Source organism: Lissotriton helveticus, chromosome 10, assembly GCF_964261635.1.
Source record: "Lissotriton helveticus chromosome 10, aLisHel1.1, whole genome shotgun sequence".
NCBI lineage: Eukaryota > Metazoa > Chordata > Amphibia > Caudata > Salamandridae > Lissotriton > Lissotriton helveticus.
In genome coordinates, this window is record NC_136071.1 from 249,478,562 (window position 1) to 249,766,919 (window position 288,358).

Here is a 288,358-nt window from a genome sequence, read left to right on the forward strand (position 1 = left end):
GGAGTCATCTTACATGGCGGGAAGAATTATTTTGTTTGTTACTGTTTCTCACCCGCAGAAATCGCCTGGGGGTGATGGACAGTAAAAGAAATGGCTACATGTCCGCCCATCCTGATTGGGTGGGTGGACATGTAGATATTAATCCTACGGCCTGTGGACGTTGTAAAGGTGTGGCTCTGGCAATGACAGAGTAGTCACAGATGTAGCCAAACTGAAGGTGTGCCTTTATTTAAATTAGGAGGGTAGACCTTCTTTTTGGAGGTATGTACACTCGTCATGGTTGTGAAGAAGTATACATATCGCCAACATATAAATGAAGCCCATTGTCACCAAAGTACATGAGCACATTGCATGTCACCTACCAGCAACTCCTACTTGAAAATGACTAATATCATGTACTGAAAAAGGCATAAGTCAATCTCCTGCTGCCCCTAGAAGATACTAAGACATACAGATTCAAGAGCAGATAATCACTACACATCACTACACATTCATTAATTATTTACTTAAAAATTTTAAAAAGCGCTAACTATACCCAAAGGTATTAGAGCGCTTTACAATAGAGATATGTTCACCTCAAAGATAAATCTATACAGAGCATCTTAGTAGTGCTAAAGTGTACAGAGTCATACAGCCAACAAAACAAATTCGAAAAATAGGAGGGGTGAAGGCAAAATGTTTGGGGATCACCCTGCAGAAAGGGTCAAATACAACAGCATGGAACTGCAGTCCGCTCAGAAAGCCACGAGTCATTGGACCAAGCACTTGCAGAATTACCAAAGTAAGTCACCTATATTTTGCTCGAGTTACAGTCCATCCATCGGGCAATAGTTTTGGGGCAGTGCTGGAAATTGTTATATTATAATAATAATCTTCTAAAGCAAAACTAGCACATGTACATAGATTTGTACCCAGTGCACACAGTCTTCTATGTTAAGTAGAAATTGTCAGGGTGAGACAAATCTATCTAATAACTCAAGGCTGCTGACAATACTTAGTATTGCTGGAAACTTTTTCTGCAGTACCAAAAACGTGTGTTGAAAATACTGGACACAAATCATCACCTTTCACCTACACATAAAGTTACTCTTCAATACAAAGATTTATTTTATATTTTAAGTTTTATTTAGCACTAGCTAGACACGAAGGTATCAGAGCGCTGTAAAACTGAAAAATATTATTATTATTATTTTTAGTTTTATATAGCGCTAGCTAGACCCTAAGGTATCAGAGTGCTTTACATGTTATGTGATAATGTTTAAAAGAGGTACATGAGGGGATTCATAAGAGCCATAGTTGAAGAATTCAGCATTAAGTGGCTACAAAGTCACACAAGTACAACACAAGGATGCACGAGAAATGGCATCAGGGACAGAATAGGAGATGGAAAGAGGAATGCGCCCGCCCCGAAGGATCCAGTCAAAGAGGGAAATGTAGACCAGCTTGTGCATGTGTTGAAGTAGATCCTATACGACAACCACAATAATGACAGAAGAATCATTATATTTACTATTGCAAATAATCTCTTAAAACTAAGCTAATATGGAAAGTGGATTATGGACTGAACTTTTAAAATGTGCCCTCCACCATTTACACAGATTAACACCATACATGGTGAACATTACAACACTAACATGCCCCTCATTTATGCACAGCTGCTAACAAACAATATACAACTTACCATGAACTTTTAAACCATATCAAAATAAAAACTAATAACTATTCCAATACAATATTTTACTAGACTTGGAGCAGGGAATGATACAAACGATACTTAAATCATACCCACACAGCATACAAGGCTGCTATAAACACTTCAATGAAAGCATTTGAAAACATCTTCAAGATTCTGCACTAATTCTAGAATATGTAGCCAGCAGACAATTTGCCTTTGAAATTAAAAAGTGAGTAGCTCTGGCATGTGTACCTGTAACAGATGTAGCTAACGACTACACCATTCTAAAAGAATCCAGATTTTATCAGAGAGATCAACAAAAGCTAACTCTATGTTTGAAGACACTTGGGGGCTCATTAGGATGGCGGACGGAAGGGTGACCGCCGTCCTGGAGTAGGCGGAAAAAGCCTTTTTTCCGTCCGCCTGCCGCTGACACTCCGTCCGCCATATTAGGATGGGAAACACTGTCAAATTTCTGTACGCGTCGGAAGAGCACGCACCGCCGCGGAAGTACACCCGACCCCGCAGCGGACGCACCCAATCCAGACACACCGCCGTACGGAATGACGTCTCCGACCGTCCTCCAAATCACGATGGCGGAAAACACACATAAATTCGCTGCGGAAAAACAATCTGCCTGAACACGGCGGAATCACCACAGCGGAGATACACACCACAAGCAGATCGCCGTCATGGACTCAGCGCTGCACGCATTTCCGATACTCTTCGTGCTCCACCACTAGCAAGTCATGGACCATCATCGACGACGACGCAGGTACGCCAACTCACCAATTGCTGACGGAAGGGGAGTACCTGGCAGGGCTGTGACGTTGGAAGGGGGAGTGTCATGTCACAGGAAATACATTGACGATCGCACCAAAACATACACAATTGAAGTACACAACCAGGAATGACAACGACAAACAACAAAACATGATTTATTAGCTTTATTCAACATAATAGGTGTATAATATCAGATTATTCAAGAGCATGGGCACTGGGTACAACAGATCATGTACATCACTGGCAGCACATGAGAGGGCAGAATGCAGTATTAGAACAGCAACAGGGCCTTCTGGACAACAGATCAGGTACCTCAGAGGCAGTAAATGAGAGGGGCTAAGTGCATCAACAGTCCATTGCACAGAACAGCTACATCATTGGCAGCACATGAGAGGGGGTAAGTGCATCAACAGTCCATTGCACAGAACAGCCACATCAGAGGCAGCATATGAGAGGGCACAATGCAGTATCAGAAAAGCAACAGGGCAGTGTTTACAACAGAGCAGGTACATCAGAGGCAGCACGTGAGAGGGGCTAAGTGCATCAACAGTCCATTGCACAGAACAGCTACATCATTGGCAGCACATGAGAGGGGCTAAGTGCATCAACAGTCCATTGCACAGAACAGCTACATCAGAAGCAGCATATGAGAGGGCAGAATGCAGTATCAGAACAGCAACAGGGCAGTGTTTACAACAGAGCAGGTACATCAGAGGCAGAACGTGAGAGGGGCGAAGTGCATCAACAGTCCATTGCACAGAACAGCTACATCATTGGCAGCACATGAGAGGGGGTAAGTGCATCAACAGTCCATTGCACAGAACAGCTACATCATTGGCAGCACATGAGAGGGTGTAAGTGCATCAACAGTCCATTGCACAGAACAGCTACATCAGAGGCAGCATATGAGAGGGCACAATGCAGTGTCAGAACAGCAACAGGGCAGTGTTTACAACAGAGCAGGTACACCAGAGGCAGCACATGAGAGGGCACAATGCAGTATCAGAACAGCAATAGGGCAGTGTTTACAACACAGCAGGAACATCAGAGGCAGCACATGAGAGGGCACAATGCAGTATCAGAACAGCAACAGGGCAGTGTTTACAACAGAGCAGGTACATCAGAGGCAGCACATGAGAGGGCACAATGCAGTATCAGAACAGCAACAGTGCAGTGTTTACAACAGAGCAGGTACATCCGAGGCAGCACATGAAAGGGCACAATGCAGTATCAGAACAGCAACAGGGCAGTGTTTACAACACAGCAGGAACATCAGAGGCAGCACATGAGAGGGCACAATGCAGTATCAGAACAGCAACAGGGCAGTGTTTACAACACAGCAGGAACATCAGAGGCAACCCAAGTACATGTGTCAAGCAACCCGTGACAAGGACAATAATAATATCTAGGTGGTTACATTCGTCAATCTACACACAAAGTTAAATGACATGTGAGTGATGGCAACTAAACCTCACACCACAGAATCTGGTGGACTGCTTGAACTACTCGCCTCGGACACACCGCCAGCACCAGCGACAGGAGTGTGAGACACAGCCACCGACCTACTGACTGACACATGAGCCATAGACCCAGACACACCGCCAGCACCAGAAACATGAGTGTGAGACACAGCCACCGATCTACTGACTGACACATGAGCCATAGACCCAGACACACCGCCAGCACCAGCAACCGGAGTGTGAGACACAGCCACCGATCTACTGACTGACACATGAGCCATAGACCCAGACACACTGCCAGCACCAGCAACTGGAGTGTGAGACACAGCCACCGATCTACTGACTGACACATGAGCCATAGACCCAGACACACCGCCAGCACCAGCAACAGGAGTGTGAGACACAGCCACAGCTGTAGTGACTGACACATGAGCCCTAGACCCAGACACACTGCCAGGACATGTCCCTGTACACTGACCAACAAATACCATGCCTGTATCTGACACATGAGAGTGGCGGACACACACAGTGCCAGTACCTGCAACAGGAGAGGGCACAACTGACACAGTGCTACTACATGATGCATGACAGCGAACAATAGACACAGTGCCACTATCTGACACATGAGAGTGAACTGCAGATGAGCCACTAGGACCACTGAAATGATGAGCCACAGGGCTGTATGGGCCAGGAGGCAGGGTGGCTCTGGGAGCTGGGGACAGCTGTACTGGAGCGACATTGGGATGGTCAGGTCTCACTGGTGTGTGTCTCCGTTTCTTAGTGAAACGTAGGGGCACCCCGGACATGACTGGACTGGTAAGTGGAGTGGCATCATCAGACATCAAAGGTGTATCATGTGCTTGTGGTGGTCTGCTCTCTGGGGACGTGCTGGACCCTGCCTGCTGTTTGCTGTGGGCCTGCCTTCTGCCCTCTGCATCATGTGTAATGGGGGATGCAACAACAGTGTACCCCTTCCTCTGCTTCTGCGGGGCGTGGATGGGAGTAGAGGTATGGGGGGACTCCACTGCTGACACATGTGTTGTACGTTCCTTAAACATCATCCTCAGTGCAGCCAGGGGTGATATATGCCTGCCCTTGATGGTGCTCGTGTCCATGGGAGAACCCTTGCCCATGGGATGTAGCTTGGACGTAGGAGGTGTCCTGTCCCTGGAATGTCCCTGATCCCTTGCCGGTGCCCTGTCCCTGGGTGCAGACTTGTCCATTGTAGTGTCTCTCTCCTTTGAAGCTACCTTGCCCTTGGGAGTGTCCCTGCTCTTGGGAGGTACCCTTTCCTTGATACTGTCCTTGTCCTTGGGAGTGTCCCTGCTCTTGGGAGGTGCCCTTTCCTTGGTACTGTCCTTGTCCTTGGGAGTGTTCCTGCTCTTGGGAGGTGCCCTTTCCTTGGTACTGTCCTTGTCCTTGGGAGTGTCCCTGCTCTTGGGAGGTGCCCTTTCCTTGGTACTGTCCTTGTCCTTGAGAGTGTCCCTGCTCTTGGGAGGTGCCCTTTCCTTGGTACTGTCCTTGTCCTTGGGAGTGTCCCTGCTCTTGGGAGGTGACCTTGGCTTGGGAGTCCCTTTTGTGGGGGATGCCTGTGTAGCATGTGAATCCATTTCCACCAACACCCCTTGATGATCCTGTGTGTCAACTCCAGTGTTGCTCACGTCGTCTTCGGAGAAAGATATCACAGTCATAGGGGATGGTGTCTGTGCCCTCCGTGCCCTGCCTTGCTGCCTGTGGCTGCTCCTAGTGTAATAACCTGAATAAGAGGCCTGGTCTGATGACTCACTCTCCCCTGTAACATCAAGTGGTGTGGATGGTGGTACAGAAGTAGCACCCTGTCTATACGACTGTACAATGGCTGAGGACACAGTGTTTGCCAATGACTGAACTGTTCTGTGGAGACCAGCAACATCGACATGCATCCCCTCCATGAATGCCACCACCTGCCCCAACTTCCTATCGTGGTCTTGGAATGCATTGATCATGTTGGTCTGCCCTACACACAGCTGTCGCAGCAGATCAACAGCCTCTGCACAAAGTGCACTTTGTGTCACAGGTGCAGGGGCAGCGGTTCCTGCACCGAAGGCAACTCTGCTCCCCCTCCTCTGGCGAGCACGAGCAGTACATGTTGCAGTGGGTGGCAGTGTGGGCCCTGTGTGCTGTGTCCCGACATAAGGTGTCGATTGCCCACTCCCTGTCTGTGACAACAGTGCTGACTCACCAACACTTTCTGAGGATGAGGGCGATGGTGTCTCCACATGTTCTGTCCCCCTCTCCGTGGCTGCCCTCTTCAGTGTCAGTCTGCATGTGTGTCATCTCGGATCCGGATGCATTGCCACCACTCATCTCCGTCGTCTGTGTCTCAGTGCCCTCGGCCAAAGCTGGAAGAGAGAGGGAAGAGATGTGAACCTAAGTGACACACTCACGTACTGAAGGTTTCAAAGTCACACCGTTCCGTACAGTCGATTGACATGTAGCACCCATCCTGTACACGACCCACCCCTACCACACATCCACACATCATAGATCCGTGGGTGTATGTGAAACCTGTACATCATACAAACAGGGCAAGTGCATGCAGACCACCACACATGTCATGCCATGGGACACCAGACCTCAACGGCATGTCCTGGAACCCTCAAATACAAATCAACTGGCATGTCCACCTGGCGGACATGGGTGCTACCGCTCACTCCGCTAATGCCACCAACATGCAATATATGCTAAAGATACGCACCACAGATGTCACTACTGTGTCTGAGCACGGATACATGCATTCACTCACAAGTTACAGACACATACAGTCTGCTTACCGCTAGTTTGCTGTTGATCCCCTCTCAGCCGGGCGGACAGGTCAGGATCCGTCACAGCAATTATGCGGTGCATTAGAGGTGTCATGGTGCGTCGTTCAAGGCGGCCTGTTCTCGGAATGATCCCCAGTGTCATCTCCGCAACATTCTTGCTGAGCCTGGATATGTCGTCCCAGCGCTTGTGGCAGTGTGTGTGTCGTCTATTGCACACCCCCACTGCCCGTACATCACGTGCTATGGTCTTCCACACAGCCTTGCGAAGGTTCAGCTTCACCTACCAGAATGGGAGACAAGAAGGGAACGTCAGTGGACTGTTTGACAATTATATACATTGCATAAACACGTATCTTCATGCAGCCATGCGCAGTACAACACATGTGAAGGTCCCACAGCACACCACCAAGCTTGCAGAAGCAAGGAGTCAGTGACCACCTCATGCCCACCAACATGTTACACACTTCACTTACCACCTGTCCGGGGGCACCGTAGAGCCGTTCATAGTGGCTGAGCACACCGTCCACAAGGACATCCAGCTCCGCTGCGGTGAAGGGACGAGACCGGGTCTCTCGCACTCCCTGCATGGCAAGGTTCACGACTGTGGCAGTACAGCAGTAGTTGTTGGATAGCTCAGGAGCAGCAGGTCGAGGTGACGGTCGCAGGCAGCAGTTGTTGGATAGCTCAGGAGCAGCAGGTCGAGGTGACGGTCGCAGGCAGCAGTTGTTGGATAGCTCAGGAGCAGCAGGTCGAGGTGACGGTCGCAGGCAGCAGTTGTTGGATAGCTCAGGTGCAGCAGGTCGAGGTGACGGTCGCAGGCAGCAGTGGCTGGAAGCAGTGAATGTGTGCAGGAGATCTTCACACATATATAGGGCCATGAGCTCATTCCAGTGGCACACGTCTGCAGCAATTGGTTTTCCCTGGATGCTTCATTCAAAAAGAGCCAATGACTCACATTGTTGTGGCGGAGCACGTCTTCCGCAATTTTTGAATGCGCTTACGCGCAACGCGTAACCTGTTCCCATTGGCTACATATTCACGGACCGTTACGTTCACACACCTGCAACCGCATGTGCACGCTACCGCGACGGTGCATCATTTGAAATCAATCACTCACTGGCGCCGCTATGGCGGTGCACGCCTTCTGCGGTGGCGGTGCAGGCAAACACATACATTTGATGATGCAATCTGAAATGGCAATTGAAACAACCCTTTACAGTGTTATTGCCTCACCCACTGACTGTCCAGGCCGGTCACCCACCGCCAGTCCAGGCCGGTCACCCACCGCCAGTCCGGGCCGTTCACCCACCGCCAGTCCAGGCCGGTCACCCACCGCCAGTCCAGGCCGGTCACCCACCGCCAGTCCAGGCAGGTCACCCACCGCCAGTCCAGGCACCACCCAGTCCTGGCAGTGGGTGACCGGTCTGGACTGGCGGTGGGTGACCGCCCAGTCCTGGCGGTGGGTGAACGGCCTGGACTGGCGGTGGGTGACCGGCCTGGACTGGCGGTGGGTGACCGGCCTGGACTGGCAGTGGGTGACCGGCCTGGACTGGCGGTGGGTGACCGGCCTGGACTGGCAGTGGGTGACCGGCCTGGACTGGCGGTGGGTGACCGGCCTGAACTGGCGGTGTGTGACCGGCCTGGACTGGCGGTGGGTGACCGGCCTGGACTGGCGGTGGGTGACCGGCCTGGACTGGCAGTGCGTGACCGACCTGGACTGGCGGTGGGTGACCGGCCTGGACTGGCGGTAAGTGACCGGCCTGGACTGGCGCTGGGTGACCGGCCTGGACTGGCGGTGGGTGAGGCAATAACACTGTAAGGGGTTGTTTCAACTGCCATTTCAGATTGCATCATCAAATGTATGTGTTTGCCTGCACCGCCACCGCGGAAGGCGTGCACCGCCATAGCGGTGCCAGTGAGTGATAGATTTCAAATGATGCACCGCCGCGGTAGGGCGCACATGCATTTAGCGGGGTGCAACCGGGATGGTCATTGACCATACAGCATATGTCATGCATATTTGCTGTGTAATTGGTCAACTCCTGTGTTGGTGGAAGGCGTCCCCAGATGGCGTATGTACACACACTGCATGTCTCCGCACACATGTAATCTTCTTAGTTGTACGAGTGTGTCAGGGCATGTCCGGAATGCTGTACGATTTTTGATGTGTAGTCTATGGACCATGTCCACGTGCGACATTCATGTCCATTTTTTGCATATGTGCTCAGACTGTAGACCTTGCCAGTGGTTAACAAAGGCTAGTGTTGTGGGCCAAAGTAGCGTCAGATGTGCATTACGACGTGTTGACGTTTTGGTCTTGTAGACACACGTGTTCATTTCTACACATCTACACAGTACCGCAAGGGTGTGTACACACATTCATTATCTGTTGTGAGTGTGTTGTTTGTGTGTGCAAGTTACAATGATGTGTGTGTACATGCATTCTGTGTATGCGTGTCTGTTGTTGTGTGCCCATGCATGTCAGCTGAGGGGGCATTGTCTGTGTGTTCATGGGTGCATGAACACAAGTAGGGTGTCTTCCAATTTCATGTTGTTTGTGCACGTACATGTGTGTCTGTGTGGACGCTTGTCCACATATGGGCCCTCAGTCATGTGTTGTTGCAAGATGTTTTAACATGTGTGCATGTTACATTGTACATGTTAGCTCACAGGATGTTCTTTGTGGCTGTACATTGTGTGTAGTCAGCTCTATTTCCTGAGATATTGTGGCGGTCACACATATCATCGCTGTCTGCAACATGTATTATTAGCATTGTGGTGCTCAAGATGTGATAGTGTTGCACAGCTATGCGTTGTTGGTCATTTGACATCTGCTGCCATCCACTCCCACACAGGAGGGCTCCAAATGTGCATCGACCATACACTGTGCTGGAGGACATGGTTGACGAGGAGGTGATCCACAAATACCGGCTTGACCGACTGAGATTGCAGGAGCTTGTCACACAATTGTCACCTCATCTGCAGCCACGCAGGACCTGTCCTGGAGCTTTCACACCCACAGCAAAGCTGATGGCGGCACTACATTTCTGCGACTGGCACTTTCCAGTACACCGTTGGTCATGCGGGAGGGATGTCACAATCCATGTTCAGCATGGTTCTGCGGGATGTCCTGAATGCCATGATGCATTACAAGGATGATTACATCCATTTTCCACGTCAGGCACAGTTGGCAGCAGTCAAAGGGGACTTCTATGCCCTGGCCCAGTTACCACACGTGGTGGGTTCAATTGATGGGACACATATTGGTCTCATACCACTCCAGGCACGTGAAGCTGTATATAGGAATCGGAAGCACTACCATTCGATCAACGTGCAAGTGGCGTGCCTAGCTGACAACATCATCTCGCATGTGTGTGCCAGATTTCCCGGTTCCGCCCATGACTCCCACATCATGCGGAGCAGCATTGTCCCCCAACTGATGGCTAATCTGCGTCCAGAACGTGCGTGGCTTGTAGGTAAGTGTGCTGAAAGGACAATTGTGTTGTCAGTGTGTTGTGAGGACAATTGTGTAGTATGTGTGGCATGGTGTTTCCACAATTCATGGTTATGACATTTGTGTCTGTCATCACACCACCTAGGCGACTCGGCGTACCCAAACAGGCCGTGGCTGCTGAGCCCCATCAGGAATCCTGCTACCCCTGGTGAATTGCGTTATAATGATGCCCATGGGAGGACACGTTGAGTGATAGAACGTACATTTGGGCTGTTGAAGTCTAGGTTTCGCTGCCTGGATAAAACTGGAGGGCCCTGCCATACTCACCAGGCAAAGTATGCAAAATTGTGATTGCCTGCTGCATGCTCCACAACCTGCCCTTGCGCAATAACATAGAACTGATCATGGACCCTGAAGACCAACAGGTTGCTCGGCCTCCCATCCCACCCATGTCGACTGATGAGGATAGTGGTGAGGAAGAAGGTGTGGACCAGAGGCGTCAGCTCATTGATCGCTATTTCCCTTGAATGTGAGTACCTACCGCTTGTACAGCCAGACAATGCGTGATGTATGTTTGGTGGTGGAGTGTGGGTGTGGTGTGTCTATGCAGCCTGTTCTGGTATGTTCTGTTTACAAATGTGTGTGTTAGATGGGGTATATGGTATGCTCCCTGATGTGTGTCCTGTGATCCACTTAATTGGTGATGAGTGTGGTTTGTGGGATGTTGCTGTACAGTGTGTTGTGATGGGTGTGACTCTCTTTCCTGACCTGTGTTTGTTGTTCTCTCATTATCCCTAGGTCACTCCCACAGAGGCATGATTCTCAACAACATTAATCCCTGCACCTGGTAACGTTAGATTCTAAGACATTCATGTGAATAAAACATGGAGGCAACACATCATTGAGTGTCTACGTGATGTTTATTTACAGGTTGAGGATTGTTGTTGGTGCATATTTACAAAGAAGTGTTAGTGGGGGAGTGAGAGTTGAAGGTCATGGCAGATGAAATCACCGTGGGGACACCACAATGTGTGATGTCCAGCTAGTCCAACAGACGTGTGGCAATGGTTGGCATTGTGGGACAGGATAGTTTTCAGGGTGAATGGCAGGCTCAGACAAGGGTGAAGTCATTGGCGCCCCCTCTTAGAGCGGGTAGATGGGGCAACACCACTGTTCTCACCTGCATCCAGCCACGGACGGCCCCTCCGTCTTGGAGCCGGAGCGGAGACAGCTGTGGGGGCAGGTTGGTCAGGGGCCACCTCCATGTCCGTGGGCTCAGGTGTGGGTGGCGGTGGTGTTGGGGAGCGGTCCCGCTGGGTACCAGGGTGAGGGGGGGTGGTGGTGCTCGGGATAGCCAGTCCCTCCACAGAGCAGTTGCTTTGCCCATGATGTCCACAATTTGCCCTATGCGCGTATCTATGGACCGCAACAGATTGCTCTTCTCCTGTGAGTCTTGGTGGGCCCGTTCAGACTGTTCCTGCGCCCGCTGATAGGAGGCATTGACTCTTGCAATGGCTTCCAGGGTTTCGGCGGCAGGATGGGGTGGGTGTCCTTCCCCACCTCGCCGGACAACTGCACTCCTGGTTGTGTGCTGTGCCCTCACCTGTGTCCTCTCACGTCCACTCTCCCTGCTTGCCTGGGATGTAGATGGCCCATCATCGGCTGATGGGTCAGGCAGGGTGGCACACGCAGGAGTGGTGGTGGTGGTGGTGGTGGAGGTGGTGGTGGCTGCACAGCTCACTATGGCAGGTGATGGTGTGGTGACACAGGCCGTGGTGGTGGAGGCAGTGATGTCCTGTGAGCCTGATGGCCCTGGAAGTCTGCTTGGTCCCGCTTCGTCCTCTGCATCTGAGCTGGCAATGGGCTCGTCCCCAGAGAGTCCGTGCTGTGAGGGGGGCGACTGGTGCTGGCGGTTGGTGCTTGCGCCAGTAAAGTTGCGATAACCTGAGGGACAAGATTATCATGATCAATGCTGTGGACATGACATGGTTTTGGTAACAACATTACTAATCAATTACCTCTCTCACACCCCCCACACACCACCACCCTCCCTGTGGACATGGGGGCCTGTTGGGAGTTGTAGTGCTGGTCTCCCACACACCCCACATACCTCTCTCACACCCTCCACCCACCACCACCCTCCCTGTGGACATGGGGGCCTGTTGGGAGTTGTAGTGCTGGTCTCTCTCACCCCCCGCCATCCCTCCCTGTGGACATGGGGGCCTGTTGGGAGTTGTAGTGCTGGTCTCTCTCATCCCCCCAACCATCCCTCCCTGTGGACATGGGGGCCTGTTGGGAGTTGTAGTGCTGGTCTCCAACACACCCCACACACCTCTCTCACACCCCCCACCCACCACCACCCTCCCTGTGGACATGGGGGCCTGTTGGGAGTTGGAGTGCTGGTCTCTCTCACCCCCCTGCCATCCCTCCCTGTGGACATGGGGGCCGGTTGGGAGTTGTAGTGCTGGTCTCTAACACACCCCACACACCTCTCTCACACCCTCCACCCACCACCACCCTCCCTGTGGACATGGGGGCCTGTTGGGAGTTGTAGTGCTGGTCTCTCTCACCCCCCCCGCCATCCCTCCCTGTGGACATGGGGGCCTGTTGGGAGTTGTAGTGCTGGTCTCCAACACACCCCACACACCTCTCTCACACCCCCCACCCACCACCCTCCCTGTGGACATGGGGGCCTGTTGGGAGTTGTAGTGCTGGTCTCCCACACACCCCACCACCTCTCTCACACCCCCCACCCACCACCACCCTCCCTGTGGACATGGGGGCCTTTTGGGAGTTGTAGTGCTGGTCTCTCTCACCCCCCCGCCATCCCTCCCTATGGACATGGGGGCCTGTTGGGAGTTGTAGTGCTGGTCTCCCACACACCCCACACACCTCTCTCACACCCCCCACCCACCACCACCCTCCCTGGGGACATGGGGGCCTGTTAGGAGTTGTAGTGCTGGTCTCTCTCACCCCCCCCGCCATCCCTCCCTGTGGACATGGGGGCCTGTTGGGAGTTATAGTGCAGGTCTCTCTCACCCCCCACCCACCACCACCCTCCCTGTGGACATGGGGGCCTGTTGGGAGTTGTAGTGCTGGTCTCTCTCACCCCCCGCTATCCCTCCCTGTGGACACGGGGGCCTGTGGGAGTTGTAGTGCTGGTCTCCCACACACCCCACCACCTCTCTCACACCCCCCACCCACCACCACCCTCCCTGTGGACATGGGGGCCTTTTGGGAGTTGTAGTGCTGGTCTCTCACACCCCCCCGCCATCCCTCCCTATGGACATGGGGGCCTGTTGGGAGTTGTAGTGCTGGTCTCCCACACACCCCACACACCTCTCTCACACCCCCCCACCCACCACCACCCTCCCTGTGGACATGGGGGCCTGTTAGGAGTTGTAGTGCTGGTCTCTCTCACCCCCCCCGCCATCCCTCCCTGTGGACATGGGGGCCTGTTGGGAGTTATAGTGCTGGTCTCTCTCACCCCCCCCCCCACCCACCACCACCCTCCCTGTGGACATGGGGGCCTGTTGGGAGTTGTAGTGCTGGTCTCTCTCACCCCCCCGCCATCCCTCCCTGTGGACATGGGCGCCTGTTGGGAGTTGTAGTGCTGGTCTCCCACACACCCCACACACCTCTCTCACACCCCCCACCCACCACCACCCTCCCTGTGGACATGGGGGCATGTTGGGAGTTGTAGTGCTGGTCTCTCTCACACACACCCCACCGCCATCCCTCCCTGTGGACATGGGGGCCTGTTGGGAGTTGTAGTGCTGGTCTCTCTCACCCCCCCAACGCCATCCCTCCCTGTGGACATGGGGGCCTGTTGGAAGTTGTGGTGTTGGTTGCTCTAACAACATGCAAGCATGGGAACGTAGGAGGCAACATTTGTGGTTGGTCATGGTGGGTGCATTTGAGCTGAGAACTTCACATTTGGGTTACTGTGTGGTCCACATGCATGGATTGGGGCCAGGGAGATGTGTCTTGTCAGTTGTGCATGGCAGACCATGGCAGTGTGATCGTGGTCATTTGTTTATACTTACCAGCCTCTTCTCCCTCCTCGATTCCTTCCAGGCTCTCAGGGTGCAGTATGCCCAGCACCTTCTCTTCCCATTCAGCAAATGGTAAGGGCTCCGGGGGAGTGCCGCCGCCAGTGTGGTTTGCTCGCAGGTGGTTCTTCGCCCTGATGCCTTTCACCCTCGCCTTGAGGTCGTGCCACTGCCTCTGGATGTCGTGTTTGGTGCGTGGCACGGTCCTTGACGCATTCACTCTGGTCACTATCCTGTCCCACATGTGGTTTTTGGTTGCCAAGGTTGTCTGCTGGACTAGGTTGCCGAAGAGCTGTGGTTCGACACGGATGATTTCATCCACCATGACCTTCAACTCAGTGTCAGTGAATTTAGGATTTTTCTTGGGTGCCATGGTGTGTGATGTGCAAGGTGTTGGTGGGGTGGGGTGGGATGTGCAGGTGTGTGGTGTGTAGGGATGGTGTTGGGTTGTGTGGTGTGTGTGTGTTTGTGAGCAGGTTGTATGTGTGTTTGTGTGTGTCTGCTGTTTGTGGTAATGTGGCTCTTGCTTGCAGCTATGCTGTGATGCAAAGGACTGTAGTGGGAGGGTATCTTTTTATACTCTGTGTGGTGGTGGTGTCCCAATGGTTGTAGGCAATCAGGCGTTCTGTGGGTGTGGTGATTTATGTGCATTTTTCGGAGCTGGGGGGGGTGTCATTGGGGCGTGTAGTTGCTGGGGGTGGGTGTTTCTGGTGGTTGGGTGTTCGGTTTGATGTATTTTCTATTTAATTCCGTCTGCCATTTTGAAATTGGTTTGACGGCAGGGATGGTGTTTGTGTGGTCCTTCCACAGTCATGGTCAGTTTTTGGAGGTATTGTTTCCGCGACGGTGGAGGACGGCGGTGAGTTCCGTTGGAATGGCGGCATTATCCTAATCGCGCGGACGGACCCTCCGCAGGTATGGCGGCGGTTGGGCCTGTTCCCGCGGTCATGTCCGGCCACGGCGGTGGGTGATCTTTTGGTTCCATCCGCCGCGGACGGTGTTAGATGTGTTCCGTCCGCCGCGGATGGTGTTTGATGTGATCCGTCCGCCGCGGACGGAGTTTCTTGACATGGATATCCTAATTGCAACCGCGGAGTCTCCGTGGTGCGGGCGGGAGTGATTTTTCTGCGGCCATGGCGGACGGTACCCGTTTCCGTCCGCCATCCTAATCCACCCCTTGGTTTGGCAGACAGCACTGCTGTAGCCACATGTGCCAAACCAAATTGAAAATACCATGGTGGAATGTCTACGACAGCACCATGGCTCAAAAAGCCAAAACCAACAACGCAGTCAAAGGATGACAAGCAAGACTAGGAAGAAAATACCCAACACTCTGCGAAACCTAAGAAGCCGTCCAAAAAGAACATGCTTTCTGTAACAGGAACTCATGAATACTAATTGATGAGTGGATCTCTGCTCCCCAACAGAACATCGTCTTTGGTACTGTATGCATTTGTGCAGTCATGTATGCATGTAGCTAGGCACTTAGTTTAGCGACAATAGGATTCTGGTCCTAATGAAAGCCCTGTACCCTTGGTGGACCAATATGAGGGCTGAAATATTTTGACCTAGTTGGATGTAAGGATCAGTAATGTCTCTTATACAACCCATATCCCCTTTTTAACCATCTCTTCACCATGCGCAAAATAAAATGGAATGTCATTAGGGTAGGTTCTCTATCTGGATCCTTTCACTTCTTCTTCTCTACAAGTACCCTCAAAACAGCCAAGAGCGTCTGCCAGTAGAGGATTCTATGCAGAGTGCGGGATGGTTGATGATAAAGCATGACACCCAGGGAGGTGCATGAGGTCATCCCATATATTTTATAAATATCCTAGGGTCCTGTATTTTGGAATTAGACGCAAAGGAGCATCCTCAAGTAGAGTGGTATTATCCTATAATGATGACACTGAGGCAAATTGTGACTCATACTGGATATGTTTGCCTGTTGTGACAATGGTATTCATTTGGGAGAATGCAAACATAAGAAGTCTACACTTCCTCCCTCATTCCTCCTACACTTTGATTGTAAGGGTTTTGTGAATTGACTTACTTATTTTGCCATGCTTATTCTAAATAAGTATTGAATTTTAATAGATATTGGAAAGTGGAGTTACATTGCACATGACTCTTAAAGCTTTTCACTTGGTTGCAGCCATCTTAGAACATGATTTTGCTACAACAGCAAGGAACCCTAGTAACCAATCGTTGCTCCTTATGAGGATGTGAAAGAAATGAAAGGAGAAGCAAGCATTTTGGTCATTTTATGACTGAAGTAATCCTCTGTTTACAGGTCCAACTAATTTATAACAGGTATTTACAAAGGGAAACAGCGTTCACAATGCAGACAGAACCACGCAGTGCCATTACAACACAGGCACTACAACAAACTTGTTGTTACCACGTGTTCCATTACAACGACTTGCTTTAGGGAACTCATTGTTGGATTTTAAATCCAACACCCTCCCTACTGTTGCACATACTGGAGTTGGAATAGTAAAATATACTATTCCAAAGTCCAGCGCTTCCCTAAGGCATATCGCTGTAACGACTTGCGTTGTAATAGAACGCATGGTAACAATACGTTTATTGTATTGCCTGCATTGAAAAGGCATGCGTTGTAAAAGCATGAATGAATACGTCATACATCCATTTACAAACGTCTCCTCTAGACAACATTATGTTTATTTTAACAGGAATGGTCTAAAATGGAATTTGGCAAGAGAGAGTTAAGTGTGAATTGACAATTGTTTTCTACAAGAAGATAATCCTGAGCTTGTCTTGAGTTACTGATAGTAGAAATGTTTTGACATCTCATATAAACTCGAGATTCCTTTCTCTAATTCTAATAAAATAATATTGTCTAACAAAATCTAACATCACCATAAGAAATGACATTTTGTTCAGTATTAATCAGAACAATCACCAATCACTAAAGCTTGCAAAATTGTGGTGATATAATTCTAATGATAAACACTGCATACTCCTTTGTAACAAATTTGCTGAACAGAACTTGAATTGGGAGAGCCTTTTTACTCTGCAAATCTACCTGTTGGTGTTATTTGGATCTCCAAAAGATTTTTATCTTACAAGCTCTTCTTGTACCACAAGTGGTATCTTTCACACTGAGTTGGATTTCCAAATATGTTTACAAAGGCAATAGGATGATGCTGCCCTATGACGCCTTAATTTGAACGGTTGTATGACATTACAACGCAGGCTTTTACCCCGCATGCCATTACAACGCAGGGATTACAACGAAAGTCATTACAACGACTTTCGCTGGATGGCGCTGGATAGTGGAATAGTTTAATTTTCTATTCTAACACCAGCCCACGTTGACAGTAGGGAAGGTGTTGGATAGAAAATTAAACTATTCCCTATCCAACAGTGCCCTCCAGCGAAAGTCGTTGTAACGACTTCCGTTGTAATCCCTGCGTTGTAATGGCAGTGCGGGGTATTCCCCGCGTTGTAATTGCTGTTCACCAATTTGGACACGTTGTCCCTGAAAGAATAATGACCCCGAAGGTAAAGGTCCCTATCAGCTGTTATGGAGTCAAAAGTAATTTACTTATATTGGAATTACCAATGTAGTATTACATTTGTAGAATGATGTGATAGGGCTACGTTGTTTCACCAATTAATCATTCACAGCAAATAGCTTCGGGGATATCACAAGAAGTTCTTTTGGTGAATGTAGAGAGGTGTTTAGGAGATTATAATAGATGCAAATACTTTTCCCAAATTACACCTGCACTTTTTGCCAGCCAGGATCATTCTCTGATAAATAGTTAAAGGTAGATTTTGAGTTGCTGTTTGAGCGGGGTGCAGCCTAATGGGCCATCGTATTAGTAGGAAAGTATAGTCCAGTTTTTATACCATGCATCATCTTCTGAGTTTCAATGTGTTATTGATAGGAAACCAATTACTATGGTACTAGGCAAATAGTGGTTGAAGATAACACAAACAATCAACCACAGATTTATCTGTTTAGGTGGAGTTAGCATGGCTTGAAGAATGTAGAAAATATCTGTGTTATCAATGTTTAAAAGAAGAACTAAAAGAGGTTCATCTCACCAGTCACGTGCACTGAGCTAAGTAATTTCTTTCATTAACTCTTTTGTCTCTTTACAAAATAGGAAAGGTAACAATATGTGTATCGGGGTGTGCCTGTCTGCTGCCACACATGATCAGCCAGGAAGGCTGTAAAAGTGATATAAAACTTAGCAGAATCATTTCAGACTGGGTAAATTAAAGGTCTGTTTGTTGAGAAATAAAGAGATTGTCACTGGAATAAGGGTCAGCAACTCTTTTATGTGAAGGTAAGACAGTTTGTGAGGTACTGTGTCATCAAGAACAGGAACAATAAGGAGGGATGCTGTTCTGTTCAGCCAGCAGAAGTTTCATTCAGCAGTGAGAAGACAGCATGTTAGAATTTGGACCTTATGGTATAAGCCTTGGTTTCTTATTTGACTTTGAGTCTTATTTCTCCAATTATTGACATTATACTTGTGTGGGTTGATTTTGTTGGAGTAAAGGGTAATAGAAACATTAAATAATATTTATTTCTACAGAATGCTGGAATTGCTATGTTATGGAATAAAAAGTCAGCCCAAAATGTTTAGGGCTATTAATGGAACCTGACTTACTTCAAGGTCTACAACCTTCCATTCTGCTGAAGTTCATTTGGAATGTGGAAATATTATATTGGGAATGTATAGTTGAATCTTTTTTGTGCTCTTCAACTCAAGATGCTTTCAGGATACTTGAGCTAATGGTACACAATACTAATATAGATGACTTTGCTGTTGAAAATGGACATTGTTTAAGTGTAATTGCCTTTGCAGAGGCTACAGATGTGCAATTACCGAGAGCTGTTACTGGCTTAATATAGGGTTGTTCTGATAGCAACCATGTGGACGCTATAAAAAAGGGTCATTGTGTTTTTATCAATGTGCAAGATTACATCTGTTTTGGATAACAATGAGAATCATTTGCCTCATAGTTTATTTGACAACAGATAAACTGATTATCCAGGAAATAGATGTCATGTAGTCTCCTCTTTGGCTTGAACACGACAGCACAGGCATTTGCAAATTGCTATAAAAACACCTTGCCGGTGTGATAATCTAGACATACATCCAGTACTGTCTGTAATGAATTTCAATAAGCACTTGTGACGATGTACAAACTACAGTGCATTAAACAAGATGACAGTAATCATCTGATATTCTTTACTCACTACAATGGCCCTCCTGCATCTCAATATTTAACTGACTAAGCTTTCAGTGGCTTGCTTAGTCATCTAGATCAATGGTTTACCCATGAATCACTTACAGGCAAGTCAGTACTTCATTAGCAAAGCATTAGCTACTTGCAATTAATGGTGAGCACACCAGAAACCTACCATAATTATTTAAACAGCAACTATATTACTGAAAATGATTAATGTTAAAGAATGAGCTAGAGTCCTTTGGTGGAATTAATTAGAGACAGATTACAGAATAGCCAAACATTAGAAAAGCATTAGAAAACAGAACAGCAAATGCTGTGTCCCCAGTGAGCACAAGCAACAATAAGAAATGTGACTGTATGTAAGTAAATACAAATGACTGTGCTCAGCTGCATGACACAGGAGTAATTACACATAAAAATATTAAGAAGATTACCTTGATTATTTAAAATCATTCCAATACAATGAGAAGTCAGCAGATACAAAATATAATAATTCACAGCTCAGTCCACAAATAGGTTTAGAGGGACCTAGTTTGTTAGTTCCAACATCAATAACGTTTAGGCGACTTCTGAAACACAGATGGACAGTTATGGTAAGACTGCTGTCCTTCTTCTCCATGAGTTGTTGGTCTTACGCTTTAGTACCTAACAGTAGGAATTCTCTTCCCTTCTAATTGTTCCCTGCTACTCTAGCCCCTATTACACACTTTCGTGGAACCCATACATTTTTCTAGTGAATCTCATTACACCAAATGTATCTCTAATAAGTGCTTTCTAATCTTCAGGGGTGTTTGAGCAGGGGTGGCTCTTCAACTATGGAGGAGGAGCATCGCCCCACTGCTGCTACCCAGCAGAGGCAACACTGAAAAATAAATTTATAATAAAAAAATGTTAGTAACATTTTCTTTTTCACCGTTACCTCTGCTGGGTATGCGAGTTGCAGAGCAGGGTGTGGCTGGACCATCCTGAGCTAGAGGAGGAGTTGTGCACTCTACTCACTGCGCAAGACAGTTTGGCCAACTGTCTTAGGCCAGCAAAACCGACTTGTGCACTTAGAATTTCTCCACCTGGCTGTGTTGTACAGCTGGGTAGAGAAAAGCTACAGGCTCCCAGGCACTGTCTGAGCAACAAACCAGGCCACTCAGATCAATAGTATTCCTAGCACGAGAGAAGCACTGTGATTGGTCTTGGTCTCCCGGGTACAGGTTAGCGGGCTGGTCTTGAGGTGAGGAGCCTATTTAGCACGCTCCTTGCTGCGTGCACAGTGCTTTCTACCTGGGCGAAGCTGCGTTCAACGCTCGCCAGGTTGGAATTTAATCTGCTGAGAACTGTGAAATTTTTACCTGGAGGCTTGTTTATGGGGAATTACCTTTGTAGGGGGGCTTTGTTTATTCTTAAAACGCCGCACTGCTCCTGACCCTGCCGACCCAGGAGAGACTCACTTCCGGTCTCGGTCTGTCGGGTACAGGTTAGGGGCTAGTCTTGAGGTGAGGAGCCTATTTAGCACGCTCCTTGCTGCGTGCACGGTGCTTTCTACCTGGGCGAAGCTGCGTTCAACGCTCACCAGGTTGGAATTTAATCTGCTGAGAACTGTGCAATTTTTAACTGGAGGCTTGTTTTATGGGGAATTACCTTTGTACGGGGGCTTTGTTTATTCTTAAAACGCCGCACTGCTCCTGACCCGGGCCGACCCACAAGAGACTCACTTCCGGTCTCGGTCTCCCGGGTACAGGTTAGCGGGCTAGTCTTGAGGTGAGGAGCCTATTTAGCATGCTCAAAGCTGCGGCGCACCAAAGGCAAGCCCGTCTGCGCCGTCCGCGCTCTGGTCGGGCGCAGGGCCCGTCCCCCTGGTTGTGGCACATTAGGCGGACTACAGTACTCGAGTAGGGTCTTACACGAACTTAACCCCGGCAGTAGGATACCACCATGCACCTGGTTGTCTTCTGATTGGGGAAGTAATTTAACAGAGGGCTCCCAGTGTAACTGTTGTCAGCTGCCCCTTCCGACCATCCTCAATCTGCCAATTCATAATGGTAAGATATCTCAGGATCATCTAAGTACAGGGACACATGGCCTTAGGGATCCGCTGAACTGTATACTGCTGAATGCCAGATCTCTAGTGAAACACAGTTTGGAATGTGCGCTCCTCTTGGAGGAGCATAAGATTAAAATTGCTTCTATCACTGAGACCTGGATGGATAGCAGCTCAGGGCCTGATCTGGTGAAAGCAACACCCCTAGGATTCCTTTGCCATACATTGAATCGGCCCAATAAGAGGGGGGATGGGCTTGCTATTATCTATCATGAAACACTCTCCCTTAAGGCGACTGCAGCCTCCAACCTGGCATGTGAGGCCTTAGCTTTTGAAATGTATGCTCACCTGCACAGACCCTTTAAAGGGCTATTATATACCGTCCCCCATGGCCCAAAGGTGGCTTTTTGGATTCATTAGGCACACTCCTGGAAGAAAGAGGGTGTTCAGAATCCTTCTCGGTAAAAGGAGATTTTAACTTCCACCTTGAAAATACCAATGATGGTGATACCTTTAGGCTCAATCAAATCATGAATGTTGGTGGTCTGACACAAAAGGTGAATGTGCAACTCATGAAAAGGGGCACACTTGAGATGGGATCCTCTCCAATAGTGAGGATATAGACGAGATCTCTGTCCTGCCGATCCCTTGGTCGGACCATTGCATGGTAAAGTTTGTACTTACATGCCCTTTGGCCCCCTCGGCTGGTCAGCTAAAACCCAAAGAAATTAGCACCAGATCCTGGGGAAACTGAATGTGGAGAATTTTAAAATGTTTCTAGAAAACTCAATTTATCAGGCCCACATGATGTAGAGGAGGCGACTATCACCTATAATAACTGGCTTTTGAAAGTCTGTGATCAACTTGTCCCCCTCAAGAAATGGAGTCCCAAACGGATGTCCCATTCTGCCCCCTGGTACACGGAGGAGCTGAGGGCCAAGAAACTGGTCTGCAAATATGCAGAGAGGACCTGGCGGAAATCATATGAGAACACCGAAAGGGAGAATTATAGACTATGTATCTCCAGGTACAAGCAAACACTTTTGGAAGCCAAAAGAGAGTATTTTTCGACACAAATTAAAAAGGCTGAGTCCAATTCCAAAGAACTGTTCAGAACAATTTCCAAATTAGCTAATCCCTCTACTCCTAAGAATCAGGGAGATGCTGAACTTGGCAACAAATTAGCTAGAATCTTCAAATCTAAAGTAGAAACTATTTTCTTCTCACTTACAGGTAGGATTAATGATACCTTGACGGTAATCAATCAACTAGACCACGGAAGCCTAGGCTCTTCGGCAGAAGGACTGGAACACTTCTCACCTATGAACAAATTAGATTTGGTGAAATCTTTGCTCAAAATAAAATTGGGGCCCCCAACGATCTGTGCCCTGCTGGTATCGCCACAAAAGTACCGGAAATTATTGGAAGGGTACTTACATCTTTGATTAATGCAGTCCTGCAGACAGGTAGCTTTCCCATAAACTGGAAGAAGGCCTCGGTGCTCCCTCTTTTAAAGAAGCATTCCCTTGATCCTAAGGACGTGAATAGCTACCACCCCATTTCCAGGCTCCCCCTACCAGGCAAGATTCTGGAGAAAGAGATGAATACTCAACTTAGTAATTTCATCTCTGTTAATAACTCCCTGGACCATTCACAATATGGGTTTAGAGCTTTTCACAGCACGGAACTTGTGTTAATTAAATCAACCGAGGAAATCAGAGAAGCCGTGGATAGGGGAGGAGATGCCATCTTAATCCTCCTTGACCTATCCGCGGCCTTTGATACGGTTCACCACACGGTTCTGATGAATAGGCTCTCGGATATTGGAGTGAGGGGTGTTGCCTGGAAATTGTTACAGTCTTTCCTATCTGATAGAGTTCCGACGGTGGATCTGGATGGAAACATCTCAGAACCTTTTTCCCTCCCCTGTGGGGTGCCACAAGGCTCGGCTCTAAGCCCTACGCTTTTTAACATCTATGTGGCACCCCTGACTAATGTCATCCAGTCTTTTGGTTTCCAGCTCACCTCCTATGCAGATGACACACAAATTGTGTTGTCGCTGACGGAGGGAGCAGAAAGGGAGGTAGGGGCGAGGTTCCATGATTGTATGAGTACGATCTCTACCTGGATGTCGTCCCATTGCTTAAAACTCAATTCTGCTAAAACTGAGGTGCTGCAATTTGGAAACAAACCGCAAAGTGGGACTCCTGACTGGTGGCCTCAGGACTTAGGATCATGCCCAATTCTTTCACAGAAAGCTAAGAATCTGGGAGTTCTGGTTGATAATAAACTCTCTATGCGGGACCAAGTCAATCAGGTAACCTCAGCATGTTTTATGGTCCTTAGAATCATTAAAAAAATCTAATTTTTTCTCTCAGCAGATAACCTAATGACGATCATCACTGCTCTCATTATGTCCCGTCTGGACTACTGCAACGGTCTTTATCTCAATGTTCAGAAACAACATATGAACAAGTTGCAATTGGTCCAGAATGCGGCAGCAAGAATGCTGACGGGAACCCCTAGGTTTGTTTCGATCAAAGGAGAACTCAAGAAACTGCATTGGCTTCCTGTCCCTCTTAGATCACGCTTTAAGGCACTAGGGGCCAGATGTAGGTAGGAAATATTTACCGATTCTTATTTACCGAATTTTACCGATTCGGTAAATAAGAATCGGTAAATAAGAAGGGGGGAGATGTAGGAACATCCAGATGTTCCTTTTACCGATTCGGTAAAAATCGGTATTTACCGATTCGGTAAATACCGACCGGTAATGCCCATTCATTCCTATGGGCTTTGAAGCCCATAGGAATGAATGGGCATTACCGGTCGGTATTACCGATTTTGACAAGGGTGCAGGGGGTGTCACTTTGACACCCTCTAGCACCCCCAAAAAAGGTTTGGGTGCCATGTGGCAGGCATACCTGCCCTAAGGGCAGGTCTGCCTGTCATATGGCACAGGTGTGCATGCATACATGTGCATGCACACCCGATTCGGTATTTTACCATCAAATAGAATTTGATGGTAAAATACCGATTCTTTAAGGCTTGTGGGACTCAGAAGAGTCCCACCTACATATCATATTTACCGATTCGGTAAAAATACCGATCGGTAAATTTACAGAATCGGTAAATTTACCGACCAGTAAATTTACCGATTCTGTAAATATCCTCCCCTACATGTCAAACTCCATTTACCGGTCGGTAACGGCCGAATTCGGCCGTTACCGACCGGTAAAACCCTACCTACATCTGGCCCTAGGTGTTGTCTTCAAAGCTGCTAATGGGGTTGGCCCGGAGTTTCTTCAATCTAGGCTCACATGGTATGCTCCAAGTAGAACTCTGCGTTCCTCTGGATCTAAATTAGTCCAATCCTCCACCTTCAAGAAAACGAATTGAGGAGGCAGAAGTTTCCTTTACTGTGCCTCCAAAGCCTGGAATGAACTCCCCCTTCATCTTAGAAATGCCCCAAACCTTGCCTCCTTTCTCAAGGATCTGAAAACATGGTTGTTCTCACTTTACTCCGCTAGCGCCCTCCAGGTAGTCAGTACTTAGCGCCAAGACACCCCAGGGTAGCAGTGCACTTTATAAGTACAATTAACATAACATTGGCATCTGGGAGCCTGCGCAGAGTGCACCAGTTGAGCATTTTGCGAGAGGAGCAAGACGAAGAGTCAGGTAAGTCGTAATTTAAATAATCTGTTATATATTTATGTCCCCCCGTTGCCGCCCTACCACGTCGCATCAGGAGCCACCACCACTGTATTTGAGACTACTACATACTCGCAGGGGCAGCTGGCACACCTCGCAGGTGGGGGAAGGCAGGCGCGGGGTTGGCTCGCGGGATGCTTTTAAAATAAATAAATAAAACGTACCTTGCCGCCGCCAGGTCCCACATCTTTTCTCCTGTTCATTTGTGTCCGTTTCCAGGTCGGAACAGGAAGCAGGTAGCCAAGATTCCACCCCTAAGCCAATCACAACACTCCTATGGAGCGTGGTGATTGGTCTGAGTGCTGTGACACGGCGCTCAGCCAGGGGCTGTAGGGGTGGCCATGTTCTCCATGCAGGCTGTAACGCAGCCTGCATGGAGATCAGGCGAGTGCGCATGACTGTTTTGTGCGGCCCGAGAGGGCCGGCCAAGCAGTCATTGCGCACAGGAGTGTCTACCACTCCTCCCCTGCAGCCCTGCAGCCCCGCCCCACCCCCTCCCGCACTTCAGCAGCAGGAGGAAAAAATAAAACGATAATAACATTCCGTTATTATCATTTTATCTTTTCCTTTCTTTGCTGCTCCTGGCAGTGGGGCGACGCTCCTCTGCCTAAGCAGAGGAGCCGCCACTCAATACTCGTATGTATTGTGTCCAATATAGGTACCTGTTTTGATGTTGACCCTGGAAATCAATCATTAAGCTGAAAAGTATTGGGGTCTATGATGGGTCTAATAAAATATCTTCACTGTTGGTTTCATTTTTCAGGAATCTCTGACAGGTAGCTATGGCTGCATCATGAGGAATATGCAAATGCAGGGAGATGATAACCAGAGTGCCCAGGGAAACAGTGAGGGGTATATTCTATATATGACAAATATTCCAAAGCTTTAGACAGAGTATCATCTTCAGAGTCAATGCAACAATCAAGACTTTCAGGTTTGGGTACCTTGGTGGTATATAAAATGTTCCAAAAATTAAGTTGCCTGCTAATAGATTTTGAAAATGTTCCAGGGTCTTGGTTTCCACGGTTTTGATTTTTAATTTCACAGGTTCAATCTACTTTTTGTTGCTTTCCTTATAATAGCTTGTGTCAAGAATTGGCTGAATGTGTCCTTTTTACAATTTGTACTTATCTCTTTAAGTAAGGTTTTATTTTTGATTTTCTGCTGTTTGGTTAACATATGTGATCCTGTTTATTTTTGCAGAGAGTCAATTTATATATCCTGTTTCAGATTAAGGCCATTTGAGGGATCCATTCTGGATATGTTCTTGAGCCTTCATGGCCATCAGCAGTCCCTTGAATATTATTGTGTCCATTTAAATGTTATGTGAGACGTAATCCCTTGGGTATTAGCCTATTTACCAACAAAGTCGCATTTTGTCTACTTTCTGGCTGTGGCAACAAGTCAGTCCCTTGGACAGGGAGTTCTATTAAACAGCAATGAGGTCATCATCAAGGAGTTGATTGCTCTTATTCACACATACTTAAAAAACCAACAAGTCATGCGTTAACAGGCACTTTCAGGTGCTCTGGGGGCAGGGTCGCATGCACCTCCAGCAAATACAATAAGTAATTTGCACTCCCTCACTCAAGTGGTTTGCACAGGTGTGGAATACCCACTGAGTGGTCTGGTGTTCATGTGTTTACGTAGTAACAGTCCGCTTTAAATGCTTCTGGCTTGTGAGAAGGACGAAACGACAGCTTCCAGCGTGGCTCGCCTTTCGCTCGAGTCCCACATGTGTTCGAATGCCAAAGCTTGACATCTGGCTCGAGCCTCAGTCTTTTGCCCGACCACTTAATAAAATGTGGCTACAGTCCCATTATTTGCCACTCTGCAGGCTTCTTGTTAACCCCTGTACTTGCCCATTCATCGTCATTGAGTCGGACTGGTCAAACACTCACATCCTTTGCCTGGAAGATTACTGTTCATTCATTTACACAGTTCTTTTTTTGAGTTTTAAGACCTGATCATCACTTTATTTTGCAGCATTCTGCTATAAACGGGTAGTGAAAAAAAAAGATTCAGGACGTGTTCTGTCTACTACAACCTCTGTGGTAGGTAGCCATGAGCCGTGTTTCTGCTCGTTAGCTGTAATATGTCTAAGAATGTCCTAGGGAGGAGATGTGGCCTAACAGCCAGAGTTCGCAATTGGGAAACCAGGTTCGGGTCTGAGCGTCAGCAGTGGCGAAACACAGGCCCCCGCAGCCTCCGTGGTGCGGGGGGCCGAGCTGCAGGGCCCCCCCTCAGCACAGTACCCTGGCCTGAGAGCTCTGGATTAAATCCATAGCGGGACCCTTCATGTGCCTTGCAGGAGAGCCCCCTCAAGTTTCATTATGCACCTGGGTGTCAGCTCAACATCCTGTGATTCCGGGCAAATCACGTAATCTCCCCCTGTCTAAAAAACCACCTTGAGTAATGTAACCTAGTGCTAATATAAAGAGCCCCAATCCCCTTGGGCCGAGTTCATACTATATAAACAGAATAAACCAGCTTCCAGGACCTGAGGTTATAGACGCCAAACAAACTCTCCAGCCCTGCTACTGGAATTTAATAGCGTTTTTTATTTAACACTTCAGATAATGTGTATTTACAAGCCGTTTGCGTTGCCGGTGCATCGTATTGTATTCTATTATCATTTATATTTCATGCCACTTGAGTAAACTTTTTTTGCTGCCATCTTTTTTCACCAAGCGGCTAGTACTTTCAGACCATAAAAAAGTCGTCTACTGACCTGTTCACTCCGGTGGGGTCCCTTACATTGAATATTAAAGAAATACCGAAAATCTAAACTCCCTTGAAAATCCGTAAATTCCGCTGTCGAAGAATACGACAGACTCTTATTTGTTTCTGTCTCTTCTGGAAACGGCCCGTCTATATTGTTGCAAATGTATGCAGAGAGTGCATCCGAAAAGCACAGGAGAACATGCCTTCAGCCTGCACATGAAAACAACTAAACTCTCCGTGCCTCGAACTTGTTTGCCAATATATATTTAAACAAGGGAAGACACCGCCGATGACCCTTGTAACGCACTCAAAGAATGCACCCGAGATAAACAGGTCAGACAGGTCAGCAGTATTTCTGCTTCCTGAGGGGATGAGGATCACCGCACATGGTCTCGCCCCTCCATCCCGCCCAGCTTGCACTTGAGATCATATATTTCGGGGGTGGGAGGAGTGTATTTTAGCTTTAGTCTGCGCCAGTGAAGTGAGCGCGCGCGCCCAGCCACAGACCATATACCTCGCGCGCCCTGGACGCACGCGCTGCCTTCCCTTCACGCCTGGACATGGGGTCCTCCACCCGGGCTGTCACGCGGCTCAGCTGGGGCGTGTGCGCACTTCCGTTGACACTTTTGCTTTCAACGCACGCCTTCCCCCAGACGAACATCAGAATTAGTCAAGGTGAGTAACGAGAGTGAATTTAATGTCAGGACAAGGTGGCTTTTTTCAGAGTTTGCGGTTTAATTTATTTAGACTTTTTTATGTTTTGGTATTCGAGAGTGGAAGCAAGCGTTGGTGCTGCAGAAATCTTTATTTTTTACAGTCTGTCTATGGAGTGCATGTAACTTTAATGTAATCCAAGTGGCAAGCAAAGTTTGCTCCAGTTTTGTGTATTACACTTTTAGTGCCCTACGCACCTATATTATGGGTAAAGTAAGAAGACTAAATATAAGTTTTTCTATTATTCAATGCCATTGCTTAAATTAATGTACTGTTAATTGCTACAAAAGATATAAAAGTCCAACATTGTTGCAGCCCCTTTACAGCGTTACATCACTTCATAAATGTTCCAGCGTTCTATAACTATCACAAACATTTGAAAGCAGAAACATTCACTTGAAAATGCTTTTTATGCCAAAGAAAACTCCCAATTTTGTGTGTGTGTGTGGGGGGGGGGGTTCTTAGCGAATTTTTTTGGGTCTCAATCTTCTTGATGGTTAAAAGCTTGCAACGTTTTGCAGGAAATATCATGTTTGCAAAGGAAAAGCTTTACTGCCCTAATCATGCATGGTATGATAAAGAAATCTATATCAGAAGTTTCCTGTGTCTTGATTTCATACAGTGTAATGATGACCAGTTAATTTCGCCCTTTTGGCTAGAGGAGTTTGCACTTACATTTGCTTTTACTGACCAGTGCAAAACAGCATTTGCACTGGCCAACTATTGCAAGAATGACATGGTCAGTTTGTGTAAATGATAATGAAGAATTGATCATCCGGGCAGAGCTTTATGTGGGCCGGGTCCTGCCGGTGCCCAGTACCAGCAGTTCTAAAAAGCAGGTAGTGAGACGGGTGCCTATCCAGCTCTCCATTATTGCCCTCACATTTAGGATGAAAAAAACACATCTTAACTTTGCAGGAGAACCACCCTTCACTAACTTTGAAGTAACCTAAAAGAGACTTGCTATAGTTCTTTCACAGTCTCATCATTTCAGAACTGAAGCATTTAAATATTTTATATAATGAAGCAATAGTTGTTACTTACTTATCTTATGCAACCAATGATAAAGCCAATAGTCCCGGCTTCTTGTAGGTATAATGTTACTTGTTATATAGTGTATCTAGATGTAATGACAGAAGCAGCAAAATACCACTGGGGCGGCACACTATGCTAAGCACAGATTTTCGGCTAACGGATTTTTAAGCAACGCCCTTATTTACATTGGCCACACCCTTAATTACAAATACCACGCCCCTTTGAGAGTACCCCAAGTTTTTTCATCCCACTTAAAGCCCTGGATCCGGGGCCAGTATAAAATTACTGGTCATTTGTGCAGGGCATGTAATCCAGCCCCTGAAAAGGTAGAGTTAAATAGTTGTCCTTAAACTCCGTGAAAAGTATAGCTGGAATTAATGTACAGAATGTTGTTTTTAGATTAAATACATCTTGGAATACTAAAATTAAGTAGATTTACAGGACCATTATTATACAGAAAGTGTGCATTTACGGCATGTTTTCTAAATATTTAGAAGTTTTCATGGGCTGAGTTGGATGGTTGTTTTGGAAAATGTGGGCCGAAATGGGTTTATGATTCTAGGAATCCCATTCTTTTCACAGTGGGGTGTATTTGAGTAGAGCTGATGACTCCAGAATATACCCCGGCAAAAACATGAATTCCAGCCCCACATTGTAGCAAGTCTTAAGTAAAATAGGTCAGTTGAAGCATGGTTGGGTCATAGCATTCCTTCTGCTCTGAAAGTAACCCTGAACCTCAGTGATGTAGCGCAAATGGATTGCCCCCCACAAAATATGATGAGGGGCACCCGAGTCTCCCATATCTCACAGATATTCATTTGTCTTGTGCTGAATGGAGGCTCCTGAATGGGTGGGGAACCCCTGAAGCATTGCCATCCCAACCACAGGGGTTGCTGAAGCCTGTGGTACGCCCCTGCCTAACCTACAGCCCACCAGTTAAATGTCAGAGTGATAGCATGGCCTGTCCAGCCGTGGTAGGCGCAATCTGTCTCAGACTGGCGTTCCCTTCACCCTTGATATTTGATTAATAAGATAGCTAGTAAATGTCTGGATCAATGCAGAAACACCACGAGAAGGCTTTCTCCAGCTCCCTTGAACATAATGGAGTAGCTATCAATGGCGTAGCATATGCAGTGGCACCAGGGCCTGGGGGCATAAGGGGGCACACAGCAGGCCACATTACTTTCTTGCGCCAGGCACCATGGTGGCCTCATTACTTGCATTGCTAGCCACTCATGGAGTATTGGTACGTGGGGAAGACGTTTTGTGGGATTCAACAGTCATGTCCCTAAGCAAACAGGCTCTCAAAAGCAGGCAGAATGCAAACCTGTTAGTGGTGCTTTTCCTGACACGTTGGGCAAATGAGGAGGCGTGCTTCTGAGCCCCCCTTTCATCGCTGGATAGACAAACTGGACCGACCCGCTGCCTATGAATCAGTTCATAAATCTTTTGATCTTTTTGAACTTCTGGAACTGCCGAGTTCAAGTTCAGTAATTTGTATAGCGCACTACTCACCTAGAGGGTCTCAAGGCGCTTGGGGGAGGGTGTGTGCGTTACTTATCGAATAGCCAGGTTTTTAGCTGCTTTCTGAAGGAGAGGTGGTTCTGAGTAAGGCGGAGGTGAGTGGGGAGAGAGTTCCAGGTTTTGGCCGCTAAGTAGGAGAAGGTTCTTCCCCCCATGGCGGATCTATGGATGCGCGGAATTGCTGCGAGGGCTTGATTGGAAGAACGTAGTTTGCGAGTGGGGGTGTAGAAGGACAGTCGTGTGTTGAGGCATTCGGGTCCTAGATCGTAGAGGGCTTTGTGTGCGTGGGTGAGGAGACGGAACGTTATTCTCTTGACGGGAAGCCAGTGGAGATCTTTCAGGTGACCGGAAATGTGAGCTTGACGGGGTAAGTCCAGTATGAGTCTGGCTGAGGCGTTTTTGATGCGTTGAAGTTTTTTCTGTAGTTTGCCTGTGGTTCCGGCGTAGAGTGTGTTTCCATAATCTAGTCGGCTAGTGACTAGTGCGTGGGTGACTGTCTTTCTTGTTTCGGTAGGGATCCAGCGGAAGATCTTTTTGAGCATGCGTAGGATGTTGAAGCATGATGATGAGACAGCGTTGACTTGTCTGGTCATCGAGAGGGAGGAGTCCAGGATGAAGCCCAGATTCTGTGCGTGGTCTGTAGGTATGGGTGCTGTGCCCAGAGCCGGTGGCCACCATGAGTCGTCCCATGCAGAGGGGGACGATCCTAAGATGAGGACTTCCGTTTTGTCCGAGTTTAGTTTTAAACGGCTGTTCTTCATCCATTCGGCTACTTCTTTCATTCCTTCGTGTAGATTGGTTTTGGCGGTGTTGGGGTCGTTGGTGAGGGAGAGGATTAGCTGGGTGTCGTCAGCGTAGGAGATGATATTGAGGTTGTGTTGACGCGCGATGGTTGCGAGGGGACTCATGTATACGTTGAAGAGGGTGGGACTGAGTGATGATCCTTGTGGTTCGCCGCAGATGACTTTGGTGGCCTCTGATTTGAATGGGGGGAGGCGGACTCTCTGGGTTCTTCCGGCGAGGAACGAGATGATCCAGTCCAATGCTTTTCCTTGTATTCCGACGTTGCTGAGGCGTTGTATGAGGGTGTTGTGACAGACTGTGTTGAAGGCGACGGAGAGGTCAAGTAGGATGAGGGCAACTGTTTCTCCGTTGTCCAGTAGCGTTCGGATGTCGTCTGTAGCAGCGATGAGGGCTGTTTCGGTGCTGTGTTTGGCTCGAAAGCCGGACTGTGAAGGGTCGAGAGAATTGTTGGATTCTAGGTAGGCGGCGATTTGATTATTGACGGCTTTCTCGATGACTTTGGCCGGGAAGGGGAGGAGTGAAATGGGGCGGTAGTTCTTGAGTTCAGAGGGGTCCGCTGTGGGTTTCTTCAGGAGAGCGCTGAGTTCGGCATGTTTCCAGCTATCTGGGAAGGTAGCGGCGTTGAAGGAGCAGTTGATGACATCGCGGAGATGGGGTGCGATGATGGAGTCTGCTTTGTTGAAGATGTGGTGGGGGCATGGGTCAGTAGGTGAACCTGAGTGAATGGAGTTCATCAGACGGATGGTGTCTTCGGTAGTGATTGGGTTCCAGGCGCAAAGGTTGTGAGAGTGCTGTTTTGGTTCGTGGGTGGGTGGAGTGGGCTGTTCTTCGGGCAGATTTTCAAAGCTGTTATGAATGTCGGCGATTTTGTTGTGGAAGAAAGAGGATAGAGAGTCGCAGAGGTCTTGGGAGGGAGTGATGTCGTTTGTGCCGGCGGTGGGGTTGGTGAATTCTTTGACGATGTTGAATAGTTCTTTGCTGTTGTGGGCGTTGTTGTCGAGTCGATCCTTGAATGCTGATTTTTTTGGTGGATCGGATCAATTGGTGGTGTTTGCGGGTGGCGTCCTTGAAGGTGGACAGGTTGGTAGTGGTTGGGTTTTTTCTCCAGGTTTTCTCGAGGGTACAACATAACTTCTTGGATTTCTTAAGGTCGTCGTTGACCCAGGGGGCTTTTCTGCGACCTTGTATGATCTGGTGGTTTTTCGAGGGTGCTAATTCATTAGCGCTGTGGGTGATCCATTGTGTGAGTTTGGTGGCAGCTTGGTTTGGGTCCGATGAAGTGGCAGGGGGGTTTTGGTTAAGCGAGGTGAGGAGTTGGTCGGAGGTGATTTTGTTCCAGTTTCTTCGAGGAATCGGTTGTGGGGGGTTGTGGGTCGGGGTCTTTTTGTAACTGGAGCTTGAAACCAGCATGGTCCCCACAATGGTGGCCTCCGGAGCTGGGATCCCCCCCCAAACCGGTGATGAAGGTGCGCAATTTGGGAGTTATCTTCGATGACAAACTGACCTTTCACCACCACGCCAATGCCGTGACATCATCTGCATTCTTTGTACTCAAAAAAATCAAGAAACTTCTTCCATATCTACCTCAGTCAGCTGGCAAAACCCTCATTAGTACCCTTGTATTCTCAAAAACGGACTATTGTAACTCTCTGCTTCTTAATGCGCAGGAAGGAGTCCTTAATAAATTCCAGACCGTTCAAAACGCGGCTGCAAGAATTTTACTTTCAATCCCCAAATTCACATCGGTATCCCACCGCATCAAAGAGCTCCACTGGCTCCCAATCAGGAACCGAATAAAATTCAAGGCTCTTTGTATAGCTTACAAGACCCTTAATTGCCCAGGGCCTAAGTTCCTAAAAATGGCTCTTCATCCTCCGGAGCATAGTAGAACACTTCGATCTTCTACTACTTGCATGCTCTCTGTCCCTCGGACAAAAAAGGCCACTTGGGGAGACAGGTGCTTTACTACAGCTACGGCCAAACTATGGAATACCCTCCCTCTGCATATCAAAACTGCCCCCACCCTCATCAAATTCCGAAAGAGCCTCAAGACATGGTTTTTCTCCTCTGCCTAACTACCCTCAAAGAGTAAGGAGTTTCTGATCACTAGCGCCGAGACACCCGTATGGGTATTTGCGCGCTTTAAAAATAGCAAAAATAAATAAATAAAATAAATAACTGAAGTGAACGCAGCTGTGGTCCGTCCAGTGGAGAGCTGTGGTGTGATCGAAGGAGATGTGTTTGCTGGAGGTGAATATGGGGTCGAGCGTGTGTCCGGCAAGGTGGGTGGGGGTGTCAACAAGTTGTTTCAGTCCAAGATTGTTCAGGTTGTCCAGGAGTGTGGTAGTGTTGTTGTCGTTGTTCTTTTCCAGGTGGAAGTTGAGGTCTCCCAGTAGAATGTAGTTCTCGGAGGTGAGGGCATGTGGGCTGATGAAGTCAGTGATGTCTTCGTTGAATTGTGTGCGGGATCCTGGTGGTCTGTAGATGAGGGTGCCTCTAAGTGTGGTCCTGGGGTCGGAGTGGATCTGGAAGTGAAGGTGTTCGGCGGTAGTGAGGTTATCGACGGAGCTGGTCGTGATTCGGATGGTGTTTTTATGGACGATGGCGATGCCTCCTCCTGTTTGGTTAGTGCGGTCTTTTCGGATGATCTTGTAAGCGTCCGGGATGGCTATGGCGATGTCGGGCGCTGATGAGGCGTTCATCCAGGTTTCTGTAAGGAAGGCGACGTCCGGTTATGCAGTGTCGAGAAGGTCCCAGAGTTCAGTGGCGTGTCTGTGGACCGAGCGTGTGTTCAGCAGGATGCATTTCAGGTGGTTAGAGACAGAGCTGTGTTTGCAGTTTGTGGGTTTGGTGAGGGTCCTGATGCAGGCGAACTTGCAGGAGTGGCAGGCGAAGGGTCCATGGGTGTGTCCTGGGGTGGCTTCGCAGCATTGTGGTGTGCGGCCGGGGTTAAGGGCAAAGAGGGTAGCGGCGTCATACGTTATGCGGGTCGGGAGAGGAGTGCGAGGACCAGGGGGTCTGGCGCTGGGCGCGGTCCAGGCGTGGACGGGCGTAGACGGGCTTACCTTTGGCGCACCTTCGGGGCGCATGGGGCGCGCCCTCAGCGCGTGAACGCTGCGCGCAAAAGCATATGTCATGTATGGATAGTGGAAGGGGAGGGGCGAGGGAGGAGCAGCTGGGAGGCGGGTACGTGGTGGCTATCCGTCCAGGGGGCACGACAACAACAACAAAAATGGCTGCAAGCCAAAAACCGAAACAGGATTGGGGTAAAGACACAGTGGGCGCGAAGCAAATGCCAGTGGACACAGATGATCAGGCACAGATGATTTAAATAGGCAGCACTACACAGTTGGAAATATAGTAAAAGCGCTATATGGCAATCTAGTGCTACGATTTAAAATCAGATTGGCAGATATGACACAAACGGGTAATTTAGCGCTGCGATGTAATTCAGTTTGACAAATATAAAAACAAAGCAGGCAATCTAGCGCTGAGATAACTTCTAATGCTCAGATTGGCAAATAAGACACAAACGGGTACTTTAGCGCTGCTATGTAATTTACTTTGGCTAATAATACACAGAGCAGGCAATCTAGCCCTGAGATAACTTCTAAATGCTCAGTCAGGCAGTCGCAAGTCTTGCGGTGTAGCGTTACGATACCACTCGGTGGGGAGAGCAGGGAGCAGCGTGTAGAGCGGCCGCTTCTGATGGGAGTCAGGGCGGTCACCCTTCTGTGAGACCACTTTCTGGTTGGCTCTGAGAAAAGGATCCATAGGAATATTGTGGAAGAGAATCCACTGTGATCTTTTTTTGAACCCTGTGGAGAAGCCTCTTTTGCTGGGTTTTTCCTTTGTCGCCCACATTTTTGAAATTATTTACATCGCATTTTTGCTTCCATTATCATGGGTGCTTTGTCCCACCCCCTCATTGTACTTTTCCGCCCTGATGAAGGTGTAGCCCCGGCTGGGGCAACACACCGAAACGCACATTGGCGTTACTCGTGTGGGGGCTGCTGGATTGTTTCTATCCCTACCCCCTGATGACTTGCTTCCACTCTGTCATCTGACCATCTTGTGGCTGTTATGCACAATTTTAAATTCTATATTGTTTTGTGAAACTATGTGAATGATGTGCAAGTCATTATGATGAATTCTGGGAATGCATGATGTTATGAGTGTGTTGTTTGAATTAGGTGTGTGGGACTGAATTTTTGATTTTTGTCTTATCAAACTATAATGTGTCTTGATAATCATTTTGTGTATTTATAAATTGTTGAAATGACTGTGCAAAAATTAATAAAACTATCATGCATTTTGTAAAACTTGATGGGATCTTTCACTTTTGTCCTTGATCTGCTCCAGAGATAGTGGATGAGTTTTAGGACACTTTTCCAGGGCCTTGCGTTGAAAACACGGGGCAGGTAGTTACTTGTGTCTTTAGTGGTGTATGAAGTGACATTATTTGAAATTGCATCAAAACAGTTAGCAACTCTGTCATATTTTAATGGAACATAAGAACATTCCCCTTGTGCCAAGACCAGTGAGACCACATGTTGAATAGAGGTAAGTGGCATGCAAAGATATGTGTTCTGAGATGTACATGTTTTACAGCTGTAATTCTTAAGCCCAGTGATAACAAACTGCAAGTCACAAGTGTAAAATAGTGAAGGTGTTGCGCTATGCGCATTTGCATAGTGCATTTCTATCATCCCAAGCAGATTCTGACTCTGGGCGTTGATCAATGGCTCCAAGGTACTCATTAGCGTGGAATAAACTTAGGAGATGTAGCCATACATGAGTCCTCTTAGCAGGGGATGAGAAGGTTGATGAGAGACCATCAACCATTTTCCTGGGGAAAACTGATTAACATCAGTCAGTGTTCTTTCAATAAGAACTGCATAGAGTGTTCAACATCAGTCAGTTATATCCCACCTGCATTCCCAGTTCATTCTCACCCAGTTTTGTAATTAGAACTCTCTTATGTAGATCAAGACTGCAGTCCAGGTTGTGTTGGTTGCATGGTACCTGGGCTTGATGAGCTGTCATCATCGATCTACTCTGCCTGCTACTTGTACCACTGCTTTCTTTCCTATGTATGGCCATACATTTGACCTCTACCTATCTCTGGACCAATTGTTCCAAGGAGAGGTGCTGAAGGGAATTCCCGGGGCATTGCTGTAGCCTTCTTCACCATCGGTAGGTTCAGATCAATAAATATGGTGCCCATTTTCTTAGGTTTTGGGTATAGGAAAAGCAGCCGCGGGCCGTGGAGGGAGTTACGGTGGGGCAGGGAGGCGGGGAGGGGGAGAGGCAGGGTGGAGAGGGCTAAAAACCGGCATATGGATAATTACAGGTAAGTAAAAAATTTAAATAATAAAACGAATTTCGTAGCGCGCACTGCATTGCAAAATGGGATGCAGTGCGCGCTACGAAATTCGTTTTATTAATTAAATTGTTCACTTACCTGTAATTATCCATATGCCGGTTTTTAGCCCTCTCCACCCTGCCCCTCCCCCTCCCCGCCTCCCTCCCCACTGTAACTCCCTCCACGGCCCGCGGCTGAGGAAAAGGTAAAACAGACAACCCTCAGGATTAAATAGCCCAGTCCTCACGGTGGATGCCATCAACTTGTCAAGGATTCCCTCAGAAATCAATCAACACTGGACACTGCCACACCATGTAGTAGAACCCATCTTCAATTAAGGAACACCTGAGGTACAAGGATAATGCTGCTGAAAGATATTTTCCATTTTCCTGGGAGTTAGGTTGATTCAAGGTCAAATGTATGAATGTTTAGACTCTAGCCTTTAAAACATAAATACATAAATAGTTTTACTTTAAGATTGACCCACTCCAGAACCCCCCCCCCAGTTCTACTAACACAAACTCAGTCTTCTTGTCATACCGCAGAACACAAACACTTGAATGTACGATATCAATACTTCTTCCCTAGCCTCCTAAACTCTGGAGTATCTGAAGATATAAGCTATGATGGAGGTTTATTGCATCACTAACCCAAGCATTTACAAAAAGAAATTGCCAAGGTACACGTAACGTCTAAAAATGCCATGCTCAACAAAAGTGCAAGTGCATTATTGCGATGCTGTATATCATATTTTATAAAAAGCGGTTTTAAGATGAAGCAACAAGATTGATAAAAATGACGACAAACAATTAAAAAATGAACATTACGATTTTAAAACTTGAATTCACATGTGATGTTATTCTCCATATCCGAAAAAGCAATACATTTCTCTGCCCTGAGATAACGACCATTTAAGGCTACCAGGAATTGTAATAATAATAAGCATAAATGGGCATCTGGAAGTGCTGAAATGTGTGGGAACACCCTCTATTTTCCCAAGATTCGAACATATAATTTGCAGACGGTCCATTCCCTGCATACTCTATATCGGCCAATCTAGACTCCCTTCTGCTGGTCATATGTAATTCACTTTTCAAACCGTGGGAGGCCTCTGACATCTTAAATGTCTCAATTTTTGGGGCTGCGCAATGGTACCTAACCTAGTTCTGACCTGCCCTGTCCACCTTAACTAACTTTTTCCTATTTCAGAAGCACAGAGAACTGATACCTTCTGTACCTTCGAGGACCAAAGATGATCCCAGAATCACAGGGTTGCTTTGTAGGCCAAGAAATTCCAGGCCTGCAGATCCCCTTCCAGTCTTAATGACAGGCCCAGCTCACCTTTTGGGGGACCTAGCAGTTTTTTCAGACACTTTGCTCTCACACCCCTCCCAGCTTCCCTCCATACGTAGGGACAATACCTCAGCCTGTATAGACATTGAGATGGGACCATTGCATTGTAAACTAGATGGATCACCAAAGATATTCCTAAAGCAAACTAGGCCCCTTATAGTTGCTGCTACCGCCGTCTCAAACAACTCCTTGTTTAGGGCGTAGATCAGCTTTTTTGCAATCGTCATACCTAAGTATTTATAGGAAAATACCATCTCCACCATCCTATTACTCAGGGACCACTTAAACGGTTTGTATTTCTTCCCGAAAGGGATTATTTTTTATTTTATCCAAATCCACCTTCAGTTGGTTAGACTCACAGTAACTGTTGAATCTATTCAATCTCCTCTGTAGTCCTACTTTGGTCAAATCTAGAATCGCCAGATCATCTGCATAACATAGGCACAGTACATGTCAACCCCCTATTTTTGGGGGAAATGGCCGAGTAGCAGCCAATACCCCCCGAAGGTCTGCTAGGAACAAGAAAAACAATGTGGGGGCAAGACGCAGCACTGCCTTAACACATGTTCTAGAGATATTCTTTCTGAGAGGGCCCTTCCAAATCAAGCTCCACTCGGGCCTAATTTAGAGAACATAATTCTTGCAAGATTACGAATAAGCATTGGGGAATATCCTGCTGTCGTAATTTAGCCCAGAGTATACTGATGGTCTACCAAACCAAAAGCTGAGCTAAAATCAACAAAACAACAGATGAACTCCCTGTAGTTTCCTTCGCCTTTTGCCCCAGGGCCCACAGCTGCAGCAGTGATCTATCATTGAATTCCCACACTTGCAACCCCCTTGTTCCATTGTGATTATTCCATTACCGTCAATCCAATTCTTTAATGAGATGATAATGACCTTGGAAAACAATTTTGCACCAACATCTAGCAGGCTTTTCAATCGGTTGTTACCAGGTACATTCAACTCCCCTTTCTTATGTATCGGTCTAATTATTGCACCTTTCCAGCTGGACGGAAATATATCTAACTTAGTTATGGCTATAAAAACCTTTGAAAAGGAAGTTGCCCACCAGATTGGGTTAGTCTTAATCACAATTGCGAGGAGATTATCTGGCCCAGCTGCCGTGGTTAGATTTAGAGTAGTAAACAACTCGGCTACAGATTGAGCAGACAAAGACGCCAATGCTTCGACCCCAATTTTGGCCAATTGTGCCTCACAGTTCGAAAACTGCACTTTTAGGTAAGTCACTGTGTTTTTACCTTCCAACTCTCCAGCAGCACCTAAAATACGTGCATTGATTCTGTATAAATTGCCTGCAGAGTCTTCTGCCCAGTACTCGCTCTGAAAGTTTTTGCTCCGTGGTCTTTATAGCATCTCTGTTAGGGTGTGCTACTGAATTCTCTATTTGTTTGATCCTATCCATTAGTTTTCTGTGGTCATGCCTCAGTAAGATGACATCTCTGATCACCATACCTATATTGGTTGATAGGGTTTATCAAGTTGTCACATTGGTTTCTAGGATCCTCTCAAGTTAGTCAGTGTTGATGCTCGGGGTACAGCAGTCTGCTGTTATAGTCCTGGGTCCCCCCATCATGTCACAGTTATTTCTAGGTTTGCCCATTGTTGTAAGTAGCGCACACTCACCCATGGTAAATGCTATGCTCACTAATGAGTATCCCTGACTGACCAGAAGCCACTCTTGCACCTGAGAATGTGTGAGAAGCTGGGGCAAGTGCGACTCAACAGTGTACCCAAATTCCAGCAGGCATATGCCACAAGTGCTCCTGTCACAGTAAGTGCCACTCTAACTATTGCATTGCAATTGGATTTTTTCAAAGGATGCAGTACCAGATCCACCATCCTGTGTGTTTGCCTCCAGGCCACCCCAAGTACATCTTCAGTGGGGCCTAGCTTTGTCTATGTGTCTGCAGATCTCAGCACAGTAAGTTCCAGAGCATTTAGTGCCTCATTATGTGCATGATTAGCATACTGCCCCATGGGTTGGAGGGCGCACCACCTTCACCTCACCTCTTCCTCCCGCTCTCTTAATTGAGTTCATTAGCAATCATCCAGTGCCCACTTATGTGGGGCTCAAACCACATTCCTCAAATATTCAACTAAGGGCCAGAGAGAGAACCGGAAGTGGGTGAAGGACCAGCACCAACCAAAGTCAAATCCAAAAAACATCCTCTGCCAGGCAAAGCATTCCAGGAAATGGGCAAAACTCGCCAATTGCCTCCACAATATTCATGGAAGCTATCACCTCTCACTTGCTTCTGTTACAGGAAGTCCACACTGTATGAAGTTCCATGGTAATGCCACACCAGTGTGTACATCTATTAACTAGGCCTGGGCACAGCACTACGCTACGCTCGCGTAGTTTACGCTACTTCACACTACGCGAACTGCACATAGCACAGTGCAAACACGCGTATCGCAGCGGTAATTGTTTGCTTGCTCGCAGTCCTCCACGTCAAGTTGGCGACCGCGAGCAAGCAAAATGACATCCGGGCCAGACTTTTTCCTCGTTCACGATCAGCAACATCAAGTTGATGATCGCGAGCGTGGAAAATAAACCTCCCGGCGAGATTCTCAACGCGGGGAGGTCAGGTTTCTCATTGCGAGTGGTTGCGTATGCTCCCGACCGCTCGCGATGAGAAACTACCAGTCCGCGTTGAGAAAGCTGCCGCTCGAGTAAAAATCTACTCGAGCGGCAGAAAACTACAGCTCGCACTGTGCAAGATGCCGTTTTCAATGATTGCACAGTGCCGGATGCTTGTCCACACTGTGCAATCATTGAAAACAGCATCTTGCACAGTGCGAACATGCTACTACGCAGTTCGCGTAGTGCTACGCGTAGCTCGCCTAGTGCAAAGTGCACTTTGCGTAGCTTCACGAAGCGCTACTTCGCAAACTACGCCCAGCCCTACTATTAACTTGTGAGGTCAGGCACACCCCTGATTCCCTTTGGTGCCGTGTTGTGCCTTTGATAGTGTCAATGTTTGTGTTTAATGTGTATCTTTGGTATAGGTTGAAGAAGAACTCTATCAGTTTTGGATATGTACGTTCTGGGAGTTCTCGTTGATCAGACTTAAATTGTACTGGTGTCACAGAGGCGGTAAGCCTTTACTATAACAGTTTTAGCATTTTTTGGAAAACGTCATGTGCAATACATTATCATTTCCTTCACCCGTGGAGGGGGAAGATGGGGAATGCAGTGCACCTGGGCCTTGCTCATTCCCAAATATTTAAATAACCCCAAAAAATTGGTGGAAACCTTGTAAAAGTCGCAACCAGTGCCAATTGCTCGGGCTGCATTTCAATCCCTCCGTATTTACCTATTGCACCACTGCAGGTGGAGTACAACCATATGCAAACCAATTTTTATCCAGCTCCTATTGGAACAATCCAGCTCAAAGTGCCAAGCCACATTCCCTCTGAACAGGAACACTAGCAACCACAGAACAATTTTAGCCTGTTGGATCTTATCTGTGAAGTATAACTTGCATCCCATGGCACATTGTGACGATGCCTATATATATGGGCATGCCATTGCACTTGAAGCATCAAATTAAAAAAACAAAAGGTGATATATGAAATGCTTGCAAATGTCTCAACCCACTGGCAATCACTCCGGCCATATTCCAGTCCATCATTTTCATATGCAAATCGGTCTAGGTCCTACTCCAAGAGGAATTGTCCTGCCCGAATTGCCAGGCTACATTCCCTCAGAACAAGAACACAAGCAACCCCAGACTGTTTTTTCTACTATCTAGGCTCCATCAGTGAGGTGCAACTTGGATCCCATTACACAACAAGTGTGGGTCTCATGTTTAGGCATATCTATCACACTTAGGGTATCAAAATATAACAACAATAGTTGATAGGTTAAATGCTTGCAAAAGTCTCAACCACTGGCATTTACTGGGGCCAGGGCTCCCTGGAACTAAAAAGCATAGTTGAACTGGGAGTCCCCATTTAGCTCATACTCAATAGAGTTGGGACGCCCCTGCTATTAACATACTACATCAAGTATGTTCTGCTAAAAGTGCCTGGGTGACTTTTCTTAGTGGTTCTTGCTATTGTAATCCATCCGACAACGGGAAGTGCGCATGCTGTACTGGATTTACTAAATGAAAACGAAGTTTTGTCTGAGATATACTGTTGGACGTTTGTGTGAGTTTTTACTAGAATGTCAACGCTGTTATGATCCACATGACAATACACTATATGCCTGATCTGGGCTAGGTTGAATATTTTGTGTCTAACACAGCGGTATCAATGAAGACAGTTCCAAATGCTACATTGCTTACTTTGGATGCCTTTCATCAAGTGACAGGGAGCACTTTAAAAAAAAATTAAGTATAACATAAACATTTTCGGATGAGGACATGCACCTTATATTTTAGAATAATAATTCTGTTCTTTGCTCAGTGCTCTCATCTTATCACAATTCACTCTGTACAATTGGTTTCATTGCGTTTGGAAAGCAGTTTACTAATTTGTTGTCTTATGATGGGATATATAACCTGTTCCACCTATGTGACTCACTGAACAGAGATCAGTATTGCATCAATGTTTTGTTTGGTAGATGGTTTACATTCACTTCTTCAATAACAGAGTATTGAATGGTCATTTGTGTTTGCTAGACTCCTATATGTGCATTAGGATCACGTATGCCTCCACTCATTCATACCACAACCAAGAAAATCACTCACTTGTGAAAACAGATCGTTTTTGTTAGAAATGGGGATATGTAGCTGGCAGAGGTAGGTACCTTTGTCCATCCAGGGAGTGGGACCCTTGCTTTTAGTCAGGGTAAGGGGGATACACACTTTAGATAACCCCTGCTCACCCCCTAGGTAGCTTGGCACAAGCAGGCAGACTTATCCCAAAGGCAATGTATAAAGTATTTGTACTCAAAACACACAGTAATACAGTGATAGCACCACAAATGGAGGCCACAGTAGTTTAAAAAAATAAAGTATCTTTATCTAAACTCAACAAGACCAAAATGACAAAAATCCAAAATACATGTAATGAGAATATGACTTTAAAAAGGTTTCAAACACTTGGCCATAGAAAACTATGGATGCGTGATTTCTCTCAAAGTACCTGTAGTTGCAACAGAATTCACAAGGCAAACAGCGGCAGAGATGGGAAGCATAAAAAAACAAAGAGATACATCAGTTCCTGAAACCGAGGAGAGGCGATGCAACAGTTCTGCTGCATGCAGGAGAAGTGATACATCGAATCCGGTCTGTAGAGAGAAGTGATGCGTGGTCGATTCCGAGACACTTCTGGTCGATGGGTGATGCGTCAGGAAAACTTGCTGCACAGGTACGATACATGGAAATCCAGGATGCGTCGGTGATCGATGTGGCAGCGGCGCTGCATCGGATTCTTCAGCAACGATCCCGCGATGCATCGGTTCTTGCAGTGGGGACAGGCGCTGCGTCGGTTTCGGCAGCGGCACAACGTTACGTGGAGATTTTTCTTGCACATCGGTGCTGCGTTGCAAAAACTGCAGCAAGAAGAGTGATGCGTCGATTTTCCTATAGTTGCGTTGGTTTTCCAGCTTACAACAGCAGGAACAACTTCCAAAGGCTCCACACAGTCACAGGCATCTCTTGGCAGGTCAGAGTTCCCATCAAGGAAGTTCATGGAAGCTGGGGGTGAAGTCTTAGAATTCCTGAGACTTCAGAACAGAAGGCAAGCTCTACTCAGGCCCTTGGAGATCTTCCTCAAGCAGGGGGGACGCAGCACACAGCAAAGTCCTTATCCTTTCCTTGGCAGAGACAGCTACTGCAGGCCAACCCCAGACAGCACACAGCAAGGTGGCAGTACTCCTCCTCCAGTTGCCCCAGCTCTTCTTCTTGGCAAAGGTTCCTTATGATTCCAGACGTAGTCTAAAGTTCAGGGGTTTTAGGTCTAATACTTATACCCCAAAATGGACTTGTTCTCTTTGTGCAAGGGTCTCTGAGCCCAGTCCAAACCAGTTCTGTCCTCACTGGTGCAGCATGACCGCAGGGGGTGGAGACAGCATTGTGCAAGGGAGAAAGGCCCTATTCAGGTGCAAGGAAATCTCCTCCCACTACTCTGAATTCAGCTAGGGTCTAATCAGCCCAGCTCTGAGTCACCCAGGACGGGCCAGGCACACCTCAACCCCCCAGTGGCTGACCACAGTAAATGAACATCCCCAACCCCTGTCACTCCAAAACCAGACAGTCAATACATAAACAGGCAGAGGCACACAGAATGGTTAAACAAGAAAATGCCTACTTTCTAAAAGCATTATTCGTTTGGCAGGAGGACGATGTGATCCAAAGGGAGCCCTAACAAGCTTTGTAAAGGAATCGCACTGGGCTCCAGAATTCACTGTCAAATATAAATTAGAATACAGAGACTCACAGAACAACATGAGCAATCCAGTAAAGTTTGCCCTGCTCTTTTGATTTTGTGCACAAGTAAAAATCCCTTAAATCTTGACAGCTGAAAAGTCAGAATCTAAACCTTTTGTCATGCCCCCTAAAGAATTCACCAAACCCTTGTCCTGAAGAGAACCCTCAAAGAAAGTGAGAGTTGGAAACGTGTAGACCAAGAACAATAGAGGATCCAAGTTCAATCAGCATCAATATGTACGTATACATTTATTTGTTTAAAGAAACTATTGGAAGCCCAGATTAGATACCTTTGGACCCTTTAAATGTTCCAGTGCTAAGAGCACTTTCTGTGAATGTGATGCTCAGGTTGTTAAATCCTGGATTGGTGAGGATGCAATTTTAGCCTAGTTCATGTATCAATTATGCGTTATCACAATGTATGTTTGATTAATCTTTTCATATTTTACACTTCACACATGGTTTTCACATATTTTTCACTTTATATCCATTGAGTTGAATGTGGATTGTCCTTTCTTTTATCGCACCAATTGTGAAAGTTTAAAAAAACATTTTTGTTCAAACATTACTAAAGCAAATCTGAGGTCATGTTTATTGAGTAAAATGTGCCTCTTGCATAAGTAAAGATGTGTTTAAAGCTCACAATTACCTGATGTTGTTTTGCGTATACAATTGTCTAAAACCCTAGGTTGTTGTAGGTAAGGGCCAAACCAACAAATTTACACATACTTTCTAAAAGTGGCATTTTCAAACACACAATCTGAAAACCATCTTTACTAAAAGATGTGTTATTAAATTCTGAGTTCAGAAAGCCTAAACTTTATTTCTCTATCTTATCCCAATGGGAAGTATTATTTATAAGATTTTATAAATAAACTTCCATTTTATCCTATGGGGCAAGATAGCCTTTCAATATTGAAAATCGAAATTAGCAGTATTTCACTATAAGGACATGTCACACACACCAGTACATGTCTTACCTTTCACATACAATGCACTCTGCCCAGGGGGTTACCTTGGGCCTACCATAGGGATGCCTTACATGTAAGAAAAGGGAAGGTTAGGGCCTGGTAAGTGGGTGCACTTGCCAAGTCGATGTGGCAGTTAACAAACTGAGCACAGACACAGCAGTGGCAGGTCTGAGATATCTTTTCAGGGCTACTCATGTGTGTGGCACAATCAATGCTGCAGGCCCACTAGTAGCATTTGATTTACAGGCCCTGGCACACTTCAGTGCACTTTACTAAGGACTTACCAGTAAATCAAATATTCCAATCAGGGAGAAACAATTGTAACAACAATTTACATAGGGAGCACTTGCACTGACACTAATTTCAGCAGTGGCAAAGTGCCCAAAGCATCTAAGCCAGCAAAAACAAAATCCAGAACAGCATCAAAAATACAGGAAGTAGAGGCAAAAAGTCAGGGAAAACCCGCCAAAGATGCAAAGTCTACCAATTTTTGTTTTGTAAATTCCAAAACAGTGTTACATTTCACCTAGAAAGTATGAAGCCCTATTCGACTGTAAATGATGAAAAACATATTTATCTCCAGCCGACCAAGAACTATTTCATGATTTTATTTTGTTTATTTAGATATTATATTATCTATAATATCCTAAAATTAAAAATGTAATAAAAAAATAAATTTCCGAAAATGTATTGCATATGTTTCCCAAAATTGTATGATATAGGGCCTGGTCATACCTATATCAACATAGAGAGTTTTTGGAACACAACAACAAACTCTGGTAGAGGCTGCGTAACAACAGACAACTATAAACCAGCCTGAATGTGTAGCAAGCATTGACATTTCACCGTGACCTAAATGGTTTTGTGTCACCTTCTTCAGAACAAACACTACAGTAAGTGGGGATGATGGCATCCAATGAACCACTTTTGAAAAAAACATCAGTTAAAATTTTGGGAATGCACCAAAAATGTGCTGTTCCTGGGTTTGTCAATTCGGTACTTTTATTTATAAGATTTGGATCTCAAACAAGGTCCACATGAAAAATAACAACATTACAATAATATCGTACATATGCGATACAAGTTTGAAAAAGATTTTAAAAGTGTAAAAACTCTTTGACAAAATAATTAGGTGGAAAAAACAACAGATGATGAGATTCAGCCACCGTTCGAGCATTATGGGGCCGATTACGATGCCGGTCAGACATGCATCCAACCGACATTGTAGCTGTAGCGGGACCACCTAACAAGGAGTTGGAGTTGCCGCTTCACAGATTATGATCTGACTGCTGTGTTGGCTGTCAGATCCTGTATGTATTTTTTCCATTGCAGCTTGTGCTGCCGCTCACAGGACAAGCCGCAATGAAAAAAAAGCAGAGTTTAAACATCCCTGCACCGTGTAGCAGACACCATAGCAGAAGGCCAGGGGGCGAGGGTGCCCTGCTAGAAGCCCTCAAAGTCACCTTCCGCCTGCCTTTTCACGGTGGGGGCGGACCACCATGAAAGGGCAGGTGGAAAGCAAAATTGTAATGCCAACGGTGGAGCCAAGGCTGGCTCTGTTGCCATTTTAGGATTACATTTCCGACCACTTCTCCAACGGGCTCTATGAGCCTGTCGGAAATGGAGAAGAATTTGCCTGTGGGTTTCCATCCGACCACCAGTATCGTAATACATCGGCCGGACGCAAACCTCTGATGTTGGGCGGAAAGACTCCAAACAAGCTGTTGGATGGCTTTCCGCCCGACATCATAATGAGGTCCTATGTTTTAACATAAGGATTCAGAAATTGGGGAAGCTGAATAAGCAATCCTGGACATACAAATAATATACATGATTAATATCCTGTACACCATGAATACACCATGAATACAAAGGTATTACATACATCATGTTTATTCAGTAATTTTGACCAATTAGCAGTCAATGATTTTAGAGGGAAAATATTTAAATGCAATAATGACTAAAAACGTCTAATACCATCATCAAGGTTCCAGGTCAAGTATAGCTGTGGTTTTCTCACAACACAAGAGGCAGTTATTACATTGAATGCTTTAAACAGATTTTAACTGGAAAACTGACCAACTACATAAAAATTCCTGCTTTTTCTCAAATAGATTTAAAGTATATAATCCCTATTAAATGGGGCCTTTTCTTGTTTTTCAATTAAAAAATATTAATGCACATAAAACTCCCTAGAGAATTTGCATCACTTCTTAGCAGCCGGTATCCCCATCGTACCACTGCCACCAGACTTTGCACAAAAGGACTCGGTAACCCACATTCTAATTGCAGTGTATAACAGCCAGAGAGTTGAAGTTACATAGCCTCCTCAATACTTAGGGCCTTATTACGAGTTTGGCGGTCCAATCGACTACCAAACCCATGGTGGGGATCCACAATCTACCCTCCCTATTAGGACACTTGCAGTTGGGCCGCCATTAGACCATTGCATCATCCAGGGATCCTGGATCCCGCTGCAGTGGTGCAGTGGTCAGGCAGAGCAATATGCCTGTGGTGGCGCTGCAGCACCGCCAAGTTTAATTCCAGTTGCCCCACCGTCAGCCTTTGCATGATGGTGAGGCAACTCAGGGGGCCTGTTGCCTCTGTGCATGGGGGTGCATGCAGGGGGCACAAATTTAATAAAATATGAAATAACTTATTATAGTCAACCATAATAAACTGTTACTTGACTAATGTATTGAAATGCATAATTGGTTAAAAAAAAGTAGTTACATTAAAGTGATTACATTTATTGGGCAAACAAAATTCAAAATTTTAAAAATGAACCCCAAAAAAGTGTACAATCATTGATTTGAGAAAAAAAGTTAAAAATCAATAATTAAGAGGGAACCAGTCCAAAAAGAGACCCTGAAAATAAGTAATCATCCACCCAATCCTCCAATGAACCCTACCACTCATTTTTGTTTAAATCTATTTTTATTGTTTTCGAATTACAACATATTTGACGCTTTCTGGAAGTCCATTTAAATTACACCACAGTATGATATCAATGTAGTCAGAACAATAAACAGTCCGGGAATTATTGTGCATGAGCATATCCAATACAACACTGATTTGTGTAGCGCCTCTACATACAGATTCGAACTATAATCAATTAAACTTTAATAACGCCCAACAATATGCTCTTTGTCCTGGGACCTCCCATTTCCTTTGACCTCCCAGCGTAATACATCTTTAATGCCTTGCAGAATAACTCAACCACCCAACCTGACAATATAGGGCTCACACATCTCTGCTACTCCAATGCCCCACACATGTAGATCGCATGATTTGTAATAACAGCCAGGGGCGCTCCAGACGCGTCCAACTAATTGACAGAGAGCAACTGGGGGAATGAAGCAAATCGGGAATCACAGGCCAGCGGGGAAGGTTGACGGGAAATGTCCATCTTCAATCCTGGATAGGAGCGGGTGAGGAATCGGGAAGGGGGAAAGCGGGGGGGGATAACGCTGCGATGTACTCGCCACTCGGCACAGGTGTCTGTAATTCGGTGATGGTTGACTCCCCCGTCATGTGTGTACTATATATCCATCACAGTCATGTGCCCCCTCAGGCCCTCCGGGCTCATTATCTGATGCCTCAGGTTGGTCCCGATGAACCCTACCACTCATTAGGAAAACAAAAAACATTAATTTAACAAACAACCAAAAGTTTTTCAATCCCAAGAACTAGAACCAAAACACATAATTACCTTATTTAATTAATCAAAATAGATAACCTAATATTTCCACAATTAGCAATTGTTTTAACTTTAAAGTAGTATACTAATTGTAAATAAAACTCTACCTGCCCAAACTCCCAAAATAACCCTAAAGTTGGACCGAAACACATTTTGTATCTCCAGTTAAAAAACAAAACAATTTACAATATTAATTCAAACTATATTAAGTACTTGATATTACACCTAGTGGCTGTGGGTGACCCCCAAAGAAGGACTGGCAAGTATCACTAGATACAGGAGTAATTGATCAAGATCAGGCCCAAAACCACAGCAGACTGCAACTGGATTCCCCATCCATTAGCTAGATGATAGACCTGAGCTGTTTGTGACACAAAAGGTAACAATCGTAGTCTAAAATATCACAGCCGGATTACGGTTAACGTCTATGTGGCTTTGCTGACTGCTGGCATACCCAGCTGGCATTATGCAAACTTTGCTGGCCCAAACAAATGTAATTTCTGTACCGGTGGCTCCGAATGGGTGTTCACAAAGAGAGTGGGGTCATTGGTAGCAGTGACAGGGTGGAGTTCCTTAACAAGTTGAAATTTAAGCCTATCCAAAGTGGTGTTCCCCTGGGGTACTGTAAAGACCAGTGTGTTTCATTGAGAGTTGAGGAGGAGATTGGGAGTCTTATTGTGGAAGGTCGTTGTTGACCATGAAGACCACTGTGTTTCATTGAGGATTGGGGAGGAGTTTGGGAGTCTTATCATGGGTGATCTATGGGGACCATGAAGACCAGTGTGTTTCCTTGAGCGTTTGGTAGGAGTTTGGTAGTCTTGTTATAAAAGATCGTGACACGTTGTTTGTGACTCTGTGGACCCTGGAAAGTATTTGGGAGAGATGATAATGTGGAGGAGTGTGTGTGCATGAATAAATAGTGATAACATGTGGATGAGTTTATTTTGGCATTAAGGATCTTGACAGCATTCATTTTTATTATTAATGTTGTGGTAATCAGGCTAATTCAGGCATCACAGAACTGGGCAGTAGTTACAACTAAAACAATACAATTATGTACAATAGTAGCAAGTAGATACAGTCTCTGGACCTGATTATGAGTAGGTCATTGTGTTTTCAGCACTTGAGCAAACCTCAGTTTGTGCTTGGGTGGAATCCTCAGTTCGGTGTTTTTTATTGCACCCAGTAATTATCGAGTGCTCCCCCTTCCTGAAATTTTGGCAGTTCAAACTTCCTGAATTTAACAGAGGAAAACAGTATACTTTTGACCATAACATGGGGATTTTAAAGCGCTCTGTTTTAAATACTTGGAATAGTTGCCATTTATAGCACTCAATAAACTACAAGCCCCATGGTGTTAGATTTTGGAAATAGCTCCTACTCTCCTGACACATTTGGAATCAGGGCCTACGTGTGCTCAGGATTAGTGTAGTTCACTTGCCCATCCCACTCTGGAAGGGTTACCCTTTTCTGGAGTAAATGCCCAGCCATTTCTAGAGACAGGCGGGTTCTTAGACGAGTTTGTGAATGTCAAATAACCCACAAATTTGTGGGCGTTCATAAACTCCCAAGGAAAACCAAGCTTGACCATCCCATTCTCCATGCATTATGTTTTCTAAAGCGGAATTTTCCAAAATCATGGTGCACACTTTTAATCCTCTACTTCTCATTAGACTGATCTGTTGCCAGTTCTGTTTTTCAGCCAATACTTCTTGCAGATTCACTTTTCACACTTATTTTTATTCTACAAGTACCTACTTGCTTACCACTCAGGTCTGGCTGAAAGCAGCCCCCCTAACTTGAGGCCAGTGAATAGCTGTGAACTAAACCTTTCTGTGATGGACTAACATAAAATGCTGTCATCATTAAATGCATATTGAATAACTAATAATATTATGTTTCATTTGGCTGCTTCAAGACACAAACAATGAATAATAGGTATAAAACGAGATCCTTTGAAAAATGATGAGGAACTAGCCAGTATCTTGATGACTCTCTCATCCTTTCTTCCTCATTATGGATGTACTTAATGCTCGCTTAGAATGTTCGAAAGGATTAATATTTTTCCTTAACGTTGATTTGTGGTCTTTAATTTCGGTTGAATCTGACTTTTTTCGTAAAAGAGCAAAAGCTAATGGACCTAAATGATGCTTCAAAACTAGACAGCGAGGCAGGGAAGCCTGACAGCATGACCTTCCCAGGCAATCCCAGGCAATGTTTTGAAGCTTAATGAACCCTGACTAACCCAGGCTACCTGCCTTCTACTGAAGTTAATTAAAATAATGGAAATGACAACGTGTGCTTATCCTCGGAGGGAAGCAGATGTTGTCAGAGTGGTGTCAAGTGTCAAATTTGCCTGTCAAGCTGATGTAATAACAGCTAGTCCAACATGAAAACAGTTTAGCTCAAGTCTTGGCTGGAATGTGATGTGCTGGCTGTAGTGTTAAGACTATGATTTTCAATCATTTACTTTTTTCATTGAAATTCAGACAAATGTCAAGGTGCACACATGGAAATCTGCAAAAGTCATACATTTCTGAGCGCATGTCTGTTTTCTTTTACTCTAACCAAGAGGACAGCCCACATCAGTTAGTCTGTCAGGTTATTGGAAAGGGAATAGTGCAATCCCACTTATATTTTCCTCTGTGGTTTTTCTTTGGGATAAAATAGCTTCCCCCTTACATCACCTGGAAACATGGAGGTGTTACGGTCAATATCCCTGGAAAAAATCTATACAATCCAAATTTTGGGAACAAAATGTACATTTAGGATGGCAAAATACATTAGGAGTGTAGGGTCCTGATTTAGAAGTCGGTGGAGGGGAACATTCCGACACAAACCTGACGGATAGTACGTCCACAACATAACGGTCACATTCTGTCCTATAGGGATCAAAATACGGCAGACGCGATATCGGTCACGTTTATGATGGATTATTCCCTCCGCCGACTTCTAAATCAGGCCCTAATTGGGTGAGGAAACCCACTAAGTTTCCACTTTATACATGTTTGCAATAATCCCAAAGCCCACCTCCCTCTGAAATTGACGATGTCCAGGTAAGTTCATAAGACCCTCCTTTTACTGCCATTCAGATGGTTCTGAGAGTGGCACACCTCGCTCCTCCTTGGGGTCTCATTACAAGTTGCCAGGTATTCAGGAGGGAGAAGCTCTGAGGGCAGAATTAGCGGTCCCAGACAATCTGGACATTACAAGCAAGAGACCATTAGAATGGCAAATGGCATGCAGACCTGGGGACACCGGGTTCTTTACTGTATGCAATTCTGGGACATTCTCTGCTGTGTAAGCGCGTAGAAAATGCCATCAGACCCACATGTGGTAATAACATGGACAGAAATGCACCCATACTCCCGTATCCTTTAAATTCTCCAGCGGAAACACTGGGCAACTCAGAATCCTCCAGTTACGCATTCCCTGGGAAGATTGCTACAGCAACTATGTCATGCACTGCATTCACCCCAAGGATGTTGTGAAGGGACAAGACCTCTTCCCACCCTTCATTCACAGTGGTTTTGTGAATGGAATCTTACTTTGCACCCAGAGCATCATGGCTGAGTATAATCAGAAAAAAAAACACAGGAGTATGACCCATTAACCTCTTGCGATCAGGGTAATTATATGATAAAGGACAACAATATCTCAAAAGGTAACAATAGGGGAGTCAGTTATACCAGTATGTAAAATACATTATGAGAAAGGAAAAAGCGGGAGACTCACGTAAAGTTTTTCAAAAGTTCACACAGCATCATATATTTGAGCACGGTTTAAAGATGGTACAGTTGTAACAGCACTGTAGACATGAAATGCATAGGCAGCCCAACTTGGACTTGGTGCACAATTGTGCTCGTGACACATATACGTGGCGACACAAGTGACAAGGTGAGAACAGCAGAATGGCGCCTAGTGACAACAAGTGAGATAATGCATACAAGTGACTGTGTGGTTCAGCACGAATTGATTCACAAAGGTTGCACAGGAATAGATGGGAGCGATTTAGGTTGCGATTTAGGAAGAAACACACGAAACAGAGGCGCCTTCGATTGCGCTGTGGAGTCGACGACGTTTAGATCCTATGAACTCAGGATCATCTTCAGGACGGGGCTGTTAATTTTGGAAGTGCTGTGTGGGAGGGTCCCAGGCGGGATGTGGCCGATGTGGTACCGTACTTTTCGGTGTGGTGGGGGGGATCCTACGCCAATGGATCTGGGCATGAGCCAGTGGACATAGTGGCCCGGGCGGGACATAGAAGGGTGCGGGTGGGGTGTCACAGGAGCGAGATCGGATTTCCCGGGGGGCGGCGGCCGGCGGGTTGAAGTCCTCGTCCGTCTAGGGCGAGCGTGCCGGATCCTGTGGGTGGGAAGAAGAGGGGAGTGAATCCAGGCAGTGGGGATCGGCGCATGTGTCAGTCATAAACCGCCACGTTCGTGTCTGGTTATTGAGTATAATCAGAGCAGCATGGAAGAGGATAACCATGTACTCCACCTTCCATCAGTAATTTCTCTATATTCTGCCAGTTGTCCTCTTGTGCTGTGTTGGAAGGTACACCATTCATTCACAGCTCCGCAGGACTTACCACAATTAGGGGTGTGCACTTTTTCAAGGTTGTTTTTGGAGGTTGTATAGTTTTTCTACGTTGCCACTTCTGCATGAAAATTGTGACTTTTGTTTTGGTTTAAGTAATACTTATTCTTATTTGATATTGACAAAATGCTGTACATAAGACGCAATTTGCAGAAAAAACGAGTTGTCATTTCCTGTGAATATTCCGTTGTACATTGAAAACTTTTTGTCTGGATAATCCTCAATTGAAACCTTTTCAAGTATGCCAGGGTTCAGGGACAGTGAAACTGATCTAACTAACATAATGAAAAAAGCTTTCCTGGGATTAAGGTAACCCGGAAAACATCCCAGACTTTGTGAAGAGCGAAGAATAGCAACTTTGTAAAACTTGGTGTGAGAAAAAAAAATCTCTCCTTATCCTATGCTAATCATGCCTCCTGAATGTGGAAAGAACTGCTGGCCAACATCTGCAATTTGGACAGTCTGATGGCATTCAGGTCAGGAAGCTGTAGGCTTAATTCCAAAATGCATTATGTGCAAAAGGGCATTTGTTGAACTAATGGATGATTATTTGTGAATTGTAGTTAAGTATTTCTTAGCTTAATAACTGATTTGAGATAAGTTAATTAATCAATTGTAGTGGAAATAAAATAGAGTTACATGGAAGTAAATTGCATCCTAATACTGCGGTTTACAATAAGCATCATCATCTTTTATTTAACTTCAACACAAGTAGTACAGAATGCAATAATAAGTATTGCCATAAAGTGGATGACAGGCACATCCCATCATGCATACCTTGAAAATTTCCGGTAGCAGATCAGACAGTGGTATGGAGGGTAGCGCGGGCACATGGGGAAAATAGGATGCTAACCCAGAGCGATGTAGTGCAACATGTGCTGTAGAGGAGTAGCCAATGTGTGCATCGCAAAATAAAACCAAACAGTAACTGTTGAAACCCTCTGGCTGGCGCTGCCAGGTACAGCTAATTGGAAATGCAGTAACATGAGTGGCAGGAGTACACCACAAACATGGGGATATAGGCGAGCGGTTGCACCCAGGGGATAGGGGGAATAGAGCGAGCCTCTACGTGATCCTCCCCAGAGAGCACCGGCACCCCCAGTGATGTCCGGTAAGCAGGTGTGTGTAAATGAGTAGGTCGCCCAATGGCTCAATCTGGCCATTCACACTGCACACCGTGGGGGAAGGCCCTACAGCCTAGGGTGAGGGCGGATGTAGGCTGTTGAACAATTTGAGAACAGAGTTGTCCCATTTTGGACACAAAGTCAGGAAGCAGAAAACACAATAAAAACAAATGTACACACCTTAGTTCCAAAATCCAACAAAATTAGTAGCATCCTTAAGAATATTTGAAATTGCCTATTTAAAATCTTGTGGATTACCCATATTCAGTAATAAACCAAATATAGTTTACCTTGTAGGCAGGGGTACCTCATTCAGTAAGACCACCCGATTTAAAGTTGTTCACCCACACGTTAATCTGAGATATGCCCAGGGTCACTGGAATTAAAGTGATTCTGTGGCTGAAGAGTTTTCCGCATAATTATTGGTATGCTGCACTCGACACATAATTCATCATCTTCTGTATAAACTGTAGATTTGAACAAAAACAATTGTTTTTAGATCTAAGTTAGTTAAAAAAAAGCTGTCACACATATTGTTGCGCAGGTGCAATTTTTTTGCTGCGCAGCGACAGGTCACCTTTCTATTTTTCAGTTGCTGATTGCTGTATGTGTGTTTTAAATGGTTACTAATGAGGCGAAACCTATGCCCAGTGTTAATTGGATTAAGAACAATAAAATAGTGATGTAGTAGCGCCACAAAATGTGCTGCATCATGCCACATAATTTGTCCTTTATTGCTACATTATTCAGTCAAATCTGCCGAACATTTTTGTCTATCCCTGCTGCATAGTTCCTTTGCCCTTGGAGATAGCCCACTGCCTAAAAGCAGGTGCTACGCAATCAAATGATGGACGGAATGCTTAATGAATCATACATTTACCCCAATCAAGAGATCTGGGTTAAATCCATCGTTCTTTTGCTCACCATGACACCCCAGTTTATACCCAGCCATATGCAAATCAGTCTTGACCCTGTGCCTCATGGGAACAGTCCAGACCGAACTGCCAAGCCAAGTCCTCCCTAGACCGCAAACAAACATCTTGGGACCGGTTTCAGGGTATGTCACCCTTCATCAGCCAGGCTAGCTTGAATCCAGTGGAACAGTGAGCAAGGGACCCACATCTGGGCATACCCATCCCACATAGCGTGAAAAGTTCTAGGCAAACAAATGATGGACGGAATGCTTAATGAATCATACATTCAACCCCAGTCAAGAGATCTGGGTTAAATACATTGTTCGTTTGCTCACCATGCCACCAGAGTTTAGACTCAGCCATATGCAAATCAGTCTTGACTCTGTGCCTCATGGGAACAGTCCAGAAGGAACTGCCAAGCCAGGTCCCCCCTGGACCGGAAACAAACATCCTGGGACAGGTGGCACACTCGAGATCTTCAGGTCCACCAACTGCCAGTGTTGAATTCACAGGCATGGATATTCCACCAAACAGAAAACAACACTATAAGAAAGCCTCTTTACTTTTCAAGTGCAGAGATTGCCATATTTGCTCATGGAAGTGCACTATGCTGCTTTTGGTCAGTATTGTGGGCCACCATCCTCGCTTGAAGCAGTAACTGTCGCAATTATTGCTTGTAAGCTACTGTAGCTCTCCAGCTACCTCTGAGTAGCTAACCTGTGTGCAGCCCAGCTTATTAAATTAGAAAGCTTTTGCTTGGATGAATTATTATACATAACATTTTTTTAATTATACAACACTAATAATATTAGTAATTCTCAATGCGTTTCATTGAACATAAATAGCTCTTAGTACAAAAATGTTTGGAGACCCTCCCACATTTTCAGAGTGCCGTCAATGTTAGGTCACTGAAGTCATAGAGAGTGTGAAAAATCCAAGTATCAGACAAAAACCTAGTATAGCAAATGTGCACTCCCATTCACAAGGACAGTTCTAAAGGTTTTGCTTGTAGCCAGTGGTGCATATCCAGGTAAACTATCTTGTTTTGATCTATCAAAATCTTCGCAAAATCACACTTTCGATTTACAAAAATGTTCTTCATTTGTGCATTCCAAACTGCTATTTTATTTTCAAATATTCGGACAGTTATTTTAGAGTTATTCAAATGTTGTTGTGTTAGAAAAAAAATTATACCCTACAGCCTTTCCTTTCTCACTTCCAATACCCCAACAGGATTGTCACATGGTTCACATTATAAAATCCCCTCACTTTATTGTTGGAGAAAGAAAAGTAAACATCAATCTACGTGTTAAAAAAGTAAGCAGCAATTTGTCAGAAGGCATTGCCTTACATTTGATCTCTGTGTCTGAACACACAGAAAATGTGACAAGAGAAAAACAAAATTGAAAGTCATCTTTATGTGCTCATTCATCTTCTGAACTCCTCCACGAGCACTCCTATTTGCAGCGACTATGGTGCAGATTGGCACTCACTTGGTGTTAAAATATGTGTACGTGCATGTGCTAAACCAGGGCAATATCATACCCTATTAAATGTCAATTTATAGCACTCCCCTCGCAAGAGCATGCTTAAAAGCTGGGTACTACCGCTGCTCCAAATGCAAAAGTGTTATTACAGTAATGAGTTATTCCGTCCAGAATTTACCCTATTTTCTAAAGGAGAGCTACAATGTCCTACATATGAAATGCATTATGAACAGAGGGTGAAAAAGGAAATTCTGGAGAAAAAAATAAGCATCCTGAATGGCCAAGCGTTACATATTCACATTCTAGAGACGTCTTTACAAAGTCACAGGTTATGAATTTTAATGCCCTGACGTTTTCAGTGCCATTTCTTTTCCGTATCTGAGGTGGACACGTGGATGACCCTGGTATATGCGCATTGAGGCCTCTTTCAAAATTAAATGAAGGCAAATCATTAGCATTCAGTGAGTGAAGCACTTTCATGCTCGGTGCTAGGAAGTCATTATGAGTGTTTTTTAGGTTGAGCCTGGGAAGCGTATGCGCTGCTCTGCGAGGCATGCTGTATTTGAGTACAGACTTGAAGCCCCACCCACTCTCCACCCATATTTTTCATTGGCTTGTGTCAATATCCTTCATAAATGTTGGCTTCTGATTAGTTTAATACGCTTGTTAGTCTCTCCTTAGTACCGCTGTGTCTTCATTTGTAACCTCACATGAGGAATGGCCCTTTTACTTGTGTTGTTACACGGTGAGTCTTTTTCCGTCCATAAGCACTGTTTTCTTTAATGAGTTTCTCCAACTGCAGGCACAACATGCTTTCCTGCAACACTCAACGCGCCATGCACGCTTTCACTTTCCAAGCAGTCCAGGACAATGGCAGCCATTTATTTGAAAAGAAATAGGTTGCGCATTTACAAGAGTTAGAGCTATTGGCATTGTAAATGACAGTCGGCCAGATTCATCAACGTAAAATCGGCTCGCAAAGGGCCTGATTCTGAGAATCTGGCCCTTTGCGAGCGCAATTTTTGCATTTGGGATTCATCATCCCAAATGCAAAAATCGCTATTATAAAATTCGTAATCTTGCGAGGAATTGCATTTAAGGAATCTCTATTTGAGATTCCTTAAATGCAATTCATGAAACATTTAAAAATTGCGAATTCGCAATTTTGGGCCGCTATTTACCGCTAAGTCAAACCTCGTGGTAAATAGAGGAAACTTAGAAAAATGCACTTAAGTGCATTTTTCTAAGTTGTTGTTATCTTCTTCTTCCTCGGGATCAGCGTGTAGATATAAAGGCCCCCTCCAGATCTATCCAAACCCAGCGTGCTATAACAGCCTTGGGCTAAGGAAGGATCAGATGAGGCCTGAAGGAAAAAACGGGAAGGGAAGGAAAGGGACAGCGGGGAGGGAGAGCTGTAAGACAAAGAACAAGAGATTGGAAACGTTTCTTGTATGAATACTCTGCTCTATCAGGTAAGGTCGTTTTATACTCCCCCTACCTTGAAAATAAGGAATGGCTGCTATACTCAGGAGATACATCTCTTCTACTGAGAGCTGGCCTTGGCAGCCTAATGGGATCTTCCCCTCTGCAACACAAAATATGATTCGAAAAGTAAATACACATGCGCATTGAACCCTACCATCTGCAATAAGGAAGTCTAGGACGGTAACACACCTACCCTTCTTTCCTTCCCTTCAAGTCTCAAAGTGGGGTTCTAGGAACAATGCCTTAACAGTAGTCCAAGAAAGGTGGGGGTTACGTCACCCAAATAATGTAAAGAAAACGAGTACCTTTTCGTATGGAGACTCTTGCCAGAAACCTCCGAGAGATGAAGGAGGGCGCCTGGTTAACCTCACCAAGACCAATTCCCCATATGGAAACGGACAATGCAAGCCCTCTGCAATAGCCATGGAAAGAAGGCTCGCCAACAGAGGATTTGATAAATTATAAAGGATAACAAACGAGGAACCACTTCCGCAATAGCCGTAGAAAGAAGGCTCGCCAACGGAAAATGGTAATGGAACCGGGAAGTGACAAACCCCGTTTCCGCATGAGCCGAGGAAATTAGGCTCGCCAACGGAAACGGAATACTCCCCTCGCGCACACTTAGGTAACAATTTCCCTCCGCAAGAGCCGAGGAAAGAGGCTCGCCAACGGAGGAAACGGGAATGATGCGCTTGACTGCTTGCAAAGAACTAAGCTCCACGGAGTAGCGGTTACCTCACCGCCTGCTCAGTTAGCGCTCCGAACGCCTTTGCAACTCCTCCGGGGTACCAGGATATGGACAACGAACAACGGGATGGCCTGACTCCTCAGCAGAAACCTGATCGAACAAGAAACATCCGGGTCAAGATTCAGGATATCCGACACCGGGCCTAAGAAGTGGTTGCCTATATACCCCGCCTCCTGCCGCTAAGCATTCTGGGCAATGTAGTTTCATTCCCCGGCAGCTTCACAGTGAGGCGCGATTCGGACCATAACAGTACATCCCCCTTCACCTAGAGCGCTGAACAGGACCAGGACGCGATGGATACAGCTTATGAAATTCGTTCACCAGACGGGGAGCATGCACTCCGGACGCCGGCTCCCAAGAGTTCTCCTCTGGCCCGTATCCTTTCCAAGCCACCAGATATCTGAAACCCCTTCCATGCCACCTAGAGTCCAGGATACCACTCACTTCGTACTCCACCCCATCCGGAACAACCAATGGCGGAGGCAGCCGACGTACGACAACTGCTGCAGGCTTCAGTAAAGACACATGGAACACAGGATGAATCCGGAGATGTCGGGGCAGTCTTAGTTTCATGGCCACCGGACTAATGCGTTGCACTATAGGAAAAGGTCCAATGTAACGAGGATTGAACACGCTGTATTTTTTAAAACGGAAATTTCTGGTCGACAACCACACTCTGTCCCCCACCTGATACAGCGGGCCTGGACGACGTCGTTTATCCGCCGAGGCTTTATACGCCACCTTGGTCGCTTTTAGATCATCCCTGACTCTCACCAGTATGTCCTTGAGCTTAGCAATCCTCATAGCTGCCTCAGGCACCGAATCTTCCCGAACCGGCTGCAAGAAAGGTAGAAACCTAGGATGACGGCCATACGTGCAGTAGAAAGGGGATACCTTAATGGCCGAATGCGTGGCGTTGTTGTATGCCACCTCAGCCAACCACAAACATTCCACCCAGTTGTCTTTCCCTCGGGATACAAAGCACCGCAAATACTGTTTCAAAGTTTGGTTGAGCCGCTCGGTCTGTCCATCAGTTTGTGGGTGGAAGCTTGTAGACCGAGCCGTCTCAATATGCAGCGAGGAACACCAAGACTTCCTGAACCTGGCGTTAAATTGAGAGCCTCGGTCCGAGACTATGACTGTAGGCAATCCGTGTAGAGGCACTATATGGACCATCAGCAACTGTGCCAACTGACCTGCAGTGGGAACCTGAGGGCAGGCGATGAAGTGACCCATCTTAGTCAAGAAGTTAATGACCACTAACACTGCAGTACATCCCTGATCTCTGGGCAAACCCACCACAAAATCCAAAGAGATGCGTTCCCACGGGACTGAGGGGGTAGGCATGGGACAAAGAAGACCAGCGGGACGCCTATGATCTGCCTTTACGGTGGCACAAACGGTACATAACGATATCCACCTTTTGACATCTGACCCTACAGATGGCCACCAACATTTGCGAGTGATCAGTTCGACCGTTTTCTCCACCCCCATGTGACCAGCACTAGGTGAGGTATGACACCACAAGTACATCTGTTTTCGAAGAGGTTCTGTAGGGATCAACAACCGTCCTTGTTTGACAGGGAATCCGTCCCTAATGTGCCATTCCGGATGTTCCTGCAACCATTTCCTCCAGTGCTCCGAATCGAAGCCCCTGCGTATCCCCTGCAGAAAAGTATCAGGTTGGATGGCATCTATCACCCTAGCTGGATTCACTATGGAGGTGTTTAATCCCTTTATGGGCGTCTTCGAGGATGACTGGCGAGTGAGTGCATCCGCCTTTCGATTATCCACTCCTGGATGAAAGGTGATGAAAAAATTGAATTCCGAAAAAAAAAGCATCCACCGAAGCTGCCTTGGGGTCAAATGTCGTGCAGCAGACATAAATTGCAAGTTTCTGTGGTCAGAAAAGACTGTTACCTGATGTTTGGCACCCATCAGAAAGTGACGCCATTCGGTGAAGGCGATCTTGATGGCCAAAAGCTCTTTCTCAGCAATACAGTAGTTCCGTTCCGCCCCATTAAGTTTCCGAGACATGTATGCCACAGGATGCAAGAGCCTTGTCTGTTTGTTCCGTTGGGACAGAACAGCCCCTATCGCCACCTCGGAAGCATCTGCCTCAACGATAAACGGCAATTCAGGGTCAGGGTGCATTAACACTGGTGCGGACACGAACGCTTGTTTCAACGTTACGAAGGCCTCTTGAGCTTCCTTATCCCACACAAATCCTTGATCCTTGCTCAATAACCTGGTAAGGGGTGCCACCACTCTAGAGAACTGATCTATGAAGCGGCGATAAAAGTTGGCGAAGCCCAAGAAGCACTGAATATCCTTAATGTTCCCCGGCACTGGCCAATCACGCACCGCCTGTACCTTCCTCTCAGACATTTCCTGACCCTGAGGGCTCAGCATGACCCCCAGAAACTCTACGGTAGACACGTGAAAGTCACATTTTGACAGTTTGCAATACAGTCTATGTTGACGCAGAATCGTCAAGACGGCTTTCACATGTATTTCGTGCATGGCCTCTGTTTCTGAATAGATAAGAATGTCATCTATGTACACGATGACATACCGGTCGAGAATCTCCCGCAGCACGTCGTTGAGAAAAAACTGGAACGCCGCAGGGGCGTTACAGAGCCCAAATGGCATGACCAGGTATTCGAATAGCCCATACCTGGTCTTAAATGCCGTCTTCCATTCATCTCCCGACCTCATCCTCACTAAATGGTACGCCCCTTTAAGGTCCAACTTAGTGAATATCTTTGCTTTCTTTACTTGTTCCAGCAACACATTAATCAAGGGCAGCGGGTATCGATTCTTGACAGTTATCTCATTGAGGGCCCTAAAATCCACACACGCCCTCAATTCCCCATTCGCTTTTGGAATGAAGAAAAGAGGAGATGCAGCAGGTGATTTGGAAGGACGTATGAACCCCAATTCCAACAGTTTGTCCAGGTATTGTCTCAAATGGATGTTCTCGGGTTCAGTCAAGGCGTACAGGTGTCCTGAAGGCACCACCGCCCCAGGCACTAGATCGATTTGACAGTCGTACTGTCTATGGGGGGGTAGTTCTTCTGCCAACACCTCGTCAAATACTTCATGGTAGTCGTTATAGACTTCCGGTAATACCACCTCTTTTTCAGCCGCAGTGGCCACACAATTCCCATTAGCAAGGGAAAAAGAGGGACTCTGAGTATTATCGAAACAGTGTTCCCTACAATACTCCGAGTTCATGTATACAGTGTCTTTACCCCAATCAATCTCAGGGTTGTGCCTCTTTAACCAGGGTAAGCCTATGATCGTTATAGACTTCCGGTAATACCACCTCTTTTTCAGCCGCAGTGGCCACACAATTCCCATTAGCAAGGGAAAAAGAGGGACTCTGAGTATTATCGAAACAGTGTTCCCTACAATACTCCGAGTTCATGTATACAGTGTCTTTACCCCAATCAATCTCAGGGTTGTGCCTCTTTAACCAGGGTAAGCCTATGATTATTCCATACTGGGGGGCTTTTATGATGCTGAAAGTGACCCTTTCACAGTGCCTCCCATATCTCATTTCCGTTTCAGCTGTTCGATAACAAACGGGACCTAAGTCCAATTTTCTACCGTCGACTGCATATACCTCATCACAACTCTCGGTGGGTATTAGAGAAATCCCAATCCTCTCTGCCTCAGCCTTATCCATGAATATACCAGTGGCCCCTGAGTCCACCATTGCACGAGTAGGGACTTCTACCATGCTGATCAACAGTATGATGTTTACAAACAGATTATGCGCCCCCACTACGTTTTTAACCATTGAAGGGATACAAACGCGACTCCAAGGAACCCCTTCATTCACCCTAGAGTCTGTCAGTTTTCCGCCGGTCTTTCCAACGCAGCGGATACCCCTTTGCTAAATCGGAACTTGGAGAACTTGGGTTTTACAGGACATTCCCTAACAAAGTGTCCTTTTTTCCCGCAATACAAGCAAAGGCCATGTTTGCGTCACTGTTCTTTTTCAACGGGTGTAAGAGCGGCATGTACTGCTCCTGTATCCATCGGTTCTGCGTTGGGAGTGAGGGGGCTATCCGAGGCTCTAGTAGGGCCTGATACTGGTATGGTTCTGGACCTGGCCTTGGAATCACCCTTTCTATTCTTGAGTCGGTGATCCAAGCGTAACACCAAATTTATTAAGTCTTCACAGGACACAGGCTGGGGATCAATTTGAGCAATGACATCTTTCATTTCCTCTGTTAACCCCTGATGAAACAGAGATGCCTGCTTTGCCTCGGGCCACTTAGTCTCCGTAACCAACCTCCGAAAGGAATTCAGGTATGTCAAAATGTCTTGATTTCCCTGTCGGAGTTCCAACAACTCCTTGTCTGCCGTATAGGTGTCAGCCCGTCTGTCGAACACCTTGACGAACTCATCCCTAAAGGCCTCCCAATCGTGTATCAAGGGATCATCCCGTTGAATCAGAGGAACCGCCCATTGAGCCGCATCCCCCACTAGGTATGATATCACAAACGCTACCTTGGACTGATTCGTGGGAAAGGAGCGCGGCTTGCACGTGAAATGCATCATTACTTGTGTCAGAAACACTTGTACCGTACCGGCATCCCCCTTAAACTGTTCTGGGTTGGCAAGTGGGACGCTGGCCGGTATTTCGATTACCACTGGACTGGGAGGATTAGAACCAGAAGCCCCTGCGTTAAAGGGATTTCTCTGCATGGTGTCTAACCGATTGCGTAACTCAGTGGTTTCCTGTCTAGAGGATAGCAGCTCAGTCTGTACTGCTATCAACGCAGCCAACACATCATCAAGAGAGGCCATATCTACACACTGAACGGGAGGACGTGTAACCGTGGGTCGGATATTCTGTTATCTTCTTCTTCCTCGGGATCAGCGTGTAGATATAAAGACCCCCTCCAGATCTATCCAAACCCAGCGTGCTATAACAGCCTTGGGCTAAGGAAGGATCAGATGAGGGCTGAAGGAAAAAACGGGAAGGGAAGAAAGGGGACAGCGGGGAGGGAGAGCTGTAAGACAAAGAACAAGAGGTTGGAAACGTTTCTTGTATGAATACTCTGCTCTATCAGGTAAGGTCGTTTTATACTCCCCCCTACCTTGAAAATAAGGAATGGCTGCTATACTCAGGAGATACCTCTCTTCTACTGAGAGCTGGCCTTGGCAGCCTAATGGGATCTTCCCCTCTGCAACACAAAATATGATTTGAAAAGTAAATACACATGCGCATTGAACCCTACCATCTGCAATAAGGAAGTCTAGGGCGGTAACACACCTACCCTTCTTTCCTTCCCTTCAAGTCTCAAATTGGGGTTCTAGGAACAATGCCTTAACAGTAGTCCAAGAAAGGTGGGGGTTATGTCACCCAAATAATGTAAAGAAAACGAGTACCTTTTCGTATGGAGACTCTTGCCAGAAACCTCGCAGAGATGAAGGAGGGCGCCTGGTTAACCTCACCAAGACCAATTCCCCATATGGAAACGGACGATGCAAACCCTCTGCAATAGCCGTGGAAAGAAGGCTCGCCAACAGAGGATTTGATAAATTATAAAGGATAACAAACAAGGAACCACTTCCGCAATAGCCGTAGAAAGAAGGCTCGCCAACGGAAAATGGTAATGGAACCGGGAAGTGACAAACCCCGTTTCCGCATGAGCCGAGGAAATAAGGCTCGCCAACGGAAACGGAATACTCCCCTCGCGCACACTTAGGTAACAATTTCCCTCCGCATGAGCCGAGGAAAGAGGCTCGCCAACGGAGGAAACGGGAATGATGCGCTTGACTGCTTGCAAAGAACTAAGCTCCACGGAGTAGCGGTTACCTCACCGCCTGCTCAGTTAGCGCTCCGAACGCCTCTGCAACTCCTCCGGGGTACCAGGATATGGACAACGAACAACGGGATGGCCTGACTCCTCAGCAGAAACCTGATCGAACAAGAAACATCCGGGTCAAGATTCAGGATATCCGACACCGGCCTAAGAAGTGGTTGCCTATATACCCCGCCTCCTGCCGCTAAGCATTCTGGGCAATGTAGTTTCATTCCCCGGCAGCTTCACAGTGAGGCGCGATTCGGACCATAACAGTTGTATGTTACACACACACATGTCCTTGGGACATGTGTGTGCGTAACACCAGCGTCCAATATCATTTCAGGGGTGCAACAGGGTGTCCTTTGAACACCCCTGCACCCTTGAAATCGCAAACTCAAAATGCGAATCGCTAATAGCGATTCGCAGATTGATATGTCTTCCCATTCATTCCTATGGGCCTTTAGGCCCATAGGAATGAATGGGGAGTTATTCCTTATTTGCGATTAGCAATTAGCTAATCGCAAATAAGAAAGCTGTAGGAATCGCAAAATAAATTGCGATTTGTACATGAATCCCGTTTTGCGAGTCTGTAATAGCGATTCCTTAATAATCGCTATTACAGACTCGCAAAACGGGACTTTGATGAATCATGGGGAGTGCCTTTTATTTAAGTGTTAATTATCAAAACAGATAAATAAAAGGCATTATCATTTACAATAAAAATAGCTTAAACTCTTGCAAATGTGAGACCTATTGCATTGCAAATGCTTGTTTTAATTTCATCAATTTCCGCATGTCTGTCACACAGAGTATGTCTTGGAATTATAGGTGGAAGGGGGCATACTGGTATAAGGTCGGCTTGGCTTAAATGGTTGCAGAGAACAACAAAATAATTTTTCAGAATATATATATTTTTATTTTACTGAGTTTTTTATAGCGCGAACTTGACCCGAATCGGATATCAGAGCGCTTTACATAGCACCAGTTGCATTACATGAGGACACGTTTTTTTTATTTGTTTTAGGCACGGGGAGATTAAGTGATTTGCCCAGCGTCATTGCTGGGACTCGAACCCAGTTCCCCAGATTCGAGGTCGACCATCCTAGCTGGTAGGCCAACTTCTCCCCCAATAACTATTATTAACATTATTAAAAATAATAGAGAGTAAGTGATAGATAAATAGATTCACAAATTCAGTGTGAGAATGAGAAATCTGACCAGGGCACTACTCCCTCTCTTCCCGTTTGTGACATTGACTGAAATTCCATGACAGGTGTTGGACTTGGCCCTTCTGGCAGGTTCACCCCTAAACTTTTTGCTTAGATATGTGACTTGGCGTTGGTTGTTTTTGGCTTCTGCGCACTTTAACACTGTGTCCCAGTGTAAAGTGCGTGCACTCTCTGAGTGCATGTTGTGAGATTGGCCTGCCATCCCTTAGGAATGCATGGGGAATGTGAGTGTCCATGGCAGTTCCTGATGCGTGGGGAGTGCTGGGTCGAGTTTGGTATGTGCAGATTTGTGTGATTAAATGCTGCGCGATGATGCGTGCGATGTCAATGTGCATGTGTAATAAAGGTGATTTGACTGTCTGGCTTGTGATTGGCTGGAGCTGGCTGGTGTGCCTGGCTCCAGGAGTCAGGATGGGTCTGCCCCGGTGGTGAATGGAGAGATCTGCATGTTTATGTGAGGGAGGGGTGCACCTGGGACCTGAATAGGGCTGGGCTTTCCCTACACAATGCTGGCTCCGCCCCCTGTGGTGCGACTGATGACCCTAGCCTGTCCAGTGAATGGGAAGAGGGGCTGAGCACAACAGAGTGCTCCAAAACCAGCTGCGACTGGTTTTTCCCCAAACCCTGCAGCCTAGACAAAGGATTTATGTGTATAAAAAGGGGCTGTGACCCCATGCAAAATGTTCTCTTCCTGATCCTAACTTGAGGGGGACCTGCTGCTGCTGGGCACCAGGAGGAACCGCCACTGGGGACTGCCTCCCTGCCTGGAGGGCCCTGTGAGCTGGCCCCTGGGCCCAGCCTTTGCCCCCCCTGCCTTCATTCCTAAAAGACTTTGTCCCTGGACCTTTCGGACTTCTGTGGCCTGCCAGCGCTTGGGGAGTGCCGGCCTCCCCCTCCAATATAGCGCGTTGCTCCGCTGATGTGGCGATCCCTACCTCGAGGGATTCCCCGGCGTGGGAATCCCCCCATTTGCTTTAGTTCAGTGCAGGTGCCCACCATGCGTTGGCATTATTGTACCTTCACGGGGGCCCACCCCGTTTTATTATTTATTTTACGGGTGCTCACCCCGTCTTGCATCCTTAAGAGGGTGCCTACCCCTCATTTGCCCGGAAAACTTTACCGCCGCTGGCCCTAGGGGATCCCGGGCAGAGTGCTGTGCCCGCCTTCCAACCGCGCTGGGATTGGTCCCCAGCCTCAGGGACTCCCGCCGCGTCATTCCTGGGCCGCGCAGAGATTGGTCCAGCCTCGAAGGCTTCCCCCCGCACACCCCAGAAGCAGGGAAGGTCCCGGAGCACAGCCAGGAGGTGCAGACGCCAGCGAGGCCCCGGTGAAGGGGAGCCCCGCCCGCGGCACCAGCGAGACCGCCGAGTCCCCCGGTAAGCAGCCAGAGAAGAAGACAAAGCCTCCAGCAGCCTCCCGAGAGCTGTCCGGTGAGTGGAGCTGCCAGGGAGGAGGGGGGCGCGTGAGCAAGGCCCGGTTGTGTGCAGAGCCCAAGAGGGCTCCGGGGGCCATTATTCCACGAGTCCCCCGAGTGGGACTCCAACCCAAGAGTCTCTGTCGATTTCGGAGCCCACAAGGCTCCCGGGGGCATTTCTGGGTGATAGAGAGGCCCTGAGAGGCAGCGGGCCGCTCCAACAGTAATCTCCACTTCCCGTGGGCATACTCTTTTTTTAGCGCCTGCAAGGATCCCGCGTTGTGGGACATTTTGTATTCAGAGCCCCGTGGCTCCAACGTCCTTTTTGGGGGCATTTCAGAGGGTAGAGCGGTCACGGTTGGCAGCGGGCCGCTCCCCCAGTGTGGGGCACAGTTATTTCAGAGCCCACAAGGCCCCCACGTTGTTTTGGGCCATATTGTTTATTAGAGCACACAGGAGAGGCAGGAGGCACGCTGGTGCCAGGCTCAGTTCCCCAGCTGCCCAGGACTTAGTGGGCAGCTGCTACGTTTAGGCCCTGAGAACTGTTGCGCATTCTTATTTGGCTGCCTGCGCAGCCATCCCAGACATTCTGGACATTGGGCCTGTGAGCCCCTGAGAGGCCAGGTTGGCCTGGGGTCAGTTCTAGGTACTTTTTGGTGCAAATGTGATACTTGCCTAATGCAATGCTTTTTGCCTATGCCTCTAAATGTGCTTTTATGCTTAGGAGGTTGTGTTTCCTAGTATAGGTTATGCTAGTGAGTTCATGGTTCCCTGCGTTATATATGCCTAAGGTGTTACCTTTTACCTGTGGTTACTGGTTGTGTGCTACATTTGCTATTTGGTGCTACAATTATTCTATGTTCTGAGTACTATTCCTACAAAGTGCTAGTTCTACCGAATGCTTATTCCTAGAAGTGGTCCATGTGGCCCTGTCCTATGTATATAATCCCCTGTAAATTCTGCCCGTGCCAGTTGGCACAGTGTAAATTGTGTGTTTATTATCTAATGTGTTTGGTATAATACAAAGGCTATTTTTATATATAACCTTGTGTGGAGTTTCCTTTGTGGTGGGCCTTGGGTGTTGTTGCTGGGTGCGCGCACAAAAGCTTTACACATCGCCTCCGAGATAAGTCTGACTGCTCGTGCCAATCTACCAAGGGGGTGAGCAGGGTTTATCTTTGGCAGGTGACTTCCTTACCCTGACTAGAGTGGTGGTTTCTGCCTGGCTTTGGCGCAAGCCTTAGCCAACCAGAAATCCCCATTTCTAACAACAGGTTTGGCTTTTTTGAAAAATGTTTAAAAAACGTAGAAAAACAAAAATGTGATGGGCGAATTACTCGAATTAATCTCAGCCACTGCTTATTCCTTTCGCTGCATTCCAGTCGGTCATTTCTTTTGTCTATTCAGACAAAGACCAGAAGTATATAAATCTGCACTAATCCTGCGCCAATACAGACAATCTAGCGTAAGCTGCCAAACTAGGTTCCCTCCGTCACCTTTCTGTTTGGCTTGGCTTGTGTCCACACAGCTGAAGATAAGATTTTTGTCTTTATTTTTAGGTGAACCACTTGTAAAGCGGAGCAAGATCAGGTTAAAATGAAATTCTTTGGGATTATATGGACTTTGATTTTGCATTCAATTATATGTTTAGAGTTAACATTGTGACAATGATATTAACCTTCAAGGGGTATAAATTGGATCCTAGAAAATTACCATGTAATGCCACTGTGATTTTGCGAGAGAGCAGACGCTACGCTGACACGCCAATGAGCGAGCAAGGAGATTGGCAGTGAGTCACGAACAAGAAGCTTGGAGCTCGTAGCCACGGTGGGGCTTTTCTAGTAGAACAGAGACCAGGCAGACGGTCAACGGGCCTGCCACTGCGGCGTATGCCTCTCTGAAAGGTGCTGCAAGATCATGGAACCTGTAGCAATATAGGTCAGGCAGACCCCGCTGTGCCATGGTGCGCTGAGGTGCACCGAGGCTGTGCCATAATACAAGGCTCAAGCACCTCTGCCTACTTGCCTACTTGCCTCAATATTGCTTTGCTGCCAGGCCACACAGCTGTGAGCGATGGCTTGGGAAGAACAAACCAAACGATGAGTGCCAGCGCTGTTGTTGTCACAGTGAGCATGTGAACACAAGTGGTGCAGGGGCAACAAAGCAGCAGTAAACAGTGAGTGAGGACCCGGGCTCGCCAGCAGTTCCTTACTGGGGGAGTCGGTCGTTCTAAAAACCCCCTCACTTCTACAGCCAGAAGTCATCGACTTCCCGATGGAGGGGATTTCAGGCTGTGCACCCTCACCCTCCACCAGTGCCACCCCAGAGCCCACATCTACTGGAGAAACATTAGAAAGCATGGATAATAGGGTAACAATGGAGCACACCACAGCTCATTCTACAGCCCACGTCAAGAAATGATGCAAGAAGCTAAAGTGGCAGCTGCAGCAGTAGCATGGGGGCCCTCAACTCAACACCTTTCCAGTACACAGAGCGACCCGGAAGAAACAGGTGAAATAACTTCTGGTCACAATTCTTCCAGGATGAGCAGCTCAGAAAGCCTCAAATGTCAAGCGACAGCTCCGGGGGCCTCCCAGAAAGAGCTAGCCAACGGCCCAAGGACGGAGGACTCATCCATTCTGCTATCAAGCAGCAGCAACTGCACTACTAGCCAAGTAAATTGTTTTAAGCCTAGCCCTGCAAGCAGAAATGCAACCAACCACGAATAGAGGAGCCTCAAGACTTCACATATGACATCCCATAGTTAGCAACTCAAGAATGGAAAGAACTAGCAGCATTGTATATACAGAATTCCCCACAAGAAAACACCAGGGCTTCTTTTGAAACTGATCTCAACTTGGAGAAGAAACATTGACAGACACTATTTGGTCATCACTCCCAAATGCCATGCAGCTCTCAGTGAGCGCCCAACAGTATCAGTCTGACAAAATGTGCATTCAGGTATCACTGCTCAACTCCTCAGCAGTATTTGTTTCTGAAATAGATGGGGAGCATGTCGACCTGAACAGTTTGATCGAGTGAGCCCAAACTGACACCCAGCTGATGCAAGTTGGCTATACCTGTGGCCCAGTACTGGAAAAACTCAACACTCTACCCACTATGCTGGGCGACTTAACAGATCTAAAGCAAACCACAAGCTGTGGACAGACCACCATCTCAAGCCAACAAAGCCTTCATCCTGGACCTTCAGACACAGGTTCTGCATCACATCAACCGAAGGTCCAAGTGACGGGGAGCAGAGCCAACTAAGCCCAAGATACAACTGAGCCAAATGAGCTTACTATTATACAACATCCTTCCTCCTCTGCAGATAATCAGGAGCCATCAAAAAATACCCCTGAATCTAATCAGGAAAGGGGGGCCCCTCAAAAAGAACAGCAGAATACTGCCTGTGCCCTCCTCAAGTAAAGAAGGAAAGGCCAAAACAGAAATAATGAAATCAGTACTTTCGAACTGATACCTCATCCAGTATCCCCTTAAGGGAGCTGTTTGAAGACAACTCAATAGACATACACATAGAGCTAGCAGAGGCTGAGGTCTGGCCCACTGGCAAAGATGCAGTCAAGGGCAACGGGCTGACCACCCCCTCAAACCCTTAAGACCTGGGGAATAACACTAACACCTCACTATCCGCCCAGCTGTTTTCCACCCTTGCTAATCACAAACCAGCCTAAAACAGGTCCATAAAACCCTTAAGCCACTTTCATGATACTAAAAGGGTAAGAAACACCTCCACCTTAGGAAGAACCAAGCTAAATCTCCAACATAGCTCAAATGTGCGAACAAATGATGCATCAGATTAGGAACGGAGATGGTTATCTTGCATAATAAACTGTCTAAACCGCATCCCATGACAAAGCTCACAAGCCACCCAGAATCCACTGATCATATCAAGTTCACTACGCATATGCACTTGGAACATCAACAGCCTGGGTTACAAAACAACAGACGGCCACGTACTACTTTTCGTACAATCACTCGATGGCCCACTACAGGAAACTTGGCTTGAACACCCATTCCATATGCAGGTCTTTGCAGGTTGCCACATCTAGGACCGGAAAGAGCTAGGTTTTGTCATCCTAACAGAGGCATGTCGATCTACACCTCAACATCAAGCTTCAGCGCCATCAGGGTACTACAGGTGGAGTCAACGGCAAAAATAGAAATAAAATCAATCAGAGCAACGGTCCGCTATAAGGAAAAAGAACTACGGACAGTGATCATAATTGCATACCTGCACCCTAAAGGTAGAGCAAAAGGCTCAGAATTACTAATCAGCAAAACAAAAAAGGCTCCAGGGGATTTTAATCTACACCTATTTGGCACTCTGGCAGATGAAGAACTTATAGCCTCCCAATTATTGTAGTGGGATACCCACTACAGGGAGAGAACACAACAAGAAGGCAAAGCAAAATAGGCATGCAACTCCTGAGAGAGTTAGAGCCTCTCAGCTTTTGGGCACTAAATGGTAATTTCCAAGAGGATAATCCTCCTGCAGCAAACTTCCACTCCAACTTTCCGCTCCAGGACAGCCACCTCAACACTGGACTATACCTTTGTCACTCTTCCACTGTACCATAAAGCCTCCTCCTACCAACTAGCTGAGGAAGAGTCCAGTGATCATCTTCCACAGGTGGTCACTCTCAAAGTGAGCCTTGCAAATGCCTGTCATCCAACTGAAGTAGCATGATCTGTACACACCATGAACAACAAAAGGGTTAAATGTAACATTGCTTCGATAGATCGACTCTTCGGGTATACCAAGGATATACCACTAGTACAGCACGATAGATCCACAAACCATGTAGCCACATGGGATGCCTTTATGAAAGTGTTAGGGAACACATTTGCCACCTCAACCACGAGAAGGAATACACCTCAGCAGCGATTCCATCAGGGTCACCTTACCTTTGCTCTTGCACAACTACAGCAAGCAAAGGCACTCAATAGAACCATACATGTAATATTTAGAAAACTTGTGTGATGTTGATCTGCAACAAGAGCTGAGACAGAACACAGCAACTCTGAAAATCCTAACACAGACAATAAAAAGGGAAGGAGAAGACTCGCTCTGGGCAAAGCTCTTTTTTGACATAAAAAGTAATCACCACGCACGGTTCTGGTGCAGAGTAAATATGCTACAATGCCTCAACCATCAAGGGATCAGCTCTCATTCGACCAAAGATGCCTTGGGAAGGGGCAAAACTATGCAAGTGCACTAGAGGAAACTTCACTCGACTCTTCCAGCAACGCAACTAAAAAGGAAATTGAAAGGGCAGCCAATGCCCGCCTCAGGATCCTATCATGGATTCCTTCACACCAACTAGTCAGCTAACAAAGAGACAGATATCCAAAGGGAGACGGGAGGGGGCCCTTGGTCCAAACGGTATTCCATCTGCACTATTTAAACAGGATGTCAATTACTGGTCAGAGAAACTGAAGCCGATATTCCAGCAGGTGCCATAATTTCGGCCTCATGGAGAGGGCCTATAATTCCACTGATTCATAAACACAGCGATAAGAGCAACACAAAAAACTCTGTATGTGGCGCTTGTCAGATATGAGGCAAAATACTTCGCCAGTACCATTCTAGAGGAGTTAACATCCTGGACCTCAGCTAATCTGGTCATACCGCTACAGTAGAATATTCTGCAAACAAATGGGAACCATAACTAACATCAGGGCCCTTTCCTCGTTAACAGATGGGTCCAAAAGTACAAAGTTACCTTTATGCCTTTGCTTTATCGATTTATGCACTGCTTTTGATCATATTGATCGTGGCAAACTATGGATGAACTTGGTTAACTGGAATGCTCCACCTACCCTCCTGAAGCTACTGATTCTGTGACACAGACACGTGGATATAGGTTAAGTTAGGTACAGGGACGCATCTTTCAAGATGTAGTCCAGCCACCAAAAACCTGAGGAAGGGCTGCATCCTCGCTCCGACTCTGTTCAACCTCTTCTTAGTTGACTTAACAACAAAACTGGACTGCTGCAACTCTCATGCCCGTAGCTCTGCAGAATAGTCCTTTGCAACCTCCTCTATGCAGACGACATGGTGCTAATAAGTCACACTCCATTCAGCCTGTAGAACCTCCTCAATGCCACCTTTGCATACTCAACAGAAAATGGGCAAAAGATCAAATTCGAAAAAACTAAAACAATGGCAGTGACCAGCACGAAAAGAAAACTATTAAGCTGGCATATCGCCTCCCAACGCCTGGAGTCTGTGCCACAATATAAATATTTAGGTATATTATAGATAAAACTGCAGAAATAGGCTCTGAAACTTAATGCCCTTGCATTGGCATTAAGAAACCTAAAGAAGAAAGTGGCTGCCCCACTCTAACACCACTGCTCCATGTAATACAAGCAAAACTGATCCCGACAATAAAAGAGTGAGCCATTCCAAAGGAACACATCTACACTGAATGGGATCATGGTTGGATCCTACAGAATGATCTTCAACCTCCCCAAATACACTGCCCCAGCTCAGATAAGACTATAACTTGGACTTCAGAAACAGTCATAAAATTGAGAACAATCGATAAAGCCTCTGCAGAAAGCTCTCCCCGACCGGTCACTAGGCCCTCTCCTACAGGTACTAAGAGCTCCCTTACAGCCCACGCTCACATACGGCAGTGAATCTATGCGAGGCAAAGACGCAACGACACTAGACAACACCATCAGTCGAGCATACAGGGCAATATTTCACCTCATCGCCCGCACAAATCCGTCTCGAATTCGGGCTGCAGAAACAAACGGTGGAGAGAAGAGACGCATACATAAAAAGCTGGCGGAAAATCAGAGATGCCGACCGCGGATCCTTAAATGCCCACCTCTGGACCGAACTGTCCGCCAGAGATAACTCACCTACAAGGACCTATTTAACGGAATCACTGGAGACCTTAGGATTAACAAACCTATAGGAGTCGTCAACTGACCCTGGCACCTTCAAAAAAGTGGTGTCGAACGTCACTAAGATGGTCTCATCAATCGAGGATAAATCTACCCTAGCCAAGAGAGCGCATGGATGGGTTGTGTTGAAAGGTTACAGTGCTCTAAAACCACAAGAGTATTTAACAACGCGCCTCACACAGAAGACAAAAAACAAGTTCCTCAACATGCGCTTCGGCAACATACCTATAGCACCCCACTTTGCACCATAAAAAAGGGAAAACTCTGCAAACCAATGCCGTCTCTGTCTTTCTGGGAAAGAGGACCTCATACACATTATCTGCTTCTGCACAAACCTCTTGGACATTAGGCGCTCTCTGCTTCGGGCCCTATGGAACCAGAAGGGCATAACAAGCTGCAGGTAGGCTGTGATGCTTTGTTTTAATCCCGAAGAAACTCAGCTAAATTGCAGAACAACAAAATTCTTTGACATAGTGGCCACCAGACTAAATGAAACAGCCAGAGGGTTTACTCAAAGCATTATCCAAACAAGAACAGTGTAACAGTGTAAACCTCCCCGGAGACCCTCGCCTCCGAAACCTGCAAGCACCATGGCCACGTAAACCCCAAAGGACCCGATTTAACCCAAACCGAGACTTTATGATCCTAAATATTTGAGCCACAGCTCCTTTTATGTTTTACAAGTAGCTATTGACCCTTTTTTAAATATCTGTACGTTTTAAAATAGTGAGTTTGTATTAACTGTACAATAAACTAAATCTAAACATCAACTCTGAATTGGATCATGGTTGGATCCTACAGAATGATCTTCAACCTCCCCAAATACACTGCCCCAGCTCCAATAAGACTATAACTTGGACTTCAGAAACAGTCATAAAATTGAGAACACAGAACCAAATACAATAAACACACATCTATGGTTGGAACTGACTACCAGAAACAGCACTCCCGCCAAGGTTTACCTCAATGAATCAGTCACGCAACTGGGCCTGCAGGACTCCTGGTAAACATCTGCAACCCATGCCAGCTTCAAAAAGCTGGGAATCAAAACCATCAAAATAGACTCTTTAATTGGGAACAAGGCAATAGTGACAGGCAGGCTTGTGCTGCACAGTTTCGATAAAGCAATACCCCAGCCCTATATTCACATAAGGTGCTCCAACTTAATAAAAGAAACATTTCTGAGTTATCTATTGGTCATACTACCTTAGCTACTACACCAACCACCCTGGAAACGCAACAGAACTATGACTGACTGTCAGTTGTATGGTGCACTTGGTATGTACCTGCAATGAATTAATGGCTGACCGAAGAGTAATGTTACATTCATTCCTTAACCAAAGAGCAATCCAAACATGCAGACTATTGGTACTTGTTTGCTTTACGCCTGTGAATTTAGAGCTTAATAGTCAGTTTGTGAGATTCCTTGTCAAGGTAGAAAAGAAATTTCCTTCTGAAGTGACTGGACACACCCAGCTGGATTAATCTCTCAATGGAATCTATCGGACGTCTGATCCTCATACAAGCTGCCGACGCCTTGCTTGCCGGCCGGCTGACCGTTAACTGAAAAATAAACAATCAAGGCAGGCATCCTGGCCGGGGAAAAGACTCCTTTCTAACATCTTGCTAAAATGCATATAGCCACTCCATTAGCTTTATAGTACTTCCCTCAGGAAACACTCTTCTCATGCATCCCTAATTATTTTTGAAATGTAAATAACCAAGATTTCTTGCCCGGTAGGGTGCAGCTCCTTTGATTAAACAACTTGCTACTTTGCACATAAAACACCTTCAATGCCTCGGTATTCTGTTTCTTAGAATGTCTTAGAAAAATCTACTATTTTTTGCACATAGGAAATTTTAACATCAGGGTGCTATCATTTTTTTAAATTCTGCTCACCCTGATCGTTGCACTGTGGTAATGATTTTAGACGTTGGTGCAACACCATGGTTTAACGATGATTGGTTTCCGGGTGGGGAAAAGCTCCCTTGGTCAAAAAACGTACTATTTTGTACATAGGTCATCTTAATTATCTTTGCATTCTTTTTTTAAATGTCTTACAAAAATGTACTTTTGTTTTCAAATTACACATTTTAATCCACATTGTAATGGCACTGAGCCTACCTTCCTTTAGTATATGAAATTTTGACAGCAGTAGAAATGTTTTTATTTGTTGGTGCATCATTATGGTTTAACAATGCAAAGATTTAATTAACCATGCAAATAAAAATACATTTGTCAACATTTGCTATGGAAAGCTATGCTTCAAAAATCAGATTCTAGATGATAAATCTAAAGCTTATATGCACATGGGTCTTGGATGCTTGTTTAAAAATTAAATTAAAAATAAGAATCAACTTTTCATGTGGTATTCGCTATGGAGAAGGGAGGCTGTAACCTTGAATCAAGCCATATTGAGGGAACGTTTAAAACTGGATTTTGTACACAAGATCGCATAGCTGAGGTCCGCTAAGCGATCTTTGGTAGATTAGGGTTTACATGAATTTTTTTAGGCCCCACTTACTTGGGCACATATTACTAAGGTGTGGCTTAAGGATACTTTTCTAGCAAAGGATGCAGTAGATAGAAGGGAGTTAAACTGAGATAAAGCCACCATCAGATTATACCTACTGCCCCCCCAAACCCCCATCAAACAGGGAGTGCAATGTTATTTAGCCTTTGTGCAGAATTTAGGGCCCGATGTAGGTCGGTCGGTAACTGCCGAAAATACCGATTTTCGGCCTATACCGAGCGGAATCGAACCATCGGAATGTAGGAGTCCGAAATCCGTCATATTCGGTAAATTACCGATTCGGTAATTAAACCGAATCGATAAAATACTGCATCGGAAAAAAACACAGAATCGGTAATTTTACCGATTCGCTAACATACAGAATCGGTATATTTACCGATTCTGTATGTTAGCGATTCTGTAAAATACCGTATCGGAAAAAACACAGAATCTGTAATTTTACCGAATCGCTAACATGAAATCGGTAAATATACCGAATCGGTAATTCTACCGATTCGGTAAAATGCCGAATCTGTAAATAAGAAGTGTGAAAATTGAAGAGTGAGATGTAGGTAAGCTCAGAAATACCGATTTTGCCTAAAAATCGGTATTTAAGAGTCTGTATTTACCATGGATTGGAATCAGGTGGTAACCAGGTGCAACCTATAAAAACGGACCCAAAATGCAATTCTTCTTGCACCATGGCGGCATTTTATGTCATTGCAAGACGGCTACGGCTACAGGAGGAAGGAGAGAGGGAAAGGCTGAGACAGGTGAAAGTCTACAGGCAGAGGGTGACCCTGTGCATGCTCACAGAAGCAGAGATCCTACAGAGATACAGGTTGGCCCCAGACACCATCACTGACCTCATCAGGGACCTCCAACCACTGTTGGCCCACCCCACCCCAAGGGCACACGCAATCCCAACACAAGTGCAGGTGCTATGCAGCCTACACCTGCTTGCGTCTGGCAGCTATCAAAGTGTAGTTGCTGTGGCAGGAGGGGTGACCCAGAGCAGCCTGTCAAGGTTTTTCCACAGATTCCTTGACGCCATGATACAGAGGATGGACCAATACATTTCCTTCCCTGCAACCCATGCGGAACTGGTACAAACGAAAGCAGACTTTTACCAGATGGCAAGATTCCCTCACATCATTGGCTGCATTGATGGCACGCACATTCCGATTTGCCCCCCTGCTGACACAGAATACATATACCGTAACCGGAAGTCAACGCACACCATTAATGTGCAGGTGATTTGTAATGCTAAGTGCGTCATCACATACCTGGTTGCAAAATTCCCAGGGAGTACCCACGACTCCTACGTCTTCCAAAGCAGCGGCATCCATGCACGGCTGACGGCAGGGGAATTTGGTGAAGGATACCTCCTAGGTGAGACACATTGTCAGACCCCCATAACAAAAATAGCAGCGTGAAGTACATGTATGCATGTGAGTAACGTTACCCCTTTTTCTTCTAGGCGACAGTGCATATGCCCGCCGCTCATTCATACTCACCCCCTACCTCAACCCCTCAACACCCAGCCAAAGGAGGTATAACCGGGCCCACAAAAGCACAAGGAATGTTGTAGAACGGACCTTTGGCATCTGGAAAAGCAGGTTCAGATGCTTGCACAAGAGTGGAGGTGCAAGGCAGTATACCCCCATCACCTGCTGCAAGATGATTGCTGTCTGTGCAATGTTGCACAACCTTGCGGTCAAGAAGGGCACTGAGGTAGAGTTATCAGACTACGAGGACCATGACGACGACATTGCTGTGCCACAAACCCAACCTGCTGGAGTGTCAACACCAAGTGATGGCAGATACAGACGGGAGGAAATAACAGACAACTATTTCTGAGTGAGTACAGATAAACACACAGGTTATGGATGTGAAAAAAAAATGTTTTTTAATGTAGGACGAACGTTCAAGCACTGATGTGCAACAAGTGAAAATAGGAAATTGTATGTGGGGACTGGAAATGCCCCGGGTTGCCTCACCCACACTGGCAGAGTCATTTTTTGAGGCGCTTCACAGTGCCACTGGGATGCTGATCACCCCCTTCAGCATGGCCTGCTGCCTCTGCGGAGCACCTGCTGCTCCTGCGCGGCTCTGACACAGCTCTAGCCGGGCTGCTGCGGCTGCTGCTGTCCCCAGCCTCGGCCACGTCCAGGGCCGGATTGACCACTGTATTGGAAATGATGAGGGCCTCCATGGCACTGGTGATCTTGGCCATGCCCCTGGTCACCTCCGCAGTGTGTTGTGTCAGGCTCTCTTCCAAATTGACCCCTCGGCGACATAGCTGGGACGTTGCGGCGGCAAGCCGGTTAATTGCCCTGTTTTGTACTCGGGCATCCCTGCGCCTTGTGTGCTCATTATGTTCCATCTTGGCACAAAGCTGTGTGATGGCGGTTGTCATGCGTCCCATTCCTGTGGCAATGTCTCTGTTTGTTTGTGCCACCTCCTTGTTGCTTGCCACCAACTCACCAAAGCCCTTTGCCATTTCTACCATCTGCAGGTTGTGTGCACGCAATTGGCGGTGGCATGCCAGGATGGATTTTGCCTGCAGGCGCTGGATTCGCACCATGCTCCCCTCAAGGCCTTGGAACACTGTGCCCTCTCTTGATGGACATGCATAGCTGGGAGTGTGTGGTCGGCGATTGGTGCAGGCTGCTGGGTGGGCTGCTGTGCTACAGGTGTCGCTGGTGTGGGTGCTGGTGCCTGACCCGCAGCTCCCTCCATGATTGTCAATGGGGCCACAATACTCCTCCTGGCTGGTGATGTTGCAGGTGCTGGCTGGGACCGTGAGGGGGAGTTCTCAGCTGAGAACACCAATGGGGGGGAATTGTGATAGTTGGGGGGAGTGGGGAAAAACGAGGGCATGTACAGGGTCGTCCTCATTGAACATGGCACTGCTGTCCTCCTCCTCCTGCGAGGCATCCATGGTGCTTGGCCCTGCCACCACACTCTGCGCCGTTGCTGGAGCTGTCGATTGTGCAGCTGATGCTCCACTGCCTGCACTGCCTGATGTTGCCCCTAGGTATAAAGAAGCATTTGTGAACTGAGTGCAAATGTCTTACAGTCACTAAAATAAAAGCATTGCACATGTCACTTTCATTACTCTGATTCTTTTTTCAAGTGCCTTGCAGATTAATGTGCACTGACAAATGTTCCTACATTAGCTGACTACATTTCACATTATGCATTGCTCATGTATGGTGCTAGCAGTACTGGACTGAGGTTTGACTGTACATTGAGGCTATAGGGGAGGTGTCTGGTTGGGTGTGTCATGCTGCGCATGCTTCTTACCTTTTGCTGTAGCTCTGGCTGAGCTGTCCATGTCCCCTACTCCCACCACACTCTCCGTCTCGATGGTCGTGGCCACCAGTTCCTCCAGGTCAGTCAGGGGGGCGCGGCGTTCCTGCCTCCACCAGTCAGACCTGCCTGCTTGTGGAGCTCTGATAATTTCCTCTTGGTGAGGCTCCGGATGTCATAAAACCTCTTCTTGAGGTCCTCCAGGCTCCTGGGGGTCACACCAACTGCATTGACCCTCTCACTTATGGCACTCCACAGTTTCCTCTTGGTCGACTCTGGGACTGTGAGGGACAGCCTCCCATAGAGCTGCCTGTGGACCCTCGCCACCTCCTCCACCAGTACTTGCAGCTCCATGCTGCTAAACATCACTTTGCGCTTCCTATCAGCCTTCTGGCTCTCTGAGCTGCTTGCGATTTTCACTGTCTGCCAAATCAGCTCCAACTCTCTCTGCTGCTCCCTCTCACTGCTCAGCTCTGGCTGCCTCTCCAGAAAGTTCTGATGAGTTGCACCTGCCTGGGTAGCCACTCCCTGGTAGGGTGGGGGAGGGTGGTTCCACCTCATTGGCTGTTTGAATTGGTTTCACTTTTACTTGCTGGCCGAATCGGTATTTACCGATTCGGTATTTACCGAATCTGTAATTGCCGAATCGGTAATTGCCGAATCGGCAATTGCCGAATCGGTTTTTCCAATGCATTCCTATGGCCCTTTTGGCCCATAGGCTTGTATTGTCATTACCGATTCGGTATCTACCGAATCGGTAATTACAGATTCGGTAAGTATCGAAACACGCTACCGATTTTTACCGATTCGGTATTTTACCGATTTTATTTCTCTACATCTCATTTTCCGATTTCTGAATACCGATTCGGTAAAAATCGGTATTTAAAAATCGGTAAATGACTTTTACCTACATCAGGCCCTTAAAGCATTGCTTTATCTTATCCTGACAAGGGTTCACCTAAAGCATAGACATAACCCCAACCTTAATAACAGAGACACTTGCGAGCACGTCTCTCATTACGTGATGTAAGGTTAGCTGCCACGCACATTTATGCACCTTCTGTATACATGCAAAGTTCTCAAAACCCTGTCTGTGACCATGAAACTTTCAAATTTCCGTTTCCTTTTCAAAAGCAATGCATTAATGCGCCACAGCTTCCATGGGTATAGCCCTTAACAACTGTGACACTTGTAATGCCTTCTTTCTAATAGTACACGTCCTTTTAAGAAAGACACTTCTTTGCAACTAGAAAGGGGGAGAACTTCTTATGTGTACAGGATCTGTCACTCCCCTCTTTAAAAGATCGCCGAAAAGAGACTCCTACAAATGCAGTGACGAAACCATTTTCAAAGGGACACATACCAATGCAGTGATAAATCTGTTAATATACTGCCTGCCTGAACAGTACATTTTACTGCCACATGTTAGCCTGGCACCTCTCTTGAATAAAGTCTTCTTTCTAGATAGAAGTATTCTATTGTTATACTCACCTTATCGATTGCCATGACACCCCCGCCTCATCCGATACCCATAAGGAAGACCTGAAGATCATCATAAGGTGTTTATGAATATGCTTTTTTATGATACTATCTGCGTTGTATTCGTTTGTATAATACCTGCATATAACAAGCGTGCGATTACAACTGTGTGGGCCCTTTTAACAAACATCAGCAACAATATCCTTCCTCCCTTCACCCCTTTCCACCCCTGTGCACTCGATTTTGACTGTCCTAAATGGACTATTTTTTTAAACCCTCTCCCCTCACACAAGTACAGCTGTCAGCACAGAACCACGATTAGTATTGCTTGATTTCCTGCACAACCTAAATTCAGGTAACAGCTAATAAATGTGTATGTATTTCAGCATTACCCACACAAATTTATTTAGGCATCCCTGTCCACAGTTGGGTTTCATGACAATCACATATGGAATTAATTGCATTGAAATTAATTGAATTAGCAATTAATATTGCGCTCGAATGCCCAAGGGCATCTAGGCACTACAGCGGAGGAAAAAAACAGAGATGAGTGATAGAGGAGAAATTAGAGTGAGAAAAGCCAGGTTTTCAAAGTCTTTCTGAACAGTAGTAAGGTAGGGCAATTTTTTATGGGTACAGGAAGTGAATTCCACAATTTAACAGTGTTAAGAAGAAAACTACTTCCTCCCCAGCGAACTCTCCTGAATTTAGGTGTCTGCAGAAGTTTGCTCTGTGCTGAGCGCAGTGTTTAGCCTGGGAGATACCACAACAGGTGCTGTTTCAGATATTCAGGTCCTGTACCCTGTAGCTCCTTCAACGCTAGACACAAGGCTTTAAATTCAGATCTCTTCTTCACCGGTAGCCAGTGTAGTAGTCTCAAACCTTGGCACACCGACTGGAACTTGGGAATTTTCAGCAACATCCTGGCAGCGGAGTTTTGAACCTGCTGCAGTTTGAGCGGGTGCTGTTTCTGTAAGCCTAAATAAAGGGCATTTCCATAGTCCAGTCTGGCCAATGCCAAGGATGTTACCAGTGTTTTTACTGCGGCTGGAGGAATATAAGGTTTTACCTTCCGAATTAGTTTTAATGTTAGATGTACCTGAGAGGCAACCTTATTGGTTTGGTGTTGGAAGGTAAGCCTGTCATCGAAGATGACGCACAGATTTTTAACTTTATGCACTGGAATGGGAAGTGTTCCAATATCCAGAGGCCACCAGTTCTGAGACCAAAAGGAGGTATCTGAGCTCAGCAGAAGAACCTCTGTTTTACTACCATTAAGCTCTAGGCAGTTCTCGCTCATCCAGTGATCCACACGGGCTATGCACTGATTAAAGCAGGCCGCTGTTTCTTCTAGATTGTCTGAGATGGATACTCAAAATCTGGGTATCATTGGCGGAGGACACCAGCGAGAAACCGAACTGCCTGATGACATCAACTAGGGGGGGGGGGGGGGGGGCGTACAGATTAAACAGTGTCGGACTCAGGACTGATCCCTGTGGCACCCCACAAGGAAGTGAAAATTGCTTCGAACTGGAATCACTGATCTGCACACATTGTATCGTGTTATTGAGATAGGATTTAATCAAACTTAGTGCTAGGCTTGAAACTCCCAGCTTCTGGAGCCTTTGAATTAGGATGACATGGTTCATGGTGTCAAAGGCTGCCGAAAGATCCAGAAGGATCAGGGCGGGCTTTGCACCGGAATGCAGCGCGGAGCGAAGCTACTCTGCTGCCATGACCAAGCCGTCTCCGTTCCATGCCCTTGCCAAAAGCCGTATTGTGAAGAGTCCAGCAGATTTTCCGAGGACATGAAGGCCGTGAGTTGGACATTTTCAGAATCTTAGCTGGAAACAGGATCCTTGCTCTAGGTCTATAATTATTGTAATCGCAGAGTTCCAAGCTAGGATTTTTTAGCAGGGGGAGGATAGAAACATTTTTCCAGGCCTCTGGAAAAATGCCGGACTTGAAGATCTCGTTATAGAGCAGACTGAGTTACTTGCTGATCTCATCAGCTGCTGATTGGAATATTTTGGGGAGGCGGGGTCTGATGTAGCCCCTGCTTTCAATGATCTAACCATCTGCGAGACCAAGTTTACATTAGGAGGGATAAAAGTATTCATTGACACACTCAAGCATGTTGTAAGGTGCACCAATTGGGCGCCATTTTCTTCAAATGAAATTATTTTTTCTTCAAAGTGATAGGTTCAATTAAAGCTGACCTAACTTTCCAAAATAACTTATCAGAAAGAAGACATGTGAGTAGCATACTAACGAGTCAACAGAAATCACAGCGAGGGACCCATTTAACTTCAAATTTGGTCCCAATGAAGGTCCAGACGCTTATAGGATCATAGGCCAAAAGATATTGACCATCTACATGTGTTGTTAAGGATGATTAACACGTCCGTAGACCATCACCATTTCACGTTTAACCTTGACCATGTATACTTCACCCATATTTAAAAATGTCTTATTTTCAGATGCAGGAGGTAACTACATGGAACCCAGCTGTTCTTTCCCTCAGAAGGAGAACTTAGTCACCTAGGGAAGCGAGCACCTAGGTGTGAAAACCAGTGATGATACCATCCAACAACACACCATAGTGGTGATCACCTACACCACCAGTAGTAGAGATTGGTTGAGGGTTTCAGGTATATACAGGAGATATCCAAACTCCAGGTGAACCAATAGATCGTACTCTCCTTTGAATATGGAGATTTGCCTAAACTATATCCCTCTGATGCTTGGTTTTCCAGCTAATGCCTATACAGTAAGGGAGCTGACTCTATGCCCCCGCAACGGGGTTTCAACGCAGTTAAATTTGTACATATTATTTTTTTGCTCTTTTTATATCTCAAAGAGGAAAAGATTCATTGTCCCGTTATTGCATAGATATAATTTTATCCTATGTCAACTTGGATTATTTTTCATTCAACAGCTGGTGACCCCATTTGTGGGTCACTCCGTAGCGTCATTCCCTGGGCCTCTTTGAAGAGCAGTCGATTTCATTTGGCTTGTGTGCATAAATATGCATTAATAGTTTGACCTGCATTCTGGAGTATAAATTGTAATAATTGTGATTATCTCCGAGTGGATCTTGTAATTAACTTAGAACCTTTTAATAATTTAAGACGCATGGGCCTAGTGAAACAATTGGAAGGACCCATGTGACGTTTTTAATTTTATGCTTTAGTACATCGCTACTCTTAAGGGAAGTATTATTTTGCACAATTATGTAGCTTTTATGAGTAGATGACAATGTCCTAAAGTCTTATATTTTTATTCAGTTTTAGAACGGTACTTTTTATGCTACGGAAATAAAGCAAAATAAAGTTTTTTTAAACCTTTGATTCAACCTTTTGTCATAATGATTCATTCATAACCAGAAAATTAAAGTGACTCAAAGAGCTTCTTTTTCAGGTTCCATATTTTCCCTCATGTACAGTCTTAGTTTTTTACAGGGTGCACAGGAATTGAGATTGTGCTGATGGTGCAGCACAGTGGTTATGTGATATATATCAAATGTATACATAATACAGTGCAATAAAAGTGAGGCTGAATCAAGTCACATAGAAGCTCAATTAAAATGTCCAGAAGGTTATAGAACTATCTTCATTAAGATTCTGTCGATTTAAGGAAGCATTCAACATGTGGACTGCCTTGGCAAATGTGCGCATGTCTCAGCAGGACTAAGAAGCATTGTCAGTTGAACATCCTATAGTAGGGAGAGGAGATACCATATCCCTCTCCTTTGAAGTGTAAAAGGCTTCATCTATTGGGAGCAGGATCAGCTTACAAATCAGATAAACATCCTATGACCGCACAGTCTACATTTCCTTACATACACACTAACATAAACAACAAACCCATCCAACACCTTAACCTTCAACAGCCCTCCAGTTAACATCAAGAACAATTATCTCAACACATCATAATTTCTTATTCCTATTAGTTTCTATTTTTATCTCTTTTAATCTTCCAATGCTCCTAGTATTCACAAACTGCCTGTCCTTGCTAGCACCAGGACTATCTCTTATTGTCCTGTTTGTAATGTTATCCCGCCATCCTATCTGAGCCAAAGATCTTCCCTGCTACCCCTCTGCATAGCCAGAGCTCTCTCTCTCTGTCACCAGATAAAAGCACCTCTCCTGACGTGTTATTTCTGTCTCCAGATTCATCTTTCTTTCCATCAGTCTTCTAAAACCTCCATCAGCAGTTTTAAATGCACATGATCCTGCTGATATAATACTTGATTTGCAAAAGCCAGGATGTACTCTGTTCACTTCTTTCCTTGCCTTGGTACTGTTAAACAACATCCTGGTCCATCGCCACAATGACCTTGTATGAAGCTAATCTCAGAAAACATATGGCAAATAGCCATTACACATTCCTATCCTGCCTCCTAAGGCTAACACAGTCACACAAGCAAAACGATCTCCATTTTCCAATGCCTTTCAGCCTATCTTTGCTCATCGCCAACATAGGACCAGATATAGTGATACCCCTTCCGAAGGAATGTGTACCATACTGGCTGGTTGGCAAGTCCACTCATTTCAAACACTTTCTCAGGACCCCGAAAATGGTATGTCTGTTACCTTTCTGACAACCTAATGTTGAAATATCCTTGTGCCACTCACTCTGTTATTCTATGAATATCATCAAACTGCATTACCCGGACATTTGCTTGTCCCCTGTCCTTCGCTCTGTTATCAAGGGACTGGCCTCCCATCAGCATGTAATCCCAATGCAATCCTTTGGCCCAGCTTCCTCTGGCACACAGTATACCTTGACGAACATAAAGGTGACTGTAATGTATGGTATGAACTCCCAGGTAGAAGCACTTCCAATTCATCTCTGGATAATCCCTTACCATATAGCAAATGTATTAGGCAGAACTAGCACCCAGTCTCCTTCCTTGTTCTCTTGTCAACTTGAATTGGGATCCAGTGCAAGTCTGCCGCCATCACCAATCTACAAAATCCCACTCACTGTGAATAAGACAAGGTGTCAGCCACCCATTGTCCAGTCCTGGAATGTGGTATGTTGGAAATAGAATAGTCCTTTGCAGGCAAAGCAGCACTGGTTCTCTGAACACCTGCAGTACCCACATATTCGTTACCACCATTCTATGAGTCATGGTCATCACTGCTAAACTATCCATCACAAACTTCACTTTCTGGTTCTCTTATTTGAGCCTGTGGACTAAATGACAACACAACAGTGAAAAACTACAGAAAAGCGATACTCTGGATAGTTCGTCTTCACACATACAACCATTGTGCCACTCACCACTATCTCTACAGCACAGCCCAAAGCCACCTGATCCTGAAGCACCTGACAAAACTTTCATGTACCATGTCACACAGTCATTCTCAAGTCAAAGCATCACTCCATTGTACTTTCCCAGGAACCAAGGCCATATCAACAAATCATGTCTAGTCCTGCCTGTTATCATGATTCTGAGATAGGGTTTAGATACTCCATACAGGTCAAACTCTGTCTTCCTCTAAAAGCTTCTACCTGGTGCAATCACTTAGCACATGCAGTTGAGTTGGCCTAGACCTTCCTTTATTACCCTCAATTCACTCTTTGGTTTACTAACCAGTGGCTATAATAGATATAGATATTTTGAGTCCTGCACTTTGTCCAATGCAAGGCATGACAGCATAGCTACTGAATCTAGCTCTATTCCCAGAAAAGGTATGGACAATGATGGCCCTTCAGACCTTTCTGCTGCTAAAGGTCCTCACAACTCCTTTGCTAGCTCCACTAAAATTCTCATTAGTCAAAACCATTTGCTCCTGCCATTTGCTCTCTACCTGCAAGAAATCTTTGAGGTAGTGTAGCACATGCTTTGGCCTCCCCCCGTTTCTCATCATTCACTCCAAAATGTACTAAAAGGGACAAACCCTACACAAGCCTCAGAACAATCAATGGGTATTGCTTGTCGATGAAGATTTTTACCTGACAAATTCCTCACAACTGAAAGTCATATGCACCAGCAGAAGCAGAACATGGATTTGATGCCCGTCAATCATTTATGTGACCTAGTCTGCAGTTCCTCACCATTTCCCCTTTCAAGTCTGTTCTAGAATATGTCACCAAACATTTGTCATTGTCAATTAAATAATTGACCAAACCACCAAGATGATGCATCAATCCTTATTTCCTTTTCTCTTTTTGGGTACTATGTCCATAGGCAAATTATAAGGCGTGGGTTCAATTTGAAAGACAATTGACCCACTATTCTGCTCTAACTTACTTTCTCCATCAGTTTGACGTGTACAATGTCTACGAATTTCTTGACAAGGCAAAGGGTCTCACTGAAAGCACCTCCTCATTGAACTTTATAAGGTATCTAAAATCCATGGTCTAAGCCATTCTGCAACAGTTGCACAGCCTGCTTGTCAGAATATTTCCACAGTCACTTGTCCCATCACTTCGAATCAAATTGGTGTCATGACCCTTGTCCAACAACCATCTGATTTGACCTCTACCCAGCCACTCACTTCCACACTTTGTACCCCAAAGCAGAGCAAAAGGTGGTGATTTCATCCACATTTGGAACATTTATATTTGAAGCATCATGAGAACTGATAGCACTTGTTAAAGTTCTAACATGCCCCTGGGCTGACCAGGAGGTGTCCCTTCACTCTCCTGCGGGATTGGACATTGTACAAAATGGAGCAAGCAGGAGCAGTGAACTGCAGTTGGGTGCACCAATGGCACCGGCCTGGTCGGAGTCATGAGCAATAACCATAGCTATTTGTCTACCTTTCCCAATGGCTTGCTGGCATTTAGACTGTTATTCACAGTTAATCTAGTATATATAATTCATGCTGCTGTCCAAGTATCTATTTTTGCTAGCACTCATAATGCGTCACCAACTCCCTTTCCTCTGCCTTTGAATCGTGTTTACCTCTGATCTCCATGTGTAGCACTTTAAACATTCCTACATAATTGTTAGACCAAATCTTCTCTTTATTGCTTGTTAAGAAATATCCCTCCAAAGGAACAGCAATGCCAATATATGGCAGCATTTTAACAGTCGTTGTCCTGTTCTCATCCCCATCAACTGCCTATATCACATTTGCTCCCTCACCCTGATCCCATGGTGCCTACTAGCCTGCTTCCTTATTTCCCCTTTCCCCTTCTGTGTTCCTGGTTGCATGTTCCTTATTAATCTGTTCTTCCTCTGTCTGTGTCGCTCCCATAATTTTAGATTTCTACTCTATTTTCCTCTTTTCTCCCCTAGTGCTTGACCTTCTCTCCTTCTGTCCTCTCATATCCTGAAACCTGTCCAGAGATTCACACCGGGCCTCTGAAAATCCTAAAAACCATACCTCATCCACCGTCCCAAAAATGCCTCTTCATTCTTCCGCCCACCACTCCTTCTCTAGCCCACACTATCATGCACCCATGCTTCCCATTAATCTCCCTCATACTCAGGTTACATTTTGGGATTCTCTGCCCTTGGGCTCCCAGTCCACTATCGTCATTTTACTCCAGCATCTTGCCACTCAATCATTCTCCTCTCCGATCACTGGCTCTGCTCTCCCGCTCTGACCGTAGCTCCCTGCTTCTGTTTCTTTCCATCCATCACTCAATTCCCCATTGCTCGTCCTGCAATACAGCTTCTTAGGGTCACTACACTCTGCACAAATAATTTCAGGTGACCTCTTCCGCCTGCCTCTTCCCTCTTCCCCATTACCTTGCAGCTTGATCGCTGATCCATATTCTTCGCTATCGTTTGTGGCATCTGGCCCCTAACCTGAGACTATAACCCATCTCATTTATCTCTTATTTGCCCCCTTCCTGATCAGCCCCTTCATCCAGCCACCAGCTTTGGGGTCCCTCTGGATCGTCTTGAGGTGGGGTTCCATTTTCTTCTGTTCTTGTGTGAGGGCAACCCTCTTGACACTCACCTCTTCTGTGTTGTGCTAAAGGGTGTCACCCTCCCTGAAGCTTGTGTTCATGCTCCAGATTGGCCGGGCCTGTTCTCATTTTGCCCCTCCACCAACAGTATCCCCAGACCCTCCCGAGTGTCCTGCACTTCTCCCTCTTATGGGAGGAGAATCACAGGTAAATTGTTCCGCAGGTACTGTCGCTGTCCTTTTGGGCGTGTTTTGCTCCACAGGTGCAGTGGGGGCCAGACATTGCTTTGTGGTCACCCGCAATCTGGCCTGTGCTCTGCCATTTCCTATCTCAGTGAAGCTCTGCTCAAAGCTTGAAGCTCAGCCATCTGCTCCCCATGAACGCAAAGTGGGAATTTAATTTTCAACTGTGTATGCATGTCCCGGCGTCTACTGATGTGGCAGTCGCGACTTACCCTGTTGTGAATATGCGCCTTGGACTCCAAATCCCAAAGGCCAGACAGGGTGGTACATGCCCCTCCACCCAGGGCTGGCAATGTGCTCTATCCATGCTTAGGTAGGTGTATTAGACATGTCAAAAAACGTCACTAGTATGTAAGCGGCAAATGTATTTATCACACTTGCTTTTTACACCTGAAATGGAATAGTAGCTCAAAGTCCGAAATCCCTGCAGGAAAGAACGGTGCATTAGCTTGAACTAAAAGTGTGAACTGTGGAAAAAGCAAAGTGACCCATGCCCGAACCAGTGTTCTTAAGTTATTCTCCCAGCCTAGGCTCCTGTTGATCTCAGGCCTTAGCCCTGGTTTTTTTTGCTCGGCGCAAATGGATTTTGAGTTATTTCTTATTCATGTATCCATTTCTCATTTCTTTTGCCTGTGGCTTTAAAACTATTGCTACACGGGTATTTATCACACTCGTGTTTTGAAAACATACTTTTACAACTAAAATAAGATTTAGTATCTATATTTGTTCCTCCAGTGTCGATGCGTTAAATGTGGTTGGCACTCCCATCAGTCTGAGAAAGAGTGGCGCCTTGCACATGTTACATTTTTAACATTGCTTTTTACATCTTTAAACTGATTGAGTTTTAATGCAAAATAATAACACAGGCAGGAAACGAAATGTATGTGCAATCAGCTAAATAGTGTAACTGAAATACTTTCTACATCAGAAAGAAAGGTAAACTGCAGATCTCATCTTGTTTAACAGATGTATTCTGAAGAAATGCGCTTTTGATGAAAAAGGGGTTTTAAGCATTGTTTGTTGTGGGGTAGAGGTGGTCTCGTCGCTACCTACAATTACTCTTTTCTTTTTCTGATTTTTTTTTTTATTTCGAGGCTACCATCGCACTGCGAAGCAGTGGGCGGAGCTGAAGATTTTATGACTTCTACAGTGGTGCTTTAACCCGCCTCTCTCTTCCATTGGCTAGCTTCGTAAATGAAGGATAGCCATTGGAAGAGATGTGCGTCACTCGGTTCAGGCCCCGGCTTGAGCAGATTCGGGGGCGTTTTTCGCTAGTTTTTAAGCCCTGCCCCTTTTCTAGTGGTGGGCGTCTGTTTCCTCCCTTTCCGCCCCCTCCTCGTAGCCATTTCTGCCCTTGCATCCAGAGGCCAAGGCAGGTTTTCACGCTGGTTTTTCCATTTCCAACAGTAAGATGCCCTCGAGTTCCGGGAAACAGACAGCTGCGGTTACAAGGTTTGTGGTGATCGCCAGGTTTTAGCTGCTCATCTCATAGCACTTTGAATGGTGGTAATAATGGTAGCTATATGCTTCCCTTTAACACCAGGGCGCCCGCAGCACAACGCACAGTCATGTAAGCTGAAAATGATACGGTAGCAGTCTGCGCGTTGCAGATCGTGGGAAAGTGGTTCGTTTTAAATGGATTTGATCGGCAGTGGGTCGGCTGGACTTCCTGCATCTAGCGGCAAGAGCTGCATCTTCAGCAGCACCCCCATCAGCACAAGCAGCTGCGAGCGAGGGAGCTGCTACATCCTTCAGCGCTGGGAAGTGGCGGGGAGGAGACAGGCCGAAAAAAGAGAGCGCCCCACCCCCGAGGCGATACATCCACGCGTTCCTTCGGATTGGCGGGTTTGGGCTTGAATAGAGTATTGTCTCCACGGGAGGGAGTGTTGTTTTCCAGGAATATATTTGTCAGTCTTAAATTGTTTGGTGAACTCTAGGGACGGTCATTTTGGCCGTCATGTTTAACTGAAGATAACGGAAACTAATATGCGGCTGGTAAGGTCCCGATTTACAGTCCATTTTGTTGCCGAGAGCATGTTTATGAATGTATTGAATGCTTACCCCATCTACTATTTGTAATATTACTAAACAAAAACGAGGCCAAGGGACTACCCGTATAGTGAGCAGTGGCATGCCTTTCCCTAACAACATAAACGATGTTTCCTTTACGTGGGAGTGTCCCTCTTCAATGCTGCTTTTCCGATATGATATTTCTTTCCTACTGGGAGTGAAACCTTCCCCAAAGAGCCGCCCTTTAAGACCAGTCCCCATGAGGGTAGGGGGGGTAGGGGGGGAGACGACAGCTCTCGCTCTCGCAGTGCTGAGACCAGAAGTGCAGTAAGCCCTCTGGGAGTACGCAGGAAACATTAAACAAAGGGTGTTGTATGTTGCATGTGCGGGGGCACTGTCAGTGCAGTAGCCTAGGGTCTCTTACCTGTTCCCGTGCAACAAGTAGCTTCCTCTCCCATTGGCTCCGCCCATTCCGAGACATTGTAGCAGACTCCTGGGTCAGGTGCCCGGCCCGCGGTGACGTCATGCCGAAACTTAGCTCAAGTACTGGCTTACTTACCTGTACAGTAAATGCTTCCAGTTTCTTCCCAGCCGGTCGGCTCACAGCAGGCCAGTTAGTGCTTGTCTGTGATAGTGGCGACTGGAACAGATGGAGCTCTGTGTTTAAATGGATTTGTGTAAACATAAAAATGGGGGTGGACTGCTTCCCACTTCCCAAAATGCAGATACTGATGGTTAAGCTGAAGAGAAGTTTAGTCATTCATACTGGCTCTCGAGTAAATGTTGCAAGGTGTTCTCTCCCCTGTATAGCATGAACTCTTCATTTTTCGGAGTATTTATTTTAATTTAAAGGTGGGATTTTGTTCTTTTCACTGCTCTCAACCTCTCTCCGTGTGTGTGGGTCTCTGTGTGTGTGTGTGTGGCTCTCTGTGTGTGTGTGTGGGGCTCTGTGTGTGTGTGTGGGGCTCTCTGTGTGTGTCTGTGTGTGGGGCTCTGTGTGTGTGTGTGGGGGGGGCTCTGTGTGTGTGTGTGTGGGGGGCTCTGTGTGGGGCTCTGTGGGTAGCTTTTTTTGTAGGTGGCTCTATGTGTGGGTGGCTCTATGTGAATGACTCTGTGTGGGTGGCTCTGTATGTGTGTGTGGGTGGCTTTGTGTGTGTGGCTCTGTCTGTGTATGGCTCTGTGTGTGTGTGTGTGTGTGTGGCTCTGTGTGTGTGTGTGTGTGTGTGTGTGGCTCTGTGTGTGTGTGTGGCTCTGTGTCCGCTAATACTCTCTACTACTCTCTAATGCTCACCTATTATCATTGTAAATGACAATACCATTTATTTATGTTTTTTAAAAAAACAAAAAATGAAAAAAATGCCATTTGCAATGCCAATAGCTCTAACTTTAATAAAGCCGAGACCATTGCACTGTAAATGCTTGTTAATGAATGGATAAAGGGGCGGCCTTAGGCACGTGCAAGCTGTGCACCTGCACAGGGCCACCAAACCCCAGGGGCCACCACACCAATATATATCCTTAATATAATAATCCTCTGAGGATGGATACATATTTGCGTGGCGGCCCCTGGCAGGGATTTGGCGGACTCCAGCTCTGTTCCACTTCCAAACACCCTGACCCGCCCTCCCCCCTCTTCACTGGCCTCTGAGCTCCGCCCCGCCCAGACCCCCTCTTCCAGGGCCCCCTACCTAAGCTCCCTGCACAGGGCTGCCATGAGCCTAGAGTTGCGCCTGATGGATAGTATGAATTGATTGAGACAGCATTAGCAGAGACAGCATTAACTGGCTCGCAAAGCCTTTACAGAGAGGAGTAAAAGGCCAACTTTCCTAAGCCATTGGTTGTTGTGTGTCATTTACATTATTGATCAACTACGTTCATCAGCCATTGGTTGATTGTAATTCTCAGTCACACAGTATGGAGCTCGGCATTGCTGCAGCAAAATTCAGACCTGTGAGTGAAAATGTTACTTTCTGCCATTGAGAGATACCAAGGGGAGGTAATTGTGACTCGGTCAACACTGCTGTTATGCTTATCTGCGTCAATGCCAGTGGGAGGCAGGCGCTACGCTGAGTGGTAGGAAGTGGCCCGTCCCACAAATGTCCTTTCACGAAGGTTGCCTTCAGTGAGATATACAATCAACAGCAAAGCCTGCTGTCAGAAGAATCCGAGCTTCTACTGTGGCACAAGTTTCAGCATTCAGCTCAGATGTGCAGCACCGGTTCAGAGTGGGCACTAAATCACCCTGCCACAACCGCTGGCACCATGTTTTTATTTCCCATGTCAAGGATGTGTCACAGCTTGCAATAAACCCCATCTGCGGTTGAAGGTTACTCACACTCTCACTGCGTTCTGCTAAATGGAGTCTGTCTGTATTTATTTATTTATTTATAACGTTTTATATAGTGCTAGCTACACCCATGGGTATCAGAGCGCTTTACATACACATAAGAAAAATTGCACTACATCGCAGGACATGAGAATGCATAAAGCTGAATGCCCCCTTCCATTATTATTCCATACCTGGAGATTTCTTTAAGATTCCAAGGAGGGCCATAAATTGTTTCAGTCTGTAGTTACTATCAATGGTACTTCCGGCAGTAGAAATAAAAAATGCCTAACCAAACAGGTGAGCATAAAGGTATAGTTCTAGCTGTTATGTACTAAACTGGCCATATGTCTGTGAGTAGGTGATAGTGGACATTTTCTGTTGGATTTGAAAAACGTTATCTGCATATTTGTGGATCCATGGCTGAAGTTGCGCATTAAAAAAAAAAAAATGTCCTCTATCTTACGATATCCGAATCCTGCAAAACTGCAATGTACATGTCTGTGGCAGAGAGGCTAGATATAGAGGCCTGTCCCCATAATTTGTTACCCGTATCCTACAGGGAGGTCCATGCCAGAGGTTGCTTTATACACACCAATGCCATACACGCTGGTTTGAGTGGGAAGGGAGCTGGTGCAGGACATTGTGTGGCTATTTATCTGTACACACGCCTGAAGGGTTGCGCAACATGGGGTGGCCACATGTGAGCCGGCCGTATAACATGGCTGCAGGTTGGGCCCTATAGCCAAAACTAACAGCACATAGCCAAAGGCCATGGACTTTGGGGTGCCGGTACTTTTTGAGTTGGACTTACTGTTGGGTGTGCACATTAATTGTTGATTTCCTGCTCTCACCTTTAGCCTATGAACTCAGCACAGCACTTGGAAACTCAAGTAGGGGGAGCCATTATCCATCCACAGGTTTATACTACTACAGTATTGGCACAGAACTCTTGTTGCTGGACTCATCATGGGTCCAAGAGTTTATTAGAATGCAAATCCAGTAAAGAGTTTGCAAACTCCTGCAGAGGAACCCAAAACAGATCGATGAAGCTGTTGATCTGTGAACTCTCTACGGATACAAATGTCCAGGCATGTCAGAGTTTAAAAACACTGAGATGAGTTTGCGAACCTAGCTCATCAAACTTTTTTTCTGGCTTGAACTCTAAGAGGGGCTTTGGGTCCCTCCACCTAGGCCAGAGGGTAAAAGCTGTTCACCCTTCCCAGTTATTTGCCTTAATTTCTTTCAGTATGCCGGTGGTCATGCTCCACATCCTGTAATCGAAAAAAGGAGACAAGGGAACCCTACTCACTATGGAACCAGGGTGATTAAGTATTATAAGAAAAACAATGGTTCCTGGGGAAATGTATACTTAATATTGATTTGGAAGGACTTGCGAATTCACAATAGACTGGGGTTATAGATGATGTCAGAAAGAAGGAACCACAGACACTGGTTATTTAGTTCAATAGTGGTATTACATATTCAAATATAGACAAATACTCAAATATAAACACAAAAAGATTTGCACAATTGTGTAAGGTGTCCCAAGTGAAATATGAACCTAAAAAGTATGTAACATTGTATAATAATATTTACAAGGTTTCTAATCATTCGTTATAGAAAGCAACCATTTCTTAGTTTTAAACAGATATATAGCTTCTATACAATCTATACAATCTGTCTCTGTGCGCTGCAAGGATCACTGAAAGAATATCGACGGACAGAATATCGACCATCAAAAATATCGTTGAGAAAATATCGACAGTCAAAATATCGAGTTTCTATCTACAAACAGGTAAGTACAAAAATATCGAGTTAAAAATATCGTTTACAAAAATATAGTTGTAAAAAAATATCGTATTTACTAAAAACAGTGTTAAATTAAATTAATATTAATAATTAATTACTAAAATATACTTTAAATTACTTAAATTAACTTATAATAATTAAATAATTAATGAAAGTTAAATAAATATTTTTTATTTCATATTTATTAAACATATATATATATATAGTAATAAAATATAATAAAATAATACCCAAAAACTGAAAACTGACCCTGAACCCTAAAAATACCCCTTTACCCGAAAACTGAAAACTGACCCTGAACCCTAAAAATACTGAACCCTAAAAATACCCCTTTACCCAAAAACTGAAAACTGACCCTGAACCCTAAAAATACCCCTTTGCCCAAAAACTGAAAACTGACCCTGAACCCTAAAAATACCCCTTTACCCAAAAACCCAAAACTGACCCTGAACCCTAAAAATACCCCTTTACCCAAAAACCCAAAACTGACCCTGAACCCTAAAAATACCCCTTTACCCAAAAACCCAAAACTGACCCTGAACCCTAAAAATACCCCTTTACCCACAAACCCAAAACTGACCCTGAACCCTAAAAATAAAAACGATATTACTTCACTTACCTTAAAAACAATATTACTTCACTTACCTTAAAAACGATATTTTGGCTGTCGATATTCTGTCCTGTCGATATTTTCTCCAAACGATATTTTGGAGTCGATATTATGTCCAAACGATATTTTGGAGTCGATATTATGTCTGTGTACCGCGCTGCAACCATGGCTATGTGCGCCAAGAACCAAACCGCGCGTGTCTGCGGCGCCAAATGGCACTCAAAACGTTTACTTTAAAAAATGAAAAGATGGTGCATTTTCACACATACAGAGCCACAATAAGGGTCTTAAGGGCAATTTGCAAATTAATTTTATTGCCTGTATTTTCATTGTTGTGTCTCTGACTGCTGTTGTCTGTCTTCCCCGCTGCCTGTACGTCGTCCATGCCCCGTTTTCTTCCCTCTGTTCCCCTCGCTGTCCCCGTGCTCTCTCTGCCCGGTCTTTCCTTCTGTACCCCTCGCTGCCCGTGTCTCTGCCCAGTTTTTCCTTCTGTTCCTCTCGCTGCCCCCGTGCCTCTCTGCCCGTTCTGCCTTCTGTTCTTAGTTGCCCCTATATTTCTGTACTCTGTATTTTGCCTCTGTGCCATTAGTTTTTTGTGCCCGTCTGCCCTCTGTGCCACTCGATTTTGGGCCCCTTTTGCCTTCTGTTCCACTTGTTTTTCCCTCGTTTGTTGTGCCTTTCTGCCCTCTGTCCCACTCGTTTTTTTGTGCCTTTCTGCTCTCTGTTCCACTTGTTTTTTGTTCCTTTATGCCGTCTGTTCCAATCGTTTTTTGTGCCTTTTAGCCCTCTGTTCCACTTTGTTTACCCCTCGTTTTTTGTGCCCTTCTGCCCTCTGTCCCACTCGTATTTTGTGCCCTCTGCCCTCTGTTCCACTCGTTTTTTGTGCCTTTTAGCCCTCTGTTCCACTTTGTTTTCCCCTCGTTTTTTGTGCCCTTCTGCCCTCTGTTCCACTCATTTCTTTTGCCTTTCTGCCCTCTGTCCCACTCGTTTTTCGTTCCTTTCTGCCCTCTGTTCCAATAGATTTTTCTGCCTTTTAGGCCTCTGTTCCACTTCATTTTACCCTCTTTTTTTGAGCCCTTCTGCCCTCTGTTCCACTCGTTTTTTGTGCCTTTTAACCCTCTGTTCCACTTCGTTTTCCCCTCGTTTTTTGTGCCTTTCTGCCCTCTGTCCCACTCGTTTTTGTGCCCTTCTGCCCTCTGTTCCACTTGTTTTTTGTGCCTTTTAGCCCTCTGTTCCACTTTGTTTTCCCCTCGTTTTTTGTGCCCTTCTGCCCTCTGTTCCACTAGTTTTTTGTGTCTTTTAGCCCTCTGTTCCACTTCATTTCCCCCTTGTTTTTTGTGCCCTTCTGCCCTCTGTTCCACTCGTTTTTTGTGCCTTTTAGCCCTCTATTCCACTTCATTTTCCCCTAGTTTTTTGTGCCCTTCTGCCCTCTGTCCCACTCGTTTTTTGTGCCCTTCTGCCCTCTGTTCCACTTGTTTTTGTGCCCTTCTGCCCTTCTGCCCTCTGTTCCACTCGTTTTTTGTGCCCTTCTGCCCTCTGTTCCACTCGTTTTTTTGTGCCTTTCTGCCCTCTGTGCCACTCGTTTTTCCGGTATGCACCTGTTACAACGCATTCGTTACTCCGCACTACCATTACAACGCGACTTTTATAACGCATACCATTACAACGCATTGCGCTGGGGGGCGCTATAGGATAGGGAATGGTATAATTTACTATCCAACACCTTCCCTAGGGTCCACGGGGACTGGAGTTAGAATAGTAAATTATACTTACCACTATCCAGCACCCCAAAGCGCTATGCGTTGTAATGGTATGCGTTGTAATGGTCGCGTTGTAATGGTAGGTAGTTGTAACGGTATGCGGAGTAACGTCATACATCCGTTTTTCCTTGTTTTTGTGCCCCTTTTGCCTTCTGTTCCGCTTGTTTCCCCAGCCGCTGTGCCCCCTGCGGCCACGCCCTCCGGACTGCCCACTGTGGCCTTTTGTTTAAGTATTGCTGTTAATCAGAGCCCCTTCAAGGGCTCCGATTAACAGCAATACTTAAACAAAAGGCCACAGTCTGCCCCGCGCTTTACTAACAAAAGCGTAGAGACAGTTTCCAAAAACAGCATGCACTTTAGCACACAATGTGTTTGGGAACTGACTACGCTGTTGTTAGTAAAGCGTGGGACACTGTGGCCTTTTGTTTAAGTATTGCTGATAATCTGCGCCTGTGAAGGGACTCTGATTAACAGCAATACTTAAACAAAAGGCCACAGTCTGCCCCGCACTCCCACATTATAGCCACCCCCCGCCTCCTTAACTGCACTCGTCACGCCTGCTCTGCCGCTACTGCCACCGCCACAGCATGAATCGCGCCACTCGCTTCTTTAAAGCGGCTGGCGTCGCGACTCTCTCACCCGACGTCCTGTGTGCGCGCTCCACGAGAGGCGGTGCGCGCTATCGTAAGGGGAGGTGTACGCGTGGGTGCGCGCACGCCCGACAGGGAACGGTGGTCTTGAGATAAAGCTGAGTGGTGTAGAATGTATTGGCATACAGTGGAGTAAGGTAGAGTGGAGTGGCGTAGAGTGGAATGGCATAGAATGGCGAAGCATATACTAAAGTGGAGTAGAGTGAAATATCATAGACTGGAGTGGCATAGAGTGAAATCAAGTAGATTGGAATAGCAGAGCAGTGAGCGGTGTACAGTGGAATGGTGTAGACCGGAACGGTATACAGTGGAGTGGGGTAGAGTGGAGCTGCATACAGTGGAATAGCATATAGTGGAATGGCGCAGATTGAACTGGTGTGTATTTGAGTGGCATGCAGCGGGGAGGGGTAGAGTGGAGTAGCATACAGTGAAGTTGTGTAGAGAGGAGTGGCATACAGAGGAGTGTGGTCGATTGGATTGGCATACAGAGAACTAACGTTCAGTGGAGTGGCATACAGTGTAAGGATGTAGAATGGAGTGGAGTGGAGTGGCGTAGAGTGGAATAGCCTACAGTGGAGTACTGTAGAGTGGAGTGGTGTAAAGTGGAGCGAGGTACAGTGTAGTGGAATCCAGTGGAGTGTTATTGACTGAAGTGGCATAGAGTGGAGTGACACAGACTGAAATGCTGCAGAGTGGAGTACCGCACAGTGGAATAGCATACAGTGGAGTGGCGAAAGTGGAGTAGCTTACAGTGAAATAGCGAACAGTAGAGTGGCATAGAGTGGAGTGGCATAGAATAGAGTGAGGTACAGATTAGTGGCATACTGTGAAATAACATACAGTGGAGTAGCGTAGAGTAGAGCAGGATAGAGTGGAGTAATATCATATAGCAGAGTGGCATAGAGTGGAGTTGCACACAATGGAATAGCGTACAGTGGAATTGCTTAGAGTGGAGGGGCATACAGTGGAGTAGTGTAGGCTGGAGTGTCGTAGACTGGAGTGGTGCGGAGTGTAAAAACGTACAGTAGAGTTCAGTGGCGTAGAGTGGAATGGGGACTAGTGGTGTGGTGTACAATGCATTAGCGCAGAGTGGAGTGGCGTATAGTGAAGTGACAGATTTGAGTGGGGTAAAGTGGAATAGTGTACAATGGAGTGGCGTAGGGTAGAGTGTCATAGAGTGCAGTGACATACTTTAAACAGATGTAGCAATGTAGCATAAAAGTAGATGAACGGATGTAGATGTAATGTGGCAAGGATATACATTATTTGGTGAAATGGTTATTTTTGGTAGTCGGTGTAAACAGTTTAAGGTGTGTTAAAGTTATCAGTGTCAAACTTCTTAGCTATATGTTAGATATATGTTGTGCTGTGGGAACTTTGCAGCATACCGTGGCACATACCTATGACAACGCAGTATATGATTTACTAATGGCTGTCTTTGCAAAATGTAACGTACAGCCATGTAGTTTTCAGCACACTTTGTCCTTGATCGGGGTTAGGGCTTTAGATATGGGAAAGTAGTAGGCTTCATTGTTGTTCCCTACCTATTACTACTCTATTAAAGTGGTAATAAGTAGTAAAATGTATGTTTATTTTTCTACATATTTTTAAATACTTTATGGATAATTGTGCTAGAACCTACAAAGTATTCCACAGCAGTTAGAGAAAAAAAGAAAAAATATAGAAAAATGAAAAATACACTGTAGTACACTATATTACTGAAATATAGTATAGTACAGTGTATTTAAAAAAAAAATATTACATAAAAAAATACGATACGCAGTAATTTGCAGGTATTATTGCGGTACCCTGTAGAATATTTTGTAAAGAATTAAATATGTTAAAAAAAATTGAGAATACACTGTAGTACTAATATTTGTGAAATATTGTGTAGTACAGTGTATATTAATTTTGTAATCAATATATATATATGTATATATATAAATATATGAATATATTCCAAATGTCTCGATTTCTCAATGTGCTCCTTCCTGCCCCTTCAACCCGTGGATAGGTGGTGCGAATTACCAGCGAAGCCCACAGGACATATTATTTCGATTCTACTACACAAAGTAATCGCACTCTCAGGATTGTTGCAATACCACAGATTTATTGGCAGTAACACATTTCGACTGTCAAGGCTGTCTCGATCACACAATGTCGTGTCAGAACAGCGCCTGTTTTGCATACATTGTCCTAAAGCCATACGCTCTCACCTTGAATACTGGTAATCGTCCGCTCTGGTATCTTAATTGAGTGGCGATCATGATGCCAACGGAAATGCGCGAAGTCATGCAGCAGGAGTTCCTAGAAAATACCGTTGTACTCCCTACATGTTTTTAGAAACATATAGAAACTTTAAATCATTTCCCTACCTAATAAAGTGGTAATAAGTAGCGAAAAATATAAAACATAAAACTTACCTATAACTAAAGTCCTAACCCAGAACACAGGAAAAGTGTACTTAAAATAACATGGCTCCCTTTAACTTTTGTAAAGGCAGTCATCAGCGAATCACATAATGCCTTGTTGAATATGCCACGTTACCACGCATGCGTTTAGAACACATGCCATTTTAACACAGTCATTACAATGACCGTGTTGTTACATTGCAGACCATCACAACGCAAGTTATTATGACGACTTGCTGTAGGGGGGCGCTGGATGTTTGAATAGTATAATTTACTATTTCAAATCCAGTCTGTGCAACATTAGGGAAGATGTTGGATTTAAAACACAACACCTTCTGCCCCCTACAGCAAGTCATTTGCTTTGTAATGGCGTGCGAGGTAACAACGCAATGATCATGTTGTAATGGCATGCGATGTGTGATCATCATTGTAAACGATATTTACCTGCCTTGTCAATCATTGGCATATACTGCAGTACATTCACGAACCTTTGCAAAACTACAGGGGTCACAGATATCACTCCTGACTCATGCCTTTTAACCTTAAAAATGCATACCCCACTTACCTCTACTTCCAAAAAGAATCATCTAATAGCTCTGGCTCCATTTGCCAAATCTCATGAAAGTTTAAAAACGAGTGTGCCAGTCACTTCAGCTGCTATCTAAGAAATTTCCCATAGGGATTTTAGACGTGACTACAGCCCGAACTGTTGAACGGAATAACACCAAATTTGTCCGAAAGCTAGATGTTTGACCAGCAAGAGTGTCTTTCATAATTTGGTGTATATCTGTTTTTTGCTTTGGAGCTATTAAAGGAAGAATATTTATGTATATCTAAAGACGCAGATCCACCGTGGTGGATCAATGGATCCACGCACCAACAGAAATGCTGTGATTGACTGCCCGCAACCTTAAAGAAAAGTTGCAGCTGCCATTCTGTGAATCTGGACATGGTTTCAGGGGTAAATCAAGTAGACACATCCTGACCTCATGGGACTGATGGGGGAGACCCAGAGTACCACTCAGACACCCACTCACAGAGCCACACAGGCACTCACACACCCACTCATATACCCACACACTCACACCCCCACTCACACACCCATGCACCCACTCACACACCCACTCACACACCCAGAAACCACTCACACACCCATTTATACACTCATACAGCCACGAGGTGGATCTACGGATCTGCAAAAAAATACCAAATTGGGCTTCTTTACAGGAAACATGGAAAGGGTTAAAAATAGTGACCAAATTGAAGTGTTATGTCAAAAATAAAAGATGGCAGGAAGTCTGTGATTTGTTAGGTATAGGGGTATGAGTGACTGCACAGTGGGAAGGGTAGCCGTTACTGGTACATTTATGCAGAGAGTAGAGGATAATTGCCATAGTTCTGTTCTGAGATTTGCAATGGAAATCAGCTATTAACAGATATTAAAATAAAAGCTGAACAACAGCAAAGAGATTTTACAGGTATGTTTATTAGGATGTACTATAAAAAAGTCAATATTTTTTTAAAACCTATGAGTGTAGATGAGCTGAAAGAAAATGTGTAGTTTCTAGACAGTACAGTATAAGGCAAAATAGAAGGGAAGTTAGATGGGAACATTAACGAAAAATATAGTGAGCCGCAAAGGAGGACGAGGACTTGCTATAGTATAAATATAGTTATTTTATTAAGCCAGTATGAATGTCAGTCAGTCATAAACTTTATTCGGATTTACACATAAATCCATAAAAGCACAAGAAAAAACAAGACAGCTTGTTGTACAGCCTACACCATACAATTGCATAACACAATTAATACTACAAGGGATTAAAAATGTACAGTTCCGGATAAGAACACATATAAAGCTTAAGACCATTTTGTAAAAACAGAAAAGCAAAATACAAGCAGAAATTCATTCAAATGAATAGGCCAAGAATAGGAAATAATGAGACCTCAGCATTTTGACAAAGCCTTAAAATGTGGAGATGCAAGGCCAGATAAATACTCTTGATAATGAGGCCATGCCACTATCTAAAATACTAATGCAGGCTCATAAAAACGCAGCAACTGAGCAGCAAATAAAAGGATCTGGCAGCGATTGTAGGAAATGTAATGCTACTTGAGCTTGTCTAAAATTACGACTCTTTAAAATTGGAATAAAATTCCTTTGCACGAGCCAATTTATAAAAGGTGCAAAATAAATCAATGTGGAGATCAGACTCCTTCAATATCATATCACAGGGGCTGGGTGATAAATCAGAGTAGGTACACTTGTTGGCAGGAAAGGCCAACATCATTGGAATTAAGTTCATTTGGAATCTAATTAGAATGAATCTATGCTGGGATTTATTGGTAATTCCTAAATAAGAATAACCTCCCTCAACGGATGGGAGAGTTTATTGCTTTAAAATCACCAGTTTCTTTAAATGATTTGATTATGAATGAATGTGTTTGAAATTAGATGTGGGTGGTTGCTTATAGTACGTCATTTATTAGTAATTTTTTAGTATGCAATTTGTACTTACTCACACAGTTAGGCATGCACTTACACACCCAGTTACACTCTCACAAAAGCACTTATGTACCCACCACTCATATAGCTAGACAGTGACTGACACACTCAGTCACACACCCATAAAACTATTCACACACTCATTTACTCACCAATAGATCCACTTACATAGTCATTCACACACCCATACAGGCACTGTCACACCCACTCACAAACCTATACAGCCATTCATGTACCCAGCACTCATACAGTCAGTTACATTCACGTACACACCCAGTTAGGCACCCAGTCACCCACCAGTACAGCCACTCACATACTTATTTGCAAAACCATACATCCACTCACACACCCAGTCAGACAGTGACAGAGGCACTTACACATCCATTCATACACCCTCACAGCACTTAAGTATCCACCACTTACAGAGCCAAACACCTACTGACAATGCCAGTTTCCAATCCATAAAGCCAGTTACATACCCATTTAGACACCTATACAGTCACTAATACACCCAGTGACACACCCAGAGGTTATGTACACATCCACAGATGCACTTATACACTCACTCCCATTACCACTCAACCACTCACACACCCAGTCACCCACCCCTACAGACACTCACATACTTATTTATACACCCATAGTCAGGCACCTACGCATTCTTGTGCACTGACATACCCACTTGTGTAGCTACTCACTTGCTTATAGTATGTAATCTAAAAGTATGTAATGTAAAGTTAAGTATATTCTATACTTGATTTTCAGATAGCTACTTGCGTTTAAATAGGAATAAAAGGTGGAACTGTGAGGTGAATAAAATGAACTGTTATGCTTGTTGACAGCATCCATAAACTGGGCAACAGATTACATTTTTAGTGTAACTGGCATATGGCAGTTGCCACAGTGAATCACCATGTCTTGCATTTTTGGTGAAACAGCAGTGATGGCAACCACCCCTTCGGGTGGTAAGGGTCCCACAGACGGTCCAGCTGTTGATAATTATGGATCACCTTCCCTCTCCCACATCATCCTGTCAAGTATCCTTGTATGTAAGGTTTTCAGATGTTTCCACATAGAGGATGTGCTATGTGGATACTTCTTCCCTGTACCTCTCAACAATTGTTTTTCTGCATATATTGTATTGGACAATTTTTGCCTAGAAATTAACTGAAAAAACAAAGTTTACAGGGATGCTATAGTTAGGAAATAGATTTTTTTAAAAACCTTAGAAATTCACTAAAAATCAGCACAAACAACTACTACACTAGAAGAATTTGATTATGCTTATGGCCTGGCTCAAACTATCCTCATGTCAACTAAACTTCAAACATGCTTCTTCATGTATTACACTCCAGACAGAATAGCTAAATGGGGGAGTGGAAGAGGGACGTGTTGCTTTAGATGTATGTTACCAAATGCTGAGAGTATACACATGTTCTCTTCCTGTTCAGGCCTATCCTCCTTAAAATCAAGCATTGAGAGGTTCTTTCGGCAGTTTTAAAAACTGAGATAGCCTTGCCCAATGAAGTGGTGTTATTAGGGGCGACAAGTCTCACCAACCGTAGAAGTGGTAATGAATTAGGTTTTATCGCAATGGCTGTTCTAAGAATCTGTATTGCTTCAGCAAGGCTAGATCCTATGGCTCCATCATTTCAGCAGTGGTTCGCCAGGCTGTTAGCAATTTTTAATCTAGAGATGGCTTTATACAAGACAAAAGGCAGGACACGGCGGATTAGGGGGATACGAATCTGGTCTCCTTTAATTGAATGGTCGCAAACTCAAAACAACCCCCAGCAGTGTATATTGTTAGGTACTCATAAATATGCTCCTGAAGGAAGCCATTGGTAAAAGACTGCCGGGCTGGACTTAAATAACTGACGCCCAAAGGGCATCAATACAGCTGGGTAACAATGTAATGGTGTATTTTTGTTAGTCTAGGCATTAAATGTCTATTTAGGAATTATCTAAGAAGTATTTAGATGTTTCTTATCTTATCTTTTCTCTTTTCTTTGAGTCATGTGCTTACCTTTTCTTTGCTTGTTTCTTTTTCTCATGATTTGTTTGACCGGGGGGGTGGGATGGCGGGGGATTAATGAACTGCTGTAAAACCAAAAAAAGATATTTAAACAAAAAAAAGAAATTCACTAAATATAACTACTTCCATTATAGTTGGGCTCTAATTTTACTAGCTAGGAATTAACATTAAAAACCTTAGAAATTCACTGGTAAAAACAAAGGCTACAGGGATAGTATAGTTAGGAAATAGACATAGAAAAAACATTGAAATTCACAGAAAAAAACAAAGGTTACAGGGACGTTATTGTTAGGCTCACATTTCATTCATACAAATCTATAGAAATTCAGCAGTTATAGGTACCTGAGCTAACTATAACTCACACCCCACAATGACCCCTTGTATTACATCACTCATGACATGAACAGTGACATCACTGATGACATCTCAAATGACATCACTGATGTGATCACTGATGATATCATCCAGCAAAGTAAACTTCACTCTACTTCATAAAATGCCATTTAAATGTTTTTAAAATAAGAAGACCCAGGTGAGAGACAAACAGATAGAACTCACTTTAAACTTATCAACTACTACTCACTTATCACCTAAAAAGACAGTTCTCATCCAATAGTCCTCTCTCTTCTGATCCAATAGTCTAAACACTATTGACCAAAGTAAAATGTCTAACCGTATCTAATTAGTCTATTGCAAACCACAACACCATTCGTGAACCTTGAAAGAGGCTTTAGTGCAAATGTCAGATTTACACAAACCACTACAACATGAGACTAGTAGAGAAGTCTTAGCTGACTGGCAACTGTGTCATGAACCAGTAGTAAAATTATTCTTCATCCAGAGAAAGGTGTGAGCAGAGAGGTCAGTTTGTTTTAAATGTGTACCACACAGGAACATCACACTAGAGAAAGGTCTTAGTGAACAGATTATGTTATTGCAATCTACTAATCAATCATTCATCACAAAGGAAAGAGGTCTAAGGAAACTGGTAAACAGAGCTATACTGTGTAGTGAAGTCTCAATGAACAGCTTAGACAGCTGCAAAACACTACCATACACATACATCAGCAGGGGACATGTGTCAGTGTAGAGGCTAGTTCACTGATAAACATACTTGTTAGAAATAGTATCACTCAGTAGTACAGAAAGAATACCAATTTAACACAAAGTCTGCTCCCAGTGGGCAGGAGCTTTGAAAATGCTCCCGCCAGCTGGGAGAAGACTTGTTTCCCTGCCTGCACTGATGCGGGTAGGGAAACAGATCAATTTATTGCTCCCACTGGGAGGGAGCAGCAAAAGTAGCTGCTCCTTCCAGGCAGGAGCAGTGCAGAATCCCACATCATGCGGGGAGCTGGCTGGGGCAGCGAGGTACCTGGAACTCTCTCTACAGACCCCAACAAGTGCATGTACGATGGGTGCCCTAAGTTGGCACTAAGGCACCTACCTCTAATTAATACGGACCCTGGGGGATGGGGTCACCCTTCCAAAAATGGTTCAAGCAGGGGGTCGGGTGGCCTCCCTCTATTTTATTTTAAGTAGTGGCCCTGGGCGATGGGGTCCCCAGTGCCTAATAATGCTCGGGGAGGGGGGCCACACGACCCTCCTCCCCTTTAATAAACAAATACAGCCTGAAGGCCCCCAGGGCCTAAGGCTTGAGGAGGGGAACCACAAGGTAACTTTGGAAGTGTAGTTTGAGAACAGGAAAGGTATTACTCCTTTGTGGGTCTGTGTTTGTATGAGACTGTCTCTCCCTACATCCCTCATTAAATTTGCTCCAACTGCCTCCCATTTCTGAGTTTGTATTCACCATTTTTCAGCTTCTTCTCCTTGTTTCTCCTACTTTTCCTACTGCCCAATACTTAGCAATGCAGAGATCACCACCACCGTGGCAGAGAGCTCCGCACAGAAAAGATACGACCTGCAGAGCTTCAACCGTACAGTTGTGAATAGCATTTTGTAGTATGGAGTATTTTTACTGCAGTACAACTGTGAATAGACTCCTATGACTCTGGACCTGTATGGTTAATTACATGGCCTGGCTTGAATTAACAATCCACTTCTTGACACCTGTTCCATACCCATGTGATATTTTTTTCTAATGGTAAAGATGGTAAAGCGAGCCTTAAAGAATTATCAACCCAATTCTCAGCCCCGGTTTGAATGGCAGAAATATGCTACAGGTGATTACTCTTACATTTGTAGTACATGTCTAAGCTTTACGTTATTTATATAGAGAGCTTGTAGTACTTATGTAAAGCTGGTATATTTGTAAATTTCCATTGAATCAATAATATATTAATGCAGATTTTCCATCAACTGAAATTTTACTTGAGTAAATTAGGCGGAAATGTTCATATTGCACAATTAACTTTTTTACTCCTAAATAAAAATCCGTATAATTTTTTTCTCTAAAGCCCTGTTAAATACAGGGTTGTATTCTTTCCTTTCAGACATTTAAAAGGAAGTTGTACTTGACTTTCGCAGAAGTAAATTAGCATGCTCCATGATGTGTGCAGTAATCCAATCTGACTTTGTGAGTGTTTTCTACTAGGTGGAAAGCCCTGAAACACCCCTCGTCCACCCATAGTCCTAAATGTACAATGGGGGAAACTCTGCCACATTATCGTCGTTTCCACCATTGTAAAGGCACCTTGCTGTGATAAAATACCTCAATACTGTAATATTGGGAATGGCCCTAGGCCCGCATGTTAGAGAACAGCAATGATGGACACGCAGACACCAGATAGGGGTAGTGGGAATGGCCACGAGCACGTGCGCTTGGCCCCTTTTATTGGCCTCGTCACCTGACCCAGTGGGGTAGGTGATGGGTGTGTTTTCGATGTGCAATACACTGCAGAACACTAGAACGTGTCCATGCTAGGACACTACATCCCTCCCATTTTTTAATCGCAAAAATCCACATACAGAAATCAACCTGTGGGGAAAACAAACTGTATCAGGATGCAGTAAAGTGTTCAACTTCCGCTGAGTCCTTTTTATCCGCCGCTGCTTGGAATCACAGATGATGTTCAATCTGCTGCGGGGAACCTCAGTTCACAGTGGCACCGGTTTGGGGTGCTCGATGGAACTAGTCTATTGACGACTCTGCGACAAAATTGTCCTCACAGTCTTTCTTTTGCTAACTTCCATGGCGACGGGTGCAGTTAGAGTTCTTGTCATTCGCCGGGAAATGATGCACGATTTTCCGGTCTCGGCCTTGGCTTCACTTGTAGTCTGTGTCTTACTTGGCAAAAGGCAGATTTGTTGCAAGGCATCCCTCTCACCAGGATGACCCCTCTCGTCGGTGTTCCCCTGTCACGGGATATCCTTGAGGTCCTCTTTCTCGGATTTGCGCTGGGCTGGATGTGCCACATCAGGTTGCTCCTATGCCGCCGTCAGTGGGGGTATGGAGGAGACGATGTGCCTCACCTCAGATTCCGCAGCCTCGTCCCGAGGTAGCTGTTGGTTTCTGTCTTTGCTTGCGATGTCTTCGCCCTCCCCTGACCTTTCGGATGGGCGTTGGAGGACCATCTCTCGTTGCGGGGACTTGCGTCCCGGAGGCCTCTGCCCCTGAGTCACCACGGCTGACATTTGTCCAGTGTCCATGTGACCCCAAAGGTGGATGTCACAAACGGTCTCGCTTGCTCCTCTCCACCGATCCTGGGTGTGCGGAAACATCGTCGATCAGCTGGTCTTCTTTGCCGCTGGTGTTCTTCCGGCCTCGTGCTCCTCGCACCGTTGTCCTGGCACTTGTCGCCTTCCTTCTCTTCGGGAGTGTGAGTGGTCTTCCTGCACTCCTCTCTCCTTCCTTAGTTGGTTCACTGTGGGGACGTTGTTTCGCACTGACTTCTCCTTCCACTCTTAACTGTGGCAACAGGCCACATGGATATACTTCCTTCCTTTTCACGGTGGCAGACGTGCCACTCAGATCTCTCCTTTTCTTCCTTCCTTTTCACAGTGGCAGACGTGCCGCTCAGAAATCTCCCTTTCTTCCTTCCTTTTCGCAGTGGCAGATGTGCCACTCAGATCTCTCCTTTTCTTCCTTCCTTTTCGCGGTGGCAGACGTGCCACTCGGATCTCTCCTTTTCTTCCTCCTGCTTCGCGACATCACTTGGACCGATCTTGTGTCTTCTCTCCGGACCTGGCTCCTCCATGCAGTGCGCGCACTCTGCATGTGTACACCTGGTCTTATCCCCGTCGGGGACACTTTCTCCTTCTTCCTCAGCAGCCAGAGTTGGTGTCGCGAACCTTCTTTTCTTGATTCTGGTTGGTGACGTTCGGGGGTCCACGTCCGTAGACCTTTTCGTGGTTGAACGTCCTGGACCGTTTGGCGGTCCACTTCTGCCGATGTCTGGCAGGTTGCCTTCGGTCGTCCTGTCGGACTTTGCGCTTCAACAATCTTTTTGGGGACCCGTTGTGGGTCAGCACTTGATAGGCGATCATTCTGCGGATCGGCTCCTGGGAGGCGCCACGTCGTGTGGTCGTCGGCGATAATTGTTCTGCGCGATGGCGCTGCCTGCGCTCTTCTTTCTCCTTGCGGTGGCTGTGCGTCGCCACGTGGCGCGTTGTCTGCGCACTTACTGTTCAGGGTTCTTGGACGCCTGTCGCGTGACGTTGGGTACTTGCTGCTTTGGCTGACGTCAGGTACTTGCTGCTTTGGACCGTTGGCGGGAGTGGTTGCTGCTGCGGTGAGCGCCTGTGGCCACAAGGCGTCGCTGCTCTCTCCGTCTTTTGATCGCGGCAGTGTTTTCCCTGGACGTTCTTCCAGTGCTTGGCAGTCGTTTCCTCCAGACTTTCTGTCAGCGCTTGGATGCTTAGTGAGGCGTTCGTGCCTCTTCCCACGTCGCGCTGGAAGTGGCATCTGCCGACTCCTTGCTGGTGTGTGTGGGTGTCTTCTGCGCTTTTGCGCACTTACTTGCTGCGTGGTAGTCGATTCTCCTTGGGGGCGTTACTCAGTCTGTTGCCCTGTGCTGCTGTTGACCCATCGTGGGTTTGTGCAACGCTTGCTTTCTTTTCCTGGTGGCAGGTGCGCTTTTCCTTTTGGCCACTGGGTGGCAGTAAACTTCACTTTGGCAGCAGCCTGCCTTGCTTAATACTTTCTTCCCTGATTGAGCACTCTATTGTCTGTCCCTCAGTGCACACAGGGGGCTGGAGCTGCGACCTGGTGAGTCTCTCTCCTTCTGCATATTTTTCTATTGGGGCAGAGAGGCACAGGCACCCGATTGCTCCCAGTGTTGCATAGGCACAGGCTCATTGTTCGGGCACATTCTGTGTGAGGCACTGTTATTATAGATCACGGGGCAAATGCTCACATACTTGCCGGGTGCACCGGCACTTTCATTTGTTGTTGCTGTGGGGGCACATTCGGACTCTGCGGCGCTGGCCGCATGCAGGCTTTTCCCTCCCCCTCACAGCAGGCCAAATGTTTACGGGCTGCGGGGGGTCACTCTGATCACTGGAGGCAGTCCTGTCGGCTGTTGCACTCCCCGCCCGCGGAAGCCCTAGACTTCACTCGTTCCGCGAGGCGGGGGAGAGCCGGCGCTGCAGCTGAGGCACTGTTCATCCTTTGTGCATTCACCCCCCCTCCCTGCAGCAGCTTCTTCGTCCACACGCTGCGGGGGGGGAGGGGTGTGTGTTGAAGCTTTGCTCAGGCGGGGGAGCGCGTCGCTCCCGTCACTCCTCCCAGGGCGGGGGCGCTCGAGGCAGGCCGCGGGTGAGCTCCGCTGGCTCTGCAGTGTCTGTCCTTCGCTGGGGTGCTCTCGGCGGGCCGCGGGTGAGCTCCGCTGGCCTGTTGAAGGTCCAGACCACGTTGCGAGGGGGGTGGGAGGCGGTTAGCTACTTCGCCCCCTCCCCCTCGTTGGTTTGCTGACTACGGGTCCAGCAGCATGCTCCCCATGCCGTTCATGGTCTCCACGCCCCACCGCTTCCACTCATAAACGCGGCGGGGGCAGGGGACGACTCGGGCAGGCCGCGGGTGAGCTCCGCCGGTCCTGCTTATGTCTGGGCATTAAAGTTAATGTCTATAGCGGGTGGGCTCCGCTTTGGTGCACAGTCTTCCGGGGGAGTCACCTCCCGCTCCCGGCTCACCTTCGGCCGACCGGCCAGGTCCTGGGCTGCGGTCGTGGCGGGTGGGCTCCGCCCGGCCCGTGCACCTCTCCGGTGGGGGTCTCTGCCTCGCGGCCGTCGCAGGTGGGCACTGGGCGGTCTGCTCCTCCCTGGTGGTGCTTGTTGGTGGCGGCCGACGCGGGTGGGCTCCGATCAGCTTGCTGTGGGCCTCCCGGTCGCTGCGGGGCTCCGACGTGCCCACCGGCTTCTCGGCGCGCTGCGCCGTGCTGCAGGGGGATGCCCTTTAGGCGGGCAGCTCTCTTCCCCTTTTTCTTCTTGTTGTGCTGTAGGTAGTGGCACGCATGGGCTGCACTACCGGCCTCGTCGCCAGTGTAATATTGGGAAGGGCCCTAGGCCCGCATGTTAGAGAACAGCAATGATGGACACGCAGACACCAGATAGGGGTAGTGGGAATGGCCACGAGCACATGCGCTCGGCCCCTTTTATTGGCCTCGTCACCTGACCCAGTGACGTAGGTGATGGGTGTGTGTTCGATGTGCAATACACTGCAGAACACTAGAACGTGTCCATGCTAGGACACTACAAATACGATTGCAAAATACTTTTCAGTGCATCTAAATGCTGCTTGGATGCTCGAAGAAAATTGTGATTCAGAAAATGTGAGATTTGCCTACAAAAACATGTTCTTTCTAAGACTTTTGGTCATCAAATACCAATTAGCATAGACTTTCAAAATACCTCTGCCGCCTTTGTCGCATAGGTATACCTTGACATTCCTGTAGTCGGACCATTCATTGCTTGTCCAGCTGTGAGGAGTTGATTCACAAAAAGTAGGCGAAAATGTACTCTGCTGTAGGATTCCTTCGACGCTTGGATTAAATTCCCAACTCTCATGTAATTCACAGCTCCTCAAGGAAAGGTTGCAGTATTGTATCTCCTCAGAAGCTTCAGTTGCATTCTTTAGTGAACTCCGTGTTATATGTGTTACCACGTATGCATGTATACATTTTTTCATTTTTACATGAATGAATGCACTGGTTTTTTTCTGTCTCCAAGCAAAAGCCCCTTTCCTGCACCCCCACCATTTTCGGGAGTGTGCCTCCATTGACCAATCCTAAATATGCATTTACTCATGCCTATGACATGAGCAAATTTAGCAGCGTTTTCCTGGTGAAGCACTCCCTGCAAAAGATTATACACAAACCTGTAAATATGTGAGCGCTCATCATTTTTGTAGGTGTTATTACCCAGAAATTCCCAGACACCACCCTTGTGAGGAGATTTACTCACACGTAATATTATGCCATAACTGGTGTAATTGTCTGCCTCAAGGTGGCATGTCATGTTTTATGAGTGATCAGTCAATGCTTTCAAGCCCATGCTAATGTTTTTGGTATTCTGAAGGCAGCTTGTATCATGAAATCACTACAGTTGTGTTTAGTATCCTTTTCTGTCTGTGCTGAAGTTGTAGTTTCGAAATGAAATACGTACAAACATCACTCACCTCCTTCTATAAGTCACTCATCGAAAAATGTGCGCTTTATGAAAGTTGTTCCTAGATATACATAAGAGTATGGCACTTTAATGGAAGCAGTATGGTTTCCATAGAGTTTATGTTTTTGGATGCTATTTTTGCAATGCAAAGTGCCAAAATCAGTGTTCTCTGGAGCAAGTTGTCTGGAAGCACTTAGGAAGTCAATGTGACACTGAATATCTAATATGTATGATGCATACTGTTGCATTATTCATACCGTCCATTCAAGGTAGACACAATCCCCAAACATACAGCGGATCCTTTGTTGCTCGTGATTAATTTTGTCTGTGATATTCATTTGGGGCTCGGTGACAGAATGAGGCAACTCAGGAGGATTTGGCTGCTGTTCCTGAGGTGAGCATGGGTCAGTGCTATGCATCTAATCATGTTGCACCACCCCCCTCCAGAGAGATCAAGAATATAGAGCTGACTGACTATGACATCCCCCACCCCCGCCCTCTTTCCATGCTATTCCTGAATGCTTGTAGCATTCTTCGACACCGGGTGATCAGAAATGGAGGAAGAGAAAACTGTTTCCTTTTGCTAAGTTGCCTCAGAAAATATAAAGGCATGTGGGGGCAACAAACAATACTTTGGGGGCACAGAAACTCTCCAGTATTAAAATACTGTAAATAGTAGAATGGGGCATGGTTCGAAAAGTAGGAGAAATGGGATTGATTTTGAGGTGGGCGGAACATGGGATCGGGGGAATCAGGTAGTGCCCGATAGGCTGGTCTGGCAAGTCAGTGTGTTGGTGTGGTTTTTTTGGCTGTATGTGGGCCTGTTTTATTGTCTGATGACCCAGTTTTTACTTGTTAATTTCTTGTTATTAAAACAAACATTGCCAGCAGTATGCTCAAATCCGTGCTTTTAACATACCTTGCAAAATACTTAGAGGCCTATCATGAAGTCTCAGATCGCAGGTCGGAGGTTTTCCGACCGACATCCAAGGTTTACAGACCGACCGCCACATTACAATGAAGGTGGTCGGAGTGTAAACCAGCCGGTCATTTCAGCTGGCTTCCGATGGGCTCAAAGAGCCCATTGGCCAGTCGGGACCACAACGTAATCCCTTAAGGATGGCGTTCCGCTAATGGGATTATGATGTCGGTTCTTGACAGGCGTTTTTATGTCGGGCTTTCTGACATGAAAAGCCTGTCGGGAAGCGACTTTGGTGGCCCCTAGGTTGGCCCCCATGCCTCCGGTTGGGGTCCTGGCACACCTAACATGCCCCCTGTTAATCTCTGCACCGTGTGGCAGACACTGTGAGGTGCCTGCCATGCGGTGCAGGGATTAACAGAAACTCCCTTTTCTCTATGGGAGCTTGGGCTGCGGCCGGTGTCGACCGCAGCACAAGCTCCCATAGAGAAATGGGAGCTTGCGACTGCACCATGTTCAGTCGCATCGTAATTGCGGTGTTGGGATCGCCGACCGACGTCATAATGATCCCCCTATTCAGAATGTCATAACAAGTTCATAAAATGACCCAGTTTGCAAATATGGGCTGCTTTTTAGCTAATGAATTTAGGAATGGGGGGCCACTTACATTTTGGAACCTGGGCCTATTTTCTAACCCTGCATGGGGACCCCGTCAAGAATGACACAGTCTCATTTGCCCACTTCTGTGTTACCTTACACAGTTTAGGGTGCTAAGGAAGAGTTCACTCAGTGGCTAAGCCACTGCCGTCTCCACCTTTGGGTACACAATTGGCCAGTAAAGGTTCTATCAAAAATGGCATAGACTGAGCCCCCAATTTAGGGAGGCCGGCCCACATCCGTTTCATTTGGCACCAATTTGATGCAGGAATGCGATTTAACTAATGGTGGCCTTGCAGAGAAAGCACCGGGAATAGCCTTATCATGCTGGGAAAGTGTCCGGAATATTTGCTATAGGGCTTCGAGGAATATACTTATATTTTGGGGTACCCTTGCAAAGCCTGCATTCATCTGGGTAGTCACACTTTGTGGAGGCTGTCAGAGAGGAGTTGGAGTCATAGGCCTGCGTCTTGGTATTGAGTCATAAGGCAGATAACGAAGGGTGGCCATTTGGGAGGGGTTGTCATGTGATCATTACAAGAGAGCTGAGTGGAGTGGGAGAGGACACGTACACGCATAACCATCATAATTTCATCTGCAAGAGCTGTCTTTGGGGAAAAGACCGCCTCAGAGGTGGGAAAAGTTAAATGGCTTAGGCAGGTGTGGCAGGTGTTTTCTCTGTTACAATGACACTTGAGTTGTTCCCATCTAAACGAGACCATATGCTATCTAGTTTTAAAACGTTTGCTGCAGATTTCTCATGCAAGTCCAAAGTTATTAGTGAAACAAAATATGCTATTTCTTCTGACAAGCTGATGTACTCAGATCGACGGATGAGACCTGGTCATTAAGTTTATGACTTTGAGATGCAAAAAAGTAGATTGACCAAAACTCGCATCATAATTGGTAAATAGCTCAGCAGCTCTCTCAGTACAAATAGATTGTAAATGTGAGGGAAACTCATGTAATGCTAATTTGTAACATCACCCCCTCCCCTTAGCAGGCCCAACTTTGAATCTTCTTCCAACTCCCCTTTAATGTAAGTTGCTCATGCTCCCACCTATTTTTGGCAACACATACATGAATATATGGAATATTTAGCGCCTACTCTCACAATTAAGGCTGTAGGAAAAAAAACTGGCCGTAGTAAAATAAATTACGTTATTGACAAGGATAATGCTACACACAATTACCATCTGGGGATTCTGCAATTCTGCATTACCACCTTCATGAAGAACATTCTCCTAGAGTAATTACTGAGGAGCTATAAAACATACAGCGTGTGGGACATCAATCAATCAATCAAAAACATTTATAGAGCGCGCTACTCACCCGCGAGGGTCTCAAGGCGCTGGGGGAAGGAGGGTGCGCTACTGCTCGAAAAGCCTGGTCTTGAAGGAGAGATGGTCCTGGGTAAGACGAAGGTGGGCGGGGAGGGTGTTCCATGTCTTGGCCGCCAGGTAGGTGAAGGATCTTCCTCCGGTGGTGGCTCTGCGGATCCGTGGGACGGTGGCGAGGGCGAGGCTGGCGGAGCGGAGCTGGCCGGTCGGTGTGTAGAACGTGAGGCAGTTGTTGAGGTATTCAGGGCCCAAGTCGTGGAGAGCCTTGTGTGCGTGGGTGAGGAGTCTGAACGGGATCCTTTGGCTGACGGGGAGCCAGTGCAGGTCCCTCAGGTGGGCGAAGATGTGGCTGTGTCTGGGGATGTCCAGGACGAGTCGTGCTGATAAGTTCTGGATGCGCTGGAGTCTTTTCTGTAGTTTGGCAGTGGTCCCGGCGTAGAGGGTGTTCCCGTAGTCCAGACGTCAGGTGACGAGGGCCTGGGTGACCGTCTTCCTGGTTTCAGTGGGGATCCAGCGTAAGATCTTACTGAGCATGCGGAGAGTGTTGAAGCAGGAGGAAGGAACGGCGTTGACTTGCCTGGTCATCGTGAGGGAGGAGTCAAGGATGAAGCCCAGGTTGCGTGCGTGGTCCGTGGGCTTGGGGGTGTGCCCAGTGCAGGGGGCCACCAGGAGTCGTCCCAGGCAGAGATGGATGGGCCGAGGATGAGGACTTCCGTCTTTTCTGAGTTCAGTTTCAGACGGCTGAGCCTCCAGTCCGCGACGTCTTTCATTCCTTCCTGGAAGCTGACTTTGGCTGTGGGGGGTTGTTGGTGAGGGAGAGTATCAGCTGGGTATCGTCGGCGTAGGAGATGATGTTGAGGTTGTGCCTGCGTGCGATGGCTGCGAGGGGGCTCATGTAGACATTGAAGAGGGTGGGGCTGAGCGAGGAGCCCTGAGGCACGCCGCAGATGATCTTGGTGGCTTCTGCGAGGAAGGGCGGGAGACGGACTCTTTGGGTTCTGTCGAGGAGGAAGGAGCTGATCCATTCCAGGGCCTTTCCTTGGATCTCGGCATGGTGGAGGCGGGTTGTCAGGGTGCGGTGGCAGACCGTGTCGAATGCAGCCGAAAGGTCGAGGAGGATGAGGGCGGCGGTTTCTCCGTTGTCAAGCAGGGTCCTGATGTCATCGGTGTCTGCGATGAGGGCGGTCTCGGTGCTGTGGTTCACTCGGAATCCGTACTGCGATGGGTCGAGGGAGCCGTTCGTCTCGAGGAAGGCTGTCAGCTGATTGTTGATGGTTTTCTCGATGACTTTTGCGGGGAAGGGGAGAAGCGAGATGGGGCGGAAGTTCTTGAGGTTTGTGGGGTCTGCGGTGGGTTTCTTCAGGAGGGCGCTGATCTTTGCATGCTTCCAGCTCTCCGGGAAGGTGGCGGATACGAAGGAGTTGTTGATGATGTCCCGGAGTTGGGGTGCGATGATGGAGTCGGCTTTGTTGAAGATGTGATGAGGGCAGGGATCGGCTGGGGAGCCTGAGTGGATGGTGTTCATCGTGTGGGTGGTGTCTTCCGTGCTGACCGGCATCCAGGCGCTTAGGGTGGTGGTGGGCAGCGTAGGTTCGGTGGTAGGGTTTGCGATCTGAGCGCCGAAGCTGTTGTGTATGTTGGTGATCTTGCGATGGAAAAAAGTGGCGAGAGAGTTGCAGAGGTCTTGCGATGGCGTGATGTCGTTGTTGCTGGCGTCGGGGTTGGAGAGCTCTTTCACGATGTTGAAGAGGTCCTTGCTGTTGTGGGTGTTGTTGTCCAGTCGTTCTCTGAAGGACAATCTTTTGGCGGTGCAGATCAGCTGGTGGTGTGTGCGGATGGCGTTCTTGAGGGCTGTCATGTTTTCCGTTGACTGGTTGTGGCGCCAGGCTTTCTCGAGGGCACGGCAGGATTTCTTGGAGTCTTTGAGATCATTGGTGAACCATGCTACGTTCTTGCTGTCGGGGTTGCTTGGAGGGTTCTTCAGTGGAGCAAGTGCATCGGGGCAGTCTGTGATCCACTGTGTGAGGTTGCGGGCTGCTTAGTTGGGGTCCGTAGTGTGGGTGGGAGGGTTTTGGCTCAAGGAGGTGGTGAGTTGGTCGGTGGTGATCTTGGTGGTGATCTTGCTCCAGTATCTTCGGGGAGTCTGTTGCGGACGGTGGTGGGTCGTTGTCTTCCTGAAGTTGAAGTGTACGCAGCTGTGGTCGGTCCAGTGAAGCTCGGTGGTGTGGCTGAAGGAGACGTGGTTGCTGGCGGAGAAAACGGGGTCGAGCGTGTGGCCGGCGTAGTGGGTGGGGGTGTTGAACAGTTGCTTGAGTCCGAGGTTGGCGAGGTTGTCTAGTAGGGAGGTGGTGTTGCTGTCCTTGTCGTTCTCCAGGTGGAAGTTGAGGTCTCCTAGGAGGATGTAGTCGGAGGAGGCGAGGGCGAGCGGGCTGATGAAGTCTGCGATGGCTTCGCTGAAGTGTGAGCGTGGTCCCGCGGGTCTGTAGATGAGGGGGCCTCTGAGGGTGGTCTTGGGGTTGGTGTGTATCTGGAAGTGAAGGTGCTCTGCGGCGGTGAGGGTGTCGTTGGTGTTGGTCGTGATGCGGATGGTGTTTCTGTGAGAAATGGTGATGCCTCCTCCGGTTTGGTTGACGCGGTCCCTCCGGATGATTTTGTAGCCGTTCGGGATGGCTATGGCGATGTCGGGGGCTGAGGTGGCGTTCATCCAGGTTTCCGTGAGGAAGGCGACATCCGGCGCTGTTTTGTCCAGGAGGTCCCAGAGTTCGACGGCCTGTTTGTGGACGGAGCGGGTGTTGAGCAGGATGCACTTGAGATTGTTGTTGTTGGCGGCTGTTCTCGCTGGCGCGGTGCAGGACCGAGTACAGGTGAAATTGCAGGCGTGGCAGGTGAAGGCTCCGTGGGTGTGTTTCGGGGTGGCTTGGTAGCAGGCTGGCTGTCGGCCGGTGTTGAGTGCGTGGAGGGTGGCGGCGTTGTATCTCCGTCGGGTGGGCTGGCTCCGGCGAGGTCCAGGGGATCTGACGCTGGGCGCGGTCCAGGCGTAGTGGGAGGGAGGAGCAGCTGGGAGGCGGGAGCGGGGCGGCGAATGGGGAGCGGGATCAGGAGGGAAGAAGAAGGGGGAGGGGCCGCAGGGGAGCAGTGGCGGGGAGCGGGAGGGACAAGAGCGGGAAAAAGCAGGAAAAACAGCCTGGGGAGAGCGGCGAGGGGGGCAGCCTAGAGAGCAGAGGCACGGGGAGAAGTAGCAGGCAGAAAAAACAAGAGCAGAGGCCCAGGCAGAGAGGGGCACTGAGCAGGGGGAGGCACAGGGTCCTACGGCAGCAGGAGTGGCGGCGAAAATCGCGGCAGCAGCAGTGGAGAAATCAGGGCACACGGGGGCCGTGCGGTGAGTGGGGTGACCGGGTCAAGGGTCATGCATATAGCACAAATACAGCTTGGGTAAAATGTGCCTCTTACTACTAAAAATACAGCAGTACAAACATAACCTACATTTCAGGATCAAGGACAGAGCACCTATGGGACATGTTGGTCCTGCAAGACTGCCTGAGTGTTTAGTGACCAACCGTAACCAAACTTTCTTGCAGAAGAAGTTGATAATGAGATGTATTCATTTTAAGGCCACTTCTGAACTGGTGGTATTTTGGAAAAGACGCTTGCATTGAAGTTTCAACACTAAAAGCTTGTATCCCTATATCAACATTTTGTATGGCAACTTCCCAACACAAAAATATACTAAACAGATGTAATTTCTCTTCTCTTTGCACAGCGTTGTCAAACCCAATTCAGACCTACAGCTGCCCGCTCTTCTGGACTGAGTACGAGGAGCACTGCTACAGGTTCTTCCCTGTGAATAAAACGTGGGCAGAGGCCGACTTGTACTGTGCAGAATTCTCCATTGGTATAAAGTCGGCAAAACTGGCCTCCATACACAGGTATGTCTCACTATTGTTGATGAGTTTTGCACAATGACATCTATTTGAGGGATACGTGGCTTCAGGGAATATATCCCCAGATGTATACTATTGTCAAAGAAAAACACGTGACTTGTAGTTTTGGCAAATTCACCATTAATTATATGTGTTAGAAGCGCTCACTTTACACAAACACTTTCCTTGTCATTCATAAATGTGACAGTACTAATCAAAATCAACCACCCTGGTTACCAGGGGGGAATAAAGGGCCAGATGTGCGACCCTATATTGCATTCGTAAACAGGTTTGTGACCCGTTTGCGCTTGCAAAATGTGAAAGGGCTATGTACAATTTCTAAATAGCAAGTCGCAATTTATTTGCAAGTCACTGTTTAGGAATTGCGAGTCGCTATTAGGAAGGGGCGTTCCCTTCCTAATAGCGACCCCAACCCCATGTATGAATGTAAAACACTTGCAAATTAACCACCCTCTTCAAGAGGGCGGTAATGCACTCTCAAAAGAGAAGGGGTCCCCAGGGGACCCCTTCCTCTTTACAAATGCAGGGGAAATATTTTTTATGGGGAAGGAAATGGTATAGGGACCACTGCCTGCCCTTACAAAATGAAACAATACGTTTCATTAAAAAAAAAAAAATACTAGTGGCTCAGCAATATTCATGAGGCTCACATTTTGCGACCCCATTGGGAATCGCAAACAGTGTCTAAGACACTGTTGTACATTCATTTTTGTGTGTCGCAAATTGTGAGTCGCAATTTGACGCAATTTGCTACTTGCAAAAATGAATGGTCCTACATCTGGCCCAAAATAAATGGCTGCAGTCTTGTCGACTCAATTTTTCATTTTTAGAATTAAATCAATTTTTATTAGCAGAACACATGGCATGAAAATACAGAGCGTCATTGCCTACAACCCACTGTGCCGGCTGCATCTGAATCAAAAGAAAGGAAACAGGTCTTATGAAACATGAGCCAAGAAAGTAGGTGATTAACACAGCACGTTGCCTACAACCCATATTTGGGCCGGCCGCGTTCGATAAAGTATAGAATTAAACAGTCTTTTACCATAGAAGAAGAGGAACAGAAAGATTTTATTTTTATTTTATTTATTTATTTAAGGTTTTGTAAAGCGCGTAGTAAAGTCCACATTTTGTAAAGCGCACAATCACCCGTAAGGGTCTCTAGGCGCTGGGGGGCCGTCGGGAAGATTAAGCGAGCTATTGCCCAGAGTCACATGGTGCTGGGCTAACCTGCCGCCGGAGCCGGGGATCGAACCGTGGTCCCCAGATTCCAGCGTCAGTCGCCCTGGCCGCGGCGCCACACCTCTTCCATCGTAGTAACCCATAAGCATCCCAGCGCTAAGATCAAGACACTCAAGAGGCTGACGTAAGGGAGGAGATCAGGGGAATAGGTGAGTTTTCAGAAATTTTCTGAACCAGAGGTAATCTGGTTTCATCCTAAGTTTGGGGGGGGAGGGCATTCCACAGGCGGGCCGCGTTCACAGAAAAACGCCGTCCGCCAGTACGTGCCCTCTTCACTCTGAAAGTAGTGATAAGGTGTTTGTGGTCAGAGCGAAGGGATCTTGCGGCTTTGTAGGGCCTGATGAATTTCTTGAGGATGGGGGTACCTTTATCCTGCAGGAGTTTATGGGACAGGCAGAGAGCCTTGAATTTGACTCGCTCTCTCACTGGGAGCCAGTGGAGATACTTCAGAGCTGGTATGGCCGATGATCTGGCCGGAGTGTTGGTGAGGATCCGTGCCGCGGCATTCTGGATCCTTTGCAATTTATTGAAGGTTGCTTCGGGGGCACCCAGATATATGGCATTGCTATAGTCCAGCCTTGAAAGGATGAGGCCTTGGATGAGCAATTTCTGGGAGACGGGAGGGAGCAGGGGCAAAATTTTCCTGATAGATTTAAGGAGCCCAAAGCAAATCCCAGTGATTTTTTTGGCGTGGGTCTTGAAGGACAGGTCTTTTTCTATCCAGATTCCCAGGCTTTTGATCTCAGCTTTGGGGACTGGAGGTTCACCCAGACAGGGGGGCCAGATGTTAGGGGGAAGGGAGGTCCCCTTTTGGCCAAGGATTAGGATATCTGTCTTTGATCCGTTGAGTTTCAACGACGAACAGTTGATCCATCCCTGAATTTCTGATAGACAGCTATAGAGGTTAGATGGTTCCTGGTTGGGATGTGACAGAGACACCACTAATTGCGTGTCATCCGCGTAGCTGATGATTTTTACTCCGAACGGGATGACCACCTCCTCCAGTGGGGACATGTAGACATTAAATAATGTCGGGCTTAACGACGAGCCCTGGGGCACTCCACACTGGAGGGGGTAGTGGGGGAGCGGGTGTCGTTCTCCCATACCTGGAAGGAGCGATGGTCTAGAAATGATGCGAACCATGCCAGGGCAGTACCATCCACACCGATGTTTTTGAGTCGCTGGATTAAGACCTGGTGGTTAACAGTGTCGAAGGCCGCACTGAGGTCCAGGAGGATCACTGCCACTGATCCTCCTGCGTCCAGGATGATTCTGGCCTCCTCCACTGCCGCAAGCAGGGCGATGTCTGTGCCCTGACCTGGGCGAATCCAGTTTGCGAGTTTCTGAGCAAGTTGTTGGACTCTAGAAACTGCGAAAGCTTTTTGTTGACAAGCTTTTCAGTGATTTTACTGATTCCAGGGAGGAGGGAGATTGGCCTATAGTTGGCCATGTCAAGGGGATCAAGTGAAGGTTTTTTAAGGAGCGCCTTGACAACGGCCGCTTTCCAGCTAGGGGGGACTATTCCCTGGAGCAATGATGAATTGATAAGGTCCGTGAGGGGAGGGGCGATCGTAGGGGCCACTTTTTTTAGAATGCGTAGGGGCACTGGGTCACTAGGGGAGCCGCTTTTGATTGTAGCTAGCGTCGTTAGGACCTCTTCGATAGTTACCGGGCCAAGAGAATTCAGGTGGGTGGTGGCTGGGTCCAAATTAGTGCAGCCCTCATTGATGAGACTAAGGTCGACAGGAGGTAGGGAGGCGAGGATTTTTCGAATTTTCTCATCAAAGAATTTGGCCAAGTTGAGGCATTTCTCTTCAGAGATTTGTGGGTCTGGAAGTTTTTCATGTCGCGGCTCTGGGACTTTGAGTAATTCTTTTAAAATGATAAAGGTTTCCCTGGCGGAGCAGGAGGAGTTTTTTATCCTTTCATCAAAGAAAGTGCTTTTGGCATTGCGAAGGGCGAGTTTGTAGTTTTTTAAGGAGGTTCGAAAAGCGGCTTTTTTGCCTGTGGATTTATCCCTTCTCCATAAGCGCTCTGTTCTTTTGCACTCCTTACGTAAAAGGTTAAGATCAGGAGTGTACCAGGGAGCCGGGTTCACTCTTTTGACTCGTTTTAAGCTGGTGGTTTTAGGGAGGAGGTCGTCCAGTGAGTGGGTGAGCCAGGTGTTGAACTGACTGTCCGCAGTCACTGGGTCGGAGGTCGGAGGGGGAAGAGTGACCCTGAGTGTAGTGGTCCATTCTTCTGGCGAAAGTTTGTGCCAGAAAGATATATTGCACCACATCCGTATATATGATAATGCAACAAGGACACACTATGGCCCACGAGGCAGAATAAGTCAGCTTTTTAAAGAACAAAAGAAGGAGAACAAACCAAATTTCGAACACATAAAACCCTATGCCCCCCCCCTTCTCCCTCCCAGTGAACCAAGTGTATATTCAGCTGTCCATAGACAATCTGGCAAGGTAGTTGACAGTGCCCTGGGGAACAAGTGGATTCACAGCTGCTGCACCCGCTATCCTCCCTCCTGACTCTCGGGGAGCAGCTTCAGGAGCCTTAAATAGGCAGGGCAAGTTAGTTCTGAAGACTCTGAGGATAAAATTGAAATGAAAGCGGCCCAGACTTTGGAATGTTCAGATTTGTCACCGAGTGTAGCCATAGGCAAGCTCTCCATACCCAAGAGGGACCACAATTGGTGTAGCCATTGAGAGTGGTCTGGGATCCTGTCAGACGTCTAGCCTGCTAGTAAAACCCAGTGTGCAGCATTCAGAGCCAGGGCAATCTGTTTGCCTTGGACCGAGTGCAAGGGGATGGTCAGGGCGTTGGGCAACCCTAAGATATGTAGATGGTGAATCTCAGGATGGTTGTGTCAAAAGCCCTATCAATTTTGTTGAGGATCTTCTCCCAGTATCTTGAAAGCTTTGGGCAGTTCCACAGCAAGTAAAGAAGGTTACCTGGGCTCCCACAGCCAAGCCAGCAGAGGCCGTTGCACTGAGAGTTCTACTTAGTTAAGTGGGCCGGGGTATAATACCAGTAAGATACAATTTTAAATGCAGTCTCTGTGTGGCCCATGGAGTGTGCAAAGTGGTGTGATCTGTGAAAAATATCCTCCCATTCTTTATTTGAAAGGTTGCGACCTATTTCCGCCTACCACCGCCTCTGACCTGCAGAATGGGCCGCTTTAGCGCTTTTGCGAAGACGAGATAGATTTCGGAGATAAACTTGCGGTCATCCTTTTTTAGGAAAAGTCACTTCCCAAACGGTAGCATCGGTCTGCTGACCAAGGGACGTACAAGGGGACCAGATATCCAGTGCAACAATTGTGTGTAGAGAAAAAGGTCAGAGCCCGCAAGGCCATAATCATCCTGGAGCTCCTCTAAGGGAATGTGACCCTGCAGATCGAACAGTTGCCCTAGGCGCTTACACCTTCCCTCCACCCACCACATGGCCGCTCCTTTCTCCATCCCAGGAATTAAATCGGGTTTGAGAAAATTGGAGACATGGGGGAGGGGAAAGTGGTAAGATTGGCCCGTCTAGACACCTTGTCCCAAACTATCAGAGTAGGGCGTGTGACTGGCGAGGAATAGAGTCCCCAGGAGCACGCATACCGCGGCAGCAAGGCCTCCCTCCAGATATGCCGACCAGCCACTGTCTGATCCATAAATACCCAGTGCTTTTCCGTCATAGGACGGTTCCATGCTACAAGACAACACAGCAGCGAGGCCTGGAAATAGCGGGTAAGGTAGGTAAAGGCCAAACCTCCCTGCTTCTTAGGGCACTGAAGTAGAGTTTTCTGCAGTCTGGGCGAGGTCGGGCCCCAAATGAAGCGTTCAATCTCCATTTGGAGGAATGAGAGCGTTCTCGGTGGGGGCAGTAGGAGGAGGGTCTGGAAGAGGTATAGGGCCCTGAGTAGGACATTCATTTTTATCACAGCCAGTCTCCCGAGCCATGACAAAGGTAGACGCCACTATTGGTCGAGTTCTCTCCGGACGCATGAGAGAAGATTAGTATAGTTCACCTCCGCCGTCTTATCCAGGCTGCTGTACAGGACCAATCCTAGGTACATTAATGCCTCCCGTCACCCAGTCAAAGTCAAATTGACCACATAGTGTGGCCACAGTAGCGTGTTTCGCAGTAAGATTCAGAACGTGTGATTTCTGTAAATATATTTTGAACCCAGAAACCTGACTGAAGGCCTGCAGCACTGTCACGATGGCCGGCATAGAACTCAAGGGGTGGGCCACCAAAAAAATGACATAATCAGCGTAAAGGCTGATGAAGTGGCGATCAGCATGTGGATTGTCCCGGAGTCGTTGAGCAAAGAGCTCCATGTACACGGTGAAGAGCAGTGGGGAGAGAGGACAGCCTTCTCTGGCGCCCCTTTCCACTGCAAAGGCCTCCGAGAGTATACCATTGACCCTGACCACTGCCGTAGGAGCGCTGTAATTGCTCGCTACCCAGTGACGAACCTTAAGCCCCACACCAAAGTGCTCTTGTGTAGCAAACAAATACGGCCAGTGTACTTTTGTCAAAGGCCTTCTCGGCAGTAGTGCCTCTTTTCTTGATCTGTGCACCTTGTCAATTAGATGGCATATCTTTTTTGTGTTGTCCCCGCACTACTGACTCAGGATAAAGCCCGACTGGTTCGGGTCAATCAGGCCATGCATAAGAGGGTTGAGTCTATGGGGCAAGATACTCGAGAATAACTTCGCATCTATGTTCAGCAGGGAAATCGGCCGATATGAACTACAAAACACTGGGTCCTTTCCTAGTTTGGGGATGACAGAGATTTTTGCCTGAAGCATAGAAGCCGTGAGGGTGCCTGTGTCTGCAAATGAGTTAAATAGTCGGGTGAGCAAAGGGACCAGTTCCCCCCAGTAGTCTAATAGAAAAGGGCACTAAAACCATCCAGGGCTGGCGCTTTCAGGGGTTTCAGAGGAGCGATGGTACTCAAGAGGGTCTGTAAGAGTAGAGGACTTGGCGACATAGAGACTCGCATAGTAGGCCCGAAAAGCCACTGCAATGTCTGAGTCATCTTTTACTTCCAACCCCTGGGCCCCCATACCACTTTTACCACCTGGGCCTGCTGCTGACTGCGGAGGCAATGTGCAAACATGCGACCGCCCATATTAGAGCCTACATAGTATATATGTTTCAGCTGTAGCACCGAGTATTCAGCTCTGTCAAGGTGCAGTCACTTCAACTGGAGCCGCTCCTTCTGTAACTGGCGCCATACCCGAGGAGCACCCGTGCGTTTATGAAAGGTCTCAAGTTCCTTAACCCGATCTTCGAGGTCTTTTCTCTTAGCCAACCTGTCTTTGTTATCGTAAGCCACTTTAGCGATAGGAGCCCCATGCACAACTAGTTTAAGTGCCTCCCAGATGGAGGCCAAAGGCTTGGAGCCTTCGTCATTAAGTGCTAAATAGTCAGTCGGTGTACGTCGGAGGTCCGCCACCACCTGCGGAGACCTCAGGAGTGAGTCCCGTAGACGCCAGCGTGATGGTGGACGAGGGCGCGAGCGGGAGGTGTAAAGACAAAGTGATAGGGGCATGGTCCGAAAGGGAGCGGGCCTCTATAGTAGAGACCTGAATACAGGCCCATGCCGCCTGGGTGACAAGGAAGTGGTCCAAACAAGCGTACGACTTATGGGCAGCAGAATAAAAGGAGTAATCCCGTTTGTTGGGGTGTAAGTAACGCCAAGCATCAAGCCATATCCTCCCGTACTCCGATACGGCACCTGTGCCGCCAAATCTCGGGTAAGAGTAGTCCATCCCTGAATCCATACCCAAATTCAAGTCCCTCCCCCCACCACCACCAGGGAGTCAGATGTATGAAGAATCCCGGCCAGGGCATTCAGCAGAACTTTCTCTTGGTGCTCGTTGAGGGAATATAGTGAGGCTATTGTAATATTGGAGGAGCCTATACGTAGGCTCAGTGCGAGGAGGAGCCCCTTAATCTCTGCTTCTGTACCCAGTACTGAGCCTCGAAAGTGTTTAGCAAGCAGAATGGCCACCCCACCCTTTTTATTTTACCCGAAGACCAGAACTGTAAAGGAAACCCTCTGTGCTGCATGCAGTGTGTATCGACCTGAAGGAGGTGAGTTTCTTGGAGTAGGCAAACATCCCCTTTCGTATGTTCAAATAAGGAGACAAATAGATCACTGCCTCCCTCTTAATGGGGTTGTTATGGCCTCTGACAATGAAGCTAACTATCTGGACTGCCATCAGCTGAAGAAGAGCCCCCTATCGCTATGGCTGATGCGCTGTAACAACTGCGGGGAACAGATCCCACAGGGGACCGTGAGTGTATATGTAGTTGGACGAGCAATGAGAGATGGACCCTGAATAACGACTGGGTTGAGAGGAATCATATATTACCTCTAGAACAGACAGGTTTTCGCAAGGGACATGGCACTTTGGACAACCTCACCGCACTTCAGATAATCTCTGATAAATATGTAAGGGTTCGTGGAGGAAGAGTACATGCGGCGTTTATAGATTTCTCCACAGCGTTCGACAAAGTGGATCGGCCGTTGCTGTGGAGAAAATTAGCCGCTCTAGGCATGCCTCCTCTCCTGTTAGATTTGGTTAAGGCCCTTCATTCAGATACATGGTGCCAAGTCCTTCAAGGAGGGGAAAGGGGGTTATCCCAAATTATTCCTTCCATCAACGGACTAAAGTAGGGTTGTCTTTTGGCGCCTTTGCTTTTTTCCTACATTTCAGATCTTCCTACGTCCTTATCTGCTAGTGATGGTATTGCACCATCATTAGGGGGATCTCCAATTACCTGTTTGTTATATGCGGACGATATCATTATATTGGATTTAACGCCCAAAGGGTTAAACAATCGTCTACATGATCTACATCTTTATGCCGAACTCCATTTTTTAAAGATAAACACAGCTAAAAGTAAAATTATGAGTATATCAGGGAGGAAAAAAACAAAATATGAGAATTTTGGTTGGTCCATAGGAGGTCATAAGCTGGAGGTGGTTAAGTCCTATGTATTCCTGGGGAAAATAATATCTGATAACCTAAGTGACAAGGCCCACATTGATAGTAATTCCCAGAAGGCCCTGTCTCAGGGTAAAAGTTTGAGTGCATTGTACTCTGCCACAGGGAGAAGACATTTCTCTTACCTGCTAGAGGTCTTTAGGGCGAAAATCCCATCTTCCCTTCTGTACGGAATTGAAATAGTTGATATAGGGCAATGGGGTTTTTTACATGTTAGAGAAGGAAAAATTCTACGGTTTTTAGCTTCTATTAACACTGCCTGCACAGTGGCGTCTCTAAGACTTGAGTTCAGTATCCGTAGTAATTGGGTGCAGGGCTTGGCAGGGTTAGTGCGTTGGGTAGCCAGTCTGGCCAGAGGGGAAGTGGGGACTTTGAGACACTTAATGAAGTCGGAATTGTTGGGCACTCTAAGGGAGTTCTCCTCAATTGTGAAGAACTTCAGGAGGGCTGTTGTGCTTTTACAGTTGGAGGAGAGCACTCTCTTCACTTTATCTGCCGTACAGTTAAAATCACTTTTGAAACAGGCCTCGTGGGATCTTAGTTTTAGGTTGGACAGGGAATCTATCCTTGCGAAGAAGGGAGTATCCCCCCTCACTGATACTTACATACTAAAACGCAAGCAACCCTATGTCGCCTGGAACCTATCCCATGCCATACGGCGTTTTTGGCTGCTCTTGAGGCAGGATTTACTCCCTCTTAATAAGCTTATGGCTAGGTATGGTTGCTCTGCAATTTGCAACTTTTGTAATCTGTCTACCCAGGACTTTATACATGTTCTCTTTATATGTCCTGTACTTCGTTTATTTCGTCGCAAGTGGTTAAGACAAATTTGTTTGAAATTGAATATCCTTACAGCCAATTCTTTCTTTTATGCTTTATATAATCCTCCTAATGAAATGTTCTGTTTTAGCATTTTTAATTTCTTTAAATGTTTCTTAGATATCTACTAGAGGGTTTTATTTAACTGTGTTGTACTGATTATATTGTATTTTAGTAAAAATGTGTTACTGTCTTTTGCATTTGTACGAGTACTCTGTATTATGTATCTTTTTATGTGGACCTCTTTGGAGTTCCAAAACATAATAAACAAACTTGAAACTTGACCCTGGATACAAAGCTCACTAGAGAGAGGACCCACCCATCCCTGAAACAAAAGGAAATAAACCCCAGAACAATAAAACAACATGAAATAGAGGCGTACCAAGTCCATCTCGAAACCTGGGCAGAAGACAAAGGGGACTACCAGAGGAATGAGGGACATCAATGGAAAGAAGCATAAGAATTCCTCCATCCCCACCAGTCCCACAAAAGACCAGACAGTCCTAAAGGCACCATACCCATAATCGTTAGCATCCAGAGAGTTTCCGTCTGCGCCAGCCAGGGTCCGAAGAACCGCAGACAGTTCCTTGATGATTGTGGCCGTGTCCGGGCGAAGGCATTCTAGGTCTCGGCCAGCCCTAGGCCCGCGTCCAGGAGGCCCCCGTGTGCCCCGCTCTGAGACATCCGAATGAGAAGGCAGGTCATCAAGAGACAAGTTCAACACCTTGCAGGCCTCAGATAAGGAAGGGACCTGATGCAACTTCCCATCCAGCCAGAAGATGAGGCGAAAGGGGTGGCCCCGGGCATATGAGACATTTTTAGAGCGCAGGTGATTAGTAATGGGATGAAAGTCTCTCCTCTTCTGGAGAGTGCTCGCCACCAAATCCTGAAAAAGCTGTGGAGTGTGGCCCCTAAACTGGAGAGGTTGAGAAGCGCGACCTGCCTTAAGAATCTCCTCCTTCACTGTGTAGTTGTGGACGCATATTAGGATGGCAGCAGGGGGGCTGTTCGTCTGACGAGGTGGACCAACCTGGTGTCAACAGTCTATCTTGACGGATGACTCCGCTGAGCTGCCCAAGACCGCGCAGAAGAGATCTTGAACATAAGCCACAGGGTCTTTCCCTTCCTCCCCCGTTGGGACTACACGGACGCGGATATTGTTACTGCACAACCTATTCACTAGGTCTTCAGAGTGCAATTGAAGATGCAATTGCTGGTCCTGCACCCACAGGACTTCTTGCTGGAGCACTGCAATCTCTTCACCCCTGGCCGTCGCGGTATCCTCCAGTCTGGCAACCTGCTCCCCCACAGCATCCACATCTCTCCGTGCCTCCCGTAGAACCCGCCGCAAGTCTGTCTTGATGGCCAAAATATCCACTCATTGGGAAGTGAACAGGGCTTCCAGGAACTCCCTCATGACTGCGCAGTCCAGGCCTTCCCGTGCGGGCATCGCGCCAGAGTGGGGGGTGTCACCCATGAACTTTAGTAGGAGGTCTCGAACGGATCTGTCTTTTTTTTTCTTGGCCGCCACCATTGTAAGACGAGGAAGCTGACATTGCGTGGGTCCGCTGGAAATGAAAAGCGCCTGCGCTAGGCCATCAATGGTGGAGCGAAAGAGCATGCCGGCCCCCAGAATAGTTGCTGCTGTACGTGGCGGCAAGGGCTGACAAGCCCTGTGAGGCTCACTAGAGAGGCCCGAACTCCAGAGGTGGTGGAGAGCAGACTTCGTGACTCTGGCACTTCCATCACGCAGTAGGCCCCACCTGCAAGTAGGCCTGATATGACTCCACTGGCTTATATATGTCCAGGTGGCCTCTCCCACTGCCACAGCGCTCGCACCGTTGGGGGGCACCAACTCACCCCCTATAGTGCTGTGTCACAGCGTCTTTGCAGCTCCAGCCGCTACCACTGTTGCTCCTGGGCTCAAGCCAACTCTGCAGGTCTCAAGTAGACTGCTACTAGAAGTCGGGCGTGTTGGAGGCCCCGTCCGGACCGGGACCAGGGGCGGGGATCAACAACTGTCGCTTGAGCACTCACAGAGCGCTGTAGTGCATCAGGACGGGTCCCGCGCCTATCGGGGGCCGGATCAAGCACTCTCAGCAGGCCCCGAAGCTCACGTGAATGCCCCGGCCGTCACAGGCTGTGGTGCAGGCCCAGGATTGAGCCTGTGTAACCACCCGCTGGTGGACATCAGAGCAAGGTGCGGGAGTGGAGGGGATCACCCAAAGTCCTGCAATAGCGATGGGGTTAAGGCTCACTCCGGGGGCCCGCCAGTAGAAACAGAGGAGGTCTGATGTGCAAAGAAGGCCCTCCAGAAGTCGGTGCAGTAGGCCCAGCATCTACCTGCTCTCTTCGCTGGAGCCTCTGGGCGATCGGCTGTCTCCCAATCCGGTTCTTCAGCTTATCCAGACGCCCCACTGTTCACGGGCCCCAGACGTTTTCTCCTCATCTTCAACGCCCAGTCAGTAGTCCCAGCGAGTCCCCAAACTCGTGAAAATTCTCAGGCCGTCATGGCCGCGCTACAGGCCCGGAGCGAGGCTCAGTTGGCGTCGGGGGCAGAGCATAAATGCTGGTAATCACCCAAGGCTTCAGAGTGATGCTTGCAGCGAGGCTCCCACCGGGGACCCGCCTGTAGGAGTGATGTGATGCCGCTATCTTCAAAAACTCCTCAGCGAGCCAAGCCTCAGGTCTGGCCTCTCCCAGCCCCCAGCGCCGGAGCCGCAGGCCGTTCAGGTTCGCACAAGCAAGCAGTTAGGGGCGAATGAGACAGTCCACGGCCCGCCACCCCAGGCGCTCAGCTGCAAGGAAGCCTCCGGCAGGGGATTGGAGCATCAGGTGTGCCATTGTCAACGCTGTGGGCCCGGCGGGAGCGGAGCTCAGGGAAAACACATCCGCTCACACCACCATCTTAGCCACGCCCCCAATTTTTCATTTTTAAAGCGCTTCGGTAGATACATTTATTTCCATTTAAACAAATCAAGATCCAAATAGTGTGTCACTCAGTAAGGCTGTGAGTGATGTCCCTAACAACTGGGTCTGGTGGCTCAGTGGACTAATGCATCCACTGTAGGGGCCTGTGTTCGACCTCATGGTCACAGGTTCTAATCCCAGCGGGTCCACTCAGCCTTTCATCCATCTGAGGTCGATAAAATGAGTACCATTGAGTTGGGTAACAATATACATCTGTTATTCAGTGCCTTGAGACCTTTGGGTGATACGTGTGCTTTACAAACACACGTTATGTTATGTTACAACCAAATGCAAAAGAAGTCCCGCCAATAGCAATAGAACAGTAGCTGATGTCGCAGGGGAATAAGTCTTGAATCATGTATCCTTGTGCATTCTATCTTTTGGGAAACCAGTAGGTAATGACACAACAAGTGCTTTTACTATTACAAGACAAATTCAGTGTATGGCGCAACTGATAATCCCAAAAATATTTGATGCGGTTGTTGTTGGATCTTCATATTTTTGTGAAGAAATGATGTTAGAGGGCACTGTTTACCAAAACGTGCTACCAAAATAGGGTGAACAAATAGCTTACAAATGTGTTGCTGTGTTTCTATTTCTAGTTCTTCTAGAAGCCCTTGATATAGTCCTGAGGAAGACCCTACAAACGTTTCCTTTCCCACTAGTGGCCCAAATGCACTGTCTAGAGCGTCCCTAAGAGGATTAACTGTTATAAAAAACAAGGAGCAGAATGAGCCATAATTTATTTTGAAGCAATATTGAATATAGTTTCCCCAAATTCGCCTTGAGGGGACACACTCCGACTCTGGTGGATAACTTGAAAAAATTCTCGGACATTCACAGAAAAGTTGTCACCACTTTTGTCTTTTAGTATGTTTTGCACATAAGTCCATTAAAAAAATGTAAATGCACGCACTAAACAAGTCAAGTCAAGTCAAGTCATTATACTTTTATTCGACACATGTATCATAAAAAGTACAAACATACAATACAAACATAATTATAAAAACAGTTCATTTTTTACAAAAATACATCTAAGAATTATGTGGAAAAATTGACTTGATGAGCATTTTTTAAAATCTTAGTCCTAATAATCCAGGCACATGATAAAAACTTTGCAACCCCACAGACAACAACCATGGAAGAGGTGTCAGAGCTAAGAATACGCAAAGCTAATTTATAATCTCTAATACCAAGATTCTTTAGCACTGGTTTCAACCATTTCTTCCTAGGTAGGATGTATGCCTTACAGGCAAAAAGAAAGTGCCCCAATGATTCCTTGGGATTTATACAACCTGGACACATTGTATCCTCTTCCCTCCTATTGTTCCATCTAGATGTAACAGTTTTGAGGGGCAATGTTCCATGTCTAAATTTAATATATAAAGTCCTTTCTCGAGGGATCTGAATAAAATCCAAAAACAATTCCAATTTTTGGGTGCATTTATGGGACAAAAAAGTCTCAGTCAAATGTCCCCAATTTGGGTTCTGTAGCGCCCTGGCCTCTATCCAATCCCAATATAATTTTTTCACCACTTGTTTTGGTGGAGGTGATTGGGATACCCAAGCGTCGCTTAAACCCACGCTTATTACAAGATTTTTTAAAGCATTTAGCCACTTTATTTTGCCTGCAGTATTTAATTTTAGCATTTCATCTAACACTAGGGCATAATTACCTAATTCGGGGGTCCTCCTCAAACGGACCCAATATAAAAGGGGACGGAGCTGAAGGAAGTCCCGAATAGACTTTCTGCCTAGGTCTAAGAATAAAGGTTTGAGTGGGGTAGAGGATGGAAGCGACACCAAGTCCCTCATAAACTTATTCTCTGATCGGACGTGGTCGTTGGTATTCTCGTTGCCCCACAGTTCCGAGCCATAAACAGCTGCGGCAATTGCTTTCCCCTCATAAACTGATAAGGCAGGTGCAACTGGCCTACTTACAGAGAGACGTTGGTTTTTTAAAATAGTGCCGGAAACCCTTTTAAGATTTAAAACCATTTTACATATATGGGGTTCCCATTTCAGATGATTATTAATCCTAACACCCAGGTAATCAAACTCATCGACCACCTCTAAAGGAGATCCATTCAAGAACAAATGGATATTCCTATATTTCTTCTTGGCGGTCATAACCATTAGTTTAGTTTTAGTTGTGTTTATTGTAAGTCCCCGTTCCTGACAAAAAACACTAAACTGATCAAGAAGGGTTTGAAGGCCTGTGGGGGTTTTAGATAAGAGAAGGGTGTCATCGGCAAAGAGGAGGGATGGCGTTTTCTCCCCGGCCACAATGGGGGCGTCGGCCGCTGTCTCATTCAGATGTTTCACCACCCCATTTATAAAAAGGGAGAATAAAGTAGGGGCCATCACACATCCCTGCCGCACCCCTCTATTAACAGGTATACTCTTAGTGAGTTGTCCCTGTGCCCCCCATCGTATCTTCGCATAAGTACCCTCATGGAGTTTAATGATAAGATTTAGCAGATAGGAAGGGAACCCCATATCCCGTAGAACACTCCAAAGTTTAGCACGGGGTATTACATCAAAAGCAGTTTTAAGGTCAATAAAAGCCAGGTAAAGGCTCCCTCTGGCTATTGACACTGTTTTCCAAAAAACTGCACAAAATCTGAAAACTTGATCAATGGCCCCAACATTGCTTCTGAATCCAGCTTGGAAGTGGGACAAAATATTTTCTTCCATAAGCCAGCCCTCAATCCTATTTACAATTACCCTACCAACTACTTTTTGAATAACATCAATTAAACTAATTGGTCTGTAGTTGGCAGGGTCCTCTCTTTCACCCTTTTTAAAAACAGTAACAACTTCAGCACCCTTCCATGAATCCGGTACTTGCTGGCCTGACTGGATGAGGTTCAAAACATTTACAATAAAAACAGCCCAAACCAATGGATTAGACTTCAATAAATCACCCGGTATTCCATCCGGTCCAGGTGCCTTGCCCGGTTTTATTTTAAGGATAGCCTCCTGTACCTCGCGAGGCGAAAACAATACGTCTATAAAGTCCTCATACTGATGGGCCAAACAATTGGTACCTATTAAAGGGGATGCTGGCGCATCTTCTAAGGAGCCTACGCCGTATAGATTCGAAAAGTGGGAATACCATTGGGACTCAGTTATATGGTTTGGGATAGGCTCAGCGCCTCGTCTATCGATGACGTTGATCAGTTTCCAAAAAACCATGGCATTTTTCCCAAGAGCCGCTTCTTTTAAAGCCTGCCAATGTTCCTCTTCCCAATCTTTTTTAGCTTTCCTAATACTAATGCGATAGTCATTTCTAGCTAGTCTAGCGGCTGAGGCATCCTTGTTTTTAATAGCTAGCGAGATTTCTTTTCTTTTCCCTCTACAGGAGGCAGTATACCAGGGGTTCCCCTTTTTCCCATGCATTTTAACAAGTGGAATCCCTTGTTTTTTTTTCGAAAAAAACATACTGATCTCCCCTATTAGGTCTTTATACTTAGTTGCCAGCACTGACCCCTGATGCTGAGATGAAATTTGATTCATTGGCACCAGGGCGGATGAAGCAGCCGAAACTAGAACCCTGATATTCTCAAGTGTCTCCTCATTACACCTAACCACATCCCATTTAATCCTACGATTACAGTTAGAAGGGACTAGGTCTTTAGTAATCAACTCATTTTGGACCTCCTCACCAATATTTTCTCCCCAGAACATACCCATACAGAGGGGATTATGGTCGCTGTCAATCCTCTGTCTGACCTCCATATCAACCAGATTGGCCCATGACCATACATCCAAAAGGATGTAGTCAATCCTAGACGGGCAGCCAATTCGATTGAAGGTCATGGCGCCCATGCGATCAGATGTAGTGCGGCCATTTAAGGCACATAGATCATATGCAGACACCAGGGCATTCAACTGAATGGCTCGAGCCGACCACTTCTTAATTGGGGCCAAAGATAAGGATGGAATTGACTGGTTTCCTAACTTGTTAAAAGAGCCCAAGAATTCATCCTCATCAAGAGGCTCAAATGTACAATTAAAATCACCTCCCACTAATACTAAGGATTTAGAGGGGAGGGCTGAAAGCCTGTTGTCTAACAGCTCCAATGTTGGAGACAGTTGTCCCCCTGGGAGCCCCCTGGCATAAACACAAAAAATTTCAAAAGCATTCCTGGCTGACTGCCTTTTAACAGTTATATGGAGAATATCCTTACAGGGGACATAATTAACAGTAGTCTTACAGTTCAAAGCTATCCTGATCCATATAATTAAGCCCCCCGATGGGCGCCCCCTCCCAGACTGCGTAGCAGGGACAAAGAATGTAGAATAGCCCTGTTTATGTTCTGGCTCTAAACACCACGTTTCCTGAAACATACAGATATGGAAATCTTCTACAAAATTATTCCATTCCGGATCGGGCAAGTTTTTCTTTAAGCCAGCTATGTTCCAGGACAAAATTTTAACAGGTGAGGAGTACCGCATAGATGTATCCAGGGCGGCCTGAGTATCAACACCCCCTGACAAGGGATCTGGAATAATACTATCCTGGACAGGGACTTCCTCTCTTGTAGCAACAATAGAATCACACTCTACGGGAGAAGGTACCCCACAGTCCCTGTCATCTTCAATACACTGGGATGGTGGTCAATCCACTTCTTCCAGCCCACTAAATCGATTATAACATGGGAATAAGGGGTAATTGAGTTGTGGGCCCCACCCTTCTCCATTGAACTGTCTTTCCCCCTTCCACTGGTGCCCCCTCCTCCTGTCGACTAAGTTCCATCCTTCCTCTACAGGCATTCCCCATTGTTGCAGATTCTGGTGTGTTCCACCTCTACCCATTCCTTTCCTGGCAGGCCTCATCCAACTCCATCTAGCATCCTCATAGCCATCTTGCATATAAAAAAAAGGACAGGGGCTTGGCTGACACCACAGACTTGCTATCACAGGGAGGAGTAGAACAAATAAATTCTACCAGTCGTGGGTCCTCAAACGTGATAGCGACACAATCACCCTTTATGCTTTTCTTCTTCCCACCTACCCATGGTGCCCGTTCTACCATAAGTATGTTCTTGTTTAGGTTGGGTGGTGGAGGGTAATTTTTGTCGAGCCAGTGGCATATTTTATTTTTAATCGCCCAAAAAGGCTCAGCACTAAACACATTTGTGTGCAATTTGTTCAGTCCATCTTGGTAACATGAAATAAACAAGGATATATGATTCAAGACTTGTGAACATTCTTGCATTAATCAGCTACTATTTTTGGGGGGCAGGGAAAACAGTTACCACACGATTTTCCAGAGCACTCATTGTTAGTCCTTGAAAGTCATTTGATTTTTACATTGTGTAAGTCTCTGCAAAGATGATTTAGTTGTCATGTGACATGCATCACTCTAAAGTGACCTGTTAAAATGCTAAAGCAGATGATTAAGGTTGCAGTAGCAGTAACATGCTAGAGAAGGACCGCCTATCCAAAAGCTAGACTGGGTCTGTAATAATCAGGAGGAAGAGCAAGACATCAGAGGATAATATGTCCTGAGGACAGATTTAAAACAAGTCTTTCCACATATCAGGATTAATGTATCCTTCCCTGATCCTGTTTGTTAGAATAGAAATGATTATGTTTGTGCCTTGTTCTATGTAAGTTAGCATTCGCTACACCATTTTGTATCTGTGTGCCATTTTTAATCACAATCAAAACTAATCCTTTGCCATTTCCAAGAAACGGCCTCTTCAAGGTTATATTTCTTCAAAGCTGAGTTTTGCCACACTAATTAATGCACTGTTCTTATTAGCACATACCTTTTCTGCTAGGTAGAGGCCTTCTCCCACTTGTGTAGTGGCAGGGACGGCCAGAGCGACCTTGGGTAGTAGATAGTGTGTGCCCTGCTTCAGAATCAAAACTTACTCCCTGTATTTCTCTGTTTAGCTGCAGCTGCTTGGAAAATTCCATTGTGGGCCTGCCTTAGTTGGTTCTGAAATGTACATAATGTATCTTTATGCTTGCGGATGTCAGTCCCTCTGCAGCACTCCTAGCGACTGGGCAGACTGGGCTCCACTCTGAGTGTACCTGAATAAACGGTTATTGGTTTGTATTCTCTACTGTCTGACCAACTCTTCATTTGGTATGGAGGCTGAGAGGTGGTCGTGAGTGACCCCGGTGACCCTAATCGGGCCACTTCCTTCAGTTGGCACCCAAAAGAGGGACTTCTTCATGTGAGTAACCCATCCCCTTCCGTGGACAGGGGGGGAGGTAGAGGCCATCGTCGGGTCAGACTGAAGGATCAGGGATCCCTGTATGAGGAGTATTGATTACTTGCAGCTTCCACTTCTGTCCTTCCGGACTGTGCTTCACCCAGCGGTCATCCCGACTGGTGTCCTAAACGGCAAAACCCTTGAATCTGACAGTTTGGTCTGAAGAATCGGCAGTGGAGAATTAGTTTGTTTTGACCTGCGTATATCAGGTGAGTTTGTTTTGGTTCTTTGTAGATATGGTACCATTTTGGTTTGCATTGGGTACAGTCTGAAGACCGTCTTTGCGATAAAAGCATTTGCAATTGCTTTGCCAGGCATAAGAAGTGAACTTGTTTTTTTTTAAATGCCTGGAGCTAGTAAGTTGTTTTCTCTAGTATTAGGGGTGTCTTTCATAGATTCACATGCTTGAATATCCCCCGTCGTCGAAGTGGGAGTCCCACGGTACATAAAATAGCAGTCATATATGCATGTATACATGAAAATTATAATAAATAAAAATATACATACATATAATGCAATACATTGTAAATTGTAAAAGTACCATAGAACACAATAGGCCCATTGAAAAGCCTAAGGGAGAACTCACTTTAGTAGCATATTAGTGTCATTATGTGTTGGATCACATTCCAGCCAATCAGGCTGTAGCCTCCTCTAGAACCTTCTCCTCAGAAGCCCAAGTCCTCAGATTTTCTACCGCACGTCGTGTGAAGGGAGTCTCCCTGAGCTCTGCTCAGTTTTCTTCAACTTCAACTGTTTTTCTTCAGGAAAATGTCTTCAAACAAGAAATCTTTGTTTAAAGCTTGCCCTTCTTGTGGTAAACTACGTCTTTTCCACGAGGATCCACACAGTAAATGCATTTACTGTCTCTACCCAGACCACGAGGTGAAAAACTGTAAGTACTGTCGCACTTTCCCTCCCAAGACTCTGAGGGATAGAGAGGCCCGTCTCCTTCTGTGGCTACAGAAGTTGAAGACTTCAGAGTCTGTGGTTTCTGATGTGGAGAGCCTGTCATCTTTTGCTTCAAAGTCCTCTCAGAAGCGTGGGTCTGAGACTGAGGTTCCTTCTCCTTTTCTTAAGAAAAGTAGATTGTTGGAGTCCTCTAGGATTGTCTCCCCACAGGATTTGCTTCAGGGCACGTCTACGGGACCTGGTTCTCTGACGTCTGCGCCCAAAGCCTTGCCTTCCATTAAAAAATCTGGTTTTGGCTCGTAGACGGGCTCGTCGACGCGACCGTCGACGTCTTCAGCGTCGACGAAATCTGTGTCTGCCATCTCTACGTCGACGACGACATGTACAAGGTGGTCGTCGTCGACGATGACTACGAAGGTGAGACCCATCTCTTCGATTGTGAAGATCTCGTCGACGACCGTCAAAGAGAGACCGTCGACGACGAAGTCATCGACGCTGCCTTCGTCGACGCGTACACCGTCGACGAAGATCAAGCCTTCTACCAGCACCTCGTCGACGGGCCCGTCGACGGCTGCCTCGTCGACGGCGCCTTCGTTGACCAGAATTCCATCGTCGACGGCCGCCTCGTCGACGGCGCCTTCGTCGGCCAAAATTCCATCGTCGACGGCCGCCCCGTCGACGGCTGTCATCCCGTCGACGTCTACACCGTCGTCGACGACCAAGGCTCCTAACTCGTCGACGACCAAGGCTCCACTCTCGTCGACGGCACCGTCGACGGCTTCGTCGACGGACAAGAAATCCTCGTCGACGAAGAAGAAACCTTCCATTTCTACGCCGATTGCCTCTGTGGTGACGACGCAGCCGCCTCAGGTTGTTTCTGACACTGCCACACTTACGTCAACGGGCTCGTTGACGTCGCGTCCACCTTCAACAAAAACGGCTGCCATCTATACAGTGGTTACTGCTTCTTCTTTGAGAACAGTACCACTCATCCAACTGAGTCCAGTGAGGAGCGGCACTCATCTTCCAGACCAATTGTTCCAGTCTGGTGAGGAAGAATCCGGAAACGATTCAGAGGTGGAGGAATTTTTTAAACAGGCCACCAGTCCTTCGGATTTACACATTAAGTGCCAGGAATATAGCGATGAGGGTGATGTAGTGGACAATGTCGAAGATGGGACTGAATTGTTTCCTGTTGACGCGTCAGGACCGATGCTTCCAGAACCAACTACACAGATGCCTCTATCTTTGGTCATGAACCTACAGCACATGCTGGATGATTATAACCGCAGGTTTCCTTCTCCTACACCTGCATCTCCAGCACCGCCGCCTCCTCCGCAACCTCAACCTCAACTTCCTCAGGCACATGCGCCGGTTTCACCTGCTTCACCGGGTGGCACTCGTCTTGACACTGGCGACGAGGATCCGGATCCTCACAATAATGATGACGACGACCATGACGTCGACATGACTGAGTGGGACGATTATAGGGCTCAAACACCTTCCACTCCGCCCACCTCACCTCTACAATCGCCCCCGGTGGACATTGCACATTTCCACAATTTGATGATCCGTGCTACAAAACGGTTTCATCTCAAGGTCGAGCAACAACAGCATGAAAGCGAATGCTTTTTGTATGACTTTAAGGACCTATCTCAAAGGCAATCCCACACTATACCTATCGTGGATTATATTTGGAAAGAGGGCCTTAAATTGATGGAACATCCAAATTCTGTCCCTGCAGTTTTACCCAGATTGGAAAGGAAATACAAGGCTCCGGCGTCTTCCCCGGCCTGTTTGGTGTCTCAACCGAAAGCAGATTCGGTAATTACACAGGCTGCACAAAAAAGATCGCGCAATCCTGCTACGCCACTCACGTCTCCTCCTGATCAGGAAGGCCGCAAATTGGATTCAATAGGAAAGAAATTCACAACCATGGCGGCTACTACGGTGAGGGCGGCAAACACTCTGGCTATACTGGGCCGTTACGACCGCCAGATGTGGTCCGAGGTTGCTGCATTGATTCCTCAGCTACCTGATGCAATCCGTGCAGAAGCACAGGCTATTATACAAGAGGGGGAGTTGATTTCATCCGAAATCATTGATTGTGCACTCGATATTTCCTCAACGGGGTTTCGACAATTGGCTGGGGCTGCAGTCTTGAGGCGTCAAGGTTGGTTAAGATCTACCACCTTCCGTCCAGAGGTACAAGCAAGAGTCCTAGACTTACCGTACGACGGAGAATTACTGTTTGGCAAACATGTGAATGATGCCCTGGAGGCGATAAAAAAGGACACCGACACTGCAAGGTCCTTGGCTACCCTACAGTACAAGAAGCGGCCCTTTCGAGGTGCACGGGGTAGAGGCGGAGGTTCCTCTACTTTTCGTGGATCAAGTCAATATCGTTCGTACAACACCTACAACGATAACCGACAGAGGGGTTCCTATCAATCCCAAAATCGTCAGTCCACCTCCAGACCATACCAGAGGAAATCCACTTATAGAGGTGGCTCAAACAACAAAAAGCAGTGACTGCCTCAGACTCTTCCTTTTGCCGACCGTAAATCTTGGAGGTCGCATCTCGAAGTACTTTTACAAATGGTCCGAAATCACCTCCGACCAATGGGTCCTAGACGTTATATCCAAAGGACATACCCTGGAATTCACAAAATTTCCACCCACTCATCCACCTTCGGGGCCACCACCTCCTCATTTCAAGGAACTTCTCGCCCAGGTGAAATTGATGATCAGAAAAGGAGCCATCGAAGTCGTGCCGCAAGGTCAACGCGGCAAGGGGTTTTATTCCCGCTTTTTCTTAGTCAAGAAGAAGTCGGGGGAATGGCGTCCAATTTTAGATTTACGAGCCCTAAACAAATTTATCATTTCAAAAACTTTTCAGATGTTAACTCTGCTCCAAATTCTGAATTTTCTCAATCCAAACGAGTTCTATTCGACAATCGACCTTCAGGACGCTTATTTCCATGTGCCAATCCACCCCAGACACAGGAAGTATCTACGCTTCACAGTCGGGCTGCTACACTTCCAATTCAAAGTCCTTCCATTCGGCCTACGATCAGCACCGAGGGTCTTTACCAAGATCTTGGCCCCGGTAGCTGCCTTCTTGCGTCTCCAGGGTATCCAAATTTACCCATACCTGGACGACTGCCTCATCAAGGCAAGAACTTTTCACCTGACGGAGCAGCACACTCAGGTCTGCGTCTCCCTCTTCCACGCCTTGGGGCTTTCAATCAATTGCCAGAAGTCACACTTTCAACCATCGCAAAGGAGAGATTTTCTCGGAGCCTTGCTAGATTCTCGGCAGGGAAAGGTGTTCGTTTCCCAGGAAAGACAGGACCGCATGGTAAAGATGGTGCGGTTCCTCCAATCAAAACTGTACGTTTCTGTCCGAATGTTCAAATCATTCCTTAGCATGGCTTCCTCGTGCATCCAACTTATCCCAAATTGCAGATTGCACATGAGGGCTCTACAGGAGGAACTGGACAAGCAGTGGAAACAGGTGTCGGGGTCATTCGAGGACAAGGTCCTTTTAACACCTCGCATCCAGAAAGCGCTGGAGTGGTGGGCTCACCCTCCAAACATATCTGCGGGCCGTTCCTTCCAGGACGAACCTCCAACTCTGACGCTTACAACAGACGCGTCTCTCGAAGGATGGGGAGCGCATCTCGACGGCATGTCTGTGAAAGGAAAGTGGACAGCAATCCAGCGAACTTGGCACATCAATCGCCTGGAACTCTTGGCGATTTTCTTAGCCCTAAAATCCTTCCAGAGGTTAGTGCAGGGACACACTTTGCTGGTAAGGACGGACAACAACACCAGCATGCACTACCTCAACAAGCAGGGCGGCACGAGGTCTCTTCTACTTTCACAACTGGCACAAGAAATATGGGATTGGGCGATTCAGCGTCAAATTCATCTCACAGCCATTCACGTGCCGGGTGTGGCCAATGTTCTGGCAGATTCACTCAGCCGAGCATCGTCGGACAATCACGAGTGGGAACTCAACCAGGTCGAGTTCATCTTCCGGCGGTGGGGCCGGCCACAGATGGATCTTTTCGCGACTGCTGTCAACAGGAAATGCCAACGCTTTGCAAGTCGGCATCCCCACAGAGAGTCGAGCGGGAATGCATTTTCGATCAATTGGTCGAACGACTTCATCTATGCTTTCCCTCCACTTCCTCTGATCCCTTGCCTGTTACACAGGATGAGGTTCCAACCTTGTCGCATCATCCTGATCGCACCCAAATGGCCGAGACGCCCATGGTTCACGGACCTGCTCCTCTTCTCGCAGTCCGACCCGTTACCGCTTCGTCCTCTACCGCACCTCCTCACGATGCAGCAGGGACTAATCTGTCACCCGGATCCGGCATATCTTCAACTCCATGCCTGGAACCTGAGTACAATGAATTTGCACGTTTAAATATTGACATTGACTGCAGGGAGGTGTTAGCGCGGGCTCGCGCTCCCTCCACCATAAAAACGTACCAATTAAAGTGGAAGCGTTTCTGTGTCTGGTGCCGCACTAAGGATTTGGACCCAATGACTGCAAAACCTGAACAGATTTTACCTTTCTTTTTATCCCTGGCAAAATCAGGACTGTCACACTCAACTCTTAAAGTGTTCCTGGCGGCAATTTCCCGTTTCCGCCATGATGGTTCCACATCTCTATGTTCTTCAAGGATCATTAAGCAATTTTACAAGGGCCTTTTTAGGATGTTTCCACCTATCCGTCGCCCTCCGCCTGCTTGGCGCTTGAATTTGGTCTTGTCTCAACTGCTTCTACCACCATTTGAGCCTATTCACTCTGCAAATCTTAAATTTCTCACATGGAAAGTTGCTCTCTTGCTCGCCTTGACGTCCTCAAGACGTGTCAGTGACATCCAGGCGTTTACCATACAGCCTCCTTTCCTGCAATTCTCCAACGAGGCTGTGACATTACGAACTAATCCTAAATTCATCCCAAAGGTTCCCAGTGACTTTCATCTCAACGAACCTGTAATCCTGAAAACTTTCTTTCCTGCTCCGCAAACTCCAGCTGAGCGGTCATTGCATTCATTAGATGTGAAACGTTGTCTCAAATTCTACATTCAACGAACTGCACCTATCAGAAAGTCAGATCAATTGTTTGTGGCATATGGTCCAACTTGCAAAGGACAACCTGTTACCAAACAGACCATAACCAGGTGGATCTCCTCTACCATATCCTTCTGCCACCAACGGGCTGGAAAGCCCCTTCCTGCTCCAGTTCGTGCTCATTCAACTAGAGCAGTGTCTACTTCGGCTGCCCTTTTTGCGGGGGTACCCTTACGACAGATCTGCAGAGCTGCTACTTGGTCGAGCAGCCATACTTTTACTAAGCACTACTGCCTGCAATCAACAGACGCCGCGGATGCGGCAGTCGGTCAAGCGGTGCTGCGGAATCTTTTCCAGTAAAGGTGAGCCTCTGTTGCTACCCACCTCCAGTCATAAAGGTTTTTTACTGATAATGTTTTGGTATTTAATGCATATTGACTAATATGTTTACCTTCTTTGCTTGATGTATCACCTTTATGACTTATGTGATGATTTACTGCTTTCTACTCTATTCAAGCATGTGAATCTATGAAAGACACCCCTAATACTGGAGAAGAACAAAAGTTACTTACCTGTAAACTGTGGTTCTCCAGTATTGGTGTCTTTCATAGATTCACATGCGACCCTCCCATCCTCCCCTCAGAGGCTCTCTTCTCCTCAGGCACTTTTACTTACTTGTGCTACGAAAATCTGAGGACTTGGGCTTCTGAGGAGAAAGTTCTAGAGGAGGCTACAGCCTGATTGGCTGGAATGTGATCCAACACATAATGACACTAATATGCTACTAAAGTGAGTTCTCCCTTAGGCTTTTCAATGGGCCTATTGTGTTCTATGGTACTTTTACAATTTACAATGTATTGCATTATATGTATGTATATTTTTATTTATTATAATTTTCTTGTATACATGCATATATGACTGCTATTTTATGTACCGTAGGACTCCCACTTCGACGACGGGGGATATTCAAGCATGTGAATCTATGAAAGACACCAATACTGGAGAACCACAGTTTACAGGTAAGTAACTTTTGTTCTTATTTGTGCTGTCGTTTTTGTTCTACAGATGCTCGATTGGAAGAGGCTAAGCCGGCGCCTCTAGAAGGCACTCCACATTTTGATATATGTGAAACATACATTATGGCACAAATTTACAAGGGACAATGCCGAGTAGCAGTGGCCGTTAACGGGCACTTTTCATGAACATAAGATTGGGTATTTACAGGAACAGCTATTTAAGAGGCAAAGTAGACAGTCTAGGTTTGATTCTCTTAGGACGTGGCAGAAGGCAGCTAGGCAGAGACAACTGAAGTCCGAGAAAGAGGCCCGGAAAGGGAAAATGCAGACACTGACTCAGAAAGCTAAAGCATATGATAGAGAAAAACAGGAAAAGGGAGTTGAATGCAAATGTAGGAGTTTCCGATTGCATATTGATAAATCGTATTTGGCTCAGGAGGAAACTTATACTTTTGTGGAAGAACTGTTAGATACTCAGCCCCTGCCCCATATGCTTCGCAAAGGATATATCACACTGTCCCTGGGCCATCACAGCCGCCTGCTACAGCTGTTCTCTCTGTTCCTGTGTCTACTGCTGTCGTTTCAACGCTGTGGCTTCGGCTCCTCCTTCTTCTCTTTCTTCTGTTTCTTTGCCGTCTGTGGCAACGGCGACTGTTAGTGCTCCTGCCACACCTATTGTCTCAGCATCCTTGTCCCTAGCTCTTACTCCTGCGACGCACCTACCAGCGACAATTGTGCCTGCTGCTTCTGTTTCTTCTCCTTCTCTAGTTCTTCCTCCCCGATATTTGTAAGCACTGATACACCAGTTCATGGTTTCGAGGATAGAGACTTACCAAAATTTCATGAGCGTATGGGCCCTTTTGTACGTTCTGTGGTGGGAGGAAGAGAAGAAGGTTGTGGCTAATCAGGCAGCGCAGTGGGGTCATAATCCCATTTACAGTGTGGATGATGTTTGGGATGTGATGAAAGATTATGAGCCTTTTATACAGCAGCTTGTTCTTAAGCATATGTCCTCTACGTTAATTGGTCTTTGGGAGAAACACTTTGGGAATGCTGTGCCGCAAAGTTTATTTGATATTAAAGATCATGTGTATACTAATGGTATGGACCCAGGTGAAGTTTTTACTAACATTACCACATTAGTTGCCTATAGGGGGAGATTACATGATAAGAGTCCTACTACAGTGTCCCAGTTTCCGATGAGAGAGGTGCATCCCATATATCACCCCGAGATACCGTAGTTAACGGACCAGCGTAGCAATGTTACTCGAGCGGCAGTAGCGTCCAGGTTTCAGGAGCAATGAGTTTATACTCTGTGGAAAAGAAGTGAAGTTTTGTCCCTTATGACTCATTTGCCTGATCCTAGGTAAAATCCTAGCGCCTAGTATAAAGAATTGACTGAAGCTTCTTCCTCGACGGTAGTGACTCTTGCTGATATTGAAATGTTTTTTGGTCTTCTTGTTCCAATTAATATTTGGAGGCAGGTCCATACTCAAGATCATGTTCTGGAGTTAGGTGGTACTTGGGATCAAATTAAAGCATGGGACCAGGAGATAAAACCAGGTGATAAGCCCTGAGCAGAAATGTGTGCGTTGCTAAGGCGCATTATTACCTATAAGAATTCCCTTATTCTGCCAAGAAAAGTAGACTGGCATAAATTGTCATCTTGTCGACAAAAAGATGAAAGGATACATTTTTGGATTACAGTGGGGAAGATTTGTCTATTGAGGGGGGTGTTTGATTGTTTGTTAATAGATTTGTTTCTAATTTGCTTCCCGGAATTGCGACTCGATTGCAGCTTCGGAAATTACCTGGTCCACCTCTTCCTCTTCTGTTATTTTGAATATGGCTCAGTCTTATGAACATTGAGACAATGAAGAGAAAAAAAGGACAGAGAAAAAGCATAAGGATTTAAAGACGAAGGTATTGTTGCAGCAAGCTTTTAGAGGGAATGGCAGAGGACGTGGTGGTCCTGCCCAACAGCTTTCACGGACTAGTAGGCAGCTGAACACGACGCCTCTGGGGCCGAATCAGTGTGCGTATTGTAAAGAAAAGGGTCACTGGTGTAGCGAGTATCCTGGGCTTTTGCTGAATGTGGCAGTCCCTAGAGGTCGAGGTTCTCATGAACCGGGTTGTGGAGTTGGTGGGGCTGACAGGGCCCAGAACGCTGCAGCCTCACAGGGTCGTTCTGATAATAATTATTTTGATGACCCTCTGGATGGACAGTACTATCATGATGATTATGATATGGAGGAAGTGACAGGAATGTCTTACAGTTAGAACAGCCAGGGACAGAGTGGGGGACCAGTTCTGATACCTGTAGACCAGCGAGGTCCTTATGTGACAGCGGAACTGCAAGGAATTTTTGGTGCATACAGGTGCAGACAAAAAGTTCTGTTTCTCGAAATATGGTCCCTGGGGCGGCTCTGTCTGGCCATAATACTCTTTCGGTAGGTTTTTCTGATGTACCGGTTGTAAGCCCCATTTCAAGACTTCTTGCATTGACTATTGGTCCCTTTACTGTGGATTCGCCATTTTTGTTGACATCTAATTGTGGTGAGAATTTGATGGGCTTGGACTTGCTAAAAAAATTGGATACTACAATTTATTGTTCTCCAGCAGGTGTTTATATGACAGTGGGCCCAGACGTAGTTGGTGCTATACAGTGTTTGTCTAAGGATGCGCCTCTCCCTGTTGAATTTGCTGATGTGCCTCCAACTTTGTGGGCGGCAGTTGATACAGATGTTGGGCTGTTGCACATACCACCGGTTTCGATACAGTTCAAAGACAATGCTATTCTGCCTCGCATCCCTCAGTATAAAATACCACAGGCAGGAGTGCAAGCCTTATTGCAAATTATCCAGGATTTGATTAAGAAAGGAGTGGTCGAGGAGACGTCAGCCAATATTTGTATTAGCCCCATTCTTCCAATTCTTAAACGGACCCCCTCAGGCTCCCCTGATGAACATGAATATCTTTTTCGTTTCGCAATTGATCTGCGCGAGGTTAAAAAAATAGTGGTTCACAGTGGTCCCAGACATTACTACGTTTTTGACGATGATTCCTTCCACTGCTAATTGGGTTTACGCTAGCTGGCAGCAGCTTTAGGTTCTGTCAAGCTCCTCAGGGCTATACTGAGAGTCCAAGTATTTATAGTCAGGCTTTAAAGAGTCAATTGGATTTCTTTTTGTTCCCTACAGGTAATGTATTGGTGCAGTATGTGGGTGATCTCCTTATCGCTTCCGATACAGAGCAAGGTTGTAAAGTCAAATTACTGTTATATTTGGCTCACCATTGACATATGGTTTCACTTTCTAAATGTTAGTATTGTCGAAAGGAGGTCACCTATTTAGGTAACCTACTGTCGAAGGAGGGCAGGAGATTGACCCCTGATTGTATCAGTGCCATTGTTAAAATGCCCATTCCACAAACTCAGAAAGATGTGCACGCTTTTATAGGTATCACTTCCTACTGTCGCCAGTGGATACTAATTATTCCCTACTAATCAAACCCTTGCTTTCACTAACAAATAAAGAAGTGCATGAGCCCTTGCCTTGGAGGTCTGAATGTCACAGTCTTTTGAGCAATTAAAAACTGCGCTTTGTTCGGCTCTAGTACTTGGTATCCCGGATTATAATAACTAGTTTGTGTTGTATGTCCATGAGATGGCTGGTTGCACGCTTTCTGTTTTAACACAAACATTTGGAGATAAGACCGTGTGCTTATTTCTCTGCTGTTATTGACCCTGTCACAAGAGCCCCCCTGAGCTGTCTAAGAGCGGTCACGGCCGTGGCCACTTTGATTGGAGAATCGGCTGGACTTGTACTTGATACTGACCTCACAGTCATGGTACCCCATGCTGTAGATACACTTTTGAATAAGACTAAGACACTTCACCTCACCAGTGCGCATCTGACTGACTATGAATTGACATTGTTTGCAATCAAAATCAAAAGATGTGCCACTCTGAATCCGGCCACGTTACTGCCCCTCCCTTCTGAAATTGATGAAGTCGACAAACATGATTGTATCTACCGGATGGAAGAAGAGATGAAAGGATGGGTAGACTTGACTGATGTTCCCTTATCTGGCCCACAAGGGAACTATACATCAATGGCTCTTCTTTTAAACTACCATATGGCACAACTATTGCTGCCTATGCTATTACCACACTGTGTACAGTAGTAGAGACATCACAAATCCCCTATCAGTTGGCTCAAGCTGCTGAGCTTGTTGCCTGAATATGAGCTTGCGAATTGAGTGATGGACTGGTTGTCAATATTTATACAGACAGCCAATATGCCTTCGGGGTTGCGCACAATTTCGGGGACTCTGGGCTGAGAGGGGGTTTCTTACTTCACATGGCACCAAAATCCAGCATGGGTACCTTATATTGAGGCTTTTGTCTGCTTTGACACTCTCTAAGAAATTGGCTATAGTGAAGTGTAGCGACCACCGGAAAGTCTCTGATGATGTCGCCAGTTTGTGGTGTCCTCTGAACCTTTGGGAAATTTGGAATTTTCAAGAAGTGTCTCAGCTTATTGCTGACCTTTAGACCCTGTAGAGGAGATGTGGCCTAAGTTATAAACCAGAACAAACTTAACGTGCCTGTATATCGGTATTTTGTTAGGGTAGGTAAAAGCTATGGGATGAGGCCGAACTCACATTGTAAGGACTGTAACAAGAAATGTTAGGAACTGGCGTAAAAAAGCTTAATGGTAAATAATAGGGTCATTCATTGCTGCTATAGAATTTCCTGTCTTCAGTTCTCAGTGTGCCTTCCAGCTTAGGTTGCTCTTAACTATAAACCTAAATATTTATATTGACCTAAGCAACAAGTTTAGAGTCTCTCAGCTTTCACATACAGGACAACTTTTTCATTTTAAAACTACAATTTGTAATTTCTTGTCTTTACACTGTACAAAGTCTCTTACAGTGGGTGGAAAACACATTACGTTGTTGCTCCAGCGTAATAGGATTTGATCTAATATAACCAAGTCATCAGCAGAGTGTAATATTGTAAAGTCTCTAGCATAAATTTTATGATGAAATGCATGGGTCCCTGACTAGACCCGAGGAAAATCAGCTAAAATAAGACTAATGAAAGAGGTGCCAAGCAACAGCTTTGCTTTACACCATTAGCAATATCAATGTTATCAGAAAGGACTTCACAAAGTTGAGCTTTCCCTATCTAGATGCTTGTAAGACTTCCACTAAACTGAACAGAGACTGTGAAACTCCAGTCCTTCCCAATTTGCTCATAAAGCACCCTCCAATCCTTATGTTGAATATCTCGAAGAAATCAATGAAACATGGATATAAATTATCTTTAATGGTCAAGTCAGTTGCTATGTAAATAACCACATGCTGGCCACCTGATGGGTTGTACGAAGATTAGGGTAAAGCCTGCTGTAAAAAGCTGTAGTCAAGCAGCAACTACAATCCTTGTCAGGGTGAGGCACAAGCCAACCCTAATAAAACCTATGTTCAACCCTGGGGTAGTTTTGCACAGAGCACTAAGGCTTAACTTTGAGACAATGTTTAAAGTTAATGTGCAGCACATAAAACAGTGATAAACAGAACAAAACCACACAATGAGGATCCCACACGTTAGAAAAATTTAACTTTCTTTAAAAAATAAAATATGACCAAAATTACAAAATTATAATCAGTAGAACCTGGGATATGCAGTTTTAAAGTTTTTAGTGAAAATAGTGGCAAGAAGCGCAAACCGCCAACTGTGGCTATCTGGTTGCACTGGTCCGGGACAACGTCACAAGTTCAGTCTGACTGCGATGGAGTTCAGGCCAATTACAGGGACCCAGTTAGGACTGCTGAACAGAGTACTTTAAATCCTGGTAGGCGGGGCATTGCGAGGATCTGAGTCAAAGGTGCATTGCACACTCAAAACGATGAGTCGGTTCCAAGATGCAGCGAGGTTACAATGCCAGGCCACGCATCGTCATTTAGGATCCTGTCAAAGGAGCTTGCGGCGTAAAATCTCACGCTAAAAATGCAGCACACAGCCGGGGCGATGTGTCCGTTCCGAGGAGCTGCGAGGCTATGATACGAAGTCCGTTGTCATTGTTGAGGCTGCCATCGATGAGGGATGCGAGGGCCTGTGCCAAGGAGGCCTCTCGCAGTGGCGGTACAGATGGCTCTGTGATAGTGATACAGGTTTTGCGATGTGTCCAATCCATGCATCATGCAGTGATGTTTCAGATCTGCTTGGATTTGCACAGCAGCAGAGGAGATGCATCAGTTCTGATGAAGCCACTGAGGCTGACAGAGCACCTTAAGCCCACTTCTAAGGGTCCAGGACTGGGGTGGCACCACTTGGCACTGTAGACTCACAGACGGCGGAGTCCAGGTGCAGATGCAATGTTGCTGGAAGCCTGTTGTGTCACTGAGGCTTCAGATCAGGTTAGCCAACTAGCCCATGGAACCACTCTGGTTTCTGATTTCAAGAGATGCAGGGATAGTCCTTCTCATCCAGGCAAGCTGGCAGCAGGCAGCAGGTCAGCACAGCAGGGCAGCAGTTCAGAGCAGCAGCCCAGAAGTGTGGCAGTCCTTTCAGCAGCACAGCAGTCCTTCCTGGCAGAGTAGCCACAGGTCCAGAAGTGTAATGTCCGAGGCATCAAGGTCCCTCAGGAATAAAGTGGACTTCATCCCCCAACCAGTAGTGCACTATGAGCTGCTTTGCAGAGTGGTGTAGAAAGAGGTGTGGCCTCCGAAGACCTCTTAGCAAGCCTGCTGTGTGGGACTTACTGGAGGTACCAGGCGGAGTAGTTAGCCCCTGAAGAAGTCCTTGGGGGCAAGCTACACCTCCTGTTACCTCCAGTAAGTCCCACACAGCAGGATTGCTGAGACCTGGTAGGAGGCCATGCCCCCTTTCTCCACCACCCTGCAAACTTGCCTCTTGGCACACTACTAGTAGGGGGATGAAGTCCCCTCGGCCATTGAGGATTATTTTACTCCCAGGATTCCCCACACAGTGGGTTTGCTGAGAGGTTTTTGGTTGCCACACCCCCTGTCTCCACCACTCTGAAAACGTGCCTCATGGTGCACTAGTAGTTGGGGGATGAAGTCCCCTTGGATCTTGAGGGTCCTTATGGGCCAATTAGACCTCCTGTTACCTTCAGTAAGACCCACACAGCTGGATTGCTAAGAGGTCATCAGAGGCCACACCACCTTTTTCGATCACTCTGAAAGCACGCCTCCTGGTGCCATTTTCGGCCCCCGGTGACCCTATGCCCCGGGGCTTACCTCTTTTTTGTATTTTTATATTTTTTTTAAAAGGGAGGTGGCCGTGTTGCCCCCTCTCAAGGACAATTTCAACCTCTGGGATCCCATTCCCCCGGGCCAGGCCTTCATATTTAATTTGTTTTTTAGTGGGAAGGGGGGCTATTCCCCCCTAATCCCTGGGCCAACTTCGGCCCTGGGGACCCCATCCCCTATGGGTGGCCTGGTCTCTCTTTTGGTGGCAGAAGAGGAGCCTCAAGACCCTCCGCAGTCCCTGCTGGATCCCTGCCTCCTGCGGGAGCCGGCATTGCTTTTGGACAAAGGGAGCTGTTAACATGCAGCTCCCTCTTCCCAAAAGCAATTCTGCTCTACTTCATGGAAGCGAGAGCATTTTTCAATGCTCTCGCTTCCATGAAGTGGAGCAGTGTTTGCTATGGCTTGGGGGGAAGTCATAGCAAATTGCAGTGTCCATGGGGTGGGCATCCCGGGACACTGCTAGAGCCAGCCCTGGGGGGTGGCTGTCCCCAGGGCATCTAGGGCTGAAGAGGGGCCACGCGGCCCGCTCCTTTGATCACATTTGCCCCAGGGAGGAGGTGGTCCCCGTGGCCGGGGGTCCGCAAAGGCCCCCTTAGAGATTGCATTTGTGCCCTGGGAAGGTGGCAATCCATGGGGCTGCAGGGCAGGCTGTAGGGCCTCTCCCACAATTTATATTGATAAAGTGTGTGGCCCGGGGCAATGGGCGGTCCCTGGGGTAGGTGGGGTCAATGAGGCCCCCACATATCTACATTTAGTGGCAGTCCCCAGGGCTGCTGGCGGGCCCAGTAAGCCACCCACATTCATATTTAAAAGTGCTCCGGGCAGGTGGCAGTCCTCAGGGCTTTGCTAAGCCCTAGGAGGGTGGCAGCGTGCACCCCCTCAACATTCATTATTTGGCCCCTGGCCCACCCGAGGGTTATTGTAAAGCAAGCTCGGGAGCCAGTGCGATTTTTAATTTTTTTGCTCCCTATTTAAAATTATCGTGATTTCAGGGCAATTTTAAAAAAATGCTTTTATGCCTCGAAGGGATCCCAGGGAGACCCCAACATCATGGCTTGGGGGTCAGTGTATTCCTACCCTGCCCCTTTTCTCTATTTTCACTTTCTTGGGGGGACCCCGTGAAGCTGGCTGGCAACACTTCCTGGTTGAAGTGTTGGTGCTAATCAGAACGATAGACTTCCCTGCACAAGCTTGTCTTTTTTCGTGAAGGCTTGGCGACCGTAGATGTATCTATCTTTTTCTTCATAAATCACTCAAAAACGACAGAACAGATTTACACCAAATAAAAAAAACACAATCTGCGTGTAAACATCTACCTTTCTGCCAAATTTGGGGTAATTCCGTCCAGAAGTTTGGGCTGTAGGTTCGACAACGCTTTCCTGGGGGAATTATCATTACAAAGGCACCTGTTTTTTCGCACCCCTTGGTCGCCACTGCACGGATCACCCGCAAACTTTCCATGACACACAGAACTTCCTTTGATACTTTTTTGGGAAAATTTCATGAAGATTGGTCAAACAACGCCAAGGTTATAGGCAAATCAAAAATGCTTTTCCTATGGAAACTAGGTCCTAATTATTACTACCTACTGGCAACAACTAGTAGGTGATATATATTATATATATATATAAATTCACTGAAAAAACCATAGGTTATAGACCATATATAGTTAGGAATTAGCATTTAAAAAACCTTATTTTACTCACACAAAACCATTGAAATTCCATATATAGTTAGTTGCACTAACTATATATCGCGCACCCGCAATTCACTGCTGATGATGTCACATATTACATCATTCATGACATGGTCAGTGACATCACTGATGACATCACTGATGACATCTCAAATGACATCACTGATGACATCACTGATGACAACATCCAGTGACTGTATGTTTCTGTAAAGTTAAAATATGTCTTACATATTGAGAAATGAGTAGATGTATAAGTGTCTGGACGAAGGATTTAGTAGGTGCATGACTGAATGTATGAGTGAGTGATTAAATGTGTCTCACTGAGTGCATGGGTTAGTGACTAAACTGTCTTAATTTGTGCATCATTATGTCTTTTGTTCTGTAAACTGCTGCATGTGTTGATCAGTAGCTATATGAGTAACTATATGGGTTATTGATTGATTGCCCAAGTATTTGTATGGGAGACTGAGTGTGTGTGTGGGTGGCTGGGAGGTGTGTGACTCTGTGCAGATCAATGTGTACTTGTAACAATGATTGTATAAGAGAGTAAGTATGTGTTAGTATATGTTTGAAAATGTAAGGTGCTCTATGTTTAACTGTATAGATTAGAAAATGGAAGTGTGATTGATTCTTTACAGGACTGACTAGGTGTGTGAGTAACTCCATGGATGAGTGGCAGAGTGTGAGTGTCTGTATAGGTGTATGAGTGCATATGATAGTGTTGTAAAGATGAGTGATTGTATGTATGAATGATTGTATGGGTGAATGAGTGAGTGTTTGTGTAAACATAGGAATCAGTGAGTGCGTATGTAGTAACGAGTATTGGTGTGTCAATGGTTTAAAAAATTATACTCTGTATTAAACACTGGGTGTAACAGAGGTTATATGAAAGTGTGAGGAGATGCATTATATTGTCACATGAATGATATCATCAGTGATGTGACCAATGATGTCAAATGAGATGTCATCAGTGATGTCATCAGTGATGTCATTTGAGATGTCATCAGTGATGTCATTTGAGATGTTATCAGTGATGTCATTTGAGATGTCATCAGTGATGTAATCAGTGATGTCATTTGAGATGTCATCAGTGATGTCATCAGTGATGTCATTTGAGATGTCATCAGTGATGTCATCAGTGATGTCACTGACCATGTCATGAATGATGTAATATGTGACATCATCAGCAGTGAATTGCGGGTGCGCGATATATAGTTAGTGCAACTAACTATATATGGAATTTCAATGGTTTTGTGTGAGTAAAATAAGGTTTTTTAAATGCTAATTCCTAACTATATATGGTCTATAACCTATGGTTTTTTCAGTGAATTTTCAAGGTTTTGTAAATGCTAATTCCTAACTATATATGGTCTATAACCTATGGTTTTTTCAGTGAATTTCATTGGTTTTTTAAAAGCTAATATCTATAGCTGTAAAATGTATTCTTCTTTAAATCCAAAAATATATTTTATATGTTTATTAATAATTTGTTTTTTTAAATATTTTTTTTGTTTCGCTCCCGGTTCGCGAACCGGGAAGCTTTCCGTTAGCTCAATTTGATGCCGCGACCCGGTCCACGAACCGGTAAACGTTCCGTTAGCGCAACTGCCGCGTTAGAAATCAACATCGTGACGCGTCGCGAAAGCGCGACGTATCACGTTGTCGCGTAATGCGTCTTATGACGCGCCGCGTTAGCGCACCCGGAAGTGCTCCGGTACGCGAACTGAGACGCGAAGCACAGCTCCCCGGAAGCGATCCGCGGCGCGTCGCGAAAGCGCGACGTATCGCGTTGCCGCGTAATGCATCTTATGACGCGCCGCGTTAGCGCACCCGGAAGTGCTCCGGAGCGCGAACCGAGGCGCGAAGCGCAGCGACCCGGAAGCGATCCGGGGCGCGTTCCGCAGCACGTAACATAAGCGTGAGAGGTCATGTGACTTGTTAATAAAACTTTTCATTGGTTCATTTAACTTTTGGTTTCATAATCATGTAAGGCTAGGTCAGGTGACCTAAAAATAACACTTTTCATTGGTTTAGAACTATTGTTTTTCCCAAATGATGAAAACCCCTCCTTCTTTCCTCACTCTGACTTTCATCATTGTGAGAGGAAGACCTTTATTCATAGTAGAGCAATGGCTTCAGTAGTTGCTTCAGCTGGTACACCCCCACCACCACCTCCACCTCCTCATGGGAAGAGAGGACCACCTCCCCAGGTCATCACCAACACAGAGGAGGAAGAGGAAGAACTAGAGGAAGAGGAGAGAGAAGGACCACAGTTCTTGGAAGAGGTGCCCCGGGTTTCCCATAGGAAAGCCAGTTTCATTTGGCAGTTTTTTTCAATCCCTCCAGGGCAGAAAAAAGTAAATGCGAGGTATGTCACCTGCCTCATTTGCAAAGAGAAATTATCAAGAGGGACTGATAAAAAGTATAGCTACGGGAACTATACCATGCATCGGCACATGAACAGGTGGCATCCATTGAATTACAGCCGGGCGGAGATACGTGACATGGAAGAAAACCCAACAGCAACTCCTGTGGCCAGGTCAACATCGTTAATATCGTTGACAGCAGCAGAGGCACGGGAAACCGTGCTAAACATCCAGGAGAATTTTGGGCATATGAAATATACTTGTCTGCACTGCGGTGCATTGATATCATGTGGTAACATGAGCATTAATTCAATCAACCTAGCTTATAACAATCACAATTGTCCTAACCGCCCCAGACAGTAATTTTTTTTTTGCTCCTGTTGAGCCCTTTTCAATGCCTGTTTTTTGTTGTTTCCCCCCCAAAAAAACCAAAAAAAATATAAAATTGTTCAAAAAATACAAAAAAACAAAAAATGTTCAAAAAAAAATAAAAAAAATATAAAACAACAAAAACATTAAAAAAAAAGTTCTTTTCAGAACTACCTCCCCTTTCAAAAAAAATTGCTAGAATGTTTAGCACTCTGGCAAGCTCTATTTCTTTTAGTTCGCTTCCCAGTTCGCTTCCCGGTTCGCGAACCGGGAGCTAACCGAAAAATAAAAAAAATTTAAAAAAAAGAAGAGTAAGTATAAGGAAAGTAAACAGAGAGTGATGTTAAAAGAAAGACAGCTATAGGGAGTAAACCAGAGATACTGTTTAATAGATCTATTTACCGAAGAAAAGACGGAAGAGGGTATAATTGTGAAAAACAAAATAGATAAGGAAGTGAAAGAAAAAAAAGAGAGTAGAACAATAACAAAGAAGACTTTCTTGGAGAATGTGAGTGAATGTTCAAAATAAGATTAAAACATGGGGAATAACAGAGAGAAAAAATAGAAAACAGAAAAGAAGAAGTAACAGAAAAAGATTAATTGAAACAGCAAAGAAATGTAAATAACATAGAGCCATATCATCAACATAGGCAATAAAAGTTTTGCAGCTTTTATCGGCAGAAATATGTCACCAAAGCCGCTTTTGCAGCAGAAAACTGCCGCTAAAACCACTTTTGCACCAGTTTTCTGCCAATAAAAACAGCAATAATTTTATTGGCTGTGTTCATAATATGCCCCTTAGTGTGCTTCAACTACACAGAGAAAGCATTATGAACAAGTAGTGAAAGAGTGATCAGTCAAAGACACTAAGAGTAATAGAGACGGAGTGAGTGAACAAGAGTGAGGAACTATGAGAAGAGAGGGACTGAGAAAAAGAGTGGAAGGAGTTGAGTAAGTAGGTAATAGAGAAAGGAATGAGGAAAGTAGCAAAGGCAGGAAACTGAGGGTTAAAGAAATGAAGCTGTGGAACTAATAGTAGGTGAATGTGATAGAAATGTAACGAAAAGAATACAAAACGTTTACCTTATAATTGTCGTTAAATTACTCACTTTTTGTTTTTATACTTTCAATCTGTGAAAGAGAGAACAAACATTTGAAAAATATTAAAACATGTATTTAAAAATTACAAAAGACAAGGGAAAAGATTGAAGGACAAACAGTTTTTCAACAACTTTGACACTGACAGAAGCTTCTGCTTCTCCAGGACCCCTACACAGTCCTAAAGATATACATTTTAAACTAACAGTATCTTGATGCAGATGAAGTGAGGCCTATCTTAAAACATGGTGCATCTTTTGCACTGCTGTTGTCTCAGAAAAGTGTTGCAAGACACTAACATTTTAAATGATTGCTTCAGGATGCCAATAAGATGTGTCCTATCCAGAGGTTTGTTTGAGGTGAGACCTACTCAGGGTTCCAAATGAAATTTCGAGTTGTTTGAAGAGAACAGAGGACATAATACATGTGAAGGCCTACCAATGAAGTAAGTCATGTCCACTTCACTCTTGAACAAAGGCCAGACCTCTTCTGTGTCCGTGGACAGACCTAAACTTCATCTGCACAATGTCATTCATAAACTTAGGAAACACAGGTGATGTAATTGAAAAATGTGGAGTTTCTTTTCCTCATTTCACAATCACATCACCTGTGTTGCCTTTGCTTAGGTATCTCATAGTGCAGATGTAGTCCAGCATATTAAACAGTACCTAGAAGTGCAGCACTGCATGCAACAACTTTGACACTTATAAAAGCTTTTGCTTCTGCATGCCCCCTACACAATGCTAATTATATACATTTTAAACTGATGGTATCTTGCTGGAGATGAACTGAAACCTATCTTGCAACATGGTGCATCTTTTACACAAAAGTGACCCACAATGGAGCAAAAGAGGCGCACGGCCACCATAAATCTGACCCTAACATTTTAAATGATTGTTTCAAGATGCCAATAAGGTGTAACCTATCCACAGATTTGTTTCAGGTAAGTCCTACTCAGGGTTGCAGATGGAATTTAGGTTTGTTGAAGAATACAGAGAAGATAATACATGTGGAGGCCTACCAACAAAGTGAGTAATGTCCACTGCACTCTTGAACAAATGTCAGACCTCCTCTGTCTCCAGGAACAGGCCTAAACCTCATCTACACAATGTGGTGTGTAATGTTAGGAAACACAGGTAATATAATTGAAAAACATGCAAATTTTTTTGCTCATTCCACAATCATATGACCTGTGTTTCCTTTGCTTAGGTATCTCATTGTGGAAATGTAGTCTATCATATGAAAGACTACGTAGAATATGAGCACTGTATGCAAGAACTTTGACACTTACAGAAGCCTCTCCTTCTCCATGCCTCCTACACAGTTCTAAATGTACATCATAAATGGAAACAGTACAGAATTAATTATACATGTTAAATGGTTTATTTTTGCTGTTCTCAGAATGTATCAAATTTCACTAAAAACAGTGACTTGAAGGTATTCATCATATAACAGCGGGGAAAAAAAAACACAATCAAAATGATTGTGTTTTAAAAACCCATACAACATAACAAATCAGAATTCAGAACTCCTTAAAGTTAACTTACTTTCCATGACGGCGAAGGATGTCCTATGAACAGCTTACACTCTGTTGTGCTGTTATTACTTTCAGCCCGCCACTTTCTGAAAGAAAACCTCCATCGTTTTGAAAAACATGTTACATACAATAAATGACTTCTTGCTCTCTACCACAAGTTTCCACAAGGCCAAATCTTGTCAGAGCCATTTATAACTCTTGGATTTCTTGTAAGCCAATCCCGTCATTTGGCATTTCCGCAACTTTCAGAATTAAAATGTTGAAGATCATTTTCACAATCCTGGACTAGTAATATCTTCCCCTTCTTCCTCAGTCATGTTCTACATTTCCTATGACACTGATACTGCTTACTATGAAGCAGACTTACACTACCTCTATGACTACTACAATTATTTAATTCTCTACATCACTTTTAATCACAAAGCAATGTAAAACAGTAGACAGCATTGCAGACTTACATTCCCTCTACTCTATGTTTTGATTGGCTGCTTCAATTAGCTTATAAAAAGAAATAGTTTTTCTGAACTCATTCAAAGTGCACTTATTTCTCCATGACGTCCAGTCTTATGGTTAGAAGTTATGTCTCTGAACTACACTTATCCTCAAGGCCAAATCGTGTAGGAGCCATTAGAACTTCTTGAAATTCCTCAGAGCACATCCCGAGATTCTTTCCCTAAAATTTTGGTTTTAAAAACACCAGGTAAGAGTTTTTAAGGTCATACGGCAATTTTTTTTTTTAAATTAAAACAGAATCATTGCAGAATGACCAGCCATTTCTAGACTTTAAATAAGCTGTGTAATGTCCTGATGTTATTGAAGGACCGTCATGATATATAATTGCTGCAGTTACAAAAGTCCTTCCTGATATTGACAACTGCGAAGCCACAACATTTTTAATTAAAGTTGTCAATTTTGTTCCATCAGGCCTACATCGTTGGAACATTAAAATGACATACTGGCCATATGTTCGTATAAATAATGTGGACATCATTTCAGATTTACATTGGCTACACTCCATGTTGTGATCAGCTGCTTTTACTAGCTTATTAAAGGAGACTGATTTACTGTCTGGCAAAGTTAAATATATAAATCTTTCTGAGTCTACACTAGTAGTACTTGATACCCTACAGTTCTCGCAGTCATGCTGCCATTGATAAGAAAGCCCAAACAGCTGATCTACATCTACACCTTCAGCATGCAATACATCAAGCATATACATTAAAAACTCCTGACAATCTTGCTGAATATTTTGAGAGAATTGTGTTTGGCCTGAACATCTGTCTAACAGATTTCGAATTTCAGACACACTTTCTATGTTTGTTCTATCAGTGCTACATTTTTCTAAGACAGAATTTAACAAACTGCAAAATCTTTGATCAGAATTGACCACAATCTCTTCTTTTACATTTTCTAGAGAAAACAAAACATTAACCACTACATTAGCATAGCAGTTGACACCAGAACTGTTTTCAAATTGAAAACCAACAACATCTTCAACAGAATCCTTTTTGTTTCTGCTTATAATTTCAGGTTCATCGACTTTTCGTCTTTTTGCTACAACCTCCCCAGTATTGGTCACATTTCTTCGTTTCCGGCCTACCACACGTTTCTCAAACAAAGGATATTGAGGCAAATGTGGCGCATACTCTCTTCTTAACCTATTGTATTCCTTAACACAATCTAGATCCGCACAAATGCTTGTGACATCACACTCAATCAAGTACAATCCCGATAAAGTTCTAACTCGTGACAATGCCACATATGCCATACCCTCCTTGAACACAGAACTGCCAATATTCACCAATGCACTGTCTACACTTAAACCTTGCGATTTATGGATTGTCACCGCATATGCCAAGCAAACAGGAAACTGCTTACGGCGAACATATAAGTCTTTTACAAGCAAAAATCTAGCAGAACAACGACCAATTAGCTGTACTTCCTCAATGCCATCAAATTTAATTTTTAAAAATTCAATTCCATCTCTATTTCTGTATTTTACAAAATCAACAACATTACCCATTGATCCATTTACCAGACCTCTTTCAACATGTAAATTCCTTCTTAAAATTATACGGCAGTTCAAGCACACATTCAGAGTCTTTTCAAAACCTGCAGTTTTAGATATACTCTTCTCTAATGAATCCAATTTTGTTTTCAGATTCTCAGACAAAATAATTGTTGATCCCATATGCTCTACTCTGTCAATAGCTTCCAGTTTCACAATCTCTTGCTTTTCTAAATGCAACATTTTGTTGTTGAATTTGGCACATTCTGCAAGAGTTGGCATCAAACATATTCCAGATTTCTTCTCAGTAATTTTCTGAAAAATATTCTCAGGCACAACATCTTGTTCTGCATATAAATTGGAGAAGTGTGGCTCACTGGTTAGAGGAGGCAGACCTGGAAGCAGAGGTCAGCCCGGGACCAGGGTTCAATTCCCGGCTCGGTGGGGTCTTGAGTCCTAAAATGTCCATGGACTCGACAATTCTCGCTCCGGTGCCTACTCGATTCACGGGTTCACACTCTGCGACTCTGGGCAATAGCTTGCTTAATCTCCACAACGGCCCCTCGCGGCGGGATGCCTGGCTTTCACCTTGCGGATACCCTGCCGGGGTTATCTCACAGGGGAATACCAGGACGGGTTCCCTAAGCAAGCGCTTAGAAACCGCTTGGTGATTTGCGCTATATAAATTCCTGTACATTTACATTTACAGTAATCGTGCATGTAAAGCTTCTTTCCCATGCTCTGTCACTTTTCCAATTCTAACATCTTGTAGAATAGTCTTGTAAACTTCATCCTTCGCCTGACGCATATTTTCATGCAGTTCAGCATAATTGAAGTTTAACCATATATTGACGTTGCCAATGCTGCCTAGGCACTTCCTGGTATCTTCATGCGTGAGCATTTTGAACACAGGTTGCCCTTTCACTGGTGTCAGCTGCAGAAGATCTCCGAAAACAATGATGTGTTTGCCACCAAATAACACATCATACTCTGTTTTGAGAACTTCTTGCATTCTCAAATGCACAAAGGCAAGCATGACATTGGAAACCATGCTTACTTCGTCAATGATAAGAAGTTTCATTTTCCTCAAGATTCTTGAAACTTCAAAACAAGCATCTCCAGATAGCTTGTGATATTGTAATTTGTTGTCATGCTCCACTGGCAGCATCAGTAAACGATGTAAAGTAATCCCTTTAATGTTATGTGCTGCCAGTCCAGTTGGAGCGGTGACAACACAAGACAGCGATGACTCTGTCCTTTCCTGCAAATAACATGAAATTGCTTTAATAAGGAAACTTTTTCCAGTTCCCGCTTCTCCACTCACGTACAGTCGGACAGGCTTCAACGACGTACATGAGCACTCTTTCTTGTCATGACTTAAACCATGATCAATTTGCATGGTAACTTCGTCATATATTTTCCTCTGCTCAACGTTGAGTTGTCTTTCCAACTCTTCTAAGTTAACCGCATCCTCCTGAGCATGTGCAATGGCTCTTTCCACTTCATTCATAGCAGTGGCAGCTTCATTTTCGATAACAGGTCCTCCTAGTGGATCCTGACTCAATGAAGCAGAACTCTGACTGTCCTGAGAACTGTCTCTGGCAATCTCGGCTGCAATCATTGCTTCCTGCTCAATTTCCGCATTCAACATTTCTACATATTTGGGAAAAGCAGGACATTCTATGGTCTCCTTGGCGGCATTGAAAGAGTCTTCGTAACAGAGAAAATCTCCAAGCAGTTCCTCTTCTGCACGCCAAGGCTTGAAAAGTTGCAAAAGTGCTAAATAGAAAAACTCCTTTTTTTCAGGAGATTCGCCACTCAATTTTCGATGGTTTACCAAGTGGCATTTTCTTTGCTTGACCAGACATCCCTCACTTCCTATTACAGCATACACTCCTTTCTCAGTATCTTCTTTGATGTTCCTCTTGAATATGTAATTTTGAAGAACCTCATACAGACAAACATTCTCGAGGTGAATGCTTCGATTTGGATAATATGTATCCAACATGTTGGTCTTCAAAATGTCGGTACTGTTTGGCTCCTTTTCCGCCAAATACTCAATTTCCCGCACAGGTTTGAGAACTCGATTACGCGTTGCAGCAAGACCAAGACTCGCCCAAACAATACTCCTGGACTTGGCATTGAGACTTGCTGAAGACAACCGGTCAGAACATTCGTACGCTCCGATTTCTCGATGCGACAACATCTTCAGACTGAAACTGTACAACTTCTTGCTGAGGCTCTTTTCATGGGAAATGTCCTCCCACATATCCTTCAATTCTGTCTTCTCTTTTTTGGTGATGTAAGATGTCACATACCGAGCCACAGCCATACAGTTATCAGCCACAAACTGTATATCCATGTTAGCATTCCACATGGACAAAATCACCGGGTTGTAGTCGTTGATGTACTTGGACTCTTCGTTCCTCTTCAAATTGTATGTGTTTTTAGGTGATTTCTTCATCACATTATGTCGCAGCGAAGACATCAAACTGTTTACTCTTCCTTTAGAAATCACCGGTCGTGGAAAGCCGAAACGACATTTGGTGTAGAACTTGTCCTTGTTTCGGAATTTACGACGACAGTACTTTCCACATCGATGGCTTTGGAAACGCAGAACTTTTTCTCTTAGGCTTTTCTTCTCCTTTGCGTTTGGAACAGAACACGTAGAATACTGTTGTATAAAACTCATCACTGAGTCTTCTGGATCCGTTCCAAATTTAGGTGCATCCTTGATCCACAGCAACATATGTATATGAGGAGCACCTCTTGCTTGGTACTCCTTTCTCCAGAAGAAATCCAACACCTCTCCAAGAGGTGGATTCTTCTTATTCATGATGAAAGACATCATAGCTTCAAATCTATAATTGAAGTACCTACATACATTGACTGGATACAAAGAGCACAGTTCTCCGGGTGTCTTGAATTCGATGTTTTCTACGTTAGCATTTGCCTCTCGTAGAAATTCAAGTAAGTCTTCCCAGCCATACTCGGCACAGCTCAGAGTGAGGAACCATGTGGGAGTTCCTAAGTTCCTCAGCATACATTTTAAATCACCATGACGACGGTATCAGTACTCATTAGTACCACGCTGACACGCCATGAGATTAATCAGGTGAGAATCCAAAATACTGTCTTGGACATTGACTTTATCCATAAAGTCACTTGCCGAGATGTTTTGCATGTGTATACCACTTTTCAAGATGTGGTTCACTGCATATGACAGTCCAGACAGATCGCTTTCAAACAGGAGATGAAACAAATAAGGAATGCATTGTCGAAACCTAGCATCTCCTGCATACAATCGCAAAGTCCGGTATTCAGAAGCAGGAATTTGATGAGGTCGCTCATCATATCTTCCTCCCTGACCTGTTGGAAAAAGCTGTGGGAAACACCGAGCTTTCAAACTTTCCTCCCAAACACTAATGGGACTCCCTTTGGCTTGTTTCATTTGAAACAACTCAATAGCATTCCCCATGACTTCCTTGGAATGCAAAGGATGAACACTATAATGTTCATATATTTCTTCACTAGTAGAGGGTTCTACTTTCTCAATTTGACCAGCACACAAATCGCTATCCTCTTCCTCACTTACTTCCTCTTCTGCAACATATACATTCTTATAGTATTTATTATTTTTTTTCAAATACAATGTTGCCTTTTTAACTTTCCTAACATCCACTAAATCTTGCCATATTTTCTTATTCTTTGTCGGAACCCCATCAACTAAGATAACCAGAGGTTCCTCTTCCACTTTTTCTACTCCAATTGTGTTAATGTTTTTCTTCAAATCTAGAGGCAAATAAACAACTCTTCCCTTTAATCCTCTCTGTAAATCTGATGGAGGCAATTTCCCTGTCTTTGGCTCCATTCTTACAATAGCCTGAAAGGGATGGATACTTTGAATCAAAATAGATTCATAAGTATTTAAATCCTTCAATTCAGAAGGAATCTCAACCAATTCCAGATTATTATGAACTGCTCTAGCAGGCATCTGGTTTTGATTTAATTTGCAACAACAATAAGTACACACACGTTGATCCAATCCCAAATCAAAACAATTTTCTGCCATCAAGTATGTTGTGAAATCCTTCCATTCACTATTATTTTCCCTTTCACTTTTTGCATATAAATCCACTAACTTAGTCTGATTCTTATAATAAGTGCGTCGACAACACACACAAGTGAAATTTGGCCTCTCACTTGATTTGACCTGAAACGTCGCAATTTCCCTCTGGAAATTATCTGTACTGGAAACCTGTACACTATCTTCCACATTACCCGCTTCTTTTTGGTCAATTTCAACATTCTCCTCTTTACTTCCAAAGTAACAAAACTCAATTTCTTCACATATATTCTTCACATCTATTTCAGAACCATGCAAAAGAGCAGCGCATAATTGTTTAAGCATAATTGCTGGACTCTTAGCATAATACAACATTCTAACTAATTTCCTCACTTTATTATGATGCACTGCTAGCATCCTGAAATGATGAAAAACACTCTGGCATACTCTCCTGGAAAGACAAGCCAGTGAATGACCATGCAAACCTGTCACTTCTCTCACTCTGCAAGGATCTAATTCTTGCAACAACCTCATTTTCTGCTTCAAACTTTTCTTATTAAATGACCGTACAAAATCACAAAGCAAATTGATGGAATCCTGTCGCACACTGCAAATACTACTACACTTCCAGGTGTACACAGGACCCTTAGCACGTCTTCCTAAAACCTCATTACCTAACACCTCTTCTGCCTCTGTTGTCACAAGTTTTTCTTTTTCAACTGGACAACCATCTTTCACTTCATAAGCACGACCACTGGTGTCAACTGCATGCACCAAATCATTATCCTGGAAATAACTCTCCTCATTAAAAAATGCCTCACAGCTTGAACTATGCATCCATTCTCCAGAAAAAACTTCACAAAAATTACTACGATTAACTATTCTCTTTCATCTACTATTTCTTTTGAAATCATAAATTGCCTTGTTTAGCTTCCTAATTCTATTGATTATCAAAATAAATAACTTACGTTTAATTTCAAATGCCTGATCAATAACTTTCTCAACTTTTTTTTTTCTCTTATAAAAAACCACTTTCTGTTGACCTTTCTTAATATTTTTTAACAAATTGCCAATTATCCTGTTGCGGAACATTCGTTTACGAATGTCCCTAAACTGTTGTTTCCTTCTAATATCATGCACAGAGTTATCTCTTGCTCTAGCAGTAACATTTTTCATTGGCCTTTCCTTTCCGTTTGAATTGCTTCTCTTTTTCTGGACTGAAACATTTTCTGTAGTAATATTTTTTTTACTACAAATATTTCTTATGAATGTTTTTGTACTCTTACCCGGTGCTTTCTTGGTGACTTGACAAATCTTTTTATTAGAGGACTGCTGCTTTTTTTCATTCACCTGCTGTCTTTGACGTTTTGCAGCCTTTCTCAGTCTTTCTTTCGTTGGCATGGTGAAATCTTGAAATGATCTGCAGTTGAATCTGTGGTAAAATATATTAAAAAATGTTATTAACCACTATTACCCAACAGTAAATCAATAACAGTAATCAAAAACTTAAAACACTACTTGACATTTTTACATAGAAGATTTTTTAGTGCTTGGCAAATTTAGAATACAGAAATAGCAGAAAAGAAATGGAATTTATATTCATGTTACCTGTGCTATTTTATATGTGAATCTGATCTAATTTTATGAGCATATTTTAATATTTTATTGAAGACACTACACATAACCTGTTTTTGAAGGTGTCTTTATTTTTAAATTAAACGGTTTACATTTTTACTTTTTATTTATTATAAATTTTTAAAATAAATGTTTATAGTTCCATAGGCTCAAGCACGTCAGCTTCCCATCCTATGTCATATAATTCGGACAAATCTGCATCCTCATCACGTTCTTCTTCATCCTCAGGATTTAAATCATCCAAGGGATCAACATCCACTGATGTTTCAATTACGAGTTCAATGATGAGGTCAAAATCAACTGATTGCTGATTGTCGCTCATGTTGATGTTGTCTTTAAAGAAAGATAACAACAATGAGATGTTGCAGAGTAAGAGACAAATCTCAGAGATTATAATAGTAAAATTGTTTAACAAGAGTAACATTTTGCAGCTATTATATAGCCATGTCCAGCGATGCTGAGCAGGTGAAGCCTATGTCTAATTTTTCAGTGAACAGGACTCATCTCTTCTTAACCTTGGATAAGCCTCACCGACTCTATGTCCCCTGCACATACTTAAATGTAAAGGGGCAGATTTATGTTAAATGGCACATCCCCAGGCATGCACCAGTTAACGTGCACCGCTGCTCTGCCACCCATGGTGTGCCGCATTTACAATCAGATAGGAGAAAGCTACGTCAAAACGCTGCGCCTGCTTGAAGCAGGCATAGGTCTTGACACAACATTGTTGAGATGGGGCACCCCTGAGCCTTGCTGGAGCTGCATCACACTTGCGATACAACTCCAGCAATGCGCCACCTTTACGGCACAGATGCGTCACGCATCTGTGCCATTTTTGCCCCATGCTGCGCCGCATTGTAAATGCAGCACACCATGGGTGGCGGAACAGCAGCGCAGGATGACTGGCACATCCCTGGTGATGCGCCAGTCATCATAAATCTATCCCTAAGCTTCTTATCTTGTTAGAGATGAACCGCCATATGTATCATCAAACTATTTTGCATTTCCTAAATAGCGAATTTTAAGGGATAAATAGCGATTCTTTACCATTCCTAATTTGCGATGAGCAAATTGCTAATTGCAAATTACCCATTCATTTCCATGGGCCAGGAGGCCCATAGGAATGAAGGTGCAATTTGCGATTAGCAATTAGCTCATCGCAAATTAGGAATTTTTCCAAAGGTGCAGGGGTGTCTCAAGAACACCCTGCTGCACCCCCTGAAAAAGAAATTTGGGGGCATATGGCGCACATACATGCCCTAAGGGCATGTATGGGCGTCATATGGCACCTTTTGTTTTTTGGAAAAAAAGCTTTTTGAAAAGAATTCGCAAATTACCACCAACTAGAAGTTGGTGGTAATTTGCAAATCCTTAATGGCATTTTTTGCATATTTTTTGTTTGATACATTGCATTTAAGGAATCGCAAAATTTGCAAATCCTTCAGTGCAATCGCAAAATAAGGAATAGCAAATTTTGCTATTCCTTATTTTGCATCAAACTTGTTTGATACATACCATTTGTCTAATTAGCATTCGCAAAGGCTGAAATTCACAGAATTTTGGCCTTTGCGAATGCTAATTAGCTTGATACATATGGCCCCAAGTGAGGCCTGTCTTGCAACATGGTGCATCTTTTGCATCACTGCTGCATCGGTTTCATGTGGCACGGTTTTTTTACACCATGACACATCTGCCTAAATGCATCAATTTGTAATTTTGTCGCATCATAGCAAATCTTTTGCACCGCCGCTGCATCAGAAAAGTGACGCACAGTGGCGCAAAAGAGGCATACACCTATCATAAATCTGTCCCTAGCATTTTAAATGATTAATTCAGGATGACGATAAGGTGTGGCCTATCCAGAGGTTTGTTTAAGGTGAGGCCTACTCAGGATTGCAGATCAAAGTTACACTTGATGAACAATACAGAGGAGATAATACATGTAAAGGCCTACCAATGAAGTAAGTTATGTCCACTTCATTGTGCCAGTCATCATAAATCTATCCCTATGCTTCTTATCTTGTTAGAGATGAACCATATGTATCATCAAACTATTTTGCATTTCCTAAATAGCGAATTTTAAGGAATAAATAGCGATTCTTTACCATTCCTAATTTGCAATGAGCAAATTGCTAATTGCAAATTACTCATTCATTTCCATGGGCCAGGAGGCCCATAGGAATGAAGGTGCAATTTGCGATTAGCAATTAGCTCATCGCAAATTAGGAATTTTTCCAAGGGTGCATGGGTGTCTCAAGAACACCCTGCTGCACCCCCTGAAAAAGAAATTTGGGGGCATATGGCGCACATACATGCCCTAAGGGCATGTATGGGCGTCATATGTCACCTTTTGTTTTTTGGAAAAAAAGCTTTTTGAAAAGAATTCGCAAATTACCACCAACTAGAAGTTGGTGGTAATTTGCAAATCCTTAATGCCATTTTTTGCATATTTTTTGTTTGATACATTGCATTTAAGAAATCACAAAATTTGCAAATCCTTCAGTGCAATCGTAAAATAAAGAATAGCAAATTTTGCTATTCCTTATTTTGCATCAAACTTGTTTGATACATACCATTTGTCTAATTAGCATTCGCAAAGGCCGAAATTCACAGAACTTCGGCCTTTGAAAATGCTAATTAGCTTCATACATATGGCCCCAAGTGAGGCCTGTCTTGCAACATGGTGCATCTTTTGCATCACTGCTGCATCAGTTTCATGTGGCACGGTGTTTTTTACACCATGACACATCTGCCTAAATGCATCAATTTGTAATTTTGTCGCCTCATAGCAAATCTTTTGCACCGCCGCTGCATCAGAAAAGTGACGCACAGTGGCGCAAAAGAGGCATACACCTATCATAAATCTGTCCCTAGCATTTTAAATGATTAATTCAGGATGACGATAAGGTGTGGCCTATCCAGAGGTTTGTTTAAGGTGAGGCCTACTCAGGATTGCAGATCAAAGTTACACTTGATGAACAATACAGAGGAGATAATACATGTAAAGGCCTACCAATGAAGTAAGTTATGTCCACTTCATTGTGCCAGTCATCATAAATGTATCCCTATGCTTCTTATCTTGTTAGAGATGAACTGCCATATGTATCATCAAACTATTTTGCATTTCCTAAATAGCGAATTTTAAGGAATAAATAGCGATTCTTTACCATTCCTAATTTGCAATGAGCAAATTGCTAATTGCAAATTACTCATTCATTTCCATGGGCCAGGAGGCCCATAGGAATGAAGGTGCAATTTGCGATTAGCAATTAGCTCATCGCAAATTAGGAATTTTTCCAAGGGTGCATGGGTGTCTCAAGAACACCCTGCTGCACCCCCTGAAAAAGAAATTTGGGGGCATATGGCGCACATACATGCCCTAAGGGCATGTATGGGCGTCATATGTCACCTTTTGTTTTTTGGAAAAAAAGCTTTTTGAAAAGAATTTGCAAATTACCACCAACTAGAAGTTGGTGGTAATTTGCAAATCCTTAATGGCATTTTTTGCATATTTTTTGTTTGATACATTGCATTTAAGAAATCACAAAATTTGCAAATCCTTCAGTGCAATCGCAAAATAAGGAATAGCAAATTTTGCTATTCCTTATTTTGCATCAAACTTGTTTGATACATACCATTTGTCTAATTAGCATTCGCAAAGGCTGAAATTCACAGAATTTTGGCCTTTGCGAATGCTAATTAGCTTGATACATATGGCCCCAAGTGAGGCCTGTCTTGCAACATGGTGCATCTTTTGCATCACTGCTGCATCAGTTTCATGTGGCACGGTGTTTTTTACACCATGACACATCTGCCTAAATGCATCAATTTGTAATTTTGTCGCCTCATAGCAAATCTTTTGCACCGCCGCTGCATCACAAAAGTGACGCACAGTGGCGCAAAAGAGGCATACACCTATCATAAATCTGTCCCTAGCATTTTAAATGATTAATTCAGGATGACGCTAAGGTGTGCCCTATCCAGAGGTTTGTTTAAGGTGAGGCCTACTCAGGATTGCAGATGAAAGTTACGCTTGATGAAGAATACAGAGGAGATAATACATGTAAAGCTCTACCAATGAAGTAAGTGATGTCCACTTCATTGCGCCAGTCATCATAAATGTATCCCTAAGCTTCTTATCTTGTTAGAGATGAACCGCCATATGTATCATCAAACTATTTTGCATTTCCAAAATAGCGAATTTTAAGGAATAAATAGCGATTCTTTACCATTCCTAATTTGCGATGAGCAAATTGCTAATTGCAAATTACCCATTCATTTCCATGGGCCAGGAGGCCCATAGGAATGAAGGTGCAATTTGCGATTAGCAATTAGCTCATCGCAAATTAGGAATTTTTCCAAAGGTGCAGGGGTGTCTCAAGAACACCAGGCTGCACCCCTGAAAAAGAAATTTGGGGGCATATGGCGCACATAAATTTTAACAACATTCCTTTACCTCAAAAACGATTTTCAAGTCATAATTTGAAAACACTGCCCACGGGGAAATGACTTAAAATGTCCTTAAGACACATGAAAGTGTTTTTTTAAAGCCTTTGCAAGTTTTTGGGTCACTTTTAACATGGCTATGTAACTCAGTCAAAATCTAAATTTACCATGCACAGGTGGGACCATATTTACAAGGAATATGCCCCACGGGGAAATGTCTTTTAATGTAATATGGGAAAAATGACATCAGAGACACTGAAATGCCTTATAAAGAACCATACACCATTATATCCTTGTCATAAATTTACAAACCATTCCTTTTCCCCAAAAACGATTTTCAAATCATAATTTGAAAACACTGCACAATGGGAAATGACTTAAAATGTCCTTAAGACACATGAAAGCGTTTTTTGATTGCCTTTCCAGCATGGTTGGGTCACTTTTAACATGGCTATGTAACACAAACATTCAAAATCTAAATTTGCCATGCACAGGTGGGAGCATATTTACAAGGAATGTGCCCCACGGGGAAAGGTCTTTTAATGTAATATGGGAAAAATGACATCAGAGACACTGAAATGCCTTATAAAGAAGCATACACCATTATGTCCTTGTCATAAATTTAAAAACCATTCCTTTTCCCCAAAAACGATTTTCAAATCATAATTTCAAAACACTGCACATGGAGAAATGACTTAAAATGTCCTTAAGACACATGAAAGCGTTTTTTGATTGCCTTTCCAGCATGGTTGTGTCACTTTTAACATGGCTATGTAACGCAAACATTCAAAATCTAAATTTGCCATGCACAGGTGGGAGCATATTTACAAGCAATTTGCTCCACAGAGAAAGGTCTTACATTAAAATGGGAAAAATAACACCAGAGACTCTCAATTGCCTTATAAAGAAGCATACACCATTATGTCCTTGTCATAAATATTATAACCATTCATTTTCCTCAAAAACGATTTTCAAGTCATAATTTGAAAAGACTCCACAGCTCCTATGCACAATAACACCCTGTCAGTACTAATACTTCACATTTTCTCCAATTACATTTTCTCAAAGAAACAAAATCTATTTGTAAAACACTTGAGACAAAGCAACATTTGAAAAACACAACTTTCTTCATAATTTTCTCCTTAAAGCACACTATTCTCTATCTAAATTAAAGAAATCTTTTCTCACCTTAGCAAATACTTTGAGTTTCAAAACAGTCTCAGAAACACACCAATTTGTCTTCAGCAGAGCAAAAGGTATGCACTCCAGAGTCTGCAGCTATCAAAAGCACAGAAATGCTGTAATTCTTCACACATATCTCTCATGTCACCCAATCAAAACTCTTCCCTCACTTTTTTTCAAATCAAAACCCTTCCCCCCTCTGCCCTTTCTGCCTTTTTTGCATAGCAACCACCTCCTTGAAGGCCTCTGGTGTTTGCAAGTTCACACAACAATGTTGCAATTGAACTCTGAACTCTCAGTGCACCTCATATCCAGTGCATTCTTTCATTTAATGATTTTTTCTTGACCACTCAAAATACATCTTTCAAAGAACTCATCCATGCACCCTAACTTTCTGTTTTCAGCAATCAAAATCCACCAATCACTGTTACTGCTTCATTAACACAGAAACTCCACAGTTTTTTTCATTTTAAACTCTTATTTTTTCAACTGCCATTTCATTGCCACACTTCATCTGACTGCAGGAGAACCTTCTCTCACCATGTTTTCTGTCTGGATTGTTGGACATAGTTACATCTATTGGGCTCAGAGGTATGCTGAGAACAGGAATTTACCTAACCTCAATTTACAAGATGTGGAAATTAAGTGGTTTGGCCACAGAGGATTAAAATGTCACCAATTGATACCATTGGTGAAAACCTTTATGCATTTGCCAAAACCTGACCTGTTAATTGTGCACTGTGGAGGTAATGATTTGGGCACTTTGACTGGGGTAGGTCTGGAAATGCTTTTAAGGGACACCTTTGAGCAATTAATGGCACTTTTTCCTCAGACTGCCTTGGTATATTCAAATATATGCCAAAGACAGAAATGGAGGTGGTCAAACCAATTTTGTCCACAAATTGAGAAGTCGAGGAAGCATGTAAACAAATCTGTTTCAGCTTACATGAGAGACCATGGAATGGGCTCCCTGTACAACAATAACTTGCGTTACTACATGCAAGATATCTACAGAGGAGATGGAGTTCACTTCTCAGATGAGGGCAACAGAATTTTCATTCTGAATTTAAGACTGTGCATTGGTACCTACTTATAAGTACCTAAATGTACCATAAACCCAAAAGCTCTTCTCAGAGCTACCCTACATCTGATCACTCACAATTATTATTTTACTCTAACATTTTTCACTTATTTTCAACAAAGTACGCTCCCTGGGGCGCTACCCGGTACGCGAACCGGGAGCTAACCTCGCAAAAATTTTTTTTAAATGTTTTTTTTTCGCACATATGGGCCTCCTCAGCCACCCTCAGAAAACCTAGGGGGTCAAGATAAGTCTACCGTGCCCCCTTCTACCCATTCTGAACATTATTTGCCCTCCATCTTGTATCTTAATTCGACCGAAACACAAAATGTTGGACTCCCGTAACTCTTAAGGTTCGCGAACCGGGGCGCTCGCCAGTTCGCGTACCGGGTCGCTCCCTGGGAAGCGCACCATCAAAAAAGGTGGGAAAGTAGTTTACAGAAAAGCGACTGGAGACAATTTCACCAAATATAGATTAGCTCATACTACATACCAATGCCTACCATTTTCACAAATTTGATTGAAATTCCATTTAACCATTTAGCCTGTAGACCTCTCTAAATACCCTGAGGTAAATTACTTCACAAAACACATCTGAAGTGTTGGAATTGACAACCAATTAAAATGTTACTTTCATTTTCTACTTTTTTTACCTGACATTTGATTGGCTATGTACCTGAATATATATAAAGGAAGAGAGAGAAACACAGCCATTTTGACTACTACTTCCTGAACTACATTGCAAGATAATTTTCACTCACAACTTAAACTTGTTTTTAGAAGGTGAGATATTATTTTATAAATTTGAAAACATTTTCAGATAGTTATATACTATCCCTCTGTAAGAGTTAGACATTGAGAAAGGCTTCTTTATTATAATTATGGATTGATTTAGGTTTCTGTGGTATAATTATGAATTTACTTAGGCTTCTTCACAGGCACTTTTCAATAGTACTACTTCACGCCTGAAACCATACAGTGCCCATAGATTACTTCTCTGTTATAAACTCACAAGTACCTGTCTGAACTTAAACCCAACAGTGCCCTATCTCTACTGATATATTTATTTTTTATGCAAATTACAGCAATAAAATGGAAGGTGAGCAGAATGTTTCCTTCGAAATTGTTCTGGAGAACAACACAGGAAAAGATATTGAGGACAATGATGACTCAGATTTCATGGATGAATCACGGGACCATGAATTAGTTCAATGTGTAGAATCTGTGGATCATTTACTTCATTATGATGACGGTCAAATGTGGGAACTTATGTTCACTCAACAAGAGGACATATCGGACAGTCAAATGCTAGACGTTCTATTAAATTTTGAAAAACAATCCGAAAAATAAAATTGTATGTAATATTAAAAAATTGTTTGAGTCTTTAATCATTTTTATATGTAATTCATAAACTAGTTAAATGTTAGAAATGTTATTACATTTTCAAACACAATCACAATAATAAATAATTGCTTAAAAAATTAAAAAATTAAAAAATAATCAACAAAACCAACAATCAATTAACATACAGTATTTGAAAAGTCTATCATTCTTTTTTCCTTATAGTACGCTGCCCAGAACGCTTCCCGGTTCGCGAACCGGGCGCTACCCACGCAAAAAACAAAAATTTTTTTTATTTTTTTTTGCCGCGCGGGGCCCTTTTAAAGCCTCCACATTAAACCTAGGGGGTCAGGGAGGATCTACTATGCCCCCTTATGGTCATTTCCCCCTTTGTTTTGGCCTCCTCTTGTCTCTCAATCCTACCGAGAGACAAGATGGCGGCCGCTCCGGACTGTTTAGAATGTTGACAGACACCGGAGAGCCAATCAGCTTCGCTATGCGAAGTTCCGTTACGCGTAAAGTCCGCGAACCGGAGCGCTGCCCGGTCCGCTGTTACAGATATATATCTTTTTTTGAACGTTAATTTCTCAAAATCCACTGAAGCACATATATTGAGACCTAGCAAAGGCACATCGGGCTACCAGTCCCTACAATTTTGCCAAGTTTCGTGGAAATCCATTCCATTCAAGTGAGGCCAACCGCCCTATGGAAAACTCAATGTTAAAAACACGTTTTGGGACCCCCCTTTTTTCTCGGCCCCCCCTTGACAAACCCCCCCCAAATTTCCAGGGGCTGCTCAGAAACAAAATGTTCCATTTTCCAGAAAATTTCAGCCAATTCCGTCCACAAACGCCAAAGTTATTAGACATAGAATTTTCAAAAATCCCATAGGGAAAAAATCCTAACTATATATACCTACTGGCGACCGCCAGTAGGTAATATATATATATATATATATATATATATATATATATATATATATATATATATATAGGTAGGTAGGTAGGTAGGTAGGTAGGTAGATAGATAGATAGATAGATAGATAGATAGATAGATAGATAGATAGATAGATAGATAGATAGATAGATAGATAGATAGATAGATAGATAGATAGATAGATACAGATGTGGGACGTGGAAGTGATAAGACTGGATTTATACACATCAATTATGAATTTCATATCACCTAACTGGTATGATCCGTATTTCTTATACAATTCTGTTACCTACAACTGATGGAGCAAGGACTCGTAGAGAAGAGACTTGCTTGGAGCAATCCACTCGTTTAACTCACTAACAAGTTATGAATCATGTTTTGTGAATAACTAATACGCACCACATGAACACACGGGTTAGAGAAGCTTGCTTATGTGTGTGCTAACGTGGATAACAATGAAGAAGGTCTAATACCACTGTAAACGGGGAGAACTATTGTGCGCATGGGTCAACTGCATCTACGCAGTATGACATGTTAAAACTTAGAGGGATACTAAAATGGAGTCTTGAAGACTCGTGTGCATGGCATCCGCTTGTTTGAACCAAATCGAGAGGTTTTTACTAATGCTAATGCGGGAAAAGACATAAATAAATAAACCGGGATAGAGTAGAGGTGGGTGGTAATCAGTGCGACCACTTTATTTGTGAAAGTAACATCTGTCTTTTGACTTTCATCACTAGTGCGTATTTGGGCCTCTCTTGCATAGCCGAATTGAATGAAGTGACGCGATGCCTGAGCATGCCCACTGAATGAATGACTGTGTAATTTGAAAGGGAACCAAGATCAAGTGCTACAAACGTGAGACGGATGGTGAAGAGTTCAACGAAGAGGACTCTTATTCAAGATGTTATTAAATTGTTTCAGGAATGAGCTAGAGGTATATTAGAACTAAAATGGGATGGGTTTGCGAACAATAGTTGAACTGATTTTAATGACATGTAATGTAAGTATGATGTGATGGAGCTTCCCCCTTGCCTGACCAATCATATTTCATATTTTTACGATATTGAAACTTTAGTGGGTGGAACAAGAAGAATAAAAGGTATAACTAAGATAGCTTTAGTTAGTTAGTTAGACTCAGACACAGATGCTGCAGGAGATGCTGTTGTCGGGAGAGATGCTGTGAGATGCTGTTGAAGTACCGAATGCAGAACTTGAAGCAGTACTTTCTATCCTAATTAATTGGGTGATAGATCATTTTGAATCGGGCATACTCGCACACACTTCTCTGCTTAACTCGCTGATGCTGACCTGCTCCCTGTAATTTTATTGTTTTATTGTGCTGTCATTGTTAAATATACTGTTTTAAAATGTATTCATTGCACTGACTGAACAAGTGATTAGTGAAACTCCGATTCAGTTGGAATAGAAATCTTAGTGGAAAACACCCTTACCTGCTCAGAAGCTGTAATTCAAACGCTTGGGGGCTTGCATATACTCACTTCCGGGGAGTGCAGGAAGTAAGGTTGGGGCCAGAACCTTCGGTTAGCGCTCTAGATGGATCATTTTGAATTGGGCATACTCGCATGCACTGCTCTGCTTAACGCGCTGATGCTAACCTGCTCCCTGTAATTTTATCATTTTATTGTGCTGTCATTGTTAAATATACTGTTTTAAAATGTAGTCATTGCACTGACTGAACAAGTGATTAGTGAAACTCTGATTCAGTTGGAATAGAAATCTTAGTGAAAAACACCCCTACCTGCTCAGAAGCTGTAATTCAAACTCTTGGGGGGCGTGCATATACTCACTTCCAAGGAGTGCAGGAAGTAAGGTTGTGGTCAGAACCTTCGTTTAGTGCTCTAGAAGCCCATCCACGGGGGCTTCTTAAGCACGGCCGCAGAGCAGACACAGTGCTAGATCATTTTGAATCGGGCATACTCGCACGCACTGCTCTGCTTAACGCGCTGATGCTAACCTACTCCCTGTAATTTTATTGTTTTATTTTGCTATCTTTGTTAAATATACTGTTTTAAAATGTATTCATTGCACTGACTGAACAAGTGATTAGTGAAACTCCGATTCAGTAGGAATATAAATCTTACTGAAAAACACCCTTACCTGCTCAGAAGCTGTAATTCAAATGCTTGGGGGCTTGCATATACTCACTTCCGGGGAGTGCAGGAAGTAAGGTTGGGGCCAGAACCTTCAGTTAGCGCTCTAGATGCGCATTCACGGGGGCTTCTTAAGCACGCCCGCAAAGCAGACACAGTGATAGATCATTTTGAATTGGGCATACTAGTACGCACTGCTCTACTTAATGCGCTGATGCTAACCTGCTCCCTGTAATTTTATCGTTTTATTGTGCTGTCATTGTTACATAGTCTGTTTTAAAATGTATTCATTGCACTGACTGAATAAGTGATTAGTGAAACTCCGATTCAGTTGGAATAGAAATCTTAGTGAAAAACACCCTTACCTGCTCAGAAGCTGTAATTCAAACGCTTGGGGGCTTGCATATACTCACTTTCGGGGAGTGCAGGAAGTTAAGTTGGGGCCAGAACCTTCGGTTAGTGCTCTAGATATGCATCCACGGTGGCTTCTTAAGCACGGCCGCAAAGCAGACACGCAGCTGATGTGCGCAGTTGGGGACAGAACCTTCGGTTAGCGCTCTAGATGCGCATCCACGGGGGCTTCTTAAGCACGGCCGCAAAGAGGCTGCGCAGCTGATGCGCGCATCGGGCGCACCGCCGGCGCACCAAAGGCAAGCCCGTCTTCGCCCGTCAGTGCACTGGCCGTGCACAGCGCCAGCTATTCTGCCGGTTTTGAGTTACATGCAGGGAGGGAGCAACGAAAGAACTACACATGGTACCAACTCCTACAGTTGAGAAAAGGTAGGAGTGATGATCCCCTTAATACATCCTCCTTGCAGGCTAAAGTGCCTATTGCAGAGAGCAAGCCAGTGTGGCTTGCTTAATGTCAGGTCCTTTGTAAAACACCGCCAGGACATCAACATATTGATCGATACCCTTGAATTAGATGCATTATTTCTCACTGAATCCTGGACCCGCCCTGACTCTGAGGTCGAATTGGGAATGGCATGCCCAGTCGGCTATAAGGTGCTTCACAAGCTGCATGTTACTGGAAGAGGTGGAGGTGTTGGATTGATATTTAAGGATATCTGGTACTTTGTGCAACTCTCTATTGACGACACTGAGGGCATGGAGACCATGGGATTCTCCTTGATGAGTCCCAGTGGACATTTATTTTCTGGTATTATCTGCTACCGTCCTCCTGGTGCAGTGAACTCTCACTTTCAGAATTTTATTAAAAAATTGTTTAATCTGGCACTCACACACTCCGACATGGTTATTGTAGGGGACTTCAACCTCTGGGCTAATGGAAACAATGGGTCCGCACTTAACAATCTTGTGCATTCATGTGAGAACTTGAACTTACAACAGCTGATATTGGTCCCTACCCACCTAGGTGGTCATGTTCTAGACTTCATTTTTGCCAAGGAAAATACAGCCAAAGTTGAGACCATTTCGCTTGTGCTAGACGGATCACTTCCTTGTTACCTTCCCAGTAGGTAGCCCTACTAAAAACCTAGATTTTGCGATCACACCCAACTACCGCAAAGGCAGGGAGTGGAATATAATGCTTGATATAGACAATCAAATGTCCTTACTTACTGACTCCTTTGTGTTTGATGTAAATAAGTCTGTGGAAATCAACTACCAGGAATTTTGTAAGCAGATCAATAAGACACTTGACCAGATTATTCCTATAAAAAATCTAAGAACTAAACATAAACGATCTGCCCCCTGGTCTAACGAGAATTTGAAAGTTCTCAGACACAACTGCAAATTGGCAGAAAGAAAATGGAGGAAATTATTTTGGAGGCCCCTAATACAACACGTAGGGTCTTCAAAAGAGTTGAAGAATTATCTAAACCTGACTCCCTAAAAAATAAAACAGTCGCAACTCAAGAACTCTGCGACAGCTTAGCTACTTTTTTTGAGTAAAACATGTCCAAGATAATAACTGGGCTGGGATCAGTCATCTGCAGGTCAAATAAATGAAGAGGCTCGCGAGTACAAACTAATAACTCTAAGCCAGTTTGTTCTTCCTACAGACGATGAGTTCTACAAACTGGCTAGGAGCACTAAATCTGGATCCCCCTTGGACCCTCTCCCCCCCCAAGGTCTAGAAGGAGTATGGCAGACAGCTAATGCCACAGCTCCATAGGATCTGCAGTCAATCCTTGAGCAGTGGGATAGTTCCTTCCTGTTGGAAACAGGCTTTAGTGGCAACCCTACTGAGGAAACCTACCCTTGACACTCAGTGTCTGAACAACTACCAATATCACTTCTCCCTCACCCGGTAAAAATTCTCGAACGCCTTGTCAGCAGAGCTTTGTCAACCTTTTGTGAAACCAATTTGAGATTTGAAGATGAGGAATTTGGTTTTCGTTCAGGCCACGGGGCAGAGACAGCATTGGTTGTCGTCTTAGACAAACTTAAAATGAGGGCAGACAGAGATCAATCAACTGGGTTGATTTTACTTGATATGTCTGCTGCTTTTGACACGGCCAACCACAAAATTTTATTGATGCGGCTTGCGGAACTTGGGCTGGAAGACCTTGCTTTTAATTGGCACAAGTCCTATTTGGAGAATAGACAACAAGCAGTACGACTCTCCCCCTTTTCATCCGAATTTAGAACGATTGAGCATGGAGTCCCTCAAGGATCCTCCATTATTCCGATCCTTTTCAATATTTATTTAAGACCTCTGATCCCCATCATTAAATCCTATAACATCAAGCTGGTGAATTATGCTGACGACTTGCAGCTTATCCTGTCTTTGGAAAGCAGGGAGTCTGCGTCACTCAGTGACTTCCACGAGTGCATGCAGAAGATGGCTAGTTGGCTTATGGACAATTCCCTGCAATTTAATGGTGAGAAAACGGAAATTCTGCACTGTACAGTGAAAAAAGTCCCTTGCCCACTTCCAGATGAATTTTGGCCTATCCAGACAGGCACACCTCCCATACCAGTGGCTGATGTGCGCAATCTGCAGGTAGTCTTCGACAACAAGCTGAGTATGGAGAAACATGTAAATAAAACAGTTGGTACTTGTTTCTCCCCTATCAAGGCCTTGTGGAAGATGCTTCCCATGCTGCCTCTGTCAGCCAGGGCTCTAGTAGTCAGAAGCGTCATCTTGAGTCGGCTAGACTACTGTAACGCCCTGCTTCTTGGTGCACCAAATTTTCTCATCAAGAGACTACAAAAAATTCAAACAATAGCCGTCAAGTTAGCTTTAAAGAGGAGTTGGGATGACTCTGTGTCTGCGGCTCTTATCGATCTCCACTGGCTTCCTCTGGCCCAGAGAATCGAGTTCAAAGCTGCATGCATTGTGTTCAAGGCCCTTCATGGACTCGGACCCCAGCCTCTCCAGAAAAAATTTGTCTGGTACTCCCCTTCACGAACTCTTCGCTCCTCTACTGCTTACCTGGCCTGTACCACCAGAGTACGAACTTCTAGATTTGGTGGCAGAACATTCAGTTGGACAGCGGCACAGTTGTGGAGTAACCTCCCACTTAACATCAGAGAATCAGAGGAGTTCGTACAGTTTACAAAAAAACTTAAAACCCATCTTTTTCCCAGGGTGTAGTGCTACATCACCTGCGGCGGGCAACTCTGCGTGTGATTCAAAACTTCTATCTTCAGTGCCAGGATACCCGTGGGGTGATAGAGCGCTTTATAAATATTGGATACATTACATTACATAGATCAGAAGATCGGGGAAGAATCTCGCTGAGGAAGAGAGTGTCAGAGAGGGGTGCGGCGAAGTCGTCAGTATTCTAGAGAGGTCAGCTATCCTGTTATGAATCCTGTCCTGAAGTCTTTGTCTCCTGACCTATCCTGGGGACCCTTACCAGCCCTTTGGCCAGGGGGTTGGTCTTTCACACTATCCTTGGTAAGCAACATTTTTCTTTTTATTGATGAATGTCCTTTTCCCTCTGTCCTCTCTCTTTCTGAACCTTGATTATTGTATGGAATGGTTCACATGCATTTAATTTAGATAAAGATGTAAACCTTCCTGAGTCTGTGGTTATTTACTTTTAAATAAAAGAATAGTTTGAGTTATGGTAATTATGACCATCAACTAGTTCAACTACTGGTCCATCGACCAGAGGAAAGAACTTTTTGATTAGTGAAAGGTTAGTTAGGAGTGTTAATTAACTAATCCTGAATATTGTGAAAACATATAAGAAACTTAACAAAAATCCAGCGGTTCACTCAATCATGTGTGTTTTATGAGCCCAGGTGAGTATATGGTAGTAGAGTATCTGTTGCTGGTACACCGCTGGATCACAACTGCAAACCGTATTCCATTTAGGAATAATTGATCCAGAAGAAGATGTGGTCCATGATTTTGAATATTTTGACTCAATAACTAGACTCATTTTCAAAATAAATATAGGTCTAGGTGTTGTTAATCGATATTGAAAATTGATAGTGATGATGATGATAAGTGGGCATAAGGGGTGTCTATTTTTTGGAATACTGGGGAAGGAGGGATATTAGGAAACTTAAGACTCTGAAATTTTTGATAAACATTGCCTGAAATGAAATTTGGAATCACTGAATTACATCACAGAAATAGCATGGCAGATTAACTCGAGCAAAATGCAGGTGGGAACAGCAGGTATATCATTTACAGAAAACCTGAGGTATTAAATACTGATAAGGAGGGATCTAGGGGCATATTATCAAGGCAGGTGATAAAATTCTCGCTGTTTTAGCGGCAGAAAACAGCCGCTAAAATGGCGATAATCGGCTTGATAATATGCTCTATGGAATTCCAATTGAAGCCCATGTTAAATGTCCTTCACATTTAACATGGGCTTCAATTGGAATTCCATAAAGCATATTATCAAGCTCAATATCGCCGTTTTAGCTGCAGTTTTCTGCCGCTAAAACGGTGATAATTTTATCGCCTGTCTTGATAATATGCCCCCTAGTTTCCCTACTTTTAAAGATCCCCACAGTGAGCTCTGCAGGGCAAAACTAAGACATTTTACCGTATTACTGCATGTCTTCCCCCTTTTAGAGCTGCCAGTTTTGAAATGTTGCTAGTATTCTCCGCATACATTTCACATTATCTGGTGAAATCTGTGTGGAAAAAATGAGGTAGTACGAAAATTGTGCAGGACTCGCAATGCCAATTTAGGCGCACACCTGGTTAGCACCTGACTCGATGTTACCAACGAACTTCGAATGAGGGTTTGAATATGAATCCTGGTTTCACCACTTTAATTTACTGGATTACTACTTGGTAAAAGGAATAATGTATATTACAACTTACAGAGTTACACAATAAAACAAAGACAACCTCCACCCCCAAGTCCTTTGGAAGCCCGTTTGTTAGTCAAAAACAGGTACATGAAATAACCTGCGAAATTAAGATGGCTCACAAAAGCTCTAACTGTACAGCAACTGATCTGACCTAATTCGTTCCTCTGGCAAAACGTTTCCACTTGGGGCATAGTTCTCATCAATGTATGACGGGATTCAGATACTGCTGCAGCTGTACCTCATTTTTAAATTCCAGTTATTGACACAACTTCGACTAGCTAAATTAATACAAGCTGGTCTACTTCTTAAAATGTCATCACCTATTGGATGTACCATTTCAACATTTCTTACTTAAGTATATCTCTTCAAAATAGATTTGTTTTCCAGTAGACATCTACTAGGACAATATTCCCTGCCTTCCAGGTACACGCTGGAGGTAGCTGAACCAGAAACATCATGCAAGAGAAACTGTCTGGAACTGTGGCAATCTTTGAGTCTGATGATGGAAATGCTTCTAATGCATTTGACTTTTATTGTGGCCTCTAGTAGGTGCTGGGGTAGGTAGTTTAGTATCCACCTGCCTGAGTGTTTTTATCAGAAGTGGGTAGGTATTAATATTTAGTTCTATGGGGTTCTTTATCAATGATGTGCGAAATGTTAGTTTGTCAGTTGTCAATGGTTATTTAGACAAATAAAGTCTAGCGATATAATTGACAGATACACCAACATTACAAAACCAGTTATAAAATCATAGCATGAAACAATACTTTTTCATAGAAATGTAACTGCCACATCTTCAAAGCGCATTCCAACCATAAGATATATTGCAGCATCAGGTGACAATGCATTATACTTTATAAATAATGTTTTTAAAGTCTGCTAGCGCAAAGATATATACATAAAACAATCCCATAAAAATAGGTTAAAGTGAATTTGCTATTTAAAATGCTGAGGCATTTCCCTTCCTTGGTCTGTGCCATCACACCAGGAATAGCAAATAAAGCATTTAAACTAAGTCGGTTGGGTAACAGGTATATGTACAGGAAGACAGAGTCACTGCTACACCAAATCACCAACATTAGACTGCAAATCTTCAATGCTGGTTCCTCTTCAGAGGCGCTTGAGCAGTGCTCCACCACCTGGGACCTGCAACAGACACTATAAGATATCTATATTAATTATTTGCCCCATATTTCCTTTCGGCTGAGTCAGTCTGCAACTTTGCAGTCTCATAGTGCAGGAAGTGTAGTCCTCCTCTTTGCACCACTGCTGTAACAAGTGCGCATGTCAGGTGGGGCAAATATGTTGGCACTGCCAAACAGAACTGTGTGCTTTGAGGTATCTGAACCATCGCTGTTTTACAGAGCCAGGTAAACAAATAATGCAGTGTCTGCTCTCCAATGGATTATTGAGATGCCTCGCCCAACCACAACAATAACAACAAGTTGGGAAAGTTTAGCTTGATTCCCTCAAGACAGGAAATTCATACATATTGGCATATATACTCCTACCATATCAAAACTAAAGTTGTATCCAAGTATCACCTTTGCCAGCCTCGATGTTCATATTGGGTGGAGGTTTTATTATACTTTTCAAAGTATGCCTCTACGTGAATTTAGCTTGTTAATATGCATGCTATTACATCGTGTTCCATTACAATGCGGTCATTACTACAACCGGGTTGTTAGAACGCGATACCTTAACATCGGAAGTCATTAGATCGACTTGCTGTAGGGGGCGTGCTGGACTTAGGAATAGTATGATTTACTATTCCGACTCCAGCATGTGCCACAGTAGGGAAGGTGTTGGAATAGTAAATTATACTATTCCTTAGTTTAGAGCGCCCCCTACAGCAAGTCGATCTAGTGACTTGCGATGTGAAGGTATTGCGTACTAACAACGTGATTGTTGTAACAACTGTGTTGTAAAAGCACCGCAATGTAATGGTAGCATTGTAACGCTGGTTACTCCTCTCCGTTACATCACAGGTGCTCTTTATGAATGCCTCCATAAAGAGCACACAGGGGTTATTTACCTTTAGCCTATCCCGTGCTCGCGTCGGCCGTGAGCACTACCTTCGGGGTGCTGCACACGACTGTTGGCCGACGCAGCCCGGCCCACCCATTAGAACGCCCGCACCGCGGCAGAATGTCCGCCATGGTAAACGGGTTAAAGACCAATAAAAGATGTGGCATAGAACTCCTGTACTCCAGCCACCTATAGACACTGTCGACCCAACATCAGTGTGTTGTAAGTGCTCTGGCCAGCTTAAGGAACTGGAGAAGTTGAAACCTAAATATATGTTTAAGGCTACTCTCTCCACACCATTCCTTGCCATTTGCCAACACATTTCTAACATTTTTTTTCAATTGTTATGATTTTTGTTTTATTCCCATTTACTGAGTTTGACAAATTGGCTCTTGTGGTGATAACTTTTAAATTGTTGATCAATTATATTTTGTGTGTGAGGAAAAATAATCGTTTTTTCTTAAACAGAGAGTGGCAAGAAGCATTCCTTTAAAGCAGTAAAAGTGTTTATGTTTGTTCATGATAGAGTGAAATAAATGTCTTTGAACAATGTCTAAAACGATGGGGACCAGCTTTCTAGCACTCATACAAATATGTATAGATGGTGCAGTGAGTGGATTTCACACAAAATAGGAACTCCATTCCACTTCATAGTTCAGAATCTATAGACTGCTATAAGCAGTAAGTCCTCCTCCCACACCACAGGGGGTTTCGTAACATTGTAATGTTTGATCACACTACTCTTAATTGTCTTCCACTGTGGACTAGGCTACTACCCGGTTATAAGGAGGAAGGTTTGTGACGAAAGTATGGATGTGATAAACATTCAGACCATTAACTCCTATTGGTTGAACCAAACCCATGGTCAGTGACAAAGTGGTGAGCAGTAGGTGCTGATGTAATGAGAGCATTTCTATGTTGATGGCCGCACTCATAGTGGGGTCTGTACTGCCTCTCAGCGTTTCTTTGATTTCTGGTGGACACCTTGGCTTCACAATGTTGTCCTTTCAAGTCCTCTGCTGGCCCCTCTCAAAATGTGAGTATACATCTGGCAAGGATGTAAGTCTTCTTTAGTGGTCCCACACCATCTCTTTTATCTACTGCCTGCCCATGCAAAGGAAAGGCCTGCCGGGTAGAAATGGGCTGGACATGCATCACACTCTTCAGAATCTTTGTTGGGGCAGGAGAGAGCGTGCGGCCTCTGCCACAGAATGATGCTGCCTCCTATAGGTGTTGGGGAGATCGGAGGCTGTGCAGTGGAGATGCTAAAAACATCTAGGTGCCGCTCGCAGGCGCTGACTTTGGGGCGATTCATCATTTTATTTTCCTACGAGCAGAGTGTGGCTTGACATCGAATACCTGCAAAGTGAGGGGCAGAGTATTTTGGGAAGAGCAGCCGGGTTGGGACTGCGAGGACCAGCGGGCCTTGCCTGCCATCATTTGCCACAGCTGGGGCCTCTTCCTGCACCCTCCCCCTTCCTCTACATAACGCCTCACGGCCCCCGCTCCGCGGGAGCCGCTCGCAGGCGCTGACTTTGGGGCGATTCATCATTTTATTTTCCTACGAACAGAGTGTGGCTTGACATCGAATACCTGCAAAGTGAGGGGCAGAGTATTTTGGGAAGAGCAGCCGGGTCGGGACTGCGAGGACCAGCGGGCCTTGCCTGCCATCATTTGCCACAGCTGGGGCCTCTTCCTGCACCACTCCTCCTACCTACTTTAGCTACGCCCACAACCGCGCACGCGGGACGAGCCCGGGCGAAGCCCGGGCCAAGGGCGGGCCCGTTTGAGCCCGTTCGAGCATGGGCGAGACCGGACCGGGCTACCCTCCTTGGCTTTCCTGTCCACCTCTTTTTTACCACCCTGATCTCGCACTAAGGACTATGGCTACTAGAGAAACGAGGAGCAAAACCATGCAGGCTGGTGGTCATCCAACAGGTACTTTGGACAATTATTTTGTCAAAGCGGGTTCACTTCTCATTGATGAAATCACCATACTGGAAAGGCGCATATCCCAGGAGATTGAATGGGTAAGAAGATCCTCCATGGGTACAATAGCGCATGCCAGATCTCCCGAGAATGGACAGGATCATTTGGACCATGAAAGACGGGATAACGGGGTGGTGGGTTTGCCTAATGTATCTATTTCTATTTCGCAACATAGGGACAATGAATCCCTTGGCACCGAATACACACGACAATTGTCCCCACCCTCTATCCAATTCCATCCTACTTCTCCATCCCTTGTACCAACTACTCAAAATATTGAAATCTCTAGCGCTAGAGACACTAGTTTGGAATGTGGAGTTAGGGAAGGAGCAATACCCAAAATGTAAATGTAAATGTATTTCGATTTATATAGCGCACGAATCACCCAGGGGTCTCAAGGCGCTTGCTTAGGGAACCCGTCCTGGTATTCCCCTGTGAGATACCCCGGCAGGGTATTTACAAGGTGAAAGCCAGGCATCCCGCCGCGAGGGGCCGTAGTGGAGATTAAGCAAGCTATTGCCCAGAGTCGCAGAGTGTGACCCCGTGAGTCGAGTAGGCACCGGAGCGAGAATTGTCGAGTCCGTGGAATTTTTTAGCCCAAGACCCGCCGAGGCGGGGAATCGAACCCTGGTCCACGGCTGATCTCAGCTTCCGGGTCTGCCGCCTCTAACCACTGAGCCACACTTCTCCACCAAAAGGAAAAGAGGGGCCCAAAATCCTGGGGGTCGTAAGGCAAAAGTTGCCAAGCACAATAACTTAGGGGAGGGCAACACCTCGGTACACAGTAAAACTGTACCCCTACCCCCAAAAGATACTACAACAATATCCCTAACCACTCCACCTACGCGAGTTATTGAGCAGGTGAATTCTAGCCCCATAACAACGGAAGGAGGTGCCATCACTATCGACAACATTGGCACTCTCCTTAGTTCACTACTTAGCCCCTTAGAAGCCCGCTTAACCAGGATTGAAGCTAGACTGACAACCATAGAGAAAAGTTTGGCACTAATAGTTGAGGGTCTTAAAATAGATAACAAGGCTGACAGGGGTGGGGCCGAATCTAAGAACAAGTGGGGTACAACAACAGCAATCTCCACCAAGGATGCTAGAATAGCTCCAAACTCCAGAAATCACAGTCGTCCACCACCCTCCCTGTAACTTCCCAACCTATGGAAGGTGTAACTACAACTAATCACCCTGAGTCCAACATTAAATCTAACCAGGCGGTGGCTGACAAAACAAATAAGATTATGTCTATAGATCTCCCCCCTGAGGCCAGCCCATTTGTAGTTATCCTTGCAGGTATACCGGAATTAAAACCAGAGATTAAAGAATCGGTCACCGCATTAAGAAACAAGGTGGTCAATTGGCTTACCCTAAATAGACCCCTTCCTGTAGGAATAGCGAGTGAGGTACTTATGGTAAGAAGAGTCCCCTGGCTAGGTAACACAAAGAAATCGATTAAAGGCGATTGTGTCTTGATTAATTTCAGGGATCCTAGGACTGTTTCACACATATGTGGGAGGCCATATCGTGATCAAGGAACATCAATCCAGTCTTTACCCCTATCCTTTTTTTACCCACCCTGGCGTAATGCCCGGGAGGAGGAGGGATGGGATTTGGTCCCCATGAGAGGGAGAGGCTGGGGAAGCAGGGAGAGAGGAGAGTTCTAACGTCCGATAGTTCAGCAGCCTGCCCATCCCACATTATATAACAGGTTTAGCTGTCTGGATATGATTGACTGACTCTACCCACTGAGGAGGGGGGTGGCTCATCACCGACTCAGTGGGGAGCAAGCGGGCAAAATCACCTCTTCTAGTCAACGCACCTCTCGCATCTTAGGGATTAAGTCCCGCGTAGAACTACAGTATGACAAGGAATGCCAACACTCCATATCCGGGCCACCACTCAGAAATATGCAACATTCAGCTAGACAGGGGGATCTAATGCAAAACATAACACCGCCGGCTAGCCTAATTGGTCAGTGGGTTACTCCAAGTCCCACTTCCAATCCTAAACCATTAGGGCCATCATCTAGAAACATGCAACCTTTAGGCAGACAGGGGGAACTAAGTCAAACCGTAACATCGCTGGCCAGCCCAAAAGTCCAGGGGGTCACCCCAAGTTCGATATCTCATCATAAACCAGCTCCGTTAAAGATACTGTCTTGGAACCTGGCTGGCTTGGGAAACAAGCTCGATTCCATAGACTGGAGCACATTTATAGACTCTAAGGATGTTTGTATGTTTCAAGAAACTTGGGCAAGAGAGGAACATAATCGTCCTGGTTTTGCTGTATTTTCCATTCCTGCTCGATGGGGGGGCAAGGGGCATCCCTCTGGTGGCCTTGCCATCTGGGTGGCATCCTACCTGGGTTGCAGGGCTACATCACACCCCACAGCTTCCGAGGACGTCCAATGCGTCCTCATGGAATGGCCCAATTCCATCAAACTGGCAGTGGTAAATGTTTACTCTAGGCCGGTGAACATAACCAGGGAGTCAAGTACCATTGAGGAACTTTCCACCTTCCTCAATGATATTGCCAAGGATATACCCTTTGTGGTGGGGGGCGATCTGAACTGCCACTTTGAGACACTAACAGGACTACTAGATGGAACCTCAATGGAGGAGGACGCGCTGTGGCTAGTACCTCCCACGGTGGCCCCTCCCCCCAGAGCCTGGACACCATTAGCAGTACAGATCACCGCCTTAACCCTCAAACACGCTATTAGGGCCTGTAATGGGCGTCTGAATTCAGACATCCCCTCTAAATGTACATTCAATAAAATGGGGAAGGAGTCAAGATTGGACTATATTCTAGTCCAACTTTCCTCCTGGTCTAAAAGTAAGGACTTCAGGGTGATAGCGAGGGATGACAGCGATCACAATGCGCTTGAATTAGAATACTCCCTCCCCGGTCTAGATGATGAACATAGGGATGACGAAGATGTGCCCACTATAGAGTTGTTCCTGGCAAACAACAGACGTAGAGTGAGGTGGGAAAAACTAGCCACCAACCCAGAAAAGGTTTCAGAGTTGTATGGCTGCGTTATTCCCATACTCGAAAAGGTGAGTGTACTAGTGGCGCAACCCAACGCTCATGAGATGCATAAAAAACTCTGGTCCGCTCATGAGGAGTTTATTAAGACTACCGCTGAAGTCTTTTTTTCCCCAGTAAAAATTGGGGGTAGTATTCGACATCGACCTATGTGGTGCAACGCTGCCTGCCGAAAGGCTAAAGCAGACCTGTTGATTTCCCTAAAGCAAGGTAACAACAGATCCGTAATACAGGCAAGGAGAAGGGACTACAAGCGCTTGATTACCCATGCTAAGGCAGAATGGGATCAGGACAAATGGGAGAATCTCACCGCCACATTAGCAGATAGGGACTCACGTAAATTCTGGCGAATAGTAAGTACGGGGTCCGTTGAGTCACTCTCGGCCTTCGAACCTAATATTTCAGCCAGGGTCTGGCAAGAACACTTTCAAGCTCTTTATGTTGGAGCTGATGTGGATACAGATGGGGCCCTAACTCACCCATTGCCAATTATTGGCTTACAACTGGAGGGGGATCTTTTTACCGAGGAAGAGGTCCGAGTTGCTATCTCTGGGTTGGCATCTGGCAAAGCTCCTGGCCTGGATGGGCTCCAGGGCGACCTTTTTAAGCCAGAGCCAGACGTATGGCTCCATGCCTGCTGATGATCTTCAATGCCGTATTGAGGGGCATGGAGGTGCCCTGTACTTGGCTGGGGGCAGATATTGTCCCTATATTTAAGAAGGGTTCACCTCTGCTACCAGCCAATTACAGGCTCATCGACGTGTCACAAAAGCTGTTTGGGAGACTGATATTAGATCGCCTCCATGACTGGATCGAAGAGTTCGCTATTCTGAGCCCTTAACAGGCAGGATTCAGAAAGAAAATCTCAACAACGGATCAGATCTTTCGTCTTAACTTCCTATTTTGGAAAACTGCGATAATCGAAGGCAGCAGCTTATATACGGTCTTTGTAGACCTGCGTGCCGCCTTCGACTTGGTGCCAAGACAGAAACTGTGGTCCGTCCTTGCGGAGTTGGGCATCCCACTTGATATCTTGAACATCTTGATAAGACTCCATCAAGAAAACTTTGCTCGGGTCAGGTGCGGTAGGAATGGGATGCTTTCGGCAAGATTCCCCGTTGACAGAGGGGTGAGACAGGGTTGTGTGTTGGCACCTACGCTGTTCTGCCTCTTTGTCAACGGGGTAATCGCCCACTTGACTGGGATTAATGATATTGATGCCCCAAGGCTTAACGGCAGCAGGGTGCCAGCAATCATGTTTGCGGATGACACCCTGCTGCTGTCCAAATCCCCGATGGGGATACAACGAGTCCTGGATGGTTTTGTGTCATTTTGTGGGGAGCGGGGGCTGACGATTAATGCTCTGAAAACTAAATATATGATCTTTAACCCCCCATCCTCAACTCGCCCTAATCCATCTATAGGCACATCGAGACTAGAGAGCGTTCAAACATTTGAGTATTTAGGGGTGACTCTTAATCAAAATATGACCTGGGATACTCATTGAATAAAGGCCAATCTTAAATTGGCGCAGTTAATAGGTGGTATCTCTAGGATATCAAATAGATCGACTTATAAACCCCTCGGCTCAGTGCTTGAAATCTACAAAGTGCAGGCGAGGGGGGCAGTTATACACGGTGGAGAACTGTGGGGGCATACACCTGTTTTAAACCTCATGACCACAGAAAATAAGTTCACCAGGCAGTTGGTAGCCCTACCTTCTAGCACCCCGCTTCTCCCTCTAAGACTAGACTTGGGCCTCAGATCAATAGAGGAAGAATTGGGTTTAAAACCACTATCATTCTGGCGACGACTTTGGACCACTCCTGAGCTCCCCTGGCTAAAATATATAAAAAAGATTTGCGAGAATCTGGGAAGGCCAGAATTATGGTTAGACCCCGAAAACGCATGCAGCAAGGTTTCACGCAAACATTTATCCAAGGAATACTATGACTTAAAATTAAACACTTTACTTGGGAATAGCCGGTTGGGGTCTCTAACAAGGTCATTCATTCAATTTAAAGACTCCTACCACCTGGAATATGTTCTTGAAAGCATCTCCCTGGCCCTGACCAGGAAATTATATTTGCAGTGGAGGTATGGCAGCCTCCCCCTTAGAGCATTCACACATACCTGGTCCCTCTCTTACTCCGCCAAGCAATGCCCTGCATGTCCATCTCAAATGGAAAGTGAAATACAGGTTTTATTCTTTTGTAAAGCTTATCAAAAACCCAGAAAGTATTGGCTTGTTCCTCTTCTTAAAAACTTAGGTTTCAGGCATTGCACTCCAGCCCACAGAATACTTAAGACGGATTTATCACCTTCAACTGTGTTTGCGATAGCTACATTTTTAACTGCGATGTGGCACAAGCGCACTCGTTACATTTTGAATTCTGATACAGATTTGGTACAAGCTTCATAACAATTCATTGTACAGATTACCCTAAATCGGAATGATCTGTAAATGTTTTTACTAACTATCAGAAATGTGATTGTTTATAGTATGTACCAGTCGGACTTGTAACCTGCACTAGCACTTTGAACTCGTACAACAAGATGACAAATGTAATGATTTTCTTTTAATTCCTGTTTTATGAACATGACTATCCACAAATGTTTTTAAATCCATGATGTACATCTTTTATGATCCAAGCGATCGAAATAAAGATAGAAATGAATGAATGAAAAACAACTAGGCACCAGGTGCTGACATGGTATAAAAAGAGGAAAGAAAGCTCCCCCATCAAGCCTTAGGCTCTAATGAGCAAGCCTCAGATTTGAGAGCACTAGAGTGGTTCAACATCCCAGTGCTTTAGTCCACATTTTATATCACATATGCACTGCAAATGTATAAATCAGTTGCACTTTATAAAAATGTCAACTAAGGAAATGTAAATATCAAGGACAATTATATTTTAAATCATTTACCTGTGACAGAAACTATGCCTTTCCATAAGATACTTCAAGAATATGTTAGCTTACACAGCTGAACCTCATGTTACATTTGCGCAACCATGCAGGCTTTTACTGTAGGATGATTGTGAGCATGGCCTCCGAAATTATGTGTTAGAGGAAGACCAAATTATGTGGTATAATGCGGCACAATTTGTGTAAATATTGCTTCCTTATTTTGACATTTTTACACAGGTTAACACTGTTTAGCAACGGTTTCACCTCATTAGTAACAGTTTGACACCCAAATACAGCAACAGAAAGGTGGCCAGTCAACCTTTGAAAACCCTTTCCACTACATTGTAAAATGTGTCACTATATTGTTAGTAACCTTTGATCAATTTGAGCTAGAAATTATTTGTTTTCGTAAATGTCTGCAAATTATGTAACAGATTTGTAAACAGGCACCGATCTGCTGTCACAATGACAAAGAATTTGGTTCTTTTTAGTAGATAATTCGACTCGGGATATTAACCGGCACGGAAGACGCCACGCCATGGAGCCGGTGCCTGTTTACAAATAGAACACGAATACCTATCCAACTGAGATATTTCAAAAATAACTTTACCTGTCTTGGATAGAGAACACATTGGTGCATGATACTCTACGATAAAGAATAAATTCCCCCTGAAGAAGTCCGTGAAGGACGAAACTCGTTGGCTTTGGCTACAGACTTTTAAATGAAGATCTAATAAAGAAAGAATTATCAAAAGAACATTGATTCTGCATCGAAATGATTGACATGTGTATATAAAATTGTATAGTTTACTGTATAAGTGTGCTGGACCAATGCTGCATGTAATGTATATGTAACAGATGATAGATTATGTGGCATATTTGGCAAACCTGTATTTACCCATAAAACGCCACAGTCGCAAAATCGTATAATTCCAGTGATCCTGATCATAATTAGCTCAATATTGCTAATTCCTCAGGGGTATTTTGATTAACATAAAAGAAGGCCCAAGGATATTTTGATTAGCATGAATGAAGGTCTACTTCGAATGCACACAATTCGTGGAAGCTCAAAAGACTGTAAAAGGAACAGGTTTCCCCTCACACCTCATTGCCATTAGTTTAAACCTTATTGTTTTTTTGATGTTTTACTGTAAACATTAATATGCCATTGTTCTATCTGCCTCTCTTGTCAGCTGGGAAGAAAATGTCTTTGTTTATGATCTGGTGAACAGTCGAGTCCCTGGGATACCAACTGATATCTGGATAGGACTACATGACAGAAGGCAGGTGAGAAACGATGGAGTATTAATTATGCTCTGTTATTCTTATGTCTGGTTGAAGAAACAAAATGGGCTACATGTTAGTGTCTTTATTAAAGAGTTGTTAGACCTGTCAGCCTGAGTGTGCTCTTTTTCCCTAAACAGTTTGCCTTTTTCCTCCTTTGTTACTGAAATTTGTTTTGGTTGGCTCTAGGACTCTGTGCACTTAACCACTGCTAACCAGTGTTAAACTGCTTGTGCTCTCTCCCTTAAACATAAAATTGGCTTACACCTGATCGACATAAATAATTTACTTATAAGTCCCTTTCTGCGTAATATACCATATACCCAGGGCCAGTTAATTAGATGCTACTAATGTGCCTGCAGCACTTAAGTAGCCCCTTAAACATGCACCAGGACTGCCATATCATCGTGAATTCGGTCTTAAACTACTGATTCAACTCAGCAATACACCCCCATTGTCAAACCATAAACTCACATTTTATTGCATAAAAGTCACCCCTAAGGTAGGCCCCAGGTAGCCCACAGGACAGGGTGCATTGTAATTAAAATGTTGGACATGTACTTTTACGTTTTACTTGTCCATGTAGTGAAAAGCTTCTACGTTTGTTTATCACTTCTTTGAGACCTACCTCTCCCATAGGATAATATTGGGTTTCCTTATTACCATTAATAAGTGTTCGGTGTCTGCGAAATTAAAAGTCGGAGTTTGAGTTACAATTTTAAAAATGCCACGTTTAGAAAGTTGGATTTACCTGCCCTATTTGGTGCCTGCAGCCTATTCCTGTGTCACATGACTGGGTGTAGTTTGGTAGCTGGACTTTGTTCATTCCTCACAGACTGCTGCACAATAGAGGTATTAGGTCTGCCTTGGGCGGAGCTGGGCACAGCACCACTTGCAGCTGAATATGGCTGGGCTCCACCTTCACGCGAAGAACTTGTCACCCATGAATCGTTCATGCAGCCAGCTTGGAGGCAGGGCATGAAAGTCAAAAATGTCAAGCACTTCAAAGGAAATTCTCTAGAAACTTCTCCTCCTCTTCAAAGAAGGCACCAGGTTTAAAATGGGACCCACAACCACACTCTTCAGTTCACTTTCTTGACCTGTGGAAAGACGCTCAGAGATGTATCTGCTAATGTGGCCTGCTGTATACTCCACAAGACTGCTTTGCTGTTCTTGAAAGGACTACTTTGCTGCCTGGAGCCTGCATTAAACCCCCATAGGCATGCCCTGCTGCTTGAACCCTGTTCCATCACTTGAACCCACGACTAAGTGTGGCTCCAAAGGCTAGTTGGCTGGCTTCCTGATCAGAGCCTCAGGGACAGAAAAGGCGCCAACCATCTTAAAACCGCACCTGGACCCAGCCTGAGTGAGCCCTAACTCCCTACGTGGTGCCTCTCCAGCCCTGGATCCTTGGTGGTGGTGCTAAAGATGCCCCAATAGCCGAAATCCAAATCTTCGGATTTAGAACATTTCAGGCTAAAAACTGCTCTGAGAACCGAGGGAAGACCGGAACCCACCTGCCTGTCTAGCCGCTGAACGTGTATCACCGGTTGACCTGACTTTGTGGCAGCTCCCACAATGTTCTTCTACACAGCAGTGACCCCTGTTCAGTGGTCCTTCACCAAATGGATGTCTGGCCTCCTGGATCTCTCGCCAGCTACAGCCCCCAGTTTCATCCGGCTGGAGATTTTCAACTTCCAAAAAAGTGAATAAGTCCAAATGAAAAGATCTTCACTGTGTTCTTGCCCAGTAGCTTCCTGACGACAACGCTCCCCCCTTGGACACTGCCTGGAACTTTGCCCCACTAAACTTTCCCGTCTCAGAACATTTTTCTTCGAACTGTCCTATAGGTCCGAAGGTAAGCGCTGACTGGGCCCAACCTGCTTTTTGTATACAACTCGCACTCCATAGTGGTCGGCCATATTTTTCAACTTTGACCAGGTCTCAAAAGACTAGATTTACACGGTTGGCACTTTGATCTTTTAGTTGCTTTGTGTTACCTTGAACTTCATAATTCCTCTTCTACTGATTGGATTTTTGCCATTTTAGTGTAAAATAATTAATAAAAATGTACTCTATCTAAATTAATGTGGGATTTTCTTGTGTTGTGTTTTCACTTTATACTATTTGTGAGCTGCATACATACTTTACATATTTCCTCTTTGTTAAGTCTGATTACGTTCATGCCAAGCTACCAGAAGGTAAAGCAAATGTAAATTTAGTGACTTTTGTATATCGCCCTGAAAGGGATTGTGGAATTGTGGCTATTGCTTGAGCAGGGTTAACACCCTATATCTTTGACAATTGCCGTCAGGGAGACCCCTGACAAACTGAGTACGCTGTCTCAAATCCACCTCCACCCTCATTACCCAATTGCTCGATTGCTATACTTTACTGTATCCTTTTTGAAATACCTTACTGCTCTATTTTCCTTTATTTTTTTACTTGTCTGTTTTAACCAAACTGACTTTCATCATGTACGTCTTGTAAACTTATCACTTATTTTCAAAATATGTAAAGCTCTTTGTTACCCTTAGGTTTAGCCGGTGCTATCTAAGACTCAAATAAATAAAACATTTTAAAAAATAACACCCCACTGAACCGAAAACCCAATTTCTCAAAAGAGTTATTTAGGGAATCCGATTGCTACTCATTCTTGACTTGTAGCTGAAGCTTTTGTAATGGTGTTAGGTGCTCAGCTCTATTGTCTGGAGTCTGCAGCCTATGGGCACTAACCAAGCAGACTGTAGTACATTGTAGGGACACCAAGCACCATATTGCACAGCATCCTCAGCACACTAACCAATCAGTCTAACCAGACACATTGCACTGCAATAAAAAAAACACTAGTCCACTCCACTGCACAGCATTCTTGGGACTCTATAAATAACGCCAGTAACCTGACACACAGCATTGTATCCATATAACCACTAGTACAGCCCAAAGCGTTGCATCTTAGCAAAACCTACCTACCACAAGCACTGCATTCTGTCGATGCGAACCCACTGCAGCACATTCATGAAGCACTAATTCAGCAGTGCTTCTGTGCCAACCGTGGGTACCGCAGTGAGTTCTATAGATGTTAAAATGTCACACTACATCCTTGACACAGGCATAACGAATTGCTTTTGATACACAAATATTAGACACACAAACCTCTATGTGTCTTACATGCTATAAACCACTACACTTACTACATCCTAGGGACACCAACCCACTACAATGCACTGCATCTGAAGGGCACCAACCCACACAGTGTACTAAGTTCTTTTGTAAACAACATAACACACTGCACTGCGCCATGGGCAATCCAAGAATGAACTTATGTTCCGCTATTGGTGAGTGTTACCTGGACCATGCCATCAAAACATATATGAATACAGTCTTGAATACTGATTTAAATTCTACTCTTTTCAGTAAGAATGGACCATAGAAACAAGCAATCTGACCACATTTAGACCCCATAGACCAATCAATTTCGCCACTTTTCTGAATAATCATGAGAGACAGGCACTACGGGATGTCTCCAGGGTTGAGTTCTGTGAACCGTTTGCTCCATACCCTATTTTTGCATACACATTAGGCAATTGTTAAAATGATATAATAGTAAACCGCCTGCAGAAGGTGTATTCTTAGGAATGTATAATAGATTATGTTGGAGATACTGAAAGTGTGCAATTATAGACATGGTCAGATGTTATTTTCAAAGTGTTTGCTGATATAAGGTAATTATTGGGAAAATATATAGTTAAGGACAGCAACCTTAAGATCATTATGGGTGGCATGAATCAAACGGACTGTCCCAAAATTTCTAGAGGCATTTACTTTCTATAACTCTGTAAGATATATTGGTATGGTAACTTCCCTTGGGTGAGAAATGGCAGGCAACGCCTCTGGAATTTGGAAATGGTTCTAGATGCGGGTTCCATGATTTAGGCCAACTTTGTAAACTAAGCTATGTGATCTACATTTCATAGAAAAATATTGTCAGAAAAGAAATCTCTGATTGTTCTTAGTTAACAATATATTTTTCAGTGCTAATGTGGGTGATGTTTAAGTGATAAATGCAAATTCACAATTATCAACAGCAATTGTTAATGCCTGAGAAGAATTCAGGCATTCAATCCATCTCCTTTTGGTTTTTAGGTCTCGCCTGTCAATGCACATGCGCATTGAGCTTGCGAGACTATGGGGGCTTAAACAGACTTTAACCAACTTGCGATTCCATGGCGATTCCTTGCAGTGCCCGTGAAATTCAAGCTGAATGCGCAAGCGCATTGACATTAAAAGTGCGTGCACATGCCACCAGCCGCCTGCCTTGCATTACCACATCAAAGGCAGCCCAGCCTCCCTCCCGCAGCCCCTGCTGCTTCACACCCTCATCGCCGCCTGCCGGATCAAAGGCTTTCACGGCCGGCCGCCCATGCTTTCAGTTTCATGCCGGATCAAAGGCTTTCACGGCCGGCCGGCCGTGCTTTCAGTTTCACGGCCTGTCTCCTTATTTAACTTGTTTTATAGTTTCACAGACCCTTGTATTCTATACCTTCTTAGCCCACGGCCTCTTCCAGTCCCCAGCTCCCCAGCTTCCCCCAGCGCCCACCCAATACCCCCTCTCTCCTGCGTCCTTACCCCAGCCCTTGCCTGTTGTAGCCCCAGCTATTCCCACAGTGTTTACAGCGCTCTGACTAACTGGCAGGAAAAAAACAGAGCACGTCAACCCTTCAAACTCTACAAAAACTATGACTGCTACTAATAAAAACATCCACACATTACATTATTAGGAACTTGTCTGACCTTGAAAATAGTAGCAGGGAAACAAATGTGCAGACACCGGCTCAGCCAGAGCCGATCAGGTAATTACATCTCACTCATATCACTACCAGCCACCGCCGCCCGCGCCTCGGCAACCATCGGATTACTCCGTGGCACCCCCGCTGTCTCTCTCGTGCTCTCGCTAGAACTCTCTCTTTCTCCCCAACTCTCTCCCTAAAGCTCTCTCTTCCTCTCCCTCTCTCTCGCACTCTCTCCCGTCTCTCCCTTTCTCTCCCTCTCTATCTCGCATTCCCTCCCGTCTCTCGCTAGAACTCTCTCTTTCTCCCCCGTCTCTGTAGAGCTCTCTCTCTCTTTCTCTCGCACTCTCTCCCGTCTCTCCCTCTCTCTCTTTCTCTCCCTCTCTATCTCGCATTCTCTCCCGTCTCTCGCTAGAACTCTCTCTTTCTCCCCCGTCTCTGTAGAGCTCCCTCTCTCTCTCACACTCTCTTCCGTCTCTCCCTAGAGCTCTCTCTCTCTTTCTCTCACACTCTCTCCCGTCTCTCCCTCTTTCATGCACTCTCTCCCGTCTCTCGCTAGAACTCTCTCTTTCTCCCCCGTCTCTGTAGAGCTCCCTCTCTCTCTCACACTCTCTTCCGTCTCTCCCTAGAGCTCTCTCTCTCTTTCTCTCGCACTCTCTCCCGTCTCTCCCTCTCTTTCATGCACTCTCTCCCGTCTCTCGCTAGAACTCTCTGTTTCTCTCCTCTCTCTCGCACTCTCTTCCGTCTCTCCCTAGAGTTCGCTCCAATGTTATGCAGAGGGTTTTGCCCAGGCCACACCTAGGAAAATGCAACTTGCAAATCACATCAGTGTGAACCGAATTTAATACACTCTGCTGTCCTAGCGAGCGTTTGAGCTGGTGCGACTTTTTTTAGTTTTTTAATGCATTCCGCTTCTCTCTTTAATGCCCTCACGAGAGAGGGCGGCGGCGGTGAAAGGGGGAAAGCATTTAAGCTATAAACCTTTTCATTCCGCCCCAGGGTCCACTGCAGTGGCTTTTTCAAAGTATGCGCGAAAGTAAGTAAACGTCCCACAAAATCTATTCGTAGAACTGTATCTCTACAGGGGCAGATGACTATTAGCTCATCTATTGGTTTGTAATAATTCAGACTTTTTATACAATCAGATGAAATTATATCAAGGGTCACAGCAACAATAAATCGTAAATTAAAGCAAAAATTACTTTAAGAGTAAAAGTATAAACATCTTTTATTATATCATCTCATACATTAGGTTCATAATGTCTTTTTAAAAATTTCACATATAAAAACATATTAAAAACCACAACAATCATAAGGTCAGTACAGTTCTCAATGTTTACATTCCAAATTTAAAAACAAGAGACAAAAAGAAAACATTTTCAAAGTATGCACAGCACCCTGTAATCACAATGCATCGATACCCACCATCGGATCGGGCTTTCATTGGCTACAACTACGTAATTTTTTTTTCAGAATTGTAAGTTTATTTTTTCTTTTATTCCAGTCTTAAATTCTCATGTCTATAGCCGATCATTGCAAATGCGCCTGCAAACTTTTTTTCTCCCCTGCACAGTGCTAATCTTTTTTTTTTTCTGTTCTCTATGGAGAAGGAGCTGTTTTCTAGCCGCTACCTGATGGAAAGGGTATGAGAAAAAAAGCTCGTGACAGCTAAAAAAAAAGCAGCAAACAGTTAACAGCCAATTGGCACAATGAAAAGTAGCAAATATGCCCATCCCTGGTGCAAGACTATTGGCGAGTAAATTAATTTTAGAGTATAGATTTCGAGTTGGGGCCCAGTTTACAGGACGTGGGCGGTGGTGAAGTGTGTATGTATGTATGGTTTCAGTTTACACACATAAATAATCCCAACATTTTAGTTTTATACCCAAAAATAACAATACATCTACGGGTGAAGTTCATTTTTCCCCAAAAAAGAATCAGGCTCCCAAAAATGTAACCCTGACGCTCTCTTTATGATTGGGCCAAAAATCCCGTTTTGCGCTCGGAGCAATATTACATATCGCATTATATAGGCCTCCATTATCGTGTTTTGCAACAGGGAAAACTTGCTGCACGTCACAGGAACATATTGCTCAAAATTCGATTGTACACAACTTGCAATCGTTGGAATCGTGCGCATTAAAACCTCTTTATCAACGTGATTGGCTGATGTTGAAGTCTGGTACGCAACAACTGGTTCAAATATGTTATCTCAATGTTTCACACTTTATTACAAATGTCACCAAAAAAATGTTAATATTTCACTTCTGTTCTTGGATTTTCATCACAATAAAATACAATGAACATAATCTTCCCAAAAGTTATTTACAAAAATTTAAGCTAGTGTCATTATAAATTACAATAACTTTTATTTAAGTATTAATTATTTTAAAAAATAAAAGCCATTGTTCTTTGTAATATCAATACATCTAAGTCATGTAAATACAACACATATTGCATTACAAATGCTAAAGATGTCACATTTGCGAAAGTTACAACTATTGGCATTATAAATCACAAAGCTATTCATTTCGCTATTTTCAAAACCAACACATAAATAAAAAAAAAATTCATTTACAATACTAATAGCTCAAACTTTCCTAATGCGAGACCTATTGACATTACAAATTAAATAAATTATTTAAGTATTAATTATTTAAAAAAATGAAAAGCCATTGTTATTTCTAATATCAATATATCTAAGTCACGTAAATACAAAACATGTTGCATTACAAATGCTATAGGTGTCACATTTGCGAAAGTTATAACTATTGGCATTGTAAATGACAAAGCTATTATTTTAGCTATTTCAAAAAACAACACAAATAAAAAAAATGTAATTTGTAAGACAAAAAGCTCAAACTTTCCTAATGCGAGACCTATTGCATTTCCAATGCTTGTTATCAGTGGAATTTTCCCTGTTGAACAATGGAAGTCCCTGCGAGTTGATGTTGGCCTATTTTGTAGGGTCTCCCTCGAACCCAGCTAAAAATATTTATGCGGATCTGGTACAGTTCCAGTCATGTTAGCACACAGGATTCGACGGTTGCTGAACTCCTGGGGAAGTTGAGGGTCACCTTTTATTCTCTGGCAAGGGAGAAGCTCACTTTTCATAATGGGGAAGTGGAGGCTACCCCCTGGTGCCCTAATGGGTAGTGGGGTGCAAGAATTATAATTAAAACCCCGTCACAGCTAAGATTACGTCCCACATATGTGGGTATATTTTGTGAATTGACTCCAGCCTGTTGAAAAACAAATTAAAACACTGGATCCATGGGCCACTCCAAATGTCTACGTCATTTATTTATAACCTTCAATTCAAATAAGACAGAGAGGGGAATGTTCCTGAAGGACAGTAGTTATGTTTTCCCCAGAAAAACTGTTAAATCACACGACAGGAGGACAACCACATTACCTCGGCTTTTTCCACTTTCACTTTGCACTCGAGTGATTCAATAGCAATTAGCACAAGGGCAAATACCAACCGAAAAAGTCGACCCCCCTGTAGTGTTGTGCTAGGTGGGCGCAACCACCCGCCCGCAAACAGCGTTACTGTATTTGTTCTTTCCCCCCCCCTAAGCGTATGTTAGATGGCTCCGCCCGACGTGCAGACGGAGGGCACGTTCGATAGGTAATAAAAAGCCCAGGACCCTGGGCGTGGCAGGCACTTGACTGACCACCAACAGTACACACGTGTGGTCTCCTTTTGTGCTCCCATTAAGGCCCAGTCACGACATCACATTGGCGACGAGGTCGTCTCGCCACCCCACCGCGTGCCGCGCTCTGCCCCTCTACACCGGGCGAGCCCCTGCTGTGCGGCCCGCTTTACAGCCTCGGCGCAGCCCTCCAGTGGAGCGCTCCCGGCCACCCTACACCCGGCTCCCTGCCTCGCCGAGCGGAGGCCCAGCCACGGCCATCCAGCACCCTGCCGCCCTGCCTCGCAACGGTGTCCGACGTGCTGAGCAGCAGTCTCCTCACCTGCCAGCATTCGGCCCCGCCGCCTTCGCCCAGCAGGATCGGCCTCGAGGCCTCAGGTGCATGCTCCCTACCTCTGGGCCCCAGCCGTGCTCCCGCTCTCGCCTGCTTCAGGCCCCGACGCCACGCCTGCCTGCCTGGCCTGCCGCGCGCCTCCCGCACCGTCCCTCACGCATCCCGCGTGCACCGCTGCAGCCCGCCTGCTGTCTCCCACGCATCTCGCGTGAGGTGCGCCTGCCGTTTTACACACGTTTCGCGTGCAACGCTGCTGAGCCTCGCTGCTGCAACCGGGGACACCCTGCAAGCGCCCCCAGCGTATTCCGGCCTCCTAACCATCTGGTGACTGTGCTTTTCCTAGCTGTCGGCCCCTCCCGCCTTCCCCGATGGCCATGGCCGCTGCACCGCCACTAGAACCCTTCGCAGTCACAGGCACGCCTCCCTCCCAAGCTGCCCGATGGAAGAAGTGGGTAGAACGCCTGGAAAACTATTTCGTGGCGGCAGACATCGCAGTTGAGCGACGGCGTGCAATGCTTTTGCACCTGGGAGGGGAAGCTATTCACGATATCTCGAAGGACGTGGTAGAAGGCGGCCCACCCCGGAACTACACCACGCTGCGCGACGCCATTACAGAGTACTTTGAACCTTTAGCCAGCGTGGATTACGAACGATTCTTACTCCGCCAAGCCCGCCAGCTCCCAGAGGAGTCCGTCGATGTTTTCTACGCGAGACTCAAAAAGCTAGCCAGCACATGCACCCTCCCGGATTTGGACGACGAGATCCGCGCTCAATTTATACAAGACTGCGCCTCCTCGAAGCTGCGAGAAAGAGTCCTAGAGACAGACAACATGCCCATGCACGACATCCTAGCGCTCGGGCGATCTAAAGAACTATTGAAAGCTCGAGCAGCACATATGGAGCCAAAACCAGCAGTCGCAATCAAAGTTGAACCCGTGTGCGCCATCAAAACGAATGCCGCAGACATGCGCACGAAACCACCCCGACGACCTCGGCCAAGCCCAGCCCAGTCACCTCATGCCCGCCCCTGCATGTGGTGCGGAGGAGCAACCCCCCACAGCGCAGCATGCCCTGCACACGGAAAAATCTGCAGCGCCTGTGGAAAGGCCAACCACTTCGCGAGTGTGTGCTTATCTTCACAGAGGAAAAAGTCCAACGGCCCGCCCCGAAGAGTACGACAAAAAGAACCGATGCTAGATGCCGCCGCCAACAGCGACATGGACGATGACGATACGGACGCAGCTTCCGTTCACGTGGTGCGAATGCTCAACACGTTAGCTGCAACACCATCCGCAGAACCTATGTGTACAGTGAACGTACAAGATCAAGCAGTAGCAGCCCTCATTGACACCGGGGCTACGATCAACCTAATGGCAGCCAGCGTGTACCAGACTTTAAGCGAACCACCGGTGCTCCATCCCACGAGAGTACAGGTGTACGCCTACGGCACCAGTCGACCCATCCGCCTCTGCGGAGTGTTCCGGACAACGGTCTCATATGACGCCCATCACGTACACACTAAAATCTATGTGTTGCAAGAAGGGTCCGGATTCCTGCTCGGCTGCCGGACCGCCCAAGACCTAAGGCTGATCCACTTCGCCCTTACGGTCCAGGCCCACAGCCTCGACCATCTCGTACTGCAACACACCTCACTGTTCGACGGAATCGGCTGTTTGAGAGGGCCCGCCGTCCGCCTTCACATAGATCACTCAGTCGCTCCAGTGGCCCTCAGGCACCGACGCATAGCGTTCCACCTACGGCCCAAAGTGGAAGCCGAACTACGTGTGCTCGAGAGAGCCGGAATCATAGAAAGAGTCAGCGGACCCACTCCGTGGGTGTCGCCCATTGTGGTGGCCAAGAAACCGAAACAACCAGACGCCGTGCGGATCTGCGTAGACATGCGCATTCCCAACCTTGCGATCGAAAGAGAACGCCATCTGACGCCAACCATAGACGACATCATCGGCGAGCTGTCAGGTTCAAAGTGGTTTTCGAAGATGGACCTGAGGTCCGGATACCACCAGATCCCTCTGCACCCGGACTCCCGCCCGATAACGACCGTCTCCACCCATGCAGGCCTGTGGAGATACACCAGACTCAACTTCGGGATCTCCAGCGCAGCCGAAGTCTTCCAGAACATCATTCAAAACGTCCTGCAAGGTTTGGACGGCGTACTGAACGTGAGCGACGACATCTTGGTCCACGCAGCGACGCTGGACGAACACATCCAACGCCTCCAAGCAGTTTTCGCCAGGCTGCAAGAGAGGGGTCTGACCCTTCACAGGGAGAAGTGCGAGTTCCTCCGGAAGGACATCAGCTTCTTCGGATACAGGTTCTCCGACCAAGGCGTTGGGCCGGACCCGGACAAGGTCAAAGACATCCATGAGGCCCCCGCCCCAACATCCGTGACCGCTGTCCGCAGTTTTCTTGGGATGGTGACATGCTGTGGGCGTTTCATTAAAGACCTGTCCGACCTCACCGGCCCTCTTCGTGACCTCACAAAGTCCACAGCCACCTGGGAATGGGGACGAGAACAGCAGGAGGCTTTCCAGAAGACAAAAGTGGCACTCTCCGCAGAGACGACCCTGGCCTACTTCAACCCTCGATACGAGTCCCAACTCGAGGTAGATGCCAGTCCAACCGGCCTCGGCGCTGTCCTGACCAAACAACAACCATGTGGAGAGTGGGCACCCGTCGCGTACGCAAGCAGGACCCTCACTGCGACAGAACAGAGATACTCACAAATCGAAAGAGAGGCCATCGCCATTCTGTGGGGGTGCCGTCACTTCCACATCTACTTGTACGGACACCCATTTGTGGTAATCACAGACCACAAACCACTTCTCCCACTGTTCCAAGGGTCTTCCTCACGGCCTCCTCCACGCATCGAGAAATGGGTACTCCAGCTCCAAGAATACCAGTTCGCAGTGGAGTATCGACTGGGCTCCAGAAACCCCGCCGACTATTTGTCACGCCATGCCCGCCCAGTCACTGACACGGAGGCCGCGGAAGCCGACGCCACTGAAGACTATGTGAGACTGATTGTGGAACGCTCGAGGCCTTTGCCGATCTCCCTTGATGATGTGGCACGAGCCACCAAGGACGACGACTGTCTGCAAATCGCCATCCAGTCAGGGAACTGGAAACCACTACAGAGCCCAGCGTCATTCCGCACCCTAGAAGCCCAGGCCACACTAAAAGCACTTTACCAGGTCCAGAACGAACTATCCATCTCGCCAGAAGGTTGCCTCTTGAGAGGCCCCCGCCTAGTTCTGCCCGACAGCCTCACCCAGCAAGCGGTCCTCCTAGCCCATGGCGCTCACCAAGGCATTGTGAAATCAAAGAATCGCCTTCGAACCAAGCTCTGGTTCCCAGGCCTCGACAAGAAGGTCGAAGAAGTCATCCAACGTTGTCCGGTGTGCATAGCGACCAGCCTGCCCAACCTCCCAGCGCCGGTAATCACAGAAGAGGGACCGACCGCCCCGTGGGCACGAGCCAGCGCAGACTTCGGCAGCCTCCCGGGCGGGAGGTACATGTTTGTTGTGGTAGACGACTAATCAAGATACCCCGAAATTGAAATTTTGCCCTCAACCGCAGCCTCCGAGGTGATCCCAAAGCTGGAGAAAATCATAGCGACCCATGGCCTCATAGGGGAATTACGCACCGACAACAGACCTCCTTTCAATGGCGGTGAACTGGCAGAATACCTACAATCGCACCGCATCAAACACCGGAAGATAACCCCTAGGTGGCCTCAAGCCAATGGCGAGGTCGAGAGACTGATGAGAACTCTAAATAAGACTATCCAAATTGCCATGGCCGATGGCCAAAACCTCGAATTAGCCCTCTTCCAGTTTCTGAGAGAGTACAGACTGACACCCCACTGCACCACCGGGATCCCTCCAAGCCGCCTTTGCTTCAACAGAGCGGTGGTGGATACTCTCCCACACCATCCCATGTGGGCCTCAGCCCCGACTCCGAACAACCGGTCCATGGAACAGCGAACCAAGTCTAACAAGGAGGCATCAAGACGGAGGAGAGCCGCAGATAGCCCTATTCAAGTGGGCGACCGGGTGCTAGTGAAAGATCGCCACCCAGGAGGGAAATTCCACCTCCCGTTCGAGTTACACCCGTGGACTGTCACCAGCGTCAATGGCACCATGGTCACTGCAGAAAAAGGGAGAGAAACTGTCACCAGAAACGTGTCTTTCTTCAAAAGACTTTTAGATAGGGAAGACGACTGCTTCCCGGACTCAGCTGAGCAATACCCAAGGCTGACCCAAAGCCCACAAGAGACAGCCGGAGAGAACGCCCCCAGCGAAGAAGAAACTCCGCAAGCAGACCCAGCCACACCAATCAAGAATGAACATGAACTGCAGGTGCCCCAAAGCCACCCTGGAACTGTTGTAGCCAAGGACTCTGAAGAACTGATCCCCACCCAGTCGGGCGAGCGCAGTCAGAGCAGATACAATCTGCGCCCCTGCCCGAAGCCGTCCCAGAAGTACCAAGACTTCGTGGCCTGTTGCGGACGCTGAGAGAGCCCGAGCTGCACCGCAACCACCTCATAAGTAAGACTGTTCTTTTTGCATTTTGAAAGCCTCAGAGACTGTAAGCCGAGAAGTTGACACATGAGGTCATGTTTGTTTATGTTTTTTTTCTCTTTAGGGTAAAGGAGGAATGTAGTGTTGTGCTAGGTGGGCGCAACCACCCGCCCGCAAACAGCGTTACTGTATTTGTTCTTTCCCCCCCCCCCCTAAGCGTATGTTAGATGGCTCCGCCCGACATGCAGGCGGAGGGCACGTTCAATAGGTAATAAAAAGCCCAGGACCCTGGGCGTGGCAGGCACTTGACTGACCACCAACAGTACACACGTGTGGTCTCCTTTTGTGCTCCCATTAAGGCCCAGTCACGACATCACACCCCCCCAAGTCTCAGGCCGGCGTGTACCCGCCTTACGTTTCACGGATGACACACTGCTGATTTCAAAATAAAGGCCCACAGCAGCTCCTGAATGATTTTAACTATTTCTGTAACGAGCGTGGGTTGGAGCTTAATAGCACAAAACCCACATTTATGGTATCTAATCCTGCACAAAGTAAGAACATAAAAGGGATACATAACAAATGAATGCAAGGATGGAGTATGCTGCGATATATTACTGCACCTACCACATCAGTGGGAATATTTTATCTAACATATGCTTGGTGTTCAGAACCAAAAAATTTACCCCCTTCAATTTTCGGATGAAGAAAAAACTCCTTAAATAACTTTCAATACAAATGGCTCAGCACCAATTATCAACAAAGCTTATCATTTTTGTTCAAAGTGGTTCAGCCCAAAAACGTTTTAACCGTGATATTTCAAGTACTATGTCAGTCTGACATACATTATATAAAATTCAGAGACTACAGTCAGTATAGTTCGAAGCAAGTTCTTTAACTGTATAGTTTTCTAAAGTCTCCTTAAAAACAGTAGCCTATTGTGTGCAGACTGATATAGTACTTGAAATATCACTGTTAAAACGTTTTTGTTGATAATTGGTGCTGAATCATTAGTATTGTAAGTACTTAAAGTGTAAGTTGGTTGTCAAAAAAGATTCCATAGAACAGGTTTACAACTTCGACTACCTGGGTCTAAGATTAATCTGAAACTTGGACTGGACCATGCACGTTCAAAAATCCCATTGCTCTCAACTGCACTACACCTCTAAACTAGTCGAGGTCTTTAATGAAACCCACTCAAAAAGGGTAGTTTCTGCCAAAGAGATTTAAAAGGCCCTGGGAGCGGTCCTATATGGCTCAGAGATCTGGGGGTATGCAAAATGTAATGTAATAACTGTAGTGTAAAATAGGTTTATTGAGTCCCTTTTCGCACTTCCAAAGAGCACCCCTTCCACAGAGCACCCCTTTGATCAACTAGGAGAGCCGAGCACACGCCATTGCAATACTGGCACAGGCTTTGGACTTCGTCTGCCCTAGGTGTTTACCATGAAACCATAAGGGAGCTTACGTCCTACCCAGCTGTTAAAAACATTCAGTGGTTAATGTCTGTGAGGTCGCTACTAAGGAAACTGGGGCTTGAGAGGTTCTGTGCCGGCACAGCAATATACTGGATTCCATTTTTACTACAGAACTTATACATTTTAAGCCATTCCCGGCAAATTAAAAGTCAATTGATGAAATGTGTCCGCCCCTAGTTCCCAAACTCTATCTGCAGTTTAGGTATCACGCTCTTCCTATTCAAGTATTTGTGCTAAATGGGCACTAGCTCATTCCTGGGGGGACAATTGTCCAGCCTGCAAAGGCCCCAAGGAGACATTTCTCACCTCCTTTTTTTCTGCCCAGCCTATAGCCTCCAGAGGAAGAAATGGCTGTTGCCACTGTGCAGAGAATTGTGTGTCAGTAGGTATTTGGATGCAACTAGGATTCGAAGAACAGATAGCTCCAGGCTGGTGACTTTTTCAGTGGCAAAATATCTGATGTCCACCTGGTTATGGCGATAGAAGTGGATCCTTGCAGAAGAGCAGGAGCCTCAATAATTCAATAATACAACCTGTAAATGATGAGTGGGCCTGGAAATGGTTATTTCTATGTGGTAGAATTCTCTTCTGTACTCTTTCAGTTTTTGTTCTATGTTTGTATTATTTTATTTTCAAAGCTGGTATATTTATGTACACTAGAAGAAAATTGCACTTTTTTGCTAACATTTGCACTGATGCCTTGTCTGTTATAAAAATTCTGCAGTTTTTGCATAGCTTTAAGGGAATGAATAGGCCTAATAGTCTTGTATTAATGAAGCCGGAGAGTTGTAGTATGCAGAGACTTCAACTAAACTGCCCAAGTTTGTACCCCACCATTCTTATTCTGTATGGCCTTTTATAACATCATGATTGTTGTTATTAAGTCGTGTTAATGTACTTTTATGATTTTGATGTTCAAATAAAGTTATATGAACAGAATACAACAGATGAGGCAATGTGGTCGCCTTCCTTTTGTGAGTTTTCTTTATTTATAACCTTTATTTTACTATAAAGAGGACAAGGGGGGTGGAAGAAAAGTTGGTGATGCTGATACATCCTCACAATTTTTTCAGAACCTAATTATTGTTAATGAATACCAGAAGACCTGAGGGAGCTGATGCAAACAGACAAGATTGGGCTGAAATGTTCAAACTAATATAACTAATGTTTGAGACGCTGCAGTCTATCATTTACGCTGTCGCAGAGTAAATAAAATGTGCTGCTTTCCTAAAGCTAATTAATTTTTTAATTTAGAATGAGGGACGGCTGAGGATCCTAGCGGTACATGTGTGTTGATAGACTTTTTCAGCCAGACTAGTAACTTTTACATGTTCTTTAAGAACACAAATTCTGGTGATAGTGAAATCAAGCTGGGGTGAAATGGTTTTCTGGGATGAAAGGATTTTGTCACCCACAGTCGCCTGCAGTCTCGCACAAATGTCTATGTGTGTCGGGTTACGGGACCAGCTTTGAGGACAGGAGAGGCAACCACACTGACCTGACGATCAGTTGTTTAATGAATAAACAGCCCTATTGACTCATATACCAAACCACTTATGGATGAATGTTTACTCTCCAACATCCCACTAACACTATTCTGAGTGGTGTGCTACTCTGGTATTTCTGGATGTGTAGAATGCTTTCCAATCAGTGTATTAATTATGTCCAATATCCTTTCACCTCATTTGAATTTTGGCAGTAGAAAATATTTTGAAAAATGTTATACATTCTGAAGGAAGTGACCTGATTAGGGCCACCGGGTCACTCACGACCACCTCTCAGCCTTCCATACAACTGAAGAGTCGGTCAGGTATTAGAGAATACAAACCAAGTTATTTTATTAGTAATCGCTCGAGCGGAGTCCGGTCTCGCCAGCCTCCTTAGATAGCTGCTGAGGGACAGTAACACAAAATATACATTCCCAACACCTCTAAAATCCCCGCCCAAACTGGAATTTTCTATCCTGGGCGTTAACGAACAAAGAGAGTACAGAAGGGCCAGCTACCATCTTGGGAACGGGTTTATGCTATCGTACTTTCAAGGTTACTTTGCCCGTGCTCATCTCTCTAGGGTGGGAGCAGGGAGAGGAAAGATATGCAGAGACAGAACGATCTATTCATTAAGGCCGTGGAACTCAACCTTGGATAATACTGAAGAGAAACAATTGCAGCTGCTTTTTTGGCAGAGGGAAACATTATGAGACAGGAGCTTATTTTCGATCATGGTACAAAATGGCGGCTGAATACAAAATGGTGCCGCAAATGCTAACTTAACTCACATAATGCTAGAAGGAGTCGGCTAGAAGCATTCTCAGCCCAGCAGACCCTCCTTTTAGCATTTGCTAACAATTTTGTCTCACACTAGAAGGCGAATCATTACTCTCACAATAAGAGAAGCATTAGTAAAACATGAATATTTGCATTTTGTTAATATTCAAAGATGCCCTCATCGATGGACATTAAATCATGGACAGCCTGCATCATCATGGACTTGGACTTAGCATCAGGTATTGGGGTCTTTGGTGCAAGGGTCAACTTCCCCGGGAGACAATGTATGCATAGGCAACATGTAAAAACAACACCCGCTAAGGCAGCGAGCAAAAAAAGAATTTTCCATCCCCAGGATGTTATTAAACCCCAGAACCAACCAGAGAAAGTCCAGTTGCCATTCTCTTGGTGAATGTCGGATGCAAGGCTGTGCAACTTCTGTATTGCAGCATATACATTCGGAGCGTGGTCCGGTATGTATACACAGCAACTACTGCCAATGATGCAGCAGAGTCCACCCCGATCAGCAAGGATGACGTCTAACACCATCCGGTTCTGAAGGGCAACGAGTCTCGTAGCCTGGTGCTCAGCTGTAATATTAGTCAGAATTCCAGCCATGGTATTTATTACTGCTTCCACCACCCTGGTGAGGCGATGAATATTACGGCTACTAGACATAGGGCCCCAGAAGGGAACAATACCCTCTTAGCATTAGTAAACTGTTGCAGAGTAGTGTATGTCTGATCAATGTCTTCTGTATTGATGACCCTTCTAATACGGGATAGATGGACATCCCTATGCCACAATCGGTGTTCCCTATGGTAGGTGGAAGGTGCTAAATATACTGGGGGAAAGAGGAAAGAGATATAACATATACCAGACCACCCCCTAGGAAGCCACTCATAAGCCTGGGACCCACAAACAAAATAAACAGTATGGGGTGGAAGTAAAGGTGGGCTATTAGTCGTGCTCAACTTATAAGTATAATTGCAATTACTCTTTCCCACGTTAACATTCCCAAAGCCTTGAACACAAAAACTGGCTGTCGTGTTAACTACTGGCACCGGCATTGCTTCATCCTGAGTAATATTGCACATCTGGAAAGACTTAAAATATTCATTGACATTAAAGCTCTGAAAATCCATCATTTCATTTTGAAGCCATGTTACATTGTTTTTGTTCTCATATACGTTCATACAGGCTGTCGGAGACAAGGTATCAGGGGCCGCTTGCTCTCCTGGAGTAAACTCTTGGTGAACACGTATATATTCTAACACAGTGTCATAATCAGCATACGTCATATTCATGACGTCTAAGTGGTAATGAGTATACACCATAGTGAACAGTTGAAACCAGGACTCACAACGTCCGAGATAAGAAAATGGCATGGACTGTAATATATCATCATATGGGTCATAGAAGGGAGTAGTCCACAAATCCAACAATTTGTTACATTGAATACATTGTGAGCCTGGTGGAGCATCGGTAAGAAGACATTATCAACATATGTTTTTCTGTGCTCGCCCTTATAAGGAGCCAAAATAACAAACATGTGCTTAGGGGGAGCGGGCATTGTACCAATCAAAGAGTGCACAGGATATTTCTCTTCAAGGAACCACACTATCCCAAGTACTGTTACCAAAAGGTTCAGGACGATTGCTACAAAAAACATCTTACTCTTGCTAGACCAGCTAGACCAACCAGAACCGCTTTGCCTAGAAAGTGGGGTTGCAAAGGGCTGTTCTTCTTCAACAATGGGACGACCAAAAGGGTATTTTTTTTTTTTATCAGAGGAAAGGATATGCAATGGAGCCAACTATTTAGAAAGCAAGGAAGAGGACAATTGTTCCCAGCGTCCGTCAGAGCCTCGCTGGTAGACTTCTATTGTTCATCAAGTACTGGCACTATTGAGCACCAGCGATGGAGCTAGGCGATCCTAACTCTTTGGAGAAATCCCACGTCGCACAGGATGATGAACTCCCTTTCCCAAAGGGAGCATACTCGAGCAATCATGTTCAGTGTTCGAACAATGCACCAATGTCACCTCTCCCTATTCTACTGTGGCCTAACTTGTCAAGTCCTTCCCTGCTAATCTGACTTTTCCTTTAGTGCACTGTTCCTCCGTCTGGGGCACAAATTATACCTAACTGCTCCAGGGACAGAAGGTCTTCAAAAAGGGGCTCAAACACAGAGGGGCCAGAGGACCGGGGCTCAGGCACAGATGGACCAACAGGCTGGGGCTCCTGGATGACCTTGTTCTCAGGTGGTACAGCCTCTTTCAACACTGCGTTGCTCTCCTCCTCTGTGGGCGCCCACGTCAGTCAGGCTTCTGAGAGGGGAATGGATCGAGGTGCTTGCTCCGTTTCTGAGTTGCCAATCCCATCAAGTACCCACCGGTCGGAGGGTAATGGGAGGAGTACTTTCGGGCAGTGGGTAGAATGTATCCAGTTCTTCCGGCCGTAAAACTTTACGGCCGTGCAAGTGGCGAAGAGGACCAAAACAGGTCCCTTCCAAAGCGGCTCCAAACTGCCCCTCCTTTGGAAGTTCTGCACCAGAATATAATCACTGGGCTGAATGTCATGGTCTGACCCCTTGGGAGCTAGTGACAAGGCTTCATGAATCTGTTGGTGAATAGAGCACACATTTTTAGTCAACTCATACAAATAATTCACAAGTAAAGGGTATTCTATTTCAGAAAATCGTCGAGATCGCGATACGCCCCATACATTCACCGGGTGCCTAAACACAACCTCGTACGGTGACAATCCTATCCTAGAGTGAGCTGTAGCTCTTGTAGACAAAAGGGCTAATGGTAAAGCATCTGCTCACTGCAATCCTGTGCTCACTTTGATCTTTGCCAGGTTCACTTTGAGAGTACTGTTGTACTTTTCAACCAAACCTGCTGACTGGGGGTGGTTTACAGCATGGAACGTCTGCTTGATGTGCAGACCGTCGCATACCAGCTGAATAACACTTGCATCGAAGTGACTTCCGTTGTCACTCCAAATCAAATGGGGCAAACCAAAACACGCCAAGAACTCTTTTAGGAGTGCCTTCGCAGTCGCCATGGCTGTGTTCTCTTTAGTGGGGTAAGCCTCAATACATTTACTGAATGCACACTCAACTACTAACACAGATTTCAGATTGTTGACTCGTTCCATTTCGATGAAGTCTGTCTGGAGAACCTCAAAAGGGAAGAAGGGTGGTGCAGAGTTACCAGGTGGTGTAGGGGTGCCTTTTCCAGTGTTATACATCATACATATCATACAGTACTTTACTAAGCGAGCTACAACTTTCGGAATATTATCGTTCTGCCATACAGGATCTAACACTTTGCAAATACTCTTCCACTAATGTGGGCTGGCCCATGTGCCATAGTGACCACAGGGAGGACATATGCATCGGGTAACATCCATCTCTGTATCCCTGACATGTCCATCCAGCATACATCTTCATCTAAACTTGCTGTGCTTTCCTGCCATACTGCTAACCCCTCAACCGTTGTCTCACTTTGAATTTCCTTCACATTATCTAGAGTATCTTCAAACATGATGGCCTCAGGTACCCACCTGGGAGGACCCACTGCAAATATTCTTTTCATCCTCGTTCGCGCTGTCTCCTTAGCTGTCTGGTCTGCAAATGCATTTCCCCCTCCAACATCGTCAGTAATTGCTTTGTGGGTACTGCACTTGATTATGGCCAATTTCCTAGAGCGTGTCAGGGCGTCTAGTAGCTTATGTATTAGAGGGCTGTGCTTTATACGAGTCCCATGCGATTTAGAAAACCCTCTCTCTGCCCAGAGCTGCCCAAAGTTATGGGCAACCCCAAAGACGTACTGCTGTCAGTATAAATATTATCAGCCAGTCCCTTGCTCAATTCACAAGCTCTACTAAGGGCGACTAGCTCAGCTGCCCGGGCGGACTAATAAGTAACTTGTGAGGTCTCAACTACTGTATGCAGTGTAGTAAGTGCATATGCAGCGGTAGTTGTGCCATCTGGTTATTTGAAACAAGAGCCTTCGACATATAGTTCCCTTGGGGGTCAGATAAGGGAACATCAGTCAAGTCTACCAGTCCCATCTCTTCTTCTGTTTTAAAAAGACAATCTTGTATGTCTGTTTCCGCGCTCTCAGAAGAGAGGGGTAGCAACATGGCAGGGTTCAGAGTGGCACTTTTTTTTATCGTAATATGCGTGGCAAAAAAGCTAGCTCATAACCAGTCAGACGTGCACAGGTAAGGGGCTGCATCTTGGTTTTATTCAAGAGGGTTTTCCACAGCATGCGGTACCATGACTGTGAGGTCAGTATCAAGTATGAGCAACCCCACATACAGTAGTGGTTGGCAGTAGGTGTTTCTGTAGGGCGGTGATGTGGACAGGGGGAGGGGCAGGGTGGGGGGTAGTAATGTATGGATCACAGAGTTTTACAGGTAAGTAAACATTTAAACAAATGAAATGAATTTCGTTGCACTCACTGCATCACAAAATGTTAATGTTTACTTACCTGTAAAACTCCGTAATCCATACATTACTACCCCCCACCCTGCCCCTCCCCCTGTCCACGTCACCGCCCTACAGAAACACCTACTGCCGACCGCTACTGCCCACATATTTGATGCCTAATCTCTACTGACAACGGATAATGATCCAGAAACACGTGTATAGAGATGGCCAGTCCAATTTTGTAATTACTCAAGACATTCCTGCAAGCACAAACGCTTGGTGAACTGCATTGACCACAATGATCAGGGGCGACCCGCTGGGAGGTGAAGCAGTGTGATCCCACATTGGTTCCCTATTTCAAAGGCTCCCTCGAGCCGGTGGAGCTGACGAGCTCGTGGCGAGGCACCTGCTCGCCTTGAGAGGTACTGTGACCTGAGAATTCTTTGGCAGCCTGCTCAGCAACCCCAAATATTTGATGCCTAATCTCTACTGACGACAGATAATGATCCAGAAACATGTGTATAGAGATGGCCAGTACAACTTTGTAATTACTTGAGACATTGCTGCAGGCACACAACTTTGGTGAACTGCATTGACTACAATGCTCAGGGGCGACCCGCTGGGAGGTGAAGCACTGTGATCCCACATTGGTTTCCTGTTTAAAAGGCTCCCTCGAGACAGTTGAGCTGACAAGTTTGTGGAGAGGCCCCTGCGCGCCTTGAGAGGTACTGTGACCTGAGAATACTTTGGCAGCCTGCTCAGCAAACTCAAATATTTGATGCCTAATCTCTACTGACGACGGATAATGATCCAGAAACACGTGTATAGAGATGGCCAGTAAAACATTGTAATTACTCAAGACATTCCTGCAAGCACACACGCTTGGTGAACTGCATTGACCAAAATGCTCAGGGGCAACCCGCTGGGAGGTGATGCAGTGTGATCCCACACTGTTGTCCAGTTTTTTAACTTAACACTGTGGTTGGAGAGAGAGCGCCCTTACAGCTGCCTGCCTAATGGACTATGTTGAATGCCACTTCGATTCTATCATACAAGCACCTGATAACTTTTTTGTTATTTTTATATAACCATGTACAAGAATGTGACCATACTGGGGTAGCTGAGATATGTGATCTGATGACTAAGTTGAAAATATTTGTATTTTGTGTTTTTTTCAACTGTGATTTCACTTCCGAGTGAAGCTCTAGATTAATCTTTGAAGCTGTTGCTAAGAATAGTTGATAAGAAAGAGTTACATATAAATAGGTTCATGAAATTGGCTTTACTATAGCTTTCTCCCGTTTCCTGGAGGAGTATTTGAGCACCACCCGCAGCAACTAAAGCTGCTAAGTGCTTTCCTGCTGTACATCCTGCTGACAGGGGGCATACCATTTGAATACTGTCTGCTGGTGGGCACCTTCCTTACCACCTATTACTGTACAATATATTGCCCTTCTTAATATTCAAGTCCTAACACTTTTACAGAGTTCCTTTAAATTAAGTGCTACACTGCTCAACAGGCTAAAAGTTTTAAAAAAAAAAATATATATATATATACATATATATATATACATACATCACATAAGCGAAACCTAATGCATTTACAAATGCTTGTTACTTTTGTGTGTGATCCATTGCAGTGCAAACATATTCCCAGGGCAGATCATTGCATGTGTGATGAGGTTTAGGAATAGTACATCTGGCCCTTAATGTACTAATGGCTGCTTTGGATAATGCATACTGTGAATTTCCCCTGTTTCACTACCCCATGCCTTTCAATAGGAAGGTCAGTTTGAATGGACAGATGGCACACCACATGACTACGCGTACTGGGATGGCAACCAGCCTGATGACAGCAGCCACACCATTGCAGAAGAAGAGGACTGCGTGCAGATATGGTACCGCTACAACAGTGGTAGGTCAACACATGGAGCACTGCTGCCTATTCAAAAGCATCTTCCTGCTGGGTACACAAAATGCCTCATTATTGTTGGCTCTGCAGCACCTGATATTTCTGTCACGACAATAATCCACCTGACCTTTCATGAAAGGCAGGCGCTGGATTTTCTCTCTGCTTAATATGGAGCGGTGCATCGTGCCTGCTTAGGTCTTTTATCTTTTCTCATTGTATCTCCACATCTCTTGCTCTTCAACTCATGCTGCGTCATGGCAACGTGCTTTGGTAGGAAATGCATGCTGTTTATCGTTTCATAACTTTCTGACTTATTTTTTTCTTTACAATTGATTAGTCGTGTTCAGCTTCCCTAGCATTAACACGAGCTACTGAGTTACTTATACACATATAAATCTATATACATATATTTTATATGTATATACAATCATGTACGTATATATATATATATATATGTATGCATGTGTGTGTATATTTATCTATATATTTAACCCCTTGGCCGCGGCGGTAATTCCGCCGCGGCGCTGGGGGGAAGGGGGGGTCGCGTAGCGCCACTATGCTCGTAACCGAACCACTCCGTCACGAGCCACGGGCGCTCTATGCTTGTGGCGGAGTGGTTCCGTCACGGCCCGGCCTGCTCAATAGAATGCGCCACGCAGCACGAAATCACTGCAGCGCAGCCGCCAGGCCGTGACGGAACCACTCCGTCACCAGCACAGCACGTCCGTGGCTGGTGACGGAGTGGTTCCGTCACCAGCATGGATGTGGTTAAAAATATACAACTGAGTTGTGGATCTGGCTCAAAAATGCAGAGCTACCAAACCTCAGCAGTTATAGACAATACACACCTCAGACACCACAACTTGACTGATCGCTTCCCTGATAACCTGAGCATGAAGGATACCATGTCTTATGCAGTGGCAGCTGCTACAGGGCAGTAGAGGTGTTGCAGGGAGAAAAGGTGTAGGCGGGGGTAACAAACGGTAAAATACACTTACCTGAAACCCGACTCCTCTCCACTGTTCGACGTCCGACACAGGAAACCAGGAACTAGGAAGCCCACAGGCTTCCAGAATCCCCCATCCAATCATGACACTGCTGTCCCCAGCATGTCCATTAAGAACAATGGGGTCACCCTATATCTCTCGGAACCTGGGTGTATAATTATAAATCTACAATTGGTTCCGTCGGGTAAACACCATAAGGTGCTTGTTCAGAACCAAAACATTCCTTCACAATCACTATTGAATAGTACTAGACGGTCATGAATGTACCACACCTACAACAATTTATCAAATTATATTGTTCTGGATATTGTTCTGGAATATTAATTATATTGTTCTGGATTTCTTGTTTTTTATGTTTTTAAGCACTTTGCACAGAAAGTCAATAAGAGTTGTCTAACGAAAAACAAAAACACATACATAGAAAATTAAATGGGTGAGTGTGCTGACATAAAGTGAAAAGTCTGACCTTTCAAATTCATACACAAACAAAACTATATCAAAGACATAGGTTCTCTGTCCTTTTCTGGTCTTTCACTCTAGCATATATTATTTCCATAAATGATGCGCTATAGTGAGCCTGGACATGAGATTGTTTTCACGTCGATGTTTCGACCCTGTATTTGTGTGTTTATAGTTCCTCAGGACAAAAGTGGACTAAAGACAGACCTAGTTCAAGTAGATTTCCAAAGGGAAAAGAAACTCCTCGAAGCCCGGACGGAGCTTGTCAGAAACACTCTTTAATAAACAGGGATCATCAATGTGGCTCCATCGCGAATCAGTAATGCCCAACAGCTGAGTAAAAACTTGCAGCTATATACCCCTCTGGTCGCGTACTTCTACCTTCATGGGGTATATGTGAACCTTCAGTTAGTCCACCTCTCTCAATTGGTGTAGTTAGAGGATGTCCAAGTCCATCTAAAAACGGGGCTACCAGCACCTCCTTCAAATTGTCGTTATCGAGCTCCACTCTCCTACATCAAACTGGGGTTTGAAGTAGGAGAGTGGCACTCGATAATGACAATTTGAAGGAGGTGCGGGTAGCTACCAGCACCTTCTTCAAATTGTTGTTATCATGGTAATCATGGTGCGACACTCAGACAGGGACTGGCAGCCTGTGCATGTTCTCCACACAGGCTCTTAGATATATATAACTGGGTTTAGAACATGCTAAGTGTGCATGACTGTTTGGCCGGCACAAGAAGGCCGGCCAAAAAGTCATGCGCACTTAGAAAGTGCTCACCACTCCTCCCCCTGCTGTTTTGGCAGGGCAGCCCAGCCCCGCCCCACACATAAAGCCAGGATGGAAAATAAAAGGAAAATAACATTATGTTATTATCATTTTATTTTTCCTGGGAAGTGACGCTCCTCCGCCTTAGCAGACGAGCCGCTGCTGGTCTTTGGGCATGTCTTGTGTACGCTGATAACCATAACTGGTGAATGTTAGTGGTTTTAAACTTTTGAACCCTAGCTCAGTTTTAACTGTGGTGTTTAAATGAGTTTAATTTGTGTTATTGAGATATACCTAATTAACAACGCTTGCTGCACACAATCTTTGCCCAAATGCAGCACGGCTTGGGCACTGTGGTTGGCTCAGTGCCAAAATCGCCTCTGCGCACAGCCCCACTGCAAGCAGCCAACACCTGCTATAGGCAGGCAACACCAGCAATACGACCAGGCAAAAGTGGGTCTAGGCACAGGGCCTAGCCTATTGCTGATTGCAAATGCCGAAGGGTTAAACCAAAGTGCTTGACAGTTAGTCAAGCATTTCTTTAAAAAATATTTTTTTTCCAGATTGCAAATCCTTCCGGAATTTTCAAACCCTGAAGCTTATACTGGAATCACGAGTCTGATTTCTGACTTGCAAATCCCTGAACCCTAAAATGACCCCTAAACATCAGCTAAGGTGAGGGTTCCCCTACTGTGGTGTGCCTATCGTGCCCTCTGTATGCCATTTTTTAATAAACTGCAGGACATGAGGACTGTGTCTCGAGCCCTCTAATGACTGCCATTAAGGGTCATTTTTCTCTTGCGGCACGCAATCAGATCTCTCAGATCCAGGGTACGAACTCTGATACCATGGATCCAAAAGGGACGATGGGAGAAAAGGCCTCCTCATCCAACCACTTTCTTTTTTAATTTTTGTATTCTTGGACTCACAAATTATTTGTAAATCTGAAATAGGAACGTTATACAAAAATGTTAACCTTCGGCTCGGGCCTTTAATGCTGGAGCGGGTCTTTAATGGCCAGTAGAGCCCACTAGGTCAGGCTCTAAGCCTAAGGCAATATGATGTGACAGAAGTAGACTAATTTCTGACAGTGCATTTGACATACTTGCTTGTTCATTGACCACACATATTCTGAAGAATAACATAGATTTTTCCATTTTTTCCTACTAGCATTACGATCTTGGAACGACAACAGCTGCAACCGGGCCTTCCCATTTGTCTGCAAGATTCCATCTCTAGCTGTCAGCTAGCCAATGTCCTGGAAGCCTTAGTAACATTTTGTATGCAATGGAACTAAAATAACCTGACCAGGTGCCCTCTAACTTCTAATCACCATGTAGAGGTCACATACATGATTGTAAGAACATATGAGTATAAGAAGGCTGAGGTTCATGGTTGCTTCAGCAGCTGTAAAGTATTTTCTACTATGTGGTAAACAACTATCATTTTATACTTGCTCAACCGCAACAAATTAAATATTTGAAAAATGCTTCGCTAGGTCCAAATGTTCAACAATCTGTGTCAGGCGTGAATGGCTTCTTCCATGTTCTTTGTCATGGGCACAAATAACCCCAATAAGAAGTAAGATCACCCTTGTCGAAAGCATTGGAGCCATTCTACACATTATTGTATGAAAGTTTGCAAAAGCTCATGTCACAACAACAAATAATAATGACTTGGCATTTCCAATTGGTCCTGGACTAAGGTCATGGTGGGCAGGAAGGATGGTAGAAAGTTTGTGGGTTTTGTGATTATGGGTAGGAACGACCATTTTAGATACTTGTTGTGATAGTGACTGTTGAGTTGCTGGTTTTCGTGGCTTTCCTTCCAAGCGCGAGGACATGCTTAAGGCGTAACATGCGCTTTACAAATTAGATTTTTATTAATATTACTTGTGTTCAATATAACGATTCATAGCACAATACTGCTGCTTCTAAGCACTGTAAACATAATGAAAGGTCTAACCCAATTGCTGGAAAACACTTCTGTCTTATATCAGGTGACTTTTTGGTGGTTGATATTTAAATATTTTTATGACTGCTGCTAAAATTGTTTTCTTCACAATAAAATACAGTGCTGTAAAAATGCAATATTGTGGCTATTTCTCTGGTCCAATATGGCTTACATGTTAAACTTTTTGCAGAGTTTATAATGTTAGGTATCAAAATTCATACAAGTATGTTCCAGCCTTACTGATATGTAGTGAGGCATCATGGTCCAGCCTTCACAAATCCAAAATTGACAGGAAAACAGGTGAAATTAGCTAATTTTCTGTATTCCTTTAGAATGATGTCCCTAGAACCCCATAATTGTTGCTGCCCTTATGATTGCCATGGGCACACCACATATGAACACCTGTCTTAAATATCATTGATATCTAGGGAAAAGGCATATGGTTCAGAGGTAGTGTCGGCATGAACAAAGTTCAGCCCACCATTGGGCCTTGTTTCCCTCCTTGGCCAAGGTGAGGGCTGAAAAGCAGCCCGAGTAACCGCGGTTTCTCCTTCAAAGTGGCTATATATGACCTTGAAAATGTCTACTGGCGGACAAACCTCTGGTAAACGTCCACAAATATAAATCTCTGCTACAGGAATTTCCTCTGGTATGTATGGACACATGAGTTATACCCACAAAATGGAGGAACATTGTGCCCAAAGTTTATGTCTCACTGACATGCAGGGAGGCATGCTTGACACTACTTACACGTCTGTAGAAGTGACCCTTTTCATGGGGGTCTTTCAAGGAGGAACATCACCAGACGGTGGTGATTCCATTACTCTAGGCATTTTTGTCCTCCGCTATGTCTGTCAGTGTTACCTTTAAGCCAGCTGGGCACGCTGACAGAATGTAATCAGTTACTACGAGGGGTGTCGCCATTTGCAAAACTCTGATTGGTAGTTAATGAGCCCATAGAGTTTAACAGTAAATCTGCAGGCTACACATATTTAAATATAGCATCAGAGTACTGAAAACAGCATGTTGTCACTTGGGTATCTCCTGTCGATTAGGAATATATGACATTACAACGCAAATAATTACAACGCATGCTTTTACATTACAGTTTTTACAACGCAGCTACCATTACATCACATGATTTTACAACGCATACCATTACAGCAGTTTTTTAAAACTATCATTACAATGCATGCCATTACAACACATTCCATTACAACGCGTACCATTACAACAAATAATACTTTTAGTGCAACAGTAGGGTAAGTGTTGGATAGTGTAGGGGTAACAATTACTATTCCCACTCCAGTGAGTGCAACAGTAGGGAAAGTGTTGGATAGCGTAGGGGTAACAATTACTATTCCCCCTCCAGTGAGTGCAAAATTAGGGAAAGTGTTGGATAGCGTAGGGGTAAAAAATACTACTCCCCCTCCAGTGGGTGCAACAGTAGGGAAAGTGTTGGATAGCATAGGGTTAAAAATGACTATTCCCACTACAGTGAGTGCAACAGTAGAGAAAGTGTTGGGTAGCGCAGGGGTACTTATTACCATTCCCAACTACCCCAAAACCCATACCCACCCTAGAAATAAAAATTCTCCATTCCTAACATTATAATGCATTGTGATGACATGCGTTGTAATGGCATGCTTTGTAATGACATGCGTTGTAATGGCTTGTTTTGCAATGGCATGCGATGTAAAGGCACTTGCACAGGAAAAGTTGCGTTGTAAAGGCATTGCGATGTAATGCCTGCGTTGTAATTGACGTTTCCCGTCAATTGTCTGCAGAAATAATAACATTGAAAATACATTGTCTTTGGCCTGTTTTTGGTGTGCATTGTTTACTGTAAATACAGATACTGCAACATCCTAGCATGATACAAAGGTGCATGCAACAGTAAGCCTAGTAATGAGAATCAGCAACCCCACACAGCACAAGCATCAATGGCCTTAGCAACGGAGGTCAGTGACCTATGCATTACAAGGAATGCTTCGAAGCTCTGAGAAATAAATTCGTTTTTTATCAACTATAGACTAATAATAAAGTAAAAAGGTATTCAAATGAGATATTGATGTAATGGATTGCATGCAATTACCCTGCAAACCCCATATGATTAATGCATTTTGCTTTAATATTTCCTACTGAGTTAGTGTAACTTGTTGACTCCTTATCACTTTATTTTAAGTCCTTAACTTTCAGCTAACAAATCAGGGCATCCTAGGAGTTGTAGTAGCGATTCAGGTCAATGTAATCCAATAGGGCGAGCACACTTAAAGGCAATGATTTGTAAAAATAAAGTCTGGCATTGAAAGGTTGCGTTCTGGTGTTATGAAGTCAGCTGGTAACCATATAGAAAGGAACCTCAATATAGTGGCAGGTAAAAAATGAGACACCTATTATTTGAAATGCTAATTATGTTGAATACAGTTCCATGGCAACCCATAACCATGCACCCTCCAAAGCCTCCACCCCTTACTCAAGAATAAAGACTCAATTAGGGGGTGTGAGTATGCCAACACAAGCACCAGGTGCCGTTTATCCAAAAGAAAGTTTTGCTCTGAACTTGACTTTTTCAGAGACTGTAAAAAACGATAGATCTGTTTTAATCTATTTGGAGTCATCATAATTTGAGTGCATAGAAACTCAAGGGGTTATATTTTAATATGTGAGTGGGACAGTGGAGGAGGAAGGCTGTGGCACACAAGGCACAGTTCCTCCTCTGCATGTTGCCTACCTGGAAGAGTCACTTCTAGCCAGAAATCTCCGACACCTGGTGGTAAGGGTAAGAGATTAACACATGTGCTGGTCCCAAGTAGTCCTTGGTAAAACCCTTGTTTCACATATCTGGATGGCTTGCATTGAAATGAAAGCTTTTAGGAGCATACAGATGTTCATTATGGGTGGCAGGATGGATAGGTCTGCTTAGGGTCACTAAAGGATTAGGAATTGCATGCAACTACAAGGTCACTGATATCATGGTTTTAGGAACGCTAATGAATGCAGTTATTCCGAAGATCGCCACAAAGGCAAGGGTGTCTTGCGTCAAATAGCTCTGCATGTCGACCTATACCAAAGCCTACAACTGCGATCACTGAAAAAGATTTGGGAAGCAGCTTGCAATATAGCATGGATTGGCCCTGGAGCTGGTAGCTGAAGACACCACTATGTGAGTTACGGCACCAACTCCAAAATGAACCCCCAAAGAGGACATGAAGAAACCCAGGGCATTTCAGGCAGATATCCTCATTTCCAGTAGGGGCTGTACAACAGGGGCTAAGCCCACAAGTGGCATCCTCAGGCATGGAGTGTGAATCTCTTTCGACTAACAAAAGATTGACTACTTTGGGAGCTCCAATGCCCATAGTAATATTAGGGAAATAAACCAGAAGCTAAGGTCCAATGTGCTTCAAGCATTCACCCCGTACTCAGGAGTAAAGTTTTTGTTTAAGTTTTAAGTTTTGAAAAAGTTTATATAGCGCTGGCTAGACCCGGAGGTATCAGATCGCTTTACATGAGGTAGGACATTGTTTCAGAACATTGTTACATAGTTACATCAGTTTCTGTAGCGTCACATAACATAGAAAGGGAAAACAGTATAGCATAGTTACATGAGATCATTAAAGCATAGCATAACTTAAAGTACTTCAGGGGACACAGAAAGGGCAGGCTGGAAAAAGGGGAGGCAGATAAAGAATCACGAAGGGAAGAGGAAGGGGATGGAAAAAGAGACACAATGGGGAGACGAGGAAACAATGTCTGAAGTGCAGCTGGGTAGATGACGGCCGAGGGGTGAACCAGAGGCAAACTCCTCTATAGCTGCACAGTCTGGGAACAGTCCAGGGTCAGGCATCTCAGCCATTACCTTGGGGCTTTTAAGCCCACTCTATAAGTCTTTACTCTGGTGCAGCCAGGTTCAGTGTGAGGTTTTGAGTCACTCACCTCTAGATCTGTACTAAACATTCATACCATTGCAAGCCCCATGCCTTTTGGTAGCAATACCCTGTCATTACCGCCTTCCAGGGTTTTTACCTGGTACATCATCACAGAGGTGAAGAAGAACATTTAAAAGTGGAATTTTATGATGTTTTCGAATTTGTCATTTCAGGGAAGATCTTAGAAAAAGGTAAACAGGCAAGGATGGAGAGTTCTGGCCTAGAAAAGTCTCGTCGGACAGGTCTCTGGAGAATTGGGTGACAGGATTCTCCATATATCCTTTGTAAACAACTGGGGTATTAGCTAAAGGGGGTGAGTGAGCACTTTAAATAATAACCACAATTCTTGTCAGGGTGAACCCCTTAAAGTCACTAAATTAACCTGAGCTCAACCCCCTGGTAGCTATGGCCCAGAGCAGACAGGCCTAATGTAGAGGCAAAGTGTAACTATTTATGCAGTACTCAAACAGTATGAAGTCAAAAAACAACACAAGAAAAATCCCAAACCAATTAAAAAAAATAGATTAGATTTTAAAAGCATTAGGCGCCCAGTGGTTCTTTGGTTGCACTTGATTGAGACAAGGGTACGTTTTAAGGCTGATCACGATGGAGAAGGTTTGTCCCAAACAAAAAGTTACCTTCACACATAAACTCTGGACCAAATAGTCTTCGGAAGGGCAAAGCAGCTAGCTGTAGCAAAGCTGAGGTCGATGAAGATGAGGAGATGAAGTTCAAGGTCTTGGTGAAGCTATCATTGTAGACAGGAAAGCCCAAAATGGGGAAAGTTCAGGTTTTGCACCCTAACAGCCACAATGTCAATGAGCAGCTTGGTTAGGTGAAGTTGTCTACATTCGGACTTAGAGACTTTTGTGGAGCTCAGATTTCCCCAGCGGACAAGGCTGCATGATGTGGTGGAAGTGGGCTCGGCGTCATCAAAGGCCGATGACTATGTTCCTGCTGAATGAGATTTGCTGCTTCAGAGAGGAATGTAGTGGGAGCTGTGTCAAGTTCAATCCCAATGGTGATGCACTCTTGGTGGATCAGCTTGATAGGTTAGTTCTAGTCCCATGTCGGTTCGCAAGGCAAAAGGTTGACAAAATGTTTCTAAGTTCTTGGATTCAGGAAACTGTAGGAGGAGTGCACTTTGACACCAGCCAAGGGTCCAAGATGTTGGAGACCAAACTTGGGGGAAAGACTCACTCCAGCAGTGGTCAGCGGTTTAGTCCCAGGTAGGTAATGTTGGAACTGGTCAGCTGGAAATGCAGGAAAACGACTTCTTGAAGCTTATTGTGTCCCACTAGCCGTAACTGAGGTCAGTCTTATGACCCATGGAGTCCAATTCTTTGTTCTGGGTACAAGAGGCAGAACAGGTCATGTCTTTGGGCCCTTCTCAGGTCACATAGGGTCCAGTCCTGTGCATGGTGGAAACTCCTGCCCACTCCCTAACCAATTGGGTAAATGTTCCCAGGGGTGACCCTACTTACGTTTGCTGAAATTCCTGTGTACTTTACCATATACAGTCATACAGGGTCCCTCTCTGCCCAATAACAACATGGCAGAACCTTTGTTTTCCTGTGCAGAGCACCTGTACCCAAACTTGAGGTGTAGCCAGGAACATGTGTAACCCCTACTCTGTGGTCACTCAAGACTGGTCCTGAGGGCAGCTCCTCTCCTACTGTGTGTGGTGCCTGCCTAAATAGGGGTACAAATAAAAGGGACTGGCCCAGGAATTCACTACATCTGACTGTGACAGGATATGTCTCTTTGAAGTTAATTAAGTTCCTAGGAAGATGATCAGCCTGCCAGAGAAACAGAACCTCCCCACACCCAATGACTTACTCTAAGCTCTGGGAGCAAGTTTGCACTTCATCAAAGGGGTTATTCTGCTCCTGAGTGACATTTGAAAGCTCATGCAAATCAGCTTCTAGTTGGCTTTAGGCAGGTGACAGGCAACATTTTACCTCGAGGAATGATGGAATGCGCTCCTTCTTGAGATGGTGATCTTGTACTACAGTAGAGTACACGCCCAAGAGAGGGACTCACGGTTAGAGTCATCCTCATTGTGGTGGTGTGGAGAGCTGGTACGAGTGACTTGGGCTCCCACATGTCATTTTACAGAACAACACCAGTGTCCCAAGATTGGTGATTGATGACCGTGCCCTGACGAAATTGCCTTTAAGTAGTGTTGGCAATGTAACATGTCGGCTGAGTAACAAAGTGGTCTGTATAAATGCAGCCGGTTTTACATGTTTAATAGGTGCACAAGTGAAGAAATAAGTTGGTGATTGTGCTACTTATTTCAATTTTATTTTCACAGGGTCTTGTTTTTTGTGGTAGTCGTGATACACACATCACAGTGTTATTATAATTTTTGGCACTAATTGTTGGGACACATCTTTATTATTTAAGGTTGAATAGCAACCAATGATGAGATAAGTGAGCATAGCTGGTGAGTACCAATCAGCAAGCTCTACTGGTGGTGCGCACGTGAGGTGCCATCTTGTCCTTTCACATATTTTTTTGGAAGGGTAACACATAGATTGATGTAGCCTTTGTTTGATACACTATCAAAGGTACATCCCTATATGTATAGGGGGTACATGGGTAATGACTGTCATATGCAAACGTTTTTTTTAAAGAAAATTCAGGCAGTAAAGTGGGAGGACACTACCTTTGGTGAAAGTAAGGAGTGTTAGGGAAAAAGAGTGATGGAATCCCTGCCTCCACTTATACAAGTACCCTGTAGATGAGGAGCCTTGGATGAACAGTTCTTTTGTTTTTATATTGAACATTTTAAAAGTACCTGTTCTAAAATAGGCATAACAATGGGGTCTGTAATAAAAAAAAAAATTTAAGTCACAGAATGAACTCTGTAGCTGTTTCTTGAGCAAAGATAGCAAAATTAAATGTAATATTGTATCTCACTGCTTTCCTAAGGAACAGCTAACCCGGCTACTGTGAAAATAGTCTAATAGTCTTTTGGTTCTTTTGATCACAAGGACATGTATACAATTACACTTTTACATGTCCTACTCTTAAATGCCATGCACCCTGCCTTAATAGGCAGTACGTCATACTGAGGGATGACTCAATATTTAAAAGGAGGGTTTAGGCCTTTCAAAGGTGGCTATTTTGACAGGTCAAATTTACAGTTATAATCTGCACCACTGTGCTACACATTGCAGGCCTGCAGCCATGTTACCTGTGTCACTGCATTGGTGGCACAATGTGTGCTGCAGCCAACTGATGACTTTTAACTTACTGGCCCAGGTTACACTTTAGGTACCAAATACTAGGAACTTTTAGGTAAGTTAAATATGCCAGTTAGGGGTGTGCCGATTTTATCATGTTGAAAGAAGGAGGGAGTACTGGCACTTTACCACTCATTAGGAGTGATATCTACACCCAGTAAAAACAGTCAATTCAAAAAATCTGGGATGGTACAACGCAAAAGTTAGTAATTTTCATCACACTGCTATTGTAATGGAAAATATACTTCACTTTACGCCATCAACTTTTCAGATGTATGGCTTTGATCCATAATATTCTTGCTAAAAAACTGGAACAACGTGATTACCCTAAGAGATTAATCAAAATATCTCCTAAGAGAGCCTGGTACAATCACCGTGAGTTCCTGCTCTCTCCTCGCTCTCCAGAAAGAATGGAAAGAATCCCTTGTGTCACAACATTCAGCACACAAAGCAACAGACTAACAAAGATTATACAAAAACACTGGCCCTGCTATTACTGGTATTACTCATGAATCACCTTTATTTTATTTTATTTTAAGAGCGGCAGGAATATTTGTGATCATTTGGTTTGTGCTGCCTTACACAGCATTGTCTCACCAGACCTGACCACCATGTGGGGTCTTAACAGGATTGTGGACCATTACCGCTGTGGTAATTGCTTGATGTGTGACTCCATTTTCAATACAAAGCAGTTCGTACATGATGAACCAATGTATAATCATAGTGAGCATACAAATTGTAACTCACAAAGTGTAGTTTCTGGTGCCCCTGCAAATTCATCTACGTGGGGCAGACTACCCAAAAAATCAAGGTTCGACTTTCCCAGAACAAGAGTTGTACCAACTGTAAGAATGAACACGCTCCATTGGTGTCTCATTTCATTGAATGTAATCACTCTCTACGCTGGCAGGTAATTTAAATGATAAAGAATCCCCCACGGGGAGGTAATATGCAGAATATGTTGAACAAAACTGAATGTCATTGGATTCTAAGATGTGATAGTATTAACAGGGGACTAAATACCCTTGAGGAATGCAACTCTATAATATCTGGTTGAATTCTATGCTTGTTTGCTACTATATTTCTTCTGCCCTGCCATGAATAGCAACAGCATTTTCCCAGTGATAGGTTCACTTTACACAATACATGCTCTTTTGACTGTCATTTTATATTCTATTCTTAATGTGAATCGCGTTTAGAAACTGCATATTTGTATGTGTATGTATATTCTTAATCTTAGGTTCCAAAATTGTGCATAAGATGATGATATACTCGTATGAATTTATCTTCACTGTACACCTCCATTACATAATCATTTATCTGTTTGGTACAAATGGATTCTCCACTGGAAGACTTTTTCTTACTTGAAATATAGTGTATAAATTCAACGTCAGTTTTTGGTATTTCAATATTGAATTACAGTATTGTGTCTAAATTAAATTGATACATTTATGAATAATCCACTGTTCAGCAGGATTGGAACTTAGTTTTGTCTCATCCCTCAAATTATTTCACTGCATTTATTGTTGATATATCACTTAATTGTTTGGTATAGGTGTGATCCTCATTGGAAGTCCCTTTTTTATGCAAAGTATGTTGTATAAACTCAATGTCAGTTTTTGATACTATAACATTGAACCTCAGTATTACGTTTAATTAAATTCATGCATCCATGAATAATAAGAGGGATCAGGACTTAGCCTCGGCCCTTGGATTTGTTTCCATTGTATTTAATTGTTATTATTGTGTAATAGGACATGGTCCGATGGAGTCATACATAGCAAATTATTTTTTTTAATTTTTCTTCATTTTTCTTCATTTTTCTTCATTTTTTGCACTTTTTTTATTATTAATTTCTTCATCTATTCCTTGGCGCACTATGTTCAGACTTAGCTTGCATACACGCGGTATCTTTACATCACCATTTTGTGTTTAAAAGTTTACACACTATTTATCTATATGTAGTCATTTTTCCCTTGGGGCTGATTACGTGCGAGTATTGGCGTACAAGGGCTCCCCTTTACGTAGTCGGCTAAGAACACCATTAGACACCGGAATGTGTGGGACCTAGCAATTTGCTTATTCTAATAACCTTGGCTTGGTTATTAATTTAGCTGATTTTTTCTTAATTATCATTTGCATATATTCGCTTTACTTATTTTTACACATCTCCGAAATTATGATTGTACCATTAGTATAGGTGGACTGAGATGACTTACCAGGATCTTCTCATAGTACTGATAATCCCATCTTTATTTTTATGGTTTTGTCCTGCGTTCGACGCTACTTTAACGTCGCGTCTGACACGCCGTGCACTTTCTGGTTTTCTGCCCGGACAGTTACTCGACCGGCATGGTGCACTTTGTAGAGAAGAGATTGGTTCATAGTTAGAGTAGGTAAATGCTGTTATTCCTCTTTCGCTCTTTAAGATGCCTAAGCATTATCGCTGCTGCACTTCCATACAATTGCGTCTGTTTGTTTGCAGCTTGGCTCGACTTGTGGGACCATTTAATTAATGTTTGGCCCGCCGTGTAGACCTGCGAGCAGGTAAGGTTTTTCTTTGGTTTTGAGATTTTTATGTAATACTCCTATGGCACGTTTTTTCCAACCATGTTTTGTCTGATTCCAGCATTGCTCGACTTGAGGACCAGTTAAATAATACTTGGCCCCTTGTCGCTGATATATGTAACTCCTTTCATGAATCAAGCGGAGTTCTTAATCACTATAAATTTCTGTGGATGTGATTATATACCCACCATATTTAATATAGATCTCTGTCAGTCGTTATAATTGATTAACTCCGGCTTTTTATACTTATAGAGGGTGCTTGGTCACTCGTTTTTGTGCAACTCTGCTTGGAGCAAGGAAAGGGGGGCCACTCGGCCCCACAAACTTATGGCGCCCCCTCGTAACCTCGGTGATGGGGCATGCACGCACCCCAATACGGGTCGCGACGCGATGACGCGGCCTGGGGCGCCCCATCACCGAATGGCGCTGGCCCCCGCCGTTGACCCGGAAGCGGTGTAGTGCTTCCGGGTCAGGGGGGGGTCTGGTGAGTTTAAAAGGCCTGGGGAGCGCGGGAGGCGCCCTCTTTTGCACCCGCGCTCCCCAGGCTTGCTCCTCGCCCCTCAGCTGGGGCTAAATAATTTTTTCTTTTGTCCTTGCAGGTGGATACCCCTGAATTAGCAGCGACGTGGGACAAGGTTGCCGGTGTATCTTTACAGGCGAGCGGAGGAAGCCGCGGCACGTTACACAAGGCGGAGCGGGCGTACAAATCGGAACGCGGTAAGGGGCAGAGGGCAGGTTGGTGGAGCGGGGCCCACGGCCTGGCACTGAAGTCCGGACGGAGGCGTTTCCGGCTCACTTTGTAGAGGGCATTGAATCGTGGCTGCTAGAAGCAGGGCATATTTAAGGGGAACCTGGGATGCAGAGGGCTTGAGGCAGCATCGTGTCCGGGTGTCCGTCGGCGGGGTACTCTGCTCACTAGTGTGAGAGTGGAGGAAGCAGCAGAGAGGCTTTCATTTAAAGGGGGCAGGAACACGAGGCGCACAGCGCATTTCAGGCGAAGTCAGCGCTAGCGGCAGCTCAACGATAACAACGTGCACGCTCGTGGTGGTAGCTGGGCTGCATTTGGGGGGAAAAGAGACAGGGCGAAGCAGGGTCGGTCCCGGTTAATAGCTGGATGGGAGACCGGATCTAAAAGGTATTGCCAGTTCCTTCCAAATAGCAACAGGGTGTTGATATATTGGTATAATTTTACCTCAGTCTTTAGGGCATTTTTGGTGTGAATGTGAAGCCTTTATTTACCAGGCTCAGGGGAATGATTCTATCCTAAAGCATTTATACGCTGATTTTGTTCTTTCTCTTTAGTTAAGTCTGCCACAGGGAGTTGGTTTGTGCATTGCAAATTGCATATTTTGAGGCAGTTTGGTTACCATTACAAGGGGTCACTGTCCTTCAAGCCAGGATTGCATTTAACTTTCCTCTCATCGCAGGTCTGCATTCAGGGTCACAGCGGAACGAACTGCCGGGGCGACTCACGGTGGACATCAAGAACCGAGGACACGGGCAGGCCTGCATTTCACTGCTTCTGGCGGGCCGCCGGGCTAGAGTGCGCTCGCCCAAGCATCCAGGCTAGCTGGTGTGTTGCGGTCAAAGTCGCGTGGTGCATACGGCCAGCCTGTAAGCCTCCAACGTTTGTACAGGTACAAGGCACATAGTGCTCATACGTGGCGTATTGTGCAGTGTAGGTTGTAATCCACTGTGAAAGAATGTCTGGTAGGCGGGGTGCGAGGGGTTCCCGCACAGAGCTCATGTTTCAGACCATGATGCGCAGAATGTCAGCGATGGACAGGAGATTAGGGAAAGTGGATCAGCTGGGGAAGACCGTGGCGGAAATGGGCGAGAGGCTCAGGCAGGGCCGTCAGGAAGACCCAAGCGAGTAGTAGTGCCACCTAACCCAAGGGGTGAATTAGACGCCTTACCTAAGCGTGTGAGGGCTAAGAGGACTTATAGTCGGCATCCCAAGCCATGTGGGGGTGGGGGATTCCCTGGGGCAGTCCCTGATTTGGTACCGACCTCACCGGTAGCTCCCGTGCCAACTTTGCCACCCCCGATAGGTGTACCCAGGGACCTAGCCCCGCCAGTGGTCCCACCAGTAATCCCGGTGGTACTCCCGGTGCCGTCCACGCCAGCACCTCTCCTGGTCAGTGAACCCCCCGGGGCTAGTCAGGTACCCCCTGAATTGGCAGCGCAGATAGCGGCGGTACTCCCCTGGTTGGGGATTGGGGGGGTGTTACCCTCATCGGCTGATCCTTCGGCAGAGGCCCAGAGACTGGTGGCTAAGATCATGTTGGCTAGGGGTGATGGCGGAGTGCCAAGTGCACCAATTTCTCCCCAAACAGTTTCTGCCAGCGATGCGGGGAGAGACAAGACTTTAGAACCCACGCGAGTCGCTAAGAGTGGTAAGGAGGTTGCTTTGCCGGTACTGGGCAAAGGTGCAATACCCTCCCGGGGGAGAACCTGGCTCAACATGTGTCACAAGCAGTGAAAGAGCTGATTTGGGCAGACAAATATGTGAATATATTCTCATTGTTGATTGATAACAGGGAGTTAGAATATGCTAAGTCACAAAAGGATTTGTTGTTTCCTAGCGAATGGCGTTCTCAGTTGTCTAAATTCAGGGTGGAGGAGACCCTGATTAATTGGATCAGAGCCTTTTCTGTATTTGTGGCAGTTACCGCCGAACGTTCACCCAACCTGCAGGCAGAGTAGGCTTGGTATCAAAGTAGAATTGCAATGTTCAGTGAGAAGCATGGGGGGGACGGATGGAAGGAATATTACATTTCTTTCAGGAAAGCTAGGGAATTTGACCGATCGTTAGCCTGGGACCAGGTAGACTCCATTTCCTGGCATGGCCAGTTTTCAGGTGGTCAGTCCGCAGGGGTTGCCACAAGCTGGAAAAGGGATATTCGCCCACGCCCCAGCAGCCCTTTCGACCAGCGCAAGGGGGGGATGGGTTTAGTAAGGCCAGAGGCAATGGAGGTGGAAAGGGCGTGTGTTGGGATTTTAACAGGCGCACATGCACCAGGGCAGTGGGCACTTGCAAATTCAGACATGCATGTTACATATGCGGCCACTCATCCCACCCATAGACAGCATGCTGTTCAAAGGGTAGTACGTCAGGCAACAGGGGGAAGAGGAAACAGGATTAGTGTGGGATACCTGCAAGTCGCACATTCACCCATTGATGTCCTGGCTATGATCCCTTGGTACCCAGATCATGCTTCCGCAAGGATGCTGCAAGAAGGTTTCACAGACGGTTTTCGGATTCCTGCAGGGGGGTACACCGGGACACTGGAGTGTAGGAATCAGTTGTCAGTTAGACACAACCCTGGGGTGGTGGCGTCCAAAATCTTGAAGGAGCTACGCCTAGGTAGGGTAGCGGTTCCTTTCGATGACATCCCGGTACCTGACTTTGTTTGCTCACCCCTGGGGGTGGTCCCGAAGAAAGAGAAGGGCGAATTCAGACTCACCCACAACCCTTCAGCACCTAGGGGAGCATCTTTGAATGATGTAATCGACGAGGGCATCTCAGGGTGAAGTATGCGTCTTTTGACCACGCAGTAGAGATGTTGAGAGTTCTGGGTCCTGGGGCATTGATGGCGAAATCAGATATTGAAACAGCCTTCCGACTACTGCCAGTACATCCTTTGGACCAACACCTGCTGGGTTTTTCGTTTGAAGGCAAATACTATATGGATAGGTGTATGCCCATGGGTTGCTCTGTGTCATGTGCATACTTTGAGACCTTCAGTTCATTCTTAGGATGGGTGATGAGATAGACAACAGGGCACCAACATGTGATGCATTACCTGGACGACTTCCTTTTGCTGGGGGTGGCGGGCTCTCAGGAGTGTGCATGGGCATTGCAGGAATTTTGCGTGCACATGCGGGCTTTTGGGGTCCCGCTGGCGCCAGGAAATACGGTGGGTCCATCAACTTGTTTGGAATTCTTGGGCATCTAACTGGACTCTGTAGAGGGTTGTTTCAGGTTACCCAAGGAAAAGATTGTGAAATTCAGGACAGCATTACAGCAATGTTTAGCGAAGGAGAAGGTCACATTACAACAGCTGCAACAGACCGTTGGTCAGCTGAATTTTGCATTGAGAGTGATATCTATGGCACATCCATTTTCCCACTCAATCGCGCAGGCCATGAAGGGCCTGCGGGACAAGCATCATCGCACCAGACTGTCAGTTGAGGTGCGCCAGGACATGCGAATATGGATAGCATTCCTGGAGAATTTCAATGGCAGAGTGGTATGGTGCGGCCCCCCCACCACGTCGGCGGACTTGGGTCTATGGACCGATGCTGCTGGCAGTGTTGGATTTGGCGCCATACTTGGCAACAAGTGGGTGGCACAAAGGTGGCCAGAGTGGTGGGAAGAAAGCGGTTTGACAGCAAACATTGGTTTTCTAGAGCTCTTCCCAATATGGGTCGCATTAACTGTCTGGCCCGAGCAGTTGTCCAACCAATCAGTGATATTCTGGTCAGACAACATGACTGTAGTCGAATGCATCCACCAACAGGCAGCCCGGTGTAAGTTTATACTCCGCCTCATAAAAGAAATTGTGTTACGATGCTTGAAATTGAATGTGCAATTTAAGGCCAGACATGTCCCAGGGGTCTTGAATAACGCAGCTGATGCCCTTTCTCGCTTTAAAATGCAGCTATTCAGGGAACACTTACCTGCGGCAGAAGCGTCACCAGCACACTTCCCAGGAACACTTTGGCAAATTGGTGCCCCCAACTACAGAATCTTGTGGCAGCCAGCTTAGCACCCAAGACCAGGACAGCTTACGAAGTGGCGTTCATGTCTTATTGCAGGTTTTTGGGACATGCATGGGAAGTAAAGTGGGGGCAGGAAGTGAATTTTAACTCATACATGAACGCACTGCACAGAGAGGGGTGCTCGGCGGCTACAGCTAGCAGACACAAAGCAGCTGTCTCTTTCTTTGCACAGTTAAAAGGTGTCAGACCCACTAACAGTTTTTTAGTGCGGAAGGCATTGAAGGGGTGGCGACGCCTACAGGCAAGCACCGCTGATTACACACGGTTAATAGGTTGTGAACGGTTGTCCTGGGTGTTGGATGCCTTATCGGACACATGTAGCTCCCCAGGGGAAGTACTCCTATTTAGAGCTGCAGTTGCTTTGGCCTTTTATGGGGCATTGCGGGTAAGTGAACTGGCGGCCAACAACAAACTGGACAGATTGGGAGGGCTGCAGCTGCAAGACCTCACGTTAAGTGGTGATTCAATCTGGTTAACCATACGGAAATCAAAAACTGATCAGGAGGCCAGGGGTGATAGCTTGGTACTACACCGAGCACCAACTAATTCGTGCTGCCCGGTGTCACATGTGGAGGCATACCTCAGGCAATGGGTGGACGGGGCAACGGGGTCATTATTAATGCACGCGGATCGGACCCCTTTGACTAGGTTTCAGTTCCAAAGAGTTTTAGCAATGACAATTGCCAAGGCGGGTCTGGATCCCAAGGAATTTGGGACACATTCTTTCCGAATAGGTGCAGCCACTGAGACAACAGCGAGAGGTTTGCATGCCACCAGTGTAAAGAGGATTGGGAGATGGTCTTCCAACGCTTATAAGCGCTATGTGCGGCTGCACATGTTGTAAGTACTGACAAACCAACCTGACACGTGCCTTGTTGTCTGTTTCCTTTCAGTTTCTCGGGCCTGTGACGCAGGGCGGGAACTATTACCTCAACAAATACGATCAACAGCAACGTGGCAACATCAAGACGACAGGAGGAGGACGCATGTAGTATGGGTTTTTGGTCACTCTTATGTGAGACGAGCTAAGCCAATTTTCTTTGCAGGTGATTGTGTACCGCGGGCAGAGAGCAGGGGTTGTCAGGTCTCATTTCATGGTGGGGGGGCTCTGCCTAAATCGACTGAGGAGCTTTGTTTCCGACTTACTCGACAGACACACCCCACCGCCCTCCATTGTCATCTTGCATCTTGGGGGGAATGACTTAGTGACACTGGGCAGAAGGGTCCTATTGGAAGAGATTATCGTGGCGGCGGGTTGGCTGGAGAAGGTGCTCCCGGGTTGCACCATAGTGTGGTCTCAGTTAATACCTAGACTGCAGTGGAGAGGGGCGGAGTCAGTTAGGGCATTGAACCACTCGGTAAAGAGAGCCAACAACAAGATAGAGAAACTGTTCAGGACACCTCACTTACAGAGTATTCCGCATGGGTGCATCTGGGGGGATCACTTTTACTTACGGGATGGGGTCCACTTGACTGAGGCAGGCAATCGCTTATTCACAAGTAACATACTAGCATGGTTAGAAGGTTTCGCGAGGTAGGTTTGACCTTTCAGTGTAGGAGGTTTGGGGGGGCCAGATAGTCGGTCAACTATGCTGGCCTGTGGCGGTAAGGTCATGATCAGTGAGCAGCAATTTAAGGTCCTTAGTGGGCGGCACCATTCTCAAATGGGGTCGCCCAGGGGGAGGGGCCAATGGTCTCTCCTAGAACTTCAGGGGCAGGATATCCGCTTGGTCGGAAGGGTGTGGGGGAGGGAGTAACGCTTTCCTTGGGCTGATAGCCACCCGCACATACACTATTACGTCATAAAGTGGCGCGAGTGAAAGGGCCTTCCTCTTTGGTTTAATGGAGTTCACGGAGCGTACGGGGTAACCAGGAGAGGTACGTATTCTCCCGGTAACCGCGCCCTGTTGCACATGCGCACTCATACGTGAGGGCGTAGCTGTTAATTAGGATCTGACACCGGTCAACGACCTTGCCGTAGGCCCAAAATTATTACGATGCAAAATTCATACGTAGGATGTTAGATTCGGTTAGGAACACGCTGTATTAGACATTTGTTAAGGTTAGCCCTTTCATACCTATCTATGATGATGTATATCTAATGTCAGAATTTTGCATATTAATGATTGTGTAAATAATGTTTATTTTTAACAATTTTAATTTTTTTCATATTTTAATAAATACGGGCGGGGGGTCCCGAGACTCCCCGCCTTCCAAAGAAACTCTTCGCCTGCCTAAGTTACTTAGCATATTGTTTTGGTGGTTGCTTGGCAGGGAGGGGGTGGTCGGTAGTCCCAGACCATATAAGCAAGTGGAGCCCACTTCTTTCTGTGCTGTGGACTCTTCATTAATAGGTGATTGACTCAACAGGTTATTTTCTTAACTGGTTTAGGAAGCACATTTTCTCCTGCCTTTCATTCATAATGTTGGTTTTTACTCGGCATTTAAACTCTCACAGGGTGCTGCTTCATTCTTTAAACATACATTGTTTTCACTCATTTGGCATTTTTGATGAGTGGGTGTAATGCTTGTTATGATCACTAGGTCTTTAAGCTTTATTTCTCTGGATATTTTTTGTGGGTATCTCTCCCAATTGGTGACTGGTATTTCTCAGTTAACTGTCTTTCTTTTCTCGATTCAATCATTATGATTGATCTTATGCCATGGCATGACCCTTGAACAATTTTTTGATACCCCCAAGTGTATACTCATTTATTACCGGAATTTTCAATTGGACCCTCTGGTATTCAATATTGTTTGTCCTGATGATTACCATACAACTTTAGCGTGGTTGAAACGCTGTTGATGCCTACAGGTGGCTTTGATTGAAGAGGACGCATTCTTTGCTATGTTTTACTTTTGTCTTGTTCAAACAATGTATATGTAACTTTCCTCAGCCCCTATTTATGTTTATACAACGTATTGTCTTTATGGTTGTTTATGTAACTTATTGAGTGCCATTGTTGTTCTATTGTTGTCATTCTCATTGTCTTATTAGAAGATTTGGTATGTTTTTGAATTTGTGTAGGGGTATCACCTGTTAGAAAATTTCTTGTATTTTTGCTATATTTTTGTTTGATTTCTTGGTACTGATATTCTGTGTTTTAAGTTACATGGAATATTTAACATGAACCTATTTTAGGATTCCAGTCTTTACTTTGCCCCAGATTCAGGTCTTAGACTTCCCCTTTTGTTGGTAATTATATTTATGATCCATAGCACAGCATCGGATTTAGCGAGCAATGTATGGGTTCATTATGACAACAAATTTAGGCAACTGAAGTTAGGTCACCAGAATATCCCATAGCACCAGAGAGAAATTAATATTTTAAATGCAGAGTTTGACAAGGGTCTCAGCTCAGCCAGATGTCATCAGTCATCATTCCTTTCCTCCCAGCAGAACAGTGGGGATTAGAAATATGCAGGCTTGAAGGACAACAGAAAAGGATGTAGCAAAGGGGGCAGCCCGTAAATTCGAGGATATATGATCCTTCTATGACATTATTTATCACTCAAAGAACAGAGTCCAAATTTACCAACATTTTGCACTGGGTTTGCATCACAAAAGTGAGGTTTGGATCACAAATGTTTAGTCATTGGCTTAATTTATTTTATGCTCGAAAGTTGCCTACACAAACCCCCATCTACTAACATTAGTACACAGGCTTTGGCACCAAATAATAATGCCACTTTGAAGCAGGCATGAAAAAGGAGAATTGCTTTTATTTCTCCTAACTTTCACATGTTACATGTGTGCTGCACTGCACAGCACACATCCGAAATGGGAAACGTTTTAAAGTTTGTGTAGGCATATTATTTTGTACTGGAAAGGTCCCCTTCCAATACAAACTATATGCTTGACTCATGCAAACACCTTTCCACTACGGTGCAACGGTGTGTGCTTGGGGTCCGGCAGCCTGATTGTATGCCAGCGCTAGGGTTAATTCCAGATAGTGCCATATCTTAGTAGATATGGTGCTTTCTTGCTCTCACCCTCTAACTCAACGCAGCCGGCAACTATGGGTGCTGTGCTGCATTGTATGATAGTTTTGTAAATCTGGGTCCACATGTTTTAGAAAGCAGATAAGCCCAAAGAACAGGCAGCCAAAGCATAGTAAACTGCCATTGGCTAAAACTTTGGTCCCAAGTCTCCCAAGGTATCCATCCACCAGCTAGCTTGTTTACAGACTCCTAAGGTATCCCCCTTCAGCTTAAGTTGTTGATTGAACAGCCCAATTTTGCCCTTAGAGTCACATCAATTGGGTATTTTCAAGAAATATTGCTTGGGCAATGGCGGCTCTAAGGGCAAAATACCACCGGAGTTTCTGCAGAGATTAGTAAGAACCTGCGTCTCTGTTTGCAGTTCCTCCAGGACTTCAGTGGCACAGTCTTCTGACCATAACTGGTTGTTTCTAGCACCGAAGTAGCACTTTATATGGATGCAGCAAAGAATGTTGATGTTGGCACCATCCTTGGCAAAAGCTAGTGCATGCAGCATAGGTCTGAAGAATGGGTAGGTTGTTGGGTAAAAGGGACATGACTGTCATGAAGCTTTTTACCATTATTGTGGTTCTTCATTTACGGGACCAGCGGTTGGTGAACAGGAGAATTATGTTGTAGAAACACATGTCAGCATCCCAGCTATAAACAATCAGAGTGAACATTGTCCCTCTGTCCTGCACTTCCTAAAAACATGCTTCATGTTTATCCTAAAACAATGTTCATTTTATTGCTAGACATGCCTTTGGAGTTAGGAACATGGTGGCTGATGCCTAGTTTCAGTCTAATGTGTTAGAAAGGAAGTGCAACCTAGTAACACCTTGCGAGCTTGGGTAACATATTCAACTGAAGTCAATAGGCAACAAGGAGGTACCCCCTGTGGGCCATTGACTTCCAGTGATTTAGAGTCATTCCAAGTCTAATGTTTTCTGAACCCCGCTCCCGAAGCCAGATAAGGTGATGACACCACTCCCTTAGTTATGTAAACTTGCTGCCATATTGTTCCCAACTGATCACAGCTGAGTTGGCTCCAAAATGAAACAGGCCTATGTGATTGCATGGCAACTTTGTCTGGTGGGTTGTCTACTTTGCATTATAAAGTCCTTGTCAGCCCCACAAATTTCTCAAAATTCCTGGAGAGAAAAAAGAGGCAAGCTGGCTGGTGGCACTTGTAAAGGACTCCTTTCGTCAATTGCGTTCTTTGCATTCATGCATAGTATACTCGATCCCACCCAAAAAAATTTGGTCAGGAAAGCAATGAAAGGGTGGTCACACTTTTGCCGCCACCTAATGACACAAGGAAGTCTATTTACTAAGATTTACCGCCTTGTTTGCATCACAAAAGGGATGCAAAATGACAGTAAATCTTTCTTTACTAATTTACTTTCCAGAGTTAAATGTGTTTAGCCCTGGAAAGCACTCAAAAGTAGCTCAAAGCTGCTCATAGCGCTTCTTTGCATTACCTAGCGCCAAGGGGGTGTACCATGGGTGGTGCATGGGCATTCCCATGCAACCCCCCTAGGTCTCTGATGCTAAACCCTTATTACTTGAAAAAGTAGACAGGGTTTAGTATGAGAAAGTAGTGCCCATTTCAAATAGGCGGTTTGACTGAGAAATGTTTTCATTTCTCCTTTCTTTTACGACTCTGTATGCGTGCTGCGCTATATAGCACACATACAAAGTGGGAAAAGGTTTCAAGTTAATCTAAGCTGGTATGTTCTACTGGAAGGGTCCCTTCCAGTACAAAACCTATGCTAGTCTCATAGAGATACCCTTGCACTATACTGCAAAGGTGTATCTGTGGCGCACAGACGCATATTTCTGCGCCAGCACTATGGAGAGGGGAGGAGAGGGCCATATTTCTGTAATTATGGCATTCTCCTCTCAACTTCACATACAATGCAGGGTAGTATTTGCAGCTGCTGCACTGCTCTGCGTGAGAAACTAGTAAAAACTGGTCCGCCCTAGCCTCTTAGTAAACACATGCAGCTCCCCACTCTCTGGGGCACAGTTTACCCTCGTTTTCCAGGAGGCATTGGACCTACTAAGGATACCACAGTCAGACTAGGAGCAGTCACAATAGCAGCAGTGATTGGTTTTACTGCTTTCAGTGGTATGTATGTGTTAGAAATGGGGGTCTCTAGTTGGCAGTGGCTGGCCAAAGTCCAAGTAGGGACCCTTCTTCCTAAGTCAGAGTAAGGGGGCTACATCCTTTGATAACCCCTGCTCAACCCTGTGGCAGCGTAGCACAAGCAGTTAGGCTTATCTCAGAGGCAGTGTGTAAAGCATTTATGATCATACACAGTAACACAGTGAAGGACACTACAAAGGGACACCACACAAGTAATTATAAAAAATAAGCATCTTTATATATAGACTTAACACAAGGCCAATAACGGTAAAAAGCCACAATACTGAAAAAGGGGGTTACTCTTGAAAGGGTGGAAAAAGAGTTCAAAGTGTTCAAAATAGGGTTTCAGTTCAAAGCAGGGGTCTCTGCGACCCTTTTACTTACAAAGTACCTGAATTTCGTAGCAAAACAAACAAAAGGTTGCAAAGGAGCTGTAGCAATGATTTTCCCCACGCTAGGCCGGCGATGCGTTGAATCCTGGGCGCAAGGGAGGATGATGCGCCGAGCTTCGGGTGCGTGCGGGACAAAACCACAGATTTCCTTACGCTAGGCCAGCGATGCGTTAAATCCTTACCGCGAGGGAGGATGATGCGCTGATCCTGTTGCGTGTGCGATCTTGTTGCGATAAAAGAAAATGGCGCTCCCCGAGGAAGTGACGATCCGGGTACGATGCAAGGAAAATGGCAGACGCACAGCGTCCGTGTTGCGATGATCCGGGGTCAGTGAGCCTTCGAAAAGCCCGCAAACGTGCGATGCGATGATCTCTGAGGAAAGCGAGTACTTTGTGGCCCACAAGCCTGCGATGCGATGATCTTGGGTTTGCGAGCGCTCGGCGGCAGTCGCGCGTGGATTTTTCTTACGCTCTTCAGCTGCGGCGGCTGGCAAATGGCGTTAGCGACGATTTTCAGCTCTCTTCTCTCTGTAGTAGAACTAAGGCCCTGGAACTCACAGGGGCCTCACCTGCAGATAGAAATCCTCGCTGGGAGGAATCAGGAGGCTGGTGGGGGAGTCAGGTGTGCCTGTGACTCCAGCAGGAGGCTAGCTCTCTTCTAGCCCTTGGGTGATTGCTTCAGCAAAAATAAAAGTCTCTCAAGTCCCTCTTTTTCCAAGTCCAAGGGGAATTACTGCAGGTCAATCCAAGAAACAGCACTCAAGCACAGGGACAGTCCTCTCCTGCAGATTCCTTCAGTAACACGGACAGAGGTTCCTCTTGACATCCAGGAGCAATACAAAATGTAGGGGTTTGGGCACAGATATTTATACCCCAAAAGTCTTTGTTCTCAGAAGTCTCTAGTCACTGAACCCAGCCAGAACCAGTTCTGCTCAGGCCTAGAGCACTTTGTTTACCAGGCTGCAGTCTTCCTTTCAGAAAGAGGGGGTCTGCCATCAGATGCACAGTAGGAGGTGGAGCCAGCATTCACCTTGCCAGGCACAGATCTATTCAGGACAAGGAGCTATCCCTCCCCAGTACTCAATGCAGATCTCTCTATTCAACCCAGGTCTGACTCAGCCTGCCTTGCCCCTCTATACCCAGACAGCCAATACACATATCAGAAGAGCACACTGGAGGCTTAGGCAAGAAAATAACTACTTTCTAAAAGTGGTATTTTCAAAACACAGAATATTAAAACCAACTTCACTAAAAGATGCATTTTATTATTCTGAGCTCAGGCATACTAAATTCGATTTTCTACCATGTTCCCTGAGTCAGATATGACTATAGGATCTAATAGCCAGTCTGCCCATTCTAGCCTATGGAGAACAGGTAGCCTTGCAGCAGTGAAAAACAAAATGGAGGGGGATTCACTACCAGGACATGCTACACATATCAAGCCATGTCCTACCTTATGCACACAATGCACCTACCATAGGGGTGACTGACATGAGGTAATGGAAGGGTCAGGGGCTTGGAAGTGTGGGCACTTTCAGAGCCAAGATGGCAGTTCGGGGCTGCGTGCAGACACTGCAGTGGTAGGTCTGAGGTACACTTTACAAGCTACTTCTGTGGGTGGCGCAATCCTGCGCTGTAGGCCCACTAGCAGCATTTGGGTTACCAGCCCTGGATACACACAGGCCATGCTACTAGGGACTAACAGGTGAACCAAATAAGCCAATCAGGTATATACCAATTCACAAGCATATTTACACAGGGAGCATTTGCGCTGTGGCACTGAATGGCAGTGGCACAGCACCCAGAGCATCTAATACCAGCAAAAACAGAGGAGACAACAGCAAAAATGGAAGGGAGACTCACGCCAATGGTGCCAGGTCTAACACGTGTCTCCCCCAGCTGAAATGTGGGGAAAACTACCCATCCTCTTGGGGGTTCTCTTCAATAAGTCGGAAAAATCTGGACAGACCATCAGCATTGGCGCGTTCTGTACCAGGGCGGTGTTCCACCGTGAAGTCCATACCCTGTAGGGAAATGGACCACCTCAACAACTTGGGATTCTCACCCCTCATCTGCATCAACCATCTGAGGGGCCTGTGGTCTGTCTGAACCCAGAAGTGAGTCCCAAACAGGTATGGTCTCAGCTTCTTCAGCGCCCAGACCACAGCAAATGCCTCATGCTCAATTGCACTCCACCTCTGTTCCCGGGAAAGTAACCTCCTACTGATGAAGGCTACAGGTTGGTCCCAGCCCTCCTCATTGATCTGTGACAGAACAGCCCCCACCTCATGCTCTGAAGCGTCTGTCTGGACAAGAAATTCCTTAGCAAAATTGGGCGCCTGGAGGACGGGTGCTGTACACGTGGCAGCCTTGAGGGCATCAAAAGCTTTCTGACAGGTGTCAGTCCAATTCACAATCTTTGGCTGCTTCTTGGAAGTCAGCTCAGTCAAGGGGGCAACAATGTTGCTATACCCCTTGACAAACCTCCTGTAATAACCGGTGAGACCTAGGAATGCTCTCACCTGGGTCTGGGTCCTGGGGGCTCCCATGCCAGGATGGTTTCAATCTTAGACTGTAGGGGTGCCACCTGGCCACTCCCAACCTGATGTCCCAAATACACCACAGAACCCTGCCCAATCTGGCACTTACTGGCCTTGATTGTGAGGCCTGCTCTGCGCAGCGCCATCAACACTTCCCAAAGGTGGCGCAGATGGTCCTCCCAGGAGGAACTAAACACTGCAATGTCATCCAGGTAGACGGCACGGAAATCCTCCAGCCCAGCCAACACCTGGTTGACCAACCTCTGAAAGGTGGCAGGGGCATTCTTCATTCCAAAGGGCATCACACGGAACTGGTAGTGCCCATCTGGGGTGGAGAATGCTGACCCCTCCTTGGCCCCATCAGTTAAGGCGATCTGCCAGTACCCAGACGTTAGATCAAACATGCTGAGGTACCGGGCAGCCCCCAACCGATCTATGAGCTCATCAGCTCTGGGGATGGGGTGCGCGTCGGTCTTCGTGACCGAATTGAGACCTCGGTAGTCCACACAGAATCTGAATTCAGGGGTGGCACCAAGCGCGGCAGCTTTTGGTACCAAGACCACGGGGCTGGACCATGGGCTGCTAGAGGACTCAATCACCCCTAGGGCAAACATTTTGGAGACCTCCTCCTTAATGTAGGCCTTGACCTGGTCAGTCACTCGGTAAGCCTTGTGCTTGACAGGAGGACTGTCTCCGGTGTCCACATCATGGACGCACCACTCAGTGACACCTGGCACCAGGGAAAACAAGTCAGGAAATTGCCCCAATAGCTGGTGACAATCTCTTTGCTACTCAGGGGTCAGTGTGGTGGTGAGGACCACACCCTCCACTGACCCATCCTTCTCTCCTGCACACAGGAGGTCTGGAAGAGGCTCACTCTCCTCCTCCATTCCAGCAGCTGTGGCAAGAAGCATGCCCACTTCAGACCTCGCAAAATGGGGCTTCAGGCGGTTCACATGCAGGACCCGCAAGGGGTTCCTGGGAGACTGGAAGTCCACCAAGTAGGTAACTGGACTTTTGCGCTCCACCACCTCAAAGGGACTGGTCCACTTATCTTGGAGCACACCAGGCTCCACTCGGGCCAGTACTCAAACCTTCTGACCAGGTTGAAACTTGACCAGAGTGGTGTTCTGGTCGTGCCAGCGTTTCATTTCCTCCTGGCTGGATTCCAGATTTGCCTCAGCAATTTTTCTGAAACGCTGAGTCCGATTCCTGAAGGCCAAGATGTAGTTGAACAGATCTTGGGGAGGTTTCCTGGGAGATTGCTCCCAGCCTTACTTGACCAGACTCAGAGGCCCTCTTACCGGATGGCCATAGAGCAGTTCAAAGGGGCTGAACCCTAAGGACTTCTGTGGTACCTCACGGTAGGCAAACAACAAGCATGGCAAGAGGACGTCCCACTTACGCCTCAGGAAAAACAGAGGAGACAACAGCAAAAATGGAAGGGAGACTCACGCCAATGGTGCCAGGTCTAACACGTGTCTCCCCCAGCTGAAATGTGGGGAAAACTACCCATCCTCTTGGGGGTTCTCTTCAATAAGTCGGAAAAATCTGGACAGACCATCAGCATTGGCGCGTTCTGTACCAGGGCGGTCGAGGCCCATAATCATGCCTTTCAAGGTCCGGTTGAAACTTTCAACCAGACCATTTCCTCGGGGATGGTAAGGAGTGGTGAACTTATAAGTTACCCCACACTCTTTCCACACGGACTTCATGTACTGGGAGATGAATTTGGGCCCACTGTCAGACACCACCTCTCGGGGGAACCCCACGCGGGAAAAGATCCCCATCAGTGCACGCCCCACCACGGGGATGTCACCGTCCTGAGTGGGATGGCTTCAGGGTACCGGGTGGCATGGTCCACCAGGACCAGGATAAACCTGTTGCCCATGGCTGTCCTGGGATCCAGAGGCCCCACAATGTCAATGCCCACTCGCTCAAATGGGGTGCTAACAACTGGAAAGGGCTGGAGTGGGGCCTTGATCTTCCCCCCCACTCTTCCCACTTGCCTGGCAAGTCTCACATGTCCTGCAATGAGTGTCTGAACTCTTGCGCATCTGGGGCCAATAAAAGTGGGTGACCAGCCTCTCAAAGGTCTTGGTCTGCCCCAGATGTCCTGCCAATGGAATGTCATGAGGCAACCCCAGTAGGAAGGCTCTGAAGCATGCAGGCACCACCAGCACACGGGCTGACCCCAGCTCAGCAGCCTTAGGCTCGCTATACAGGAGACCGTTCTCCCAATAAATCAGATGTGAACCAGGCTGGTCATCTGCTGCCTGGGCTGCGGCCCGTTGCCGCAGACCCTCAAGAGAAGGGCAAACTCTTTGCTGCTCACAAAACTCCTCCCAGGTCAGCTCAGGCAGGTCCCCAAGGTTGGTACTCTGTTCCCCGGTAGGCTCCAGGGCATCCCCCTCGGGGTCTTCTCCCTCCTGGGCCTTGGGAACCAAGGGGGCCGGCTTCCCGTGCCCCCTGCCCTTTCTCTCTGAGGCAGGGACCTGGGCCATATTTTCAGGCTCCAAATCCTTCTCAAAACCCTCCTTAGCTGCCATGGACCTGGTGGTGGCACATGGCCACTCAGGCAGACCCAACATTTGCAAATGAGCTCTCCTCTCCGCCGTAGCCCACGTGGAGTTCTCCAAATCATTGCCCAACAGACAGTCTACAGGCATGGCGGGCCTCACAGCTACCTGAAGAGTTCCTGAGACCCCCCCCCCCCCACTCAAAGGGAACCTGAGCCACCTCACATTGGCTCTCTGAGTTGTCTGTTGACACTACAGGGTAGAATACATGGGGGACAACCTGCTCTTTGGACACCAACCGGGAGCTGACAGCAGTTACACTGGCTCCTGTGTCCCTTAGAGCCTCCACTCTATGGCCATTGATGGTCACCCACTGCCTGTACTTCTTAGTGTTCTCAGGCAGAGAGGGCTTATGGACCATCTCAAAGTCTCCTAATGAAACAAGGGTTAACTCCACGGGATCCCACCCTTCTGGGGCGCCCATCTCTTCCTCTCCCAGGGCTACGATAGCAAGCTGGCAAGGTGGCGCCCAGGGGGGGTGTGGGGTGGTCCTTCATGGGACACTGGGGATCAAAATACCGGTGGCCCACTTGGCCACACTTAAAAAAAGTAGGGGGCCCCCACAGAACAGGCCTACCTGTCGGGGCCCTGACATCTGCTCCTGGGGAGGCTGGGAAACCACTGCTTGGTTCCCTTGGGGATTACTTTGGGGCCCTCTTGGCACTTCCCTTGGTTTACCCCTGTCCCCCCCACTTCTCTGCTGGGGACCCTGCCCACCTCTGACGAAGTCTCCCACTGGACCCTTGCGAACCCTGGTGCTCACCCAGCGGTCCGCCTCCTCGGCAAGCTTCCTAGGGTTAGTTAGCTTGCAATCAATCAGGTGCTGGCATAGCTCAGGAAAACAGTTACTAGATAAATGCTCCCAGGCAATCAAATCATACAGTTGCTCAAAAGTTTCTACTTTGCTACCTTTTATCCAGCGCTCCATTGCTCTGCAAAAAAAAGACACATATTCAACCCACGTGGTACCCTCTAACTTCTTGCAGGTCCTAAACATCTGCCTATACATTTCAGGGGTTAAACCATAGCGGATCATCAAAGCCTCCTTCATGTGGGCATAAACCATTCTACTTTCTTGGGGTAGGTCCAACAGGTATCCCTCCCCTCACTAACAAAGCGTCCCCACAACCCCGCTCCCCAATCCTTCTCAGGGACCCGGTGGGACACCATAGTTAACTCATATGCTGCAAACCATTGTCCAATATCTTCACTTTTGTGGAAATCCTTAATAACCTCTTCGGGGATGTACACTCTACTCTCATTATGTACTACCGGTATGCTGCCACCAGAGGGGGAGATCTCTACACTCTTGGCCTTGATCTCCAAGTCCCTCAATACTCTCTCATGTTCAAACTTCATCTTCATCATCTCAAATTCTAACTTCTTGTTCTCTAGGTCCCTCTGACCTTCCATCTTGAGCCTAGCCATCGCCATATTATGCCTCATATCTCTCTCCCTGTCCTCCATCTCCTCTGGAGACAGACCCCTTGAGGACACACTTGTGCCCGGGCTAGACAACGCTTTTTCACCAACCAAATCTACCACTTCCACCTGCTGCTCTCCCACATTCTCTCCCTCCTCCCCAGGCCCTCCCACATTCTTAGGAGCATCCCTGGCTTCTAGCCAGGCCTTCAGGGCTTTGTAAAACTCCTCTCTCTTAGTGAGGCCTGTGATAGGGACTGTGAACATTTTGCAAAAGAACTTGAGCTGCTTGGCATTGTAGGTATCTATTCTCTCTTCTTCCCAGGAGAGAATCCTCCGAGGCATTGGATCTGGGCTTGCCCATTGTAGAAATAACTAGCGATATCACTCAAAAATAGAATCAAAAATCTCAAAAATGTATGTGGTTGTGTTATGGCCTGCACTCACTAGTAGTGTACACTATAATTACTGTATGTGATCACAAATGCAAGTCCAGATCCCACCGCTGCCACCAATGTTAGAAATGGGGGTCTCCAGTGGGCAGTGGCTGGCCACAGTCCAAGTAGGGACCCTCCTTCCAAAGTCAGAGTAAGGGGGCTACACCCTTTGATAACTCCTGCTTAGCCCTGTGGTAAGGTAGCACAAGCAGTTAGGCTTATCTCGGAGGCAGTGTGTAAAGCATTTAGTAAAACTAGTAAAACTTACCCTAGGTGTACTATTGGCCTATCTAGGTTATTCACTGTATTAGAGGTTTGCCTGTGACCTGTTTCTCTCCCTATGAGGTGCTCCTCTTCAGCTTCGCTTATTCTCTGACTTGCTTCGGGAAGTTCAAGATTTCTGAGCTGGTTGTCAACTCTCTCTGTCAAAGGAGTAAGCTGTAATAAAATGGGTGAACATGATTTTGTGCCTTAGTCCCATTACATGAGTGTAGGCTGTTCCAAGCCAGATATGGAAGTAAAGAAATATGGCAATGGCATTCTGAGTCATCTTTTGCATCTGTTGTCCTGTCTCTTTAGCCAATGATTACAGATTAGTCAAGCCTAAACTGGTCCGCCCTAGCCTCTTAGTAAACACATGCAGCTCCCCACTCTCTGGGGCACAGTTTACCCTCGTTTTCCAGGAGGCATTGGACCTACTAAGGATACCACAGTCAGACTAGGAGCAGTCACAATAGCAGCGGTGATTGGTTTTACTGCTTTCAGTGGTATGTATGTGTTAGAAATGGGGGTCTCTAGTTGGCAGCGGCTGGCCACAGTCCAAGTAGGGACCCTTCTTCCTAAGTCAGAGTAAGGGGTCTACATCCTTTTATAACCCCTGCTAAACCCTGTGGCAACGTAGCACAAGCAGTTAGGCGTATCTCAGAGGCAGTGTGTAAAGCATTTATGATCATACACAGTAACACATTGAAGGACACTACAAAGGGACACCACACAAGTAATTGTAAAAAATAAGTATCTTTATATATAGACTTAACACAAGGCCAATAACGGTAAAAAGCCACAATACTGAAAAAGGGGGTTACTCTTGAAAAGGTGGAAAAAGAGTTAAAAGTGTTCAAAATAGGGGTTCAGTTCAAAGCAGGGGTCTCTGCGACCCTTTTACTCACAAAGTACCTGAATTTCGTAGCAAAACAAACAAAAGGTCGCAAAGGAGCTGTAGCGGTGATTTATCCCACGCTAGGCCGGCGATGCGTTGAATCCTGGCTGCAAGGGAGGATGATGCGCCGGGCTGCGGGTGCGTGCGGGACAAAGCGACAGATTTCCTCACGCTAGGACAGCGATGCGTTGAATCCTTACAGCGAGGGAGGATGATGCGCTGATCCTGTTGTGTGTGCGATCTTGTTGCGATGAAATAAAATGGCGCTCCGCGAGGAAGCGACGCTCCGGGTACGATGTTAGGAAAATGGCAGACGCACGGCGTCTGTGTTGCGATGATCCGGGGTCAACGAGCCTTCGAAAATATGTGCGATGCGATGATCTCTGAGGATAGCGAGCCCTTTGTGGCCTGCAAGCGTGCGATGCGATAATTTTGGGTTTGCGAGCGCTCGGTGGCTGCGGCGCGTGGATTTTTCTTACGCTCTTCAGCTGCGGTGGCTCGCAAACGGCGTTAGTGACGATTTTCAGCTCTCTTTTCTCTGTAGTAGAACTAGAGGCTCTAGAACTCACAGGGGCCTCACCTGCAGATAGAAATCCTCGCTGGGAGGAATCAGGAGTCTGGTGGGGGAGTCAGGTGTGCCTGTGTCTCCAGCAGGAGGCTAGCTCTCTTCTAGCCCTTGGGTGATTGCTTCAGCAAAACTGAAAGTCTCTCAAAAGTCCTTTTCCCTCTTCTTCCAAGTCCAAGGGGAATTACTGGAGGCCAATCCAAGAAACAGCACTCAAGCACAGGGACAGTTCTCTCCTGCAGATTCCTTCAGTAACACGGACAGAGGTTCTTCTTGACTTCCAGGAGCAATACAAAATGTCGAGGTTTGGGCACAGATATTTATACCCCAAAGGTCTTTGTTCTCAGAAGTCTCTAGTCACTGAACCCAGCCAGAACCAGTTCTGCTCAGGCCTGGAGCACTTTGTTTACCAGGCTGCAGTCTTCCTTTCAGAAAGAGGGGGTCTGCCATCAGACGCACAGTAGGAAGTGGAGCCAGCATTCACCTTGCCAGGCACAGCCCTATTCAGGACAAGGAGCTACCCCTCCCCAGTACTCAATGCAGATCTCTCTATTCAACCCAGGTCTGACTCAGCCTGCCTTGCCCCTCTAAACCCAGACAGCCAATACACATAACAGCAGAGCACACTGGAGGCTTAAGCAAGAAAATACCTACTTTCTAAAAGTGGTATTTTCAAACACAGAATATTAAAACCAACTTCGCTAAAAGATCCATTTTATTATTCTGAGCTCAGGTATACTAAATTGGATTTTCTACCATGTTCCCTGAGTCAGATAGGACTATAGGATCTAATAGCCAGTCTGCCCATTCTAGCTTATGGAGAACAGGTAGCCTTGCAGCAGTGAAAAACAAAATGGAGGGAGATTCACTACCAGGACATGCTACACATATCAAGCCATGTCCTACCTTATGCACACAATGGACCTACCATAGGGGTGACTGACATGAGGCTAAGGGAAGGGTCAAGGGCTGGGAAGTGTGGCCACTTTCACAGCCAAGATGGCAGTTCGGGACTGCGCGCAGACACTGCAGTGGTAGGTCTGAGGTACACTTTACAAGCTACTTCTGTGGGTGGCGCAAACCAGCGCTGCAGGCCCACTAGCAGCATTTGGGTTACCAGCCCTGGGCACACACAGGCCACGCTACTAGAGAATAACAGGTAAACCAAATAAGCCAATCAGGGATATACCAATTCACAAGCATATTTACACTGGGAGCATTTGCGCTGTGGCACTGAATGGCAGTGGCACAGCGCCCAGAGCATCTAATACCAGCAAAAACAGAGGAGACAACAGCAAAAATGGAAGGGAGACTCACGCCAATGGTGCCAGGTCTAACAGTATGTAAGACCTCATTTAGCCTAGGGTGATGGCTGCACCATGTTCACCGTCCACTTGCCCTCATCCACAAGCTATCACTCTGCAGCAGTTAATGGAGTATGACAATTTAGGGGCGGCTCATCTGCTACGGCAGAGTCAAAGAAAAAAATTAAATTATCTTAATGCAGATCATTTTATTTTCTTGGGGGCAGGCCACAGTACTGCAGCAGGAGGAGGAGGAGTGGTGGGCCCTGCTGTCAGTGCGCATGATGATTTGGCTGGCCATCTTAGGACGGCCAAACCGTTAAGCGCCCTACATCTCTCCAACCCAGCTGTGTTGCTGGGTGGAGAGATCAGCAGGCACAGGCTCCCAGCTCTCGATGGCGAGCAAAACAAGCCTGCTCCCACCAAATCCTGACACTGATCTCATGGTGAGAGCATCCTCGGGATTGGCTGCAGGGAAAGCTGGGAGCTTCACCTTTTGCCCCGAGGAGAAGACTGATGAAGAGAGCGGGGAGCAGAAGACTGGTAGTTAAGATTTTTTTTAATTGTTTCAGCCCCCTCGCGCTGACCCCCCATGTGGCCCCCACGACATTTCCCTTACACCTGGAACATATACTCATATTTTGCTTCTCTCCCCACAGTTTCTACCGGCAGAGATTTGTTGAAAGTGTGCTGGTGTGAGCCCTCTTTCATCCATAGGGCAATGGTTTTCCGTATTAAGAATATAAACTTCCATTCAGCAGTGGCAGATATTGCCCACTTCTGATTGGGTGTGGAGGGACTTAAGCAGGAACATTTACCAGCCTGAATGGGCAATGCTCTTGAATCCGGAAGGATACTGACTTTGGATACTGTTATTCTCCTTATAAGGGGTAATGACATGGTTAAAAGCACGGAATGGAGATCTGTTATTGGTAATTTAGGAGGGCGATTGCCATGAACGGCAATTTATGTTCCAAGACAATACCTCAGACATTCTGGACCAATGGCTTTTGCCACGTGGTCATGAAAAAGTCTGTTACGAACTTTAACCTTTTGCTAAACAAATCTTAGATTCCTGCTATCAGCAAGGCCGGCTTTAGGGCAGTGCGACCGGTGTAGCCCACTGGGCGCTGACCTCAGGGGGGGCGGCACTATGTTTAGCAATAATGTATGCTTGGAGGGATGATGGGCACTTTTGCCTGGTGGTAGTTCAGAGAATCCGAGGAGGCGGTCATAGGGTGTGGGGGCGTTAAAAATGATTGTTGCACCAGGCACAACCAGCGCTAAAGCCGGCCCTGGCTATCTGACACAGGTAGTTGAATCTGCCCAATTCAGATTTTTTTTTTTTTGCGAAAGGCGTGCAGCTCTTTGATAAAAGAAATGACCTGTTTATTCAGAGGGGGTTTGGGACAATGACTGTAATACTGGAACTTTTGCAAAGTTGAGATGGAATTCTCTTGTGCCCCCCTCATACTGTGGAGGTAATTATGCTTTGCTTTGATACAGAGAAACCATCGTCATGAGTGTATGAGCTGGGTATGGGAGTGGTTGGAGGTGGAATGCGCATTTCTGGGATTTGATAACTTTTTGTCACCTGGGGGCTTATTTACAAGCCCCAAGCGCCACCAGAGTGTCCCCTTTTTTTTACGCTCCGGTGTCGCTGTGTGCTGGCCTATATTTACAAGGCCACGTGAAGCCACTTTGTGTGGCTTTAACGGACTTGCAAATATGGCCCTTGTTTATGCATTATGCCCTAAAGGGCATGTCATGGGTGGTATTGCTGGTGTTCCCACGCATCACCCATAGCTTTCTGACACTGACCTAGATTTACAAGGATTGCAAATCTGAGGCAGCACCAAAAACTAGTGGCTTTCAAGGGAAGCGTCAAAGTTGTGCAACGAGGAGAAATACTTTTATTTCTTATCCAGTATTTGGGTGTCTTTCATAGATTCACATGCCTGAATCATTCCCCGTCGTCGAGACGGGAGCCTCCGGTATATAAAAAGTAATGTCTTAGAGATATACATAAAGAAGAATAGGCCCAAAGGTCTCACCTTAGTAGCCTATCCACGTCCTTTTGCAGGAAGGACCAAACAGAGCAGGCCCCAAGGGTCCCACCTTGGTGGCCTATCTGGGTCCTTTTGTAAAAAAGGACCAAATAAAGTAAAACAGCCAATCAGCTACTACCTCCTTCTAGAACCTTCCTGCCAGGAGCCCAAGTCTCTCAGATTTTCTACCGCACGTTGTGCTAGGGAGTCTCCACCTGAGTTCTCCTCAGGAATTTCTCTTTTTCTCTTTTTTCTTCACGAAAAACAACTTTAATTGATCCTTCGTCATGTCGGATAGTCAGAAGAAGGGTCTTTTCAGGGCTTGTTCCTCCTGCAGCAAGAAAAGACTTCATGTTGAGGATAAACATGAGACATGTTTATATTGCCTCTACCCTCACCACCAGGCGAAGGACTGCAAGATATGTCGCACCTTCTCCAACAAGACCCTAAAGGACCGAGAAGGTCGACTTCTGTTGTGGCTCAACAGGCTCAAGACCAAGACGGACGACTTGGTCTCTGAAGGTGAGAGTGTGTCTGGAGCGTCGCAGTTTTCATTGAAAAGGCCAAGGGTTTCTTCCCCTAGCCCCACAGACACCCCTCCTATGAAGACTTCTAAAAAGTCCTCAGAGGGCAAGCCATCTGTGTCTTCCAAAGACCTGCCTGTCCCCAGGAAGCAGCCGCTATTACTGGCGACGACGACGATGGCGTCGATAGTGCATTCAGCACAGAAAACTGTCTCGACGTCGACGACGACGACGACTGTGTTGACGACGATGGCGTCGTCGGCTTCCTAATCGACAACGAGAACGACACCTTCATCGTCGGCGAGTAGACCTACGCCGTCGACCATCCCGGTCACTTCATCGACGACGACGAGATCATCGTCGAAGACACCGACGTCGACGACCCCGTCGACGAATACAACGCCGTCGACGAAGTCCATCTCGTCGACGAGGCTCATACCGTCGACGGTAGGAAAGCCGTCGACGACGAGTACATCGTCGACGATGGGAACTTTACCGTCGACGAAACTGACGACGACGAAGCCACCGTCGACGACGACAAAATTATCGTCGACGAAAACACCATCCACGACGCTGTCGACTTCTGCGTCGACGTCTACAGGACCCTGGAAGGAGTCTGCACTCCTGTCCCATGCCATGGATGATTTTCCACCGCAAGTGAGCCATGTCACGTTGAAAATTACTAAACGGCCTATTGCGCCACTTCAGACATCGCCCGGTAGGGTTCAGCAAATTCCTCCGGCCTGTCTTCTACAAGGTCAAGAGTCGGACGAGGACTCCTTTACACAGGCTACTAGTCCGTCAGACCTAGTGCTGAAATGCCAAACAACGGACGAGGAGCCGGAAGAAGAGGAAGACCATCTTCAACAACAGGTCCAACCTCCATCCCAGACTCAGATTACTCCTATGGTGTGTCTTCCCGCATCCATCGTCTCGGACCTACAATTCCTCATAAAAGATTACAAGGAAAGGTTCCCGGAGAAACACTCTGCGCCCGCACCTCCAGCAGCTCAGGCGCCAGTTCCTTCATCTCGTCATAGACCCACTCCCCTGGTCCTTGACAGAACGCAGGTGCCAATTCAGGACGCTCCCTCCTCTGATGAAGAGGAGAGGGAACAAGAAGAAGGGGAAGTTGATGACGACCAATCGGACCCGGATGCAGACCAGGACTATGTGGCACATTCTCCGGCCTCTCCGGATCCACAGACCTCGGAATCCCCACCCGCAGATATCGGGGGATTCCACAACATCATTGAGCGGGCTGCCAAGAGGTTCCACATGTCCATGGAAACGCAGGAAACAGAATGTTTCCTTTATGACTTTAAGGAGCCGACGAAGAAAACTTCGAGGTCAATCCCCATTATAGAATATATCTGGAAGCAGGGCAAACAAATCATGCAAGCACCTGCCTCTATACAGGTGATGGTGCCCAGACTTGATAAAAAATACAAGGCCACATCATCGGCACCGGCATGCCTGACAGGTCACCCTAAACCTGATTCAGTGGTGACTCAAGCGGCACAAAAGAACTCACGCAATCCAGCCTCACCTCTGTCGATGCCACCAGACAAGGAGGGCAAAAAACTGGATGCCGTCGGCAAGCGCTTTACTACCACATCGGCCATGACTGTAAAGGTAGCAATTTCTATAGCCTTACTGGGCCGTTACAATCGCCAACTCTGGGCGGACATTGCTCCATATCTTTCAAATCTACCAGAGGATGTCCGAGAGGAGGCACATTCACTTCTTTTGGAAGGACAGACATCTGCCTCAGAGCTCATAGATTGTGCCATTGATGCCGCCATGACTGGTTTCAGGCAACTGGCAGGGGCTGCAGTCCTGAGGAGACAGGGTTGGCTCAAGGCCACCACTTTCCGCCAGGAGGTGCAGACCAGAATATTGGATATGCCTTACGATGGCCAGCATCTGTTTGGGGAACAGATTGATGCAGCCCTTACCACCATCAAAAAAGACACTGATACAGCCAAGGCCCTGGGTACTCTTCAATTTCGGAACCAGTCCTTTCGTGGCAACAGGGGAAGAGGACAAACTACATACAAAGGTTCCTATCAGAATAGGTCTTCGTACTCCTACTCCCAGTCCAAGCCGCAGTTTCAACAGCGACAAACTCAACAGGGACGACAGTCTTCCTACGGCAAATCCAATTACCGAGGAAGGGGACAAAAACGACCTGCTGGCAACAGACAATGACTTGTCTCCCTGGCTAGCCCCTCCACCATCACATTCTTTCAGACTTGGAGGGAAGCTAAAGTTCTTCCATCAAAATTGGCGATCTATAACAACAGATCGGTGGGTACTTCAACTCATTCGATTTGGACATTCCCTAGAATTCACCTCTATCCCCCCAACAACACCACCGTGCCAACGGTCACACAGGCACCTACGATTACTTCTTCAGGAAATAGCTTCTATGCTGCAGAAGGGGGCGATAGAGCGAGTTCCACGAGCCCACGAGAATCAAGGTTTCTATTCTCACTTCTTCCTAATTCACCAAAAAGGAAAGAAATGGCGACCCATCCTGGATCTCAGGGCAGTCAACGTGTTCCTAAAGAAACAATCGTTTCGTATGGTGACTCTGCAAGAAATACTTGGTCTTCTGGAGAAAGGAGACTATATGACGTCCTTAGACCTTCAGGACGCTTATTACCACATACCTATTCTCAAAGGGCACAGGAAGTTCCTCAGGTTTGCGGTGGCAGGACACCATTACCAATTTCGTGTCCTTCCATTTGGCCTCAAATCGGCCCCGAGAATATTCACCAAATGCCTATCTCCAGTGGCAGCATTTCTTCGTCAGCAAGGTCACCAGGTGTTTCCATACCTGGACGACTGGTTGGTGAAGGCGCCGACAGCGGCCGCCGCAGCCTCATCCTCCAGCGCCTGTCTGGATATTTTCCACCGCCTGGGTCTGACCCTCAACACCGCAAAGTCGACTCTGGAACCCACAAAAGTCATTACGTTCCTGGGAGCGACTCTGGACACGGAGCGTGTCAAGGCTTTCCCCTCTCAGGAGAGAAAAATCAAACTCATCTCCTTAGCCAAGGACGTGGCTTCGAGGAAGTCTCTTCCGGTCCGCAAGTTCAAGTCCCTCCTGGGCATGATGTCTTCATGCATACTGCTCATTCCACACTGCCGCCTGAAAATGCGTCCACTTCAAGAGGCACTGACAAAACAATGGACCCAAGCCACATGTTCTTTCGACGACCGCATGAGAGTCACTCGACCCATTATCAACCATTTGCAATGGTGGACATCACTTCGCCATCTGTCAAAAGGTCTGCCGTTCCTGCTCCCCGCAGAGCCGCACGTAATAACTACTGATGCGTAACTGGAAGGCTGGGGGGCAGTCCTCCAGGAACTCCAGATCAACGGCAAATGGACAACACAGGAATCGAAACTCCATATCAATCTGTTGGAGTTACGAGCGGCCTTCCTAGCTCTACAGGCGTTTCTTCCGCGCATTCATCACTCCCCGGTGCTCGTCAGGACAGACAACACCACGACGATGCACTACCTGAACAAACAGGGGGGAACACGTTCCATCTCATTATCGAGAGAATCGCAAAAAATCTGGAACTGGCTTCTGGAACACGAAATAGACTTGAAAGCGGAGTATGTCCCGGGCAAGGACAACGTCTTGGCGGACGCACTGAGCAGGGAGAAGTCTCCTTCCCACGAATGGGAACTGGACATGGAGGTGCTGGACAGTATCTTCAAGGAGTGGGGCACCCCGAACATAGACCTCTTCGCCACCAGAGAGAACGCCAAATGCCCAAGCTTCGCAAGCAGGCATCACCACTCAGGCACCCTCGGGAATGCATTTTCCATTGCATGGCGGAACATCTTCGCGTACGCCTTTCCGCCATTCCCACTGATACCCAGGGTTATCAGAAAGATGAAAGCGGAACCCTGCACTCTGATCCTCATTGCTCCATCCTGGCCGAGGCAGCACTGGTTCAAGGAGCTTCATCGCCTCTCTGCCCGGCCCCCTCTTCGCCTGCAGCAGTTTCCAACCCTGATCACAATGTCTCAAGGGCAGGTTCTCCATCCGAACCTGAGCTCTCTGAAATTGTCGGCCTGGCTCCTGAATACCGTGAATTCAGCCAACTGAACATCCCGCAGGATTGCAGAGATGTCCTTGCGAAAGCCAGAGCTATTAGCACCAACAAAACCTACTCGCTAAAATGGAAACGATTCTGTTCCTGGTGTCTGGATCGTGGCTTGCACCCCTTCAATGCTACTCCACAGCAGCTGCTGCCATACTTGTTACATCTTGCGCAATCAGGCCTTGCGCATTCATCCATCAAAGTGCATTTAGCAGCAATTTCCAGGTTCACAAGGACGGCTACAGGCCCATCTTTGTGGGCGGACAGACTCATCAAACAATTCCTAAAAGGCTTATTCAGATCCTTTCCACGACCGAGACCTATTCCTCCATCGTGGCATCTCAATGTGGTTCTTCACCAACTAATGAAACATCCATTTGAACCCATCCATAAGGCAGAAACCAAGTTCCTCTCTTGGAAAACGGCCCTCCTCCTGGCACTCACCTCTGCCAGAAGGGTCAGCGAATTACAGGCTCTATCCATTCAGGATCCTTTTCTTCAATTCAGAGAGGACAGAGTCATTCTTAGGACTAACCCTCGCTTCATTCCAAAAGTCCCCTCGGACTTTCATCTTAACGAACCAGTGGTGCTTAGATCGTTCTTTCCGAATCCCTCCACGGCAGCAGAAAGAACTTTACATTCTCTAGATCTAATGAGATGTCTTAAATTCTACATCGACAGGACACAACACTTTAGGAAGTCATCCCAGCTCTTTATTGGATTCAGCAGGCCAAGACTGGGCATGCCCTTAACAAAGCAGAGCATTTCACGATGGATCTCTTCTGCGATCACCTTTTGTCATGACAAGGCCGGACGGCCTTTAGACTCACGAGTCAAAGCTCATTCAACTAGAGCCATGTCCACATCTGCGGCGCTGTTCGCTGGAGTGCCGATCTTGGACATCTGCAGAGCGGCGACATGGAAGTCCCCGCACACCTTCACCAGGCACTACTGCCTGGATACTGAGCTGATGAAGGATGCAGCAGTGGGCCGAGCAGTGCTTCGCAATCTATTCCAGTAAGGTGAGCCCTACTACATCCCTCCATCCTTTACGGGTATGCACATTCTCTTGTTGTATTTCTATGACATTGCATTTTGTGATTTAGTCATGAGATATGTATTATCTACATGCTTGTACCTGATGTTCATACAGAATGTGCATAATGTATTGCTCACTACTCTCATTCAGGCATGTGAATCTATGAAAGACACCCAAATACTGGATAAGAAATGCGTTACTTACCTGTAACTGCAGTTATCCAGTATTAGTGTCTTTCATAGATTCACATGCACCCTCCCACCTCCCCTGGCAGGGCTCACCTTTCTCTCTAATGAGTTTACGCCTAACTAGCTTGGTGCGTACGCAAATCTGAGAGACTTGGGCTCCTGGCAGGAAGGTTCTAGAAGGAGGTAGTAGCTGATTGGCTGTTTTACTTTATTTGGTCCTTTTTTACAAAAGGACCCAGATAGGCCACCAAGGTGGGACCCTTGGGGCCTGCTCTGTTTGGTCCTTCCTGCAAAAGGACGTGGATAGGCTACTAAGGTGAGACCTTTGGGCCTATTCTTCTTTATGTATGTCTCTAAGACATTACTTTTTATATACCGGAGGCTCCCGTCTCGACGACGGGGAATGATTCAGGCATGTGAATCTATGAAAGACACTAATACTGGATAACTGCAGTTACAGGTAAGTAACGCATTTCTTCTCCTTTTCTACTCTTTCTATGTGTGCTTCAATTTGCAGCACACGTAGAAGGAGCAAAACTCCATTAATGATTATTTTCACAATCATCCGTGCAACGCAGACACCCTTGCATCATGGTGCAAGGGTGACTACGTTGGAGCACTACTGCTATTTTTAGCACTGGCGCAAGGGAAAACACAGGGGTGCATTGTATTCCTGTAAATAAGGCACATGCCTGCTTTTTGTTAATGATGCAGCTCGGCACAGCAAGATTGCTTGATCCATTTCATTGTAAATATCTCCCCTGATGCCTTGAGTAGGGACAGTACATATAGCGACTCCTCATTATTGGTTCTTTAATTTGACCACTCTGTATTTAGCTGGAGGTCATATTCTAACTTGAATATTTCTGGGATGCAAATAGTTCTTGGCTGTTGAACCAGCCCCAGCTGGGGATGTATATACTGAACATGTCTGAATCTTTTACAAGAATTATCTTCTATTTAATCCATAAGATATGTTTTCCTGTCTCTATATGTTTTGCAAAGTCTATCTATACAATTTATATCTTCCAATGTTCTGTTATTGTATGAAGAAATGTAAGCTACAGCCTATTGCTGAAAACCATAAACTTGCTAAGTCTTCTTCTTTCCTAACATGTTGCTGAATTGTATGGGTCCCCGACATTTCAAGGGTGCACATCCTATGGAGAACTGGTCAACCTGTGTTAAATTCTTCAAACACTGCCTGCATGAATGTTATTTTCTAACTAACTCCACAGTTTCCATTAATATCACCTATTCACCTGTCACAGCAAATGTAATCCACACACCTACAACTAATGTCCCAACACTCTCTTTCTTTCTAAAACTGTATATTTGGATATTTGAGAGGTCTGTATTTTTAAATAGGGCACAACATGGCGCAACGTGGCTCCGTTTTTACGCCGCTGCTGCGACACAAAAAGTGATGCAACAGTGGCGCAAAAGTGACGCAGGGGCTCATAAATAAGCCCCTCAGGTTCTTTTGCATACTCACTGGTCAGTTCCTCACATATCCTCTGCTTGCCTTCTGACAGTTCTTGCAGACAGCTTACTACAATCATTGCTGTCGCTGACGCCAGCCAAGGGCCCAGGACCTGGTGAGGAACTCACTCCAACAGAGACCAGCAGGGCTCAGGCAGGTCCAGTTGTGGGTCCAGGCGGATCCACTACTGAAAGTCAGCTGGGCAGTTGCAGGGAGGACTCTGGAGTTGATTGCATCTCTATAGCGCAGAACAGTTAGCCCTTGAAGTCATTTAGGTAGCCTGAGATGAAGAGAGCAGGTCTAGCCTCTCTTCTCAGACAGCAGGTCAAGCCTCGGGCAGCAGGGAAGTCCTCTGGCAGCAGGGAAGTCCTTCTGTTGTATCCACAGGCCCAGAAGTGTATTGAGGATTAGGTCTGAGGGTCCTATTTATATATCTGGTGCCCACCTTGGAGTGGAAGAAACTTCTAGACTCTCCCCCACATCTAGTTCTGGAATTTCCTTCCTTCACCTGCACTGGCTCCAAGGGATCTGGACTGGCAATAGACTAGTGAAAATTGTTTGTGAATGTGCTGGGGCAGTGGTTCATCCTGTCAACGTCCAGTCGCCCATTTGTTTTATTGTCTGGGAGCAATATACAACGGCCAACTGCCTACTACAGCTAGGTGCTTATACTGATGTCGGGCTGAATCCCTTTTGACCAACACTGACTCGGTCATGGGACCAACCGACACCTGGTCAGCGGTCCTGACAGACTAATTTCAATACGTCTGAACACAGTTCAGTGGCATAGTCCCTTTCCTCAATGAGAGCTCGTGTAGGGCCATAAACTGGCCATAACAGAAGCTCCCATTGAGGAAAGGGAGTTGGAGTTCATCCCTGCACCCCGTGATAGGCACCTCAAGGTGCCTGCCACAAGATGCAGGGATCAACAGGGAGGCACCAAAGGTGCCCCCTCAGCCTCCAGCCGGAGGCCGTGCACCAAAGGGGGCCCAGCTGTGGTCCCCCAAACACGCTTTCCAACATGGTTTCCATGTCAGACAGGCATACATGGAAACCATGTTGGAAACCGTACCTTGTAATCTCAAGGGTAGAAAGCCTTTAGATTACAGGCCGGCCTCCGACTAGCAGACGGGCTCTTCCGTCTGCCTCCAACATAATGAGGCAGTCGGAAAGTAAATCAACCGGCCCATTATGATCTGGCCCTAAATGAATTGTAGTATCGTAATCAGCCCTTCAGTCATTTGTCCCAGAATACAGGCTGCAGACACCAAAAGGTTAGAACAAGAAAAGGCCAACTTTCTAAAAGTGGAATTTTCAGAACCATTAAAGAGGGTTTTAAATTACAATTCCTTAGAGACCAAACTTGACATTTCTAGCTACTCTCAATCAAAAGTTATCACTTGTTAAATGTAATAAGGTAACCCAAAGTTACACTGGAAGAGATAGGCCTTGTGGTAGTGAAAAACTAATTTAAGAGTTTTTCACTTCCAATACCAACTTTTTAAGTACACTGCACCTTGCTTATGAGTTGTGTAGGGCCTACTTTAGAGGAGATTTGTATATATTAAAAAGGATGGCTTAGGCCTCGCAGGTTGAAATGACAGTTTAAAACTGCACACACAAGCTACAATGGCAGACCTGAGACATATTTAAACTACTTAAGTCGGTGGAACAATAACTGCTGCATGCCTACTAGTAGCATTTAATTTACAGGCCCTTGATGCATGTACCACTTGACTATGCAATTAAAAGTAAATTAAATGTGCTAATTGTGTGTAAGCCAATTTCTCCGCCATTCAACGAGAGAGCATAAGCACTTTAGCACTGATTAGCTGTGAGAAAGTGCTCAGAGTCATAAAAGCCAACAAAAAGGGGTTCAGAAAACAGGAAGGTTAAGGTCAAAGGTTTAGGGATGACCCTGTTGAGAGGGCCAAGTCTAACATCAGCATTATGGGTTACTCACACTGTCCAGTGAGCCATGTAACCATAGTTACAAGGCAAAGGAATTATCAGTAATGTGGAAACACCCTAGGTCATGCAATTTTCCCCGGAGGCTCCGGCTACTCAAAGCATCTGAAATCTGTATGTGAAATTCTGGCCAAGAATGAGGAATAACCAGCGGAATAGGATATGTTAAATGTTATCCCCTGGCTATTCCCTAGTCATAAAATAATCCTCAGGTTCTAAATTGTAATGAGTTGGTTTTTCCAACCCCCCCCCCCCCCGTGTAAACCCCCTAGGTAACCGCATTTTAGGGACCTGGAATACTGAACTAATTGACAGGTGACTCATAATGAAGGTCTAACTGTAATTTCTTCCTGGACGTGTGAGAGGTACTGCTTTAAATTAGCGGATGACACAACCTTAGATGAAAATGCATGACAAAATTGAACCTTGGAAATTAGATAGGGCGGCTGCAAATGTTGACACTGATGCCTGGTCATCAACCATCATCATTATTTTAATCATACATTAAAAGCAATGATCATTGCAGGTGTGGGTACTTCGATGAACTCAGTCAGTACCCTCACTTTTTTCTAGCAGCAATGATTCCACTTTTGGAGCTCTTACAGCTCACTGAAGCTGAACTGCTTGTATGTGATTTGGGTGATCTGCTGGCTCACAGGAGTGTCTTCATGTTACATGTGATGTATTCACGAAAGTATGTGATGGAGCTTTATACACGTGGGCCTGCATTTATTCATGGATTTGAACAGAAATGGAGTGAAGTTAATGAGACTCCAGGGATTTAAAATGTCATTGAGTCTCAGCACTGTCATATGTAGCTGCTCGGCTTGACGTCAGCTTGGGGAGCACGTCAGTGTGTGCATGAGAATGAGTAGTGATTGAATATTCATGTTGAAGTTTCCAGAAAGAAACTTAATATAGTGGCTATTAAAAAGAACGACTGAAGTGTAAGAAGGCTACGCCATTTTGGGACAGACATGAGTAATTCCTGTAGAAAGGTGCTGAAATGTGAGAGAGCTGGGCCAAGACTGAGTGGAGAAGAACACGAATTATGCAGCTGTTTCAAAACCAAAGACCTAGACCCTCTTTAGAGTTAGCTGGTAGTTGGTGCATTTTATATTGCACCCAATAACACCCGAGTCCACTGGGTCGGAATGTATCTGATGGGATAATTACCAGCAAATTACCCTATTAGTGCTTACCACAGCCAATTCTCTTTGCCCTGGTATTTTTCCTCTAATAAATATTGACCTGCCGAGATGTATTTGAGCCATGAAATGTTTATGGCATTTCTCAAATTTCGATTTGTGTGGTAACAGTAGTTACTGCACATATGGAAAAGAAACACCCCTCTCGTAATCAGGGCCTTAATCTAATGTATGGTATCTATATAAGGCCTGGGCACATTTTTAATTACGCCGGAGTATTCATAGAAATTTCAGTAATTACACATTACTCTTGTAATGCGAAATTACCGAAGTTATGCGATTATGCCTGCTTAATTAATTAAGAATAATTTGAGGCTAAGGGGCACAAGCATCAAACGAAATTGTATTCGAAACGGTGCGAATCGCAAAATTCGGCCGTTTGCGAATGCAATTTCCATTTTTGGTATGCATTATGCATTTTGATGTTTTCGCAATTTAAGAAATCGCAAAATTGTGATTTCTTAAATTGCGATTGCATTTAAGGAATCTCAAATTGAGATTCCTTAAATGCAATGCATCATACTTTTGAGATTTGCGAATTCGCAAATAAGGGGTGCAAATTACCATGAAGTTGACCTTCATGGTAATTTGCGAAAACTTTGAAAAATGCACAAAAGTGCATTTTTCAAAGTTCCATTTTACACACACACATGCCCTTGGGGCATGTGTGTGTGAAAAATGTACTTAATGGCAAATTTCAGGGGTGCAACAGGGTGTCCTTTGGACCCCCCCCTGCACCCTTGCAATTGCATTCTCATTTTGCGATTCCTTAATTGCGAATTCGAAAATGAGAATGTCTTCCCATTCATTCCTATGGGCCTCTAGGCCCATAGGAATGAATGGGAAGGGATTCCTCAATTGCGATTCTCAAATTGAGAATCGCAATTAAGGAATTTTAAGAAATCGCAATTTATGTAGTGATTTCTTGATGCATTGCAGTTTGCGATTCCTTAATTGCGATTCCTTATTTTTCGCAATTAAGGAATCGCAAACTGCAATGGTGATGCATGAGCCAGTAAATTCCTACCGCAGGAACAATGAGTGGATGCTCGCTACTGCTGTTCATGTCCTGTAGCATTCGGTGCTATTTTCTCTGCGCAAGGGTGCATTCTGCACTAAGGAAATAGTGCTAAATTATGCATTACATTTCTCACGTAATTAAGCACGTAATTTTACTGTAATTGCAATTATTTACGCTAGAGAGAAGTATGCCAGTTACGCCCACCCCATACCTATTGTGCTGTTGCCGTTTTTCATTTGTTAATATAAAACAACTACTGTTTGCCTGTGTGGTGCTGCTAAAACCTTGGTTATACTGTCACGCATGCTAACCCATTGCATTGACAATATTGTGGTAGATTTTATGGAGAAGAGTAGTGAAAGGTAAAACGGTATGAAAGATTAGGTATGAAAAATTTCAAAAATAGATGTGCCTGTGCAAATCAATTTCTTTGCAGTGACAGCCGTGCTCCAACTGAGTGGTTCATTAAGGAGGCACTATACAGACCTATGGTGGTCTGAGAGTTTTTGATGTGTATTGGACAGTGGATCTGTGATTAAAATCTAACTCCACTGTTGCTGTGTACTATATCAGCGCACTGTCACTGTCTGTGACTTAACCCTGTGCAAGTAGTTCTTCACTGCTTGTCGTAAAGCATAGGGATTGCGCCAGTTCATGTGGACCAAGTCTTAGCTCATGGGGAGTGCTAAGCGAGACACTCTGGACCCTTCTATCTCAAGGACCTGGCCTGCTTAGGTTAGATCTACTGAGAGCTGTTTTCCTCTCTTTCAGGACTTAATTTGTCTACAAGTAATATCTGGAAAAGTCTGGATTGTCGTGTGCATTTTTGAGCTAGGTGGTAGCAGGTCTCATTCATCCAGGGAGAAATACTCTAAAGCTGTTATCTGGCATTATGCTATATTTGGACATATAATGTCATGACCAGTGTCATGACACATTTTGCGCTTAAAAATATTGCAAAAACACAAGCAGCGCAAACTCGCCTTCTGGTCATTTGCCTTCTGGTCATTCACATTAATCCTGTGCACTTGCACCCATTTTTTAACGGCAAACGGATAATCTTTGTGTGACGTAGAATAATAGCATAATTTCAAGAATTTGACATAACAAATGGAATGTGAAATTACCAAAATTATGCAAAACTATGCCTGTGTAACAGAAATTTGGACCAGACTTAGATGTGATTTGTGTTTGTTTGAATTGTGGTAGAATGATGAACTTGCTTCTTATGCACACCCTCTTTCATAAATGGTTTCTTGATGTGCTTGTAGAAGATAGATATAATCAACAGCTTAGCCTAAAACCTTCCTGTAGTGTCTTGTGAGTTAGAAATGATGGGACATTTTTGGTTCCTGATAGACTCCGTAGAACTGTGATGTAAGTGTCCGGGTGTTGTTAATAGAATTCATGATTTAGAATGTTGTATCCACTGTTACACGCTGAGGAATGATGACATGTAATACTAAGCTCCATGTGTGGCGTAATCATTTACATGTACCGAGGCTGGAGAAGACGCTACAACTGGTGATGAGATAGGGGATAACAAACCCAAAGAATAAACTGTGTTCTCGCAGTTGCCATGCCAAACGTGCCTCATCGAAGTGAAGATCGACGGTTGGCGTATGTGGAGTTCCACTCCAGCCAATGCAAAGCTTTTAAAGAAAATGAAAGGCTACCAGAGAAGTTTACTCATCGTTAGCCAGAAACCTGCTGGTAATGTCGTGAAAGATGTACTACGCCATAATGCAACACTGACCTGTAAGGCATAAAATACAATAACGCTATAGGGGGAAACAATCAGATACAGAGAAACACTAAAGGCAGTAAAAACCAAGTACAATGCAGAAGGGTGAAGGCAGTGAAGAACAGGTACAAGAAAAAAAATCAGTGCTTACCGTAAAGAAGAAAGAAGGCGCAGCCTACCTGGTGAGTGGGCCAGATGACTTCAATTTGAGTACTGAGCCGGTACTTTTGGATGGTGCAGAGTCAAATACACATCAAACGCTGACTGAACAGCACGTTCTTTCCACGGCCATAGCAAGAGGTTCACAATACACAACCACCACCTTTCTAAAACCACAACCTCCATTCAATACAGCCAAAAAACTGAATATTGGTGACAGATGGACTGCCTGATGGAAACATTTGATGATTTAATCTATGCACTGGAATAAACAAATAAAAAAGGATTATCAAATATCTCAAAACTTTAGCCAGTGAAGTAATAAAGGAGGTAATAAAGAAAGTACCACCTGCTGACGAAGTAGCATACCGTCAGTTCAAAGAGACATTAAATATTAAATTCAATCCAATGCCGAAGGTCGACTATGAAAGATATCCATTCCATTTCATAGCTTTATTCGGATAAAACACATCCATAAAATACATATTATAATCAATAAAACATACAAAATCACAGCAGGTTAAAAAAGTTGCACTTAAAATAGACAGTACTTACAGAATTATTAAAATACAATCATACGGTGTTCATCGAGTTATGAGCTTGGATAGCAGTTTTCAGAAAAGCCCCTACATGGATAGTTAACTCATCATCGCCCAATACAAGAAGAGTCCCATATATACTCTTCTCTTTAATCTACATTAAAACATTTCTTCGGGAGGTAGTAGCTGTTTCCCCTAGCAAAAAGACGGTAAAAGCTGCGAGGAGACCTAAGCGCTGTGGGTCTAAAGAGGTGCGCTCACTTTCTAACCCTACACCATCCCTCAGTTCCTATTTCAGAATAATGGAACAGGTTGCTGTGTCGACGCAGGGAGCAAGGAGTAATGTATCCCGATACTGACACAGGCAGTATCCCTCCCACTGGAAAATTATTTTTCTTTGTTAGCTACTTTGCCCGGAGACGCACAGGATGGGAGCCGGCCAAGCTCAAGTTTGAGCTCAAGTTTAAACCCAAGTGTGAGACCGCCCCATGACAGTAGTCGACTTATGGCAGATCATTCAAACCAAGGCGAAGTTAGTCCTCAGGCTGAAGTAGGAACGGTTAACCAGTTGGAAAAAATGATACTGAAATTGAGGCAGGACATTCTTATGAAATTTGAGATCTCGGAGAGTAACCAAAAAGGTATCCAGGATAAATGTGGGGTACTAGAGGAGAAAATGGATGATATTGCGCAACGCACTGTAATTTTGGAAAGGCAGGTGAAGGTTCTGTCTGCTGCAGTGTCGGAGAACTAAATAGACATAGAGACCTTGGTATCCCAGAATAAATCCCTACAGGAAGACTTATAGAGGCTTGAAACCCAGTCCAGTTGCAATAACTTGAGAGTTTTGAGTAGTCTGGAAGGGTCAGAAAAAGGCGATATCAAAACTTTTATCTGTAATCTATTAAAAGAAGGAATACTTCATGACAGGCCAGACCTTGAGAAAGAGATCTAGAGAGTGCACAGGGATCTCTTTAAGCTAAATACCGCTAGAAAGTAGCCCAGAAAAATTCTGATTAATTTCCTCGCATATGCAGTCAAGGAGTTGGTGTTGGGACATGCTTTGAAGGATGGAACCTTGAAGTATGGGGACTTCAGTTATCAAGTGAGATTGGGCTTGGGCAAGAGAACCGAACAGAGGCAATGGGAATTGGGAACAAGGATGAACGATTTACGGAGTAAAGGAGCCCAGGTCCACATGAAGTTTCCAGCAATGTTGAAAATTATGTGGAAGAATAAGATGCACAATATTAGCAGTCCAGAAGATGTAGACACCTTTTTAGCGCAGATGGAGGGATGAGCCTTTAGTCTCTATATAGATCTTCTAGCAGATGAAATAGTGTAGGTGCTTTATTTAATATTAGTTTACCATGAGTTGTTTGGCTTTCTTTTTCTTTTTCTTATGTACATTTGATTATCGCTCTTTGGGAGGGGGGTCATAAAGGGCGGACTATATAGCCCAAGGATAAGAAAGGGGGTTTCCCTAGGAGGATGGGTGAAGGGGGGCACTGAGTGTCGGGAGCATGGGGAAAAAAAGAAAAAATGGTCCTCATTTTATTATACTACAATATTACTTTAGCTACATATGAGATCTATCAGGCTGGGAAGTCTAATTGAAGGTCTAGGCTGAAGGCGACGGAGGAGTCAAAGGGGGACAGACTCTGGTGTTTCAAGTATGAATAGGTAAACCTATGCCAATATCTGTCTTGGAATGTCAATGGTCTGAGATCAAGTAAGAAGGCGGCCCGGGTGATAGAATACCTCAAGAATAGTGAGGCACAAATTATACTGCTTCAAGAGACCCATTTGGAAAGGAAAGAGTGTGGGGCATGTTTTAGCAAGCTACCTTGGGTCCAGGAGGTAGTGTGCTCGGATCAGAGAGGTTGCGCTAGAGGAGTGGCTTTAATTATCAGAAACAACGCTGGAATAAGGCTTGTAAAATATGAATCTGATATTTCGGGCAGATGGTTAGTGGCTAACCTAGGCCAGTATGATGTGCAACATATTACGGACCTAATAATGATAAACCAGAAGCTTTATTGAAGTTGGAATCCTGTCTGTTGGAGACCATGGCCCCAATTTACTTGGAGGGGATTTTAACTTAGTTCTAAATAAAGAACTAGGGGCAGATGTATCATGTTGTTTTTTTGTCGCAAACGCTGCGAATCGCAATTTCGCAGCATTTGCGACAAAATAAAATGGGCATGTACGAAACAAATCGCATCGCATTTTAAGAATTCGCAATTTGTGCGAATTCTTATTGTGCGAGAAGTGTTTTTCTCAGAATTTCTTGCGATTCCTTATTTTGCATGTTCCTATTTTTGCAAATGTCGCAAAATAGAAATCGCAACGTAAGAAATCGCATCAGGATGTATGTAAAATTCGCAATTGGCGAATTTCCAAAAATCGCTAAATAAGAATTCGCATTTAACACCAAATAGAAGCAGGTGGTAACAGAAAAAATATATAAAAAGGAACCCAGAATGCATTATTTCAAATTCCAAAATGGCGGGACTGTGCCTGATTGCCAGGAGGCTGCGCATACAAGCTCTTGCTCAGAGAAGACAAAGACAGGAGAGAATCTTCAGAATACACATTACGCTGTTTCAGCAGACTCAGGAGGAGATATATGAGAAATATAGACTTCATCCACACACCATTTTGGACCTGATTACTGAATTGGAACCTTTTTTGGAACATCCTACAGGCAGGACACAAGCAATCCCAACACATGTGCAGGTATTGTGCTCACTGCACCTTTTGGCTTCAGGGTCTTTTCAAAGTGTCATTGCAGAGGTTGGTGGAGTGTCAAAAAGTGCCCTATCACGCTTCTTTCATGTGTTCCTGAATGCAATGCTAAGTAGAATCCAATATCATATATATTTTTCAAATACACAACAAGCCTTACAGGAAACAAAGTTAGATTTCTATCAAATAGCACGATTTCCACATGTGATTGGATGCATTGACGGAACCCATATTGCTATCACGCCACCTGCAGCTACAGAATATGTATTTCGGAATAGAAAAAGCTATCACTCTCTCAACATCCAGATTATTTGCAACGCCAAAAACATTATCAATGATATTGTTGCAAAGTATCCAGGGAGTACACATGACTCCTTTATCTTCAGACATAGCGCAATCCATAGACGTCTTAGTGCTGGTCAGTTTGGAGACGGATACCTGCTAGGTGAGTAGCACTGATGCAAACATCCATCCATCCATCCATCCATCTATCCTTCATTTGCTACTGTAACAGTTACTGTTTTCTCTCTTACATGCAGGTGATAGTGCCTATGCAGTGCGTGATTTCATACTAACACCATACTTGAATCCTGCAAATGCAAGTGAAAGACGTTACAACAGGGCACACCGGTCCACACGTGGGGTAATTGAACGTACATTTGGAATTTTAAAAAGCCGTTTCAGATGCATACACAAAAGTGGAGGAGCTTTGCAATACAATCCTGAAACCTGTTGTAAAATTGTTACAACATGTGCAATGCTGCACAACACGGCCATGCTCAAAGGCACAGACATTGAAGTGAGTGAGTCTGACTCATCTGATGATGAAGACATACCTCCACCTAGAATGGCAGTAGCAGGAGTTGGAGCAATGGCTGGCCGACAAAGAAGGACAGAGTTTACACGAAATTATTTTTAGGGAAGAAAAGACAAACTACAGATTCATGTTTTCAATTGTTTTAATTCACAACAGACAAACTGTAGTGCATTGTGTGAAAATCATAAATTCTAATGATGGAAAAAAATAAAAACCATATGTGGAACAGAAAGACAGATTTCACAATGCAGTTATGCTGAAAAAGTTGCTAGTCCAAATTTACTTTTTGCACTGTCGGCTTGAACCATGTTGCTCCTGGGATTGCATGGCTTCTTGTTCAGGTCCTGCACTAGCACGCCTTCCACTTCTGCGTTGGCTTAATTGGTTTGTTGGAGTGGGGTTCCTACTGCTCCTACTGGAGTTGTCCTCACTTTCAGCTGAGCCTAGGAGAGCGCTTGCACCAGAGTTTGATGTTTGCATAGTTTCTAACACAGAGGTCATTTTGTCCAGACTTTTACCCATTTCACGTGTGCAGTCGCTCAATTCACGCTGCATGTTAATGCTGCGCCTGGTAAAATTGCTAGTGACAGCACAAAGCCTGTTAATTGCCGTGGTGTAACTAAGCATCCTGACATGTGCTGTCTGTGCAGCCCTGTTGCAAGCACTTTCTGTTTGTACAAGGGTCAGGCAGAGTTTCTCAATTGATGCAGCCATGCCTTCTTGATTTTTATTGGATTTCAAAAGCTGCCTATTTATTTACCTGAGTGCCTTGTGTTGCAGGCGCTGTACATGAAGCATATTCTGCTCAAGGCCAGCAAAAACAGTGCCTCCTTCACTTGGACCACTGCTGCTCCTACATGTCTCCAAACTGAATGACCGTGCCCTCTTGGTATTTGTGGTTGGTCTTGTGAGTCTTGAGGGAACACTGTGTCACTCTCATTGGGTACTGAACATCCATCTAAATTTTCATCCTCTTCCATTGCTGGCAGAGGAGCAACATGTCTGCGCTTTCTGTGTATGTTTCTATTGATGGCAGTGGCATCAGTGACTCCTTCTTCTGTGTCAGTAGTAACATGTGGAGGAGAATTATCCAAATCACTTTCTGCCCTGGATTCTCTTGACTGTTTTGTGGATGTAGAATGTGAAAAATGATTTTGTGTTTCTTCAAAATAAATTAATTACATTGCTGACAAAAACTTGCACTACACTGTTTTTTTATGCAACATTATTAATTGCCAAAAACTCATGTGTTCCTATGATGAGAAGTGTGACAATCATTGTTGGACTACAACTCCCAAGATGCATTGCTTGCTACAGGTTTCACAGTCTCACTGGACTAATATCTATCTTACAATGAGTATAAGCACAGGACACACACACATTCATTACACTCAATGTTGGAACTATTTTCCATGAATCTTACCTTGTGTAGTTGCTGTAGGGTCAGAGCTATCAATGCTAGCCACTCCACTCACACTCTCTGCTAGCAGGGTTGATTCAATTAACTCCTCATGGGGTGTTGGTTGGTCTGCAGATGAAGTACCTCCACCAGTTTTATTTGCCTCTTTAATTCTGTCTGCAAGTCTCTCTTTAGATATCAGTCGCATGTTGTACCATCTCTTCTTTATTTCATCAATGGAGCGAGTGGTAACTCCAACTGAATTAACTTTTTCCTGGATCTCCTACCAGATTTTCCTTTTCCTTGAATCAGGAACTTTTAGTGCTTTCTTGCCAAAAAGAACCTCATGGTTACAAACCATTTCCTCTATGAGGATTTCTTGCTCCTTTTCTGAAATTTTTTATTTCCCTTTCCTCTTTTCAGCTAACATTTCCTCCTGTGCCTTCTGTTACTCCATTGCTCTCCAAACAGGTCTGCTCTGCCTCACAACACTCTTCCAACTGCCACTGGGTGTGGCTCTGGGATGCAGGTGCAAGCAATCACTGTAACTTACTGGTTCTGATGTCATCTGGCTGTTCCTGCATTGCATGATCCCGTTTTTGCGATTTCTTAATTAGCGAAATTCGCTAATTAAGAAATCGCAAAAACTGCAATATAAATCTGCGAATTTTAAGAAATCGCTAATTAATCGCATTAATGTACATACATCTCCTTTGCGATTCCGAAATTGCGATTCGCAAAAAATCGCAATTAAGGACTCGCAAAATAAAATGTTGATAGATCTGCCCCCTAGACAGAACATCGAAAGTTAATCATGTTAGCCCTCCCAAGTATAAGCTAGGATGAAAAACATGATGGCTGAATTTAATCTGATTGACATTTGGTGCAGCAAGATGGGGACTGCCAGAGATTTTACTTTTTATAGCAAAAAGCATGGGCATCACTCTTGCATTGATTATTTTCTGGTAGACCATGAGTTTTATGCAGAGGTGGAGGTGGTAACTCATGGTACTGCAGTTCTCTCCGATCATTCTTCAGTGGCCCTGTCCTTAAGACACCATAAAAAAATGGGTCAGAGAAGGTGGATGTTGGAAAGGACTATCCTATTGGACGAGAAGGTGGCACTCAATTTAAGAGGAAATGACTGTCAACTTTTTTCTGTCTAATAGAGGCTCTGCAAAAAGGCAAATAGTTTGGATGCTTTTAAAGCATATTTAAGGGTAATATTAAGTTCTATAATGGTCGGTAAGAGGCGTGAGGTGAAGCAGGAAGATGAGAAGCAAATGGAGAGATCAAGGCAAAAAAATTTGATCTCCAGAAGGCCTCGATGAAGGGATCAGGTAGAGTCTCTGTGCTCAGTAGAGAATTGGAGGGGTTGCAGGCAGAAGTTCAAGCACAGCTAGACAAAAGGATACAGGATAAGTGGAAAGTGAGTAAGCTTCAGCATTTTTCGTACGGGGAAAGGTGCAGCTCATTGTTTGCTTGGAAGGCTAAAACGGATAAGGCCAGAAACCCAATACGGAATCTAATGAATACAGAGTCAGGGGAGATGTTGTTCACCAATGCAGACATGAGCGTGGAAGCCCGGAGATACATGAGTAGCCTCTATAGGGAAGATGTAAATCCTAGGAAGGAATGTATAGAGGCATGGCTAAAGAAAACAGAGCTTCCGCAATTGACTAATGAGAAGAGGAAGGTTGTGGAGGGTGAGATTACGGAGGAGATCAGGACACAGTGCAGGAAAATGGCAGGTGGTAAGACAGCTGGACCTGATGGCCTCCCAGTTGAGATCTATACTCAAATCATAGAGAAAGTGGCTCCAGTCTTGAAAGATATATTTAATGGAGTATATATAGACGGGGAAACTGCTCCAAGTTCTTGGTCAGAGGCCACGGTAAGCCTAATACTGAAACCTAATAAAGATCCATTGACAGTTGACTTGTACAGACCGATATGGCTCTTGAACAAGGATTATAAGATCTTTTCAGGGACAGTAGCGTCAAGAGCAGCACAGGTCATTAGGGAGTTATACATTCTGATCAAAAACGTTTCATATCGGGAAGGCAGCTTAATGAGCTTAAGTTGTTGATGTTGGGGGCTATAGACATGGCGGAGGCCGAGAATCTGCCTTTTACCGTAGTGATTGTGGATGCAGCTAAGGCCTTCGACCAAGTGCATTGATCATACTTTTGGGAGGTCTTAAGAAACTTTGAATTTCCCCAGAACATCGTGAGGGCTGTGCAAAATCTATAACATCTCCCCAGGGCTAGGGTTAATGGAGAATTGTCAGATTGGTTCGACATCACCAGGGGAACGAGACTGGGTTGCCCCCGATCGCCGCTCCTCTTTAATCTCTATATAGATCGTTTTGCGAATGTGATCAGAGCTGGCCCTACCATCTCCCCCTTTAAATCTTTCAGGTTAGTGGCAAAACTGGCTCCATATGCGGATGATCTGATTCTCTATATGACTAGCCCTCAGGCTGCTATTCCTAATCTGATGGCAAAGGGGGAGAGCTTTGGTTCGATTTCAGGGTATAAGGTGAATACGGAAAAAACCTGAAATTATGGAATGGAACCAGGATAAGAGTTTTCGGGGAATCAAAACTCAAATGCGTTACCTGGGTGTATTAATTACACAGAAACTTGAAGATATTTCCAAAATAAACTGGGAAAAGTTAACTAAGAGATAGATAGTCTATTTGTTAACCTACCTTTAAACATCTATGGGCGTGTGAATCTCACTAAAATGATTGTCCTCCCAAAAATCACTTTTCTTTTTAATTCTATTCCTCTAACTTTCCAGAAAGAAGATATAGCCAAGCTCCAGAAGAAAACAGGTAGCTTAATTTGGGCCTCAAAGGGACCTAGGATAGCATGGAAAAAGTTGAGGAGATTGGAGGCAGGGGGTTTGGCTTTACCGGACCAGCTCGCATACTGTTACGCCTTTCACTTTAAGAACTTTTGTATGCTTGCTAATAAGACAATTAGGTCACTTATGGGTTTACTTTTTGGGGCATTGTTAGCTGATGTTTGTCAAGGCCGTGTCACATCCTTTTTAGGTCGAGCCTATAGCAGCGCGCATGCGCTGCTTGTTAGGTCGAGCCTATAGCAGCGCGCATGCGCTGGTTGCTCGACTTTTAGTAAGGGGCTTCAGAAAGCGCCCCAAGCTCACCACACGCTCGTGCGTTTGTTTTTTGTCTTCCTCACAGGCTAATGGATTTTGCGTGCGTCTTTCAAATAAAGACAGCACCCAATTGGGCAAAGGCGGGTGCATGTCCTGCCTTTGCTCCGCCCACGGCCTATTGGTGTCAGTTACCCGCACAGGCCACATCTTTTTTCAATTATCATGCCCAGACACAGGCGCGATAATTGAAAACAGATTGCTCGCTGTGGCGTGCGCGTGCACCACTCGCGGACTTGTTTTGGTAGTGCCTGGCCTGCACTCGCGTTCCATTCTCGCCCCCCCCACCCCTGACAACATCTCTCGAGAATTAGAGATAATAACCCTCTTTCATCCTTTTATTTTCATTCCCGTCCCGAGTAAATTGAACCCTCATGACTGCGTGTGAAATATATGGTAGTGGATTTTTTAACTCAATGAAGCATGGTTTTTATTTTAGACGCATAATACTATTTATCATATATTAGCAGCGTTCAGCACACAATGTACTATCTCTCTTAGGTATTGCCCTAAGTGATCCAAGTTTTAAATGCGCCTAGATACAGAGTCGGTCTCTTCGGGATTCGAACCTGCGACCCCACAGGTCACTATAGCAGGTGCAACAAAACCGCATTGCTTGTGTCTCCCTGGGCGCAGCTTAGACTGACACTCGTGTTAACAAGGCTCCCGACTCTTCATTCCTCACTGCTGTGGTGACAGGCTGAGCCCCTCTGCAAATCCCCCCTTTCCCTTTCTCTCTCACATGCCAGGGATTAAAGGCTGTACGTGTTTACAGAGTGTTTACCTGGGGAAAACATGGTGTAGTCCTATTCCCTGTCACGATCAGCAGCAAAATGGAGACGGTATTGGGGGCGCACTGGCTTGTGCTGGAACTCGAAAAGTTACACACAAGGCTGGCCTTCTTCAATTTCATGTAGTAGGGCTGGGTCAGAGTAAGGCTCGTACACAAGGCTAGCTCTTAAGCTGAAAATCAGGCCTTTAGAGGTGGGTCCTTCCAGAAGGAGACCGTCATGCTGTAAAAAAAAATTTTTCTTTACAGGCCCACTTTTTCTGTTTACAGGTGCCCTGAATGCATGACCAGGCCATCGAATGGTGACCGTTGTAGCATCTTGGGGACGTGAAGCATTACTTGGCCATTCACAGGTCTGGTAAACCTCTCCCCGCGGCGTAACGCAAAATCATATCCCCCCTCTCCTGCAGAACATGAGGAGGGGACTCGGCATCTTACAGAAACTAATTGGCCTTGGGGTTAACGTTGGTGGTGGTGGGGTGAGGGGTTTGGGAGGTTGCTGTTCCCCTACCCTGCACCTTAGGGGATGCAGGGGCCTGTGTTACGCTCCTAACTACCATGCAGAACTCAAGTTACTAGCCGGTTGTTTGGCATGCACCACTCTCACACTTCACACATATATCATGCCATTTTGCGACTCCTTTAATGATTGGGTAAAAAACATGAAAAATGTGTGTGTAGCGTGCACAACCAGACCATGGAGATTCTTTTATTTTCTAATATTCTGATCTCAAATTACAGAACTCAAGCATCCCCCATCCAGAGCGGACTGGCGCAGATATTTTTCTGTGGTGGAATTCTTGGAAATTCGTTACGAACGTCTTTAAAAAGTCCGGATGCCAGCATGAGCACCCAGTTTAAAAGATGGCGCGTGCTCAGCAGTCCCTATATGTTTATTTGTTTTGTCAGCCTGTCAAAGACTGTCAATACAATACAACATGTACATAATTGAATTTTTGATTAACTAATGGTCAGCCTCCAGGGGCGAAACTGAGATACTGTGTAGCCTGCCAGAGATCGCACTAAACATGGGGCTAGCGGAAGCTACAACCATTTCAAAGGTTGACGCTTTAGACACTGACGTTAGGATTCAAGCCTAGTGTGATTGGAAGGGTGCCTGGCCTTCATATTAGCAGGAACTGTCGAGGAGAAGCTATATTTAACAAGCATTTGCAATGCAATAGGTCTCGCATTTACGCGAGTTTGAGCTATTGACATTGCAAATGACACTGCCTTTTATTTTTTTTCGTTTTTAAAACATAATTAAAAAGCATTGTCATTTACAATGACAAAGCTTAAACTTGTGTAAATGTGAGTTCTATTGCATTGCAAATGCTTGTTAAATATGGAGACCCGAAATTTTAAAAAAAGGGTTAGACTGAAGATTTTGAAGTCCACCCTAAGAACCTGGATGTATTTACGGAAAAGGTGGGGAGTCCCGTACTATTCATCATGGGCCCAAATTTGGGAATCCCTGGGTACCCCTGATTGCCTGATGGACTAACTCAGTCAGCCCTTAATATCTGGGGGGCTATGTTATTGAGCAGATCTGAAAACAGGATCAAGCTTAGTGAGTTTGGAGTGTTAAGCAACTGTACCAAGGGGCAATTGACTAGGTTCAAAGACTACCAGTTACGTTCTTGGTGGGCCACACAAGAGTGGGCAGGGGAGGAAGATGAACTGAGGCTTGATCAGGTGATAAGAACTGACAGATGGAAAAAGTAAGTTTCATATTTGTATTGGGCCTTTGTGGAAGCGGTGATCAGATCAACTCTGAAATCTTGAATTTATGGGAAGAAGAGCTGGCGGAAGGAGATCTGATACAAGTTTGGTATGATTCATTTTCCATTCTGCAGGCAGTGGTGAAACCTGCTTCGCTAAAGCGTAACCATCTGTTTACTACCCATAGAGTATATTGGTCTCCAGCTAAGATATCAAGGGTCACAGGGAACATATATGTTTTTCCAAGTGTATGCTTACTTCAGCAAACAACCTGCAGCTGTTTATGCAGTGTCAGTAGATTATTCCCTACTGGACTTTGGTGTGCAACTTCCTTGGGAAAGTAACTAGTGAACAGATCAAGGTAAGCCCTTGACTTGTGTTTTTGGGGCTTTATCAAGAAGGGGATGCACAATCAAATACAGTCAATACTAAATGAATCTTTTATGTGACCTTGTTAGCGGGGTGGGAGATATGTAGACTTTGGAAATCTGAAAGTTCCCCATCCTTTGCTGAGTGCCTTAGAAGTACTATCTGTACAAGTTGGTCAGACATGGCCTGTGACCATGGAAGTGTGGATAAGGTTTGGACACTGTTGATGGATTGAAGCGAGAGGCCCAGTAGGTCCGATGATTAAGCCAAACATGATGTTGGTCCTGGTTCTCCGTTGCCCTGGTCCCCTTGCGAAGGAGATGGAAGTGGAAACAGCATTATTCTTGTGTAGAGGTGCTCTTCACTTTTTTCCCTGCCTGGCATCTGAGGGAGAAGAGTGACACCAACAAGAGAGTGGTGCAGAATGAGAACACACAAAAAAAACATTTATTAAAAACGGGGAGTATAAAGAACTTTGTATATTGCTCATAATACCTACTAAAAAATAAAAAATGTAATAGAGAATGGACCCAATGCCCATCACATGGGCAGGGAGAGAAATCAAGGTTAGCGCAAAAGCCCAGAGGAAAGCACGATAAGTATTTAACCGTACCTGTCCTAAGGTAAAAAGAAAGCTACGTTCCCAGCGGCTCATGGGTTTAGTCAAATACCCAGCTAATAAATGATTGGCTCAATGTTTAAGAAATAGGCAACGCTTGGCTTACTAGCCTCTTTGGCCACTCTGTCCTCGTGGCAACACTTGTATAAAGCTGCCCGTACCTCCTATTTACTTACTGTGTCCAAATCCTCGGGTTTGTCAAAGGTGTATTCATAGCCAGCCTTACAAAAACTGGTTCTTGCTCCAGCTAACCAGGGGATATCCATCCCTTTATCACAATTAAGGCAGTCCATTATATTGTCTCTGGTGAGAGACACTGCTTTATTTTTCCATATAGCAAGCCATAACAAGGCAGGGCAGGTTCAACATTGTGTGGATTTAATTCATTATGACACACAAATTGGGATGAGGAAGGTGAGACACTGCTTTATTTTTCCATATAGGAAGCCAGAACAAGGCAGGGCAGGCTCAACATAGTGTAGATTTAGTTCACTATGACACACAAATTGGGGTGAGGAAATCGGGGCCCCTAAGATCTTACCACAGAACTTTTTTCCTCATTCTGAATGTTACGGAAATTGGAGATGCCCCAAACCCCATTCCCATAGATTGCTGTGGGTGTGTACTGAGAACGTAGAAATTTGTAAGATGGCTAAAATACCCCTCCCCCTAGGTTGTGGTAGACTTAGTACTGCATTAATGGACTTAGAAAACATATTCCTGCAATGGGCAGTGTGGTCTGTCCACATGCTGTTAGCAGCAAAAATCAATCCCAGGTAAGGAAAAGATTTTGTATGATTAGTGCGTAAATCTAGGGAGGCCATAAAATTCACAAAGTCTCGTACTAAAAGACGCAAGGCTCTTGGGGTGCAGCCCATTAAGACTGCGTCATCTGCATACAGTAAAGATGGCCAAATAGTCCCTTTAATTCTTGGGGAATCCTGCGTAAGGGTCATTAAAAACAGATGTAAATTATAAACATACAAAATAAAAAGTAGTGGAGCTAAAACACACCCTTGTCTTACCCCCTAAAACACCAATGTTGTTAGAGACCCCGCCATGTGTATTAATTCTTATCCTGGCCTTCATGCCTCTGTGTAAATGGGCTAAAATGTGCACCAGTGTCTCATCCATGCCACTCTCTAGGTGGATTGACCACAGATTTGATTGGTTGACATAGTCAAACACTGAGGTCAACTCCATAAAAGTCAAGTAGATCGATGAACGTTGGGCAATCGTATATTTTGCGATAATTACATTTAGATTTAGACACTGCCCTACTGTGCCCACATTATTTCTAAAATCATTTTGACAAGGGTGCAGAATAGAATTCTCCTCAGCCCAGTCTTTGATCTTATTGTACAGGACCCTGCTCAGTGTTTTCAATGTGGTGTCTCTCAATGGAATGGGTCTGTAACAACCAGGCTGGGAACAATCACCCTTTTAAAAAATTGGTACAATAACAGAAGTTGACCAGGTACATGGTAAGGAGGAACAGGTTAAGCTATTAAAAACGTTGAGCAGCAGCGGGGCACAAAGATCACAGTTATATTTGATAAGATCTATTGGTACCCCTTCAGGTCCCGGGGCCTTGCTGCCTACACTCTGGTTTATGGCCTCCTCTACTTTGGCCAGGGACATCGTTACCCCTTCAGAGATGGACACCAAGGGTATCTCGCTTTCTAATGAAGTAGCCGCATATATCATTGAGAAATGCGCCTCCCAGGCCTCACTAGTTATATTGCAACTGATTGGCATTAACATCTGATCTACTGCTTGCATGTCTTTGACAGCCACCCAGAAAGATTTACTGTTCTTTTTAAATGCCATGTTAGCCAGCAAGTCCCATCTTTGGTCCTATCCCTCTTCCCTCCTCAAGGAGGTGACCACCTTATTTTTTCCTTTAGGAAGTCGCCACTTGTGGATCCCTAGGCTAAGACGCAAGAGCCTGTCACAACTGTTGATTCACTATTGAGCATTCATGTTTAAACCATCTAGGGCTATGGGAGGTTAAGCAGGCAGGTTTCATTAACTGTGTTTTAATATTAGAACAAAGTTGTGAAAAAGTTGTGGTTCAATCTGAGTTAGCTGCATACTCTGTTAAACAAATCTCAAACAGTGCAAGATTCTCCTTGACCACTTTGTGGAATAATTGGGCAGGATCAACACCTCCACACTAATTGCAAATTATCTGTGGAGGGTTCCAAATTCCCAGTACCCCATTTAATTCTAAACTGCAGCTTTGGGGACAACTTAAGTGCTACTTCAATCGGGTTGCGATCCCCATAATGAGTTCCAACAATCTTACCATACAGGAAAAACTCCCCTTAATTAGACAACATATAATTATAATCGATTATGTTGGCACCATCCCTGCCTCTGAACGTGGGTTGTATGGTGTGATTTTCATAGTAGGCCGCGACATGCATAACATTACTCAGATTTTGAGTGTTCCAATAGCTCTCCTTCCCTATGACAGATTTTGGTTGTCCCAAGACTCCCAAATAAAGGATCCTGTGGGGCCAGCTTTGTGTTAAAGTCACCTCCCAAACATATGGCATATGGATTGGCGTTCTCATCATGCACATCTCTTAGGGTTGTGATGTAATCAAAGAGATTTAGGAAATTAGTGTTAGGCCTTGATTGGAAAACGTAGTTATAAAAATGAATCAGGTATTGGGTCATACCGCTTTTATATCGTATAACCTAAAAGATTTCATTAAGGGTAGGTATGGCCTTGACGCAACTCCCTGCCGCAATTCTTACCCATATGAGCAAGCCACCAGATGCACGTCCCATTTTAGATGATGTTGCAAGGATGTTATGGCACTAAACCCCATGAAGACATATGTCACTAGTAGCCCAGGTGTCCTGGAACATTAAAATGCTATATTGGCTGATTAGTTATAGCCAGTCAGTTATTGTTATCCATGATTGTAGACTGGCCACATTTCAACAAAGTATTTTCAGGACCTGGTTGTCACATGCCGGAGCCCCTTCGACACCTAAGTGATCGTCCATCAGGGGCTCACGCGGTGTACTTGAAGGTGACAGATCGGCCTCATCCGCGATTGTTGAACTCAGTCAATCCAGGTCCTCAAGATCGGTCAGCAATGTCAATTTTTTCTGATCAGCAAGGATAAAAGAGCCTGGCGTAACTCCCCCCTAAAGATGGTTTATAGAAATAACAAAGGGGAAGTACCCAAATGTTAGTGTTCCTCCAATGAAAGATCCTTTGCTGTTTCAGTATGGCCCTAACTAGAGATGGTCTATGAAGGTTTATTATAATACAATCCTCTTCGATGTCCTTAAGAGATCCGCCAACCCAACCTACTCTTCGCACCATAATGTTTCTTTCATATTCATAGTGTTAAAACTGTTTATTCTTACATAGCCAGTCAACACATTTGTTGGGTAACAACCATTACAACAAAGTCATTATAACGCACTACCTTTACAACGCAGTCATTACAACGCAACATCCTCTACATTGCATGCCATTACAACGCATGTCACTACAACGCATGCCATTACAATGCATGCCACTACAACGCATGCCATTACAACGAATTTTAAGGTAAGTAATGGCAAATAGTACTTTTTACCCCTACACTATCCAACACTTACCCTACTGTTGCACTCACTTGAGTGGGAATAGTAATTTTTACCCCTACACTATCCAACACTTACCCTACTGTTGCACTCACTGGAGTGGGTATAGTAATTTGTACCCCTACACTATCCAACGCTTACACCACTGTTGCCCTAAAAGTATTATGTGTTGTAATGGTATGTGTTGTAATGGAATGCATTGTAAGTGTAGTTTCTAAAAATGCATTGTAATGGAATGCGTCATAAAATAATGCATGGTAATGGATGGTGTGATGAAAAAACTGCGTTGTAAAGGCATGCGTTGTAAAAGTGTGTGTTGTAAAGTGTCCTGTTCCATTTGTTACGCAACACTCCCCATGATTTATGATGATGTTCCTTAAGTGGGGCACTCCTGCCAACACCAGGATGTTCAGGTAGGCAGCTGGAGGCAAGTTTAGCATGTCCTTATTACTTTTAAAATGGGTACCAGTTACGGAGCAATGAGTAGCACCAGCACTAGCATTAGCACTCTTACAAGAAACTCCAGGTACAGCTCTAGGTACAATGTTAGATTTAGATTTGGGATTAAGGGGTATGGCCAAGCCAGTCCATTCTAGGTCGAGCTAGTCTCAACATCTTACGGAATTGTGTGCCGCCCTGGTGTTTAGCAGCTGCCGATCACTCAGCTTAGTACAACTATTAGAATGTGGTGTGATTCTTTGTGAAGTGAAACACTGCGGTGGACTATGTAGAACTGGAGCACTAGTCAGGTGGTCACTACCCCTACCAGTAGCACAAGCATCCGCGGCCACAACATGATTGTGAATCCTGCCTGTGAGGACCTCCATTTGTTCCATGCGCTCCAACAGGGGTTTAAGTTTCCTGTCTATTATGACACAAACCCTAGAACAAAGAACATTAAAGAGGGGCAGTTCTGCATCTGATATAGCTTCAGTCTGGGAATAAAACGATCGAGTAGCATTAGGTGTTGAGGGTTGGACCAATGGTTGTAATACTCGTTGCAGCAGTATCCACGACGTTAAGTCACTCCGGAGTGTACCAGTGCGTGGGGGATATTTTCACTCCGGGGTGTACCAGTGCATGGGGGATATTTTCTTTTTGCACAAAGGGTCTTTCCCATCAATCATTTCGGTTTCGTGAGCACAGTCATAGCGGGGACAGAGGCGAGAATGGCCTGATGGATCGGGGAAGGACCACACCCAGAACTATTAGTGTTGCCTCTGGGAGATTCGGGTTTAACCACAGTATGCAAAGGGTCACCACCATCTACTGTCAAGACAGGCGTAGGTTGACAACCAGGTAAAGATTCTATCGCCCCACATTCTACGTTCTCTTAATTCAATTTTGTTGGTGACAATGTTACCCACTCTCTCCAGCATACTGTCAATAGTGACAGAAGGATGTGTAGCAGTTATAGGAGCTGTTTGTTTCCCTATGGTTGAACAAATAAAGGGCAAAATAAGTCTCATCTCAGACTACAGCTGCTCTGGTTGAAAGACATGTGGCCCAGCCCAGCCTTGTCCGGACACGGACAGGCGCTGACTGGCCCGGTCTTCGCCCAGGCACGTGCCTAGCCGCGTCCCATGCAGCAGAAGCCCCAGCGATGGAAATAGGCACCTTCTGGTGCATAGCAGGCAGCGTGGGTGGCTACAGCCACAAGAGCTCTTTAGTCCCTGATGGACTCTCTAGTACTGTAATATAAGTGTTTGGGTGTGGTAAATAGAATTCACGATTTAGGGCCAGATGTAGGTGGCTAAAAACCGGTCGGTAACGCTAAAATTCAGTAAATTACGATTCCTTATTTTGCTCTTGCATTTAAGGAATCGGAAATACTGATTCCTTAAATGCAATGTAGGTAGCACTAAAAACAGTGCACCTCAGCCTTAACGAATC

The 288,358-nt window shown here is 45.5% G+C and overlaps 1 protein-coding gene across 1 annotated transcript; it reads left to right on the forward strand.

Annotated features, from left to right (window-relative positions):
- Window positions 1–28,406: 28,406 nt before the first annotated feature.
- CLEC19A (C-type lectin domain containing 19A) lies at window positions 28,407–224,213 on the forward strand. Its single transcript, XM_078664223.1, has 5 exons — window positions 28,407–28,605; window positions 121,348–121,513; window positions 196,399–196,492; window positions 219,778–219,910; window positions 223,313–224,213. The coding sequence occupies exons 1-5, from the start codon at window positions 28,491–28,493 to the stop codon at window positions 223,390–223,392; spliced, it is 588 nt and encodes a 195-aa protein (XP_078520349.1). The 5' UTR covers window positions 28,407–28,490; the 3' UTR covers window positions 223,393–224,213.
- The last annotated feature ends 64,145 nt before the right edge of the window (window positions 224,214–288,358 follow it).

Excerpts from the sequence above, each read along its gene's own strand:
- CLEC19A (XM_078664223.1), top strand. The coding sequence starts at position 28,491 with ATGGGGTCCTCCACCCGGGCTGTCACGCGGCTCAGCTGGGGCGTGTGC. Across the intron at positions 28,606-121,347 it reads GAACATCAGAATTAGTCAAG|CGTTGTCAAACCCAATTCAG; the intron begins GTGAGTAACGAG and ends CTCTTTGCACAG. Across the intron at positions 196,493-219,777 it reads GACTACATGACAGAAGGCAG|GAAGGTCAGTTTGAATGGAC; the intron begins GTGAGAAACGAT and ends GCCTTTCAATAG.